Source organism: Solea solea, chromosome 11 (genome assembly GCF_958295425.1).
Source record: "Solea solea chromosome 11, fSolSol10.1, whole genome shotgun sequence".
In the NCBI taxonomy this organism is placed as follows: Eukaryota; Metazoa; Chordata; class Actinopteri; order Pleuronectiformes; family Soleidae; genus Solea; species Solea solea.
Window position 1 is genome coordinate 25,018,342 of NC_081144.1, and position 250,081 is coordinate 25,268,422.

The 250,081-nt window shown below is 42.7% G+C and overlaps 12 protein-coding genes and 4 long non-coding RNA genes across 29 annotated transcripts; 7 read left to right on the plus strand and 9 right to left on the minus strand.

Annotated features, from left to right (window-relative positions):
* Positions 1-292: 292 nt before the first annotated feature.
* On the plus strand, positions 293-3,461 carry mrgbp (MRG/MORF4L binding protein). The gene is made up of 5 exons (XM_058643061.1): positions 293-501; positions 1,269-1,390; positions 1,536-1,617; positions 1,733-1,807; positions 2,280-3,461. The coding sequence occupies exons 1-5, from the start codon at positions 360-362 to the stop codon at positions 2,492-2,494; spliced, it is 636 nt and encodes a 211-aa protein (XP_058499044.1). The 5' UTR covers positions 293-359; the 3' UTR covers positions 2,495-3,461.
* A 688-nt stretch (positions 3,462-4,149) lies between these two features.
* On the plus strand, positions 4,150-55,283 carry sulf2b (sulfatase 2b). Of its 10 annotated transcripts, none has more exons than XM_058642824.1 (25): positions 4,150-4,293; positions 25,028-25,203; positions 35,019-35,058; positions 41,352-41,567; positions 42,080-42,200; positions 42,296-42,414; positions 42,734-42,885; positions 43,442-43,611; positions 45,498-45,648; positions 45,786-45,885; positions 46,029-46,104; positions 46,844-46,972; positions 47,131-47,187; positions 47,681-47,810; positions 49,336-49,579; positions 49,839-50,019; positions 50,091-50,187; positions 50,286-50,380; positions 50,740-50,796; positions 51,202-51,371; positions 51,454-51,596; positions 51,779-51,902; positions 52,046-52,082; positions 52,263-52,319; positions 53,333-55,283. In XM_058642824.1, exons 4-25 carry the CDS (start codon positions 41,414-41,416, stop codon positions 53,361-53,363), a joined length of 2,595 nt encoding a protein of 864 aa, XP_058498807.1. In that variant the 5' UTR covers positions 4,150-4,293; positions 25,028-25,203; positions 35,019-35,058; positions 41,352-41,413; the 3' UTR covers positions 53,364-55,283. The 10 variants fall into 10 exon arrangements, 9 of the variants coding, with proteins under 9 accessions (XP_058498807.1, XP_058498815.1, XP_058498808.1 ...); XM_058642825.1 differs by lacking the exon at positions 4,150-4,293 and adding an exon at positions 30,802-30,950 and having other exon boundaries at positions 24,800-25,203; XR_009241722.1 differs by lacking the exon at positions 4,150-4,293 and having other exon boundaries at positions 24,800-25,203; positions 52,036-52,082; positions 53,333-53,384.
* A 471-nt stretch (positions 55,284-55,754) lies between these two features.
* LOC131468104 (myosin-7B-like) lies at positions 55,755-79,021 on the minus strand. The gene is made up of 46 exons (XM_058641991.1): positions 78,941-79,021; positions 77,562-77,661; positions 75,213-75,316; positions 74,627-74,770; positions 74,195-74,351; positions 73,326-73,353; positions 73,151-73,244; positions 72,963-73,055; positions 72,456-72,519; positions 72,244-72,342; positions 71,431-71,534; positions 71,118-71,256; positions 70,539-70,657; positions 70,321-70,470; positions 69,919-70,089; positions 69,071-69,250; positions 68,519-68,651; positions 68,357-68,433; positions 68,087-68,174; positions 67,212-67,329; positions 67,006-67,129; positions 66,777-66,913; positions 66,514-66,684; positions 66,348-66,432; positions 65,796-66,038; positions 65,535-65,711; positions 64,150-64,295; positions 63,250-63,340; positions 62,959-63,116; positions 62,591-62,822; positions 62,361-62,487; positions 62,163-62,281; positions 61,880-62,076; positions 60,782-60,965; positions 60,523-60,688; positions 60,057-60,181; positions 59,864-59,979; positions 59,259-59,445; positions 58,966-59,175; positions 58,749-58,874; positions 58,202-58,292; positions 58,026-58,105; positions 57,477-57,581; positions 57,291-57,386; positions 57,060-57,203; positions 55,755-56,984 (listed from the first exon to the last, which is right to left on the minus strand). Exons 2-46 carry the CDS (start codon positions 77,659-77,661, stop codon positions 56,973-56,975), a joined length of 5,811 nt encoding a protein of 1,936 aa, XP_058497974.1. The 5' UTR covers positions 78,941-79,021; the 3' UTR covers positions 55,755-56,972.
* Positions 79,022-83,195: 4,174 nt separating this feature from the next.
* itpr3 (inositol 1,4,5-trisphosphate receptor, type 3) lies at positions 83,196-123,847 on the minus strand. 2 transcript variants are annotated; one of them, XM_058643631.1, is made up of 61 exons: positions 123,312-123,847; positions 118,349-118,419; positions 116,071-116,192; positions 115,821-115,907; positions 112,831-112,989; positions 112,633-112,731; positions 112,364-112,447; positions 112,055-112,201; positions 111,869-111,964; positions 111,352-111,396; positions 110,584-110,726; positions 110,378-110,477; positions 109,047-109,207; positions 108,285-108,426; positions 108,033-108,197; positions 107,770-107,942; positions 107,568-107,687; positions 107,415-107,490; positions 107,217-107,332; positions 106,257-106,508; positions 105,255-105,399; positions 105,032-105,176; positions 104,219-104,424; positions 103,524-103,644; positions 103,267-103,293; positions 102,329-102,383; positions 102,067-102,232; positions 100,447-100,611; positions 97,616-97,690; positions 96,084-96,203; positions 95,773-95,895; positions 95,256-95,456; positions 95,067-95,182; positions 94,825-94,960; positions 94,418-94,543; positions 94,210-94,335; positions 93,871-93,991; positions 93,529-93,710; positions 93,202-93,350; positions 93,008-93,116; positions 92,823-92,916; positions 92,572-92,747; positions 91,970-92,129; positions 91,667-91,875; positions 91,197-91,397; positions 90,999-91,109; positions 90,826-90,921; positions 90,603-90,704; positions 90,396-90,479; positions 90,020-90,130; positions 88,063-88,255; positions 87,582-87,701; positions 87,317-87,492; positions 87,067-87,231; positions 86,777-86,966; positions 86,543-86,641; positions 86,335-86,456; positions 86,061-86,226; positions 85,814-85,974; positions 84,861-85,022; positions 83,196-84,736 (listed from the first exon to the last, which is right to left on the minus strand). In XM_058643631.1, exons 1-61 carry the CDS (start codon positions 123,401-123,403, stop codon positions 84,620-84,622), a joined length of 8,079 nt encoding a protein of 2,692 aa, XP_058499614.1. In that variant the 5' UTR covers positions 123,404-123,847; the 3' UTR covers positions 83,196-84,619. The 2 variants fall into 2 exon arrangements, with proteins under 2 accessions (XP_058499614.1, XP_058499615.1); XM_058643632.1 differs by lacking the exon at positions 103,267-103,293.
* Positions 123,848-157,124: 33,277 nt separating this feature from the next.
* On the plus strand, positions 157,125-157,901 carry LOC131468940 (uncharacterized). The gene is made up of 3 exons (XR_009241756.1): positions 157,125-157,456; positions 157,571-157,676; positions 157,762-157,901. It is a non-coding gene; the product is annotated as an uncharacterized LOC131468940 (long non-coding RNA).
* A 2,221-nt stretch (positions 157,902-160,122) lies between these two features.
* LOC131468941 (uncharacterized) lies at positions 160,123-161,015 on the minus strand. Its single transcript, XR_009241757.1, has 4 exons — positions 160,911-161,015; positions 160,655-160,827; positions 160,404-160,526; positions 160,123-160,290 (listed from the first exon to the last, which is right to left on the minus strand). It is a non-coding gene; the product is annotated as an uncharacterized LOC131468941 (long non-coding RNA).
* Positions 161,016-169,625: 8,610 nt separating this feature from the next.
* Positions 169,626-174,211, plus strand: LOC131468939 (uncharacterized). 3 transcript variants are annotated; one of them, XR_009241755.1, is made up of 4 exons: positions 169,626-169,644; positions 173,662-173,776; positions 173,860-173,965; positions 174,051-174,211. It is a non-coding gene; the product is annotated as an uncharacterized LOC131468939 (long non-coding RNA). The 3 variants fall into 3 exon arrangements; XR_009241753.1 differs by lacking the exon at positions 169,626-169,644 and adding an exon at positions 173,439-173,457; XR_009241754.1 differs by lacking the exon at positions 169,626-169,644 and having other exon boundaries at positions 173,643-173,776.
* Positions 174,212-178,164: 3,953 nt separating this feature from the next.
* On the plus strand, positions 178,165-178,730 carry LOC131468938 (uncharacterized). Its single transcript, XR_009241752.1, has 3 exons — positions 178,165-178,295; positions 178,379-178,484; positions 178,570-178,730. It is a non-coding gene; the product is annotated as an uncharacterized LOC131468938 (long non-coding RNA).
* A 7,665-nt stretch (positions 178,731-186,395) lies between these two features.
* On the plus strand, positions 186,396-191,658 carry gpr37l1b (G protein-coupled receptor 37 like 1b). The gene is made up of 4 exons (XM_058643634.1): positions 186,396-187,569; positions 188,862-189,170; positions 189,959-190,333; positions 191,020-191,658. The coding sequence occupies exons 1-4, from the start codon at positions 186,874-186,876 to the stop codon at positions 191,191-191,193; spliced, it is 1,554 nt and encodes a 517-aa protein (XP_058499617.1). The 5' UTR covers positions 186,396-186,873; the 3' UTR covers positions 191,194-191,658.
* A 6,392-nt stretch (positions 191,659-198,050) lies between these two features.
* Positions 198,051-204,062, minus strand: LOC131468935 (ADP-ribosylation factor-like protein 8A). The gene is made up of 7 exons (XM_058643648.1): positions 203,625-204,062; positions 203,030-203,110; positions 202,768-202,841; positions 202,298-202,391; positions 202,048-202,115; positions 201,335-201,405; positions 198,051-199,795 (listed from the first exon to the last, which is right to left on the minus strand). The coding sequence occupies exons 1-7, from the start codon at positions 203,745-203,747 to the stop codon at positions 199,743-199,745; spliced, it is 564 nt and encodes a 187-aa protein (XP_058499631.1). The 5' UTR covers positions 203,748-204,062; the 3' UTR covers positions 198,051-199,742.
* A 445-nt stretch (positions 204,063-204,507) lies between these two features.
* On the minus strand, positions 204,508-210,861 carry LOC131468926 (tyrosine-protein phosphatase non-receptor type 7-like). 2 transcript variants are annotated; one of them, XM_058643639.1, is made up of 12 exons: positions 210,776-210,861; positions 209,129-209,238; positions 208,897-209,060; positions 208,337-208,517; positions 207,644-207,728; positions 207,460-207,539; positions 206,710-206,847; positions 206,448-206,612; positions 206,106-206,299; positions 205,849-205,962; positions 205,674-205,758; positions 204,508-204,840 (listed from the first exon to the last, which is right to left on the minus strand). In XM_058643639.1, the coding sequence occupies exons 3-12, from the start codon at positions 209,001-209,003 to the stop codon at positions 204,763-204,765; spliced, it is 1,227 nt and encodes a 408-aa protein (XP_058499622.1). In that variant the 5' UTR covers positions 209,004-209,060; positions 209,129-209,238; positions 210,776-210,861; the 3' UTR covers positions 204,508-204,762. The 2 variants fall into 2 exon arrangements, with proteins under 2 accessions (XP_058499622.1, XP_058499621.1); XM_058643638.1 differs by having other exon boundaries at positions 209,129-209,272.
* Positions 210,862-217,037: 6,176 nt separating this feature from the next.
* On the minus strand, positions 217,038-226,491 carry LOC131468924 (cyclin-dependent kinase 16-like). Its single transcript, XM_058643635.1, has 17 exons — positions 226,344-226,491; positions 224,815-225,009; positions 224,571-224,708; positions 223,490-223,608; positions 223,270-223,398; positions 223,080-223,136; positions 222,744-222,858; positions 221,844-221,938; positions 221,679-221,741; positions 221,356-221,479; positions 220,921-221,041; positions 220,669-220,766; positions 220,459-220,564; positions 219,784-219,826; positions 219,596-219,686; positions 219,437-219,514; positions 217,038-219,338 (listed from the first exon to the last, which is right to left on the minus strand). The coding sequence occupies exons 2-17, from the start codon at positions 224,936-224,938 to the stop codon at positions 219,301-219,303; spliced, it is 1,539 nt and encodes a 512-aa protein (XP_058499618.1). The 5' UTR covers positions 224,939-225,009; positions 226,344-226,491; the 3' UTR covers positions 217,038-219,300.
* Positions 226,492-227,899: 1,408 nt separating this feature from the next.
* abt1 (activator of basal transcription 1) lies at positions 227,900-230,226 on the minus strand. Its single transcript, XM_058643643.1, has 5 exons — positions 230,141-230,226; positions 229,209-229,646; positions 228,596-228,768; positions 228,315-228,503; positions 227,900-228,227 (listed from the first exon to the last, which is right to left on the minus strand). The coding sequence occupies exons 2-5, from the start codon at positions 229,633-229,635 to the stop codon at positions 228,069-228,071; spliced, it is 948 nt and encodes a 315-aa protein (XP_058499626.1). The 5' UTR covers positions 229,636-229,646; positions 230,141-230,226; the 3' UTR covers positions 227,900-228,068.
* A 63-nt stretch (positions 230,227-230,289) lies between these two features.
* rad51c (RAD51 paralog C) lies at positions 230,290-232,348 on the plus strand. Its single transcript, XM_058643641.1, has 4 exons — positions 230,290-230,642; positions 231,115-231,337; positions 231,518-231,734; positions 231,817-232,348. Exons 1-4 carry the CDS (start codon positions 230,480-230,482, stop codon positions 232,261-232,263), a joined length of 1,050 nt encoding a protein of 349 aa, XP_058499624.1. The 5' UTR covers positions 230,290-230,479; the 3' UTR covers positions 232,264-232,348.
* A 1,128-nt stretch (positions 232,349-233,476) lies between these two features.
* On the minus strand, positions 233,477-239,321 carry LOC131468931 (mitochondrial carnitine/acylcarnitine carrier protein-like). The gene is made up of 9 exons (XM_058643644.1): positions 239,087-239,321; positions 237,465-237,557; positions 237,145-237,272; positions 236,139-236,229; positions 235,637-235,754; positions 235,469-235,541; positions 234,662-234,771; positions 234,367-234,488; positions 233,477-234,241 (listed from the first exon to the last, which is right to left on the minus strand). Exons 1-9 carry the CDS (start codon positions 239,207-239,209, stop codon positions 234,179-234,181), a joined length of 921 nt encoding a protein of 306 aa, XP_058499627.1. The 5' UTR covers positions 239,210-239,321; the 3' UTR covers positions 233,477-234,178.
* A 160-nt stretch (positions 239,322-239,481) lies between these two features.
* Positions 239,482-246,811, minus strand: atp6ap1a (ATPase H+ transporting accessory protein 1a). Its single transcript, XM_058643636.1, has 11 exons — positions 246,642-246,811; positions 245,579-245,705; positions 245,028-245,102; positions 244,731-244,924; positions 244,608-244,648; positions 244,340-244,425; positions 244,114-244,251; positions 243,278-243,435; positions 243,151-243,201; positions 242,258-242,495; positions 239,482-241,075 (listed from the first exon to the last, which is right to left on the minus strand). The coding sequence occupies exons 1-11, from the start codon at positions 246,776-246,778 to the stop codon at positions 240,866-240,868; spliced, it is 1,455 nt and encodes a 484-aa protein (XP_058499619.1). The 5' UTR covers positions 246,779-246,811; the 3' UTR covers positions 239,482-240,865.
* Positions 246,812-250,081: the final 3,270 nt, after the last annotated feature.

Genomic DNA, 250,081 nt, shown 5'->3' on the forward strand with positions numbered 1-250,081 from the left:
AATAAATCATGCTTTTAAATGTTGTAATTATCTATTTAACATTAAGAGTTGAAATTAGGCTTTTATTCTGAAAAAGAGACCGGAGGTGCTACATTAATATTCTTTTCCGTTTGTTATTTATCGATGTCGTCATTTTTCTGACCGTTATTTAGTTGTTTGCGACTCTGAATTAAATCAATATCAGATTGTTATCGTCATGTCGGTGATTTTGTTTTTTCGGGACCTATTTCACTGCAGAGATGTTTTATTGTGAAAAACCAACAATAGCCGGAAGCGAATGCCCCGAACTTCCGGTGCTTGCTGCGCTCGATTCCGTTAGCGGCGGCTGTGTTCGCTCGGTTCTCGGCTCGGTGGCGGAGATGGGGGAGGCGGATGTGACACTGAGTCAGGCCGAAGAGAAGCCTCCGGACTCGGCTCTGGTCCCGGGAGAAGACTCGGTGGTTTGGAGTCACGAAGTGGAAGTTTGTCTTTTTCACGCGATGATCGGACACAAGCCCGTGGGTGAGAAGCTAACGTTAGCATGCTAACAACAACCGAGAGAGAGAGAGAGAGAGAGAGCGAGAGAGCGAGCGAGAGAGAGAGAGAGAGAGAGAGAAAGAGAGAGACGTCCGTGAACGCATCACTTCAAAGAGGGGTTAGTTAGTTAGTTAGTTAGACTGATCCTTAACTAGTGACGATGATCGCATTCACCTGTTCTTTATAAACAAACAAATAAAATGCAGACATTTGTAATCTGTGAGGTTTAGTTTGCTTCATTTATTTGTTTATATGTAAACGACAGTGTGACGTCACACCACAATTAGTGATGACGTCAATAAAACCCTTTTTATGTTTACGTTATTTAAATAAACAAGAGTAAAGTTGAACTGTTTAAAAGTGCTCCAGAAATTGTCATAAAATTAAGATGAAACCAAAATGATTGAGTTTGAATGATTTATTTGTAAAATATTCACATTTAAGAAGCTGAGAAATCAAATGAAAACAATAGACGAGCTTATATGTCATTTAATGTTGGTCGTTTTAAAATAAGTAAAGGGTCACAGGACATCGACGGGGGGTCGGGGGGCGTTCCATGAGTTTGACACCACTGTGTGTCTGCCTGTCTGTCTCTGTATTAGTCTCATTTTGATTTGGATCTGATTTTTGTTAAGACTTTAAAAGCAGACTTTTTATCTTTAGTTTAAAAACAATGTCCTGAGCTTTTTCCCTCTCTCTCTCTGTCTGTCTGTCTGTCTGTCTCTCTGTCTGTCTGTCTGTCTGTCTCTCAGGTGTGAACCGTCACTTCCACATGATCTGCATCAGAGACAAGTTCAGTCAGAACATTGGACGTCAGGTGTCGTCTTCTGTTATCTGGGATCATCTGGGGACCATGTATGACATGCAGGCTCTGGTGAGAACACACACACACACACACACACACATTAATTTACTGTAGACTTACTTTACCCTTAACCTTAATTACTAGTGCCTTAACCCTGACCTGAACGTCTGTGTGTGTGTCCGTCTGCATGTGTGTGTGTGTGTGCGTGTTGTAGCACGAGTCAGAGATCTTACCGTTTCCAAACACAGAGAAGAGTTTCTCTCTGCCTGAGGACATCATTCAGGAGGTCAAAGAAGGTTGGTTCTCTCTCTTAATCCCTCCCCCTCACTGGCTCCTCCCCCTGTTGGGAATTATTTTGTGTTTACAAATGGTTGTTTTGTTTGGTGTGTGTGTGTGTGTGTGTGTGTGTAGGGAAACTAGGTTCAGAGGAGGAGAGTAAAGAGGAGTTCAGGATGGAGCGAGAACCTCCAGCAACACATGAAGAAGGTACCTGAGTTCATGTTTTTGATGTGTGCTTGAGCGCCCTCTTCTGCTCAGTGTAAGTCTACGATATATGATGTACGTCACATGCTCACGTCTTTATCTCACTGTTAGACAGACTTTTCCAACAGGAAACTGAAGTTTGTAAACCACTCACTCTCCCACACCAAACCTCATAGAGAAAGCAGCAGTGGATCAACAACTCCTGTACAGTATATGTGTGTGTGTGTGTGTGTGTGTGTGTGTGTGTGTGTGTGTGTGTGTGTGTGTGTGATGTTAACCTCTATGAGGTTTGGTGTGGGCGAGTGAGTGGTTTACAAACTTCGTCTAACCGTGAGATAAAGACGAATATGTGATGTAGATATCGTAGACTTGTCTCATTATTTTATCCTTATCCTGCAACATGTATCGTGTATCGTGAGTTCCCGCCCCCTGACCTTCAGTGACCGCCTCCATCTTGTGTCCCGTTTCTCTTCAGGAAGCAACTCGTCGGTGAAGATGTCGGAGCGAACGAGCAGCAGTCGCGACAAAGAGAGAGAGCGAGAGAAGGAGAAGGGAGGGAGTGAAGGAGGAGCCCTGGGAGGGGGAGGAGCCAAGGAGGCAGAGAAGAGGAAGAGGAGCCGAGCGGCAGAGAAACTGCTGACATCATCAAATCCTGCGAGTCCGGGAGGAGTCAAGAGGAGGCGCACCTGAGGGGCGATCAACAGAGAGAGAGAGGGCTAAAAAATAAGTTTAAAAAAAGAAAAGAAGGCGGAGCCTCCAAACCTTGGACTTTGACTTTTGTGACCATCTGCCGTCCGATCGCCGCGCTGCCGCCACGACGCAGCCGGAGTGATGTCATGGCGTTTGACTCCGCGGCCTCTGATTGGCTGCTTCACACCTGTCAGTCAACACCTGTCATGTGACCTCAGTGGGAGGAAATGACACGTGCAGACGCCGCAGTTAGCGCTTTTATTTTTTAGTTTGTATTTTTAAACGTTTGTTTTTAGAGAGCGAGGAAACGTTGTACTTCCTGTTCGACGAGTCGTCGCGATTTGTTTTGTTGTTGTTACGAAACTGATGCGCAAAAAGTGTCACGTTTACATTTATTCATGTTCCGGGTGAAACTTAAATGTTTCCTTTAAATGTCATCTTTTTTATTCTTATTATTATTTAAATTCTTTTTTTTTATTTCATCGACACTCAGACACAAACGCCTCCACACGTGACTGTGACATCACGACATGTGACATCACATCATAGTCATGTGACATCCAGACACTGATCTGTCATCAATTTTGTTGCCAGCAGCCATTTTGTTTATTTAAAAAACAACTCTAAACCCGCCCCCTTTCCGATAACACAGCTGTGATTGGCCTGACAGATTAAAGCTCTGCGATGGCTCTGAATAAGCCCCGCCCCCTCCGGTTGTGTTTGCTTTGATTATGTTTCAATTATGATGTCACAGGAAGAGGCGGAGTCAGTAGACACTGAGGTGAACATATGACTTCATAAAGACCAGGTTCCATTTTTAGTGTTGATTTTTTTTTTCTTTGTTCAGTTCACTGACGGAGTTTGATCAATAAACGACGATCAGTTACATTTGTTTTATTATTTTTTTACACAAATTTAACGATGATGATGTTTGTGTCATTAAAGCTGAACTCAAATCTGAAAACCACTTCATTCTTGATTTTTCATAAACTTATAAGTATTAGTTTTATTTACACACACACAGGAGCAGTGGGCAGGGTTTACTTTTGCTCAATAGCACCCAGTCATTAACCTGTCCTGGGATTTGAACTGGTGACCCTCTGTTTACAAAGCCCAATTTCCTTCCACTTGTCCATGGGCTGCTCATGAGCAATGGAAGTAAGTAATCTTCATCTTCTTCCGCTTATCCGGGGTCGGGTCGTGGGGGTGGAAGTAAGTAATTAATAACTAAAATATAAAAGTGAGTTAAGTTATGAAATTAAGACTGGCGAACTGTCCAGGGTGTGACCCCGCCTGTTGCCCTATGTCAGCTGAGATTGGCTCAGCACCCTCCGGTGGAGGATAAAGCGGTAGATAATGGATAATATGATATAACATAACATAACATAACGTAATATAACGTAATATAATATAATATAATATAATATAATATAAAAATCCATGAAAAAAACCTCTGACACAGTGAAGCTGCAGTTCCAGTGAAAAACCACAGGGAGGCAGTGTTCGCCTGCTGATCTCACTGTCACTTTCCTACTCTCTATCAGTCCTTGTGGTGAAAAGAGGCAACTGCAGCCAAACAGACAGGCGGTGGTGTCCATCAAGGTGAGTAGGAGAATGGACGTGTGACGTCACCGGCACAGTTTTGACGGCAGGAGCAGAGGCGGAAGAGGAAGAAGAGGAGGAATTGATGTTCAAGCCATGACATTTAAATGAACCGCTCGTGACGTCAAATAAAGAGTTTATCACGACAGGTGACCACCGCGTTTATGACGTCACGACGACACGAGGGTACTGTCGAGGTGAGTCACGTGCTTCTTTGAAGCCAGTGCTGCGTTCAAGTGTCTTTAACTGGTGTTGTGTTCAAGTTTCTGTAACTTGTGTTGTGTTCAAGTCTCTGTAACTTGTGTTGTATTCTGGTGTCTGTTAACTGGTGTTGTGTTCAGGTGTCTGTTAACTGGTGTTATGTTCAGGTGTCTTTTAACTGGTGTTGTGTTCAGATGTCTGTAACTGGTGTTGTGCTCAGGTGTCTGTAACTGGTGTTGTGTTCAGGTGTCTGTTAACTGGTGTTGTGTTCAGGTGTCTGTTAACTGGTGTTGTGTTCAGGTGTCTTTTAACTGGTGTTGTGTTCAGGTGTCTGTAACTGGTGTTGTGTTCAGGTGTCTGTAACTGGTGTTGTGTTCAGGTGTCTGTTAACTGGTGTGTTCAGGTGTCTGTAACTGGTGTTGTATTCTGCTGTCTGTTAACTGGTGTTGCGTTCAGGTGTCTGCAGCTGGTGTTGCGTTCAGGTGTCTGTTAACTGGTGTTGCGTACAAGTGTCTGTAACTGGTGTTGTGTTCAGGTGTCTGTAACTGGTGTTGTGTTCAGGTGTCTGTTAACTGGTGTGTTCAGGTGTCTGTAACTGGTGTGTTCAGGTGTCTGTAACTGGTGTTGTGTTCAGGTGTCTGTTAACTGGTGTATTCTGGTGTCTGTAACTGGTGTTACTTTCAAGTGTCTGTAATTGGTGTTGCGTTCAGGTGTCTGTTAACTGGTGTTGCGTTCAGGTGTCTGCAGCTGGTGTTGCGTTCAGGTGTCTGTTAACTGGTGTTGTGTACAAGTGTCTGTAACTGGTGTTGCGTTCACGTGTCTGCGGCTGTTGTTGCGTTCAGGTGTCTGTTAACTGGTGTTGCGTTCAGGTGTTGTAACTGGTGTTGCATTCAGGTGTCTGCTGCTGGTGTTGCATTCAGGTGTCTGCTGCTGGTGTTGCGTTCAGGTGTCTGTCGGGAGAAAAAGGACAAAGAAAAAGCAGGTTAAGTTTGAACAGTGTCAGAGGAAAACAGAGAGTGAACGACAGAAGGACTGCTGCTGAATATCCATGAACTCTGTGTGTGTGTGTGTGTGTGTGTTTTCACAGTGCTGTCATGTTTATTCATAAATCATCTCATGTTTATTCATACTGGATTATGTAAAGACTTAAATGGACACAGACACACACACACACACCACTGACATCATGTGATCTGGCTGATGCTAATGAAAATGCTATGCTAACATCTGTTTTGTATTTCCTTGAACGTCCACCAGGAGGCCACTCCTCTGTTTCTCTGAAGTTTAAAGTTTCAGGTTTTCTTCTTTCATGTGAGCATCTTTATTCGTGTGTTTGTGCGTGTGTTTGTGTGCGTGTGTGTGTGTGTGTGTGTGAAGACGAGGTGTGAGGACAGGAAGCAGAAAAACTCCCACGTCTCACATGTGGAGCACAGAGACACAGAGACAGTCCTGTCCTCTTCTCTCACCTTCATCTTCTCACATTCTGTTCATCCATAAAAAACAACCCTGCAGTTTTCAAAATAAAAGCCTCAGGTTCTGTTCATCCATAAAACACAACCCTGCAGTTTTCAAAATACAAGTCTCACATTCTGTTCATCCATAAAACACAAGCTTGTAGTTTTCAAAATAAAAGCCTCAGGTTCTGTTCATTGATAAAATACAACCTTGCAGTTTTCAAATTAAAAGCCTGGTAACACTTTAGATTAACTAGATGCTCACTAACATGCATACATAGCACACTAGCCCTTTATTAGTAATTATTAAGCATGTATTAACACCTTATTCTACATAATCTTATTCTACCTCCATTACGACATGAATTAAGATTTTTCCTGATTAAAGTGTTTATACGTGCTTAATAATTACTAATAAAGGTCTGGTATGCTACGTATATGCATGTTAGTAAGCACCTAGTTAATGGTGAATATGTGTTCCCTAATCTAAACCATGCAGTTTTCAAAATAAAAGCCTCAGGTTCTGTTCATTCATAAAACACAACCTTGCAGTTTTCAAAATAAAAGCCTCCGGTTCTGTTCATCAATAAAACTCAACCGTGCAGTTTTCAAATGAAAAGCCTCAGGTTCTGTTCATCCATAAAACACAACCCCAACACTTTCAAAATAAAATCCTCACGTTCTGTTAATCCAGGCTAAAACAGCCCTGCAGTTTTTTTTAAATAAAAGTCTTAATTTCTTCTAATCCAGGCTTAAACACAAGCCCAAAGCTTTCAAAATATAACCCTCAGGTTCTGTTCATCCATGCTAAAACACAGTCCTGCAGTTTTCAAAATAAAAGTCTCAGTTTTAGTTGATCCACACTGACCCAGGCAGGGAAATGTGCTTCTAAACATTTTTATTTATTTGTGCAATAATTTAAATAATCTTAAAGCACACAAACATCCTCGAGTGTCCTCGACTCTCTGTGGCGTTTGTTTTGTCATCCGTGTCCAACTCCCTGACGGCGTTTTGGATCCAGTTGGTTCTGAAAGGAATTTGGACCTTGGACACACTGAAGGATTTTGGACTTGGACACATGGAAGGACTTTGGACCTTGGACACACTGAAGGACTTTGGACCTTGGACACACTGAAGGACTTTGGACCTTGGACACACTGAAGGACTTTGGACTTGGACACATGGAAGGATTTTGGACTTGGACACACTGAAGGACTTTGGACTTGGACACACGAAAGGACTTTGGACCTTGGACACACTGAAGGACTTTGGACACACTGAAGGAGTTTGGACTTTGGACACACTGAAGGAATTTGGACTTGGACACATGGAAGGATTTTGGACTTGGACACACTGAAGGACTTTGGACTTGGACACACGAAAGGACTTTGGACCTTGGACACACTGAAGGACTTTGGACCTTGGACACACTGAAGGACTTTGGACTTGGACACATGGAAGGATTTTGGACTTGGACACACTGAAGGACTTTGGACCTTGGACACACTGAAGGACTTTGGACCTTGGACACACTGAAGGACTTTGGACTTGGACACATGGAAGGATTTTGGACTTGGACACACTGAAGGACTTTGGACCTTGGACACACTGAAGGACTTTGGACCTTGGACACACTGAAGGACTTTGGACACACTGAAGGAGTTTGGACTTTGGACACACTGAAGGAATTTGGACATCACAGCTGTAATCTGACAGCAGAGGTGATGTCATCAATGACTCCTGTCACTGACATGAGGGGGTTCTGTCCACGAGGACAGCCTGAGACACATTTACACACACACACACACACACACACACACAGGCAGAGCGCTCATTAGCCATGTATGGTGTGTGTCTGCCAGAAGTCATTTGTTTGTCTTTAAGCAGCTAAACTCTCTTTTATCCTGCTGATAATAGAACGATTAGCATCTCAAAGCCACAAAAGAGCTTTTTAATAAAACCTCAGGGTCACACACACACACACACACACACACACACACACACACACACACACACACACAAGATGGTCTTTGTAATCATCACACGCTACACAACAGGAGGCCTGGGACCCCTGTGTGTGTGTGTGTGTGTGTGTTAGCGGAGATGCTAATGAGCAGCTGTAGAAGTTGAGGTTTCAATCTGCTCCAGTTTGACTCTGAACTCTTGATGAGTTAATTTCATCAACATGAACGTTGCTCACTTCTGATTAGAAGTTGCAAAATTTGGGGGAATTAATTTTCCAAATTGGAAACTTTCCACAGGAATTAACGGGAATAGATTTGTCAAATTTGTAAAAACAAATGTTGAGGTTAAAGTTAAATTATAATATAGTTGTTAATATTATAATATTTGGCTAAAATATTAATGTTATTCTTCAAATCACAGCACACTACTTGGCGGCCATCTTGGAATCCTATTTCCCTTTTGAAACTTTTTAACCAAAAATCCTTTTTTTAAACACGATTTGCTGCCCCCCAGTGGTGAGGCTGTTTCCTCCCGATCAGCTCCAGTTTGTTCACGCTCAAAGTTACAGGACACTTCCTGTTTCTTGGCGATTGATTCGATGGTTGCCGTGGCCACGCCCTTTTGCACCTGCACAACCTCTTGGTAACGTTTCGTCTTTGATGTGTCTCGTAGAAAGTGAGAGAGAAATAATGAATGAGTTGTTTACCGTCTGAATCTGAAAGGTCTCGAGTGCGCACACACGCACACACGCACACACACACACACACACACACACACACACACTGAGGCCTCCTTTTTTATCTGTTCTGGTCGATGAGACAAACTGTGGATAATCGTGAACTACATCAGTGACTATTGGTGTCAGAGGAAACACACAAGCTGGTGTGTGTGTGTGTGTATTTTATTAGTCTTGTCCTAATTAGTCACACACACACACACACACACAGTGGTTTCCTTCATGTAAATGACTTTGACTGTGAAAAAGCCGCCGCAGTGTTGTGTGCTGTGGTTTTTCACAGAGATCATGAGCAGCTCTGTGTTTCTCAGTGTGAAGAATCTCACATCTCACACGTTCACCTCCAACAAAACAACCCAGAAAGAAGTTCACTCTAAACCACTTTTATTTATATGTTACATTTACAATAATTGCAGCAGCATTAAAGATATAAAAGGCAAAAATAAAACATTTCAAATCAATTCTTTGTCAGTATGTTCACATGGTAAAGTCAGAGTGAAGGTAACAACGACAAGAATGAAGATATTTGTTGACTAAGGGGAAACTGAACTAGGTGCACATCAGTGAAGTAGTCCTTTAATGAACCCCCTACCAATGAAGACCCCACAGCTTCCACATTTATGACACTTCTGTGCCCATATATAGAGACACCCCCCCCCCCCCCCACACACACACACACACACATACTCACGACTGACCAGGTTCTGATTCCTAATGAAAAAGCAGCTAACTGTGACCCGAGCTCCTGGAGTCTGTGATGTTTCTATTTCTCATATTCACGTTTATTTATAACAGAATAGAAGTCAATGAATGTGTTCATCGTACGCAGGATGAAAGGGTGAAAAGTTTGTTACGTGTTTTGAATAAATAATGTTTTTTTAATCCTCTCTCTCAGTCTAATTAGTCTGATTATCAGTTTCTGTAAAGAGATGATAATCCTCTTAAACCAGACTCAGGCTCAGAAAGGCAGCTCCCCCCCCCCCTCTCTCTCTCTCCCCCCCCCTCTCTCTCCATTGAGTCATCAGCGGGTCTTTGTGTTGCCATGGCGACCCTGTCTGTCACAGCATTGTTTCCTGCCGCAGTGATTGATGGGAGGCGATGGTAACCCGTGGCAACAGTTTGTCAGAGAGCGGAGGGATGATGTATGTGTGTGTGTGTGTGTGTGTGTGTGTTTGTTTGTTTGTTCCTGAAGCTTTTGACTCGTGTTCTCAGCAGGAAGTTCACTCAGCAGTCAACAGGTTCTCACACACACATATATGCTCTTATGTACACGTGTATATACTGTCTATATGTATATATTTATGTGTAGTTATACATATAATATAATGTGGTCATATGTATTTGTAAACATAGTCGGATTTTTATATATATATATACACACACACATATAATTTACATATGTTATACATGCAGTTATGTTGTGGTTGTATGTATATAAATATATAGATATATAAAAACATATATGTTACTTTATGTACATATTAAATTCACCACAATGTGTGATATACAGTATATACACGTATACATAAGAGCATAAGTGTGTGTTGTGTTATGAGTAATGTTATACATGCGATTATGTGTGTGTGTGCGTGTGTGTGTGTGCGTGTGTGTAGTAGTTATACATTTTTTTATGCATGTGGTGTTATGTACTTAGTTTATATAATGCATATTATGTCCAAACACTTCACACACACAGTGTCTGAAGATTGAAACAGAAGATTAAGAATCGCTGACTCAGGTTTTTGTCCCGTGGACACATTCAGTGACATGGACACAGAGACACTGTGCGTGTGTGTGTGTGTGTGTGTGTGTCAGGGATATTGATTAAAGGGTAACCCGTCCTGGCTGCAGTTATTAATATTTGAAGCTGACGTCTAACTGAGGCTCTTTGAAGCTGAGCGGGTTTGAAGAGTCTGACGTGTCGTCGTTAAACTTTAGTCAGAACCAGAAAAAACTTTTCACATATTTTCCATAAAAACCCTTGATCTGAAGACTGAATAAATGAAAAGGAAATAAACTCAGCTTTGATGAGGACCAGGATCTGGTTCTGGGTCAGTTTGCGTTCTGATCTCGTTGGATTGCGATCAAACCGGCAACAATGAAATTGTCGTGTTTTTTGAATGTTGGTATGGGACAGATTTGGCCGACTTCCTGAAATTTTGGCTTGCTCCATCCACATTTCACCTTAGGGGGGCGCTATAGAACCCTGGTGCAACGCACAGGTCTGAGCGCGATGACTATATCACATTTTTGCCAGATCTGACCTCCGTGCTATGTTTCCAGAGATTTGATGCACGTTAACAACTTCTGTGCCTCTGTTTTCACCTTGGGGGGCGCTATAGAGCCGCTGAGCAACGCACGGGTGCCATTTTCACCGTGTGTGTGTGTGTGTGTGTGTGTGTGTGTGTGTGTGTGTGTGTGTGAACTTCTGAAGGTTTCTGTCTGTTCTTCATCTGCAGCTTTAATTGTTCAACCTTTGATGCTTTTCTCCTCCATCTACTGTGATATTGATAAAGCTGATCCCAGAGGAGCCCATTACTGCTCACTCTGAGTGTGTGCGTGTGTGTGTGTGTGTGTGTGTGTGTGTGTGTGTACACATGTCTTTAAAATGCTGTGAGGACCAGTTTTGATTCAAACCTAGAGGTTTGTAAACCACTCACTCTCCCACACCAAACCTCATAGAGAAAAGCACTGATTTTAACATCACACACACAGGAGTTGTTGATCCACTGCTGCCTCCATCACTAAGTTCTAATGTCTTATTTTGTTTAATTCAGCATTTAAAATCTTTCATTCAGATTGACCTCAATGACACAAAGTGACCACACGAGGCAGCAGAGGACCAGCAGCTCCTGTGTCCCTGCGAGCTGAAATCACTAAGAGTGGGTGGTTTCCACTTCAGTTTCCTGTGGGAAAAGTCTGTGTTACAGTGAGATAAAGACGTGAACATGTTCTTACTAATAAGAATATAATATATCTACTGTCGTAGATTTTATTACTTTTGTTAATTGGCTAAAACGAAAATCATCATAAAATTAGTTTATTGATTTCTTTACATTTCTGCTCATAGATTCTGAATCGCTGACCTTTTACTTTGTGATGTGAGAATCATTTTCTGCGTGGGAGACTGGGCGTGGTGTGTGTGTGTGTGTGTGTGTGTGTGTGAGAGAGAATCAGTGAGTCATCAGACACCGATGTGATTCAGGGCGTGTCGGACACACACACACACACACACACACACAGTTACCTGTGGAGACCTGTGTATAGATCAGTGGATTTTCTGTCTCAGGTTTTGTTTCACGTGAAGAAACTGCATTAAATCATCATTATTTATCATTTACAAACATATATCACTGTATTTTTTTTGTTAATTAAAGATAATTACTTCATCAATTTAACTTTTTAAAGAAAAGTCAGAGTAATCCCTTCAGTATATCAATAAACTACATATATGTGTGTGTGTGTGTGTGTGTGTTATATTGAAGAACTGTTAAACATAAACACACTGAACTGGTGTTGTGAAGTTTTTTTAAAGGTCGACAGTGTTTTAAATTCAGGGAAATAAGTTTGAGTTTCACCGTGCGACAGCCGGAGGTGTGACTTACTACTGTTGCTATGGTTATTAGAGCTGTTGCCATGACGACGCCTTCAACACTGATTGAGTTTAACTGCTGAAATGAGCCTCCGTGAAAAGTGAAGACACGTTCAACCAGTCACTGTTTATAATATAGTTGTGATACTTTAACAGTATTACAAAGCTGCCAACAGGTGGCGCTGCTTTTATGTGCTGATGTTTTCCCACCGCTTCTCTTGTGTCACGTATGAAGTTTAGAGCATATCAAAGTTACAAAGCACTTCCTGTTTCCTTAATTAATGATCGTCATCCAATCACAACCTGACAGGTTTGCCAGAGAGAGAGAGAGGGAGGGAGAGAGAGAGGGAGAGAGAGAGAGAGAGAGAGAGAGAGAGAGGTCACACTCACGCATTGACACTGAGCACAGAGCTCACAGTTTAAACTGTTTGACCTCTGACCCCGGCAGCTGCATACTTTTGGAATAACAACCAGTGAAATGATAACACAACCAACCATCCGACATTTATCTAACCAACCTTCATCCAACCTCCATCCGACCATCTAATATTCATTCATCCAACCAACTGTCATCCAGCCATCCAACATGCATTCATCCAACCAACATTCATCCAACCATCCAACCTTCATTCATCAACCAACCTTCATCCAACCATCCAACATTCCTCTAACCAACCTTCATCCAACATCCAATATTCATTTATCCAACCAACCGTCATCCAACTATCCAACATTCATTCATCCAACCAACTGACTGTCATCCAACCATCCAACATTCATTAATCCAAACAACCAACATTCATCCAACCAACCAAACAACTTTCATCCAACCATCCAACATTCATCTAACCAACCTTCATCCAACATCCAATATTCATTCATCCAACCATCCAATATTCATTCATCCAACCAACCGTCATCCAACTATCCAACATTCATTCATCCAAACAACCAACATTCATCCAACCAAACAAACAACTTTCATCCAACCAAACAACCAACCTTCATCCAACCAACAGTTTTCTCTGCGTCTTTATCGTAGTCTCTGTCACTGCTTTGATCTTACAGCCTGTACATGGCTGGTGTGTGTGTGTGTGTGTGTGTGTGTGTGTGTGTTGCTTTTGTGACATCAGGTCATGTGATTTTATGTTTAGCTGAAGTCAAATCTATTGCAGGTGCTATGGGGTGCTCAACACTTAAGAGAAGGTGCTTTGAATTTTGGGGCGTTTCATGATGGAGGTCGCTCGCACAGTATAAAAACACTCAGTATAGAATAATAAACACATCTACAAACTAACAGGAAATAAAAACAGACTTAAAGAAATTGGAACAAACATGACTAATAAAATAAAAATTGTATCTGTGAAAATGAATGCCTTTTTCAATTATTTCACACAGATATTTAACACAGCTATCAATATTGACAACTTCTGGCTTCCATATGTCCAAAAGTGACCGACAGTAACGGAAAATAAGTCAAAACTCTATAGTGTGTGAACTATGAACCTAGCTACTTCCCGCCTCCTCAGCACGAGCTAAATGATAAATCTAACACACCAAGAGAGGCGGGACTTAAGGCAGAACCGCCAATCATCAGCCGGTCACACTCAAAGACCGGTGTCATGTTTGAGGCAACAACATGGGGGGGGGGCTTAGCTAGGCACCCACAGCAAGCGCAGACACAGAGCGACTGTAGTGAGGCGGAAAACGTGTGTGTGTTGAACCCTCTCACCGGGTACGACGGCGTCACAGTCGAGCAGCAAACAGCAACAACAGACACACAGTTACCAACACATGAATCCGCAGTGTTCATATTGTTGGAGCATCATAGATGTAACTATGGAGAGCCTGGATGTGTGCAGACACACAGACATCGGCTATTATAGGCGGAGCTACAGCACCACCTAGCTCCTCCCTGGCGCCGCCACTGGCTGAACTTCAAAAGATTTTGAAGACAACGTGTTTTTGTGTACGTTGTTTACGTTCTCTCAATGCTGATGTTTTCTCATCGACGTCGGTTGTTGTCAGTCGTCGGGGTCGTCAGGGGTCGTCAGGGGTCGTCAGGTTCAGTTCATGGAGATGACCTCATTGTTGGATGATGAGGAACGTCCTGCTTCATCTCTGACAGATGGATAATCCATAATCCTGATGTTGGGTTCATCCAATCAACCTCCGTCCAACAAACTCCCAACCTACACTCATCCATCCAAGCATCCAACCAAGCATCCAACCAAGCCTCCTGCCATCACTTAACAAACAGAGTGTTTCCATGTTGGACGTGATCTGGTGTCGCTGAACAGTGTTTGTGTTGTTTCTGTGAGTTTGACACAGATCACACTCTGACTCATCATCCTCACTCTTCATCTGCTCCAGATGTTTGAACATCAGGACGATCTGCACCTGACGACACAAACACAGAAACTCCAGATGTTTCATATTTACTGAGCGGGATTAAAACTCACCGGATTAACATCAGACTATTTATAACAAAACCCTCAGCAGGACCAAGGTTAATCCACACTGTGTGTGTGTGTGTGTGTGTGTGTGTGTGTGTGTGTGTGTGAGAGTCAGAGTCAGACTGACTGTGTCTGGTTTCCGTCATGACACATACACACAGACAGTAGAAGACACTGACCCTTTTCTATCGGAGCGACAAAAGAGTGGAGCAGGAGAGGAAGAGGAGGATGTGAAGGGGTTGATTGTGTGTCAGAGGAGGAGGAGGAAGAGTGTGTCTGCTCTCTATCACAGTGAAGAAAGTCCTCGTCTTCATCACATGAAGTCATTCTGTTTCGGTAAAAACATCTTCTCTCTGTGGCTGATTAATTTGAACTCATCACACATGTTTATTTTCGTTTGTTTAGCCTTTATTTAACCAGCAGCAGCAGCAGTAGCAGCAGTAGCAGCAGCAGCAGCAGCAGCAGTAGCAGCAGCAGCAGCAGCAGCAGCAGCAGCAGTACACTTACAGTGTTATTTAAAATATTAAAAACCATCAAACAAATAAAACAAGTTTCAGATGATAAAGCTGGTCCTGTACTTTGTCAAACACATGCTGAAGGTGTTCAGAAGCCTTTGCAGGAGTAGACCGTGATGACTTTAGAATGTCCTGTCCAAGGAGATATATACAGTATATACATAATATATATGTATAGTAAACAATAATGAACCTTGTGGAATCCCAAAGTTTCAACTTCATTTTAACAGAAAAGTGACTCTGATTTAAAACCACGGAGACTCCTTGAAAAACTCATTTTAGCCACTTGACAAAAAGAGAAACGTGCCGAGTAAAACCTGCGTCTGTTTAAGTTTACGATATCTTTAAGAACACGTCCACGTCTTTATCTCACTGTTAGACAGACTTTTCCAACAGGAAACTGAAGTTTGTAAACCACTCACTCTCCCACACCAAACCCCATAGAGAAAATCAGTGATTTTAACATCACAGCACACAGGAGTTGTTGATCCACTGCTGCCTCCATCACTAAGTTCAAATGTCTTATTTTGTAAAATTCGGCATTTAAAATCTTTTATTCAGATTGACCTCAGTGACACAAAGTGACCACACGAGGCAGCAGAGGACCAGCAGCTCCTGTGTCCCTGTGAGCTAAAATCACTGATTTTCTCTATGGCTTTGGTGTGGGAGAGTGAGTTTCCTGCTAACAGTGAGATAAAGACGTGTTTGATGATGTTCTCAAATGTCTTGTTTTTGTCCACAAACACAAAATGATTCAGTTTTTTAATGATTTCTTTGTTTTACGGAGCAAAGAAAACAGAACATTTTCACATTTAAGAAGCTGAAAAATCACAGAAACTTAAGTGATTAAAATAAACAACACAGTTAATTTAGTGCCTGAACATTCCCTTTATGAGTCACTGACTCAGCATCAGTGTCTTAATTATTTTATTTACACGTCAAAGTGAAATGTTTTTCATTTTAATCTGTGGTTATGTGTCGACACGTCTGCGCTCGCCGTAACCACAGCGGCAAATTAAGTGAGTGTTGACACGACAGCGGCGAGATTCATCTGCCATCACTGTTATCAGCTGTGTGTGTGTGTGTGTGTGTGTGTGGCGACAACATTGTTGAGTGACAGGTTGTATCTGACGCTGATGGACACACACACACACACACACACACACACACACACTGCCTTCAGTGGTGGAGAAGAAAACATGATGGATGTTTCCTGTCGACCCCGGTGACCTTCTGCTGAGGAGGCGTGGAGAATTAAACAGGAGGCGAGAGGATGGACAAGAATGTATAAAAAGGGAAGAGGAGAAAAGAGAAGAGAGGTCAGGGAAAAGAGGAAAACATGGTGGAGAAAAAGAGGAAAAGTAGGGATGGGAGAGATGTCGTTGTCCTTCCTGCTTCGTGCAACGATAATCGATACTCCAGGCAAATAACGATATTTGAATGAATAAATGAAGACGCTCTAAAGTAAACAGTCCCTGCCAGTTTCACTACTTCACATCTCCTCACGGTGGCGCTGCTTAAATGAGTGAATTAAACAGTGTAGAAGTGACCTGAAGAGGGATTTTCTCCATCCACGTTCAATACATAGACTTTATGACCTTTGACCTTTCTCTGTTGTGAATAAACAGAGAAAATGTTTTCTTCAGTTTGACAGATATCGCTGTATGATCGTGTCGTAGACCGCGTATCATATTGTGGAGCATGTATCATATCGTGGAGCATGTATCATATCATGGACCATGTATCGTATTGTGGACCGCGTATCTTATTGTGGTCATATATCGTATCGTGGAGCATGTATCATATCATGGAGCATGTATCGCATTGTGGACCGCGTATCTTATTGTGGTCATATATCGAATCATGGAGCATGTATCATATCATGGACCATGTATCGTATTGTGGACCGCATATCTTATTGTGGTCATATATCGTATCGTGGAGCATGTATCATATCATGGAGCATGTATCGCATTGTGGACCGCGTATCTTATTGTGGTCATATATCGTATCGTGGAGCATGTATCATATCATGGAGCATGTATGGTATTGTGGAGCATGTATGGTATGGTGGACCGCGTATTGTGTCGTGGAGCATGTATCGTATCGTGGAGCATGTATCGTATCGTGGAGCATACGATACATGCTACATGGAGCATGTATCGTATCGTGGAGCATGTATCGCATTGTGGAGCATGTGCCGCATCGTGGAGCATGTATCGTATCGTGGAGCATGTATCGTATTGTGGAGCATGTATCATATCATGGAGCATGTATTGTGTCGTGGAGCATGTATCGTATCATGGAGCATGTATCGTATCGTGGAGCATGTATCGTATCATGGAGCATGTATCGTATCGTGGACAGCGTATCGCATTGTGGAGCATGTATCGTATCAAGGAGCGTGGAGCATGTATCGTATTGTGGACCGCGTATCGCATTGTGGAGCATGTATCGTATCGTGGAGCATGTATCGTATCGTGGATTGTGTATTGTATCGTGGAGCATGTATCGTATCATTGAGCATGTATCATATCATGGAGCATGTATCGTATCGTGGACCGTGTATCGCATTGTGGAGCATGTATCATATTGTGGAGTATGTATCGTACCATGGAGCATGTATGGTATCATGGAGCATGTATGGTATCGTGGAGCATGTATCGTATTGTGGAGCATGTATCGTATTGTAGAGCATGTTTCGTATTGTGGAGCATGTATCGTATCGTGGATTGTGTATCATTTTGTGGAGCATGTATCGTATTGGGGAGCATGTATCATATTGTGGAGCATGTATCGTATTGTGGAGCATGTATCGTATTGTATGGTATTGTGGACCATGTATCGTATTGTGGAGCATGTACTTTATCGTAGCGTGGATTGTGTATCCTATCGTGGAGCATGTATGGTATTGTGGAGCATGTGTCGTATCGTGGATCATGTATCGTATCATGGATCATGTATCGTATTGTTGAGCATGTATCGTATCGTGGACCAGGTATTGTGTCGTGGAGCATGTATCGTATCGTGGATCATGTATCGTATTGTTGAGCATGTATCGTATCGTGGACCGGGTATTGTGTCGTGGAGCATGTATCGTATCGTGGATTGTGTATCGTATTGTGGAGCATGTATCGTATTGTGGAGCATGTATCGTATCATGGACTGTGTATCGTATCGTGGAGCATGTATCGTATTGTGGCCTGTGTATTGTATTGTGGAGCATGTATTGTATTGTGGAGCATGTATCGTATTGTGGCCCGTGTATTGTATTGTGGAGCATGTATTGTATTGTGGAGCATGTATCGTATTGTGGACTGTGTATCCTATCGTGGAGCATGTATCGTATTGTGGAGCATGTATCGTATCATGGACTGTGTATCGTATCGTGGAGCATGTATCGTATTGTGGCCTGTGTATTGTATTGTGGAGCATGTATTGTATTGTGGAGCATGTATCGTATTGTGGACTGTGTATCCTATCGTGGAGCATGTATCGTATTTATTTAAATCTGACGCCTGTGTTAAGCATCATGCACCTGGGCTGCTGATGAGGGCAGTGTTGATTTTTCTCAGACACTAAGTGAGGCTCCGCCTCCTCTACAATTGTTGTATTTATTTACATTTCAACACTAAACATTGCTCTAGAACATGATCAGAACGCCTCACGAGTTTGTTCAGAATCAGCTGTTTATCTTCGTATTCCCGTAGCAGCCTCCACATTAAAATCATGTGAAGCTCATCTTCTCTGGGAGTCAGCGGATCAGTGGGTGGGGGATAGTCGCTGGGATTTGCCAGGGTTTTCCAGGGTTTTCCAGGGTTTCCCAGGGTTCTTTCTTCTGTTGTTAACGCTTAAGAGGCAGAGCTGGAAAAGCTGCAGGAGAGCAGATTTCCACCTCAGAGATATTGATGAACTATTAAACGATCAAATCTCCATCTGTCGCTGTGTGTGTGTGTGTGTGTGTGTGTGTTTGTGTGTGTTTAACAGTGTGAAAGCAGGTCCTGCTGTGAGGAGCCCGTTGGCGGTCTAATTAACATCTCACCATTAATTTACTTAAAACACACACAGCGGAGCGCTCTGTTGCCATGGTAACCAGCTGTCGGCCCCCTAGAGGACGGACATTTCTGACCACACACGTGAATTTCTCTGCGAGATGAATAAAGTATCTATCTATCTATCTATCTATCTATCTATCTACCTACACACACACAGCTTCCTGTTAAAGCTACAGTAGCTGTCAGACAAACACACACACACACACACACACACATTCAAATTAGTTCATTGATTATAAAAATAGCTGACGATTAATTTAGTAATTGATAAATCGACGCAATAAAATACATTCAGAAAATAACTAATATGAATTAAAAGACATAAAAGTAACGACCACACCACACAGAGATGCTGCGTTCAGGGTCAGAACTGCACAGAGATGCTGTGTTCAGGGTCAGCCACTGCAGAAATTCTTTTACTTGACGATTTTATAATGTCGATATAAAATTGTCCTATTTTAGAGACAATTGATCGGCTTAAAACAATCAATCAGTTGACCTTTAACCTTTCACATGCTTCTGTGTCTGCCTGCATTTTACACTCAGTCACTCTCTCCCCCTCATTTCCCGTGTGTGTGTGTGTGTGTGTCACACTGTGTGTGTGTGGTCTGACTGATGGCCACTCTGTGTCTGGTTTGACCGGGTCTCTAAAGAGAGGAGGAAGAAAGTGAAAAGGGGGGGGGCACTGTGTGTGTGTATGTGGGACCAGGTCAGTCTAATTTGCAGCTCATTGAATAGAAACAAGTTTCCTCTGACGGACGGGGTTGGGGGTCGTCAAGCATGTTGGTGTGAGAGAGAGAGAGAGAGGCGCTATGTGTCTGTGTGTGTGAGAGAGATGTGCTGTGTGTGTGTGTGTGTGTAAATGTAGCTTGAGCTGTGCTGGGCGACATTAATCATCTGAACTGTGTGCCGTTAGCTTCAGTCACTCAGGTTCTTCTGCCTCGTTAGTTCTTCGTGAAACAGAAACAAAGTAACGTTATTACATTAGTGTTACACATGTTACAGTGAAGTCGAGTGGATTTCCCATTGAATTAGGTTGGTTTTTTCGTGTGTTACATTTCTGAGCCTGTCAGGACCAGTCGTCCTCATGGAGACCAAAACCTGGTCCTAATGAGGCAGAACCTCATTTCTGAGGAACTGGATAAAGTTTGGGACTAAGATTTGTGTGTGTGTCATAATCCTGTTCACACTGACAGTAAACGTTGTCTAGGTTGAGAAATTAATTACTCTGCAGAGAACACACTCATCCATCCCCATCTCCCTCTTTCCATCTCTCTCTCCCTCTCTCCCGCTCTCTATCCCTCTCTCTATCTCTTTTCTTTTTTGTTGATTCCGTATATTTTAATAAACATATAAATATAATTTTAAGTGCACTTCACAAATGTATTCAGTATAATAAATATGATTATCAGTGCTTAAAGTGAGCCATTCTATACATCCACCAAGATTCTGACTGCCAAATAATGAGCCATTCTATATATCCACCAAGATTCTGACTGCCAAATAACGAGCCATTCCATACATCCACCAAGATTCTGACTGCTAAATAATGAACCATTCTATACATCCACCAAGATTCTGACTGCCAAATAATGAGCCATTCTATATATCCACCAAGATTCTGACTGCCAAATAATGAGCCATTCCATCAATGTGGTTTTTGGCAGCCATTCTAGATTTAGTCTTAGTTTTAGTCACATTTTAGTCATTTCTATATGTGGTAGTTTTAGTCACATTTTAGTCAACAAAAACTCAAAAATGTTTTGGTCAGTTTGGGTTAAAAAAAGAAAGAAAGAAGTATAGTCTTTTAACAAATCCATTTAGGTCAATAAGTATTGGAGATTACTGTTGGGCAGAAACCTTTAATCTCCATATTTCCACTTTTCAACAGTTTTTCTCATGAATTGATGCCGACTTCATCATACAACAGTGTCACACATAAGTTTGACATGAAATTTCCTCTGCCGGTGGTGCGCCGTGACCGACTCTAGATCATCTTGGAAGGCTTGGGGCGAAGGTGTTTTACAGTGAACCCCGAGTGACCTCGTCGCTTCCCAGTGCCTTGGACATGTGCACTCGCTGCGGCTTCTCCCGCCCGCTTGCCCCCAGCGCGACTGTCGATCGGAGCAGACTGTCCTCAGTGCGCCCCAACCACATCGCGTCATCAAGGCGAAGAGCGTAAATCATCTTGAAACATGGACCAGGTCATTTTTAGCTATTGATTGACAGATTATGCGTACAATAAGCAGAAATGTTGTGTACCTTGAACGTCTGACAAACCACACACTGACATTTACGTCCATTCTCGTCTCGTCAACGATAACTCACACACGTCTCGTCATGTTTTCGTCGTCAAACATGAGATGTTCATCTCGTCACCGTCTCGTTATCATCATGAAAAAAAGGGGCGTCAACAAAATAATTTTGTCATCGTTGACAAAAACAACACTGCATTCCATACATCCACCAACATTCTGACTGCCAAATAATGAGCCATTCTATACATCCACCAACATTCTGACTGCCAAATAATGAGCCATTCTATACATCCACCAAGATTCTGACTGCCAAATAATGAGCCATTCTATGCAGCCACCAACAGACGACAGCCAAAAAGTGAGCCATTCTATACATTCACCCAGAGACTGAATGCCAAAAAGTGAGCCATTCTTTTCAACCACCAAGAGACTGATGCCAAAAAGTGAGTCATTCTATACATCCACCAGAAGACTGACTGCTAAATAATGAGCCATTCTATGCAGCAACCAACAACAACTGCCAAAAATTGTCAGAAACAAGTGTGAGACAATGAAAGTTCCCAGTGTGTGTAAGAGAGAGAATTTTCAAGAACTTTACATTTGTTACCTGAAACAGCAGCCACTGAAACCTCTCTCTCTATTTCATGCATCAAACCTTTATTTCCTCTGACCTTCACAAAAACTGTGAAAGACTGCAACAATAAAAGCAGTGAACGACTCGTGACTCGACAGCAGCAAACTTTTAATTTTCAAACTTAATTAAATGTAAATGTACATTTGGATGAGTTTACAGTGAACTCACTGCAGTTCTAATGCTTCTGTTGTGCCATAAAATAAACTTTTATTATGTCCATAATGATCAGTTTGGGTTGACGCAGACACACTGGAGTTAATTCACTCCACTGTAATTTGGCTCAGAGCCACTGATGGTGTTTACTGCAGTGTTTTCAGAGGTTTGTGAGCTCCTCATGTGAGAAAACTGCTGAGGGAGGAAAAATAGAATGTAACATGGCTGCCAGCAGAGATTTTACCCCCTTAACAAAAGTCTATGACGTCTTTAAGAACATGTGCACGTCATTATCTCGTCTTTATCTCACTCTTAGACAGACTTTTCCAACAGGAAACTGAAGTTTGTAAACCACTCACTCTCCCACACCAAACCCCATAGAGAAAATCAGTGATTTTAACATCACAGCACACAGGAGTTGTTGATCCACTGCTGCCTCCATCACTAAGTTCAAATGTCTTATTTTGTAAAATTCGGCATTTAAAATCTTTTATTCAGATTGACCTCAGTGACACAAAGTGACCACACGAGGCAGCAGAGGACCAGCAGCTCCTGTGTCCCCGCCAACTAAAATCACTGATTTTCTCTATGGGGTTTGGTGTGGGAGAGTGAGTGGTTTACAAACTTCAGTTTCCTGTTGGAAAAGTCTGTCTAACAGTGACATAAAGACGTGAACATGTTCTTAAGACATCGTAGACTTAAACTGACGTAGATTTTATGAGCTAACTCTTTTAGAAAAGATTGTTGGAGTGTTTTATCATCGTTGGACGCTGTTTTAACCGTGAATGTTTGGACACACTTGGGATCCAATGTAACGTAGCATTAGCAGGAAAAGCTATATCAGCTTCGTCCACACATGGTTGTCATGTCACGTAACCATGGCTGTATGGTGACAATATAATAAAACAGCGGAAACATGTCTTTAAATGCATCACGTTGCGTTTGTGTGTTTGTTTTTGTGTGGTTTTTAAGAGCAGGCCTTTACTGGACTCATGAACACTTGAATTTTTTTATGGTTTCCGTCTGAGTTTTGTGTCGTTCACTGGAAACAAGAAGACTTCTTGTTCTCTCTCTCTCTCTCTCTGTCTCTCTCTCTCTCTCTGTCTCTCTCTCTCTCTGTCTCTCTGTCTCTCTGTTTGCTCAGTTTAAGTGAAGCCACCAGCCACATGAACAGACAGGAGCTGTGCCAACACCTCCATTACAATCTCCTCTCCTCCTCCTCTCTTTCTCCCCCACCTTTCATCCTGCTCTTTTTGCTCCCTCCCTCCCTCTCTCTCTCTCTCTCTCTCTCCCCCTCTACTTTCAGGGTGTGTATAAGAAGCTGAGGGTTTGTGTGACGACGTCATGTGACATCATCACTGTATGTTATTGTTCGCTGGATTCAAACAGATGTTGAAGCAGCAGAGCTTTTTCTCACAGACGAGCGTCACTGACGTCTCACTCTGATCGTTTTATTTCTGAACCGGATTCTATTTATCTGATAAACATTCTGGTGATAAAGGGACATTTACAGCTTGAAAAAGTAGCCAGGAAGGGACTGTGCTGTGAGCGCCCTCAGTCTACAATGTCTTAAGAACATGTTCACGTCTTTATGTCACTGTGAGACAGACTTTTCCAACAGGAAATTGAAGTTTGTAAACCACTCACTCTCCCACACCAAACCTCATAGAGAAAACCAGTGATTTTAGCTGGCGGGGACACAGGAGCTGCTGGTCCTCTGCTGCCTCGTGTGGTCACTTTGTGTCACTGAAATAAACCCGAATGTAGGATTTCAAATACTAGTGACAAAATAAGACATTTGAACTTAGTGATGGAGGCAACAGTGGATCAACAACTCCTGTGTGCTGTGATGTTAAAATCACTGATTTTCTCTATGGACTTTGGTGTGGGAGAGTGAGTGGTTTACAAACTTCAGTTTGTTGCTGCCTCGTCGCTGAAAGTACTTATGATAGCGCCTGTGCTTCATCATCATCATCATCGTCGGACAGTGGACAGCTGTCCACACACACGTCCTCAGAGACAGTTTGTCCTCGCTGCACATTTCAAAGTTTATTTATCCACTTTATTCGAGACTTTCCCACTAAAACAGAGTGTCTGGCAGACACAGCTGCTCTGCTTTTATTTTGAAATCTGTGGGGGTTGCGGTTTCATGTGAGTGAACAAAATCTCAGACTTTTATTTTGAAAACCGCTGGGAAATTGACAGGAAAGGAGACATGGACGTGAAATTCAAGGAGACGAGGACACATGGTAAAAAATGTATCTCCTCCCAATTTTTTTCCCATCCTTCCTTGTCTCATCTATCAGCTTCTTCGTGTCACCTTGTCTCCTCTCCTCTCCTCTCCTCTGAATTCTTATGTCTCCTTATCTCCTTCCCTTTCATTTAATTCATGTCTCCTTGTCTCCTTTTCTCTCAATGTTTTCCAAGTCTCCTTTCCTCCTGTTTTTTCCTTGTCTTCTTTAATTTCAGTGTCTCCTTGCCTCCTCTCCTCTAAATTTTAATGTCTCCTTGTATGTGTGTGTGTGTGTGTGTGTGTGCGCGCGTCCTCTCTGCCCTGGACTCCTCCTCTTCCAGGCAGAGCAAGAGTGCGAGAGAAGGAATTCTTGGCCTCTCCATTGGCTGACAGTGAGTCTCAGGCCCCGCCTCCTCCCTCTCCCTCCCTCTCTCTCCTCTCTCAGCCTCAGAGTGAGGGAGAGTGAGGGAGAGTGAAAGTGCAGAGGCAGACGTGTTGCAACAGATGGTTTTACCAGCAGCAGCAGCTCAGCGGCAGCAGCTGCACCAGGGAATTCTGGGACGCTGTTAGAGAGCGAGAGAGAGAGAGAGAGAGAGAGAGAGGGGGGAGGGAGGGGTGAGGAGAAGAGAGACGGCTACTTCTTCTGTGTTTTACCCACAAACCCCGTTCTGGTCTGCAGACACACACAGGACGACTGAGCTGAAGTTTGAACAGAGACACAAACAAGAGAGTGAGAGACTTCATCATCATCATCATCATCATCATCATCATCCTGCTGCTGCTGCTGCTGCTGCACGGGGTCAGAGGTCAGAGTGGAAAACACCTGCTGACAGTGACGAGGAGACACGACAACAGGTACACAAAACTGCTGTGTGTGTGTGTGTGTGTGTGTGTCGCTTCCTGCTTTAAAACACGTGGGTGTGTTTTAGCTGCGCAACACTGAGGTCAGTCCTGAGAGAGAGGGAGAGAGGATGAATGGAGGGAGGGGAGGAAGGAAGGAAGGGAGGGAGTGTTTTGGTTTATTTTGAAGTACTGACACAGTGCTGTAAGCGCCCCCTGCTGCTGAGACTCAGCCACGGTGAAAAGAAAATGGCTGCCGGTAAACCACTCACTCTCCCACACCAAAGTCCAGAGAGAAAATCAGTGATTTTAGCTCGCGAGGACACAGGAGCTGCTGGTCCTCTGCTGCCTCGTGTGGTCACTCAATGAAAAACATATTTTATCCACTTAAACAAGCAAGTTTAAGTCTACGATATCTATGTCACATGTTCACGTCTTTATCTCACTGTGAGACGGTTTGTAAACCACTCACTCTCCCACACCAAAGTCCAGAGAGAAAATCAGTGATTTTAACATCACACACACAGGAGTTGTTGATCCACTGCTGCCTCCATCACTAAGTTCAAATGTCTTATTTTTTTAAATTCTGTGTTTAAAATCCTTTGTTCAGATTGACCTCAATGACACAAAGTGACCACACGAGGCAGCAGAGGACCAGCAGCTCCTGTGTAAAATCACTGTTTTCTCTCTGGACTTTGGTGTGGGAGAGTGAGTCCTTTTAAAATGTGTGTATGTGGGTGTGTGTGTGTGTGTGTGTGTGTGTGAGTGACAGCTGATTCCTCCTGACTGTGGATGAACATGACAACAGTGCCCTCCACAGGCCTCAGTGGTTATTGCAGTCACAGTTTTAGTGTCAGGTCAGTGAACTGATCAGAGAGTTTGTTTATCAGCTCAACTCAATCAATCAATCAGTCAATCAATGTGACGTTAACCTGCTGCTGCTGTCAATCACTTCCATTGATAAATGAATTATTGTCATAAAGTCAGGAAATGTTTATGTTCTCTGGTCAACGGTCGTTTTTTTATTAGCATGTGCTAACATGCTAATACAAGTTATCATGAACATGTGACATCACTGCTGTGTGTGTGTGTGTGTGTGTGTGTGTGTGTGTGATGACACTTTGCCTGAAGCTGTTTCTTTGACCTTTGACCTCTGCTCTTTTCTCTGTTGTTGTTTTTTCGATGATGTCTCGTCACGTTTCCTCAGTGTGATCAGCTGATGTGTGACATGTGACCTTCACTGCACACGCACACACAGACACACGCACACACAGACACATGCACACACACACACATGCGCACGCACACACACACATTTATATCATGTTTCCAATGATAAGTTCATAATTCCAATAATTATAATATTTATTAACGCTCCACAACCCCCCACAAATATTATGGGGTGTAAGGAAAGTCGGCTGCTGCTAAGCGATGACATCATCGCACAGAGTCAGCTGATTCTCCTCGTGGGGCCAAGGTTGTAACCATGGCAACACACACTGGCGACCTTTGAACCTGTTACAGGCTGGAACCTGCAGGACACACACACTCACACACACACATTTTCATATTGTATTTTATTTTTTATAGAATTTTTCTCTGTTGTGATGAATTTTTTATAAAATACTAAAATTCACTTAAACTTGTCACCTTATTTACACAAAGTGTCACCACTGAAAACCATTATAAAGTCATTTTTTAACTCTGTTTAGCATCGTGTACCTGTAATTCCCCTGCTCGTCCAACAGGTGGTGGTATTGTATATGAAAGGCCGACGGAAGCCGATTCAGAAAATACTGAAAATGATTTTTTTTTGTTAAAAGTAGAATTAAGATCTGGGCTAATGTTTTAAAAAATCATTTATATATTTATATTATGTATATACAAAAAATCTCTGACTTTTGAAAATGGCAGCGTTTTTTTAATGTGTACAAATTGAAACTTTAATTTTGAATCCCAACAAATGTCCATGCTAACACACAACCCTGCCATTTTCAAAATAAAAGCCTCGGTTTCTATTCACTCATGCTAAAATACAAGCACAATTTTTCTTAATAAAAGTCTTGGTTTCTCTTCATTCATGCTAAAACCCAACCCTGCAGTTTTCAAAATAAAAGTCTCAGCTTCTGTTCGCCCATGCTACAACACAACCATTGAATTTTCAAAATAAAAGTCTGAGTTTAGCGTATACAGTCACCTGATGTTTGATGTTTTAAAAAAAATAATAATTAGGAGCAGGATCAGCTCTGTGGAGGCGGCCATTTTGGGCCACACTGTTTTTACAATTGACAAACTAAATGATTTGAGTTGTGATGCTAACTGTAGGCTACACAGCTTCTCCAACACACACTGAATGGTGATACATTTTATGCACTGTGCCTTTAACTCAGGACAAACTTCACATTTTTACCCAACGATATCGTCATTGTTGTTGCTGTAATAACAGCTGCAGCCTGACGGTGGTGCTGACGCCTTCTTTAATGACCTTCAGTCAAGAGTGAAGGTCACAAACTGAAAGCTCCGCCCCCTCCTCACTGCAGCAGAATGAATGAAATCGGTAATCGTTAGTGAGCGAGTGACCTTCACTGAGACAGAGCCAAGGATGGAGGAGAAGGAGGCGAGGAAAGGAGGAAACATGGAGAGGGAAGGAGAGGAGAGAGGTTTGAGTTTCATCAGCAGGAGAAACTTTAACATCTTCATCCTCAAAGGAGAGAAAGTTACTAAAGTCTCAAGTTTTGTTTTAAAAGAAATCAAAAAAATTCTGCATAAAAACAAACAAATTTCAGGAGAGGAGACAAGGAGACATGGAGAATTTAGGAGACAAAGAGACATATGGAGAAATTTAGGAGACATTAAGAAAGTGAGAGAGGAAAGAAGACAAAGACGCATGGAGAGATTTAGAGGAGAGGAGACAAGGAGACATGATGAAAGTGAGAGAGGAAAGGAGATGAAGGTGAGGAGGAGGAGAAACAAGACGGAGACTGAGGAGGTTTTTACTCAAGCATGAAATGAAGTGTGTGTGTGTGTGTGGCTACATACTGTGTTTACACCTGAAGACTGAACCAGGAGAGTCTGGAGACCTGGTTCAAGAGCAGGTCTCTGTAGACACACACACACACACACACACACAGAAGGCAGAAAGTCATTACTTTTCTTGCAAGATTGTGTGTGTGTGTGTGTGTGTGTGTGTGTCTGTCGGTGTGTGTGTGTGTGTGTGTGAGTGTGTGTGTGTAATCCCTCCATCAGTATTCTGCTCATGTTTTCTAACAGAATGAAGGAAATTGAAGGAGGAGGAGTCTCTTCAACATGGACTTCTTTTCATTACACATGCTCACCGTGTTTCATTCCTCCTCTTCATCATTCTTCCTCTTCTTCTGCTCTCTCCCTTTCTTCCTTCTCTCTCTCTTCCTCCTTTTCTTCCTGCTCCTGTTATTCATCATCACTCACTCACCTCACTGGAGTGACTGAAGGTGAACGTGAGCAGAATGTGTGTGTGTGTGTGTGTGCTTGTTAAACCTGAGGTCACAGAGGTCCTCTGTTTGATGACATCACTGTCACTCACTTTGCTCTCACCTTCACAAACTGACTCTACAATCTCTGGGTTTATTCCACGTCGGCTCCTCCTCCTCCTCCTCCTCCCACCCCCTGCACCCTTCCATCATGTTGACGAGCTGTCGCCACTATCTGATTTATTCACTTCCTTCAAATGCACTCAGCTAAATGAGTCACAGTGGTTTACCTCTATGTGACAGGAAACTGAAGTTTGTAAACCACTCACTCTCCCACACCAAATCCATAGAGATAATCAGTGATTTTAGCTGCAGGGACACAGGAGCTGCTGGTCCTCTGCTGCCTCGTGTGGTCACTTTGTGTCACTGAGGTAAATCTGAACGAAGCCGAATTCACTAAAATAAGACATTTGAACTGAATGAAGGAGGCAGCAGTGGATCAACAACTCCTGTGTGTGTGAAGTTAAAATCACTGATTTTCTCTGTGGGGTTTGGTGTGGGAGAGTGAGTGGTTGTCCCCAGCAGCACACTTCAAAAAAAAAGAGCATGATCTATCCCTTTAAAGTGATCGTCTCTAATGTTCATGGCAGTAAACCTTCACCTCCATGTCACACACACACAAACACTCATTGTAAAAGGTCACGACCTTTGTTCATGTTCTCACTGATTCACGATCTGTTCATGAGCATGGGAGAGGAACGACGTCCTTGAACGCACCGCTGCATGTTTGGGTGTACGTGTGTGTGTGTGTGTTCTGTCGTAAACACTGACCTTGTCAGGACCAGTAGTCCTCATGGAGACCAAAACCTGGTCCTAATGAGGCAAAACCTCTGTTAGAGTTTAGGACTAAGATTAGAATTGTGGTTATGTTTAAGGTTAGTGATCAGACTTTGTTTAGTCTGTTTAAGTGAGAGGGAGTCAATGCAGAGTCGTGTGTGTGTGTGTGTGTGTTTTCATTGTTTGGGTCCAACCTGCATCATTAATCAGGAATGTGAGGCTCCTGTTACTGGGTCACAACAAGGGAATGGCCTCGGTTTGTGAGTGTGTATCACACGCACACACACACACACACACATTTACATTCACATTCACCGGGGCACAGTCCTGCTGCAGGGCTGCAACAGAAACATTGCAGCAGTTAAAGGTGTCGTTCAGTCTTTTTAAATGTGCTGTGAGCGCCCCCTGCTGCTGAGAAGCAGTCTGACACGCAGAGGCCTCACTCTCAACACAACAAGAAGAAGAGGAAAAACAGATTTAAGTCACTGAACAATACATGTAAAGTTGCAGTACGTAACTCTCTCAGACCTGACTGAGGGAACGTTTTTGTGTATGCAGCAGCAGAGCAGGAAAAAATGTCACCGGGCGACACAAGATCTATGCATAACAGAAACACAGAGAGAGAGACATGTGCAGTTACAGGCTGGTTCTCAGCAGCAGGGGGCGCTGCTCACATCACAGTCACTATACATTCTTCAAATACACAAACTATGCCTTTAAGTCCAGTGTGAACAGGGTTAGTGAGTTTGTATTTCTGCCTCGACAAACAGAAGATTCTGGTTCAGCTCCAGATGACCTGCTCTCCCCCACATTCTTCTGTGTGTGTGTGTGTGTGTGCGTGTGTGTGTGCGTGTGCATGTGCATGCATATGTGTGTGTGTGTGTGCGTTCTTCCCACATGTGTTTCTGATCACTGCGCAGAGACACAGTGAGAGACATGGAGGAGATGAGACAGAAGACTCATCTCACCTTGACGTCTCTCTCTCAGTTTTCGTTGCACATCAGGTGGACAGACAGACAGACAGACAGACAGAGTGATTGATGGACCGACTCATTGATTAACTGACCACATGATTGATCGCACGCTGCTCACTGATGTCAGACCTTAGATTATAGTGTAGTGCTGTCATTGTCCCTGAAGTCAGAGGAAAGAATAATGTGTGTGTGTGCATCAGCTGATTTAAAACAGTAATCACTTGCTCAATTCATGAATGAATCAGCAGGAGATGAATTTATTTTGACTGATTGACTGTTGACGTTGTTGAGTTCATCTTCATGTCGTTAAATACGATGATCATGTGTCTCTGAAACAAACTCTATCCAATCAGGAGCCAGAACTCCAGAAAGAGGGCGGTCCTCTCTGCCTCTGCTGTTGGCAGCCCTTGGCCAAGTGGAAAGGGAACTTGACTTGTAACCGGAGGGTTGCTGGTTCAAAATCCCCACCCGGCCAAAAAGGGCTGGGGTACCCCTGAGCAAGGTACCCAACCCCCAATGCTCCCCGGGCGCTACTCACTGCTCCTAATTCTAGGATGGGTCAAATGCAGAGGAATACTTTCCCTAAGGGGATTAATGAAATTAAGTTCTTCTTTATTCTTCTGTAAGTAGCAAAAATATAGCATTGCGTCCTAAAGAATTGTCAGGAGCAAAACAGTTAGCCCATACCTAGCTAAAGGTTAGCAAAAACATGTTTAAAAGCTAGCCAAAAGATATTTTTATTCTTTTTATATGCCAAAAAGACGAAGTTAAGATAAAATATTGATTGATCGATGAATAATGAAGTCACATATATGTAAGTAGAGCACACATACACACATACACACACACTCACACACACACACACAGATACACATACATCATTAAATCGTCAGAGTTAAAGTTAAAGTATAAAGTGAAGCAGCAGCTTTTAAATATTCAGTCATAATGGCTGAGCCGAGGCTGCGCTCAGCCACGCACTGTATATATATATATATATACTGTATATATACATATATATGTACATTATATATATATATATATACATATATGTATATATATATATATATATGTATACTGTATATATAAAGTGTGTGTGTGTCCAGTGGTCACGTCCCTGCAGAATCACACTCTCTCTCCGTCATCTATTTCTGTCTCTGAGTAGGAAGGATGGATGAACTGCCTGGAGGGAGGGAGAGAGAGAGAGAGAGAGAGGAGGTGAAAGTCTCCCTTCTCTCTCTCTCTCTCTCTCTCTCTCCGCCGCTCTCTCTCTCTCTCTCTCCGCCGCTCTCTCTCTCTCTCTCTCTCCCCCCCTGTCTCTCTCTCTCTTTGTCTCTCTCTCTCTCGCTGTCTCTCTCTCCCTCTCTCTTTGTCTTGACTCTGTTTGTTTGCAGTTTGTATCAAAGTAATTGAAGATGACTTTTCTCAGGAGATGGATGAGAGGAGGAGGAGGAGGAGGAGGAGGAGGAGGAGTGATACAGTGATGGAGGAGTTAACATGACATGGATGGAGGGAGTGAAGCTGTTGTTCTTTGACAGTCTGAAGCAGATCAGCACATTAATCTTTCATGGATAATATTTTACAGTGAACTGTTTTTAAATGTCAGTGAACACATCATCATCCACTTGTTTCATGTGTTGAAGCCTGATGATCAGTCTGAAGTCAACATCCCATGATGACCAAGTGAAAAATGTAGTGTTCCGTCACTTAAAGAGGGAAAATCTGACGTGAATTAATGTGAGTGAACACGAACAGACAGACTTTTCCAACAGGAAACTGACGTTTGTAAAGCACTCACTCTCCCACACCAAAGCCCAGAGAGAACATCAGTGATTTTAGCTGGCGGGACACAGGAGCTGCTGGTCCTCTGCTGCCTCCATCACTAACTTCAAATGTCTGATTTTGTAAAATTCAGCATTTAAAATCTTTCATTCAGAATGATTTAGAGTGAGTGCTTTACAAACTTCAGTTTCCTGTTGGAAAAGTCTGTAACAGTAAGATAAAGACGTGAACATGTGACGTAGATATCGCAGATTTAAACTGACGTAAATTTTATTACACGTCTTTTTTAAATGTTAAAATCAGTTTTACAGAGTTATTGGTGAAGAAGGAAGGAAGAAGGAAAACTCAGCTCTAAACTCAGAACCTTTTCCTCTCTGTGCTCCAGGCTTCACAGCAGGTCAGTGACAGCACTGAGGTCAGAGGTCAGAGTGAGTCGATCTGTGGTCACTCAGCGACAACGTTCAGGCGGAGAAAATGAAAACAAAAAAAGTAACGCAATGATTCACAGTTAGGAAGCAGCTGCTGCTGCTGCTCCGAGCCAAACAGCTGCACACACACACACACACACACTGAGCTCTCCTGGGTGCAGGTCAGCGGGTGACCAGGTGTAGGTGGAGGACGGGTGAGGAGGAGTCCAGTGTAACGTCAAACAGCCTGAAGCTGTTTGCAACCATAGAAAAACAGATGAATAAATAGAGAAGAGAAATGTTGCCCCCTGTGGAGGACAAATGAAATGTCCCCTCAGGGACACACACAGAGAGAGGACAGACTTGTCCACTCTGAAACACTTTCACCACTACGTCCTTTTTCCTAAAAGGTTTGACCTTTTTTTTTCACTCCTGAGCAAACTAGATGTTAAAGGTCATGTGACTTTGAGACCCCTGGGTTAGCGTTAGCTAAAAGTTAGTCAAAAGATGGTCAAAGCTGAGGTTAGCAAAAAATAAATTATTCAAAGGAGAAAATGATAGCTTAGTGTTAGGTAACAGAGCTGAAAGTGAACAGTTGACAAAGTTTGTCAAAACGTTGTCAGACGTTAGCAAAAAGTTGCACAAAAGATTCCTAACAGTTAGCTAATTGACAGTCAAGTGTTAAAATTATTAGTTATTAGTTTGCCAAAAAAAAGTTAGCCACAACATAGCTGCACTTTAGCCATACGTTAGCCAAAAGTTAATGAAAAGAGACCTGAAAGTTACTTAAAAGAGCTAAATATTAGCCAAAAGTAAGCAAAAGAGATTGCTCGTTATCAAGAGCCAATAACTAAAATATACCAATAAACATAGACTTAAGTTGGTTAAGAGTTAGCTACAGTAAGCAAAGAAAGATCTTAACAAAATGTTTTCCCCGAGCAAAAGTTAGCTAAATGACAGTCAAGACTTTAGCTATAAGTTAGCCACAACATAGCTTAGTGTTAGCTTTAAGTTAGCCACAGTCACCAGTAGGAGGCAGCACTGTGTGACTCACACACACACACACACACACACACTGGAACAGTAAAATGTGATTTATTCTCCATTTTTCTCTGCGGGAATTAAAGGTGTCAGTTGTCTCCACGGTAGCTGCTCACCGACACTTTTGATATTTATACACATTGTGATCAGTTGTTTGTTTCCATATTGATCTGTCATGATGGTGTTTCATTGAGTCATCCGTTATTAATTCATTCATTACTAATTCATTGGCGACTATATTTTTCTGCTTTCTTTGCTTTTTGTAACAAAGAAACTCAAACTCAATCGTTGTCTCTGAGCCAAACCATTGATCTAGTAAATGAGAAAATAATCATCAGATGAATCGATAATGAATATTAATTTGTTACACACACACACTCAGACACACTCACACACAGTGAGTTTAGGTTGAAACTGGCAGATACCTCAGTAGTTCATCGTCTCTGTAGACGCTGACGATGCAGCGCTATACGTCACGTTCTTCACATTTATGACAAGAAGTTTGATTTTAATAAGAAACACACACACACTCACACACTCACACACACTGTGGTGCAGTCACCTGCTGAGATCCTCAATTTCCTGTGAGCCTCACAAACTTCCTGTCACCTCATTGATTTACTGTTCCATTACTCTACGTGTGTGTGTGTGTGTGTGTGTGTGTCCAGGTATTACTAATGTTGTGGGGACCTAAACCTGTTCACACAGTCACATGATGGGGACTTGTCTTCCTTGTGGGGACAAACATCAAGTCCCCATAATGTAAATGACTACATTTTAAGGTGAAGATATGTTTTAAGGTTAGGTTGAGGTTAGGGTTAGAATTAGGATTAGGCCAGTAGTAATTGTGGTTACGGTTAGAGTAAGTCTCCAGGAAATGAATGTAAGTCAATACTATGTCCCCTCAAGTCATGAATGTCAAACTGTGTGTGTGTGTGTGTGTGTGTGTTCAAAGACCTGCATTTTTGGCTCAGCTCCTCACCGGAGTAATTACACACGCACACACACACACAATTTAAGGATGAGCAGCAGTTGTTGCCATGGTGACATCTGACTGACCACAGAGTCACTCTGACCTTTCCTGCAGGTTAAAGTCGACTGTAGTTACTCATTTATTTCACTCATTCATGTGTATCTTGCTGTTCAAGTCATGTGACTGTGGTCGTTTGATCACAAGTAAAGTCGACTCTCCTTGGGCTAACATGTAGCAGTGAGTTTGTAACTAAAAACCAAGCATGCAGCAACAAGGGGGCGCTAACAGGCAGCTAACAGGCAGCTAACAGGGCGTTTACATCATTTTTACATCGTTTACTCAATGTTTTTTTTCTTTTTTTGTTTTTCAGGTCCAAGTTGAACATTGTTTACTCTCCAGAGCTGCATGAGGTAACACACACACACAAACACACACACACACACACACACAAATGCAAGGTCTTTGTCCATCATGAAAACACAAACACTGAAGAGTGTTTCTCATCTGTATCCATGGTTACAGCTGTGTGTGTGTGCGTGTTTTTGTTTTTGCTGTTGTTCACAATTTAATGTCAGTCAGAGCAGTCAGAGGTCAAAAGGTCAAACAGTGCCGCAGCTAACACGCTAACTGATTAGTTCGGCCTGATGCTGGCAACACAGCTCACAGCAGGAGGTGTACACACACACACACACACACAGCCAGAATGATGCCAGAGCCCCAGTGGGCTTCTCTCTCCCTCCCCTCCTCTCCCCCTCTCTCTCTGTGGATCTTGTTTCCACGGCGCCTCACTGACTCTTGTCTGTCAGTAGACCTGGACCTGGAAACTGTCCCAGTCTTCATCCTCCTACAGCGTTTTTTTGCTAGCCAGACTTTTCCAACAGGAAACTGAAGTTTGTTAACCGCTCACTCTCCCACACCAAACCTCATAGAGAAAATCATTGATTTTAGCTTGCAGGGACACAGGAGCTGCTGGTCCTCTGCTGCCTCGTGTGGTCACTTTGTGTCACTGATTTAAACCTGAATGAAGGATTTTAATGCCGAATTAACAGCATAAGACATTAGAACTTAGTGATGGAGGCAGCAGTGGATCAACAACTCCCGTGTGTGTGATGTTAAAATCCCTGATTTTCTCTATGGGGTTTGGTGTGGGAGAGTGAATTCTTCATCCCTTAAAGGCGACATAGAATGCTTGTATCACACATATATGTTAGTTATGGAGGTCTACTTACATATATTAACTTGTTTTCATGGTTAAAAACCTCCTAATCGCTGCAAACGAGCCGATCAAAATATCTCCTCACTGACGCTCTCGTCAGCCGCGCTGTTTCAGACCAAAACCACACCCCCAGAATGTGGACTGTGTTGTGATTGGCCAGTCAACGAGAGCTTTCCCACTGTCCTGTGATTGGCCAGGTACCTGGAAGTGACATAATAGATAGGCTAGCTCTCAGATACACAGCTCCCCCTCTGGCATGGTGGATGCTCTGCATCTCAGCAGCTACAACGAGAGTAGTTCTTCTTCTTCTGTGGTTGAATGTACGCAACCGGATGTGCCTACGGCGGTGAGAGGAGTGGTGAGGATTTCTGATGACGACATCAAATTAAGGAAGTGCCGATCCGCTTCGCAGAGCCCAGGAAAACAATACAACACTATTTTCTCAGCAGTGGCTGAACTGTTTGTTCTGAAACTTTAGGGTTTCATAAACGAGGTAATGACGCAGATACACACACAAACGCAGCGTTAATTGGAGCTTCTGGTCTATGTGGGCTTTAATAATTCCTGGCAGACTGAACACTGAGAAGCACAGTGCTGCCCTCTACAGGAGGAAATGTTTCTGCTCCATGTCAAAGTTGTCGTCTCCTCAGTCTCGTCTTGTCCTCCATCAGGCGTGATGTCATCTGTGAGAGAGAGAGGGAGGGAGAGGGAGAGAGAGAGAGAGAGAGGGAGTGTGTGAGAGAGAGTGTTGTGTGTGAGAGAGAGAGGGAGAGAGAGAGAGAGAGAGGGAGTACGTGTGAGAGAGGGAGTGTAGTGTGTGAGAGAGGGAGTGTGTGAGAGAGAGAGGGAGAGAGAGGGAGTGTGTGAGAGAGAGAGAGAGAGAGAGAGAGAGAGAGAGGGAGTGTGTGAGAGAGAGTGTTGTGTGAGAGAGAGAGAGAGAGGGAGAGAGAGAGAGAGGGAGTACGTGTGAGAGAGGGAGTGTAGTGTGTGAGAGAGGGAGTGTGTGAGAGAGAGAGGGAGAGAGAGGGAGTGCGTGTGAGAGAGGGAGTGTGTGTGAGAGAGGGAGTGTGTGTGAGAGAGAAAGTGTAGTGTGTGAGAGAGAGGGAGTGTGTGAGATAAAGAGGGAGAGCGATAGAGAGAGAGGGAGTGTGTGTGAGAGAGAGGGAGTGTGTGTGTGAGAGAGAGAGAGGGAGTGTGTGTGAGAGAGAGAGAGAGAGAGGGAGTGTGTGAGAGAGAGAGGGAGAGAGAGGGAGTGTGTGTGTGAGAGAGTGTAGTGTGTGAGAGAGGGAGTATGTGTGTGTGAGAGAGAGTGTAGTGTGTGAGAGAGAGAGTGTGTGAGAGAGAGAGGGAGAGAGAGAGGGAGGGAGTGTGTGTGTGTGAGAGAGGGAGTGTTGTGTGTGAGAGAGAGAGGGAGACAGGGCCGGTTCTAGGCAGGCATATATGAAGGGGCAGTCAGAAATGTGAAGAGGGCATCATGTGTACACATCATGCTCCAGCACTTTTTATTCTGTGCTTATAGTAACAATGCGTTCTTCATTGAAAGGGGTCTATGTGTCCAACCCCAACCTGGAGAAGTGAATTGCACTTTGTCAGGCCTCTACCTTCAGACCTGTCCAACTTGGGTGTCCCACCTGAAGACTAAGCTCCTGCTGGTATAGCTCTTAAGGTCACTGAGGCACGCAACCCCCCTGACCACAATAATGTGGCAATCCCTCAGGGGGGGAACTGAAAAATAAAAATAAAATAAATGAATGAAATAAAATAAAATAAAATAAAACATCCTTCATCCAGATTTTATCAACCAACAACATAACATTTATCTTAAGTGGATGGCCTAATTCTCAAATAAATGTTAACCTAAAATAGGACTTCACACACTATAGTCAATAAAAACCGCTGTGATTATAAAAAAAACCAGTACACAACTACAGCCTGGGGCGGGGCTTTACGTAGGGGACCGTCAGACACAGGTCACTTGTCTTCAGTTTGTCACATGCAGTGGACATGGGCACTCATCTCTGTGCTTGTAACGCTGCTCCTTCAAAGTCTAACCCACTCTGTGGCACAAACTGTCAGGCTACGTCTTGGCTCATTTCATACTGTGGGGTGTGTGCGTGTGTGTGTGTCTGTGCTGCGCAGCCTGTGAATACAAGCACAGCGGAGGGACAGAGACATGAGAGGGAAGCCGACACTTTATCGTGTGTGTCCCTTTGTCGGCGGATTTTTCCGCTACTGCAGATTATTTTGTCAACTTATAATGTATAATAATTGTGTGAGTATATTAAAATGTGCTTTCTCAACTTCCAAAATTTCGATTTGAGGGGGCAAGACATTTATTTAAGGGGGCTCTGCCCCCTCTTGCCCCTGCGTAGAGCCGGCCTCGGAGGGAGAGAGAGAGGGAGTGCATGTGAGAGAGGGAGTATGTGTGTGTGTGTGTGAGACAGAGTGTAGTGTGTGTGTGAGAGAGGGAGTGTGTGAGAGAGAGAGTGTAGTGTGTGAGAGAGAGAGTGTAGTGTGTGAGAGAGAGAGAGAGAGAGAGAGAGAGGGAGTGTGTGTGAGAGAGAGAGAGGGAGAGAGAGAGAGAGAGTGTAGAGGGAGGAGCTGATGGAAGGTGTAAAAGGAGAAAGTGATAGAGAGAGAGAGGAGGGTGAGCAGCAGCTCAGCTGTTCTTACAGCAGTGTAGAGTGAGCAGTCGTCGAGCAACCGTTGCTACGGAGATTGTGACCATGTCTGCCGCCGTGGTAACAACCAGTGAAGCGTCAGACTGAACCTGAGAGAGAGAGAGAGAGAGAGAGAGAGAGCAACACAGCATGAGGACGAACGAGGTAGGAGAGAAAGAGAGAGAGAGAGAGTGAGAGAGTATTACAACTGTACTACAACTGTACTACAACTGTAATACAACTGTACTACAGCAGTAATACAACTGTACTACAGCAGTACTACATCTGTACTACAACTGTACTACAGCAGTAATACAACTGTACTACAGCAGTACTACAACTGTACTACAGCAGTAATACAACTGTACTACAGCAGTACTACAACTGTAATACAACTGTACTACAACTGTACTACAGCAGTAATACAACTGTACTACAGCAGTACTACAACTGTACTACAGCAGTAATACAACTGTACAGTGTTACAGTATTATAGTATTGCAGTAGTACTACAGTGTTATTATAGTATTGCAGTAGTACTACAGTATTATTATAGTATTGCAGTAGGGCTACAGTATTATTATAGAATTGCAGTATTGCAGTAGTACTACAGTATTATTATAGTATTGCAGGAGTACTACAGTAGTATTATAGTATTGCAGTAGTACTACAGTATTATTATAGAATTGCAGTATTGCAGTAGTACTACAGTATTATTATAGTATTGCAGTAGTACTACAGTATTATTATAGTATTACCGTAGTACTACAGTATTATTGCAGTATTGCAGTAGTACTACTTTATTTTTCTTTGTGTGAACAAACAAACACCAGGGGGCAGCAGAGCAGCCAACGATGATGTCGATAAATGTGAGAGAATCTCAGTGTGAAACTCACAGATCAACACATACACACACACACACACACACACACACACACACACACACACACACACACACACACACATACACACACACACACACACACAAACACACACACACACATACACACACACACACATACACACACATTTACTCACATGATGAAAAGCAGCGACGAGACGAACGATGTGAGCTTTTCCACAATCACTGACCCAAGCTTTAATCGTCTTTCTGTTCAAATACTCGTAGCAGTCCCTGAAGGCATCGTGGACTCAAACACCCTCATATAATGTAATTACACTTTATCTCCCAGGGTGTTTCTGGGAGTTGTCCAGCTCATGTTTACAGTGATTTAATGCTTTTAACGCTAAACTATCACTGAGTCACTGTTTCACTGCGGAAAACCTTAAAATGACAAGATTCTCAAGCAGATTCTGCAGTCGGGATCTTTCCACTAGAACTTCAGCACAGATTTATGGACGTTAATTAGACCAGAGATGTAATTAACAGGAATCAAAACTCTGTGTGTGTTTTCAGATGAGAGATTATGTGATTGTCTTTAATCTCTACAGTTAGATCTTTTCACATAATTCTCCTCTTATGTGTCATTTACTTTCTTAAAGGAAATTATCTTTAGTTTTGGTCCGTGTTTAAAGAAGCTGAATTAACTGAAAGCAGCTCCTGTGATGTAATTATTTTACAACTGTCACTGAGTCACAGTGAAAAGAGATTAAAAGAGATTATTTCAAATGTTGTGGTATTTTAAAGAAGCCGAATGAAGTATAAGCAGCTTCTATTTTCAGCGATTTGATATTTTTAAAGGTAACCTGTCACTGATTCACAGTTTTCCTGAGGACATTCTTAAATTGACAAAATTCACAAGCAGATTCTGTAAGATAGGTTTTTTTTATTATTGACGTCAATGACAGTTCACATCAGAGGTGGCGACATCACATGGTGTCGGCCGTGTTTAATGAAGCTGAATGAAGTAAAAGCATCTCGCGTTTACAGTGATTCAACATTTTGAAAAACAACTGTCACTGAGTCACAGTTTCACTGAGGACAATCAAGCAGATTCTGTAAATAGAGACTTTCAGGGCAGATTTATGGACGTGAGAAAAAGATTGATTGCGACAGTAAATATCTGCTGATACGTTTATTGATAAGAGACAGGAAATATCAGCAGAGTCATTGATCAGAGAGAAATGAAGAGTATTGGCAAACATTATTGATCTGTCTGTGTGTGTGTGTGTGTGTGTGACAGACGCGATGCAGACCAGAGTCTGCTCTCTCTGAAGCCAGTGGAAAGAGTTAACCTGTTACCATGGTAACCGCTGCATTTACATTGTGTCTGCTACTTGTTGGGAAGTAATGAGCTGACCTCTGACCTTTTCATTTATTTTCCCTGCCACATGTTCCTGCTCTGATGGAACAGCAGCTCTATGTCCACTCATGAATGTTAATGAGCAGGTAGATGGAGGAGGGGCCGCGACGATGACAGGCGACCACTCACTCTCCCACGCCAAACCTCATAGAGAAAATCAGTGATTTTAGCTCACGGGGACACAGGAGCTGCTGGCCGTCTGCTGGGTTTGGTGTGGGAGAGTGAGTGGTCAGTTGGTCTGAATCCAGCACGGGTCTTGTTCATTTTTGCTGTATCTCAACATGCAGCTCATAGAAACCGAGTCACTTTCAAAATTAAAATCAATAACATTATTCTCATTGAATTGAAATTGAATTGAATTAATAACAATATTATTATTATTATTATTATTATTATTATTATAATAATAAGAAGAATAACAATAATAATAATAATAACAATAATAATAAACATTAATGTGTGAGATGAGACTGAGTCAGAGTGACAACAGGACGTGACCAAACATGGTCGTCAACATGAAACATGTTTTTCATTTGTTTTTCTTTGTTTCTTTGTTTTTACAGAAGTTGAGAATCCTCGTGTTGAGCAGTTGAGTGGTTGAATTTTCCGGGGGGAGTCGGTGGCCATGGCGGGCCGACTCCTCCTCCTCTTCCTGTTCGTCTCTGTGGTGCTCGGCGACGCCCACTTCCAGCGTCTGAAGCCTCGCCTCCAGAGAGACCGGCGCAACATCCGTCCAAACATCATCCTGATTCTGACGGACGACCAGGACATGGAGCTCGGTCAGTGACGATTTTACAATTACTGCCAATAAAAATGTTAAAGTAAAAACTTCAGTCACAATAATACTGCAGTAAAACTACTTTTTATAGTAAAGTGTAGTCAGTAAAACTCTTGTTTATGACATTTACTTAAGCATTGAAGTCATTTTCTGATATAAAAGCTACTTAAGTGAGGATTTACGATTGAGCCGTGGTGACTCAGTGGTAGAGCCAGTTGTCTTTCAACTGGAAGGTTGTGTGTTCAATTCCTGGCTCTGCTCGTCTACATGTGTCCTTGAGCAAAGACACTTGAGCCCATGTTGCAGTGTGTGAATGGATGAAAACTGTAGTGTAAAGCAACTCATCATGTAATACAGACCATAATACCAACAAGGAACAAAGAGAGTTAGAGGAAATGTAGTGGAGTAAATATAAATAACAAAGTACAGATATGTGAATTTTCTACTTTGTCCGACTTCCGACGTAAATGGAATTTAGTCGCACAACTGAAACAGGTGTGTGTGTGTGTGCAGGATCGATGCAGGCCATGAATAAGACTCGGCGCATCTTGGAGGAGGGCGGGACTTCCTTCTCCAACGCCTTTGTGACCACGCCCATGTGCTGTCCTTCACGTTCGAGCATGCTCACGGGAAAGTACGTGAAAAACAACGTGAACGATCTTCTGAGTTTGCTATTCACTCGTGTTCTGACCTTCACACACACACTGATGTTGTGTTTTTGGTCCTTAGGTACGTCCACAATCACAACACCTACACCAACAACGAGAACTGTTCCTCGTTGTCATGGCAACGGCAGCACGAGCCACGGACCTTTGGGGTCTACCTCAATAACACTGGATACAGGACAGGTACACACACACACACACACACAGATCTGACTGCTTTGTTTGCGCTACAAAATGGCCGCCCTTGTAAAGAAAGGCCCTTGTCTGACGTACGTTTAAAAGTCTTATTCTAAGGTAAGATGTTTGTTTTGTTTTAAAGTGATTATAGAAACATCAGTGATGTTTCTGAAGTGGCTCGTTTTGTGATATATTTTATATTTGTCACATTTCTACCGATGTCTCTTGTGCAAACAGCATCAAAGCTGTGGGACATTTTTATTATTTATTATTTTAATTAATGTGTGTGCGTGTGTGTGTGTGCGTGTGTGTGTGTTCTCTCCAGCCTTTTTCGGGAAGTACTTGAACGAGTATAACGGCTCGTACGTCCCGGCCGGGTGGAGAGAGTGGCTCGGTCTGGTGAAGAACAGTCGCTTCTACAATTACACGATGAGTCGCAACGGAGTCCGAGAGAAACACGGAGCTCAGTATCCACAGGTGAACAGGAATCTGTTTTTGTTTACTCTGAGCCATCTTTGGGCTAATTCTTTAGCTAATGTTTGGCTATCTTTTAGTTCACTTTTAGATTTTTTTGGCTCACTTGTAGCTAAGTTTTGTCTTACTTATAGCTATCTTTTAGCTAACTCTTGGCTAACCCTTAATCTATATTTTGGCTAACTGTGGTCTTTCAGTTCACCTTAGCTATAATTTGACTAATTTGGCTAACTCTTTAGTTATCTTTTAGTCTTCTTTGGTTTAGTGTTAGATATCTTTAAGCTAACCATTTAGCTGCAGTTTGGCTAACTTTAAGATAACATTTAGATTCCTGTTATGCTATGTTTTGGTTTACTTTTAGCAAACTTTACTTTTGACGACCCATCAACTCACTTCCTGTCTGTCGTTGCCATAAACAGAAACATCCCCCACTCTCCTCCCTGTGACACAGTGTGTCTCAGTATTTAATTCTTTATGAACTGAACTCCCTGAAGTTCCTCTAACATCTACATTAATGTCACTAACTGAAGTCAACGTGTGTGTGTGTGTGCGTTGCCAGGACTACCTGACTGACCTCATCACAGCCGAGTCTGTCCGATATTTCCGCTCATCAAAGAGAGTTTACCCTCATCGTCCGGTTCTGATGGTTCTGAGTCACGCGGCTCCACACGGACCTGAAGACTCGGCGCCACAGTACAGCACGGCCTTCGCCAACGCATCACAGCACATGTATGTACACACACACACACACACACACACACACACACACACACTAAAGCTCTATAATCCATCTGAACTCAGTCAACTGCTGTGAAACTAAAAAAACACAGAAACCACAGGTTTAAAGTGTAAACATGACACTTAAACTTCTGGATATAATTTGACTGTGTTTTTGCTAAGTTTTGTCTTAATTATTGCTATCTTTTAACTAACGTCTAGCTAACTTTTGGCTAACTCTGGTTCACTTATTGATATCTTTCTGCTCACCTTTAACTATAAGTTGAATTTTTGCTCACTCTTTAGCTATAATTTTACTAACATTTAGTCATCCTTTGGTTTAATTTTTGATATTGTTTTTGGCTAACTATTAGATAATTGTTGGATAAGTTTAAGCTAACTTTTGGATATCATTTGTTTACATTTAGATATCTTTTGGTTTACTTTTAGCTAGACTTTGACTGTCTTTTTTTGCACAGTTTTGGCTTGTTTTAAGCTGTCTTTTGCCTAACCTTCAGTCATCTTTTTGGTTTACTCTTCTATATGTGTTGCCCAACTTTTAGCTCATTTTTGGCTAACCCTATACTTTTAGATATCGTTTAGCTAAAATTGTCTGTTTCTGTTGTTTTGAATTTGGATTGCTTTTGCTATCCTTTTGTCTATGTGTAGCCATGTTTTGGCTAACCCTTTAGCTATCCTTTAGCTAACCCTTTAGCTATCCTTTGGATAACATTTAATAATATTTTGCTTTCTTCTTCAATATGTTATGGCTAGCTGGTAGAGTATTTTGGATAACTTAAAGCTATATTTTGGTGTACTTTTAGCTTTCTTTTAGCTAACTTTTGACTACCCTTTAACCAACGTTGTTGTCATTAGCTTTCTCCTCCCACACGTTTGGCCAAAGATCAGAATAAAGAGCTGTTTAACTAAAGTGAATCACTGACAGCAGCTTGAGAAACACCTGTGTCCTGTCGTACAGTTTGTGATCAGGGTCAGTTTGTGTTTGTGTTTATTTATTCTTGTTGTTTGCACTCATGTATGTTGTGATGTGTTGATGTTTACAGCTGTGTGACGAGCAGATGCAGATGTTTCCACATGTTCAGTCACAGAGAACCTTTAGAAACGCGTTTCAGGTTATTTCTGTCCCGGCGAAGGAATTTAATTATGAAGCTGAGAGCAGAGAGTAAATGAGTCAGCTGATTGGAGTCATTCATTACACACACACACACACACACACTGTGACTCAGTCATTACTCATGATGTGGAGACACTTTCTCATTTTAATATGTATAACGTTTATTATTAACCTTTAATGTGAAGAGATGTGGTAGTTTTACAGGGGGCGACTGTGGATCAGTGGGTAGAGCAGGTTGTCTAGTAACTGTAGTGTTGGGGGTTTGATTCCAGTCATGACTGTGCAGCAGAGTGTGAATATGTGTCATTGTGCAGTTAGATGCTGCATGAGTGTGTGTGTGTGTGTGTGCGAATGGATGAACAGTTTGATTCAGACTGCAGGCAAATCTTTTTATTTTTTCAACGTTAGGGGATTTTGTGATGCTGATGATGATGAAGATGAAGCAGACTGATAATCTCCTCCCACATGACACTGTTCTCTGCAGTCTGACCTCATTATTACTCACTGTCTGTCTATACTTTACATTCACAGGTGATAAAACACATGTTTATTATCTTTATCTGTGTTTGCTGCTGTGACTCTGTAAATGTCCATGATCTCATCTCATTTCTATCTTTTTTCATCATATTTTATCTCATCTCATTTTGTCTCTGGCTTGAACAATTTTTCAGAAAACAACATTTCTGAACAACGTTCATTTAGATCAGGATTAAGACGACATGTGTGGACAGAAGGTAACAGACCTCCTGTTTCTCCTCTTCAGAACTCCCAGTTATAATTACGCTCCAAACACAGACAAACACTGGATCATGCGTTACACTGGTCCAATGAAACCCATTCACATGGAGTTCACTAACATGCTGCAGAGGAAACGACTGCAGACGCTGCTGTCGGTGGACGACAGTGTGGAGAAGGTACACACACACACACACACACACACACACACACACACACACACACACGTTTATCTCTGCTATAATTAAACTGTCATGAAAACATAAAGCCTTAAGGCGAAAGTGTTTCTGTGTGTGTGTGTGTGTGTGTGTGTCAGCTGTACAACATGCTGGTGGAGACAGGTGAGTTAGAAAACACCTACATCATCTACACGTCTGACCACGGCTACCACATCGGACAGTTTGGCCTCGTCAAAGGTGAGAAATGAACGTGTTTTTAGTGTGAAACTGTGTTTGGGTTTAATGGGCGGAGCTTTGAGTGAAATCACTTTTATTCATTTGAACATGATAATTAATTTAAATTAAAACATGAACATTTCATTATCTTTGTTTTTTTCCAGGAAAATCAATGCCTTACGAGTTTGACATCAGAGTCCCGTTTTATATCAGAGGACCAAACGTGGAGCAAGGCAGCATGTGAGAACACACACACACACAGATTCACACACTCACACACACACATTACCTTGTAAGCAGATCATATGTTAGTGTGTTTGTCAGGCCTGTGTGTGTGTGTGTGTGTTTTCCTGGTAAAGTAGATTAAAATGAGCTGTTCCACGAGTTGATCATGAGTTCACACAGGAAGTGTGTGTGTGCGTGTTCAAGTCCAAACAACATCACACTGTTTATAATTATAATTCAGGGTTTTCCAAAGTGTGTGTGTGCTGTGAGTGCCCCCTGCTGATGAGGCACACTCACACACACACACACACACACACACACACACACACACACACACTGGATTTATCCATTTAACAAAAGACTCATAAAATCTGCATCAGTTTAAGTCTTAGACTTAAGACAGGAAACTGAAGTTTGTAAACCACTCACTCTCCCACACCAAACCTCATAGAGAAAATCAGTGATTTTAGCTCACGGGGACACAGGAGCTGCTGGTCCTCTGCTGCCTCGTGTGGTCACTTTGTGTCACTGAGGTCAATCTGAATGAAGGCTTTAAAATGCCAAAGTCACAAGACATTAGAACTTAGTGATGAAGACAGCAGTGGATCAACAACTCCTGTGTGTGGTGTTAAAATCACTGATTTTCTCTATGAGGTTTGGTGTGGGGAGACAAAGAGAGAGACTGCTGCAAAATAGTGAACAGTAGTGTGTGTGTGTGTGTGTGTGTGTGTGCATGCTTGTGTGTGTGTGTCAGAAACCCTCACATGGTTCTGAACATTGATCTGGCTCCTACCATCCTGGACATCGCTGGCCTGGATACGCCTGCAGACATGGACGGGAAGTCGATTCTGTCTCTGCTGGACACGGACAAAACTGCTAACAGGTGCTCACACACACACACACACACACACACACACACACACACCACTGAGACTTCATTCGTTTATAATCATAAGTCATTACACATTAAAGTTGAATTATTCACACAATAAATAACAATTTCTTCATCATCTTCTTCTTCTTCTTCTTCTTCTTCTTCAGGTTCCAGGTGAACAGGAAGCCAAAGTTGTGGAGAGACTCATTCCTGGTGGAGAGAGGGTAACACACGCACTACTTCCTGTTTGGTTTTAAATAAAAACAATGTTAAATTACTGTTTTAATAGTTATAAAAAACATCTTCTCGTTTTAGTTCTTTCAAAATAAAATGCATGTTTTATGTTATCTTTCTTTTATTAATTTTCTTTTGCGTGGTCATTCTTTCAAAATAAATTACTGTACACATTTTATATTATCTTTTTCGTGGTAATTCTTTCAAAATAATATATTATCTTTCTATTGTGTGGTAATACTGTCAAAATAAATTACATGTGTTTATGTTATCTTTCATTTTAGTTGTAATACTTTCAAAATAAAAACACATTTTATATAATCTTTCTTTTTACAGTAATTCTTTCAAAATAAAATACACATTTGTAGGTTCTCTTTCATTTTAGTAGCTATTATTACAAAATTAATTCAGGTTCTTCCAGCTGTTGTAAAAAATGTTAGCAATAACAAGAAGAAGTCAAACTTTGTTTTTCACCATGAACAGGAAACTGCTTCACCAGCGCGTGGAGGGAAAGGAAGTGACGCAGGAGGAGAACTTCCTGCCCAAACACCAACGAGTCAAAGACCTGTGTCAGCGAGCCGAGTACCAGACGCCATGTCAGCAGACGGGACAGGTACGCTCATTTTATTCACCCCTGAGTGTTCTTCACTGTGATTGGACAGAAAAACGAATGTTTTTGTCCTGAGCTCCTGTTACGGACGCAATTACAAAATAAAATACATGTTATCTTTCATTTTAGTAGTAATTCTTTCAAAATAAAATACACTTTTCTGTGTTATCTTTTTTTTTAGTAATTATTATTACAAAAGAAAATACACATTTTGTATTATCTTTCCTTTTAGTAGTCATTCTTTCAAAATAAAATACACATTTTTCTTGATACCTTTCATTTTAGTAGTAATTCTTTCTAAATAAAATACACGTTTGTTATCTTTCATTTTAGTAGTCATTCTTTCAAAATAAAATACACATTTTATTTTATCTTTCATTTTAGTAGTCATTCTTTGAAAATAAAAGGGGGCGCCACAGTGGATCTTTGCCCTGTCCAATATTTAATGTAGTTTCCATGAAATTGAATTTAAATGTGCTCATGAGAGTGATTATAAACAGCTTCTGTGCAACAAACACACAGAGAAGATTAGAGACGAGAGACAGACGTCGTGTCCTCAAAGATACGACAATAACAGCAGAGACGAGCAGCGTGCTGAAGACGAGACGTGACCAGAATCTAAACTCTGTGTGTGTGTGTGTGTGTGTGTTTCAGGTTAATTACACTTGTACATGAACCCTCAGAGCAGCTTATTAGTCTAAGCAGTCGCAGCAGTGTGTGTTAAACACTGTGTGTGATAGACATTTGTCGCTCTGTCGTAGCTGAGAACGAAGACACACTCTGTCCTCAGTTTCACGCCTGCGTCACAATGGGCGTGTCTTTCAGGAGTTAGCGCTGCGTTTACGTTCACAACGAAAGTCAAAAGTGAGAGTGACGTCACGTTCAAAAATGACATAAACGCGTCACGGGCTAACCATTATTATTAAAACCATTTAATATGAATAATGTCTACTAGGACTTTTCTCAATGTGTTTGTCAAACCTGGAATTTATTCAACTTTAATGATTTCTTTTGTTATGCGAAGCAAAGAAAATGGAAAATATTCACATTTAAGAAGCTGAAAAATCACACAACTTTATTCAAAACCCCACTCAAACAGATTGATCAATTATCAAAATAGTTGACAATTAATTAAGTGGTTGATTGATACAATACAAATTACAAAATCTAAAAATAATCTATAAGAAAATGTTGTAATGTTTCAATGACATGCGACAAAATGTTCTAAAAATACAAAAATCCTGTTAATACATGATTGTTACTCAGTAATTCAGACAATGTCTTGTCTTTGTCCACAAAGCAAAATAATTCAGTTTGAATGATTTCTTTGTTTTATAGAGCAAAGAGCAAAGAAACTCCAAAATATTCACATTATTCACATTATTATTAATATTCACAAGCTGAAAAATGCCAAAAACTTAATTTAAAAAAACAAACAAACAAAAAAAACAACAACACTTGTCTACATGTAAAAAATAAGTGAAGTAATGACTGACATGAAGTAAGTGTGTTGTGTGTGTGTGTGCAGAAGTGGCAGTGTGTGGAAGACGCTACGGGGAAACTGCGTCTCTTCAAGTGCAAGAACGAAGGGGGCGGGGCAAAGAGGTTCCAGAGGGGCGCTGTTCGACTTCAGCGTCCAATCAGCATGAAGTCTCAGCTATACCAGCGTGACGCGGACGCCTGCGACTGCGACCTCAGCGACCTTCGACCTCTGAACCTGCGGCCGACCTCGACGAGGCCGTTCAACAGCAAACCTTTCTTCTCTAAGAAGAGTGAGTGTGAACGGGTCAGTCCAGCAGGGGGCAGCAGAGACTGATACTGTAAAAACACCTTTTTACGTTATCACGTTACATATTATGTTTTTACATTAACATTTTCACGTTATCACTTGTTACGTATTATGAGTTTACAATAAAATGTTTGTTATCAACAACTATGATGTTTGTGGTGTCAGTTTACAGCACTGGTGTGATGCTGCCCTGGTGCTTGTTGTTCAATTAATGTGTGTGTGTGTGTGTGTGTGTGTGTCAGAGTTCAAAGCTCTCAAGAGTTACTCCAGGAATCGTTACACTCGCTCCACGTCACTGACCAACAGTTACCCCGGAAACCACAGCCTGGTGGGCGGGGCCGACGAATCAGAGGATGAGTTCAGTGGGATGGGCGGAGCTTCCAGTGTCGTGGCTCTGCCCAACTCCATCAAAGTCACACACAGGTGAGTTGTTTTTGTTTTCACGCCACAAACATGGCGTCTGCGTCTGACTGACGAGGTTTGTTTACCTGCAGATGTTCGATTCTGTCTAACGCCTCAGTGAAGTGTGAGACAGGAGTTTATCAGTCTCTGCAGGCGTGGAAGGACCACAAACTACACATCGACCACGAGGTGACACACACACACACACACACACACACACAGAGTTTAAAAAAGAAATTAAAGGGACCCTAAAATGGAACCTTGAGGATCTCCACTCTCTTGCTCAGATCGAGACCCTGCAGACAAAGATAAAGAACCTAAGAGAGGTCAGAGGTCACCTGAAGAAGGCCCGCCCCCTGGAGTGTGACTGTAACAAGTACCTGTGAGTGAAATCATAACAATATAAATGTGGAGGAGGTGGTGACTGTTGAAGGGGGAGGAGCTAAACTTTAAATATTTACCAAATTACCAGAATCTGACCGACATTTATTTTAAATCTATCTTCAGTAAAAAAACAAACAAACTGCTGTTCTACTTTTGTGTTTTTTGTCTTACCAGTCTCCTGCCACAGGGGAGTGTTTCTCTCTGCAATTATCCCCACAGTGCTATATAAATGAGAGGGTGAACAGTTTTGTTGTAAAGAATACGTCAGAGAGTTAATAAAAACACCTGTAACGGCCTGTAACCATGGTGACGTCGCTGTAACACCTGTCATGATGTGTGTGTGTGTGTGTATTTAAGGTATAAATCCAAACTGAAGAACAAGCTGCGTTACCGTGGCGACATGCATCCCTTCAGGTGAGAAAATGTTGATTCCCGACATTAAAACAGTGAATAGAAGTAGAAAGTGAAACCGTGCTCCAGTGTTTTCTGCTGTGTCTTTGTTTTTCTGTCGTTTTTTAATGTTTTTCACAAACGTAACGTTGTTTCAAAACTAAAGGGGACCTTATTACATATGTATATTTATATTTATATTTACATATATTTATATTTATATATATTTAAATAATTTCTTTCCTACTTGTATTACTTACTTGTATATTGTTTATTTGTTTTGTTTATTATCTATTGTTGAGCTGCTGTAACGCCGTTTTCTCTCCACTGTGAGATAAATAAAAGCTATCTTAAACTGGATCCATGAGGAACTCCACACAGCAGCACAGCACTAATGTCAAACATACGACATGTTCACTGTGTGTGTAGGAAGGGCGGGGCTCGGGACAAGAAGGCGTGGCTTATGAAGGAGCAGAAGAGGAGGAAGAAGATGAGGAAGATGATAAAGAGGATCAGGAACAACGACACGTGTTCCATGCCCGGACTCACCTGCTTCACACACGACAACCAGCACTGGCACACTGCCCCCTTCTGGACACGTATGATAAAACACACACACAGAAAACCACAGTTACCATAACAACTGAACGTTACAGTTTTATTTGATGTATGTTTGGACAGTGGGTTCGTTCTGCGCGTGCACCAGCGCTAACAACAACACGTACTGGTGTCTGAGGACCATCAACGAGACGCACAACTTCCTGTTCTGTGAGTTCGCCACTGGATTCTTGGAGTACTTTGACCTCAACACAGACCCATACCAGGTACACACACACACACACACACACACACGCCTACTGTGAAGCCACACCCCTGCTTTGTGAAGCCTCCATTATAAGAGTTTGTTCAGCGCCATCTTGTATTTTTGAAACCAAAAGTTTTACAAAAAGTTTTCTCTGTCTCTCTGTCTGTCTGTCTCTCTGTCTCTCTCTCTGTCTGTCTCCAGCTCATAAATGCCGTCAGCTCATTAGATCGCACTTTTCTTAATCAGCTCCATGTCGAGCTGATGGAGCTCAAAGGCTGCAGAGGACACAAGCAGTGTAATCCTCGCACACGCTCACTGGAGCCTGGTACGGCACACACACACACACACACACGCGCGTGCACACACATGCAAACACACACATTCACACACGCACACACGTCTTATTGACACTGATCAGAAACAAAAACTTGGTTTTCCTCTGCTTATTAACCAATCAGATCTCTTTAGCAGGTGGGCGGGAACATGGCAGCTTTGACGACTACAGGTACACACACACACGCTCACGCACTCACGCACACACACACAGATTTCCCTGCTCTGAACGCTGCATGACTTCCTGCAAGAGCTGAGGCTGCAAGAGGTGGAGCAGAGAGAGAGAGAGAGAGAGAGAGAGAGAGTGTAACAGTGTGTGTGTGTGTGTGTGTGCGTGTGTGTGTTGCTTCAGGGTGTTTGAGAGGAGAAAGTGGCCGAAAGTCAAGAAACCTTCATCGTCTCGAACCCTGTGAGTCTTCCTCTGCATGCCGCCTCAACGCTACTGTAACCCCTCCTTCATTCCACATTAACTCTGCCTTAACTCCGCCTTAACCTCCACATTAAGTCCACAGTAATCATCAGTATTTTATTAAATCTCATTTCATCTGTCTGAAAAATCATCAGCTTTCATTAAAGGGATAGTTCTGTTTTTAAAGTGTGGTTGTGATGACACAGAGCTGACTGTACTGTGAGCGCCCCCTGCTGCTGAGAATCAAACTAGACTTTATCTCACTGTCAGACTTTTCCAACAGGAAACTGAAGTTTGTAAACCACTCACTCTCCCACACCAAAGTCCAGAGAGAAAATCAGTGATTTTAGTTGGCGGGGACACAGGAGCTGCTGGTCCTCTGCTGCCTCGTGTGGTCACTTTGTGTCACTGAGGTCAATCTGAACAAAGGATTTCAAATGCCGAATTGACAAAATAAGACATTTGAACTTAGTGATGGAGGCAGCAGTGGATCAACAACTCTCTGTGGGGTTTGGTGTGGGAGAGTGAATGGTTTACAAACCTCAGTTTCCTGTTGGAAAAGTCTGTGTAACAGTGAGATAAAGACGTGAACATGTTCTTAAAGATATCATAGACTTAAATTGATTTTATTTGAACTGGCGAAAATCAGTTTTTCTTCTGCTGGCAGCCATTTTGTTTTCACTGAGAGTTAAGTTAACTGTCTCAGGCTGCAAAGGAAGTGATTTTCTGGACATGCTAACATGCTAATATGGCATTCAAAATAATGCTGAATAATAGTATGAGTTATTAGGCATGGATGCTAATATTAGCAGCTCGCACCAGAGGTGACACAGCAGCTCCTGTGTCCCCACGAGCTAAAATCACTGATTTTCTCTATGAGGTTTGGTGTGGGAGAGTGAGTTTACAGTTCATTTGGTTTGTCATAAAAACACACTTTAAAAATACCTGAATTATCTTTTAAACAAACCAGATTTGTGTTCTGAACACTGTGTGTGTGTACGTGCGCCCCCTAGTGGTCCGATCTGGGATGGCTGGAAGGGCTAATTCTCCATATTGGTTGCTGTGAGACTCTGCCCACAGCAGCCTGGAGGAGCGGGGGCATGGTCACCAGATGCCACCACCACCACCATCGCGGCCACTTCACCGCTCAGCCAATCAGCTTCTGCCATTTCTGTGACATCACTAAGTCACCTCCTACCCTGCTGCTGCTCAGGGAGACGCTGGGACCAAACACCTCCCCCTCAGAGCTCCGCCTCCTCCTCTGAGAGGAAGTCAGCTTCAGGGGAGGAGCCTGAAGGTGATAGCAATGAAGAGGAGACTCCTCCTCCTCTTCGTTATGTGACCTCCCGGCGGCCATATTCGTTTCCACACTTTAGGACGTTTTCGCTCAGACTGAGGCAAAATATCCTACACTGTGACATCACTGATGATGTCATTTCCTCTTTTTATTTACTATTAACATGAGCTTTGTTACCATGGCGACAGACACGTTTACTGACAACGACAGACGTTAACTAACCCCGCCCCCCTCCCCTGGTGACTGACTTCAGTTCCCATCATGCATCGTGGCCAGACTGAGTCTCCTGAGCCAATCAGAAGAGGACGACATGATGATGTCATTGTTTGTTAACTGTCCAATGACCTCGCTACGTTTTATTTTAAACTATTAATTCACCCACAAACAAACAAACAAATTTCTAAACTATAAAATTGTTAAAATGTAACTGTAAAAAGGAAAACTGATCTTAACAAATAAAATAAATAAACATAAAAAGTAAATAAACACTGAGCTCTGGTTTTACGCTCACACACTTTTACACTGAAAACAGTTTCCATGGTAACGCAGACACGTAGACACTCACTGAAGTAAACAAACTAAACTACGCGATTGTATTCCGATCAAATCCATGCATCAGGTGACGTGATCGTCAGTAGAGACAACGCTGCCCCCTGCTGGTTTAAAAACAATGCAGAGGTCGTCGTTCAATTCGTACGTGAGATCGTAAAGAAAAAAACACTTAGCGACTATGCTTCAGTTTAGGAGTTACCAGATGACAATTATTCTAGCTAGTTAGCTTTTTTGACACAAATCCCGTGATTTATTAAAAATGTTTTAAATTTTATTTAATGCTAACAATTCAGGGTTACCGTGGCTACCAGATAACGGTAATGCTAGCTAGGGTTTCTGTCATGAACATCCTGCAGTGATTGCCTACTTAAGTGTAACAAGGGTTAGCAGTTAGCTCCAGGTTAGCATTTAGCTGCATGTTAGTAGTTACTTGAAGATATTAGCCCTAGCTAGCTAGCTTTTCTGCCATGTTTACGTCCCTTTATGATTTTTATACTTTTGCTATTATGGGTTATGCTAATGCTAACTAGATAACTTTCCCGCCATGTTTACACGTCCTGCTTCTGTCACAGGAAACTTTTACTTTTACCGCGTAAAAAATATTGGTCATGTCATGACTGAACTGTTCACGCGTCGCGTTACAGAAGTTACGTATATATCTTTATTTACACACAGAGCAGAGACGACATCAGATCTCAGGGTTTAACCCAGACTTCTGGTTCTGTTGTTACGGTGGTACATCACCATGGTAACAGACGCTGCAGTGTAAACGTGTGTGAGGCGTAAACACAGTGACTCTCAGTGTGATTCTTGTTGTTTTCTTGGCTCTGCGGTGCTGTTCACTCTCTAACAACTGTAGGGAAAAAACCTCCTGGTTGTGTTTGAATGTATTTGTAAATGTTTAGCTATGTTTTCTAAAGACACACAAACACACACACACACACACACACTGAAGGACAAACTGCCGAGCACTTTGATTGGAGGATGAATGGACCAATCAGGGTTCATGGTGACGATACTGATCTAACACACGTGTACATTCACCCGCTCACCTGTGGAAACCTGTGGTGACTGGATTTAGTTTGTGAATAAAGTGTTGAAACATTTCCTCCTCAGTGTGTTTTTGTTGGTGTTTTTTTGATGTGAGCGCCCCCTGCTGCCCGAGAGACAGACACAGCTGTCAACAGAGACTGAAGTTCACGTTTATCTCAACAGGAGACTCAGGTTTGTAAACCACTCACTCTCCCACACCAAACCTCATAGAAAAAATCAGTGATTTTAACTTCACACACACAGGAGTTGCTGATCCACTGCTGCCTCCATCACTGAGTTTAAATGTCTTATTTTGTCACTTTGGCTTTTGAAATCTTTCGCTCAGATTTACCTCAGTGACACAAAGTGACCACACGAGGCAGCAGAGGACCAGCAGCCCCTGTGTCCCCGTGAGCTTAAATCACTGATGTTCTCTATGGACTTTGGTGTGGGAGTTTCATGCACCTTTGTGCTATACAGTTAGCAGCAGGGTTAGAACACCTTGGACTGTAATGTGTGTGTGTGTGTGTATGAAGTGAAATCAAACATGAACATGTTTTTTTAGTCATTTATTTTTTCTTTACAACACATAATATTTCAATTTCCCCACTGAAGGACTAATGAAGGACTATCTTATCTTAAAACACATAAATATTCAGATCAGCTGTTTACTGTTTAGTCGTCATGCGTCAACAGGACATGTCAGGAGTTTGTTTCCTCTCTTTTATCTCAGTGTTTGGTCTCCTCCTCCTCTGACATGAGGCTTTATTCACTTTTCACGCAGTGAAGCTGAAAACTAACAGCACCTACAGTATATGTGGTAACACTGCACACGATGAATAAATGCCCCGCCCCCTCAACCACATGTGTTCATGAGGTTGGTGCTAACACAGCAACGTACAGGAAGTTAGCCAAAGATAGTTAGAAGTTTAGCTAAACAAAACAAAGTCAATACGTAGCTAAATGTAATTAAAACAACGTTAACTAAAGGTTATCGAAGAGTCAAAAGTACGGAAGTGTTTTCATTCAGCAGAAATTCATTTTAAAAAGGCTCTGTTTTTACCAGATTTTTTTTTTCGAGATTTAAAAAAAAAATTCAGAGTCTGTCTTAAGGAGTTTTTTTGGGTCTGTTTTTGCGAGATTCTTTATTTGGGATTGAACTTGACTTTCTGAGTGAATGAGATGGAAGCGGAGAAGCTTCACCTCCTGATCGGTCGTTTTACTTTGCTTTGGGTTTGAGACGTTGGGAGATTCTGTCCTTGAGTGATGTTGACGGACTTTTCATTAGTTTGTCGACTTATCGCAGGAACCTCAGGACTTTGCTTCATGGATATAAAATGATGCACGTAAATGCAGACAGACTGGTGATGTCGTTAAAAAGGAGGGCAACATGATCCTTCTGGAGCTTCTCGTCTACAGAAACCAGCAAAAAAACCATCTCGTAAAAACAGAACCTTTTTAAAAAATCCAATACGCTTCCGTACAAAAGAGTACTACGTATCCAAAGAGTTAAAAGTGACCTAAAGAAAGGAAGTTATGAATGATCTAAGTCGTCTATAAGATCGTAAAAAAAGTTCGATCTTCCGATCATCATCGGAATAATTTTGTGCGATCGCTGTCGTTTCCTCCGTCTTTCTTCATAAAACCATGACTTGGACTCTTCGTCGTACTCGCTCCTCTCGTCACTTCCTGTTTCCGTGGAAAAATACACATCAGAAAAAAACACACGGACGCCAAACGTCAGAGACGCCCCACGGCGGCGCCAGAGAGCGTCACTCAACGATCTGCAGAAAAACACGCACATCAGAAAAAACAGTTTTCACTTTTAAGGACAGTAACGTGCGAAGTGTGCGACTCACCATGGCGACCTTGCTGCTCTGTTGGCGAGTTCGGATGCGTATTTTGTTGACAGTCGTCTCGGCGATGTCCGCCCGCTCCTCTGCGTCGTCCAGCTCGTGTTGAACTTTCCTGTAACGCACGGTGCTGCAGCTCACCTGCTCCTCCTGGTGGACAGACAGAGACACGGAGGCTGTGATTGTGATGGTAGACAAACTTCGTTACCGTGGCGACAGTGCGAGCGCGACACTCACAGCGTTCTCCGCTTGTCTCTTGTAGCTCTTGAGTTTGGTCTGGAGTTTGTCGATCAGCTCCTGCATCCGGAGCAGAGTCTTCTTGTCCTCGTCCGACTGACAAAACAACAACAAACAGAAACAGTGAAACGGTGCTAACGTACGCGCGGTGGCGGCGGCGTGAAGACGGTGATGGCGTCATCAGACCTGGTACGTTAGCTCTTTGACTTTCCTCTCGTAGCGACGCACGCCTTTGTGATAATCCTCGTTCTTCTTCTGCTCCACCATCAGCTCCGTCTGCAGCTCCCTCACCTGGTGGTTTTATTAGAGGTTTAGACTCCGCCCCTTCCTGTTACCTACCCACCTCTTCCTCTCATTCAAAATAAGAGCTTTCTTCTGTGGAGAATTAGCACTTTTGTGTTTGTCAAATTTCGCAAAGACTGTTGTTCAGGAGCGTTTATCTCCAAAATGATTTGTTCCACTTTCTCTTTTTTCTTTATATCATAAAATATGTCCATATTTGGTCATAGTGAGGTTGTTAATAAAAACGACATACTGTCCTGGACAATAAGACAAACGAAAAACAACAATTTAAATAATTCTGCCAAATCTAAGGGAAGGAAAAGTTAAAAGACAAGAAATTAAAAATAAATAAACCCCAAGTGGAAGGAATTAAGTCAAAGTAATTCAGTTTCCTAGACAATAAACAAGCGATAAAAACTTTGGATGAATGAACAGACACGGACGACGACTCACTCTCGTCTCCAGTTTATGAAGCTGCTTTTTCCCACCCTTCAGCGCCAGCTGCTCCGTCTCGTCCAGTTTCACCTGCAGCTCTGTCACAAAAACACAAACCTCGTCATCAGTCAGCGCATGATCGCAATCACGATCACGATCGCTCCGTCAGCGCCATCGATGATCCGCGTCGTCACCTTTGGCCGTGGACTCCATGTTCTTCTTCATCCTCTCCAACAGGCTGCTGGTGTCCTGCTCCTTCTTCAGCTCCTCGGCCATCAGCGCCGCCTGCAGGAACATGTGTGAATGACACGTTACAGGCGAGAAAAAAACATAATGTAACAAAAATCGTCCACTGTTTTGAGGGCGGAGCTATGACCAGAGGAGGGAGTGGCATTTTGTCAATTGTAGCTGCGAGAAGATACATAAAATAAAATGTGTTATTATCGCGATCATTTTAACTTTTCTGTAAACTTTAACGTTGCAAATACTGCGGAAAAACAAAAATCGTGAACAAGTTCCTAAATTTCGTGAGGTTCTGGTTTAAACGGAAAAGATGCAGCTCCCCCTTGTGGCACTTCAGAGTAAATCACTTGCGCTAGAATTTTGAAGTCACATGAAATGTTCTTCATTTCACGAATATCAATTCCAAAATCAACTTTTGTGAGTGATTTTTTTGTCTTGGCACGGGATCTAATCATACGTCGTCCGATCATGATTCAGAGTTCGTGACTCAGCACTGACATCAGTCATGGCCTTCTTAGCTTTGTCCTCTGCGCTGCGACTCTCCTGCACGGCCTCGTCCACCTCCACCGTCAGCACCGTCAGGTCCACCTCCATCTTCTTCTTGTGGTTTAACAGACCGCAATTCTACGAGGAAACGGGTAGTCAGGTGACAGGAAGTCAAGTGACAGGAAGGTGACCAGCTGATGAGCGGGTGAATCAGTGAGTGAAAACTCACCTGTGTCGAGAGCATGTTAACTTTCTCCGCCGCCTCCACCAGCTCGTGCTCCGCCATCTTGCGGGCGCGGTCAGTTTGTTCCACAATCTCTCTTAGCTCCTCCCCCTCACCAGCCATCAGCGAACAGCGCCGCTCCAATAGCGCGATCTGTTCTCTCAGCTGATTGGACAGCTGGACTCTGTCCTCCAGGTCCACCTGCTGCTCTCTCACCTGGAACACGTGATGGAAGCAACGTTACGTATGAAAGCAGGGGGGGAGATCCGTCATCCTCGTATCCGTGACGACGGGGTCACCTGTGTCTGCAGGTGTCGGATGATCCGCTGACTCTCCACCGACTGACGGTTAGCGTGTCCCAGCTGAACCTCCATCTCGTTCAGGTCGCACTCCATCTTCTTCTTCAGACGAACCGCCTCGCTGCGACTCCGCCCCTCCGCCTCCAGACTCGTCTGCATGGCCTCCGCAGAGCGCTGGTGGCTCCGCCTGGTGGACACAACAGTGTTTTCGCTTATTCTGACTGCTTTATAGTAAACTAAATTTAGGTCACCAATCAAATTTGATATTTTACTGGATTAGATTTTGTGATGTTACATGAATGGTCCGATGTTTGTTCCTTCACTGTTTGCGAGAACAGAATAAGAGTTGCGATGTTTCATCTCTCTTCACACGCTCACATGGAACAGAACGCAGCACCCAGCTCAACAAATGCCAACTTTAAACTTATCAAACCTACTTCATTCCCTTCTACCGAAAAATAAACAATCTCTGTCCTAATGGTGGAAAAATGGAATACAACCTTTTTTTAGCAGAAGTTTGAATGTTAATTGCTAATTCTGACGAGTTATCTGGTAGAGTTTCATGATTTGTTTTCTGGAATCGTCAGGGTCTGTAACTACGGTACCTGAGGTTGTCGATTTCCTCGTCCTTCTCTGAGATCTTTCGCTCGATCTCGGTCCGGACCTGCTGCAGCTCCATCTGGAACTTCAGGGTCTTGCTCTCCTCAAGCTCCAGACTTCCCTGGAGGTGGGTTCACAGTGGTCAGTGCACGAGTAGAAAGCGGTCTCACCAACATCTACAGTAGATCGGTCCATTACCTCGGCCTCCTCCAGAGCTGCTTTGATGTCACTCCTCTCCACATCCAGGACCTTCTTCATCCTCTCCAGCTCATGGATGGTCTTCCCTCCATGTCCAATCTGGTCTGTCAGGTCCAGGATCTCCTCTGCCATCAACGCATTTGACCAGTCAGTCACAAATATTAGTTTTGATCACTGATAGTAGACTCCAAACAATTTTACTAAAACCTTGAAAGGAGTAGTGAGCCGAATGTCAGTGCCTTGCTCAGTGGCACTGACAGGAGCAACACATGTTATGATGGAAGGAGGAGAGAAAAAAACCCACACCAGCATGCAAACTCAACACAGAAAGAATCTAGGACAGGACCAGGATTCCAACCTGGGACCTTCTTGCTGTGAGGCAACAGTGCTAACCACTGTTCCACCACCTGCAGAGGTTATAAAGACAGATGTTTACAAACCATGAGATTCCAGATGGAGTTTGTACCTTGAAGGTTCTTGTTTTCTCGTTTCACCGTCTCCAGATGGTCCAGAGCTTCTTCGTAACAGTTCTTGAGTTTGAAGAGTTCGGTGCTCAGACTGCGAGATTCTCTCTGTGCCGCCTCCAGATCCGTCTGACTGTCTTCAAACTTCAACTTCCAGTCACTCAGCAGCTGTGTCAAACAAGCACAAACCAACAAAACACTGATGTTTCCCGTCTGCTCACACTGCCACCCTGAGGACCGTGGGTTGTGTTGCTGACCAACCTTGTCAAAGTTGCGTTGCTTCTTGTCCAGAGCCAGAGCGGCAGAGTTGGCTCGTTCCAGCTCAACCACCAGGTCTTCAATCTCCACCTGGAGACGTAGTTTGGTTTTCTCAAGTGAAGAACATTTGGCCTGAGAGGCTTCTTTGGCTTCTTCAATCGTCTGCAGCTTAACAACCAACTTCTTCCTTTAAACACAACACCATCAAAACAATAACAGTAACAACAGTTATGAACCAGATCAAAAACACAGCTGAGGTTTCAGTGAAGAACAAGCCTCAGCAGAGACATAAAGTTTACGTGTTTAAGCTCAAACAGTAGATCATCCAGAGATTTCAGGTCTACAGCACGTGTTTGCCCGATGAAGGTCTAGAACACGCGTTTGCCCGATGAAGGTCTGGAATGCGTGTTTGCCCGATGAAGGTCTGGAACGTGTGTTTGCCCGATGACGGCCTAGAACACGCATTTGCCCGATGAAGGTCTGGAACACGTGTTTTCATGATGAAGGTCTAGAACACGTGTTTGCCTGAAGAAGGTCTAGAACGCGTATTTGCCTGATGAAGGCCGAGAACACGTGTTTGCCTGATGAAGGTCTGGAACGCACGTTTGCCTGATGAAGGTCTGGAACGTGTGTTTGCCCGATGAAGGTCTGTAACATGCGTTTGCCCGATCAAGGTCTAGAACACGCGTTTGCCCGATGAAGGTCTAGAGCATGCTTTTGCCCGATGAAGGTCTAGAACGCGCTTTTGCCCGATGAAGGTCTAGAACACGCTTTTGCCCGATGAAGGTCTAGAACACGCTTTTGCCCGATGAAGGTCTAGTACATGCGTTTGCCCGATGAAGGTCTGTAACACACGTTTGCCAGATCAAGGTCTGTAACATGCGTTTGCCCGATCAAGGTCTAGAACACGCGTTTGCCCGATGAAGGTCTGGAACACGCGTTTGCCTGATGAAGGTCTAGAATACGTGTTTGCCTGATTAAGGTCTGGAACACACGTTTGCCCGATGAAGGTCTGGCACACGCGTTTGCCCAATGAAGGTCTAGAACACGTGTTTGCCCGATGAAGGTCTAGAACACTAAGTTACTAAGGTTTACTCTCACTTTGCCTCCTCCAGCTCCTCGACCTTCAGCACGGCCTCACTCTCGTACTTGGCTCTCCACTGAACCACCTGACTGTTGGTGTTGGACAGCGCCCTCTGCAGTTCAGCCTTGGCCTCCTGCTCCCCCTCCAGTTGCTCTCTGAGCAGACCGCAGTCGTGATAAGAAGCCTGCACGGCGTGAGCCAGCGACGTGCGAGCCTGAGACAAACATCATCATCATCATCATCATCATCACAGTGCCGTAGAAGAATATTATGGTCTGGACAGATGAAGGTCTCTGTTACTTTGTGCTCCTCCTCCAGCTGCTTCTTCAGATCCTCAGAGTTCTGGCTGACGCCCGCCTTTGAGCGCTGCAGCTGACCAATCATAGTGTCTCGCTCCTCTAGGCGGCGATGGAACTCAGCTGGAGTGAGACAGAGAGTTTTATTAAAGGGACAGTTCAGCTCATTGTATGTGTGTGTGTGTGTGTGTGTGTTTTGTACCACATTCTGTCACCGCTCGTGCTTTCTGTGCAGACACTTCAGTCAGTTTCCTCTGCAGCTCCTCAGCTTTGCTCCTGCTCTCGTTCAGCTGGTCCTCATAGACCCTGCACATCTTCTCCACAGCTCCCTGCACACACACACACGCACACGATTGTTGTGTCTCATCTCCAGGTGGTTAAATACTAACGACTTGCTGTCCTAAGCCCCTCCCACACACACAGATACGTTACCTTGGCTCTGGACAGCTGCTCTACGTTGCTGGCCATGTCATCGGCCTCCAGCCTGAATTCCGTCTTCTCCTTCTCCAGTTTCTGTTTGGTTCTCTGCAGGCTGTCGATCTGCTCGCCAAGCTCGACCATCATGTCCGAGTGCTTCTTCCTCAGAGTGGCAGCCGTCGCCTCGTGGTGAAGCCCCGCCTCCTCCAGCTCCCGACGAATCTTCAGGAAGTCTGCCTCTCGCTTCCTGTTGGACATGAAGCTTGTTACAGTACGTCTCTGACCAAGTAACCACTTTGTTTATCTCCCGTCTAACAGTCAATATCAGTGACTAGATGACATCATAAGACTTTCTATCTGTCGCTGCGAATGTGAATGTTGACCTGTTGAGGGCGATCTGAGCAGCAGAGGCTCCGCCCGCTTCCTCCAGTTTCTCTCCGAGCTCCTCCAGTTCTCTGGCGATGTCGTTCCTCTGACGCTCGGCTTTGTAGCGCCACGCCCGCTCTGCCTCCAGCGCCTCCTCCAGCTCCTCGACTCGAGTCTGCAGTTTTAGATTTTAGCCCCAAACCCAAAGAAGAAGAAGAAGGCAGAGAAGTTGTTGGTCATTTTATGAGCATTGTTAGCTTAGCATTCGTCCTGGGTTCACGTTTTCATCTCGTGTTGGTGTGACCAACCTGAAGTTCTTTGATCTTCTTCTGAAGGTGAGTGATCACGTTCTGCTCGTCCTCCACTTTAGACTGAAGTTGAATCGACTCCAGGTCTTTTCTAGAAGTAGAGATGAAAGTAATTACTTCACTTCCACTGGGTTTTTGGTTGCTCTGTGTGTCTGTGCTTCTGCACTTGCCAATACGAGCAACAGTATATCGACTGAAATTTGACAAAAGTCATAGTTTAGTATGTCGTCCAAAATGAGACAAAAAAGTCATAGTATAGTATGTCGTCAAAAAAGAGACAAAAAATTCATCGTTTAGTATGTCGTCCAAAATTTGACAAAAAATTCATAGATTTTTTGTATGTAGTCCAAAATGGGACAAAAAAGTCAAAGTTCAGTATGTCGTCCAAAATGAGACAAAAAAGTCGTATGTCGTCCAGAATTAGATAAAAAAGTCATGGTTTAGTAAGTCGTCCAAAATGAGACAAAAAAGTCATAGATAGTATGTTGTCCAAAATGGGACAAAAAAGTCATAGATAGTATGTTGTCCAAAATGAGACAAAAAAGTCATAGTATAGTATGTCGTCCAAAATGGGACAAAAAAGTCATAGATAGTATGTTGTCCAAAATGAGACAAAAAAGTCATAGTTTAGTATGTTGTCCAAAATGAGACAAAAAAGTCATAGATAGTATGTTGTCCAAAATGAGACAAAAAAGTCATAGTATAGTATGTCGTCCAAAATGGGACAAAAAAGTCATAGTTTAGTATGTCGTCCAAAATGAGACAAAAAAGTCATAGTTCAGTATGTCTTCCAAAATGAGACAAAAAAGTCAAAGTTTAGTATGGCATCTCTGATTGCCTTGTTGTTGTTGTTTTTTTCCGAGTGATTTTAAAACAAAACTACTATTACTGAAAAACTACTTTTTCAGTCTGTCTTCCAGATCTTCCTTCTGGCTCTCCAGCTCCCTCACTGAATCCATGGACAACTTCAGGTCCCCCTCTAGCTTCCGTTTGGTTCGCTCCAATTCCATCCGCACCTTCTTCTCTTGCTCCAAAGAACCTTCCACCTACATGGAAGATAATTGAGAATTTGTTAGAAACCAGTGAAAAACTCAGGTTTTAGACTCCCAGTGTATTCTGTGGACCACCGATCCTGTTCTGGAGACCTGGATTGAACTCTTGGAATTGGTCTTGGAAGTTTTGTGGCATTCCAGTGTTTGGTTCTGTCCTTCAGATGATTTTATTGATTAATTGGGATGTTTGTGTTTATTGGTCATTGAAGGGGATCTAGAAGTCGTGAAGAACGTTGACTGGTCCTAACAGCAACCAAAGAAACCAAAACTCACTGAGTCGGTTGCAACTTCTTCAGAACTGAAGAAGCCTCTTGGATGAAGGTGAAACGTCTTCAAGATAAACTTTGTGTCCAGACTCTCGTGTGTTGTGGATAAAGATGACCTGGATGAATGAGGATCTACACAACCACAGAAGTTCTGGAGGTCCTTTAAACCAGTGGTCCCCAACCCCTGGGCTGTGGACCGGTACCGGTCCATGAGTAAATTGGTCCCAGGCCGCAGAGAAAGAATACATAACCTACATTATTTCCATTGTATTTATTATCAGATTCTGAACGATGTTTTATTTAAAAAAATGACCAGATTCTCTCCGCCACAACTGTCTATGACTCACTCTTGGCGCATGTCAAGATGCTCGCCACAGTCGAAGAAGAAGATCAACTGCAATAACTCTGCCGGTGTTCTGGATTAAAGTCATGGCAGAATACCCTGAGATCGCCACAACACCACTGAAAACCCTGTTGCCATTTCCGACATCTGTGTGAAGCAGGTGTCGGTGCTGCTGCTGCTGCTGTTGACAAAGATGTTGACATTCACAGTGGATTCACGTTTATTTTTATATTTAGAAAATACCAGTTTTTATGCCAGTCGTATCATTTTATTTAGTTGTATTTATCCGCCACACATTGAAGGCCGGTCCGTGAAAATATTGTCTGACATTAAACCGGTGCGTGGCGCAAAAAAGGTTGACGTTTGATTTAAACGATTCTGTGAGGAGGCTCTAGAAGTTACTTACATGATCTTCCTGGAGAGTGAAAAGCGTTTAAGAGTTTTTTTGAGGGAAATCTTCAGATTATGAAGGATTATGGGATGGTCCACACACAAATAAGGGAACATCCAAACTGACCAACTCCATGGAGACAAAGACAACAAAGTTTGAAACTTAAAATGCTTGCAGATCATCATGTGCTTGGGCGGTTGAGCTATTTTAACATTTGTTGATTATTTTCTTACGTTGTCCACTTGCTGCTCGAGACGAGCTTTTGCTTTGGCCAACATGTTGACCTTGTCCTCCTGAGCCTGAAGGTCGTGCAGAGCCTGCTGATGAGCCTCCTGCAGAGCAGCTTTCTCTCTGTTCAGAGACGCGATGGAGTCGTCCAGAACACACATCTCCTGGGAAAGGTTCTTCACCTGGACAAAATGAGAAGAACATGATTTAAAGTGACGGAAGGTTTCAGAATCACAGCTACACTGACACCTTTCAAGCAGAAGCACCTTGTTCTCCACTCCATGTCTCTCCTTCTCCACTTTGGCCAAGGTCGTCTCCAGATCGTCCACGTCTTTCTTCAGCGCTATCACTTCCTCGTCCAGCTGACGTTTCTTGGTCATCAGGTTGGCGGTCAACTCCTCCTCGTCCTCCAGACGCTCCTGCATCTCCTTCACCTTCGACTCCAGAGAGATTTTGGACTGAATCAGCTGATTGCAGCGGTCTTCAGCGTCCGCCAGGTTGTCCTGCTCCTGCATGGTCAGGACGGAAACAGATATGAAAAGAAAAGTTTCGGATTCAGGTGATAAAGAACATTCTTCAAATAGATGATTTCATTTTATCTGGAAAGTCTCAGAAGCTAAAGTTCACGAGAACTAATATGCGACCTCTAGAGGGCACCAGAAAACTCAAACCATAAAGAACTAGAATCATCTCAAATGCTCTAGTGCCACCAACAGGTCAAACTTGGACATGTATCCATATTCGTAACTTTGGACTTGTGGAATACTGACGTGAGATGACGATAAAGAAGATTTTCAGTAAGTTTCATCACAACTTACAGCGTGGAGCTGCAGAGTCAGGTCGTTTTTCTCCTGAACCAGAACCACCTGCTTCTCCTCGGCCTCCCGACGCTTCCCCTCCGATCTGACAGAACAAAAACAAACAAAAGCAGATGTGAGAAACCGTCAACGACACATTATTCTCGCCACAATCACCAGGACTCACCTGTCAAACGCCTCCTTTAGTTTCTTGAAGTCTTCGTTCAGAGCGGCAAGTTCTTTCTCCACCTGAGCACTCCTGAGCAGGGGGCGGAGCTTATAGAACAACATCATCCACGGCCAAGTCCGCACCGAGACGTAAGCTCTGAGGTTGAACTGGATCACCAGCGCGGCGTCTCTGATCAGAGGCAAAGAGGAAATCATGCCACTCTGAGACTATCGGCCGACAAACTGCTCTTTAAAACCTCGGATTCATCGTCACACACTGACCTTTCCAGCGTCCTCCTCTCCTTCTGGTCCCTCATTAGCTTCCCTCTGCACATGGCCTGGACCACAGTGAGGATCTCAGACAGACGTGTGTCCCTCATGTCCTCTAATTGACCCAACAGTCCCGCCTTAAAGAAAACCTGAGGAGGAACAGATGGACTTTACCGTCAAAGTCAAAGTAAATAACTGCGTCAGCAGAATTATCCCGACTATAAGTTGTTTTGTTTTTTACTTTAGTGTGTCCAAACTTGTACTGCGTGTGGTCGAGGTTCAGAGAACCCAGCAGCTTCTCCACGGCCTTCCTGCTGTCCACGAACGAGACCTCAGGGATCGCAGCCGGATTCAAGATGCGATAACTTTGGACAACAGAGACAAGAAGACCAGGAATCAGGAACATGAGGCTGTTCTGACAAAATAAAAACTCAAAACTGGACTCACCGCTGTTTGAACTCGGCGTACAGGATCCGGTTTGGAAAACCCTTCCTGCAAATCCTGATCCCCTCCAGGACCCCGTTACACCTCAGCTGCTGGAGAACCATGAAGGAATCAATCAGACCTGGAAGTCAAGATTTAGATCTTTAGAACAATCTTTTTTTTTTGTTTTCTGTCATCGTTTCAGGAAACGTCTTCATCCACAAAAAACCTGCATAATTGTGCTTTTTTAAGTGGTGACGGACAAAACAGAGCAATACTACCAAAGATCGTGGGGGGGAAGTATAGAGTCAAATAGTCCAATTATTCAGGAAAACGACAAAGAAGAGTCTGTACAAGCTTTTTTACACAGACAGAAAAACCTGTCTGTGTAAGAGCTAAGGTGTCAAATATTCTCCTTTAACGTACGACTCTTACATCTATTTCTACGTCTATTTATGATCAAACACCATAAAATAACCTCTTCAATGGTCGGCGGGTTTGTTGATGCCCGTCGTGTTGTGGTGCTCAGCACTGCCCTCTAGAGGAAGAAAATGGTCTTTACCAACGCAAAAAGTGACGGACGTGACCAGGTCTTTCATCAGCAGAGCTGGTGCGATTTTTTTCTGTCTGAACTGTTGAGTTCATCCTTCACATTTGGCTCGTTTTCTATCGCAACATTTAATTTATTTTTTGGGGTTGCCACAGCAGCCCTGCTGGGAGGCGCGGCTCAGTGGGCGTGGTCGTGTGTTAAATTTAATTCAATTACAGTTCTTCAAAGATCAGACAGAATCTAAATAAAATACATTTTCATTTTTCTGGTACATGGTGGAGATTAAAACCACATGAGGGCACTAGTGAGTTTGCTGTGTGTGTGTGTGTGTGTGTGTGTGTGTGTGTACCTGGACTCTTGGTCTCGTTGGGGATGATGCAGCGGACAAAGTGAGGTTGAGTGCTGCGCAGATTAGCCATCATCTTGTTGAGGTTCTCCTGTGTCCAAACACGTGGATAAAAACATGAGCAATAGATTCTGTTCTTAAAGTCGGTGGTTCCCAAACACTGGGTTGAGACCCACAGATGGATCACGGGAGATTTTCTTTAGTTCAGATTGATGTGAATGTGTTTTAAATAAAAACACCACAACATTTCAATCTATGGAATAACATCTGGACCTTGTGCAGCTGTGAAACCGTCTGGAAGGAAGCAGCTTTCCTCTTCCTGTGTTTGGTCTCCGCCTTCGGGTCGCTGGCTGAAACGACATCGCAGCAATCGTTGACGACGTGTTCCACGTGTCTCCACAGACAGAAACAGTGAGTGGCGTTGTTTTTTCTCACCCATCTCAGAGCTGATGTAGTTCTCAAACAGCGCCGCCATCAGTTTGTTGGAGGATTTCTTGAACAGCACGACCACCGTCTCATTCAGAGGATCTCGGTTTTTGTCCAGCCAGCCGGTGATGTTGTACGGAACCTGCAGAGCGCACAGAGCCTGAAATGTTTACATTCTGATCCACTGGATCCAAAAGAACTTTCTGGATCTGTGTAGAACTTTACCTGCTTGTAGCTATGACCGTCTTACATAAACAGAAACAGAAATTCAAAAGAAAAACCATATGTGAACCATGTTACATTTAAATGTTGTGTGTAAATATAAGTCATTAATGAAATAAAATAAAAGCATTTCTTATATGACAGAACTTTCTCAATTTTAACATAGTTTTTTTTACAAGTTTTTATTAAAGTTAAAGTTTTTAATTAAAGTTAAAGTCATTGGCAGAAGAAAATTGAAATGAATATTTGGTGAGTGTAGGGAGAGGTTTATTAATTTTTCGGATGGAGATGAAATAATAATAATAATGATCATAATAATGATATGAAGTCGATGCTCACCACTCCGGCGTAGTGAACCACCTCGAAGTGCGTCTCATATTTGCGTTTCTTGTCGAGCCTTGGCCTCTGGAAGTTTGGCGACTTCCCAAAGTGGTTGTCGTAGAGTTTGGTTTTGAAGCTCTGGTCGGTGGATTTGGGGAACATACACTCCTCCTCCATGATAGACAGAATACCCATGGGCTGCACACACAGGGGTCAGGGGTCAGTTTGTGGTTCAGTAGTGTTGTCTTAATTATTATGTTATTGATTAAAATGTTTATTTTTAGCCTACGAATTCCTGAAAACAACTTTTTTTCTTCTTCTGAAAGGATTGCATTTTTAAAGCAGTAAACTTTGTGTTGATGAAGTTGATTTTAAAAAGGTTACAACGTTGCAAACTTGTCTGAGGTCAGTTGGTTAAAAAGAAAAAAAATCGGCAGTTCACAAAATGAACAAACACTCGAGAACAGAACCAGACTCAAAAGATGTGCAGCAGCATCTGCCTGGACAGGTTGTGGTGAAAGGAAAGGAGAGAAAGACAATGTCAGTTTGTTTAGCTCAAACCATTTCTCAATGTTTATCAAATATCTTTGTCGACCATCTTTGACCTGAAGGTCTCAAATCGCTCAAATCCTTTTTTTTGGATAAAACACCTGAAAAACTCAGATGTTGATGTTGTCAGTGTCACAAAGAGCTAAACACTGACATTTGATCTGTTTTACTTTTTGACTTTGTCTTATGTGTCATATATTTCTTCTCCTGCTCTCTCTCTCTCTCTCCTTTCACCACAACCTGTCCAGGCAGATGCTGCTGCACATCTTTGAGACTGGTTCTGGGATTTTTCCTCCTCTCTCTGTGATATAACCCACCCTCTCTATGAGGTTGATGCAGGCCTGCAGGTCCAGACCAAAGTCGATGAAGGTCCACTCGATGCCCTCCAGCTTGTATTCCTCCTGCTCCAGGATGAACATGTGATGGTTGAAAAACTGCTGCAGCTTCTCGTTGGTGAAGTTGATGCAAAGCTGCTCAAAGTTATTGAACTGTAGGAAAAAAAAAACAGAAAATTAGCTTCTTAAATATGAATATTTTCTGGTTTATTTGCTCCATAAAGAGAGAAATTAAACTGATTCATTTTGGTTTGTGGACATTTAAAGTGTGGTTAAATCACAGTTTTCAGGTATAAACAAGTGTGTTTGTGTGTCGGCTTGATGTCATCTGTCCCGATACCTTTGCTGCTATGTTGTTCAAACTCAAAGTGAATAAATAATCACCTCAAAGACCTCGAAGCCGGCGATGTCCAGGACGCCGATGAAGTACTGCCGAGGCTGAGCCGTGTACAGCGACAGGTTGATGCGATTCACGAGCCACTTAAACATGCGGTCGTAGGTGGATTTAGCCAGAGCTGCGACTGCAAAGTTAACCTGCGCATGGATGAGATGAGCAGTTAACTGACCGTGTCAGAACATGCAGCTGGTTAAGTGTTAGTTACCTGTTCAACCGTCTGTCCTTTCACAATAAACTCATTTCCAACTTTGACGCGGGGGTTCAGGAGGCCTTTGAGCAGGTCAGCAGCACTGATGCCCATCAGATAAGCTGATTTATCCACACCTGCACAAAACACACACATATACTGTTTATACCTACATTGAACAGAGATAATAGAAAAGGAGGAAGAAAAGAAAAGAATATAAAATAAACAATAAAACAACAATTAAAAAACAACCACATCTCAACACATTCTGAATTAAAAGTCGAGGAGTAAAAATTAGTTTTGAGACGAATTTTACAAACAATTAAAGAAAAATAACTGCTGAGAAGGCAGCTCTGTCGCCCCCTAGTTTTCCCATTGTAACATTAGCTCCTTCATAATTTAAAGAACACTCCCTCTTTCCCTTTCTCTCCCCCTTTTGTCCCACATTTTTGCTTTCACCATAACCTGTCTCTGCAGATGCTGCACGTCTTTGAGTCCAGTTTTGTTCAGTGTGTGAATTGTTGTTGTTTCTCTTCTCTCTATAACATTATTATAATATTGTAAAGGTTTGTTGTGATTTATAATAAAATAAGTTACTCTCGGTGCCGTCGGCCTCGGCCTGTTCTTCTCTCTGTTTCTTCTTGAACTTCATGTTTCCAAAATGCATGATGGCTCCGACGATCTTATAACAGCCGTACTTTTCCTCTGGAGTGAAGCCCAGTGTGTCCATGGCGTGCTGCACACACACACACACACACACACACACACATAAGAAATTATATGCTATACATTTTTATTTAAGTTGGTTTAATCAAATAAAAAAAAGACTTTTAAATTTTGGATCAATTTGAGAATATTTTCCTTATTTCTAGTCGGGCTGTTTTTACAGTGTGTGTGTGTGTGTTCTCACATCAGTCAGTTTTAGCTCCTCCCCGTCGTTGATGCTGTCCACTGTAGTCACGCCCTGAGAGCAGAAGTGGTAGTCGTACGGGTTTGTGGAGACCAGCAGCATGTCTGCGACACAACAACAACCACAACAAAAGAACAGGAGGTTTAAATCTCAAACTTTATACAAATAAAATGACAAAACATTAAAAATTCATTTTCACTTTGGAGACTGCGGACATCAGATGACGTTGTGCAATGTGGGCTCTTTTCATGCACACGGTTAACGTCGTCAATTCAAGGCAACGGAAAACACTGACATTCCATTAACCATTCCAGACATTCTAAATTCTAAAATGCCAAACTGTTACATAACAGCTACAATGCTAACATTCATGAGGATTTAGAATGCTAACATTCATGAAATTCTAGAATTCTAACAATTCCCAAAATTCTAGAATTATAACATTCCCAAAATCCTAAATTCCCAAATTTCTAAACTGTGATGTAACATCTAGAATGCTGACATTCCCAAAATTCTAAAACTCTAACCATTGCCTGAATTCTAAACATTCCAAAAATTCTAAAATTCCCAAAATCCTTATTTCTAAAATTCCCAAAATTCTAGGACTATAACATTCCTGAAATTGTAACCATTCAAAAAATCCTCATTTCTGAAATTCCCAAATTTCCAAACTGTGATGTAACATCTAGAATGCCGACATTCCTGGAATTCTAGAATGCTAACCATTCCCAAATTTCCATTGTTAAGTAACATTCCAGATTTGTGAGTTTGGAGACAACAGAGGGTGCCATTACTGAGTGGAAACAAAGTTACCCTGCAGTTCTGGCTTGTGACTGGACAGAATCTGGTAGTAGATGTGGTAACTTCTCTCTCCCGGCTGCTGGAAAACAACTCTGGACTTTTCTAGAAGATCTGATCAGGTTATAAACACACACAGCGAAGTTTACTGTCAGGACACGAATGAGTGAACACATGAATAGTTTTACTGTTTAAAAAAATGTCAAGTTTATTAAATCTCAGCTCACAGATGTCGATGTCGGCAGACGCCAGCCTTCCTGTCGTCCCAAAGTGAATCCTGATGAACTTTCCCTGAGAATCAGACATAAAGAATATTTCACTTTAACAGCTGTGAAACCGGACACTAACCTGGAATTCTAACATTTCAGAACATTCTAGACCTTTGATGTAACATTCTCCAGACTATCCAACTTTCAGAATCAGTCTGTATTAAGTCATAGTCTAGTAAGACATGTCAAGTGCTATTATTGACTGATACATTGCAAAAACATATTTTCAAGAATGAAAAATAAGTCTTGTTTCTGTAAAACAGTTTTAATTTATTGCCTAAAATTTGTTTTAGTTTTTACACTAGAAAAAAATCCAACTGTCTTAATCAGATTCTACAAACTTTTCTAAGCTTTAATTACAAGTAATAGCGAACAAACTAAATCAATGAAAGTATTGGTGTGTGTTTGTGCAAATATAAGAAAATCTAAGTTATATCAATTCTTAAAGTCAGTCGTTAAACTCACAAAGCGGGAGGAGTTGTCATTGCGGAGGGTTTTGGCGTTGCCAAACGCCTCCATGGCTGGATTAGCTTCAATGATCTGGTCCTCCAAAGAGCCCTGAACACACACACACACACACACACACACACGGAGAGCAGGTGGTCATGTGACATTTCATTTCATGTGGCATATGAAATGTTGCCAACACTCACTCCTTTTTTCACGTGTTCCCCCAGAGCAGCGACGATGGCAAAGTACTGAATCACTCTCTTAGTGTTGACCGTTTTTCCAGCACCAGACTCACCACTGACACCATGAAATCACACCAATAACTAGTCAATAACCAGTCAATAACCAGTGTTATTATAACCAGAGTTTGTGACTCACGTGATGAGCATGGACTGGTTCTCACGATCTGAGGACAAAGAAGATCAGCGTAACTTCAGAGAACACTTGAGAACTCATTTTCAGAAAACTTTTCTTACATGACAAACGTTTTGTCGAAAATTCCAAAAATCCTTATTTATAAAATTCCCAAATTTCCAAACTGAAAATGCTAGAACACTAATATTCCCAAAATTCTAGAACTATAAGATTCCTGAAATTCTAAAATTCTAACATTCCCAAAATTCAAAAACGCTAACCATTCCCTAAATCCATATTTCTAAAATTCCCAAATCTCCCAACTGTGACCTAACATCTAGAATGCTGACATTATCCAAATTCTAAAACTCCAACCTTTGCCCAAATTCTAGAATTATAACCATTCCCAAAATCCTTATTTATAAAATTCCCAAATTTCCAAACTGTGATGTAACATCTAGAATGCTAACATTCCTGAGAATTTAGAATGCAAAATTTTTTAGAATTCTAGCCTTGCCATAATCCTAAATTCACAAATTTCCAAACTGTGATGTAACATCTAGAACACTAACATTGCCACAATTCTAGAACTATAACATTCCCAAAATTATAAAATTCTAACCATTATCAAAATCCTTATTTCTAAACTTCAAAAGTCTAATAACTCCAACCTTTGCCCAAATTCTAGAATTATAACCATTCCCAAAATCCTAAATTTCCAGCCTGTGATGTAACATCTAGAACACAAACATTCCCAAAATTCTAAGTTCTCTCTAAAAGTTCTCTTCGTAATAAACACCACTTTTCTTATGTTTTGGCCTTTTTTCTCACATTTTAAGAAACATCACAGTCTGAAAGTGGCTACAGGATTTTTGAGGTCAAAGGTCACTCACTCTGCAGCAGGTCAGCGTAGGCGTTGTCTGCGACGGCATAGATGTGGGGCGGAGTCTCTGTACGACGACGCCCCTTATAGGCCGCGACCACCCTAGGAGTGTAAACCGGCACCCACTTGTACGGATTTACTGACACGCAGAAGAGACCAGAGTAGGTCTGTGAAACAAACACAGAGCAGGTCACCAGAAGGTCACCAGAAGGTCACCAGAATCACAGAGAAGGTCAACAGAAACAAAGACAAGGTCACCAGAATCACAGAGAAGGTCAACAGAAACACAGAAGGTCCACAGAAACAAAGACAAGGTCACCAGAATCACAGAGAAGGTCAACAGAAACAAAGACATGGTCATCAGAAGGTCACCAGAAGGTCACCAGAAGGTCACCAGAATCACAGAAGGTCATATGTTGTTTCCATCAGAGCAGATACTCACGTAAATCATCCACATGCTGTATCTTCTCCTCAGGTTGAAGAGCACAGACGCTTCGTTCAGGTTGGTCAACATGGACATGTCCTCCAACATGTCAAACTTGGCAGGGTTCATGGGCTGCAGTTCGTCATTTTTCACAATCAAAAACTGGAACACATACACACACACACACACACACACACACACACACAAAGTTATTTCATTTTTAAATCTCAACATATATGTATATATATATATATGTAATTTCTAAAATAAAGTCCTTTTATATATTTTGACGTTAAAGTTGTAGAGTGTTGTAAAGTGTTGTAGAGAAATTAATAAAAGTGGAACCAAATTTTTTTTTTTAAGTCGATCGACACGGAAGGTTAGCATGCAGCTAGATGTTAGCTCAGTCACCAGCTAACAACAAAGTAAACTCCTTAGTTGTAAGGAGTTTACCTGTTACCTGGAGTTAGCTGTTGGTTGTTATGAATTAGCTTAACAATTAACATTTACCCTCAAACAGCTAACTGCTAACTGAATGCAGGTAACTGTTGGTCATTAGGAGTTAGCTGGAAGTTGGAGTGAGTTCAGTAACTAACTAACTAACCCGTCCGTCCTTTGTCTCCACAGTAGCTTTGTCTCCGTTCACTTCTTTGACCTCGACGTCAATATACGCTTCATTTTCGTCGGGCATCCAAACTCGCTTCGTACCTGAGAACAAAGTTAAAAACAAAGTTGGTCACATTAGTTTCCTCAGGAACGAGGAACATTTGGTTCTTTATGACAAATAAGAACCTTTGTTCTTTCAGCACAGGACACTGATTGGTCAGTTACGCCAATATTTTGATTTAAATTATTTTAAATCTCCTGCGTGTTTATGTAGCAACACTGAGTCGTCTCATACTGTTTCGTACGTTTACTGCGTTCCACCATTTATACGACATTATTGCTGTGGCACAGTGTGTGATATAACTGCCACCTGCTGGACAGGAGGGGAACAACATGTTGACGCCATCTGTTTTCATAAGTTGTGAGAACTTCCTGAGTTTAACGATCAAAAGGAATCTTTGGTTCCTGTAAAAGTACATATATATGTGTATATGTATATATATATATATGTATACACTACCAGTCAAAAGTTTTAGAACACCCCAATTGTTCCAGTTTTTTATTGAAAATTATGCATTTTAATGTCTCATTGTACTGAAATAAAAGCATAGAACAAATAAACAATTGAGGTCAAAAAATAAATCATGGAATCAATTTATAAACCAAAATGTATTCTATATTTTGACTCATCAAAGTAGCCACCTTTGGCAGATATAACAGCTGAACACACTTGTGGCATTCTTTCTACAATGGAAATCAAATATTCTGCTGAAAGTTCTTCCTAACTGTGTTGCAGAAGTTCCCATAAATGTGTGGCACTTGTAGGTTGCTTTGCTTTCACTCTTCTGTCCAGTTCATCCCAAACCAGCTCGATGGGGTTTAAGTCTGGAGACTGTGCTGGCCACTCCATGTTTTCAAGCTTACCATCTTTTTCTTTTTTCCTGAGGTAGTTCTGGCATAGCTTGGACGTATGTTTTGGGTCATTATCTTGCTGTAGGATGAACCCCTGACCAACTAGGCGCATACCAGAGGGCACTGCATGGCGATGCAGAATGCTGTGGTAGCCGTTTTGGTTAAGGGTGCCTCTCACTCTGTACAAGTCACCGACCCTGGATCTAGAAAAACAGCCCCAGACCATCACGCTTCCTCCTCCATGTTTGACAGTTGATGTCACACACTGAGGAACCATCCTTTCGCCTACTCGACGGCGTACGAAACTCCTGCGTGATGAACCGAAGATTTCAAACTTTGATTCATCAGTCCATAACACCTTCTTCCAGTCTTCAGTAGTCCATTGGCGGTGTTTCATGGCCCAGGCAAGCCTCTTCTTCTTATTCTGACGTCTTAGCAATGCCTTTCTTGCTGCAACTCGACCGTTCAAACCTGCAACTCTAAGTCTTCTCTTCACAGTTGAAACTGAGACTTGCTTACTATGAACACTATTAATAAAGTTTTAATTTTTTTTTTATTAATCCCCTTAGGGAAAGTATTCCTCTGCATTTTGACCCATCCTAGAATTAGGAGCAGTGCTTGAAGCTGTTGTCCTGTGAGCCGCCTATCACGCAAGCTGTTGACTCTCAGAAACTTGTCTTTTGATTCTGTTGTGGCTTTGGGTCTGCCAGACCTCTTCCAGTCAGAGTTTCTCACAGTTTCTGAGTGCGTTTTGATGGTGAAGGAAACTGTACTCACTGACACCTTGACTTCGCAATTTCTCTGTAGGAAAGCCCAACATTTTTAAGTGTTATGATGGTCAGTCTCTCTTTCATTGTTAATTGCCTTTTTCTTGCTATTTTTATGATAACACACTACTTTCTGCAGTACAATACTGTTCAAATGATGCTCACAGGGGTATGGTACCACAGTGTGTTCCAACACTACTTTTATGCAGACAGAGGGGGTTGTAAGTAATAAAGAAAAGTTGGAACACCTGTAGGAATTGGTAGCACCAACTTTCAAGGCTTGATCAACCTCCATTGCTGCAGAACAGCTCTAAGTTGTTAAACCATTTCTTGTTCCCTGAAAAAGGCCATTCTGAAATGTATATTATTTTTGTTTATTTGTTTTGGGTAACCTGACCTTTTTTTTTAACCTAACAGTTTATAGGGGTGCCTACTTACCTTTCAAGCTATTCATTGGACTTGAATGGCTTGAATTTCAATAAAAAACTGGAAAAATTGGGTGTACTAAAACTTTTGACCAGTAATGTATATATATATATATATATATATATATAAATATATATATATAAAAATATATATATGTGTGTGTAAATATATGTATATGTATATGTATATATGTAGATGACGTATTAAATGTATATAAATGTGTGTGTGTGTTGACAGTTTACCATCAAAAGCCTGGGCCTTTGCTGCCAGCTGCTCCAGGTTGGTGAGACGGAGGAAGCGAGCGGCGTCTCCAAACTCCTCTAAGTTCAGGAACCGAGACATCTGAGGACAGAGACACGTGCTTCTTTAAAGGTACAGTCAGTAGTTTTTGTCATCTCAGCATCAGAGTGTGGTGAACCTCTGTGCCAGAGGATTCACATGCACCTCTGCTATTGTAAATCTTTATTTAGCTTCTGAGTGAAGACATGCACTCAGCCATGATGTCAACAAACTGGCACGGCCGAGGTTTTCACAGTAAATCTGACCTCACATGCATTAGTCAGGATTTCAGAGGCAGCGAGCAGCTGCCACATCAGGCTCCCACTGCATTATTTTACTGAGCCAACGCAGCGTCACAGCCACATAGACACAGCGCCGGCACAAATCCTCATGGTAAATATAACCACCTGATATTTACTGTCAGACAGCAGGTGTCGCTCTGACCACAAACCCTGTCTTTAAAAACCAGAATGTAGAGAATCCAAGAAATCTCTGTGCATTCTGGGATTTTATTCAATATTTGATATTAATTTTATTTAGTACACCACTCACTCTCCCACACCAAAGTCCATAGAGAAAATCAGTGATTTTAGCTCACAGGGACACAAGAGCTACTGGTGCTCTGCTGCCTCGTGTGGTCACTTTGTGTCACTGAGGTAAATCTCAACGAAATATTTCAAAAGCCGAAGTGACAAAATAAGACATTTGAAATTAGTGATAAAGGCAGCAGGCAACAACTCCTGTGTGTGTGATGTGAGGGGTTTACAAACTTCAGTCTGTCTAACAGTGAGATAAAAACATTAACATGTTCTTAACATATCATAGACTTAATCTGACATAGATTTTTATTGGTAAAAATACAAAAAATATTGCCAGTGTGACACGTTAAAACACTCACTCTCCCACACCAAACCCCATAGAGAAAATCAGTGATTTCAACATCACAGCACACAGTTCAAATGTCTTACTATGTCACTGCAGTGTTTGAAAAACTTTGTTCAGATTGACCTCAGTGACACAAAGTGACCACACGAGGCAGCAGAGGACCAGCAGCTACTGTGTCCCCGCCAGCTAAAATCACTGATTTTCTCTATGGACTTTGGTTTGGGAGAGTGAGCTTTTCTTTTTCACAGTTCACAGTTAAATAATCATTTTTACACTTCACTGAGTGTACTACCTATAAATCAATAATCGACAGTCAACCCCACTAATATTATTATTTGGCCATTATATGAATATTTATGTGTTAATATGAAACTAAAAACACTTTTTAACACATTTGCATTGATCAGTATTTAGCAGTCAAAGTCTTTGAAGATGTGAAGGATCCACGTGTACTCACTCTGCTCTGACTCTGTGTCGTGGACTCAGTCTCTGCTGCAGCTGACGTGATGAACCCGCGTGTGACAGAAGAAAAGAGAGGAGGAGGATCAGTGAGTCAGAGGCAGAGCATCACTTTACTTTATAACCTCTCTGTAAAGGTCGCCACAGCACGTGACCTCCAGCGCCGCAGCTGACTGGTCAGACATTCAGCGCTGGACGGTCATAAAAGGCCTGTTCTGCTCACACTGGGATATGAAAAAGACGCAGAGAGGTAAAAGTAGAGCTCACATGTGCTCTTCCTCCTCCTCCTCCTCCTCCTCCTCCTCTCTGTTTATCTGTGAGAAAAATTTAAAGCTTCATTCTGTGATTCTGGATTACATCATTCTTTTGATGAATTATTTTATTTTATATTTATATCGTTTTTTATTTTTTAGGAAATATCCTATTACAAAATATAACAAAATATCATATTGGATTTTCGAAACGTAATAAAAAATACCTGTGTGTGAGTGAGTTTTAGCAGCAGGAGGAAACTTTTCTTTGAACAATAATTTAACGTTTTAATTTTGGTTTCACTCTTTGTGGGAAGTTTTGATAAATGCTAAATAGCTTTTGCTAACACTAGCATCAGTGAAAACAAACCTGTGAACACACACACACACACACACACACACGCACACACACACACACACACTCAGTAACACAGGAAGCTAAGCTAATAAAACACAAACCGGGAAGTAAAGCTGGTTTTGCTAATATAATTAGCATGCTAACGTTAGCCTATGAATGTAATACTATAATTAGCCAAGTGTGCTAATATTAATCCATGGTAGCATCTTAATTAGCCACGAGCTGCACACAATTATTAAAGTTATTATTTCAATTTATATTGATTTATATATAATTTATATTATTATTTTGTAGTGATTGTTAACCCCTTGTTATTATTGATATTATTGACCTGAACCAGATTCATCCTTTAATCCCAATACACACACACACACACACACACACACAGTGTGTGACAGTTGTCTCTTCCGTTCATTCTCTATAATCCAGGAGAACAGTGTAAAGCTTAAACTGTGACTCACACACCAATAATAACGCACACACACACACACACTGTTATGATGTTCACATATTTATGTTCACATCAGTGTAAACAAATATATATTAAAACTGCAGGGCATGAACCTTCTTTAAACACTGTACTAGTATTAGTAGTATAAGTATCAGTATCAATAGTATTAGTATTAGTATCAGTATCAGTAGTTTCATTAGTATTAGTATCAGTATCAGTAGTATTAGTATTAGTATCAGTATCAGTATCAGTATCAGTAGTATTAGTAGTAGTATCAGTAGTATCAGTAATATAAGTAGTATCAGTAGTATTAGTATCACTAGTATCAGTAGTACTAGTATCAGTAGTATTAGTATCAATAGTATCACCGACTTGTGTTTGGTTACAGTCACTGAGCGGACGAGCTCGTCGTAAAACGTACACGATGTCGCTCGTTAGCGCACTCCGAGGGTCGCAGACGATAACTCATCTCACTTTAATCTGTCGCCATGGTGACATCAAGCGTCATCCCTACAGAACTCCCACTGAAACAAAGCAAATAAAGATAAAAGTAAAATGAGATCTGACGATAACGACAGAAACAAGGAAACAACAGGAAGTGAAGGACGGATTAGATGTCAACTTTAATAACACAAGTATCTGCTAACAGGTATACATATGTACATGTGTTTATGCATACAGTATATATGTATATACACATACAGTGCTTAACATATTTATTAGACCACCTGTCTAGTTTGTTCAGCTAACATTTAGCCAAATGATGACACTAGCTAGCTATATTTATTTGTATATTCGTTTGTCTTTGAATGTCTTTATATTTATTGATCTTTAAGTATATTAATAATCATACTTATTAATGTTAATGACAGCGATGTCGGCACCAGAACAGCAGCTCAGTCACTTAATTAGAAATGAATGTAACTCATGGAAATGGATTTGATTATAGATATAAATACACACACAACAATACACTCGCTCATATTCACACACAGCAGTTGTGCTCAGTGTTAACACCATGATAACACAATGTAAATCCCTGAGATATGAGCAGGACACCACCTGTCATACCACACACACACGCACACATGCACGCTTGTACTTCTACTCCTGTCAGACTCAGGACACTCACACACTCTAAAGCAGCCTCAGCCTAAACCTTTAAAACCCACCTAAACCTGGTCCTGAAGCCTCACAAAGAGTTTGAGGAGCATTGAGGACAAAATGTCCTCACTTACATGGTCTAAATCTGCAGTCCTCGCAACAATAGACACACAAACACACCCAGTGTATCCCAGAACAATGAACAATGCTTAAAGTTATTTTAGCAAAACAGTGAGACGCCACAGGAGCCAAGAGAAAGTCCACTGAATCCCCTGCTGTCACACACACACACACACACACACACACACACAAACACACACACACACACACACACACACACACACACACACAGACAGACAAACACAGTGCTGGTCACTCTCCCACACCAAAGTCCATAGAGAAAATCAGTGATTTCAGCTCGCGGGGACACAGGAGCTGCTGGTCTACTGCTGCCTCGTGAGGTCACTTTGTCTTATAATTTTTTTTTTTAAATGAAAGATTTCAAATGCGGAATTCACAAAATAAGACATTTAAACTTAGTGATGGAGGCAGCAGTAGATCAACAACTCCTGTGTGATGTTAAAATCACTGTGTGTGAGAGTGAAAACTTTCTGTTGGAAAACCATCACAAAAACAGCCTAATATGAGAAATCTAAATTTATTCTGCTTCCACACTGTATTTAAAGGTACATTTCCATTTTATCTCACTGTTTGACAGACTTTTCCTGTTGGAAACTGAAGTTTGTAAAACACTCACTCACAAACCAGTGATTTCAGCTCGAGGGGACACAGGAGCTGCTGGTCCTCTGCTGCCTCTGAACGAAGGGTTTCAAATAAAATAGTCCAGTGGAAAAGGACGTCGCTTCACTGCGCCAAACATTGTGGGTTTAAATCCCACTCAAGGTATGTGACCACAAATATGTGTGTGTTAGTGTCTTTGTCTGGTAAACTAAACTAAACCAAAACAGAAACTGTCAAAAGCAAACAAAGCAAACAAAGCAACTAAAACACTCTGTCGTTCAACGACTCTGCGGACATGGGAAGAGTTGGCTAGCTAGCATTTCCATTGACTAATGTCAGCATAGGAATAGTTTATGTTTGTTGACGTGTGGTTGCACAACATTTTGAACCCACATGAAACTAACTCAGCTCATCAATCCTTTTAAGAGCTGAAAATCTGCTTTTCTTTGTGTCCCCAGCTGGCAGCCATTTTGTGTTTGTGTCTCGGGAACAAAATGGCCGACTGTGTGTTAGTACTTCATGGAACTACATTTGGATTTACTTTAGTGACACAAAGTGACCACACGAGGCAGCAGAGGACCAGCAGCTCCTGTGTCCCCGCTAGCTAAAATCACTGATTTTCTCTGTGGGGTTTGGTGTGGGAGAGTGAGTGGTTTGTGTGTGTGTGATTCATCTGTTGTTCAGTCATCATCAGCAGCTCCGTGTCAGTAAACAGCTGGACAGTATTGATCCAATCAGAAGATCACATTCTTAACACATGACTTTGAACAGTAACATTAGGTCTCTCTCACACACACACACACACACACAGGGATTTGGTGACTGGGTTGGTCAGGGCAGTAACCAGGGCCACATTCCACTGAGGCTCCACAACAAATCTACAAAATCCTACTGGAGACTCCACACACACATGCACACACACGCACACACATGCACACACACACGCACACACACACGTATATGTTCAGTAAATGTAACATTATACAAGACAAACATCAGAATCAGCCGAGAACAATAAACTATTCTGGGAGCAAACACCTGACGCTGACACTTTATATACAAGTGTTCATGTGTACGTTCTTATTCTATTTTATTATAGTATATATGTTTGTAATTATAAAATGTCGTATAATTAAATATAATTAAGAAAGTTTCCAGGTTGAGTCCCTGCCAGGTCAAGGGTCAGGGGAACCCAGAACAAGGCACCCAACCCCCTTTACTCTTAGTTACTTGGACACATTCACTATAACATATACATGTATATTATAATAAAAACAACAAAAACTTGCATTTCACCTTTAAGAACTGAACGTTTGTGTGAAATAAAATCAAATGAAAACAAAAGTACTTTATTCTTCAAAGTAAATATTTGTTTTATTTCGTCACAGCATGAAAAACAGAAGCAGCTCATTATCATCCAGTGTCTGTACTGAGCACATTATTACATAAATAAATCTTTATGATAATAATATAATAATATTAACTAATAATGATGTCACTTAAAAAACAACAATAAAAACACACGACTGAGTTCAAGTGATTTCATTTTTAAGGAAGTTGTAGAAATAATAAATTCTCTTTCTACTTTATTAAAATGACTAAAGTGAGTTATTGCTTTTCTTTCTATGAAACTGAACAAAAACATGAGCCTCCACGTGTCCACCGCTGCCCCCTGCACGCCACAAAGTGTATTTACGGTCTCGTGAAGAACTGAGAACCCACGGAACCAGAACCAAGACCTCTGAAGAGGATCTGGTCCAAATGTGGACTGAAGAGAAAAATCACTGCAGATCATTAAATAATAAAATAATAAAATACTAAAATACCAACCTCACAGTCACACCTGAGGGTCTGAGCCTGACAACACAGTTCTGGTCCGGTCAGATTCTTTTACAACAAACTGGCAAAGGGTGAACCTACATTTTTATATGTATGTATATGTCTATATCTATATATATATATATATATATATATATGTATATGTATTAAATTACATGTGATTTAGCAGATGCTTTTATCCAAAGGGACTTACAATGGAATGGAGTACAATCAGCCAGGGGTGGAGTCGAACTTGCAACCATTGCGACCATGATGTCTTTCGCACACAGGGTACCAGTCTTAACCACTTGAGCCACTCCACCCCTTGTATATATGTGTGTATATATATACACACATATATACATATATGTGTATATATATATATATACACATATATTCTGTATATATATATATATATACACGTATATATATATATATATACACTGTACATATATATACATACACACACATGTATGTGTGTATATGTATATATATATAAATTATGTATACAGTGCTTAACATATTTATGAGACTACCTGTCCTAAAAACAAGAAATCCAATTTTTTAGAAATCTTTCACCCAAATTTTTTTTTCTGCCCAAATTTGAGTCAAATATAACCAGTAAATAACTATAATTTAACGTCTTCATCAAGAAATAATCACACTTTACTATTTAACTTTTGTAAAACAGTAAATTATGGATAACAATAATAATTATATTTAATCATTATGGTTAAAGATGTGTGAACTATTACAGAAACATAAAAAACTAGATTTATACTTTGTGAAGCTCTGTTTATAATTAGATATTAAATTCATGTCATTTCTATCTGATGTGAAATATGAGGCTCACGTTACTTCATGTGTTGGTCAGTTGTGGCGCCCCCCTGTGGCGTTGTGTGGCTGTGTTTTCTCTGTGATGTCACTGTCAGTCTCTGTGTGTGTGTGTGTCTTTTATGTTTTGTAGATCTGGTGGTTTCCACCTGCGGCACTAGGGGGCAGCGCAGCGCTGGCTCCGGCCTGAGCGTCCGCGAAGCCCATCCTCTGCCTCCTCTTCCTCTGCTCTGTCATCTGTGGACACACAGGAAGTAGAGGGAGTTCACTTCCTCCTGTCCCGCTCTCATGACGCCACAAGGGGGAGCCGATCTGAGTTTGTGGCGGGGTCAGAGGTCAAATTGTGTGCGTGTGTGTTTACCTGTTCTTTCAACTCTGACAGCTGACTCGTCAGCGTGGTCACCACCTTCATCGTCGTTGCCAGTTTGTCCTGTAACATCCTCATCTCGTTCTGCTCGCCGTCGCCATCGGTTACCACCAGTGACATCGCCTGCATCCGTGGAAACCAGTCCAGGTTGTTGTTCTGAGCAAACACAAACAAAAACAAGCATGTCAGACAAAGTGTCTGTGTCCAGGAAGAGTCTGAAGCCTGAGTTCTCCTGAATGTCCACTGGTTTGTGTGTACGTCCACGAGAACTTGAGTCTTTATCGCTGCTTCAACCAGAACTTCAACAAAACGCCACAAAACTTATTTAAGCCTAAATCAACAAAATCTATACGTCAGTTTAAGTCTACAATCTCTACGTCACATGATCACGTCTTTATCTCACTGTTACACAGACTTTTGTAAACCACTCACTCTCCCACACCAAACCTCATAGAGAAAATCTGTGATTGTAACATCACAGGAGTTGTTGATCCTCTGCTGCCTCCATCACTAAGTTCAAATGTCTTATTTTGTATTTTTTACTTCAGTGTTTGAAATCCTTTGTTCAGACTTAACCCAGTGACACAAAGTGACCACACGAGGCAGCAGAGGACCAGCAGCTCCTGTGTCCCCGCGAGCTAAAATCACTGATTTTCTCTCTGGGGTTTGGTGTGGGAGAGACGTGAACATATTCTGAAGATACGTGGAGTGAGCATCAGGCTGGTTCTCAGCAGCAGGGGGCACTGTATTCCTTTCGTTCCAGTTGCCTCATTAGTCGTAACAGGAAGTGACGTCATGACCAGAACTTCCACAAAACCAGAGAAAACGATGATTAATGACAAAACTAAAAACCACAGCTTTCACTCCACTGACGCTCGCAGCAGATGACTGAGACCTTCAGGGGGCGCTCCAACTCTCTGCGATGTCCGAGTACAAGTGTACGTCACCTTGATCATCTGGGCGACGTAGCTCTCTGGTCCGGTGTAGTCCGTCTTGTTCTTCTCGCGCAGCAGGACGATGAAGTACAGGTAGTTCCAGATGTTGTGCTCCAGTTTCACGTGCTCCTCAAACGACACGGTCTTGTTGTCAAACTTGTCTCGCTCCAGACCTGCGGCGACACGAGCACTCGTCAGAGAGAGAGAGAGACAACAACCAAGACCTCTGCCCTCTGACCTCTGCCATGTGTCTACTCACAGCAGATGAAACACGTGGTCTTCAGAACCTCCTCCTTCTTCTGCTTCTCGCTCCTCAGGTCGGCGAACGTGTCGATGATGACGCCGAAGATCAGGTTGAGGACGATGATGATGACGATGAAGTAGAAGAGAAGGTCGTAGACGACACGCGCTGGAAACAGAGGCTCCTGCACACACACACACACACAGCCCCATTATTTTGTGAAATATCAATTGTCAATCGTCTTCATTGATAGATTATTGGTTTCCATGGAAACAGAGCGGCCACTCCTTACGTTCTTTGATGGTTTGCGGAGGACGTCTCCAACTCCACCTCCGTTCCTCAGACCGTGGTTCATCACCGTGACGATGCACATGAGCAGAGTGTCACACGCTCGCTCCGAGTTGGGCACCTCCTCTGGAACACACACACACGTATACAGTCTCTAAGTAAAGAACTGTTAGTGTGTGAACCTGAGTGGTTTTAGCTCCGCCCCCTCTCACCTTCATCATCAGCGGCGCTGCTGGTTTCTGCCGTGCAGCTGACGCCGTCTGAAGAACACGAGGCCAGGAAATCTTGAGACGCTCCGCTCTGAGGAGGAGCTGAAACACACACGCACAACATACATACACACACACACCTGTGGTCAGCTGTGGCATAGGTTGGAGTGCGTGCGTTTGCGTGCGTGCGTGCGTGCGTGTGTGCGTGTGTGTGTGTGTGTGTGTGTGTGTGGTCACCTGTGGTCAGCTGTGGTAGTGGGTCGACCTCCATGATAAAATCCTCCTTCAGGCAGAGGAACCCGACAATTGAGAACAGGTAGACGAGGATGAGCGCGAGCAGCGCCGTCAGCAGGATGGAGCGACCGTTACGAGTCACACTCTTTATCACGTTAAACAGTGTCTCCTCGCGGTAGATCAGGTCAAACAGCTACACACGCACACACAGATACACACACGCGCACACACATTAGCTCACGTTAGCTTCCTGACATGAATGGTGTAGTTGAAGTCGCGCGGCGCTCGTTTACCAGGATGCTGTAGAAGAGCTCATGGACAAACAGACCCAGCGTGGACGTCAGGACGTAGGCCAGATGATAGAGGAACTCCACGTCCATCACCATGGCTTTGTAACCCATGATAAACGTCCCGTTGTTCCCCACGAAACTCACCACGAACACCACCTTATTGATGAGCTGGAGGACAACAGAGCGACAGTAGGCAGTCAGGACAACACAAAGACCACAGAGATGAAGAGAAGTCGCGCTGTTGTCGTCTTACGTTGAGCGTTCCCAGCAGGATGAGCGTGTTTCCGATACCCAGGTGATAAATGGACCTGAGGATCAGAGCGATGGTCAGAGGCTGGAGGCCGTAACGCTGGGAGAACAAGCCCAACACGGACAGACCAGTCAGGATCCAGAACAGCATCAGCAGCAGGGAGTCGTCGATCGCTCCCACTGACAGAGGAGGAGGAGGAGCAAGGGGAGGAGTCACAGTGAGACATGTGTGCAGTGGAATTCGCAGTATTCGCAGTAAAAGTCAGTACCTTGTCCTGAGGCGTACGGGTAGAAGAAGGCGATGATGAGGTTGATGAAGACGGCGAGTTTGAAGGAGATGGTTCCCCACAGTGTCATTCTCCTGGAGAACCAGTACAACACTGGCATACCTGAGACACACACACACAAACACACACAATGTAATTTGTGATGTAGTTTGTGTTGTATGTTGTGTTGTTGTAGTTTGTGTTGTATGTTGTGTTGTTGCAGGTTGTGTTGTTGTAGTTTGTGTTGTTGCAGGTTGTGGTGTTACAACAACACAACCTGCAACAACACAAACTACAACAAGGTTGTGTTGTTGTAGTTTGTGTTGTTGCAGGTTGTGTTGTAGTTTGTGTTGTTATAGTTTGTGTTGTTGTAGGTTGTAGGTTGTGTTGTTGTATGTGTTGTAGGTTGTGTTGTTATAGTTTGTGTTGTTGTAGGTTGTCGTTGTAGTTCGTCGTTGTAGTTTGTGTTGTTGCGTGCACTCACTCCTCAGCTTCTTCTGCCACTCCATCTCTCCGTGCAGGAAGGAGGTTTGCTCAAAGAAGTGTGTGACCTTTGACCCCTGCTCGTCCTGCTCCGTGGTGTTGAAGACTCTGCACTTTGACTCCTCGGTCAGAAACTCGCAGATGGGATGAACAGGAAACACGATCTGCTCCATGCTGCGATCCTCACGAACAATCTACACACACACACACACTGAGCTCATCAGCTAACAATGCTAACTGCTAATGTTAAACTAAAGCTCGAAACAAGAAAACCACCTGCACTCACAAGGTCACGATGAAGCTGACCTTTAAGATTAGACATTAGCATTGGGTGCGATTAGCATTAACAGTACCTCTGTCTGAGTGGTAACAGGTAGTCGTAGACAGTGTTGGGAGTAACGTTGTTTAAGTATAACGGCTTTACTAACGGCGTTATTTTTTCTTTAATCTAATTAATTACTTTTCCTATCGCTGCAACGCCGTTACCGTTACTGAGAATGTAAAGTGGCGCGTTACTTGTATTACAATTTGGTTGAATGAAGCGCAGCGGTTTCGGGCTATCTGACAGCCACACATCAGCTGCCGGGAGAGAGCAGGGGTGGAGATGATTGACGATGACACTGTTGCAAATGAGATGATGATTGGCTGGGTGGACGGGTGCCCTGCTCACGCTGTCTCACTGTACGCTCTAAGACAGAGACAATGGAGTTTGTCCACATCAACCTCGAGCAACTCTAACTTAATGAAGCACCTCGCAGCAACACACGCAAACACGCCACTTGTTGCTGAGGCTGCTGATTATCCAACCCCAAGCCCAGATGCAGTTGGCGTGAGCTCCAGCGAAGGAGACTGAGCCACTCCATTAAAACAAGCCAAGCTTGATTTTTCAAGGGCCGAGTTGAACAGGATGATAGCAAGGTATGTAGTTGAAAACATGCTACGCATGCTAATTTTGTTACTTTACTGAATATTTAAGAGTTGGATAGTGCCCTGTTTATTGTGCAATGGTATACAGATACAGAGATTTGCACTACTGAAAGACCAAATTTTTCCTTTGTTTCTCTTTACCCAAGCTTACATTTGTGTGTCAATTGTGCCCTCAATTCAAAGTTCAAATAAATGCCAAATGTTCTAAAATACTGTACATAGGGTTTTTATTCTTCATTCAGGTATTATAAACATCTTTGACATAAAGGATGTTATAGAATGTAATAGCGTTATAGAACATATATAGAACAACAAAATAAAGTAAGTTACTTTGCTGAGTAACTGATTACTTTTACAATGTGGTAACTGAGTTACCAACTCAATTACTTTTTGGGAGAAGTAATTTGTAACTATAACTAATTACTTTTTTAAAGTAAGATGCCCAACACTGGTCGTAGAGTTACTGGTGTTAGCGTTAGCATTAGCATTACCTCTGTCTGAGCGGTAACAGGTAGTCGTAGAGTTACTGGTGTTACCATTTGTAAGTGACTAGCTTCGCTGTTGGCGAATAGCTTATTCGTTATTCACGTTCATTCGCTGTTACCCCGGAACCTGTATGGCTGACTCTTTTGTTTACGTTTACGTTTACGTTGTATTTGTGTGTCGTTGGTAAAGAGCCCATCAAGCTCTCAACAGCAAGTTTGAAGCAGTCATGTGTGAGTTTTGCACCCTTGGTGAGCTGAGTGAGGTGTGTATCTGGTATATTATGTGTGTGTGTAAATAGTCAACAAGTTTGTGCTATAAGCCTTATCTAATTACTGTTGTTTATTTTTTTGAAGCACAGCATTTCTGTGTGTTTTATGGTTGGTTTGGATGCACTTTGGAAATGTGAATTGTATTAAATAAATAATTTTGTGTTTATTTAAGTTTTCACGGTGCTACTAAATAAAGGAAATTGCACCTGTCAAAACTCTCTGCCATTATTATGTACGTCAAGGGCTGCAACACCATTATAGCAGTATTAGCAGTACCTCTATCTGGGCAGTCAGCTGTTCGTAGAACTCCAGAGGATCCTGTTCAACAACAACAGCAGGAGCTGTGGACTTTAACATCTGAGATAGAGGCCGATTGTTGAGGTTCAACTGGAAACACACACACACACACACACACACACATTAACAGTTACACACAACTGGATGGTTGGTTAGTTGGGTCACTGGAGGATGAATGAATGGATAGTTGCATAGATTGATGAATGGTAAGATGAATGCATGGTTGGTTGGATGACTGGATGGTGGGTTGGATGAATGGTTGAATGGATGGTGGGTTGGATGAATGGTTGAATGGATGGTTTTTTGGATGAATGGATGGTGGGTTGGATGAATGGATGGTGGGTTGGATGTTTACCATGGACGAGATTCCCTCCTCTCCCTCTTTACTCTTCTTCTGTGATTTCAGGAGGTTCTGCAGGGCTTTGTTGTGTCGTGCCAACTGACGCCAAACACACGGCGGAAAAAACACAAAACCAAAGTGTCACAAAAACACGACAGGCAACACTGTAGCTTCATAGGTAAAACAAAAGGTGGCAGCAGTGAGCAGCTCATGATCTGTTACCTGTTGAGCCAGAATGTAGATGTTGTGTCCGACGTCTCGAGGTGAAACTTCTGATCCCTCACACTCACTGTCCTGATGGTAGGCCTTCTTTATCACCTCCATCTACACACACACACACACACACACACACACACACACACACACACACACACACACTTTGATATAAAGAAGACATAAAACAGGGAAAAAATACAAAACTTTAAGGAAGGTTGGAAGCTCTGACCAGCTCTCGAGGTCGGAGGTTGAAAAGGATCCTCTCTGCGTTCTCGCTGTCATGGCGACTCTCCATTAGAGCCAACAGCAGCTTGGAGGCGTTGTCCTGGCAACCAGAAAGAAACAGGTCACGTGTGGACTAAACACAAAAACATGACAACAAATATTAAATCACTGACTGACCTTCAGTTGCAGAACCATCTCCATGCTGTAATGACAGAGTGGACTGATGTCGTTCAGGATCAGAGCTGTGATGATGTCGATGCCGTTGGACTCATGGGTCACAATACACGTCTGCATCACACACACAATCACAGGGGTTAATGACAGTGGACAGTGGCGGAGGCTCCTACCCCCGGTCGGCGGCATGCATGTGTGTACCTGGTTCTCCTGACACGGGCCCTGGCAGTACTCTGTGAGTGTCTCCAGCGTCTGGATGATGAGGTAGACGTTGGATTCGTTGATGTAGAGGCCCAGCAGACCCAGCCCCCCTGTGGTGCTTCCACACATGATGTCCAGGAACTGCAGCGTCTCACACACCAGGTTGTAGTTGGTCTTGTTGTTCTGACATCGGAGGAAGTTCTGGAAACAAACACAAGGTTCCACTTGATCATCACCTACGACCGACAACAGATCATCAACCCATTCAACCAACAAACGATCCTTCCAACTCATCCATCCACATATCAATCCATCACTCTACTCACCCATTTACCTATCATCTACCTATTCAACCATTCACCAAACATTGTTCCAACTCATCCATCATCCACTCATCTACTCATTCAACCAGCCAGCCATCCACTGAGCAGTGACTAAGCCCAACCCCCTCAGCTGACAGCAGATGCTACCTGCAGGTCCAGGTTGTGGTTTTCACAGAGCAGCTGCAGGAACCTGAGGATGGGCTTCATGATGGTCACAGCTGGTCCCATCTCTGTCTCCACCTCCTTCTGTTCCGCCGCCGCCGACTGAGCCGGCAGAGCCGCTGCCCCCTGAGCCACGGACTGACCCAGCAGTGGGTGACCTCCTGAACCAGGAAGTACTAATGATGCTGAGTCACCTTCAGAAAAACAGGAAGCCCCACCAAGTTTCAGTTCCTCTTCACTCTTTAGAGCTCCGCCAACAGATTTAAACGTAAACATGCTAACACTCACCGCTCTCCAGCTCCTTCTCGTTCGCCTTGTGTGTCATCTCACTGACGTTGACGGAAACTGTGGCTTTAATGTCGTTCTGAGCTTCTTTCATCCGGTCGTGAAGAACCTTGAAAAACTTCTCCGACTTGTTGTCGCCCATCATCAGTTTAAAAAAGGAGTTCTGCGCGAGAAGGTCACAGTCAGTAAATACGTGGCGGAAAGATCTGGAAAACAATTACGTTTGTGTCGAAACTACGAGAACCAATCAGCCAATCCCTGGTCACAGAAAACAACCATCCAATCAGATCTGTGTGGGTGGGATTAATCACACAATCAAGGTGCCTTCAGTTTAATTTACAACCCTCTTATGTCATTAAGGACAAAAATGTCCACTCCAAAAACACAAGTTATTTTCCATCTAACAAATGTTTTAGAAGTCAGTTTTGAATATTAGCCAAAGTATTGACTTTGATCCATTATTAGTTTTTGTGGGTAATTTAGTAACCTCTTAAATGTTTTTGGAGTTGGACAAAAATGTCCAACTCCAAAAACATGTCTTTTTATCTGCTTTTTTCTGCATAAACTTGCTCAGCATTTGAGGTGTGTGTGAGGAACACACACACCTGTATCTCCGTGTTCCCTCCCTCCAGCAGACAGATGGCCAGTTGGATGCTCTCCAGGAAGATCTTGTCGTTCTTTGTGCTCATCACCAGATCAGAGAAAAGCTTTGTTCCTCCTTCTCTGTCCAGGCGACACTGAACCGTTGCCACGACAGCCCAGTCCCGCTCCTGCTCTCCACCTGACACACACACAAGCACTTGTTAGGATTCCACACTGTGTGTGTGAGTGTGTGTGTGTGCGCGCGTTTGTGTACCTGCAGCTCCGAGTTCGGCCAGGTCGTTCTTCGGGTTGTTCTTCTTGTTTGGAAACAGGTAGTTCTGCAGTAGAACTTTCCTCAGTGAGATTCCCTGCAATAATCCAGGAACATGGATTATTTTATCTTTTTTAGTATTGGGATTAAACCCAGAATGCTGGATTAAAACTGAATCACTAACTGACCTTTTCATCAAAGTCCAGAGTCCTGATCAGCATCTCCTGCAGTGTCTTCAGAACCTTGATACACAATTTTTCTTCTACCAACATCAGGGCCTTGGTGTGCAGGATCAGCCTGAGCACACACACACAGATATTTTCCCATCATGCTCCACTCACTGTGTTGGTGCTGGATTATGTTCTGGACTCCAAGAACCTACTTGGAGATGAATCCTCCAGACTCGCAGCGTTGTCGGGGGTCGGTTCCTTCCAGAAACAGCAGCTCGGGTTGATGGAGAACGTCCACCAGCACGGACAGCTCTGCGTTGACCAGCGGCTTCAGGCGTTCCTCCAGGGTATTGATGATGTCCTGATGTGGGCAGAGTTTGTTTGAATGGTTTTTTTGTGTACGTGCGTGTTAAAAGTTAGATTTTAATCTGACAAACGCTGGGATCAGACTAGAGCGAGGAGACTTTTGGTATGACAAATTAAGGGAAAAGCTCCTCCAGACTGGAAAGTTGTGCATGTGTTTGTGTTGTTGTCGTTACCTGCAGCTTCTCAATGATGTTCTTATAATCCCACGGGTTGCTGGGAGCGATGGGTCGAGACGAGCGCGACGAGGATTTGTAGTTGGGATGAGAACGCGTCAGAGAGTTGAGAGCAGAACTGGACAACATGGAACTGATCTGAGACTCCAGGTCCAGAGGCAGCGCGATAGAGCGACTCTTAGCTAGCCACACAGAGAGAGAGTGAGTGAGTGAGTAAGTGAGTGAGTGAGTGAGTGAGAGAGGGAGTGAGTGAGTGAGTGAGTGAGTGAGTGAGTGAGTGAGTGAGTGAGTGAGTGAGTGAGTGAGTGAGTGAGTGAGTGAGTGAGTGAGTGAGTGAGTTACCTGTCATGGCGAGGGTCTTGATGCAGGTCTCCACCAGTCCTCTGTGCTGCTGCTGCAGCCATGGACAGTCCAGGAGACGCACAGACGACTGGAGCAGGTGAGTGACGATGGTGTGATGAGTCTGAAGGACACAAACAAGAGTCTATTCAACTCAAATTCATCTAGAAATAAATAAAGAAGGCAATCAGAGATGACAGCCTCTGGCACCCTCTGTTGGTCATAGTGGCAAGTGCCAGTTCGTAAATGAGTAAAAATACCAAAAAAAAAGCTAAATGAAAACAAAAGGAAACACAAACTAAAATAAATACATGAAACAAAGCATGGGCACATGGTCCTGACCTGCAGCGATGTGCTGTTCTCAGAGAACGGCGAGCTGAAGAAGGCGTTGATGGTGTCAAAGACCACGTTGATGATGTATTTCTCTAAGACGGGATCAGAGAGACGCTTTTCACGTTTGCTACAAACCTGTGGACGAGAAAAAGAAAAAAAAGCTCAGTGTCACATCACTATAACACGCCCATACACACATACACACTGATGCCGTTACCCTCGCCATGTCCACGGTGAAATCTTCAAACAGCTTCCAGATGTGATTGGATGTGTAGATCTCCTTCATCTCCACCTCCGTGTCCACGTAGCAGTGATTCACAAAGTTCACATACGCGATTTTTACCTGGAGACACAAAATATTATTATTACATTTTACAATTCACCTGTCCTCTTCCTTCACCCTACCTCGTCGTTCACCTGTCCTCGTCATTCACCTGTATTTGTCATTCACCCGTCTTCGTCATTCACCTGTCTTCCTCATTCACCTGTCCTCGTCGTTAACTTGTCCTCGTCATTCACCCGCCCTTGTCATTCACCTGTCCTTTCCCCCTGAATTCTCCCTCATCCTAAGCTGCTGCTCATTCTTTATTTTTGTTGTTCTAACTATAAACCACACCCCCTCACCTCGGTGATGCAGTCCTCGTGCATCACCACTCTGACCACGTCCTCCAGCGGCAGCAGCGACGTGCACTTGATCTCTGTGTAGACGTTCTTGCCCTCGGCGCAAGCCGCCAGCAGCTCCACCAAAGAGATGTGATACCTGCAGAGTGGCCGCCATGTTGATGACATCACAACACTGCACCGTGTTCTGTTTATATACAAAAAGATCATTTAGTATGTATGACGTGTGTTGTTGCCACGGTCACCTGAGCGGGCTGTTCTCTGCCACGCCCTCCCTGCTCTCCGCCATCAGCTCTAGCATGACGTTGAATGACGCCTTGTCGTTGTAGAAGACGACAACGTCCTCGCCGGCGTTGGTCAGCTGTGCAGAAAGAGAGAACGTCAGTGCGGAGTGCAAACACACGGAGAACTGTGCACATCACGCGTGTCCTCACCTCCGTCATGATCATGTCCTGACACTTCTTCACGTACTTGCCCTCGGCCTTGATGATGGTGTGCAGGAAGTTGAGGTACTGGACGTGGCGCCCGTGCGTAGCCAGGCAGTGGACGAAGTGCTGCAGGACACTCTCAGAGATCTCGCTGCACAGCTGGTAGTTGTTGCTGAAGATGTGCTGCACAGTCTCCGCCTCCAGCAGCTGCAAAACACACGGAAGCAAAGTCTCACACTGTTGTTTTTAGTAATCGCAAGCACAAAATATGGCACCAACTCCTGAGGTTGTAGCCGTGTTTGGTGTTGTCACAGTGACCTTTGAGAATAAAGGAGAAACAGATTATTTAATGTAGATGATTTCTGCATTGTTCACTCAGCAGCTGCCATCTTAGAAACTGGTGAAAAGGAAGTGGTTTCAATCGTATATTATTCTTTAACTCCATACTCAACTGATCCAAAACAGCAGATCACAGGTTTGAACTTGATCAGTCCTAAATCAATACAGAGATTATCGATCGTACCCCGGGGGTGAGGAACAGGTTGAGGTTCTTGTGCAGCAGAGCCTGGTTTTCCTGGTTTCCCATACAGAACTTCTGCAGAAACAGGTGAGTGTACCTGATGATCTCCTGCATCTTCACATCGTTCTGCGCTCACACACACACACACACACACACACACAGAGACAGAGAGAAAGTAATCAGTGAGTGTGGTGCTTTTATTTTGGCAGTAATTAGTGGGTCAGGAGCTTTTATTTTGGTAGTAATCAGTGAGTCAGGAGCTTATATTTTGGTAGTAATCAGTGAGTGTGTTGCTTTTATTTTGGTGGGCTCACCTTGTCGTAGGACACCTGCAGCAGGTCTAACATGACTTTATGAGCTCCCATGTTCTTCAACAACCTCTGCTGCTTCTTCCAAACTCCACTGCTACACATTTTATTTAGTCTCTCCAGGATCTGAGGACACACACACACACACACACAAACACACAAACACAGAGGACAGACATATATGTAGAGACACGTTATATAAGTAGTTATATATATATATATTTAATAAATGTAGTTAAAATAGGTTATAAATGTTATGCTGTTAAATATGTGATACGTGAATGTTCTATGTTTTATATTATAGTTTTAATCCAGCTCCTCAACGCTAATAAAAACTGAACAAAGACTACAACTCCCATCATCCCGCACTGCTGCTGCTGCTGCTCCTGGCCACAGCTAACTAAACCCTGGGATTGTGATGCCTCCCTATGGCAGAAAAATGCCATGACAGCATTTCTGGTGTGGTGCGTCACACTTCTCTCATGGGATTATCTAATCTGATTAAAGACACTGACACATCAAGACATCAAGACACATCAGTTATAAAGTGGATAAATCACTTTCTATGACTCACCAAAGAAAACCAACAACGTACTTCTGATGCTACAAACATCAGTGTAATTTAGTGCATTAATATCCTATTGTAGTAGTTTGCCTGCTCCTGACCCTGTGTGGCATCAATAAATTCTACTCTGATCTAATCTAATCTAATGTTACATAAACATGACAAAATTATCCTTATCTGTTAACTTCTGAACTTTTTCAATGGGACTGAACCATGTTACAATTTAAAATGGCCACCAAATCTGTAATCTGGATCCGATCTGGATGAAACTCAGTGTGATGGTAGAATGTTTGGTCGTGAACACATATACCAGATTTAATTCAAATCCCATGACATTTGACAGAGATATTATTTTACAGTTTTGCCCATTCATAAGAAATAGGGGTTTCTTGAGAATTTTATAATTTTTGTGATGTCATCAGTGGGCGGATCCTTACTAAAATTGAATGGGAATCATGTAAAAAAATTCAGACTGATCCTGTAGACAGGAAGTTGCAAACAGAAGGACAGATAAAGCCATCCCCATGAAAACAGAACCTCTTTGGTGGACGTCCTGGTTTTTAATAAACCAGCCCGTCTATTTCCTGTAAACTGTTTCAAACATGCAGAGATGTTAGTCTACAGTTTGGGGTATGAAGAAGTCACCAAGAATATTTTGCGATGAATAATTAAACGCTGTAATGTAATTTTTTATTGAACTCAAACAACTACTAAAAGACAATGTCAACATTTTCAATCGTTCTTCCTCTTAGCAACAACTGACCAGAAGTCAAGGAGCTGGTTTATGTTTTTACCGATCATTCGTAATCTTTTTCTCTTCATTTCCATTTGTTGCTGATGTTATTGGGGGAATAACTTTTTTAAAAGCCACCATCGCTGAAGAGAACACCCACATACATGGCCATTGGAAAAACCCCCAGCAGGGACAGAAACCCGATCAACACAGACAGAAAAAACCACGTCAGACTCTCACCTCTTTCACTTTCTGGTAGTTCTCGTTGCCCTTCTCCACTTTGTCCTTCTTGGGTGCTGCTTCCTCTGATGCCCCCTGCAGGACGCAGAGGGTAAGACAGCATACGCAGTTCTCTCTACACGCACCACATTATAAGCCGTGTTTCCACCGAGTGGAACGGTTCAGTTTGGAGCAATACGGTACTTTTTTTGTGTGTGTTTCCAAAAAGTACTAATATAATAAATATAATATAACCGGGCCTGACACTTCCATTCTTTGGCACCCTTCCTTTGAGACACCAGAGAAAAATGGTACAGTGTGTCGCCCAAACAGTCAGCTGACTGGGTGACACAAAAACGTCATGCTATGCCGCCATCGGACACGGCCCACACTCCGCTGACCAAGTACAGGTGCTGTTAAACCGGACCGTACCATGATGGAAACACAGCAAAACTCACTGCAGTCACAAATCAAACAATTAAGTTCATTCTAAAAACAAACAAGCAACGTGATAAGGAGCGATGGATGATGGTTGTGATCTGGGTGGCGGCATCAACGGGACCGCTGCCCATTAACTCCGAATGTGTGTCAACCTTTGCTAAACTACAGGTTCCGTAACTTTGTGTAGAATTTAAATCAAAGCTAGCACAGTTGCTAGCCAATTTAAATCAATTCATGTTCTTTACGCAGATCTTTGATGATGACTTTTGATGAGTCCCTCCTGATGCTTCAGTTTGTGAACATGTAAAAAGTGAGGGTGTAACAGTCCACATTTCTGAGCTGTCGTGTACAGGAATCCAGGTTCTGTTCGCTTTATGATGCAAACGTCATTGTGATTAACAGAGAAAGAAAAAAAAATATTAATGCTGTGATGTATCATTGTGTGAAAGTTTATATAGAGCCCTGGACGTCACATGACTCGGTTTCTATGAACCGCCATGTTGGCAGGCAAAGATGGAGCAAAAATGAAGGGGTCTGGTGGTGGATTCAACCTGTCAGAGTTCACGGTCACTATAAAGCCATGAAGATTGACCGATATATCGCAGATAACTGATCTTTATTATACCCCTGGTGTGCTTTTACGAATTTGGATTCCAGACACCTGCAGTATTCTGAAATCTTTAACTTCTTGAAAGGATCTGGAACATCTATCCACTAAGGCTGAACAATTAATCGAAATTTTATCGAAATCAAAATGCAGCCTACTGCAATTTTCAAATCGCAGGAGGTACAATATTTGTTTTGAATTACTGTCTTGATCTGTGAACATCTACATCTACAGACTGAAGAGAACATCTTTGCTTCTCACAGAAGCTGCACACATATCACACAGTCATCATTTTAAATGTGTTTTTCAAATGAAAATAAGAATTATGATGTAAAAATAACCGTTCCCTCTGATATCACGAATCAAATCGCAATCACAATAATCACAATTCCTGTCAAAATAATCGCAATTAGATATTTATTGAAAATCGTTCAGCCCTACTATCCACTACCTTCACTTTCAAGACAACGATGGCCGGGGAAGAGACAAGCTGTCTGACAAATTCCCTCATCTGTGTGTTGTCTAGTATGTATGCCTACTGAGGTGAACAGTGTTATTTCCTGCCAAAGGGGGCGCTACCTTGGTTGTGTGACGTCAGCTACCAGACCTCTATATATAATCTTAACACAAGCAAAAGCTCCAAACCGAACGACCTGTACCGGTTTGGGACGACAACCATTACACCTAAGAACCTCAAAAAAATCCCAAACTCAAAAACACTTCAAAGACAAAATAAAAGCATTGTATGCATAAAGTCCAACAATTTCAATCCAGTAGAAAAAAAGAATAAAGAGAGAGAGGAGGTGAGACATGCAACAAAAGTCCCAAAACAAATCTGAACCCAGAACCATGTAGTTGCACCTCAGCCCCCTGAGACACCAGCAACCCAACACCAACGCTTAGTGTAAGTTCCAAACCAGGAGGCATGAGTTAAGTGAATAAATAAACATATTTCAGTATATGTTTAGTTTCAGGTCATTTAGTTAGTTGTGAGAAATAGCCTTTTTATTAATAAATGTTAATCTTCCTCTCAGAAAATGTTTCTCATGCTGGTTTAGGGTCATAATGACTAATGAGTTAATGAGTTAGTTATTTATTTATTTGTATGCTGATGACTCTGCCTTTTACTTTACCAATTTATTTTAATGGGTTAGGGTTAGGGTTAACATGTCATCTTTAAAAATCCCAATCACACATACTGCGATACATTTGTGAAACTCTGTATGAACTCACCAAAACTGCACCAGTAAAGAACACATTACTTTACTTTTGGGAGAAAACATTTAATTTAATTTATTTAATGTAGTAATAAAACTGATCTCCTTAGGGCCGGGTCATACTTTATGCATCCGTGTTTGCTGAAATTCGCCTGGGTCGGCTCCGTGCACACCTCTAGTTTGGTTCAAAGTGGACTGTAAGTGCCAAATGCTAATGCTGCAAGAACCACCACATTTTCCAGTCCAGTTGGTGACATGCTTTTGGTGTGGCCTAAGGAAACAATGGAGAACATTGTAACCAAGGAAATTAGCTTAAGGTAAATCAGGAAGTCCACTGAATGCAAAAAAGAATGCAAGATCGAGAACACGTGCGCGGAGAACCGGACCGACAAAGACCCTCATCTGAAAGGAACCGCGGGCATTTACAAACATACCGCAATGTGAAGCGGATCTCTCTGCGGAAGTGTAGGCCCTTAACGTCAACTCTGTGATTTGACACCCAGTGGAACCTTGTAAAAATCTTAATAATAAATAACGTTGTCATGGCACATGACGTTGGTGATGAATATCATGTTTTTGATCCTTACCCCTTCAATCTCTTTTTTGTCTTTCTTGTCCTTCTTGCCGTCGCCTCCGGAGTTTTTCTTCTCCACCCACAGTTCAGATTTCTCCACCAGAGTCCGCAGACGATCCAGATCCGCCTTGATCAGCTTGTAATTCTCCACGTCCTGAGACGAGATCAGCAACTGGACCTGCAGAGGCAGAGAGACGACTTTGATCACACTGATGTGAAGCTGTGGAGATTGTTGTTGTACAAGTTGAGAAAAAAACCCACGACAGGACTTCCTTCAATCCTCAATTTTTAAAGACAGATTTCAAACTGAAGAAGCCTCTTGGATCAACTTCACTCATGACTAAGAACCTTCACATCACAACATAAGGATTTGAACCCTGAACCCTGGAGCCTCAGATTAAAAGTCTGATGCTCTTCCAACTGAGCTGCTCCGGTTTCAGGTTTGAAAGAGGTCACAGAAAACCTTTGAGTTCATTGCTAAACACACTTGGTCAGGAACTTACACACTACCCCACCATGAAAACAATAAGTGAGGAAATCCTGATAATCCATAATCAAAGAGCAGCAAAGGAATCACTGATGTGGAACAGCAACATGCTGAAGCTCAGGTGTCTGGACTGTTGCAGATGTTCCCACATGAAAACAGGTTGTAACCCACTTATGATGCGTTCCATTTGTAGTCAGAATGTTCTGAATTTGTATTTCCAACTTGGAAACTCACAATTTCACAACATTCACTCCTTCCTTACTCAATCACATTCCTGATCCAAAAGTGATAAAGTATGTTCTCACCACATTCACTGTGTCATTTTAATGTTCTTTTATATTTAGGTATTTAGGGTCCATTGTAGGAATTATTATTTTCCTCCCATGGAATGTCTAATTTGACTTGCAAGCTTTTGTGAAAACGGACGAAAATGGCACACAAATCTGAACTGCCGAAAAATTTTATAAAATAATGGAAATGTAAAGAACCAATGCAAAATGGCTCAGTAGCACCCCCTCAGGACAAAGCCTATGGAGCCGCCGAAATTTAGTTCCGCCAAATTTCATGAAACGTGGTTTGGCCCAAGATGAACAAAAAAATCCCATTTGGACCAATTTCGGTGAAAACACTCTATAACTTCACTATACATTGTCCGATTGGCACAAAGCTTCAGACGTGACAAGAGAGACTGTCTGACCGCCACTGAACACATCTATGAACAAAACCTGACCCAACGTGATGGCCACTGTATCACAGCTAAACAGGAAGTGCCCTGTAACTTGTCCATATATTGATCGATCGTTTGGAAACTTGATATATGAGACCAAGGGCCCGTCTTGAACACATCTGCAAGCCATTACCTGCATACAGGAAGTAAGTCTTCCCAGACAGGAAGTGACCCATAACATTGCCGTACATTGACCAGGCTGCACTAAACTTCACATGCGAGATAAGTGACCCGGCCAGAACACATAGTCCAGGGCTTACCCAGCCTGCTGTCGCGTGGCGGCTGACGAGGGCTCGCACAATGCTGCTTGTTTACAATTATAGGATGGTAACAGAAATACCAACCCAGTTTGCGTTTTTTTTTCTGACTCCCATTTCTGGGTCACAATGCAAATGGAACTCTGCTGGAGCCGTGCTCACCTGTTTGAAGGTGTGCAGCACTTCCTGTCTCTGGCTGAAATGTCTGAAGAGCAGCTGCAGAGCTCCGGACACAAGCGGAGGGTAGTCGTGCATGGTGAGGTGGATCAACACTCGCAGGAACATACGGCCACCTTCATCGTCCACCTCCAGGATACTGTTCCCTTTGCTGCGCGGACACACACACACATCCGACATGCTTCACACGTGATGCAGGTTCTTCTCACAGAATGTACAAAAATCAAGCTCATGTTGAATCACATACCCGACTCCAAACATGGCCTCTGCCTGCTCTCCGATACGCTGCAGGTTGATGGTGGCTGAGGAGGGAAAAAAAAACAGCAGGACACAAGATGACACGCCACGACAATTTTAAAAGACATTTATCAAAAGCCATTACAACATATAAACACAGAAGAACTAGTAACTTATTTAAAAAAAGTTTCTCGTGTGTGGCTACGACATGAAAGAGCTAATTTAACATCAACACTGTGGTTTATTCCCAAAGAAGCCATGTATGGAACTACTGGCACATGCAGCAACATACAGGAAGCCCATTTCTATCCATACATATAAACTGTATATATATGTATATACTGTATGTATGTATGTATGTATATGTATACGCATAAAAAAACTTCTCATAGAGTAAATATTATGATGAAAAACATCTTAATTATGAGATTTAATCTAATAATCACTTTTTTCTCTTTGCTTTTAATTCTTTAAATCTGATAGTTATGACTTTGTATACGATAATTTTCCCATGTTATGACTTAAATATGTTTTCCAATGATTTACTTTTTTATCTCTATTATTTTTATTTAAAAAAAAATAATTAAATCACATTTAATTTCAGTGCTTTATCTACAAAATATTACCTTTTTTCTCCAAAAAATCAAGTGTTATATGATTCTGTCTCATAAATCAGACAACATTTATGATTTAACATTAGAATTCATATGATTAAGGCTAAGCTTCTGTCTTTTCCTGGTGGAAATGGGCGTCCGTAGCCTTGCTATAAGAACACACAAAGATAATGTGGCTCAGTTTTAAAAAGGCAGATGCAGCAACAGTCAAGCAAAAGCTGGCAAAAAACAAAACGAAACAAAACAGCACAACAATGTTGAACAGTATGAACACAACCCCGACATTTATCACACCAACTCCAAAATAACAGATTTTGGAGTCACCATGTTCTACCTGCTGTCTCTGTTTTGAGCGGGACGCCTGGAAGCATCGAGAAAAGTAACAACTTTTACCAAACACGGCAGGACGACATGTGACAGAGAAACTGTAAAACTTAATATCAAGAAGAAGTTCGAGCCGTTGAAGAAAAACCTCAAATCCTTTCACAGGAAAGCTGACAAATCTCTGAGGCTGCATAAAACAATGACTGGAGAAAAAAAATGAAATTGATCAAAACAGTTTATAAGCTTATAATTGTAATATTTGTGTACCTGCATGCTCCATGTTAGTAGTCGCGTCAGCATCATCCATCGGATAAACGTCCACAAACTCTTTCTTAAAAACGGACAGCAGGAAGGAGAGGCGGTAATCCAGACGAACATTCAGGATGAACTGACAAAAAAACAAGAGTTTTCTTCATTAAATCACATTAAAACAGTGACAAGGATAATATTTACTGTAAAGAGTCTTCAGTTAATGTTTAAAAAGGAATACAGTTCTCAGAAGATACATAATTGTTTACATTAGCTAAATAGCTAGCACAGAGTGAGTCCGCAGATTTATTATAATTTGCATAAAATCACATGTTAGCATTATAGCTTATGGCAGAGATTTTTTATTTACCATTTTTACGCATTTAGCAGACACTTTTATCCAAAGGGCCGTACAAGGAAATTCTTCTTCTTCATTAAACTACTAGGTGTCACATTTAAAATGTTAATTATTTAATATCAGTATTTGATCACTTTTTAATTTCAGTAACATTATCTTAATCAATTAAAAACAGATATATATCTATTTTGAAATCACAATAAAATCACTTGCCATAATATCAGTTCAGTTTACTTATTCAGGTTAAACTGTTTAAAATATATATTCTGGTGTTATTAAAGTAAATGATGGAGTGACTTAGATTGCAGGGGTGTACCTAATAAAGTGGCAATTAGCATTGGCTGTTATTAGTCACCTGTAATATCTCCAGTATCTTCAGTTTGGTGTCCATCACCGTCAGGTCCAATCTGTCGATACTGTCCTTACCACCTCTCTGTCCATCGAGCGCAAGCCCTGCCCCCCCTCTGGCACCTGGACCTCCAAATAGCGACTGCTTCCTGTTGAGGACCATGGTGGACATCATCTGACCCATCCCGTGTATGGAGCGCTTCACATTCTTGCCTTCAGAGAAACAGATGGACACAAAGGTATCATGGATTATGATTGCCTCTTAAATTAAACGGTGCTAGCTAGTTTACATTTAGCATATCTGGTTTACCATCTAGCTAGCTAGCCTCAATATTCCTGCAGTAAGTCGTGTGCTATGGGCCCATTTCCTACTTCCTTTCACGAGCAAGAAAGGAAGTAGGAAAATAAAACATCTGGTTTATTTTTCAGAAGTGTTGACACCACATGGTATTTCACTTTACTACATCACAGTCCTCTCGAGCTCAGCGTGCTTCTGTTTATTTGCTCGGTACAAACATTGCTCTGTTTGTTGTGTTTACAACATTTAACGTGGATTTCCGTGTGAGAAGAACCCCAAAAAAACTGAGTCTCTGACTCCAGCAGTGCAGCTTTGTGGAAGCGGGCGGACGTGAGACGGCAGCAGAGCGGAGTGCGTCTATTCTGCCCAGCAACAGTGAATACTATTTTCTGATTGGCTGATAGGTCGCTAATTCAAGACAGCTGTATGAATGAACTACGCAGAGCAATTTTTATTGATTTTTAAAATCAGACATTGGGCCGAGTCAGCTTCAGAACAGGGGTTTAGTTTCTCTTCATGTACCTGATCCATCATCGTGGAACAACAGCCCAGTGTGTAAAGGATTGGGTCGACAGTCGATGATGCCCAGCAGGGTCCTGGTTAGTCTGAGCAGCTCAAAGAAACTGTAGAATCCAAAGTAAATCAAATGTCTGGCCAAACTCACCACCTGTAGAGAGAGGACACAGAAGACACCTGATCACAGGAGGAACAGGACAAGAAAGAAGGACGTAAAGCAAAGACTGACCTCATATGTAAGTTTGTTTTTCTCCTCGTTGTGGAATGGCAGTTCATCATTCAGAACGTTGTTCAAATATTCCTCCATGAAGGCCATGCTGTTGGAGAAGCGGTTCTTCTTGTTGTCTCGGCTGTCATCCATGTTGGAATCATAACTAGAAACGACAGATATAAGAACAAACCCTCAGATGATGCTGAGCTCCCCAGGCTTCAAAACTGCCTCCTATGGACAAATATTCACCTGAAGTTAAAAACACACAGACCTAACATTCAGAGGCAATGACACTGACAGCTTAAACCCGAACTGTCACCACCACCGAAAAAACAAATGATCTTTGGTAGAAAACATATATTAATCCCTCAGTTCAGCAGAATTAGGTAATTTTGACGAGGAACACTGATATTTCTTGATACTTGTTGTGGACGAGTTTGGATGGTGATGTTTGCTCATGGGTACAACAGAACTCTCCTGGACTTGAATGCTTGTTAACTTGCAGGAGACACTTTTAGAATAGATGTGAAGGCTTAGAACTGACTAAGACAAAACGTTCTTGATATACAGTAGCCTTCTGAACTCCTTGCTTAAACACTTAAACACTACTTGAACCTTAAACCCTCGGGTTAGAAGTCAGATGCACCCCCACCTGAGCTTTACATTATAAATGCCATTTTCCAAGTCTGGAGTCCAAAATCCCACAAAAAACAATGTATAGACAATGCTGTTGAAGGGTTGCTAGGAACCAGTGTCGTCTTATTGTGAAATCCCATGTATAAAGGTTAATATGAACACTGAAGAGAGGTCCATCACCTGAACAGGGACTTGAACCCTGGACCTCAGATTAAAAGGCTGATGCTCTATGATCCGAGCTACTCAGGCTCTTGCAGAAGGTGCTAAATGTAAATCTTAATGTAAATCTGGACTATTGGTAAAAGCCCTGGGCTACTGATAAAAAATAAGATTGTACTTCTATAATTCCCATCACATTTTCAAGAAGTATTAAAATCTACCAACTCTTTGATGGTGATAGAGGTTGGGATCTCCGTCCAGAGGCGGGCGAACTTAACCGGGGTCACCAGCTCCTGAGGGTCTCGGTCCACGTGAGCATGAAGCATGAGGCGACAGAAGGAGGCACGGATGTCAAAGGGCAGCGTCTCATCCATCATGCACAGGAAGATGAGCTCCACGTCCAGCTGCTTGGAGATCTCGTCTATGGCCAGATACTGACGGTCCAAACACATGCGAGCGAAGAGCTTCAGCTGGTACCTGAGCAAGTCCAGAGAAGGTTTATCACAGCAAATACTTAACAGAAAACTTTGACAGGGAGTGAGACACTAATGAAATCTACTGTGGATCTTCATGGTTTCCAGAAGATACATCTTGTCTTTTACTACAGTAAAATAGTGCTACAACAATAAAAATAGTCCATCCATCCTTCATCATCTGCTTATCCGAGATCAGGTCACGGAGGTTGAAGCTCTAGTAGGGGGCCCCAGACCTCCTTTCCCCTTGCCACACTATCCAACTCTAACTGGGGGATCCCCAGGTGCTTCCAGGCCAGTGAGGAGATATAACCTTAAAATCCTTGGCCTGCCCCAAGGTCTCTTCCCAGAACATCTCCCTAGGGAGGTGCTCCCAACGGCTCTACTCTGAGTCCCACCCGGACGACTGAGCTTCTCACCCTATCTCTATGGGAGACCCCCGTCACCCTTCTGAGAAACCCGCTTGTACCCGCGATCTTGTCGGTCATGATCAAAGGTGACGGTAGGAACTTAGTTCCACCGGTATCAAGAACTTTGCCTTTTGGTCACAACAGTGCGGCAGAGCGAACGCAATTCTGATCCCACTGCTCTGATTCTCTGGCCAATCTTATGCTTCCTTCCCTCACTCGAGAACCAGACCCAGAGATTTTGGATGGGCGGATCTCTGTAAAATTTTCTGTGGATTTTCATCGACCCACTTGGGCATCACTACCTGTAGTAAGTGAGAACGTTCTCATCGTGAGCGTTTCCCTGCCTCGCCTCCTGAGCTAGCTGTCTGATGCCCTTCTCCTGCTTCTCATTGGTCTTGTCCGTCCACACCAGCCACACCTACACAAAGAGTACATATGTTATTTTAGGCACATTTCCCTTAAAGGATGTATGGAAGTCAGGTTTCCCAGGTCTGCCCAACCTCATCATCATCTCCGTAGTCATCCATGTAATCGCCCTCCACGCCACCCGGGTGCAGCTCTTTTGGGACTCGACGTCTGGAGGCAGAGAAACAGAGTGGAAATTTGAACACAAAGACGTTTGTGACGTTTGACGTTTGACTTCCTCCACTCACTCTGTTTTGATGAGGATGTCCTGGTGTTTGGGGTCCAGCACACATTTACAGATCAGCTCCTGAGTGACAGGAATGGCAACATTGTTGGACACACACAGGTCAGACAGGTAGTCCAGAAACCTGTAGCACACAAACACTCATATTATAACCAAACATTTGAGGAAGTTAACAGCAGTAATGATCTGCTCCACCGCATGAATACCTGGGCTCACGGTTCTTGCGGACCAGACTGACAAAGGTTTCCACCTCAGTCTTGGTGATGTGTTTCTCTAGCAGTTTGCGGTTGTTGTGCAGCAGAGCGGTGATAGTGTCCTCAGCCAGGATGTCATAGCCGATCTGACTCTGCATCACACCAAACTGCTTGGCTATGTGCTCCTAGAGAGGGAAGGAGGGGGAAACAGGCATCTGTGTGGGTTGTTGATGTTTACGGTCAAAAATATTTCCTCAAACTGAGCTCCTCCTCACCTGGTTCTTGCGGTAGTCCTCCTGCGAGTGCCTAAGAACCCTGTAGCAGAGTCGGAACATGTACTGGTAGGGTGCGTTCTTCTGGTCAGCCAGCTCTTCCAGACACAGCAAGGCACCCTCCCCTCCTCCACGGTCCTTAAAGGGAGCCTTTAGGATGCCAAAAACCTAACCACACACATTCATACAGAGAGTTAGTGCCGGCGTCAGTTTCTGTCTCAGTGTCATGAGTCCTCTCTCTTCCTCAAATCTCACCTGTTTGAGGATGTTCTGCTCCCTCATTAGTTTCTGCCGCTCCCTGTTGGGTTTGGTCATGACCACATCCAGGACCGGCTGACCACTGTTGAGGACGTCTGCCACGAAGAAAACCATGTCCTCCAGTAGCTTGATGGCAAATCTGAGGACGACATCAGTTGATGTTAAGGATTAACTTGTTTGCTCCATCTCATATCTTCCGAGTAATTTTTTGTAATAAGCCAAAATGCTTTATTTATTTATATATTTATTTATTTAATTATTTAATTATAAATACACATTTGGTACAGCATGGTACGGTTTGGATTGGTTTGTGTTTTGGCTGAGAACAGTAGCTTTACTTGGTCGGTGGGGTGCCTCAGGATTCGAACACTGATCACAACAGAGTTACGTGTTTCTATTGCCCAATCAGCTGACTGTTGTGGTTGGAGCCAGTCGAGCTCCACCCTGACCGTACTGTACCATTTTACTCTGGTACCCCAAGGGAAGGGAAGGGTGCCAAAGAATGATGCACTTTGGTAAAAAAGAAACCTTTCCCCCCATAAAAAAATGTATACCCTACTGTACCGAACCAAACGGTTCCACTCGGAGGAAACACAGCTTCACATACATGGGTTTTTCTTTTAGACAGATAAGGAGGTTGAGGGTCTTCTGACTACAAAAACATACATTTGAGTATCATCTGCATAACAACTGATTTTCATCTGTAGTCTACATATGTATAAAGTGGAATTGAAACATACACACACATTGATGTCATACCTGCGGTCGTTCTGGCTGATGAAGCCCTTGTTGAACTGGTCAACCACTGTGCTCAACATGGCGCTGGCGTCATTGGCAAAGTCCAGATCTCTGATCTCCATGACGGGTACAGAGACGATGGCAAAGGCCTCCTTGTCCTCTTTCGTGGGACACGTTCCCAACTTGAGGAGGGGTAGATGGAGGTTAACACACATTTTTAGTGCACACATAATTTTTTTCTATTTGGGACATATTTGACGAGAAAAAGTTGTCGAAAATGTCCAGAGTAGAGTCCTCAATGGGCCTGAAAATTACGACCCGATCGGGCCCACAGGTCTTTAAAACCGAACACGACCCGGCCCGAAATGCCCCTCCCCATTTTCCCATTGATCGAAAGGCGGTGTTTTCTTTGCAGCGGGAGACAGTCGCTGCTGCTGCCTCCGGTACCGGCTGCTGCGCAGCTAACTGGGGGGACTTCACGTACTGTTGTACATTTTCCCTTTGGTCAGCGGCAGCATCTGCAACTGGTTGAATTTTGGCCAAAGGAATGTAACAGCTTTGTGGAGATTATCAGTTATGAACTTTTTTTTTGCGCATGCTGTTGACGCATGGCTGCGCTCTGTGCAGTATCGTTGGCATTTGGCTGGCAGTGAGGTCTGACTGGTTCTGCCCATAGCAGCACGAGAAGCAGATTGAGATATTTGTCCCCCTTCAGTTCACGATGAGCATCATGGGGCTCCAAAAATGACACAAACAAGTGTCGGGGGTTAAGCACGCAGCAGCGCCAGGGTCGCCCCTCTCCAGATTTACTCTTCACCACACGTGAACAGCAAAGATTCACAACAAACAACATATCATTTACAACCTGCAAGAAAAAAAGGAAGCCTGAGGCCCGACCCGACCTGTCTCATTTGCACATGGTTTGGTTATTGAGAACTTTGAAAAAGAGAGATCTTTGGAAAAACATTTGTCTTCTCACAAAACGACTGTCCACACAATTTTAGGAGCATATTTCATTCAAGTGTAACTCTGAAAGCAGTTTGACAAAAATGTGTCAAGGCGATTCTATTTCTTTCAGGAAATCCCAACATTCGTCGGCCAAAGGAAGTAAACGACTAATTTAGATGACTTTTCATTTTTGACATTGATGGTTAGGGCTAACCAAAATAAGGTTTGTGTTCCCCTGAGGACAGAGACACTTTTCAACTGGCACCACCTTGAGGTCAAAATAAATATTTGTCATTTAGTTTCATGAACTTTACAGAGTTATATATTTCAACATAACATGATATAAATCAGTAAAGTGCTAGCATTCTAAGCCGAGAGTCGACGTGGCGAACCACACAACTCACCATGAGCCTGATGGGTCTCTCCTCGTCAACGTCAATGGGGACGTTGGTGCTCTGGATCCAGGTGTTGGTACACAGATGTCGCAGTCGTACGTACGAGTTTCTAGGAGAAAACACACAGAAAAATTGACCGCATCAGTCGTTGCTTTCTTTGGCCGATTTGACGCATAAAGGTGTAAAAAAACGGACGTGCTGTTGACAAAACTTACCGTGGCACGAATGAGTCGGTCTTCTGTAGCGTGGTCGGGTCCAGCTCGAACAGCGAGGCGATGTCGTTCCCATGAGGCACCGCCACCAGTTTGTACTTGATCCTCTCACCAAGGGAGCGCTTGTTGCTACGACTACCTTCCATCTGTGGAGAGGTCAGAGATCAGGGTGAGAGGATTAAAAAAAGCTTGTCCTGAAATGAAACATTTTACTTGTTTTTGCAGCAGCTGAATAACTGAATCAACGATTGTTTTTCAAAATAAAAGTTGGACACATGCTAACTGCTTTAGGTGCTTTAGGTTAGGTGTTTATCATCATTGTTTCTATATGGGGACCAAACTATTGTGACCCAAAATCCATATATAAAATCGCGTCAAAACCAAATTTACAGCCATATCTGTAACTCAAATGAATATTTCCCCAGGAAAGATTGTGTTATCAAATATTGAGAGTAGTAAAATCGCAATTTGTCTCAATGTCAATGTCAAAAAAATTTCTCTGAAATGCCTCTTAATCTGCTTTATAAAAACTTGACAATGTTTTAACTGAAATAATGAAACTTAAAATGAAATATACAATTTTTTAAATCATCAGTAAAAGCGTCAAAAGTCGTCAACTTTGAATTTCAGGAAGTTGTTAATATGACATGAGTGAGACGTTCACGTGGACTCATGTTGTAACCATGGTAACCGCGACGATGTGAAAACAACGTTAGAAGAAGAATTACATCTCATTTAAGTCTTAATCTTAATAAGAGTGAGAAAACTCACCGAGGGCGAGATCTCTGCGTTGTCCCCTTTATAACCTGGATTCTCCTGAAACAAGGACAAGCGATATGTTAGCATCCATCAACCATCCATCCATCATTTCATCCATCCATCTATCATTTCATCTATCCATTTAACCATCCATCCATCATTTCATCTATCATTTAACCATCCATCCATCCATCATTCATCCATCCATTTAATCATCTATCAATTAATTTATCCATCCATCTATACAACCACCCATCCACTCAGCCATCCATTTAACATCATCCACCAATTTAACCATCCATCCATTCATATGTCCACCCATCATCCATCCACGCAAGCATCCACCAATCGATTAATTAACCCATCCATCCATCCATCCATTGTCATCATGTCCCTGGAAAGTGGCGGCCATCTTAATAAGACAAACGTCTCTCCGTCACCATGGTTACGTTTTCAGGGAAAAAAAACAAAACAAAACTAAACAAAACAAAAACAAACAAACCCCACAATCCAGTGTTGCCATGGTTACCTCAGCAGCCAGGTAGTTGCCAGTGGCCAGGTGTTTGAAGCGGTAGAGGCTGTTCCAGTGCCCCGCCCCCCCACGACACGGGTCATGATGCACGACCTGGCCGACCAATCAGAAGAAACTTCAGAGGAGTGTGTGTGTGTGTGTGTGCGTGTATGTGTGTGTATGTGTGTGTGTGTGTGCGTGTACCTCGACCTCCCACAGAGCGTTGGAGCTGGTTGCTGACGTCGCAGACTGTCTCAGTGTCGTTCGCAGGAAAACATGGAGTTTACTTTTGTACTCATCACACGTCAGAAACTTTTCCTGCTCTGCATGAAACAAACGCACCACATCGCCCTGAGAGACAGACACAAAGAGACAGAGAGACAGAAACAAAGAGACAGAGACACAGAGACAGAGAGCGACACACAGACACAGAGAGAGACAGAGAGACACAGACAGATGTATAAATAGTGTACTAATGTCCTGTAGATTTGATCCTATCATGTGTCCACTCACTCCTTTGAGGACTTCTTCTCTGTGGTCACTGAACATCATGAACAGGTTGATCTTCCAGCTGGTGTTGCAGTTCACAGAGTTCACCTGCAGAGGGAGGAAGACACACATTATGTGGTTACACACACATTAAGGTTAAGATAAGGGGCTATGAAGGGGTTATGGGTTAGAATTGGGTTTATGTTAAGGTAAGGGCCACTTAGTTGTAAGGGTAAGGGTTAAGTGATGTGTCCTCACTAAGATATAAAAACAGATTTGTGTGTGTCTGTCACCTCCTTGCAGCCCGGATGGTCGGTCAGTTCATAGTTGGAGGCGTGCAGCGGTTGACCAGCGTTCACCGGGTTCAGGATCACTTTGTCTCCGACCACCACCTGAAAACATTTTTAATGTTTGTCTTATGTTTGCTGGACTTCCACCTGTCCACCTGCACTTCCTGTTGACATGTTGCATGTTGTGTGATGTGTGTTTACGTTGTCTCCGTTGGCGCGGAGCTTCCAGAACGGCTGGATGAAGAGCCACGAGCCCTCGTTGCCCGTGCCGTCCAGCGTTACCCTCATGGCGTTCTTCTCCAGCAGAGCCGGCAGACGCTTGTTCACAGTCAGGTACTTGTTGCTCTTCATGTGGAGCAGCTGGATACAGGCGGGGTCATGTGACCGTGTGTGGTCATTAATGTTCACTCATTCACCTTCATAAACCTTCAAACACTAGTTAGTTAATCAGTAAACCGAGTTCTAATGCTAACCCCCAAAGAACCTGACTGTGGAGACTAGAAAACACTAGCTTTTCGTTCAGCTACCCTATTCTTGTTCTGATAAATAAAAAGTAAAGATGCTAGTAAGCTAGCCACAATAGCCTACTTTCTATCTAGCTGTTAGCTTTGTGCACAGCTAGCCAGTTCTTGTTTCAGTTTAAAAACAGATAAAATGCTAATAAGTTAAGTTTCAACTTCTGGGGCAACATTAGCTTACTATTACTTGATGCTAGCTTTCTACTCAGCTACGTTTTCTTTGGATAAAAAGTAATAACTGTAGCTAGAGAGCTAGCCACAATAGCCTAGTTTATATCTGACTGTTAGCTTTGTGTCCAAATAGCCTGTTCCTGTTTCAATTACATTTCTCAGAAAAAAATAAATATACTTATAGTTGACACTAAACTTCTGAGGCAACTTAAGTGCACTATTACGTGATGCTAGCTTTCTGCTCAGCTCCATTGGTTTTGTTTAGATAAAATTAAATATGCCCCAATAACTTACTATTGATCTGTTCGATTTTTGTCTAGCTAGCTTTGTCTTTTTCTTGGTAGCCAGAATACTAGTGCACACCAGCTGTAAATTCCAGTTAAGAGTTAAGTCATGATTTAAAGTTGTCAACTTTAACACGTAGAGCATGTGTTAAAGCTGTAGATTTATTATATAGCTAGTATGTCTTTGTGCGTCGTATACACAGTGTCTGTGGAGACGCTGCTTTTATGTGAGACCAAAGTCGTACATGTGTCTAGATTAGCTTGATAGTTATCAAAATGTAATGCTAACAACTGTTACAACGTGTGAGAAGAATTAGTCTGAACAAAATGTTTTTATTTTAACTAAGGATTCCACCTGATTAAGTGGCCAGTTTGTTTTTAGCACTGGTTAAAAAGTTTATTAAACTGATTTTGAATCTATTAAAAAAAACATGTTAAACATTTCTTTCTTCTCTTTCTTCTTCCTTTTACCTTTGAATGACATATTAACCTGACATGTGTGTGTGTGTGTGTCCAGGTATTACTAAAGTTGTGCGGACCTAAAACTGTTTACACAGTCACATTATTGGGACTTGTCTTCCTTGTGGGGACAAAAATCAAGTCCCCACAACGTAAATGACTACATTTTAAGGTGAAGATATGTTTTAAGGTTAGGTTGAGGTTAGGGTCAGGGTTAGGATTAGGCCAGTAGTAATTGTGGTTACGGTTAGAGTAAGTCTCAAGGAAATGAATGTAAGTCAATGCAATGTCCCCTCAAGTCATGAATGTTCAACTGTGTGTGTGTGTGTGTGTGTGTGTGTGTGTGTTCTAACAAGAGAAAGGTTCAGTTTTTGGTGATTATTTGCTCTGCAGATTAAAAGTGTTACACATTCCACACCTTTGACAAACACACACACACACACACACACACACACACACACATATCTTAACAATCTTACTCAGCAGGAACCACACCCAGCCTGTCAGTGTGTGAGTGTGTGTGTATTCACCCGTACTTGTGTCTCTGTGGGGACCACTTAGAGATAAACACCTGACATAGTGAGGACACTGTTCACAGAAAGTGTAAAGGTCCAGGTGTGTGTGTGTGTTCATACACACGAGTGAATGTTGTCTTTGAAAAAAAGGGGGGGAGGGGGAGAGGTGTGAATCACCAGGTTGTCATGGTAACGGGTGGCGCCCCGTCTGCACGTCCTGACAACAGCATTGTCTATGCACCTGCACACATGTGTGCGTGCAGACATGTCGAGGCGTGTCACAGACACACATCGCGACTGTGTTGAAACATATGTAACGCTCACAAGTTTGTTTGTTTGTTGTAAATATAAATATGAAATCAGCTTGTGGTGGACTAAGCACCTGTCTGCAGCCGTGTTTGTTTGTGTCTGTTTTAGTTCTCACCGACAATAACACTCATCCTCCTCGTCGTCACCACAGCTTTCAACACAATCTCCCGCCTCCTGAACTGTTGAGCCCCCCCCCCCCCCGTCAGCAGTGGTGTGCCTCAGGGCTCTGTCCTGGGGCCCCGCCTTTTCATCTCTACCTCCTCCCTCTTGGCAATATCTTCAGAAAACGTGCTATTCATTTCCACTGCTACGTGGTTGACACCCAGCTCTACCTCTCCTCCAAGCCCCTCCTCCCTCCTCAACTGTTCACAAGAAATTAAGATCTGGTTTTCCCACAACTTTCTCAAATTAAATGTCAATAAAACTGAATTACTCCTCATCGGTTCCAAATCTGTTCACCCATCACTAACAATTGACAACTCCACTGTTCTTCCGTCGCCCCAGGTCAAGATTCTGGGTGTAATCCTCCACAGCTCACAGAAACCCCCCATCCTCACAACACATCCCCCTTGTCCTGAAACAACTTCACTGGCTCTCCGTCCGTTTCCGTATTGAATTCAAAATGATTCTTTGAACATTCAATGCCTTCCATAACTGAGCTCGTCCACACTCACACACAACCTCCCTCCTCTGTTCGGACAATATCATCACTATCCACCATCAAATCCATGTCTGTTTTATTATTTAACTTCTGTGTGTTTGATGTTTGTGTTTTATTTGACTTGTAAAGCAATCTTGAGAGTCTAAAATACATTTTATTATTATTATTTATTTTTATTATTACTATTATAGTTCGAGCTCTTTGAATATGTGACAAGAACCTGGACTACCTCTGTAACTTTGATGTGAATTTGTTTGTTCTTCACCGTCGTTACCTGTATGACAGTTCCATATTTGACAACGTCTCCGTGGACTTTCTTGTTCTCAGTTTCGTTCTGTTTCTGCTCCAGGTTGGACGCGTGCTGCAAGAAAGAAACACACACGCAACATGTGCTAGCTTAGCACAAAGTGAAGGGAAACTACTAGCCTAGCTCCATTGGTTTTAAGAAAATTCTGTTATGTAATATGAAAATAAACATTTTGTGAGTGTGTGCATGTATATGTGAGTGTGTGTGTGTGCTTCACCTGCAGCTTCTGCAGCAGGACCACATCGGCGATCTTGTCCTTCTCATGTTTGGCTTGTTTCGCTTTCCAAAACTGTTTCTGAGCCGAGTAGCGGCTCATGGGACAGACCTTGAATAGGCAGTCTGAGCAGAAACATGGCAGAGTGAACACATGACACCGTGAACACATGACACCGTGAACAGAGACAGTTCAGGTTCAGAAAGGAACCAGCAGATTTCTAAATTCTAGATTTGTAAACCACTCACTCTCCCACACCAAAGTCCAGAGAGAAAATCAGTGATTTAAGCTTGTGGGGACACAGGAGCTGCTGGTCCTCTGCTGCCTCGCATGGTCACTTTGTGTCACGGAGGTACATCTGAACGAAGATTATCAAAAGCCCAAGTGACAAATTGAGACATTTGAACTTAGTGATGGAGGCAGCAGTGGATCAACAACTCTTGTGTGTGATGTTATAATCACTGGTTTTCTCTGTGGGGTTTGGTGTGGGAGAGTGAGTGGTTTACAGAGTCTGTCACACAGTGAGGTAAAGACATGAACATGATATCATAAACTTAAAGTGACGTAGAGTCTCTTGTTCAGCAGTTCAAATCTGTGTGTTTCCCTCTGGCAGCCATGTTTCTGCCCTCAGTGATCAAACGTGACAGCTGTGGGTTCTCGGTGACACAGGAACATCACAGTCACATGACGTCTGTTAGTGAGGAGTTCCAGGCCGGTGATTGGTCAGCAGACTGTGATCCGGACACTAATTGGCTGTTTAGGCTTGCAAACATCAAACCGGTGAAGCATCTGACTCTAATCCTATCTGTGTGTATGTGAGAGTTTGAATCCAGAGACTTCAGCGCTAAAGCTGCAGTATGCCGGTTTCCTCAACTCCACCGCGTTCACACGAGACCACGTTAAACACGTCATAGTGACAGGGTGAGTATACAGTACATTAAAGTAGTGACAGGGTGAGTATAAAGTACTTTAAAGTAGTGACAGGGTGAGTAGAAAGTAATTTAAAGTAATATTTCAGAGTAAAAGCACGTAAGTATGTGAGCAGAAAATTACTTTTTATAGTGTGAGTGAGTGAGTGAGTGAGTGAGTGAGTGACAGAGAGACAGCGAGAGAGAGAGAGAGAGAGAGAGAGAGAAAAAACAAATAACGCTGTGGTAAAATAGAGGCAAATATTGACTCTCCTCCTGCAGATCCTGTAGATTAAATATGGTTACACTTTCACTCTCACTGTGTGTGCATGTTTGTGTGTGTGTATAGAGTGGATGTTTTTTTGTGTTCAGACACCTAAACACAAACACACGGGAAGTCACAGTGTTTGTTCTCTGGACCTCTTTCTTATGTCGGAACTGAACTTGTGTCACTTCATGTTTTTGTTGACGTGTTCATACGACGACACCTGAGGCTGTTTGTTACATTTCAAGCAGAACAAACGCATTGTTTCCCTTCAGGTGTTTGACGACCACATCCAGAGTAAACTGAAAATGTTTGCATGTCGTCAGATAATTAACCGACAAAAACCATGAAGGTAAAGAACATCTCTGGGCAGAAGTTTGTGTTTTTAGCTGCTTTACGTCAGTAAAAAAACTTCAACAAGTTACAAGAAATAAAAAAGTGCTCATATGATTCAGAAATGTGACACAATAAAACAACAGCAGTGCTGGGTGATAAATAATCTGTGTGTACGTTTGAGTCTTTGTCCTCAGATATGAGATCTATGAGGGTATAAAGCTGCACACAGATACACTGTAGAATACACTGTAATATACACTGTAAAATAAATATAATCTACTGCTTATGCTCTGTATCTCATGATGATAAAATACACTTATTACCATTCCCTTAATTTCAGATAAAATATATTCTTGAAGGATATTTTCACATCGACTACAAAAACGGTTAAATTCTGCTATAATACAAATAATTAGGCTTCAATATATGTATAATATTCAGTGCAATTCACATGTATAATATAATAAATATGATGACTATCAATGCAACACCAGGAACCAGGAAAGGTAATCACAGGTACTTCATCATGTCAACATACAGTATATAGATATAGTATATGCCAAATAATGAGCCCATTTTACAAATCCACATAAACATGCAAACAACGCTCTGTCGTCTGCTCAGATTTATTCAAATATTTACAACGCACTGTGAAACTGCTCAATAATCTACCATAAAACTATATGACGCACACACACACACACACACACACACACACACACACACACACACACACACACACACACACACACACACACACACACACACTGACCTCTGAACTTCTTTGGAGGATTCTCCAGATCTCCGGCTGCAGGTTCGACCACACATCTGTCATCGACCAACCTGCAGAGAAAAAAGACGTTGTGAGGTCATACAGGGATTTAAAAGGTTATAATAATGAGCCATTCTATAAATCCACCAACAAACTTGCTGCCAAATAATGAGCCATTCTATAAATCCACCAACAGACTTCCTGCCAAATAATGAGCCATTCTATAAATCCACCAAAATACTTGCTGCCAAATAATGAGCCGTTCTATAAATCCACCAACATACTCGCTGCCAAATAATGAGCCATTCTATAAATCCACCAACAGACTGCTGCCAAATAATGAGCCATTCTATTCATGCAAAAATATAAATAAATTCATACAAAATAATAAAATAAAATAATAAAATTATAATAAATGTTTTCTTCTTTTCCTGTCTGAAAAAAACAAAGATCATGTGACACACACACACACACACACACACACACAGGGAGCAGACAGACTGCAGTCAGCAGGATTATCTGTCCATTCATACACACATTAGCTGCATTCTGCGGGAGGCCAGGTGTGTGTGTGTGTGTGTGTGTGTGTGTGTGTGTGTGTGTGTGTGTGTGTGTGGTTAGAGGTGGGCGTTTCTTTTTAAAATAAAGTTATTTTTCCTCAGTTTTTTTCTGCTTCTCTTCGACGTTTGACTGACCCTCGTTTTTCTGAGATCATTTGAATTTAGATTTTCTTTAGTTTAATGAAAACAAACCCTCACCTCAATAATAAACAGTTACTGAGAAACACATTAAATACAGTATTTCCGCTAAAAGGAAATATTAAATACAGAAAACACAAAATAAACATCAGGTTTAACTGAAGTTTACCAATTTTACAAAAATAAATAAATAATAATTGACCAATAACAAAGATTAAAGGTTTTAACTCTATTTTCCTTTTCTTTTCTCTGTTGTGTCTTATCCCTTAATTTCTCCTCTTTCTTTCTTTCTTTCTTTCTTCTTCTCTGGATGATTTCATCTGACTTTGACTTCACCATCGCTACGACAACAGCCAATCAGCTCTTTTGTGTGTGAGCAGATGTGTGTGTGGTCCGTCTCATGTCGTAATGTGTCACTGTCTCATAGTGTCTCACAGTGTCTCACAGTCTCCCACAGTGTCTTACAGTCTCCCACAGTCTCCCACAGTGTCCCACAGTGTCTCACAGTCTCCCACAGTGTCTTACAGTCTCCCACAGTGTCTCACAGTGTCTCACAATGTCTCCTGCAGCAGAAACACATTTGCATGGTGTTTTCAGAGATTTGAATGTTGGAGGTGTTTGTTTTGTTTTTTTCTGTGTGACAGGAGACACTGTGTGTGCGTGTGCGTGCGTGTGCGTGTGCGTGTGCATGATTTGATGAGCCAGGCTTCATGTGGGCGGGGCTTGTTCTGTTTGAACAAACAGGTGGAGGATTATTGACTTTCCTTGTTTCTCACATTGTTAACATGTCAGTGTTTAAAACCACGAGGTCAGACACAGTGTTACCGTCATCACATGTGTTTGTGTCGTGATTTCATTGATTAGAGATCACGGATCGTTTGGTATTAAAACAACTTCATTCTGCAGATCTGTGTGAAAAGGTGAATTTGAGCTGATTTATGATGAGATCACTATGTAACAGATGTGGCGTCAAAACAACTGAGGATTCTCCCACACCAAACCTCAGAGAGAAAATCACTGATTTTAGTTCACGGGGACACAGGCGCTGCTGCTCCTCTGCTGCCTCGTGTGGTCACTCTGTGTCACTGAGTTAAGTCTAAATGAAATATTTCAAATGTCAAATTCATTAAAATAAGACATTTGAACTTAGTGATGGAGGCAGCAGTGGATCAACAACTCCAACTTTTCTCCATGAGGTTTGGTGTGGGAGAGTGAGTGGTTTACAAACTTCAGTTTCCTGTTGGAAAAGTCTGTCTCACAGTGAGATAAAGACGTGAACGTGTTCTGAAGACATCTCAGACTTAAACTGACGTAGATTTTATGAACTGTCTTTTGTAAAGTGGTCATATATACGTATATATGTATATATACACACATACATATATACGTATATATGTACATACATATATACATATAAATGTATATATATACATACATATATACATATAAATGTGTATATAAATGTATATGTATGTATGTATGCATATATATATATATACATTTATATTCTCCCCACATTTATGTTCTCCCCACAAACAGACTCATCAGAAAACCTGAATTATCCCTTTAAAACACACACACACACACACACACACACACACACACACACACACTCCCACTCACACTCACACACAGAGTGAAAGTTAGAAAAAGAACAAGAAGCAGCAGAGAAACTGTAAAGGTCAAGATCAAGTCTCACACACACACACACTCACACACACTGGCACAATGGAAATCTATCGTGGACAGACTTCGTACCACTTCCTTTTCCTGCCATACAATTAGACCTAGTCACTGCCAGTGTGTGTGTGTGTGTGTGTGTGTGTGTGTGTGTGTGTGTGTGTGTGTCCAGGTATTTCTAATGTTGTGGGGACCTAAACCTGTTTACACAGTCACATTATGGGGACTTGTCTTCCTTGTGGGGACAAAAAGCAAGTCCCCATCACGTAAATGACTACATTTTAAGGTGAAGATATGTTTTACGGTTAGGTTGAGGTTAGGATTAGGATTAGGATTAGGCCAGTAGTAATTGTGGTTAAGGTTCCAGAGTCTCCAGGAAATGAATGTTAGTCAATGCAATGTCTCCTCAAGGCATAAATGTGTGTGTGTGTGTGTGTGTGTGTGTGTGTGTGCGTCCGTGTCTTTGTCCAGACCACTCATGGAGACCAAAACCTGGTCCTAATGAGGCAGAAACATAATTTCTGAGGAACTGGTAAAGTTTAGTTCTTTCTGAATTTACAATGACGTCATAAACGTCACAATGCTGACTGTGAACTGACTTCAAGTCTTATCAATGATGATGATGTCACTGATGATGTCATTACAGTTGATGAAACTGAGATTTAACCAATAAAAAAAAAAATTTAAGTAGATAGGGCGGGGCGATATGGACCAAAATTGATATCGCGATATTTTTTGTTCGAATGGCAATATGCGATATTATAACGATATTTTGAACAAAACGGTTTAGCTCGCTAGCTCACCGGTTGGCCACTCAGCTGACAGCAACAAATGTCTGTTGCGTAGCGTAGTGTGGAGCGGGACAACACTACGTAGTACATACATGTAAGGGGCTTGGCTGAGCCGCTGAACTAGGCTTCTAGGGTCAGAGAGAAGCGGTCGGCTTTATTAAATAAATAATATATAATATACCTGTATATTGCCCAGCACTAGAAGTAGATGCAAACTTTGTGGACGAGTCCGGCCGATTCACGTGATGTGCACTTTTATTTAAACTAGAGAGAGAGGGGGAGGGAGAGAGGAAGAGAGAGAGGGAGGGACACATGTCCACAGTCTAAACACATGAGGACACATGTCCACTGTCTATCACATGAGGACACATGTCCACAGTCTAAACACATGAGGACACATGTCCACTGTCTAACACATGAGGACACATGTCCACTGTCTAAACACATGAGGACACATGTCCACTGTCTAAACACATGAGGACACATGTCCATTGTCTAGACACATGTCCACAGTATAAACACATGAGACACATGTCAACTGTCTAAGCACATGAGGACAGATGTCCACAGTCTAAACACATGAGGACACATGTCCACAATATAAACACATGAGACACATGTCAACTGTCTAAACACATGAGGACACATGTCCACAGTCTAAACACATGAGGACACATGTCCACAGTCTAAACAAACCAGCTGAAATGAGGACATATGTCCACTGTATAATACATGAGGACACGTGTCCAAAGTCCAAACACATGAGGACACATGTCCACAGTCTAAACATACCAGCTGACATGAGGACACATGTCCACAGTCTAAAAACATGAGGACACATGTCCACAGTCTAAACCAAGAGGACACATGTCCACTGTCTAAACACATGAGGACACATGTTGACAGTCTAAACACATGAGGACACATGTCCACTGTCTAGACACATGTCCACAGTCTAAACACATGAGGACACATGTACACTGTCTAACACATGAGGACACATGTCCACTGTCTAAACACATGAGGACACATGTCCACAGTCTAAACACATGAGGACACATGACCACTGTCTAAACACATGAGGACACATGTCCACTGTCTAGACACATGTCCACTGTCTAAACACATGATGACACATGTCCACTGTATAACACATGAGGACACATGTCCACAGTCTAAACACACGAGGACACATGTCCACAGTCTACACACATGAGGACACATGTCCACTGTATAACACATGAGGACACATGTCCACAGTCTAAACACACGAGGACACATGTCCACAGTCTACACACATGAGGACACATGTCCACTGTATAAACACATGAGGACACATGTCCACAGTCTAAACAAACCAGCTGACATGAGGACACATGTCCACTGTATAATACATGAGGACACATGTCCACTGTCTAAACACATGAGGACACATGTCCACAGTCTAAACAAACCAGCTGACATGAGGACACATGTCCACAGTCTAAACACACGAGGACACATGTCTACTGTATAAACACATAAAGACACATGCCCACGGTCTAAACACATGAGGACACATGTCCACAGTCTAAACACATGAGGACACATGTCTACTGTAGAAACACATGAAGACACATGTCCATAGTCTAAACACATGAGGACACATGTCAACTGTCTAAACACACGAGGACACATGTCAACTGTCTAAACAAATAGGTGAGAGGGACGGGAGGGGACAAAGCCAAAAACAAACAAAGAAGACACAGCAGACAGGTAACGAGGACAGATACAGACAGACAGACAGGGACTCACCCCAGTGTACTGATGAAGCCGTTGACTGATCCTTCTGCGTAAAGAGACACGATGTCTCCAATGTGGAGAAAACTGGAGGCAGAGTCCGACATTCTCGTCCCGAAATAGTGTCCCCGAGACAGATACACAACTTGGGACAGGTACGCCTGTCCTGTCCTCGATCTCTGTCGGTCCTCAGGTTGTCCTCCTTCTGTGTCCCCGAGTGTAAAAGATTCAAGAGTTAAAGTCTTTCTGCAACTGTGAGACAGAGAGACACACACACTGTCCTCTGTGTGTGTCTGGCTGTGTGTCCTCTGTGTCTCTGTGACAGTGGAAACTCTCAGCAGAGTCTCGTGTGTCTCACCTGCAGACAGCCGCGTCTTCACTGCCGGGTTCTATAGGAACACACACACACACACACACACAAACCACACACACACACACACACAGCTGATCAGTGAACGAAGAAGTCTTCGTGTGTGTGTGTGTGTGAGAGAGAGAGAGAGAGAGAGAGAGTAAAAGTGTGGACTCTCTCTGTCAGTGTGAGCGGGGGCGTGCGTGCGTGTGCGCGCTCCCGCCGATAAAAAACCAGGAAGTGAGTGAACACAAACACACACACACACACACTAGGCAGAGCGGGAATTACAAGCAGTAGCGTGCACGGGCAGGTTTATAAGCCCCGCCCCTTCACCTGAATAATAATATAAGTCCAGTTTCCTCTTTGTAAACCACTCACTCTCCCACACCAAAGTCCAGAGAGAAAATCAGTGATTTTAGCACAGACACAGGAGCTGCTGGTCCTCTGCTGCCTCGTGTGGTCACTTTGTGTCACTGCGGTCAATCTGAACAAAGGTTTTTAAACACTGAAGTGACAAAATAAGACATTTGAACTTAGTGATGGAGGCAGCAGAGAATCAACAGCTCCTGTGTGTGTGATGTTAAAATCACTGATTTTCCATGTGGGCTTTGGTGTGGGAGAGTGAGTGGAAAGACGATGCAGACGTCTGTGGTGTTCAACAACATGTTGCTTCATGTTTCCGCATCAATGATAATGTTTTACATCATTAGAACATTTATTTAAACTTTAACTGTGGCTGAATGTCTACTTTAACAAGAATCTCGTTAAACAGAATTACTGTCAAATAAAATGACAGAAAATATCACAGTAATGATCGTTTGTATTATATTAGTTATTTTTGATGACACCATTCTTTAAAGGGAGACGACGTGGGTTTATTGTGAAACATCTCAATCATAATTGATCGGTATTTATTGATTAACAGGAATAGAATCAGTGAAGGTTGGATCAATTATTAATTTAGAGTTTATGTACAATTCTATACATGAAGCTGTGTGTGTGTGTGCACATGTATGTGTATCTTTGTGAGGACCAAAACAATTTAAAACTACAGGAAGCGATGACATTTTGTCCCCACATCTTTTCAGGGTTAGAATTTTAGGTTTGGATTCAAGGTCAGAATGTGTGTGTGTGTGTGTGTGTGTGTGTGTGTGTGTGTGAAACCACAATGACAACAACAAGATGAAGGCATTCACTGAGTCACAAAACCCTGCTTCTTTAACAGTTACAACAGGAAGTCCAGTCAGCATGAGTCCACATACACACACACACACACACACACACACTCACACTCACACACCTCTGCTCTGACTGAGTAGAACGAAAAAACAACCTAACAAACAACAATAAAAACCCTGAACTCACCTCATTGGTCAGGATCAGAGGGCGACGCCCACATGGCTGTCATGGTCACTGTGAAGCTGTAACATATTATTGTTTTGTCTGAGTTTAAAGTTCACATTCTACTTCCTGGTTTGTAACCATTGCACCATGTGACTGTGACATGTGACCATTCATTCATTCATTCACATTCATGTTCATGTGACCATTCATTCACATTCATGTTCATGTTGTTTTTGTATTTAGTAGTTTGTTCACTGCACCAGTCCTCTGTGTGTGTGTGTGTGTGTGTGAGTGGTTTCCGTGGCGATGGACAGGACAGGCCAACAGTAGGTTTGTTCTGAAATTCTGGACACAGACCAGGGCCCCACGTCCTCCTTACAGGGTCAGTTCCGCTTTTTTTGAAGGTGGTTGTTGCATGTAACTGAGCTGCAGCGCCCCCTGCTGCTGAGAACCAACCTGAGACAAACCTGCCTAAGAGTGGAAGAAAATTAAGACAAATTATTTAAGTATACGATATCTATGTCACACGTCTTTATCTCACTGTGAGACAGACTTTTCCAACAGGAAAGTGAAGTTTGTAAACCACTCACTCTCCCACACCAAACCACATGGAGAAAATCAGTGATTTTAACTTCAGTTTCCTGTTGGAAAAGTCTGGGGTTAAATTTGTTTGTCCACACGTATTTTTTGATTTGAATGCGTGTTTTGAGATCCACAAATAAAAAAATCGCATTTGTAACTTGTACAATGATTTTTACAAATATAGGTGTGTATTTGTAAATAATATGACATTTGTAAAACTGAAAATTGCATTTGTGAATTGTGCAAATGCTATTTTCAGTTTCCGCATTTTGTGGATCGCCAGCCCACGCATTCCTCTCTTTAGTTACGTGTTTTACAAGTACAATCTAGCTGAAGTGACAATTACATTACATTACATTACACGTCATTTAGCAGACGCTTTTATCCAAAGCGACTTACAAGGGAATTGAGTACAACCTGCCAGGTGGCTTTTATGTGTTGTTACAGGAATGATGTTTTTTTCTTGGATGATTTTTGCTTGATTTTACTGTTTTGTAGGTGGTTTACAAATAAAGCTAACTTATCATTATAATTACAATTTATGGTAAATATAATTAAAGTCAGGCCAGAAAACCTGTATAAATAACTATAAATAACTAAAACCTGCTTTGTTGTAATATTTAAAAAAATGGAAAAGAATTGCCTAAATTTATTAACATTTCTCATAAAGTTTTCACATCGCAGAGTTCCCTGACAGTAGCGACAGTAGTAAAAATATAGATTATAAAGATCTATACATGCCTGTGTCCATATCTCGAGGTGTCCTGTGGACACTTTGTGGTCACTTTGTGGTCAATGGGAAAATTGCTTTTAGTATTTTATGTTGCAGTACCAAGAGTGGCCACCATGACAAAATGTCTTCAAGGCAGAGGGGGCGGTGCTCTATCCAGTTCTCATAATACATCCATGCCATGGAGTGCATTGTCACTTCAGCTAGATTGTACTTGTAAAACACTGCCACCTGCTGATAAAGGGATTATTGAGACAAATGTAATGTCTCAAAAATCCGTAACTGTGGAAAGAGAGGAATGCGTGTGCTGGCGATCCATAAATGCGGAATCACAATTCACAAATGCATATTATTTACAAATACAAATCTATATTTGTAAAAATCAATATACAAGTTACAAATTGGATTTTTTTATTTGTGGATTTCAAAACACGCATTCAAATCAAGAAATACGTGTGGATCACCCTCCGCAGTTATACAGATATTATTGACACAAATGTAACCCCATAGAAAAGTCTGTCTAACAGTGAAATAAAGACGTGAACGTGTTCTTAAAGACGTCGTAGACTTTTTATACTTTTGTTAAAAGGCTAAAATCTGATGGTTTTATCTTTGAGACGCAAGTTTGAGAACCACTGAATCAGAGGAACTCAGGACCAGACCAGACCAGACCAGTTTAATGTGGATTAACTCTGATGTTACAATGACGTGAGTGGATTTAAATGAATTTCATGCTTTGAAACATTTTCCACAGACTTTCTCTGCCATATAAGGACTGTGTGTGTGTGTGTGTGCGTGTGTACTGACCCGTGCTGTCTGTCCACCTCAGAGACACCGCTGTCCTTATATGGACCTCGTCCTCGCACCTGATAGAACAACACCTGTCACCTGTCAATCACTATCAACTACTTGTTGATAGTGGGGGGACAGTGGGGGGTCAAAGGTCAAACTGGATTCCAGACAGGAAGCTGAAGTTTTTGAAACCATTTGTCACAGCTTTAAAATAAAAGTTCTGATTTCCGTCACTGTGCGTTTGTGTGTGTGTGTGTGTGTGCGTGTGTGATCGGGCCCTAAATATGCCAGAGCTAGCATAAGGCCTTATAGAAGATTAGGAAACAGTAACAATACATGTGTTAACAACAAATGCAAAACAATAGATGAGAAAAGGCTGAATCGTCGCAATAAATATTGTATAAGGTGCAATTTATTTTGTATAAAATGGAGAACATCACCACACAAATCAGTTAAACAAAATAAATAAATAAAAACTAAAAAAAAAAAGGTTTAAAGATTGGTTTGCTTTTATATATATATATAGTTTGTTTTGAGTTTTGTCCTGTTTGGTGTTCCGTACGGGGCTGAGGGCCATGAGTTTGACACCACTGGGTCACATGTTTGTGTCAGATGCAGAACTTTGGTCCATTTCTCTGTGTGAAATATTCAGGTTCCTGAGTCTGAGTTTGAATCGTAAACGACATTTAAAATGAAGGTTTCTGGAAACTTTCTGAAGTCACACATACACACACACACACACACACACACACAATCACCCACACACATACACGTACACACACACACACACACACACACACACAGCCCTCTTGTCAAACACTGTACTGGGAACACACACACTCAACAAACACATTAACACACACACCCACGTGATTATGTCACTTTTATGAAAGGTGTGTGTGTGTAGGCACAAAGGTAGGCACGCAGGTAGGTATGCAGGTAGGCACGAAGGTAGGCACGCAGGTAGGCACGAAGGTAGGTACGCAGGTAGGCACGAAGGTAGGCACGCAGGTAGGTATGCAGGTAGGCACGAAGGTAGGCACACAGGTAGGTACGCAGGTAGGCACGAAAGTAGGTACGCAGGTAGGCACGCAGGTAGGTACGCAGGTAGGCACGAAGGTAGGCACACAGGTAGGTACGCAGGTAGGCACGAAGGTAGGTACGCAGGTAGGCACGAAGGTAGGCACACAGGTAGGCACGAAGGTAGGTACGCAGGTAGGCACACAGGTAGGCACGAAGGTAGGCACGCAGGTAGGTATGCAGTAGTGATGTGTCGTTCGTGAACGTTTCGTTCAAAATTAACTAATCTTTTATATGACTCGGGAGTAATGAGTAATTTCAGTGAGTGATTCATTCATTTTCATGCAGTACCTTCCTTTGCCACATGGCAGACAGCCGCATAAGCTCAGTCAGCAGGACAGGAAACAGAAATGATTAGTTCAGGATTCACTCAACTGAGTGGTTCGTTCGTTCATTTTCATGCAGTACCTTCCTTCGCCACATGGCAGACAGCTGCATAAACTCAGTCAGCAGGACAGGAAACAGAAATGATTAGTTCAGGAGTGACTCAACCGAGTGGTTCGTTCATTCATTTTCATGCAGTACCTTCCTTCACCACATGATGGCAGGCAGCTGCATAAACTCAGCAGGAAAGGAAACAGAAATGATTAGTTCAGGAGTGACTCAACCGAGTGGTTCGTTCGTTCATTTTCATGCAGTACCTTCCTTCGCCACACGATGGCAGGCAGCTGCATAAGCTCAGCAGGAAAGGAAACAGAAATGATTAGTTCAGGATTCACTCAACTGAGCGAGCGTCCGTCCTTAGGTCACGTGACAGCTACCTAGTCACTGTCGTGCTGTTAAACAACAATGGCAGTGAGGATACAGGATTCAAGTCACTTTATTGAGGTGTGTATTTGCTTTCCTAGTGTTTCATATGGTTTGAATTGCTTGTGGCATTTTGTTTATTATACTTTGTCAGCTGAAGCAAACCATGTTAAGTGTTTGAGAACCGCAGTCTTTTTTTACAACGCCCACAAGAGGGATACAGCGCCAACCGCTGTAAAAATGAACGAAATGAACGAAATGACTCAAAAAAAGATTAGTTAAATTGACTGTCCGAGAGTAAAAGATCCAAGACAGTAAGAAGAGTTGAACTTCCCATCACTAGTATGCAGGTAGGCACGAAGGTAGGCACGAAGGTAGGCACGCAGGTAGGTATGCAGGTAGACACGAAGGTAGGCACGAAGGTAGGTACGCAGGTTGGCACAAAGGTAGGCACACAGGTAGGCACGCAGGTAGGTATGCAGGTAGACATGAAGGTAGGTACGCAGGTAGGCACGATGGTAGGCACGCAGGTAGGTATGCAGGTAGGCACGAAGGTAGGCACACAGGTAGGTACGCAGGTAGGCACAAAGGTAGGCACGCAGGTAGGTATGCAGGTAGGCACGAAGGTAGGCATGCAGGTAGGCACAAAGGTAGGTAGGTACGCAGGTAGGTAGGTATGCAGGTAGGCACAAAGGTAGGCACACAGGTAGGCACACAGGTTGGCACACAGGTAGGCACACAGGTAGGTATGCAGGTAGGTATGCAGGTAAGCACGAAGGTAGGCACACAGGTAGGCACGAAGGTAGGCACGCAGGTAGGTACACAGGTAGGCACGCAGGTAGGTACGCAGGTAGATACGCAGGTAGGCACGAAGGTAGGCACACAGGTAGGCACGCAGGTTGGCACAAAGGTATGCACACAGGTAGACACACAGGTTGGCACAAAGGTAGGCACACAGGTTGGCACAAAGGTAGGTACGCAGGTAGGTACAAAGGTAGACACACAGGTAGGCACGCAGGTAGGTATGCAGGTAGGCACGAAGGTAGGTATGCAGGTAGGCACGAAGGTAGGCATGCAGGTAGGCACAAAGGTAGGTAGGTACGCAGGTAGGTAGGTATGCAGGTAGGCACAAAGGTAGGCACACAGGTAGGCACACAGGTTGGCACACAGGTAGGCACACAGGTAGGTATGCAGGTAGGTATGCAGGTAAGCACGAAGGTAGGCACACAGGTAGGCACGAAGGTAGGCACGCAGGTAGGTACGCAGGTAGGCACGCAGGTAGGTACGCAGGTAGATACGCAGGTAGGCACGAAGGTAGGCACACAGGTAGGCACGCAGGTTGGCACAAAGATAGGCACACAGGTAGACACACAGGTTGGCACAAAGGTAGGCACACAGGTTGGCACAAAGGTAGGTACGCAGGTAGGTACAAAGGTAGACACACAGGTAGGCACGCAGGTAGGTATGCAGGTAGGCACGAAGGTAGGTATGCAGGTAGGCACGAAGGTAGGCATGCAGGTAGGCACAAAGGTAGGTAGGTACGCAGGTAGGTAGGTATGCAGGTAGGCACAAAGGTAGGCACACAGGTAGGCACACAGGTTGGCACACAGGTAGGCACACAGGTAGGTATGCAGGTAGGTATGCAGGTAAGCACGAAGGTAGGCACACAGGTAGGCACGAAGGTAGGCACGCAGGTAGGTACGCAGGTAGGCACGCAGGTAGGTACGCAGGTAGATACGCAGGTAGGCACGAAGGTAGGCACACAGGTAGGCACGCAGGTTGGCACAAAGATAGGCACACAGGTAGACACACAGGTTGGCACAAAGGTAGGCACACAGGTTGGCACAAAGGTAGGTACGCAGGTAGGTATGCAGGTAGGCACGAAGGTAGGCACGCAGGTAGGTATGCAGGTAGGCACGAAGGTAGGCACGCAGGTAGGTATGCAGGTAGGCACGAAGGTAGGCAGGTACGCAGGTATGCACAAAGGTCGGTAGGTACGCAGGTAGGCACGCAGATAGTTACACATGTATATAGATTGCTACATCTATTAATGAAAGAAAAAAGATTCATTATAACTTGAATAATGATGGATTAACCTGTAACTGAAGCCTTGGACAGGAGTAGACCTGGTTGTATGATATTGAATTCAGCTTTATCAATGTGCACCAGAGTGACGACTGTGTCTTCTGTGCTTACCTGTATGCAAATTGAAAGGAATCCTAGGAATGAGCTCTTCCTGAGTTGAGATTTTGGACTATAATCTAAATGTGTCCACATATTATATCTGTGTTATTGTCTGGTTTCAGCAAGTGTCCTCTTGTAAGACAGTAGAGGTGACAGCTCTAAACATGTGAGAGGAAAAACTAATAAAACAGGATATTTTAATTTAATTTTCATCATCAGCCTGTGGAAAGATCCTTCAAATGTCTGTGTCAACATGTCACTGCTGCTAACAGCACTAATGATTATTGAATTATTTAAAGTCCTTGTTTGAACTCCAAACTCATGATAATTATTGTTTGATTGAATCTGCATGTGTTTAGACTGAGGAGGAAACATGTCAGGCGTCACGAATGATAATGAAATATTGTTCTTGCCAATAAAGATGTTTCTTGTTCATGTGTTCACCCAGCTGCTTCCCAAAGTTTTCTGTAAAACAAAGTTCTGTCATGCTCTGCGTCAGTGGTAACCATGGCCTGCTGTGTTTCCCATTCCAACTTTATCACACAACACTGAACTTGCGTTGAGACAAGGAAATGAGATTTCTTTAAGAGATGGCACCCCAATGACATCACCATGTGTCAAATCAGACATCCTAGAGCACCTGGCGGAGGCCATGTTTTCCTACACAGCTTACCCAAATGATGCCCAGAGATCTGAGGTGCCACAGGCACTAGTAGAGAAGCATCCCTGCTTGAAGGAGCCTGGATCTTTTAATGGAACTTACGGGTGGCAGCAAAGCCTAAAGTACAAATGTGGAAACTATCGGACAAAACGGAAAGCACTGGGAAGCCCTGAACTCCTGGTAAACTCACTGAGTCACAAGTCAGAGGATGAGCGAAGACCTGCTGAAAATGTCAAGAAACCAAAGAGGGCAGAAGTGAATTACCTGCCCTCACACCCACCTGGTGAAACAGATGACACGCTTGAGAATCTGAGACTTGACCTATTTGCAGCCTGTCAGAGAAAGGACTGTGCCAGGAGCATAAATGATATGATGGCCAGAACATACAGTTGGAGAAGACAGGAAGTGGTTGCCAAGTCTCCTGGGGTGGCAGAATTTAAGGAAAGATGGCCTGCCCTCTTCTAACCATTCCAGGTAAATGATTTATCATTCTATTTTTCCTGACCAAGTTTCCAGTGTGACTTGGACATGACATACTAGACTCACTTTTTGCCTGACAACGTATACTAAAGCCTTTAATATCTTAAGTAACAGTCAACATTTGCTGTCTTACAGATTAATAAAGAGTTCCGAAGGTGCACTGCTATTCCACTGAAATCAACATTTATGTCCCAGCTGGACAGATACACTCCAAAGCTCCTGGAGCTCTTCAGTGCAAAAGGAGGAGTGACTGATCAGCGCATCAAGAACTTGTTGATGGAACTGATACAGGTAGGTTAAAAGTGGTTTAAAAGGTTAAAACTGACTAATCATGCTCTAAAGGAATAATGGTATCACAGATTTGAAGTACAATTGCCAACACATTTCATTTATTTATTTATTATTCTTCTATTAACTCTAGGACCCAAGTGCCTCTGCAGTGAAGAAGAGAGATGTGACTCTGAGAGGCCTCATAAGAGTACATGGGAGAGAGTGGACAGCAGCTAATCTCTGACTACTGTGTAAGTATTGTTTAAGAGCAGGTTTGGATCAGTCTCATGTAAAAGCTTAAATTGGGTTAACTTTTATGTGAACTGACTGAACCAGCAGTTGTCAGGTGGAGCTGTTTGATTTTGTTTTTGTTTTCATTTCTAGTGGTTCTATTCAGGTTTTTTAATTACCTTTTTGTATCTCAAAGGGAACTGCAGAGACCACTGTTCATGAGGACCAGAAAATGAAGAATATGAGCATCTACATCTGTCGTGAGCCAAATGCAGTAGGAATCATCATTGAGGGAATACCAGTCCTTACTCATCTTGGAAACCTGGCCAAAGCATGCTGCCTACTCCTGGGGTTGACATATGCACTTAATCTTGAGTATCCATCCAAACTTTCCAAAACATTTGAGGTGTTTCAAAGACTTTTTGTGGGACTCGACACACTGCGCCCAAAACCAACCCCCAAATTCATGACTCTCAAAAACAAGCTTCTAGGATAGGCAGTCAGCCATGACTGTCAGCTTGCACTTATGAACAGCTAGTTTCTTGTGTCTGTTCAAGAATCATTATATACATTGTACATTGAGTGGAATTCATCAGAATGTTGTAATGGTTGGTGCTGTTCAGGTTTTATACAAAGCTGCTGGTCATAGTTTCTGGTGTGTAAATTGTTCAGTTTTTCTAGATTTTTTGTATGTTTTATACACACTATATAACATACAAATGTTATGGCCCCACTGTGAAGCTGCAACTTGTCAGAAGGTGGGATCTGTGAGTTGTTTAAGTTAAGATGCTTTAATATGATGTACACAGTCAAAAACTGTACTCTAAATGTTCTACTAAGCAGCACATAATAATCTGAGGTCAACTCTACTAAATACAGATGTTCTTGACTGTTTATATGGTGCAGCTCATTGCCACTATTTGGATATGGCTTGTGAATATGTTTTTATATTATATTATATATAATATTATATATATAATATATATATTTATATTATGTATATGCCTCTCCGGGAACCATCACCTTACCGTGGTGGAGAGGTTTGAGTGCCCCTGTGATTCTGAGAGCTGTGTTGTCTGGAGCCTAGTGCTCCTGGTAGGGTCTCCCAAGGCAAATTGGTCTCAGCGGAGGGGCCTGACGAAGAATGGTTCAAAGACCTCATGAAAAAACAACAGAGGAAGAGAGTGACCCTGCCCGGAGGAAGCCTGGGGCCCCCGCCTGGAGCCAGGCCCAGACGGAGGGCCCGTGAGCGAACGCCTGGTGGCCGGGTCTACCACGGGGCCCGGCCGGGCACAGCCCGAACAAGTCCCGTGGCCTCTTCATTGTCCTCCTGTGGACCCACCACCTGCAGGGAGATCAACTGGGGTCGGGTGCGCTGCCACATGGGTGGCGGTGAAGGTCGGGGATCTCGACGTACTGGACCTGGGCGGCAGAAGCTGGTTCTGGGGACATGGAACGTCACCTTGCTGTGGGGGAAAGAGCCGGAGCTTGTGCGGGAGATGGAGCGCTACCAATTAGATCTGGTGGGGCTTACCTCCACGCACAGCCTTGGCTCTTGAACCACACTCCTGGATAGGGGTTGGAAGTTATTCTTCTCTGGAGTTGCCCAGGGTGTAAGGCGCCGGGCGGGTGTGGGGATACTCACAAGCCCCCGGCTGAGCGCCGCTGTGTTGGAGTTTACCCCGGTGGACGAGAGGGTCGCCTCCCTGCGCCTTAGGGTTGCGGGGGGGGAAAGCCCTGACTGCTGTTTGTGCTTATGCACCGAACAGCAGCTCGGAGTACCCGGCCTTCTTGGAGGCCCTAGACGGAGTCCTGCAAGGGGCTCCGTCGGGGGACTCCATAGTTCTGCTGGGAGATTTCAGCGCGCACGTGGGCAGCGATGGGGAAACCTGGAGAGGCGTGATTGGGAAGAACGGCCTACCTGATCTAAATCAGAGTGGTCGTTTGTTATTGGATTTCTGTGCAAGTCATGGACTATCCATAACAAACACCATGTTCGAGCATAAGGACGCTCATAAGTGTACTTGGTACCAGAGTGTCCTTGGCCGAAGGTCGATGATCGATTTTGTGATCGTTTCATCTGATCTAAGGCCGCATGTTCTGGACACTCGGGTGAAGAGAGGGGCAGAGCTGTCAACTGATCACCATCTGGTGGTGAGTTGGGTCAGAGGATGGGGGAGGACTCTGGATAGACCTGGTAAACCCAAACGTGTAGTGCGGATGAACTGGGAACATCTGGAGGATGCCCCTGTCCGAGAGGCCTTCAACTCTCACCTCCGGCGGAGCTTTTCCTGTATCCCTGTGGAGGCTGGGGACATTGAACCTGAATGGGCAGTGTTCAAAGACTCTATTGTGAAAGCTGTAGTGGAGAGCTGTGGCTCCAGGGCTTTAGTTGCCTCAAGGGGCGGTAACCCTCGAACATCGTGGTGGACACCGGTGGTCAGGGAAGCTGTCCGACTGAAGAAGGAGTGTTTCCGGGATATGTTATCCCGGAGGACTCCTGAGGCAGTTGCAAGGTATCGACAGGCCCGATGGGCGGCAGCCTCTGCTGTGGCAGACGCAAAGCAGCGGGTAGGTAGGTAGGCACGCAGGTAGGTATGCAGGTAGGCACGAAGGTAGGTACGCAGGTAGGTATGCAGGTAGGCACACAGGTAGGCACGAAGGTAGTCACGCAGGTAGGTATGCAGGTAGGCACGCAGGTAGGCACGAAGGTAGTCACGCAGGTAGGTATCCAGGTAGGCACGCAGGTAGGCACGAAGGTAGGTACGAAGGTAGGCACGCAGGTAGGCATGAAGGTAGGCACGCAGGTAGGCACGCAAGTAGGTATGCAGGTAGGCACGCAGGTAGGCACGCAGGTAGGCACACAGGTAGGTACGCAGGTAGGCACGAAGGTAGGCACACAGGTAGGCACGAAGGTAGGCACGCAGGTAGGTATGCAGGTAGGTACGCAGGTAGGTACGCAGGTAGTCACGAAGGTTGGCACAAAGGTAGGCACGCAGGTAGGCATGCAGGTAGGTACATAGAGAGGCACGAAGGCCATCATCAGTGTCAACAATTCACTGCTGCCAACAGCGCTAATGATTATTGAATTATTTAAAGTCCTTGTTTGAACTCCCAACTCATGATAATTATTGTTTGATTGAATCTGCATGTGTTTAGGCTGAGGAGGAAACATGTCAGGTGTACACCTGCACCTCCTCTGTGAGTGAAGTCATCTACGTTTACCTGGAGAAACCATCAGTCAACAGAGGAGGTGGACTAAAGACACAGTTCCATTATACAGTAGGTACATATGTGTGTAGGTAGGTACGCAACAATAATCATCAAGAGTTTGGAGTTCATACAAGGAATCCACTCAAGTGCAAACATAAAATTAAAATATCATTGATTTTATTTGGTTTACTCCACTTACATGTTTTAAACCGTCGTCTCCATCGTCCTATAAAAGGACACTTGCTCATCACGAAATGATAAAGCAGGCCCCTCCCCTCCGCTCTTTAACCCCACCCCTCTTGTCTGAGGTGACCATCGTCGTCACTCTGAAACAACACTTTCAGAAACAACCATGGGTCATTATGGTGTGGCTGTTCTGGCTCTGCTCGTTCTCCTGATGCTTTATAGTAAGTTTAAACATTCATGACTGTGTGAGTTTGCACTTTGTCACATTTCAACATTTGTGCTGATGATCAAACATTTTTACAACCAAAACTAACTTCATGTTTGGATATTCTCAGTTGCAGAGAACGAGGCTCAGACTGACGGTGGAATCAGTCGGGCATGTCGATTTAAGTGTCTGTCATATGAATATGCACTTATTGTGGGCTGCGACGACCAACTGTATGTTGAGATTTTCCTGATTCAATCAATATTCTGTTCATTTATTTTCATGTGAAATGTGATTATATTTCTTTCTTTTATGTGTTGCTGTTATGATTAATGGGCCTCATTCAGACAGAGCTGGAATCAGATGGTTGGACAGTCTACTGACCTCGAAATATTCAAATCAATTCTTCTGCTGATTTCAGTTCAGGTGGAATAAATATTCCCTTAACATCATTTGCTTCTTTGTGTTGTTTGTTCATGATTCTTTGGATTATTTGTCAGAATCTAATTTGATTTGTATCTAATACACACACATACACATATGAGACATGAATTAAAAATGCAGTGTGTTATGTTTTTAAAAAAAAGCTTGATGGGTTTAATGTGTTCACAAACTGTTCAAGAGTTCTCAATAAAGACACAAGGAGGCGCCACATGACACAGATTCTGTTTGATTGTTCTTGAAAATAAAGATGTTTCTTGTTCATGTGTTCACCCAGCTGCTTCCCAAAGTTTTCTGTAAAACAAAGTTCTGTCATGCTCTGCGTCTGTGGTAACTTGGCCTTACTTCATGAGTCACAATAATGGTCCTTCAAAAAGCTTAGAATGCCCCATTTTTACCTCAAATTTTCAAAAGCTCCGCCCCCTCGCGTGCTAAGCTAGAAAAACTCCTGATGGTCTAAATGTCTGTGAGACATTCCTGCAGCTTCATAACTGGATTACATGGAAACGTACAACCGTGTGTCATCTGCATAACAACGGACATTTAGGTCGTGTTTCTTAATAATATTACCAAGGCAATATTTATTTTAAGTGTGTTTACAGAGAACGTCACTCACAAATTCATGTCTCATATCAATCACACACATACACACAGACACACAAAACCTGCCAAATCTTCTCAACACAAGATTCATTACAAAATGAAGAAAATTATCAGATCACATCAGGTGTTAAAGCAGCAGTCAGGATCAGCTGTGATTCACCACTTCAACCTGTGGAGGGCAGCATTTCCCCTCTGAGTGCATGGCATGTGTCTCATTTCTTCTGTCAGACAGTGAACACGTGAGGTGACACATGAAAAAGGTGGTGAGAGAAAAAGTTTGCCTCAAAAAAAATCTCCTCGAGAGGACAAGTTGTAGCAACCGATAACGTAATAACGGCCAATAATGTAACAACGGCCAATAACGTAATAATTTAAATGTAATAAAACCAATAACGTAATAAATTGCCAATAATGTAATAAAGTTGTCGAGCCAATAATGTAATAACTTTTTGCCAATAACGTAATAACTTATTACGTTATTGGCTGGTTATTACGTTATTGGCCTTGCATTAAAAAAATCCTTTGATAATGTAATAACTGAGCCAATAATGTAATAACTGAGGTATTTATTTTATTTTCAATTTCTGGAGAGAAAGTGTCACACTAAGCCTTAATATTGCATCTTGCAACAGATGCTTAAATATCCAACCTTATAGATACCCCTCCACCATCAAACCCCCCTCCACAGGCCTAAAGGAGCAATTAAGAGTCAATTTGGATTTATATGTCACTCTTAGGGTTCCGTTATAGTACTCCGTGTATCCAACCCTGTGACAATACAGACGCTTTGACGGGGTAGTGCGTTGCAGTTTTCAGTATGGTATTGCAATTCACCGCCAGAAGGCTAGTGGCTGCGGGAATGAGTCATTAACTGACCAATGACAGCACCGCGGTCTCCATTGGTCTCAGTTGCCTGACGGATGATAACATGTTTTGGAAGCACATGTCGGGCTACAGAGAGGCTCTGACAGGGTTTTCAACGATGGAGAGGGCTCTCCGTGGCTACAGAGAGCACTTTGCCAGTATCATAAAAAAGCTTTACTTTTACTCTGGGATTGTCGAATCGGCCAAAACAGTGTTAGGGCCAGTCTGATCTACAAAGCAACATAACAATGTTAATGCTGATAATGTAATAACTTAGCCAATAATGTAATATTATACTGTATAAATATGACTGCAGCCCCCCCACACATACACATTCAATAATATCATATCATACTGCTATATCCACCTATATTTAAAAACGTAATGTTTGTCTGATGCATATGCTCTAGATATGCTGCTCCTAAATTGATTTAATGCACTCATTCACCCACATAAGCACAACCATGCGGTTCTTGAATTAAAGAAATCTGTGAATTCCATAATGATAACTTCCTGTAATTCCAGGGGTTTTTGCAGTGTCTTATGTGCTTTGTGTAGTTTGCTCATAAAAAAAATTAGGTGTAGTGGATGGCATAGTCACATAAACACATTTGGAAAATGAGTCTTAATTGAGTCATTTTCCAAATTCTTAATTTGGAAAATTTTCTTAATTGACTCCTTTAGGCCTGTGGAGGGGGGTTTGAGGGTGGAGGGGTATTAGGGCTGGGCGATATGGACTAAAAGTCATATCTCGATATTTTTTACCTGAATGGCAATACTTGAGATATATCTCGATATTTTTTCTGTGAGGTAATTGAGGTTTCCCCAAAAGCATTATAGCATATTAGACAAAATATTTTCCAGAGGCAAACCCTTTAAAAACTAAACAAACTAAACAACATAAGTTTAAGCCACATGCCAAATGTCAGAGGTCACTGAAATAAAAATGCTCCTTGAAAAAACTAAAACAAATCTCTTTCCTACATGACAATAATATACAGTAATTCATTCAAAAATACAATACTGTTACAATTTTGACAGAAATAAAAACGGACTTAATAAAATTGGAACAAACTAATGACTAATAAAATAAAAATTGTATCTGTGAAAATGAATGCTTCATTGGGTTTGAACAATTTTCTCAATTACTTCAAATAGATATTTAACACAGCTTGTTGATATGATAATTAAATAATGTCTTATATTTTATTATCAATATTTACTACTTCGGGCTTCAATATGTGACTGACATAAATTAAATTTTACCCACCACGGACTGGCATTTTTAAGGTTCCTAACGATGTCAAGCAAGGAAAGTGACTCGGTTCCGCCCAAAAATCGAAGTAAATCTCAAAGCACAACGAGAGGCCGACCGAACGTTGAGGTGCAAGATGGCGGCTCGGGTGCAGGTGACTACTCCTCACAGCAAGTTCAGGAGAAGCTGGCCAAATTTACAAACGCACTGGAAGCTATGACAACACGGGTGGAAGGCAACAGTGAAAGATTGGACGAAGCTGAGGGCCGAGTGTCCACACTGGAGGACATGCTAGCTACCACTGAAAACAAGCTCCGGGAAGTTGAGAAGAAGTTACAAACTCTCACTGAAAAAGCAGACGAGTTGGAGAACAGGACGAGACGGGACAATCTCAGGGTTGTTGGCTTAAAGGAAGGAGCTGAAGGTGTGCAACCTGTCGCATTCTTTGAACACTGGCTGCCGGAAATACTGAACTTGGATACTAAACGGGGCATAATTAAGATCGACCGGGCACACAGAGGGCTCAGACCCGCCCAAGATTTTTTGTTTATAGTGCTCTGAAATGTAAGACTACCTCCTCATCACCGTTATATCCTGCTGAATATACATGTATTTTTTCATTGCTCAGGATCCTGAACCTTGTTTGGCCTGTGCATTATTGGCATATCTTATTTTCATATAACAACCATGAGTGACATTAAGATTATTTCTTTAAATGTCAAGGGGCTCGGCCATGTTGTAAAAAGGCAAAAGATTATTTCTTTATTAAAGAGAGAGAATGCACAAATCGCACTTCTACAAGAAACACATTTGACAGATTTGGAACACATTAAATTAAGGAGAAGCTGGATAGGCCAGTTGTTCTATTCATCCTTTAATTCACGTAGTAGTGGAGTAGCCATTCTCAATCACAAGAAATTGCCATTTACTCTGGACAAGGTTATTGAGGATGATGAGGGACGATTTGTTATTGTCTCAGGCTTCCTTTATGGGGAGCGAATCCTCATCGGATCTGTCTATGGCTCTAACGCATTTGAGCCCTCTTTCTTTTCTGGACTGCTTGCAGTGGCATCCTCGCGTTTAACCCCCTTCACAGTATTCGGAGGAGACTTTAACAAATAAATACATGGCGTTACTTTAGGCAAGACCACTCATAAGATAGCATTATATGCTGATGACGTTTTACTTTTTCTTTCCTGAGATCCTGAGGTATCAGTCCCGGCGACTATGTCAATTATCAAGTCATGTGGTTCCATATCTGGCTATATACAATGACATGTAATGTATAAAGTAAATTACACAAAATCTGAGGCCATGCCACTGGGGAATTATGGTAGCACAACTCAGACACTAATTTCCAGTTCAGATGGGCCACTTCAGGTTTTGTTTATCTTGGTATTAAAGTGTCACCTAATGTTGAGGACCTGAGGAGACTTAATTTTGTGCCCACAATCAGAACTGTTAAGAATGACCTTGAGAGATGGCATGACCTTCCCCTCTCCTGGATGGGCAGAATTAGCCTCATAAAGATGAACAGGTTGCTTTACCCTATGCAGATGTTACCATTATGGTTACCAAAGACGGTTATCTTAGATCTAGAAAGGGCCTTTTCACGATTTATTTGGCACAATAAAAGACCCAGAATCACAATTAAGATTTTACAATTGCCAATGGAACGAGGGGGCTTAGCCCTACCCAACCTGAGATATTATAACTGGCCCTGCCACACCCGGATAGTCTGGGACTGGCTCCAGTCTCATTTAAAATCTGAAGCGGGTATTGATGAATAGTTCTCCTCTCCCTACTCCCTACTGAGCAAACTCATGAATTATGGAAAAAAGAGGTTGCCAGACATGAAGCGTAACCCTATTATCTACAACACTATCAGAGTCTGGCGAGACATTACAAAGCATTTTGGGGAAAATGCCTCATCTTTTGCATTAACTCCTGTGACTAAGAATGATGAGTTTACCCCAGGAATTAATAATAGTGTGTTTGGTAGTTGGCATAAGAAAGTGTTATGTCAAAACCTGGTTCACTCAGCAAAGAGCCACAATCCCACCAACCAACAGATCCCTGACACTCCAAACCTGCCGGGGGCAACCACATCAGTGGTGGAGCCCCAGGTAACAGGAAGGAAGTGCCTGAGGAATACAGGAAGCATGGTGTTAAAATGTTTGTAGTTGGTTCAGTCAGTCTGCTTTCCCCTGGAGACACCTCACAGCCACAGCTCCTGATCAACGATTGAAGACACCACTGGTATAGTAGTGTGGAACTTTAAGTTTGGAGGCTATACTTCCCGAACGCCTTTGATTGTGTGGTTGTGGATGCAATGTGGATTTAAATTATATAATTTTGAAACTTATATGATTTATAATGATAGAGATATTGATTTGAATTACTTTGTTACTTGTGCTTTTGCTACTAGTACTTTAGTCATAACCTTTGGTGTAGCTTTGTTACTTTAATGATTAACATTTTGGAGTGATTTGAGTTAATTAATCTGAATAAGTTCATTTATCAAGTAAAATTAACATTATTATTATCATTTATTATTTATATTAAGAAGTATGAATTTAAATGATATGCTATTAATGGCTTTGTTTTTCTGTTTATCCTAGGTTATTAACCTATTCTGTAACATCCTGTTCATCCCATTCTGCCCCAAAATAAAAAACTGAAGAGTGAACAGAATTGAGTTGTCCATCGTCGTACTTCAACAGTTGATCAGCCGTTTTTCAAGTTTGGGCAGAGCTGTGGCCAACAAACACACACTAAACAACACATAACATGACAGTTAATAACCATCGTGGACAGTGAGGACAAGGATTAAAGGCCTGAAGTCAAGCTGTCAACGCGAAGGACTGGGAACTCTTCACCATGGCGGAGGAGGCTTTTGGCAAAACAGTCAAGCAACTGAAGCAAGAGAGGACCTCAGCTAAAGGTGCCTTCACCAAACAGGCAAACTACCTGAGCAAAGCTGCAGATGGCCTGGTCAAACATGAACTACAAGAGGAGTTCAACAAGCTCAGTTCCCTGGCAAGGTGTGTCAGCGATGCAAATGAGGACTACAGGGCTGGACTACTGGCAGACGCTGAAGCAGGAGCTGAGAAGGGTGAAGAAGTCAAGCTCGACATGCACCAGCAGGCTGAGATTGAAAAGACAATAGAAGAGTGTGACGTGAGACTGGGGGACATCCGTGAAGCGGTCCAATCCAACCTCTGGCCAAGATATGGTGAAGAAGAGATATACTTCTGCAATTGAAATTATGCAATTGAAAAAGCAGAAGAAGCCTGTGAAAGAGCCCAAGCAAGCCCCATCACTGCTATCAATAGAGACGGCTTTGAACTGCAGCTGAGAGGAGCGGAGAGGCTAATCCATGAGGCAATAGCGAGCCTGAAAGACTGGGAAAAATGGATTCCACATCAGACAGCACACCTGAAAGGCAGATTAAAAAACCTGAGAACATTCGGCAGCAACCTTGAGGGCAGGAGAGCAGAATTCCTCACCGCACAAAGAATTGCAGAAGAGGAAAGAAGAGGATCAGAGCCTCAACTGATGGCAGTTCCACAGCCGGTTCCACAAGCAGTGGTGAGAACAAAGCCAACCAGTCTACCGAAATTCTCTGGATTCAAGAGGAATTTCCACAGATGGAGGAAAGACTGGGAAAGCCTGCAAAAGCAGGGAGAGCCGACTGGCTCAGTGGAGGTAAAGAAGTTCCAACTCCTTGACAGTGTGGACGAGAAGATATGCAGAGATCTGCGGCTTTCTACATACAACAGTGCTGAAGACATATTCAGAGTACTTCAAAACAGGTATGGAAACAAGCCAGCAATTGCCTTGGAAATAATTGAGGACCTGGAGAGGATCCCTCCCCTGAAGTCATACCAGCCGAGGAAGGTAATTGACCTAATTCAAACTGTGGAAAAAGCCCTGAATGACCTAACCGAGCTTGAAAGCACTGGAGCCATCAAGAATCCCCTGGTGATCAGATCCATAGAGACTAAACTGCCTGATAATATGAAGAGGGACTGGCTGTCATTCATGGTCAATCCAAGAAATGGAGTCACCCCCGACAATCACTTTGATAGCCTTCTCACATTCTTAAAGACTCAGGAAGACATTCTAGAGAAACTAGACCAACTGGGTGTAAGTGAAAGACCGGAGAAGAAACCTACCTACCTGGAGAAGAAGTATGCCTCCACAAAATCCACAAGGAGTGGAGGATGTGTTGTCTGTGGGGATGAAAGGCACCGTGAGAAGATTTTCTTTTGCAAGCGGTTCAAAGAATTAAAGCCTGGTGAAAAGCTAAATGCTGTTGAAAAGCTAGGAGTGTGCAGAAGAGGATGAGGAATGTACAGACACTTACCTGTGCAGGAACAGAGACTGCAAGAGAGGAAGCTCTTCAGACCACCATTTCTTTCTCTGCCTGAAAGGAGGATTCAAGGGGAAAGAATCTGAAAAAGTGGGAAAACCCAACACCAGAAGGCAAACACTCACAGAGGAGCAAGAGAAATTAATATCTGAGCTCCGCCCAGACATGGCAGAAAAATTCAGGAACGCTTTCACCGACATGGCTGCAAAATCACACTGCACTGGAAAAAACCTACCTGGAGTGATGGACTCAAAAACATGCAAGTTACCAGTTATGCTTATGCTTCTTGAGGTAACCACCAATGCGGGGCAGAAGATTGGAACACTCATTGACTTAGCATCAGACACCAACTACATCACTCACAGAGCTGCCAGAAGACTGGAACTACGAAGTGAAAAGATCACACTTGTTGTCCATGGAGTCGGAGGCATGGCCATGAAGGTAAAGACCAAAAGATACTTACTCAAGGTAAGAGTCAAGACACCTAGAGGCACAGAGAGAGCTCATGAGCTAATCTGTTATGGCTTGGATGAAATTGCAAGAGTGCACAGAATCATCAAACCGCAACAACTTAAGAAGTTTTTCCCTGACACCAGTCTGGAAGACCTTCACAGACCAGAGTGCGTAGATCTTCTCATCAGCCACCGTGAAGGAAGACTCGCCCCACAAAGAGTAAAGGTAGTAGGAGATCTTGTCCTTTGGGAGAACCCTTTAGGAAAGACAGTCGGCGGAGCGCATCCAGACCTCTTTGAAGTAGGGGACATGGCCCTACACAACTCTGAGACTCACTTTGCACGATCAATGAGGACCACAGCAGTGAAGTATCAGGAAATTGCTGAAACCAAAAGCACAGTCGCTGGCAAAGAGTTCTTAGACTGGTGGAAATGGGACAGCATTGGAGCAGCCTGTGAACCCATGTGTGGAGGATGCAGATGTGGAAACTGTCAACCGGGAGGTAAAGACATGACTCTGAGTGAGGAGAAAGAACTGGAGATTATCAGACAAGGCCTCACCTACGTGGAAAAGGATGCGCACAGTCAGGAGGCTCACTGGGACACAAAATACCCCTGGATTGAAGATCCAAGTTCCCTGCCCAAGAACAGAAATGCAGTGGAGGCCACTTTTCTACGGACAGAGAGACAGCTCAAGAAAGAACCAGAGTGGCGGGCGGCATACACAACTCAAGTCCATGAGATGGTAGAGAGGAGAGCAGCAAAGAAACTCACCAGGGAAACCATCGCTGACTGGAAAGGCCCAGTATGGTATGTCAGCCACTTAGTGGCGCCGAACCCACACTCCATTACAACACCTGTGAGACTAGTATGGAATAGCAGCCAGAAGTTTAGAGGGCTCAGCATGAACGACCTCCTTCTGAAAGGGCCGGATGTCCTCAACCCCATCCGAGCAGTGTTATTGAGATTCAGAAGAGGAGTCCATGCTGCTCTAGGTGACATCAAGAAAATTTACAATTCTGTGTGGCTTGAAGACCTGGAGATGCATCTCCACAGATTTCTCTGGAGAGAGAGTGAAGATGGAGAAATTGAGGAATATGCCATCACCAGAGTTAACATTGGTGATCGACCAGCAGGGTGCATCGCACAACTGGCCATGAGAGAGACAGCAAAACTGCCTTTGTTCACTCACCTGGAGGAGGAGTGTAGGATCATTGAAGAGGATGCCTATGTGGATGACATCCTGACATCCCATAATGACCTGGACAAGCTAGACAAAACCACCAAAACAGTTGAAGAAATCCTGAAAGCAGGCGGATTCTTCCTCAAGCCGTGGGTCCGGTCAGGCCAAAGTGGGAGGCAGACAAATGCATCAGAACATCCAGAATCATCAGATCAAGTCTTCATTCTTCCCAACCAAAGGAGAGAAGGAGACAACAGAGCCCTTGGAGTTGTGTACCTGGTCCAATCTGACAAACTGTATCTCATGACTTCAATCAACTTCTCAAAGAGAATACAAAGCGACAGTTATGGGTACCAGACCTTTTTTGCAAACAGGGTGGGAGAGATCCAGAAGTCCACATCAGTTGACGACTGGAGGTGGATGCCAGGTGAGCAAAACATTGCCGACCTCATAACAAGAGGAGGAAGCACAGAAGACCTCAAAGAGGACTCTGTATGGCAGAATGGACCAGAGTTTCTGTTACAACCTGTGGATGAGTGGCCAACAAAGTCAGCCAAAGATGTCGCTGCATATGCCAAAGAAGGTATAAACAAGCTCCAAGGAAAATGTTTTACAGCTGTGCTGACCAGAGCACAGGTGAGAAGAAACCAAAATGCCCCATCTGCCACTGCAATTCCAATGTCTCCAGATTCTGCTCAAGGTAAAACTGACCAAGCCAAGGACCTGCAAAGCAGCCCTACTGGAAATAATCAAATCAAATCAAATCACTTTTATTGTCATTAAGCTGTACATACAACAAGTAGTGCAACAAAAAGAGAGAGCGTTTCGCCGGGATCCAAAGATTTAAATATTTAAATACACATTTACCCCCGCCCGGCACACGAACATTCACACTTCCCTAAGACGTTAAGCAGCAATTGTCAGTGTAGAGATCAATGTAAACATTGCAGTACAGTTAAAGTGCCAAGTGAAATGCTATGTAAAAAGAAGAAAACAAGGCTGGAGAGAAATAAAGCAGAGCAGATTAAGGTGCAATAATGATTGTCGTCCAGATTCATATCAGCAATTCAGCATTCTGACAGCTTGTGGAATAAAGCTGTTGATCAGTCTGTTGGTTCTGCCTTTTATGCTCCGGAAGCGTTTGCCTGATGACAGCAGTTCAAAGAGTTTGTTGAGAGGGTGTAAGAGGTCATTGACGATGGTCAGTGCCCTCTTCTTGCAGCGGGACTGGAATAGTTCTTGGATAGAGGGGAGGGAAACTCCGATGACCCTCTCCGCCCCCCTGATGATCCTCTGTAGGGCTTTTTTGTCTGACATACTGCAGCTGGAGTACCATGTGGAGATGCAGTATGTCAGGACGCTCTCAACTACACCTCTGTAGAAGGTCGTGAGGATGCTGGGTGGGAGAGAGGTTTGTTTCAGCTTCCTCAGGAAGTATAGTCTCTGCTGGGCCCGTTTTGTGATATAAGAGGTGTTCTTATTCCAGCTTAGGTCCTGCGAGATCTGCACACCTAGGAACTTGATGTTCTCCACTCTCTCCACTGTACGGCCGCTGATGCTGAGGGGGGCGTGCTCTGGTTGTGACTTCCGGAAGTCGATGATCATCTCCTTCGTTTTGTCCACGTTGAGCAGCAGATTGTTTTCCCTCCACCAGTCCTCCAGGTGTTGAACTTCGTCCCTGTACATAGCTTCCTCACTTCTGTGGACGAGTCCCACCATGGTGGTGTCGTCCGCAAACTTGAAGATCTGGTTCCCCTCGTGTCTGGGTGCACAGTCATGTGTCAGCAGTGTGAACAGCAGTGGGCTGAGCACACAGCCTTGGGGGGATCCAGTGCTCAGTGTGATGGAACTGGAGATGTTTTTTCCAACACGGACCGTCTGTGGTCTCTCAGTCAGAAAGTCCAGGATCCAGAGACACGTGGCGGTGTTAAGGCCAAGTAGAAGAAGTTTCTCCATTAGTCTCTGGGGGACAATTGTATTAAAGGCTGAGCTGAAGTCAATGTACAGGACTCTGGCGTACGTGTCTCTATGGTCCAGATAAATGACGACGGAGTGCAAGGTGGTGGATATTGCGTCCTCTGTGGAGCGGTTTGGACGATAGGCAAACTGGTATGGATCAAGTGTTGCAGGGAGGCTGGCTGTGATGTGTGATTTGACGAGCCGTTCGAAGCACTTCATCACAGTAGATGTCAGTGCGACGGGACGGTAGTCGTTAAGACAGGATACAACTGGTTTCTTCGCAACAGGTACAATGGTGGATGTTTTGAAGCACCTGGGGACGATGGCCTGACTGAGGGAGATGTTGAAAATGTCGGTCAGTACCTCTGCCAGCTCTTCAGCGCAGTCTCTGAGCACACGTCCCGGGATGTAATAAACACCAAATCCAAGTCCGGAGACCACCCGCTGGGTTTGCAGTGGGAAAAATCCTTGACATCAGCAAATTCAGCAGTTTAACTAAGCTGACTAGAGTCATTGCGTGGGTGTGGAGAGCTGCCACAGAGTGGAAGAAAAAGCTGGCCAGAACTTCAGTTACAAAGGAGCCAAAGAAGGAGAGAACTTCTTCAGCTCAGATCAAATCTAGAGCCAAAGAAGCAACACTTACCGTCAGGGAGTGCGAAGATGCACTCAGGGATCTCTTCCTGGCGGCTAAGAGGAGGTATCTTTTCCAGACACCACTCTCAGCAGAATTGCTGTTGTCAGAGATGAAAACACTGGACTTTTGCTCTGTGGAGGAAGAACCTTTTCCCAGCTACCCAGTCTCAACTGTGAAGCCCACTCAAAAGTTGAGAAAGCCATCAACCAAAATACCTGCAACAGTTCTTCACAGAGACGTCAGACGGATAGTCGTCCTGCTTCCAGTTGAAGAGCAGCAACAAGGGAACAACTGAATCCAATGCATCACAGAGCTGGTGTGACCTCCTTGGGTTGAACAACGAGGAGGTCAAGTGGGAGGTGTTATGTCAAAACCTGGTTCACTCAGCAAAGAGCCACAATCCCACCAACCAACAGATCCCTGACACTCCAAACCTGCAGGGGGCAACCACATCAGTGGGGGTCAGCAGGGGTGTGTTTGGGAGGGTGGGTGTGTGTGTGTGGCTGCTTGTGTGTGTGTTGGGGGGGGGGGGGGGTGTAGAGAAGGGATGCAAATTGTTTTCACTGTGGGGGGGCGATTGCTTTCACAGCTCTGGGGAAGAAGCTGTCCCTGAGTCTATTGTTCTTTGCTTTGATGTTTCTGTACCGCTTTCCTGATGGAAGCGGTACAAACAGTGCATAGCCCGGGTGTGTGGAATCTGTTGCTATGCGTCTGGCCCTTCTCCGGACTCGGGCAGTGTAAACTGAGTCCAGATCAGGTAGACGGCATCCCACAATCCCCTGTGCTGTCCTCACCACCCGGGCTAGGTTCTTCCTGTCCTGTGCTGTGCAGTTGCCATACCACACTGTCATGCTGAGACACAGGATGCTCTCTACAGTGGCTCTGTAGAAGTTTATGAGCAGTTGGGAAGAGAGCCCAGACCTCTTCAACTTCCTGAGAAAGAAGAGCCGTTGTTGAGCCTTCTTCACCAGGTGTGAAGTGTTCACAGACCAAGAGAGGTCGGAGGAAATGTGGATGCCCAGGAACTTTATGCTGTCTACACGCTCCGCGTCCTTTCCATGTATGCTGAGTGGAGCGTGTACAGTCTTCCTGGACCTCCTGTAGTCCACTATGACCTCCTTGGTCTTGTTGGTGTTTAGAACAAGGTTGTTCCCGGAGCACCACTGGGTCAGGTTCTGGACCTCTCCTCTGTAGTGGGTCTCGTCGTTGTTGGAGATGAGACCCACTATGGTGGTGTCATCTGCAAACTTCACAACCATGTTTGTGGAGTGGATGGCAGAGCAGTCGTGTGTGAAGAGGGTGAAGAGGACAGGGCTGAGCACACAGCCTTGCGGTGTGCCAGTGTTGAGGGTTAGTGGAGCAGACGTGGACTCCCCTATCCTCACCACCTGTGGCCTGTTGGTGAGAAAGTCGTTAATCCAGTAGCAGAGTGATGTTGACAGACCCAGGTTGTGGAGTTTCAGGGCCAGCATGTCCGGGAGGACGGTGTTGAAGGCTGAGCTGAAGTCCACAAATAGCATCCTAACATAGGTGTCGGGATGCTGCAGGTGAGTCTGGGCCGTATGAAGTGCTAACGAGACAGCATCCTTCGTAGAACGGTTCTCCCTGTAGGCGAACTGCTGGCCGTCCAGCCCAGCAGGGATGGCGTCCTTGATGTACTTCAGGAGGATCTTCTCGAAGCACTTCATGATGACTGGGGTCAGAGCGACAGGGCGGTAATCATTGAGGCAGGTGATGGTTCTTTTCTTCGGCACAGGCACAATGATGGAGGACTTCAAGCACACAGGGACCATGGACAGCTGCATAGACAGGTTGAATATGTCCAGAAAAACTCCTGCTAGTTGTTCAGCACATGATTTCAGGGTCCGACCTGACACCTTATCTGGACCTGCAGCCTTTCTGATGTTGATCTCTCTCAAGACGGATGTCACCTGGTGCAGCTGCAGGACGAGAGGCTGATGCTGTACCTCTGTCTGAGGAAGATGTACAGTCCTTCTGCTGCTTGGAGAGTCAAAGCGTGCGAAGAAGCTGTTTAAGGTGTCAGGCAGAGTGGGGTCCTGGCTGACCTGCTGGCCGCTTTGCTTATAGTCCGTGATGGTCCTGATGCCTTTCCACATACTACGTGGGTTGTTGTCATTGAAGTGCTCCTCAATGCGTTGTAACGGTGTTTTGCCAGCTGGATGCCCTTTTTCAGTTCTTTCCGGGCCCTGCTATACGCCAGCCTGTCCCCCGACCTATACGCTGTATTCCGGGCTTTTAGCAGGTTCCTCACTGTGCTGTCCATCCACGGTTTTTGGTTAGGAAAAACCGTGATTGTCTTCGTGGGTAGGACAGCATCAGTGCAGAAGTGAACATAGGACAGCACAGATGACGTGTATTCCTCTAGGTCGGCACCTTCCTTGAACACTCCCCAGTCTGTGTTCTCAAAACAATCCTGTAAGGCTGAGGAAGCCTCCTCAGTCCAAACCTGAACGGTTCTGGTGGAGGGCTTGGTCCTACAGATCAGAGGTCTGTATGTAGGGATCAGTTCCACAGAGATGTGATCCGACATGCCGAGGTGAGGAGCTGCTGTAGCCTTGTATGCCCCTCTGATGTTGCAGTAAACCTGGTCCAGTATGTTATAGTCTCTGGTTGGAAAGTTTATGAATTTGTAGAACTTGGGGAGAACAGCTTTCAATTCCACATGGTTAAAGTCCCCCGCCATGATCACAGCCGCCTCTGGATTAGCGTTCATCTGGTTGCTAATCAGGCAGTACAGCTCCTCCAGTGCTAATTTAGCATTAGCTCGCGGTGGTATGTAGGCTGCTGTGATCATGACAGAGGTGAGTTCTCTAACCAGTTTAAACGGTCTGCACTTCACTGCCAGATATTCCAAATCGGGGGAGCAGAAAGTTCCAATTATGCTCGTGGCTGTACACCACGAGTTGTGAATGTACAGTGCCAAACCTCCGCCTTTGGTCTTGCCTGAAGCTGCAGTCCTGTCGGCTCGGAACAGAGAGCGCTCCGCCAGCTCCACCGCTGCATCGGGGATGTTATTATCCAGCCAGGTCTCGGTGAAAATCGCCACACAGCTGTTTGTCTTCCGTGAGACGATTCTCAGTCGAATCTCGTCCAGTTTGTTGGTGAGTTACCTGACGTTCGCGAGGAGGAGACTGGGCAGTGCCGGTCTGTGTGGTTTAGCAAGTAGCCTAGCACGCACTCCGCTGCGCTTACCCCGCTTTTGTTTACGTTGTCTCCTCCGTCTCCTGGGCCATAGAGGGGGGATGATGAAAGCCTCTGTGGTCCGCTGTAGTTCGGGTGGGATAAAATCCGGCTTTGGAGGTGGGTAAAGACCGGAGTTTGTCCCCAAAGCCCACAGTTCAGCCCTACTGTACTGGGTTAAGGCTTCAAGTCTCCGGATAAAAAGTGTAAACACGAACAAAAACACAAAAACAAACCTAAAAAGCAGAGAGCCTCGAGCCGCTGCGTGCACCTGCGCCGCCATGTTGCTCACACAATTTTACATAATACAGGAAGCATGGTGTTAAAATGTTTGTAGTTGGTTCAGTCAGTCTGCTTTCCCCTGGAGACACCTCACAGCCACAGCTCCTGATCAACGATTGAAGACACCACTGGTATAGTAGTGTGGAACTTTAAGTTTGGAGGCTATACTTCCCAAACGCCTTTGATTGTGTGGTTGTGGATGCAATGTTAAATTGAATAATTTTGAAACTTATATGATTTATAATGATAGAGATATTGATTTGAAGTACTTTGTTACTTGTACTTTTGCTACTAGTACTTTAGTCATAACCTTTGGTGTAGCTTTGTTACTTTAATGATTAACATTTTGGAGTGATTTGAGTTAATTAATCTGAATAAGTTCATTTATCAAGTAAAATTAACATTATTATTATCATTTATTATTTATATTAAGAAGTATGAATTTAAATGATATGCTATTAATGGCTTTGTTTTTCTGTTTATCCTAGGTTATTAACCTATTCTGTAACATCCTGTTCATCCCATTCTGCCCCAAAATAAAAAACTGAAGAGTGAACAGAATTGAGTTGTCCATCGTCGTACTTCAACAGTTGATCAGCCGTTTTTCAAGTTTGGGCAGAGCTGTGGCCAACAAAAACACACTAAACAACACATAACTTGACAGGCTTATTGGGGATGTATACCAGGGTAATACACTGATGTTCTTTCAACAGCTTCAACAAAAATACAACATTTCATCTGAATACTTCTATGGGTATCTTCAACTCCGTAGTTTTATTCTATCAAAGGTGAAAAATCTCCACAGGCACTCCCTCTCTCAGTGATATAGATTTATTTATTATTATTATTTTATATTTTAAGACATATTCTCTCTCATTCCTATTCACTGCTATACTCCTTAGATCCATCAGATATAAGGAAGGTGATACAGAAATGGGAACGCGATCTTGGTGGGCCATTTATCGAAGATGACTGGCATGAAGCAATAGTCTCTACCAAAACCACATTTATCTGCAACCGAATGAGAGAAACCCAATATAAGATACTCCATAGATCCCACATAACACCATTCATTCTTAAAGGTGACATAGACCGGAAGCTCCAATTAACGCTGCGTTTTTGTGTGTATCTGCGTCATTACCTCGTTTATGAAACCCTAAAGTTTCAGAACAAACAGTTCAGCCACTGCTGAGAAAATAGTGTTGTATTGTTTTCCTGGGCTCTGCGAAGCGGATCGACACTTCCTTAATTTGATGTCGTCATCAGAAATCCTCACCAACGTAGCGCCTCCCGGTGCGGGCACTAGTCCGGGCACATCCGGTTGCGTACATTCAACCGCAGAAGAAGAAGAAGAACTAGTCTCGTTGTAGCTGCTGAGATGCAGAGCATCCACCGTGCCAGAGGGGGAGCTGTGTATCTGAGCGCTGGCCTATCTATTACGTCACTTCCAGGTACCTGGCCAATCACAGGACAGTAGGAAAGCTCTCGTTGGCTGGCCAATCACAGCAACTGTTTGGTCTGAAACAGCGCGGCTGACGAGAGCGTCAGCGAGGAGATATTTTGATCGGCTCGTTTGCAGCGATTAGGAGGTTTTTAATCATGAAAACAAGTTAATATATGTAAGTAGACCTCCATAACTAACATATATGTGTGATACAAGCATTCTATGTCGCCTTTAACAAGATGGATAATCAGACCTCTCCCCTTTGCATCAAGTGTAAATTGTCTGTTGGGACATACATTCACTGCTTTTGGGAATGTCGTTTGATTGCAAGGTTTTGGAGCAACGTAGCCCAGGAATTGAGTAAAATGTTCTCACTCAAAGTTACAGATTCTGGCCTATTCATATTGAGCTTGCCTTCAAAAACATTATCTCTGAGCAGAACAGATTTTAAACTTTGTGACAAACTTTTGTTTCTGGCTAGGAGATGTGGATAAGTGACAAACCTCCAACAGTCACACAATGGTACCAAGAAACGTATAAAGTTTTACCCTTAGAAAGACTCACTGCGCGAATGAAAGGGGATGATAATTTCAGCCTTTCTGAGGTACTTACCCCCGCTGCTAAGGGACATTTTAAATAAGGGGAGATATGCTTTAGACTGGAATACTTCCACTGGATGATTTATGTTATTATATTATTTGTTGCTCTTATCTCTGCTTTTGCTTTGATCTTATTTGACTATCTACTTGTATACATACTTTTGTTGTACTGGTGGTTTTATCTGATTTATTTAGGTATTTTTTTATAAAAAAATTTTATGGTTTGGCTGTTTTATTTTATTTACTTATTTTTTTTATTAACGTCAGACTTTCTTTTACTTTCTTTTTATTCTTTTTTTATCTGTATGTGCGGGTTTATGCATGCATGTATGTATGTATGTGTGTGTATGTGTATGTATGTATGTGTATATATACATGTATATGTATTTTTCTCTTTTTATTTATTTTACTTTTTTTTTTAATTTATTTTTATTTATTTATGTTTTTTTTTTGGGGTCACACGGTGGTGTAGTGGTTAGCACTCTCGCCTTGCAGCGAGAAGACCCGGGTTCGAGCCCCGGTTGGAACAAGGGCCTTTCTGCATGGAGTTTGCATGTTCTCCCCGTGTGTGCGTGGGTTCTCTCCGGGTTCTCCGGCTTCCTCCCACAGTCCAAAAACATGCAATGTGGGGATAGGTAAATTGGACACTCTAAATCAGTGGTCACCAACGTGGTGCCCGCGGGCACCTGGTAGCCCGCGAGCAGCCAACGAGGTGCCCGCGGGCTCATTTCACTTCACCTCACTTGTATGTATCCATATGATCACTGAGTAAAATGTCCTTGATATTGTTTATAAAAACTGTGATAATCATTAGGAGTAAGCACTGGAATTAATGTGTATGCAATTGAATGCATAATATTTATCATTTAAATGGTAAACTGCATAAAATGTTAATATGGTAGCCCTCCATATTATTCTCTAACCTTCAGGTAGCTCTCGGTCTCAAAAAGGTTGGTGACCCCTGCTCTAAATTGACCATAGGAGTGAGTGTGAGAGTGAATGGTTGTTCGTCTCTATCTGTGTGTGGCCCTGCGATGGACTGGCGAACTGTCCAGGGTGTACCCCGCCTATCGCCCGATGTAGCTGAGATTGGCACAGCACCCCCGCGACCCTCTGGTGGAGGATAAAGCGGTAGATGATGACTGACTGACTGATGTTATTTTTTTTTTTATGTAATTTTTTTTTTTTACTTTTTGGGATAAGGACAGACGTGAGCTACCTGAAGTCATTTTGGTTTGGATGGTGGTTAGTTTTCCTTCCTGTTTTGATATTTTTGTGAATACAGAGAGCACTTTTATGTTGGTTGTGTTCTATTTCGATAAAAATCAATAAAATCTATATATATAAAAAAGAAAATACAAAACTACAGTATTTTATTTTGACACATGGAGAGGCTGCTGTATTTTGTAGTTTTGTTTTATACATTTATTAGTTGGGTATTTTATTCTGGAAAAAAACCAGAGGGAAGTCTGGGCTTCTCTGCTCAAGCTGCTACCCCCGCGACCTGACCTCAGATAATCAGAAAGTGTCTTGCCTGCTAGCGGAGCTGGGAATCTAACCCACAACCTTCATAATGAAAGTCGACTTGCTATACCACTGAGCTATCTTCGCCCCATTGTCGTATCCATATATTATACTTGTGTTTTTGTCTGGTTTCAGCAAGTGAGCTCTTGTAAGATGGTTTTTAACATATGAGAGAAAAAAACGAATAAAACAGCATATTTAAATTTCATCTTCATCATGAGCCGTCATCAGTGCCAACAATTCACTGCTGCCAACAGCACTAATGATAACTGAATTATTTAAAGTCCTTGTTTGAACTCCAAACTCATGATAATTATTGTTTGATTGAATCTGCATGTGTTTAGACTGAGGAGGAAACATGTCAGGTGTTCACCTGCACCTCCTCTGTGAGTAAAGTCATCTACGTTAAACTGGAGAAACCATCAGTCAACAGAGGAGGTTGGACTAAAGACACAGTTCCATTATACAGTAGGTACATATGTGGATGTACAAGGAATCCACTCAAGTGCAAACATAAATTAACATATCATTGACTTTTATTTGGTTTACTCTCACATGTTTTGAACCGTTGTTTCCATCGTTCTATTTATTTATTTATTTATTTATTTATTTATTTCGGTCATGACATTTAGATCACTCATCACATAACATTGCAGTTCACACAATATACATAACCGAAAGGGAAAGCGGGAGAAGCAAAGCTTAACTAGTCCCGACCCCCATTATCATCATACATTTCATTTCCTTTTTTTTTTTATTTATTTATTTATTTTTATTTTTTTTATGACATTTTGACAAAGAAAACATGTTTCAGCATCAGGTAGCACTCAGAGATATAGTCTAGCTCTAGACCAGGGGTGCTCAGTACGTCGATCGTGATCTACCAGTCGATCGCAAAGGTAGCGTGGGTAGATCGCATAACGTTAAAAAAAAATAGACTTCAGCCTATCATCCATCCTGTCACTTGATTGATATACAGGGCAGCCAGTCAGCTGACATCTGACTTTTTCTGACACTTAGGTCACTGCGCATGTGCAAACAACGGCGCTAAGTGCAGCAGCAAAACTAACAAGATAGCTAGCGAGTTACCTCCAATTTTTCTCTTAAACTTAAGAAAGGGTATAAAAATGAGTGGGGGAGCTGGACCAAGTTAAAAGACAAAAACGTATCACTTTCATACAGAATGGGAGGATGGCTTTTGTTCACGATGACATTTTCGAAGTGCGTTTGATGATCATTTGTTAGTGTGCTTGAGGCTGGCTGTCAGCAGCTACTGTGCTGATTCCATTCAGTGCAAGTCATCAGAGTAAAGTCAGGTAATGACAAAAAATGTACATAGTTAATTGTGTTGTGTTGTGCAATATGGGCTCATGTGGTTATGCAAGGTACATCAACATACATTGTACATATAAAGAATTCTCAATATATTTATAAATAAATATATGTTTTGCATTTTTGTAGTAGGTAGATCATTTAGACTTGGTCATTTTATAAGTAGCTCGCATGCTGAAAAAGTGTGAGCACCCCTGCTCTAGACAGTCAACTCAGACTCCATGTGTGTCTGTACATGTGTCCATGGTGTTCCATCGCGCCGTTGCACCGTTTCCCACAGTGTCTACAAATTTCTGTCTCTGACCTTTGTCATATTTTCTTTCTGTGTCATTCTGTATCGATTAATAGTCATCTCTACATACTTCTTTTTAAATACACTCAGTTTTGCTAATTTTTTCATCTCCTCATCCAGATTGTTCCACTGTCTGACCCCCGTGACCGATACAGTAAAGGATTTTAATGTAGTTCTTACCCTTCTCTGCCTAAACCTCATGTTCCCTCTTAGATTGTGTCCCTCCCCTCTGTTCAGGAATAATGTCTGTAGATTGTGAAGGAGGTTTTTGTTGGCAGCCCTATAAATCATCTGTACTGTGCGGTATTTTATTAAGTCATAGAATTTTTGATTTGGTAAATAGTTGATTTGTATGTTCTCTGTAACTGGCATGATGTAGGATTCTCAAGGCTCTTTTTTGGAGTATAAACAGGGGATAAGTAGTGGTTTTGTAAGTGTGTCCCCAGACCTCTGCGCAGTATTGCAGGTGTGGAGAGACTAGTGCGCAGTACAACAAGTACAGTGCCTTCTGGTTTAATAGTTTTTGTGCCCTCCAAAGTATGGAAGACGACACTTGCTGTAGTCTTGTGTGTCGTCGTCACTCTGAAACAACACTTTCAGAAACAACCATGGGTCGTTATGGTGTGGCTGTTCTGGCTCTGCTCGTTCTCCTGATGCTTTATAGTAAGTTTAAACATTCATGACTGCGTGGGTTTGCACTTTGTCACATTTCAACATTTGTGCTGATGATCAAACATTTTTACAACCAAAACTAACTTCATGTTTGGATTTTTTCAGTTGCAGAGAACGAGGCTCTGTCTTGCAGCGGAATCCGTGGGACAACATGTAGATCTGAGTGTCTGTCATATGAATATGCAGTAAGTGTGGGCTGCGGCGACCAACTGTATGTTGAGATTTTCCTGATTCAATCAATTTTCTGTTCATTTATTTTCATGTGAAATGTGATTATATTTCTTTCTTTTATCTAGGTGTTGCTATTATGAATAATGGGCCTCATTCAGACAGAGCTGGAATCAGATGGTTCGACAGACAGAAGATGATGTCATTCACTCTACTGACCTCGAAATATTCAAATCAATTCTTCTGCTGATTTCAGTTCAGGTGGAATAAATATTCCCTTAACATCATTTGCTTCTTTGTGTTGTTTGTTCATGATTCTTTGGATTATTTGTCAGAATATAATTTGATTTGTATCTAATACACACACATATGAGACATGAATTAAAAATGCAGAGTGTTATGTTTTTGAAAAAAAGCTTGATGGGTTTAATGTGTTCATACATGATACAGATTCAGTTTTATTGTTCTTGCCAATAAAGATGTTTCTGTCACGAGCGAGGTCGTGGAAGCCACGGGAAGGACACAAATGCAGAGACTCGAGGTTCAGGCAAATTCCAAAAACGTTTATTCAGTCCAAGTCAGTTCACAGGAGATCAGTCCAAACAGGCAGAGGTAACAGAATCACAAGGCAAGAGACGAGGTCGAGATAATCAGTCAGGCAAGGGTCGAATCACGGGAAGACAAGAACTGAGACTAGGTACGTGGGACAAGAGTGCTGGAACGCCAGACAAGGCTACAAACGAACTAGCGACGAGACAAGCCACAGAGAGGGTTTAAGAGCAGTGCTGATTAGGGAGTAAGTGCATGCAGGTGCGCAGGAACAATCAGGGAGCAGGTGCACGCAGACGAGAAGGGGGCAGGGCAAACACGAACCTGAAAACAGAGACAGGGGTGAGTGCGCACAAAATAAAACAGGAAGACAACACATGAAACATAAAAGAGAAATCAAGACACAGAACAAAACATGACAGACAAACCAAACCATGACAGTTTCTTGTTCATGTGTTCAGCTGCTTCCCAAAGTTTTCTGTAAAACAAAGTTCTGTCATGCCCCAGAATTTTGAGAAGGGTCTAGTTGCAGACCCACAGACCACTCAAAGACACACACCCCGGCTCAACGACACCCCCCCCCCCACTCAACGACACACCCCCTCACACTACACGACACTCTGATTGGGTCACAGAAGAGACTGCGTCTGAAACGTGATGACGTTTACTAACATGAAGACGTTACTTTTATTAAAACTTTATTTACACACGCGTATTTCACAGACACTTGTTGACAAGAGACTTTTATCCCGGTGTGCGACAGGAATAGAGAAGAATAAACACTCGTGATGACTTTTATGAACACAGAAATGTACTCTCTGTGAAATTTGTGAAACTATGAAATGTTATAGCCAAACTGCTAAAATATATAAATGCCGATTGGAAACAGGCCCGCAGTTCTTTCAACATTTAGTTATCACGTTTATGTGATCTAATTATCAAGTTTATACAACATAGTATCACATGTATATGATATAATTATCACATATATACAACGTAGTATCACATTTATATGATATAATTATCACGTTTATACAACATAGTATCACATGTATATGATATAATTATCACGTATATACAACGTAGTATCACATTTATATGATATAATTATCACGTATATACAACATAGTATCACATTTATATGATATAATTATCACGTATATACAACGTAGTATCACATTTATATGATATAATTATCACGTTTATACAACATAGTATCACATTTATATGATATAATTATCACGTTGATACAATATAGTATTACGTTTATATAATTATCACTTTGATACAACATAGTATCACATTTATATGATATAATTATCATGTATATACAACATAGTATCACATTTATATGATATAATTATCACTTTGATACAACATAGTATTACGTTTATATAATTATCACTTTGATACAATATAGTATCACGTTATAACGGGATACTGACCCCCAAAATTCCACTGTGAACACACTTCTGTACAATGTAACGGTTTGAATAATTTCATTTGTTTTTGCAAACTTCCAACATCATGGCAACCTGTATGTTACAAAAAGGTGTGTTTAATATAGGCCTACATTTATTGAATGTCTTATTAGTCTGTAGTTTGACATGTTGTTCAACTGGACAGAACAACGATTCAAACTAATAAAAGTCTAATTGATCATGTTTTTAACCTGAAAAAAACCCTCCTAAAATTCTGTGCTGCTGTGGTCCAGCTGGTGGTGACAGACAGATGTTAAGTAGACGAGATCTGCTGAGTGCGTCATTAAGGAGATGTGACCTATTTCCAGGAAGATATATGAAACATTGGTATCTTAATCAAACCCAGCCAGTTGGACATCAGTAGGTATTTTGATGAAAGTAAAAGAAATGCACTGAAACCATTGATTATGCACAGAAAGTTGTATAACTTTCAAATCCATGTAATGAATACAAGTAATGAATGATATATCGTTTTTATTTGTATGCATAGCAGACAATTAACTATTTACATTTTTCAAAAAGTTGTCAGGGATTACAGGCGCCTAACAACAAAGTCCTCACTCTCTAAGGCTTTTCAGTTTGAGCCTTGCTTCCTTGGACATGTGGCTCTGAAGCTGAGTTATCTCGCTGATAAGACAAAATACAAAACAAAATAATGAAGTCATTAATGACACTCACTTACATTATGGGATATAAACTTGTGAAAATTGGATTAACAGTTTCCTAAATGCTCAGTTTACCTGGAGTCAAACTCAGTTCCACATGTGTCCATGTCTTAGATAGATCGATAGATACTTTATTGATCCCGAAGGAAATTCAAGACATTCAGTCTTTGTCTTTGTCCAGGGAGATGGAGAGTACAGCTGCAGGGACATCAATCAATGATTAAGATTTCAGATTGTGTTGGACAGTGAGCGTGTGTTAAAAGGAGACATATGCAGTCATATAAAACATGTAGTCTACAAATCAGTGTCAGTGTCTGATATCTCACCTCTGTATGATTAAAGCCACAGGCTCTGCAGACTGCTTATCTGTCTGTGGACTTTCAACCACTCCAGACAAGAAGTGCATCACCTGGTCCACTTGGTCATCATTTTCAAAAAGAATGAAGACCCTGTCCTCCTTCTTGGCCCAGGGAGACACAATGTTGCCTCTGATGATTTTCTATAAATATATTATAGGTGTTTAGCTTGGGTATTCATATATAAATACATAAACACCACACACAAAATGCCATTGTCACTCACCTTAAGGTATTGCAGCACGCCTTCATCCTGAGTAATGACATGAATTAACAGACAACTGGAGTCACATGGTTGCTGTTTGGCTTGTTGGGCCTTTCCTAAAATTAAATGATACAACGCATAAATATGTAACAGTGAATACATGTGATGAAGTATTTGTATTTACATATACATTTTCTTTCCATGATCATTTGCACTTCCTCTCTTTGAAGTGTCATCTTGTCTGGCCACAGTAACATCACTGCTCTAAATGGATACACACATAAGCCTGACTGAGAGAGTAAGGATCTGTGTGGCAGGTTGGGATGGTCTTCAGTGTCCTCTGGCACCTGTAGACCATCATCACAATCACAATTGTTACATAATGTCTCAAATGCAAATGTCAACAACTTCCAAAAGAGATCCATGTTGAGTTCAGAATGACACAGTACCATAGTTGTTAAAATCCCAGGTCTCCACCTCACCTGTCTCCTCCTCACCTGCCTCGTCACTGCCACACCTACCTGGACCACGCCCCTAACCCTATATAACCCGCCCCTTCCGCCCTTTGACCCCCCTTTTCTTCCCTCCAAACAAATCCAAGAGAACAAAGGAACACTGCTATTCCTGAGTTTACCCTCTGCCTAAGAGAGGAAAGTAAGAGTGGATGCATTACTGATACAAAATCATCCACCATTACCCCTCATCACCAACTACTGTTTACAAATAAAATATTGGAACTTGGAAAGCTGCCTGGATCCTGTGTCTAAATGTGCACCCAACGTATGATGTTCAGCGAATCACCGCCAATATAGTCTACAGTTTTTTCAATAGTAAACATACATGTTTCTTTCTGATGGTCTGTTGTGGACGCTGGAGTCACCGTGGACGCTGGAGTCACCGTGGACGCTGAAGTCACCGTGGACGCTGGAGTCACCGTGGATGCCAAAATTGCAGTAATATTTGTGGTTGCTGTCTTGCAGCAGAGTTTAAACTGACGGACAAAACATTTTTCACAAAGCCACAGTGATCATGGCTTTGCACACAGTCAAGGTGGCATTTGTATACACTGTATCCTAAAAGACAGAAAGGAAAAGCGATTCATAAGTTTCAAGAAACAAACAAAACAATAATTTTTTAAAACCCTGTCTGAGAGGCCAATTGTTCCATTTCTTCTTAATGAAGAGGTTCAAAGAACAATCACTATTATCAGGGACATCTATAAAAATGCAGGAATCCTGAAACTTTTTCTCAAAATCTAAATTCTCAACAAGAGTGAAAATAAAATACACATGGACTAAAGATTCTACACACATGAAGTAGAGTTAGATGACATGGCTCCAGCATTAGTTAAGTTTACTTAGTGTCCGAGTGTCTGATGTTCAAAGGGATGAGGGTCTGATGGTCACAGTTATCCATGGTCAGGACAAACACACATAACATCATATTTCATAACATGTAAGGCTCATGGGGAAATGAAGGCCTTTCAGCATTGAAATGAAAAAATATTTGATAATTTAGGACTTACCACGTACTCTACACTTGACCGTCGCTGTCCCTGCAGATGAGACACAAGCTCCTCTTTGTTTGGCACAATCGCATCTCCTCAGCTCAGGGCCTGCTCCATTACTGAACGTAGTGTTGCTCTATAAGAGAAAATGTAAAATAAAATTGTATTTTGTATTTTTAACATGGGAACATTTTTAATCCAGAATCAAGTAGTAATGAACTGGACTGCATTTGCCTGTAAGACCTTCCCTGTCCTAAAATATATGCAGGCTAACTGAAATAAAATCAAAATCAAATGACACTGTTGACCGTGATTCAACAGAATTTTTAATTTCTAAACATGAAAAATATTATTCATCATCAAATCTTTTTCTTAACAATTGTAGAACTGAGGTCACACGTTTTCAAATGAGCAAAGCTGTGTGCAACTTCTCAGAGTCATTTAAAGATTAAAAAACAGATAAATACTAATATATAGAGTTCATATAATTTATCTTATACGTTTCTTGGTTGAAAATGAGACAATGTTATATTGTCAATGTTATAACCTGTACATATAAATAAAAGAAAACAAAGCTGTTCGCTATTGTTACAGCAGACATTACTGGTTAATAAACCACACTTAATTTATTTAATGTACACAAATAATGACTATTCATCCAGTGTTCAAATCAATATCAAATGTGTTTTTTATCCATTCTTACCTTTTCCTCCGTCATTTTGTACCGTTTTTCCCGACTCTCTCTCTTCATACTTCGTCAACGTAAACGTCATCACGTTTCAGACGCAGTTTCTTCTGTTACCCAATCAGAGTGTCGTGTAGTGTGAGGGGGTGTGTCGTAGAGTGTGAGGGGTGTGTCATTGAGTGGTCTGCGGGTCTGCAGCTGGACCTACTTGAGAATTTTACCTCAAGTGTTCAAAAGCTCCGCCCCCTCGCCGTGCTAAGCTAGAAAAACTCCTGATGGTCTAAATCAGCGGTCCCAGAGCCGGCCCTGGGCATAGGCAGTATAGGCAAATGCTAGGGGCGCCGTCATCCGCAGGGGGCCCCGAAAACGGAGGAAAAAAAAAAAATAATAATAATATTTTTTTATTATAAATACTACTTTTTTTTTTTTACCAGTGCCATTATTACTACTATTTCAAAATATTATATAAGCCCACAGCAACATAAAGTCATAGCAAAGACTATTAAATAATGCAGAAGCCTTTTTTCTGGGTGCAACGAGCCGTCGCTCTGTACCTGCCCTCTGTGAGGGGGGCGGGGTCAAGAGGCCAGCTGCCTGAATCTGACCGGACCGTGACCCAGAGACGAAGAAAAAGATTAATGACACTGTATTGGAATTATGTCCAAAAAACTGAAGCCATCCGGCGCCCAAGGAAGCAAAAGAAGGAAAGAAGAGGAAGAAAAACGTGAAAAAGATAGAGGTACAGTAATGTCAATGTGATGAAGTGCATGAAATTAATAGTTTAATGCATCGTAGTTACCGTTGTTGGAGCAGAGTGTTAGCTTGCTAGCTTACTTCGGACAATAGCAACATTGTTTAATAATCACTAAATAGCTGAGTCGACGTGTGTTAATGTTACTGCACCTTAAATTCATCAGGGACGTTTGGAAACTTAACGTTAGGCCTGTTCAGGTGTTATTTTACAGGTGTCTTTCGTGCTTGTATGTCAGTTAAAATGCTTTTAGTTGTCCATCCCCTTTGTAATAGGGTGGTTGTAAGCCTTTGGTTTTATGTGTCACAGTTTATGTTTGTTAAAGTTTACATCAGTGTTAAAGTGCAGTTCAAGTGTATTACTGTTAATGTTTCATACCTTAGCTTCGCCATATCATTCATAGGCTATATATACATATATATTAATTTCACTGCACTTTACTGTTTTTTTCACTCTGGTTAGACTGAATTGCATTGCAATGACAATAAAGTTGAATGAATCTCATCACATTTTCATTATTAGTCTATATTAGTCTCATGTATAGCACACCAAGCATCTGTTTTTTTATTAAAATGTAACATGCAGTCGTCACATATACTTCTCTTCTCTCTTCAGATGCACTTTTAAAATATTTCAGTACCACCCCCAGTGACACAGCATCAGGTGCTCCTGTCCTTTTTAATTTTATCACTTGTTTCTTTCTTTCGTTTTTATTTGGTGTGATATTTTTTACTCAAAGAAATAAAATCTTGAATACACACATGCAGTTTCTGTGTGATTGTATGAAAGTTACATTACATTACATTACACACAAGTTGATTGTAAAATTGCAAGGGGGCGCCAGCTAAAATCTTGCCTAGGGCACCAAATTACTCAGGGCCGGCACTGAGCGGTCCCCAACCTTTTTTGCGCCATGGACCGGTTTAAAGTCAGACAATATTTCCACGGACCGGCCTTTAATGTGTGGCGGATAAATACAACAAAATGAAATGATACGACCGGCATAAAACATTTATTAGCAGCGTCCCCGTAACATCGTGCCAATGGTACTGCACAGAGCTTTTGCCAAGTCCATCAACCAGTTGCGGATGCTGCCCGCTGACCAAAGGACAAATGTACAGCATGTGAAGTCCCGCCTGTTAATTGCGCAGCAGCCGGTAACGGAGGACCCAGGTGACGCGAGCCAGTGTGTTTACAGAGAACGTCACTCCCTCTTTAACAGTTTGTAAACACATTAAACCCATCAAGCTTTTTTTGTCAGAAACACAACACACTGCATTTTACAGTTTTTCTCAGTCGCTTTGGTGCTTTTCTCAGATCAGAATGAAAATTCTCGTAACTATTAGTTCAACCTCCACAACATTTAGTCATTTGTGCACATCATAGTAGCAATTTCTCCTTCCTCAGAACAAATTGCCAATGCTTTTGGACATGTATCAGTCGCTTTCATACAATTTTTCTGCTGTTTTTAACATTATCATTTGCTTATGTCATGTCAGTCAAAATGAACTATACTTATGGATGCTGAATAGTCGTTCCCAATAAAACTAATGGTCTTCATTTCATTGCTTGAGTCATTACTTACAAAATTGTTGAACTAGTTATCAAATTCTGTCAAGCTAATTTTATACCTTTCTTTATCATTTTTTCCTGGAAATGTCTCCTAAATTGAACAATTGCTCTCAGGTGAACTTCAGCTTTCACTCACAAGGAGGTGTAACCAATGACAAGCCACTTGTTCAGAGTCACTCAGGGATGAATCCCATGAACCGTCACTTGGCAAGCATATATGAACTGAGCAGGACATAGTGTGTACCATTTCTACAATTCTGTGACACAGAAATGGAAGGTCAGCATTGTGGAAGATGGGTGAGGATGCGGGGAGGAAGGGGAAGGGGAGAAGAGGCCAAATACATAGGCAGATTCCTAATGAAATTAGAGCTACAGTTGTGGACCATGTTGTCAATCACGGCCTCACAATGGCTGAGGCTGGTCGGAGGGTGCATCCAAATGTTGGAAGAACCACTGTGAATTCAATCATTGAAACATTTCATAGGGAGAACAGGTATGTATAGTATTGGACAGTTATCAAACATCTCATGTTTCCTGTACATTACTCTGCACCACATAGGATTGAATGACAACCCTTGTATTTGTGCACAGCTCTACCAAAAGGGTGTTTCTTATGTTTGTTCTAAATAAGTGACTGTAGTGTATTTTACTTTTGCACAATGCTGGAGAATTGCAAAGACCATATACATTAAAAATGTGAAACATACGTATTCAGTGTCTTGTACTCACATACTCCCAATGTGTAACTTTACTGTAGTTCTCAAATGGCTGTACAAGTAGTGTATAGTGCTGTCTTGAGCATTTTCAGGTAGTGTCACCGAGTTCTGACCTTTTTTTTGCATTGGAAAACACTGAGAGAATAAACTATCATAATGAAAACTTGACAAAGCCATTTGAATATCTTGTTGAAAAAGATGGTGCCAAGACTTCTCATTTTGATGACACTGGCTGTGCAAATGTTAATAGTGATGTGAGAAAAGCAGCAAAGAGACTGAGAAAAACTGTAAATTCATGTCTCGTATCAATCACACACACACACGTGCACACACACACACACACACACAAAACCTGCCAAATATTCTCAACACAAGATTCATTACAAAATGAAGAAAATGATCAGATCACATCAGGTGTTAAAGCAGCAGTCAGGAACAGCTGTGATTCACCACTTGAACCTGTAGAGGACAGCATTTCCCCTCTGAGTGCATGGCATGTGTCTCATTTCTTCTGTCAGACAGTGAACATGTGAGGTGACACATGAAAAAGGCTGTGTGTGTGCCTCTTGGAGTGGACAAATATTTTTAGTATTTTTGAAAATGCAAAAGTACAGTACTATATTTTGACCTGATGTATTTTGTAGTTTTGTTTTATACATTTATTAGTTGGGTATTTTATTTTGAAAAAAAAAACATGTTTTTTTTTTGTCCGTGTGTGTGTATGTGTGTGTGTACAGCTGCAGTGTTTGTCCTCACACTTTATTATCATACTTTAGTCATATATTTTCTACCCTCTTTGCTGCTGTAACACAATCATTATATATCTATCTGTCTGTCTGTCTGTCTGTCTGTCTGTCTGTCTGTCTATCTATCTACAGTTGAAACCAGAAGCTTACGTTCACTATGTAAAAAGACCCGTATACTTTTTTTCTCACTGTCTGACATGAAATCAGACAATCACTTTTCCTGTTTTAGGTTCGTTAGGTGTACCAAAATTATTTCTATTTGCTAAATGCCAGAATAATGTGAGAAGGATTTTTTTAGACAATATTTTATTACTTTTTAGCAGGTTAAGTCAGAATTTTACATACACTAAGATTACTATACCTTTAAACAATTTGGGAAAGCCCAGATGATTATGTCATGTCTTTGGAAGCTTCTGACAACATGTGAGTTAATTAGAGACACACCTGTGGATGTATTTTAAGACACACCTGAAACACACTGCTTCTTTGTGTAACATCATGGGAAAGTCAAAAGAAATCAGCCAAGATATCAGGAAGAGAATTGTGGACTTGCACAAGTCTGGTTCATCCTTGGGTACAATTTCCAGATGCCTGAAGGTGCCATGTTCATCATGGGAATGTCCAGCCATCATACCGCTCAAGAAGGAGACAGGTTCTGTGTCCCAGAGATGAACGTGCTTTGGTCCGAAATGTGCATATCAACCCAAGAACAAAAGCCAAAGACATTGTGAAGATGCGGGCTGAAGCTGGTAAGAGTGTGTCATTATCCACAGTGAAACGAGTACTGTACCGACATGGGCTGAAAGGCCACTCTGCCAGGAAGAAGCCTTTACTCCAAAAGAAACCAGACTGTAAGCCAGAATACAGTTTGCAAATGCACACAGGGACAAAGACCTTAATTTTTGGAGACATGTCCTGTGGTCTGACAAAACTAAAATCGAACTGTTTGGCCATAATGACCATCGTTACGTTTGGAGGAAAAAGGGGGGAAGCTTGCAAGCCTGAGAACACCATCCCAACTGTGAAATACGGGGGTGGCAGCATCATGTGATGGGGTTGTTTTGCTGCAAAAGCAAACATCTGAAGCAACATCTCAAGACATCAACCAGGAAGTTGAAGCTTGGGCGCAAATGGGTCTTCCAAATGGACCATGACCTGCCAAACTGGTTACAAAGTGGCTTAAGGATAACAAAGTCAATGTTTTGAAGTGGCCATCACAAAGCCCTGATCTCAATCCTATTGGCTGCATGCACCAACGTGCATGCAGTCTGTTGCAGTCGCTTCTGTTTGTATTCTCTTCTTTTTCGCTCTAACTAAGCTACTTTTTTTTAAGTGTTTTAACTTAATATTTTACTTTGTTAACCTGTGCACTCTAGGATAATGTGGATAGAGAAAGTCCTGTTTTTTATTTTCACCGTGGAATTACTTATTTCTCTCTGTTGGACCGCTGTTGCGCAGCAACTCAATGGCTGCACTGTTTACACCAGTGATCTCCCTGCATGTGCCATACGACCTCTGCAACTCATCCAGAATGCAGCAGCTCGACTGGTCTTCAACTTACCAAAATTCTTCCACACTACACCGCTCCTCCGCTCCCTTCACTGGCTTCCTGTAGCTGCTCGCATCCGCTTCAAGACTCTAGTGCTTGCGTTCCATGCTACAAACGGATCCGGTCCAGCCTACATCCAGGACATGATCAAAACCTACACCCCAGCCCGCCCACTCCGCTCTGCATTGGCAAACCGGCTCGCTGCCCCCTCACTGAGAGGATTGCAGAGGCATTCACAGAACTCGAGACTGTTCACTGTCCTAGCTCCCAAATGGTGGAACGAGCTCCCCATCAACATCCGGACAGCGGAACGCCTCCACATCTTCCGCCGCCGACTAAAAACACATTTCTTCTGACTCTACCTTGACTAAGACGACGACGACAAAAAAAAACAAAAAACTTCGCACTTATGACTAGCACTTCATAGTTTGGCTTACTTGAAGCTCTTTCTTACTTCTAGCTCTTATTTGTACCCAAATGTTTAAATGCACTTATTGTAAGTCGCTTTGGATAAAAGCGTCTGCTAAATGACATGTAATGTAAATGTAAAAGCCGTGTCTCCCCTCTCTTATCATGGGTAACGTGAGGGCGCTGGCTAATAAGACTGATGGGCTGACAGCACTCATCATCTCGGGTGATTTCAATCATGTCACTATGGCCAAGTCACTGCCCAGCTTCAAACAGTATGTGGACTGTCCTACCAGAGAAGAAAGAACACTGGACTTGCTGTATGCTAATGTTAAAAAATGCATACAGCTGCTCCCCCCTCCCCCCTCTGGGTAGGTCAGACCACAACCTGGTGCTCCTCAGCCCCTGTCATCTGCCTGTGGTGAAAACTGAGGAGATGGTCAGAGGAGACTTATGAGACACTACAGGGCTGCTTTGAGGCGATGGACTGGCAGGTGCTCTGTGAGGAGAGGACATCGAGTGCATCACAGACTATAACATCAAAGCACCAAACATTGACTCCATAGTCAAAAAGGCCCAGCAGAGGCTGTACTTCCTGGGACAGCTCAGGAAGTACAACCTGCCCCAGGAGCTGCTGATCCAGTTCTACACAGCAATAGTCCAGTCTGTTCTCTGCACCTCCATCATCGTTTGGTTTGCATCAGCCACCAAACAGGACAGAAACAGACTGAATCGCACCATCAGGACTGCAGAGAGAATCATTGGTGTTAAACTGCCCACCATCCAGGACTTGAACACATCCAGAGTCAAGAAACGGGCAGGTAGTATCTCTGCAGATCCATCACATCCCGGAAATAACCTGTTTGATCTTCTTCCCTCTGGCAGGCGTTACAGAACACTGTACACCAAAACTGCTAGACACAAGAACAGTTTCTTCCCCCAGGCCGTCACACTACTGAACACTTGACCAGTTTATTTGTTTATTAATTTATTCACTATCTGCACCTTATCGTTTATATATATATATTTAAAAATAAACTGGACCTCTGGTCACCTTTTTTATTCACTCTTGTCAAATGTATGTTAAGTTATGTTGATGTCTACGTTTCATGTACAGCGTGTTTGAAAAACCAGAGTCGAATTCCTTGTATGTGTTACATACTTGGCCAACAAAGCTGATTCTGATTCTGATATCACCTTCTGTGTGGACTCCACTGTTCCAACCAGGACTGTTTATTGTTACCCAAAAAACAAACCTTGGGTGACTAAGGACATTTAAGCCATCCTTGACAACAAGAAGAGGGCCTTCAAAGCTTCAAAACAGGGAGGAGTTGAGAACAATCCAGGGGGTACTGAAGGTGAAGATCAAAGAGGCTAAGGAGGAATATAGGAAGAAGCTGGAGTGGAAACTCCAGCAGAATAACATGAGGGAGGTCTGGAGTGGAATGAAGACAATCACAGGCTTCAATAATAACCACAACAGAGGAGTAGAAGGCAGCATGGACAGAGCCAATGAGATGAATATGTTCTTTAACAGATTTGACACTGATGGCTCTGCTCACCCCCCTCCTGGCTCCTCTACGGCCTGTTCTCTACAACCCACCCCCAGTGATTGCTCAAGGCCTGTGCCCCCCAGCTATGTGGAGTACTTCATCACGTCTTCAACATGAGCCTAGAGTCTTCAGAGGGTCCCTGTGATGTGGAAGACATCATGCCTGGTTCCTGTACCAAAGACGCCGCGACCCAGTGAGGTCAAGGATTACAGACCTGTGGCATTGACCTCCCAGATCATGAAGACCATGGAGAGACTGGTCCTGGATCAGCTTAGACCCAGGGTTAAGCCATTTTTGGACCCCCTCCAGTTCGCCTATCAGCCCCGTCTTGGTGTGGAGGACACCATCATCTACCTGCTCAACCGGATCTATGCCTACCTGGATAAGCCAGTGAGCACTGTGAGAGTCATGTTCTTTGACTTCTCCAGTGCATTTAATACCATCCGTCCAGCGCTTCTGGGTGACAAGCTGACAACAATGCAGGTAGATGCCCCCCTCGTGTCCTGGATTGTGGACTACCTGACTGGCAGACCAGTACGTGAGACTGCATCACTGTGTGTCAGACAGAGTGGTCAGCAACACCGGGGCCCCGCAGAGAACTGTCCACTCTCCCTTCCTCTTCACCCTTTACACCACGGACTTCAACTATTGCACAGAGACCTGCTACCTTCAGAAGTTTTCTGATGACTCGGCCATAGTTGGATGTATCAGCACGGGTGATGAGGATGAGTACAGGGCGACTGTCGACAACTTTGTCACATGGTGTGAACAGAACCATCTGCAGCTCAACGTGGCTAAGACAAAAGAACTGGTTGTGGACCTGAGGAGGAACAAGGCACTGGTAACCCCTGTTTCCATCCATGGGGACAGTGTGGTCATTGTACAGGATTACAAATACCTGGGAATACACATTGACAACAAACTGTATTGGGCAAAGAACACTGATGCTCTCTAAAAGAAGGGCCAGAGTCGTCTCTATTTTCTGAGGCGCCTGAGGTCCTTCAACATCTGCCGGACTATGCTCAAGATCTTCTATGAGTCTGTGGTGGCTGGTGCGATCCTCTATGCTGTTGCTTGATGGGGCAGCAGGCTGAGGGTTGCAGATGCCAACAGACTCAACAAGCTGATCCGTAAGGCCAGTGACGTGGTGGGAGTGGAGCTGGACTCTCTGACAGCAGTGTCAGAGGAGGATGCAGTCAAAACTGCATGCCATCTTGGACAATGTCTGCCACCCATACGTGTTGGGATCTGTGCAATTTCCTAAACTATACGTGCAATAACCAACTTATGTATAATAACTAAAATTACAACCATCTCATCCATTCAGCACTGTATAGAGTGTACATCTCTACTGTATATATTGTATTATGTTGACATTTTATATTGTACATATGTTTAAGTTTACTTAAGCTTTATGTTTACTTTTGTTCATTCTTTATTATTCTTATATATTTCTATCCTTGTTTCATGTTCTTTGAATAGTAGCGGCTAACACAAGAATTTCCCCTCCGGATCAATAAGGTATTCTGATTCTGTCTGTCTGTCTGTCTGTCTGTCTGTCTGTCTATCTGTCTGTCTGTCTGTCTGTCTATCTATCTATCTATCTATCTATCTATGTATGTATGTATCTATCCATCTCCATCCATCCATGGGTACAGGTCCTGATGATTGTTTGTGCCTCTAAACCAGAGTGGTGCTTTGTTGTTGGACTTATGTTCTCATCATATTGTCCATAACAAACACCATGTTCAGGCATAAGGGTGTCCATATGTGCACTTGGCACCAGGATGTGGCCACATGTCGTGGACACTCAGGTGAAGAGAGGGGGCGGAGCTGTCAACTGATCACTACCTGGTGGTGAGTTGGCTCTGCTGGCGGTCAGGCCTGGTAGACCCAAACTTATTGTAAGGGACTGTCCCTCTGGGAGTCCTTTGGGGAGCACTCCAGGAGTATGGGGTACTGGACCCTTTGATTCAGTCCCTGTACGACCAGTGTCAGAGCTTGTCGTAAGTCGGATCTGTTTCCAGTGAGGGTTGTACTCTGCCAGGGCTGCTCTTTGTCACCGACAGAATTTGTAGACGCAGCCAGGGCGTTGAGGGAGTCCGGTTTGGTGGACTCAGGATTGGGTCTCTGCTTTTTGCAGACGATGTGGTCCTGTTTGCTTCATTGGGCCGGGTTGGGATGAGAATCAGCATTGCCCCAAGTGGAGTTTAAGTATCTTGGTTTCTTGTTTCACGAGTAGGGGAAGAATGTAAGGGGAAATCGACAGGCAGATCAGTGCGGTGTCCGCAGTGATGTGGCCTCTGCATCGGTCTGTCATGGTGAGATAGAAGGCGAAGCTCTCGATTTACCGGTCGATCTACGTTCCTACCCTCACCTATGGTCACGAGCTGTGGGTAGTTAGTGACTGAAAGAACAAGATGGTGGACACAAGTGGCCAAAATAGATTTCTTCCACAGGGTGTCTGGGCTCTCTCTCAGAGATGAGGATGGGAGGCTCGGTCATCCAGCAGGAGCTCAGAAAATGGCCGCTGCTCCTCCCCATTGAGAGAAGCCAGAATAGGTGGCTCAGGCATCTGGTTAAGATGCCTCCTGGACGCCTCCCTGGTGAGAAGTTCCAGGCACGTCCCACTGGGAGGAGGCCCTGGGGAAGACCCTCTTGGATGCCCTGGGAATGCCTTAGGATTCCTCCGGAAGAGCTGGACGGATCCATATATTATACTTGTGTTTTTGTCTGGTTTCAGCAAGTGTGCTCTTGTAAGATGGTTTTTAACATGTGAGAGGAAAAACAAATAAAACAGCATATTTAAATTTCATCTTCATCATGAGCCGTCATCAGTGTCAACAATTCACTGCTGCCTACAGCACTAATGATTATTTCATGAAGTCAAGAGTCTAACCCTTGTTTGAACTCCAAACTCATGATAATTATTGTTTGATTGAATCTGCATGTGTTTAGACTGAGGAGGAAACATGTCAGGTGTTCACCTGCACCTCCTCTGTGAGTGAAGTCATCTACATTAACCTGGAGAAACCATCAGTCAACAGAGGAGGTGGACTAAAGACACAGTTCCATTATACAGTAGGTACATATGTGGATGTACAAGGAATCCACTCAAGTGCAAACATAAAATTAAAATATCATTGACTTTTATTTGGTTTACTCTCACATGTTTTAAACTGTCGTTACCATCTTTCTATAAGAGGACACTTGCTTGTCACGAATGATAAAGCAGGCCCCTCCCATCCGCTGTTTAACCCCACCCCTCTTGTCTGAGGTCACCAGATAAAAAAGGACAAACTCTTGTGTCGTCGTCACTCTGAAACAACACTTTCAAAAACAACCATGGGTCGTTATGGTGTGGCTGTTCTGGCTCTGCTCGTTCTCCTGATGCTTTATAGTAAGTTTAAACATTCACAACATTTGTGCTGATGATCAAACAATTTTACAACCAAAACTAACTTCATGTTTCGATTTTCTCAGTTGCAGAGAACGAGGCTCTGACTTGCGACAGGATCTATGGGACAACATGTAGATCTGAGTGTCTGTCATATGAATATGCACTTAGTGTGGGCTGCGGCGACCAACTGTACGTTGAGATTTTCCTGATTCAATCAATATTCTGTTCATTTATTTTCATGTGAAATGTGATTATATTTCTTTCTTTTATCTAGGTGTTGCTATTATGATTAATGGGCCTCATTCAGACAGAGCTGGAATCAGATCGTTCGACAGACAGAAGATGATGTCGTTAACTCTACTGACTTCGAAATATTCAAATCAATTCTTCTGCTGATTTCAGTTCAGGTGGAATAAAAATATTCCCTTAACATCATTTGTTTCTTTGTTTTGTTTGTTCATGATTCTTTGGATTATTTGTCAGAATATAATTTGAGTTGTATCTAATACACACACATACACACACACACATATGAGACATGAATTAAAAATGCAGAGTGTTATGTTTTTGAAAAAAAGCTTGATGGGTTTAATGTGTTCACAAACTTTTTGAGAGTTCTCAATAAAGTCCCAAGGAAGCACCACACGATACAGATTCAGTTTTATTGTTCTTGCCAATAGAGATGTTTCTTGTTCATGTGTTCACCCAGCTGCTTCCCAAAGATTTCTGTAAAACAAAGTTCTGTCATGTTCTGCGTCTGTGGTAACTTGGCCTTACTTCATGAGTCACAATAATGGTCCTTCAAAAAGCCTCAGAATGCCCCAGAATTTTACCTCAAGTGTTCAAAAGCTCCGCCCTTCACTGTGCTAAGCTAGAAAAACTCCTGATGGTCTAAATCAGCGGTCCCCAACCTTTTTTGCATCACAGACCGGTTTAATGTCAGACAATATTTATTAATACAACAAAATAAAATTATACGACCGGCATAAAAACTGGTATTTTCTGAATATAATAATAAATGTGAATCCATTGTGTATGCAAATGTATTAGCAGCGTCCTCGCAACATCGGGCCAACGGTACTGCACAGAGCGCAGCAGTGCGTCAGCGGCATGTGCACCGGTTGGGGGAAAAAATGGCCAAGTCCATCAACCAGTTGCGGATGCTGCCCACTGACCAAAGGACAAATGTACAACATGTGAAGTCCCGCCTGTTAATTGCGCAGCAGCGGGTAATGGAGGACCCAGGTGACGCGAGCCAGGAGACAGCAGCAACAGCAGCAGCACCCGCTCACCCTGCTTCACACAGATAGGATGTCGGAAATGGCAACCGTGTTTTCAGTGCTGTTGTGGCGATCTCAGGGTATTCTGCCATGACTTTAATCCAGAACACCAGCAGAGTTATTGTCTCAAACTTTTAAAGCCGCCGTCATTTGAATTTGTGGACATAACATTGGTGACAAGGATGGAGCTTCCCTTTTTGCCGTTACCTTCGTTCCTCGCCCTGCCTGGGGAGCCGCCGATCCCGTGGTCCCACTGGCACGACTCATTCGAGACGTTCATTACGGCTGCCGGGCTAACTGATGCTAGCGATGCTAGGCGCCGAGCCATATTGATCCACAGCTTGGGGAGCAAGGGGCAACGGATCTTCCGCATTCTCTGACCCGCGCAGAAATGCAAACTGTGTCGCCTTACTGACCGGACATTTTGGTGTTCCACAGAACGTTATCGCCGATCTCCGCTGTTTGGCTAGCCTCTGCAGATTTGAACGGTTGGAAGACGAGATGATTCGGGACCAACTAGCAGAGCACACAACTGATCCCAAGTTGCGGGAGAGGCTGCTCATGTCCCCAGATGACCTGCCGCTGTCAAAAGCGGTGGAATTTGCCTTCCAGCTGGAGTCTGCCGCTCTGTTGGTTTCGCATCTGGCAGCCTCCGACCCCGCCCCCTCACACTCTGACCACTCTGATTCAGATCAGGTTCCTCCCAATCATGCCGCTCCAGGTTTCCCCATTGTTGCCCATGTGCGCATTGAAATCTCCCAGCAGAACTATGGAGTCCCCTGATGGAGCCCCTTGCAGGACTCCATCTAGGGCCTCCAAGAAGGCTGGATACTCCGAGCTGCTGTTTGGCGCATAGGCACAAACAGCAGTCAGGGATGTCCCCCCCGCAACCCTAAGGCACAGGGAGGCGACCCTCTCGTCCACCGGGGTAAACTCCAACGCAGTGGCGCTCAGCCGGGGGCTTGTGAGTATCAGATCACATCAGGTGTTAAAGCAGCAGTTAGGATCAGCTGTGATTCACCACTTCAACCTGTGGAGGACAGCATTTCCCCTCTGAGTGCACGGCCTGTGTCTCATTTCTTCTGTCAGACAGTGAACACGTGAGGTGACACATGAAAAAGGCGCTGAGAGAAAAAGTTTCCCTCAAAGAAAAATCTCTTGGAGTGGACAAGTATTTTTAGTATTTTTGACTTATTTTGATTTATTTATACATTTAATAGTTGGGTATTTTATTTTGAAAAAAAACATGGGTTTTTTTTTTGTCCGTGTGTGTGTGTGTACAGCTGCAGTGTTTGTCCTCACACTTTATTATCATACTTTAGTATGTATGTATCTATCTATGTATCTATGTATCCATCCATCTATGTATGTATGTATCTATCTCATCATATTGTCCATAACAAACACCATGTTCAGGCATAAGGGTGTCCATATGTGCACTTGGCACCAGGATATGGCCACATGTTGTGGACACTCAGGTGAAAAGAGGGGGCAGAGCTGTCAACTGATCACCACCTGGTGGTGAGTTGGCTCTGCTGGCGGTCAGGCCTGGTAGACCCAAACTTATTGTAAGGGACTGTCCCTCGGGGAGTCCTTTGGGGAGCGCTCCAGGAGTATGGGGTACTGGACCCTTTGATTCAGTCCCTGAACGACCAGTGTCAGAGCTTGTTGTAAGTCGGATCTGTTTCCAGTGGGGGTTGTACTCTGCCAGGGCTGCTCTTTGTCACCGACAGAATTTGTAGACGCAGCCAGGGCGTTGAGGGAGTTCGGTTTGGTGGACTCAGGATTGGGTTTCTGCTTTTTGCAGACGATGTGGTCCTGTTTGCTTCATTGGGCCGGGTTGGGATGAGAATCAGCATTGCCCCAAGTGGAGTTTAAGTATCTTGGTTTCTTGTTTCACGAGTAGGGGAAGAATGTAAGGGGAAATCGACAGGCAGATCAGTGCGGTGTCCGCAGTGATGCGGCCTCTGCATCGGTCTGTCATGGTGAGATAGAAGGCGAAGCTCTCGATTTACCGGTCGATCTACGTTCCTACCCTCACCTATGGTCACGAGCTGTGGGTAGTTAGTGACTGAAAGAACAAGATGGTGGACACAAGTGGCCAAAATAGATTTCTTCCACAGGGTGTCTGGGCTCTCTCTCAGAGATGAGGATGGGAGGCTCAGTCATCCAGCAGGAGCTCAGAAAATGGCCGCTGCTCCTCCCCATCGAGAGAAGCCAGAGGAGGTGGCTCAGGCATCTGGTTAAGATGCCTCCTGGACGCCTCCCTGGTGAGAAGTTCCAGGCACATCCCACTGGGAGGAGGCCCTGGGGAAGACCCTCTTGGATGCCCTGGGAATGCCTTAGGATTCCTCCGGAAGAGCTGGACGGAGTAGCCGGGCAGAGGGAAATCTGGGCTTCTCTGCTCAAGCTGCTACCCCCACGACCCAACCTCAGATAATAGGTTAAGTGTCTTGCCTGCTAGTGGAGCTGGAAATCTAACCCACAAACTTCGTAATGAAAGACCACTTACTCTACCACTGAGTTATCGTCGCCCCGTTGTCGTATCCATATATTATACTTGTGTTTTTGTCTGGTTTCAGCAAGTGTGCTCTTGTAAGATGGTTTTTAACATGTGAGAGGAAAAACAAATAAAACAGCATATTTAAATTTCATCTTCATCATGAGCCGTCATCAGTGTCAACAATTCACTGCTGCCAACAGCACTAATGATTATTTCATGAAGTCAAGAGTCTAACCCTTGTTTGAACTCCAAACTCATGATAATTATTGTTTGATTGAATCTGCATGTGTTTAGACTGAGGACATGTCATGTCAGGTGTTCACCTGCACCTCCTCTGTGAGTGAAGTCATCTACATTAACCTGAAGAAACCATCAGTCAACAGAGGAGGTGGACTAAAGACACAGTTCCATTATACAGTAGGTACATATGTGGATGTACAAGGAATCCACTCAAGTGCAAACATAAAATTAAAATATCATTGACTTTTATTTGGTTTACTCTCACATGTTTTAAACTGTCGTTACCATCTTTCTATAAGAGGACACTTGCTTGTCACGAATGATAAAGCAGGCCCCTCCCATCCGCTGTTTAACCCCGCCCCTCTTGTCTGAGGTCACCAGATAAAAAAGGACAAACTCTTGTGTCGTCGTCACTCTGAAACAACACTTTCAAAAACAACCATGGGTCGTTATGGTGTGGCTGTTCTGGCTCTGCTCGTTCTCCTGATGCTTTATAGTAAGTTTAAACATTCACAACATTTGTGCTGATGATCAAACATTTTTACAACCAAAACTAACTTCATGTTTCGATTTTCTCAGTTGCAGAGAACGAGGCTCTGACTTGCGACAGGATCTATGGGACAACATGTAGATCTGAGTGTCTGTCATATGAATATGCACTTAGTGTGGGCTGCGGCGACCAACTGTACGTTGAGATTTTCCTGATTCAATCAATATTCTGTTCATTTATTTTCATGTGAAATGTGATTATATTTCTTTCTTTTATTTAGGTGTTGCTATTATGATTAATGGGCCTCATTCAGACAGAGCTGGAATCAGATGGTTGGACAGACAGAAGATGATGTCGTTAACTCTACTGACCTCGAAATATTCAAATCAATTCTTCTGCTGATTTCAGTTCAGGTTGAATAAAAATATTCCCTTAACATCATTTGCTTCTTTGTGTTGTTTGTTCATGATTCTTTGGATTATTTGTCAGAATATAATTTGTATGATTTGTATCTAATACACACATGCACACGAGACATGAATTTAAAATGCAGTATGTTTTTTTTTAAAAAAGAAGCTTGATGGGTTTAATGTGTTCACAAACTTTTTGAGAGTTCTCAATAAAGACACAAGGAGGCGCCACATGATACAGATTCAGTTTTATTGTTCTTGCCAATAAAGATGTTTCTTGTTCATGTGTTCACCCAGCTGCTTCCCAAAGTTTTCTGTAAAACAAAGTTCTGTCATGTTCTGAGTCTGTGGTAGCTTGGCCTTACTTCATGAGCCACAATGGTCAATGAGCAATAATGGTCCTTCAAAAAGCCTCAGATTGGCCCATTTTTACCTCAGATGTTCAAAAGCTCCACCCCCTCGCTGTGCTAAGCTAGGAAAACTCCTGATGGTCTAAATCAGACATTCCTGCAGCTTCATAACTGGATTACATGGAAATGTACAACTGTGTGTCATCTGCATAACAACGGACATTTAGGTTGTCATCATCATCCTCTGCTTATCCGGGGCCAGGTCGCAGGGGCAGCAGTTTCAGCAGTTTCAGCAAGGGACCCCAAACTTTCCTTTCCCGAGCCACATTGACCAGCTGCGACTGAGGGATCCCGAGGCGCTCCCAGGCCAGAGTGGAGATGTAATCTCTCCACCTTGTCCTAGGTCTACCCCGAGGCCTCCTCCCAGCTGGACGTGCCTGATACACCTCCCTTGGGAGGCGTCCAGGAGGCATCCTCACCAGATGCCCAAACCACCTCAACTGGCTCCTTTGAACGCGAAGGAGCAGCGGCTCTACTCTGAGCTCCTCCCGGATGACCGAGCTTCTCACCCTATCTCTAAGGGAAAAGCCAGCAACTCTCCTGAGGAATCCCATTTTGGCCACTTGTACCCATGATCTCGTTGTTCGGTCATGACCCAACCTAATAACCAGCTGCTTCCCAAAGTTTTCTGTAAAACAAAGTTCTGTCATGTTCTGAGTCTGTGGTAGCTTGGCCTTACTTCATGAGCCACAATGGTCAATGAGCAATAATGGTCCTTCAAAAAGCCTCAGATTGGCCCATTTTTACCTCAGATGTTCAAAAGCTCCACCCCCTCGCTGTGCTAAGCTAGGAAAACTCCTGATGGTCTAAATGTCTGTGAGACATTCCTGCAGCTTCATAACTGGATTACATGGAAATGTACAACTGTGTCTCATCTGCATAACAACGGACATTTAGGTTGTCATCATCATCCTCCGCTTATTCGGGGCCGGGTCGCAGGGGCAGCAGTTTCAACAAGGGACCCCAAACTTTCCTTTCCCGAGCCACATTGACCAGCTCCGACTGAGGGATCCCGAGGGACCCCTCCTTACTTGCACAGAAATCCAACAACAAACGTCCACTCTGATTCAGATCAGGTAGGCCGTTCCTCCCAATCACGCCTCTCCAGGTTTCCCCATCGTTGCCCATGTGCGCGTTGAAATCTCCCAGCAGAACTATGGAGTCCCCCGACGGAGCCCCTTGCAGGACTCCATCTGGGGCCTCCAAGAAGGCCGGATACTCCGAACTGCTGTTCAGCGCATAGGCACAAACAGCAGTCAGGGATGTCCCCCCCCCCCCGCAACCCTAAGGAGCAGGGAGGCGAATGAACAACTCCGGAGAAGAACAACTTCTTCTCCATATATATGTACATATATATATATATATATATATATATATATACATATATACATATATGTATATATATATGTACATATATGTACTGTATATACATGAACAGCACAAAAATAAGGACAGAAAGTGAACATGATATGCAAATTGAAAGGAATTCTAGGAATGAGCTCTTCCTGAGTTAAGATGTTGGACTATAATCTAAATGTGTCCATATATTATATCTGTGTTATTGTCTGGTTTCAGCAAGTGTCCTCTTGTAAGACAGTAGAGGTGACAGCTCTAAATGTGAGAGGAAAAACTAATAAAACAGGATATTTTAATTTCATTTTCATCATCAGCCTGTGGAAAAATCCTGTGTGTCAACATGTCACTGCTGCTAACAGCACTGATGATTATTGAATTATTTAAAGTCTTTTTTATGAAAACACAAAGTCAAAGATCATGTTTTTCCTCACACATGTCTCACACTGTCTGACACATTTTTCTTAAATCAGTTTAAAGACATCGAAGAATTTGTTCTTGTTGATGCTAAAACTTTAGCTTAAGTTATTTCACAACTACAATCAATGTATTAATATTAGGGCTGTCATAGTTAACGCGTTAATCACGATGCGATTAATTACAAAAATTATGGCGTTCATTTTTTTGATCGCGGTTAATCGCGGCCCAGTTTGTCCTCTACTAGACTGTAGTGTGGGACCTCCAGTCCAGGTGGCGGTAAAGCACCTTCAAGTTGGTTGCCAACCGCAGAGACGAAGAAGAAGAATGAGAGCAATACTTCTTCCATTCAAACCGTGGTCATGGAAAAAAATACCCCTGGGCTTCTGAATGGTTCGTTTCACTTTAAAAAACTTGCAGTCCAGGCTAATAGCAAGCAGCAGATTCGTCAAAGCTCTATGGTTGAGTGTATGAGTCGTCGCCGACCACTGGATGAAGTTAAGTTAACTACAGCGGTGGCGAAAAGGGTGGCAACTGACTGCAGACCGTTGAACATAGTTGAAGATGCGGGTCTAAGGGACGTTCTTCGTTTGGCAACTGCTAATCCATCATACACATTACCGTCGTGGGGAACAATTGGTAAACGCATACATGACCTGTATGAGACTGAGAAGGCAAGTAAACTGGAACTCCTGAAAACTGCACATGCTGGCCCATTAACAAGGGATCACTGGACGTCAGTGAGCAACAAAAATTATCTTGGAGTAACTGCACACCATATAGACAATCTTTGTGTTTATTTGATTCTAACTCTATATTTTTAATATATTTATTTATATGTTTATTTCTCAAAAAACTCCACTGGCTCCCTGTTCCTTACCGCATACAATACAAGGTTCTCCTCATCACTTACAAGTCCCTCCATAACCTGGCTCCCTCATATCTCACCGACCTCCTCCACCTACACTGTCCCACCCGCCGCCTCAGATCCACTGACTCCAACCTCCTCACTCCCCTCAGGACAAAGCGCCGAACCCTGGGGGACCGAGCCTTTGCTGCAGCCGCCCCCACTCTCTGGAACTCACTCCCACAACTCATCAGGAACTCAGACTCACTACAGACATTCAAATCATTACTCAAAACCCACCTGTTCAAAACTGCTTACACTTAACTGTCTATTTCCAATTGTTTTATTTCAGTCCTGTCCTTTGTTTTTGTTTTTGTTTTATGTTTGTACAGCGTCTTTGAGTGTCGAGAAAAGCGCTAATAAATGTGATGTATTATTATTATTATTATTTCGGTCATGACATTTAGATCACTCATCACACAACAGTGTAGTTCACACAATACACATAACCGAAAGGGAAAGCGGGAGAAGCAAAAGCTTATCTAGTCCCGCCCCCATTATCATCATACATTACATAATTATTATTATTTTTAATTTTTTTATTATGACATTTGACAAAGAAAACATGTTTCAGCATCAGGTAGCACTCGGAGATATAGTCTAGCTCTAGACAGTCAAATCAGACTCCATGTGTGTCTGTACATGTGTCCATGATATTCCGTCGCGAGTGACAGTCTCAACCTGTTGCCTGGCATATTCAACTTCCCAAAAGTCACAAAATAATCCAATCAATAGAGGTCAATGCATCATTTTTTTTTTTAAAAATGTTTCCCTTTAGTCATCCATCTTAAACGTAGAATCTGCCTCGCTTTGATTCTCCATTCTTTTCACGTGCTTGAGGGTTGTGGAGACGTCGGAGCGCAGCCCAACCATGGCTCTCTTTGTTATTGCGCTTTCCACCTTCACATTGATCAATTCATTGGTCAGCTCATTGCCGATCTTTCTCAGTTTCCGGTATTGCAGGAACATTCCACATCCCAGGGAGAGCATTCCGATCGTCATGAATGTGAATATGTACACATCCTCGACATCCTCTACATCCAGTGCGGCAAGGCACACGACATTCCACTAATCCCATCCATCCCGAATGTAGCCAGCCATGAAGGTCCCATCTGGGCAACTAGGTTCACCAGAACCTGTACTTCTTGTTGAGAACACTCTGTCGATCGCATTCAGTGACCAGCTTAGCAGTTCCATCTTGGATCAATTGATTCTCCGTAGTGACTTGTTTCACATGGGCAGCTAAATACTTCTCATGTGTTGACATTTGTATCAGTGTCAGCTGTTGTTTGGGTACATTCGCTTTTTTTTTTTTTTTTTTTTGTTTGGTTACATTTGCTTCCCCTGCCGTCTCCACACAGTGTCTACAGATTTCTGTCCCTGACCTTAGTCATACTTTCCTCCTGGGTCATTCTGTATTGATTAATAGTCATATCTACATACTTCTTTTTAAATACACTCAGTTTTGCTGATTTTTTCATCTCCTCATCCAGATTATTCCATTGTCTGACCCCTGTGACCGATACGGTAAAGGATTTTAATGTAGTTCTTACCCTTCTCTGCCTCATGTTCCCTCTTAGATTGTATCCCTCCCCAGAGCCGGCCCTGGGCATAGGCAATATAGGCAAATGCTAGGGGCGTCGTCATCGACAGGGGTGCCGAAAACGGAGGAAAAAAAAAAAAATTATTATTATTATAAATACTACTTTTTTTTACCAGTGCCATTATTACTATTATTTCGAAATATTATATAAGCCCACAGCAACATAAAGTCATAGCAAAGACTATTAAATAATGCAGAAGCCTTTTTTCTGGGTGCAACGAGCCGTCGCTCTGTACCTGCCCTCTGTGAGGGGGGCGGGGTCAAGAGGCCAGCTGCCTGAATCTGACCCAGAGACGAAGAAAAAGATTAATGACACTGTATCGGAATTATGTCCAAAAAACTGAAGCCATCCGGCGCCCAAGGAAGGAAAAGAAGGAAAGAAGAGGAAGAAAAACGTGAAAAAGATAGAGGTACAGTTATGTCAATGTGATGAAGTGCATGAAATTAATAGTTTAATGCATCGTAGTTATCGTTATTGGAGCAGAGTGTTAGCTTGCTAGCTTACTTCGGACGATAGCAACATTGTTTAATAATCAATAAATAGCTGAGTCGACGTGTGTTAATGTTACTACACCTTAAATTCATCAGGGACGTTTGGAAACTTAATGTTAGGCCTGTTCAGGTGTTATTTTACAGGTGTCTTTCCTGCTTGTATGTCAGTTAAAATGCTTTTAGTTGTCCATCCCCTTTGTAATAGGGTGGTTGTAAGCCTTTGGTTTTATGTGTCACAGTTTATGTTTGTTAAAGTTTACATCACTGCACTTTTTTCACTCTGGTTAGACTGAATTGCATTGCAATGACAATAAAGTTGAATGAATCTCATCACATTTTCATTATTAGTCTATATTAGTCTCATGTATAGCACACCAAGCATCTGTTTTTTTATTAAAATGTAACATGCAGTCGTCACATATACTTCTCTTCTCTCTTCAGATGCACTTTTAAAATATTTCAGTACCACCCCAGTGACACAGCATCAGGTGCTGCTGTCCTTTTTAATTTTATCACTTGTTCCTTTCTTTAGTTTTTATTTGGTGTGATATATTTTACTCAAAGAAATAAAATCTTGAATACACACACGCAGTTTCTGTGTGATTGTATGAAAGTTACATTACATTACATTACACACAAGTTGATTGTGAAATTGACTGCTGTGATGCAAGGGGCGCCAGCTAAAATCTTGCCTAGGGCACCAAATTACTCAGGGCCTGCACTGTCCCTCCCCTCTGTTCAGGAATAATGTCTGTAGATTGTGAGGGAGGTTTTTGTTGGCAGCCCTGTAAATCATCTGTACTGTGCGGTATTTTATTAAGTCATAGAATTTGAGTATTTTTGATTTGATAAATAGTTGATTTGTATGTTCTCTGTAACTGGCATAGTGTAGGATTCTCAAGGCTCTTTTTTGGAGTATAAACAGGGGATAAGTAGTGGTTTTGTAAGTGTGTCCCCAGACCTCTGTACAGTATTGCAGGTGTGGAGAGACTAGTGCGCAGTACAACAAGTATAGTGCTTTCTGGTTTAATAGTTTTTGTGCCCTCCAAAGTATGGACACACTCCTGGCCAGCTTACCTTTTAAGTGTCTGGTGTGTGGCTTCCAACTTAACATGTCATCAATAATCACTCCCAGCACTTTGTACTCACTAACCCTTTCAATGTCCACTCCATTAACTTGTATGTTAATACTTTTCTTAAGGCCTTTTTTCCCATACAGCATATATTTAGTTTTCTCTAAATTTAGTGATAGTTTATTTATATTAAACCACACATGAAGCTTGGCCATTTCATTATTGACTGTTTCCACTAGTTGGTTTAAGTCTTCCCCCGAACATAAAATATTAGCGTCATCTGCGAATAGTATTAGTTTCAGAATATTGGATACCTTGCATATGTCATTAATGTATAGTATAAACAGTTTTGGACCCAGCACTGACCCTTGTGGGACCCCACAAACTATGTCCAAACAAGTCGATGTGCTATCGCCCATCTTAACATATTGAGATCTTTCATGAAGATAGCTCTTGACCCATTCCAGTACTATGCCTCTAATACCATATCTCTCCAGTTTAGCTATCAAGATATCATGGTTGATGGTGTCAAATGCTTTTTTTTAGGTCTATGAATATTCCTATTGAAGGTAATTTCTGGTCAATAGCATCAGTAATGGTTTCCACAGACTCAGTTAAAGCTAGCGCCGTCGAGTGGTTTCTTCTGAATCCATATTGGCTATGGTATAGCAGATTGTGTTTGTTAATGAAGTTGTCTAGCCTATCGTTAAATAGTTTCTCCAGAATTTTTGACAGTTGTGGTAGTATTGAGACTGGTCTGTAATTAGTATATTTCGTGTATGTCACCTTTCTTGAACAATGGCACTACTTTCGCCACTTTCATTTTGGTGGGATATGTCCCAGTTTAAAATGACAGGTTGCAGATATATGCTAGAGGTGAAACGATTCCATCTATTATTTTCTTGATTAGCTTCATGTCGAGGTCATCAACATCCGTGGATATAGAGATTAATCGCAAGTTAACTATGGAAAAAATGCGATTAATCGCGACTAAAAAGGTTTGGCAGCCCTAATTAATATATAAATATATAAACTCTTTAGAGACTGACTTAGTCAAAGTAACACAAGTACAAACCAGTGTCTCATCTACGATGGATGGATGGATAGATCGATAGATAGATAGATAGATAGATAGATAGATAGATAGATAGATAGATAGATAGATAGATAGATAGATAGACAGACAGACAGATAAGGGAATACATCATAATGATGAGTGTCCTCACAACTAGAGAAATACATGAATGTGTGTGCATGAAAAGAGAGTGAGAGAGAGAGAGCACAGAAAGTGAACATGAATGATTGAGCAGACAAATGTGTGAGTCTCTGTGTTTGTGCCAAGCTTGTTTGTATGTGTGTGTGTGTGCGCGCGCACGTGTGTGTGTGTGTGTGTGTGTGTGTGTGTGTCCTCACAAAGCCTCCATACAGCAGAGAGAGAGAGTCTCGTTCCCAGAGCACAGACCCTCAGAGCTCCAGGACACCCAGAGTCTCTGCTGTTCACTGCCCACAAACAGCAGCTCTGAGTGGGACACTTCAGCCTGACACCTGCCCCTCCTCCTCCTCCAGCACCACACACCTGAGAGGGTTACTGATGGACAGAGACAACGGAGACAACAAGAGCTTTCCAGCGAAAAGGTTCGGAACGCCAGGAGTTTAAAAGAGAAGAGAAGAGAAGAGAAGAGAAGAGAAGAGAAGAGAAGACCAGACCAGACCAGACCAGACCTCCCCTGGACATTAAAAATCTGGAATCAGGAATCTTCGACAAATGTTTGACTTTCTTTTTTTTTTGCTTTTCAGATTAGCTCCTCGCTCTCGTGTTTTGGGAACATTTTTGGGAATTTTAATCTGACGTTTTGTCTTGTTTGGAGAAAGAACAGCTGACACACCTGGTTTGAATTTAAACATTAAAACCCTGCATCATGTCTCCGCCTGTTTTCCTGTGGACGTGTGTCCTCCTGCCGCTGCTGTGTACACAAGCCAATAGCGTCGCGAAACTCAACAGTCGGGGAAACGCCATCGACAAGCCCTCGCCTCCTCTTTGGAGCGGGCGGGTCAAAGTTCAGGACGACACCCACACCTCTGACCAGAGTCTCCTCACCGAGCTGCTGGACTTGGACGGAGAGCAGCGCCACCGTCTGGCCCGCGGCACCGATGAGGATGAGCAACAATCCACGTTTGGACAGTCATTTGAGAACGACTTTGTGACGACGCCGCAGGTCACTGCGCTCAACAACGCGACAAGCGTTGCAGCAGCAGGGGGCGACGGCGGTGATGTCAACGACGACCGTCTCCATGGAAACACTTCCATCTCTAACGACGACGTTGCAGGATTCTTCAACCCGTTCTACCCTGTGGTGGAGAGTTCGTACGTAGCGTACGCCGTGGTCGTTGTGGCGGGGCTGGTGCTGGCGGTGGGCGTGGTCGGGAACATGGTGGTGATGTGCGTCGTCTGGAACAACTACTACATGAGGTCGGCCTGGAACTACCTGCTGGCCAGCATGGCATTCTGGGACTTCCTGGTTCTGGTGCTCTGCCTCCCTGTGGTTGTCCTGAACCACCTCACCCACAGGAGGATCCTGGGTGACGTCACCTGCCGCATGGTGCCTTATATGGAGGTGGGTGGAGCTGGTGTTGAGGTGGGAGGGAATAAAACTGCTCCTTTTACACTTCGGTCGTTTTCACACTCGGTACGATTGGGGCGAACGGCGTATGTTTTGTTTGTGTTTACCCACAATGCCCTGTGTCCCTGTGTTGTAGTCCACCTGCATTTGGTTCACGAAAACCAAGACCTAAGTTTTTAGGCAGACCAGAGTTTGCTTCTTTGATGCTCAGCAGAGTTCGGTTGCGTGTTCACACCCCAAACGAACTGGACGAGCAAACGAACGAGGGTTGGATGAAGCTTGTATGACTGCAGCCTCCAGACCAGAGGGTGGCGCTATGCTAAGTTAAAGGTGCAACCCGTAGTCGGGTTCCCACTTCTGATTTTCCGGTATTTCTGTCACGTATCTGTGAACAGAGCAAGTTTTCTATCGTAGTGATGTCATGGGAAAACTTGCAGTGCCACACACAGGCCTGGCATAGGTACTACAGCTTCTGGAGTCCATTTAGTGACATTTCTTGAAACCACAACAACAAAAACAGATGGGATGGGGAGATTTTTGTTTTGAGGCGAGTCGTTTGTTTAGCAACTGAAAATCTGTTTCTCTGTTGGCAGCCATTTTGTTTTAACTGAGAGTCACAGACTGGTTGTCAGCAACAGGGGGCGCTCACAGCACAACACAAAAAAAACCACTGAACTCACATGACTGATCAGCTGTTTCTGTTTCTAAAGAATCTAAAAATGTATTTATTTTATTTTCACTCTTTCATATCTTTGTCTTAAAGCCCTTTTTTTGTTTTGGGTCGTGACCTTTTACTGCTTCTTCTTATTTTCATGACCAGGGTTGCAAAATTCTGGAAATTTTCGAAAGTTGAAACTTTCCATGGGAACTAACTTGAATAAACTCTAAATGTGTATCATAATCTTTGGCTAAAACAATCAAATACAGTAGAATATCAATGTTATTCCATAGCACACACACAGGACTGTTGAGGCCACGCCCCCTACATGCACTGTCACTGACATAATCCCAGCTCACGTCTACTTTCAGTGTCCAATTGACCGGAGAAAACCCACACCCGGGGGAGAGCATGCAGAACGACCCTTCCTCCAACCCGGGTCAACAAACCCGGGTCACACACACAAGCACACAAGAGACGATTCCGTCGTAGCGTTATCTGTTCAGTTCAGTGAATGTTTCCAATTTGAGACAGGAAGTCGCAGATTTCCTCACTGACGTCGCGTTCTTCTTCTTCTTCTTCTTCTTCTTCTTCTTCTCCTTCTCCTTCTTCTTCTTCGTCTGTGCAGGTCGTGTCTCTGGGTATCACCACCTTCACTCTCTGCGCTCTGGGCATCGCCCGTTTCCACGCTGCCACCTCCTCGTCACAGCCGAAGGCTCGGCGTGTGGAGCGCTGCCGCTCGGTGCTCCTGAAGCTGCTGCTGGTGTGGTCGTGCGCTCTGCTGCTCTCCAGCCCCGAGATCTTCCTGTGGCAGCACAGCCAGGCGGTGTCGCCCTCCAGTGGCCGGCTGATTGACTCCTGCACCGTCACCCTCTCCTCTCCGCTGACCCTCTACTTGCCCGACTCCCTCCACTCGCTGCTGCTCAGGTACCACCAGGTGAGTCATTTCAGTTCTACACCAGCAGGGGGCGCAAAGATCTTCACCACTTGTTTTCCACAAGGTTCGAGGTATTTTTACGTGAAGCTAATGTTGTGAAAACTAGAGCAGCTACAGCCACGGTAGCTTTTAGCAACTACTGAAGATGCAAAAAAGCTCTGGACATCATGTGACTCATGTTTGTTTACTCTGCCATGTTGGCAGGAAAGGTCCCAGAAAAAGATGTCACCAGTTCATGGTCATTTTAAATCCACAGACATGCAGCAAATTTATCACAGAACCAAACACCTCTATCTTACACTGCCGCCTTTCAACTCCAGAGAACACTTACCCAATCGCAATAAAAGTAGAGAAAAATTAACTGGATATTTAAGTTAATTAGCGCATAAACATAAAGCATAACATTTTTAAACTGTGTTCCCGTCCACTAGATGGTGCAAGTGCTCACTGTTACTAAAGCTGTTGTGTGTGTTCAGAGATCAAGATTTCGTATCGTGACAATATCGTATCGTTATATGATATCACGATATTCCCTCACGATCTGCTCGCAGTGACAGATATTTCACGAAATTTCAGAATAAAAGTGTTGACATGGAAAGATATTTGGTTCACGATCAAAATTTAGCAAAATGAATGCATTACTTCAATATAAAAGGACACAAATGCGACTTTGAGGGACTCGCATCGCAGACAACCAACCGATGCTAGTTTGGGTCAACGCAGAAATCGTGATTGCAGCTACAGGTCCTTTGAGAATCCCTGACGACATCGTAACCCATTTGTTTCAGGGTCGTATGTGGTGGTGCTTCGGCTGCTACTTCTGTCTGCCCGTGCTCTTCACCCTCCTCTGCCAAATGGCCACTCGCAACGTCAACAGTGACTACAGCTCCGCCAAGAAGCAGCAGCGTGACCACGATGACTGCACGTCCAATCAGAAGCGCCAGGAGCACCAGGCCGTGGAGCGGCAGCGGAACTGCACGCTGCTGGCATTAGCCGTGGTGTATGGCGTCTGCGCGCTGCCTGAACACGTGTGCAACATCACGCTGGCCTACACTCACATCGTCCTCTCAGAAGACATGGCCGCCATGTTGGCTCTATTACATCACTTGCTGTTGTTCTTCAAGGCGGCGGTGACACCGGTTCTGCTGCTCTGTCTCTGTAAGGTAGGTGGGGTCAGCGTTCAGGGGTCAGCGGGTGACGCTAACCAACTGTTCAAGTTCATATTCGCTAAACAAAATGATTTGTGTAAAAACAGATTTTAGTCACTTAACTAAAGACTTGTGTAATATAATCTGTCAGATTAAGTCTACGATATCTTTAAGAACGCGTTCAAGTCTTTATCGCACTGTGAGACAGACTTTTCCAACAGGAAACTGAATTTTGTAAACCACTCACTCTCCCACACCAAACCCCATAGAGAAAATCAGTGATTTTAACATCACAGCACACAGGAGTTGTTGATCCACTGCTGCCTCCATCACTAAATTCAAATGTCTTATTTTGTCACTGGAATTTAAAATCCTATATGCGGGTTTACTTCAGTGACACAAAGTGACCACACGAGGCAGCAGAGGACCAGCAGCTCCTGTGTCCCCGCAGCTAAAATCACTGATTTTCTCTATGAGGTTTGGTGTGGGAGAGTGAGGGGTTTACAAACCTAACTTTACTGTTGGAAAAGTCTGTCTCACAGTGAGATAAAGATGTGAACGTGTGACATAGATGATTGTCTTCACCGACTGCGTGAAGGTTTGAGGAAACTCGATGTGTGACGACATTCCCAGATCTGACTTACAAACTCTGTCACTTCCTGTCAGACTCTAACGTCTCTTCCTGCGTCTCTGTGTGTCAGACTCTGGGTCAGGCCTTCATGGACTGCTGCTGCTGCTGCTGTCAGGAGTGTCAGCCTGACGCAGCTCACGGCTCGCCGGGCTCCGCCCACATCAAACTGAAGGAGGCAGACGAGACGTCCATCTTATTCGACAAGGCTAAAGACACGTCGGCCATCTTGTCCATCTCCAGCTAGAGCCATGGGGGGGGGGGGGCTCCTCCATGATGAGTCCATCATTTCCTGCTGCATAAATCAATCATCTCATCGTCTTTAATTTTCATTAACTGGCTAGTGTCTTGGCTCCTCCTCCATCTTTCTCTCTCTTCAATGATCACATTTCTTCATCTTGTCCATTTGTTTGATTTTCTTCTGTGGACACAGAGTCAACCCTGCAGCTTCCTGTCTGTGCAGGAAGTGAGATTAGAGAGGCTGTGTCTCCTCAGATTCCTGCTCTGACGACAGAAAACGACGGTTCTGGGTGTTTGTGCTTTGTGTCAAGACGCAGACGGACTTTAATTTACCATAAACTTGATGAAGACGACGAAGTTCATATTGATGATGAAGACAAAAATCAGACAAAAGTCCAGGTTATGTGAGGTGTGATTGTGTGAGGCACCAACTGTGCTGTGAGCGCCCCCTGTTGCTGTCTGCCAGCCTGAGACATAGGGAAAAACAGATTTAAACAACTCTACGAAAGACTCTGCTCATAAAACCGAATGTCTACGATCTCTACGTCACACGTTCACGTCTCTATCTCTCACTCTCCCACACCAAACCTCATCGAGAAAATCAGTGATTTAAGCTGGCGGGGATGCAGGAGCTGCTGGTCCTCTGCTGCCTCGTGTGGTCACTTTGTGTCACTGAGGTCAATCTGAACAAAGTACTTCAAATGCCAAATTAACAAAATCAGACATTTGAAGTTAGTGATGGAGGCAGCAGTGGATCAACAGCTCCTTTGTGTGTGATGTTAAATCACTGATTTTCTCTCTGGGGTTTGGTGATATTATATAAGTGAGTGGTTTACAAACGTCTGTGTCAAAGTGAGATAAAGACGTGAACGTGTTTTTAAAGAAATCTTAACATAGACTTACACGTGGATTTTATGAGCTGAATCTTTTGTTAAGTGGTTTAAATCTGGTTTGAGGTCACTGAATTGTTCTGATGTGAGGAGAAAGAAACACAGTGGGAACGCTCACAGTACAGTACCATCGACTAGTGGTTCCCAAAGCCTGGGCTGGGGCCCGCAGATGGGTCACGGGAGATTTTTTTTGGGGTCCCCAAAACAGATTTAGAGAATGTTCAAACCTTTTGGTTCAGATTTATGTTTATATGTTTTAAATAAAACGCAACAAACAACGTTTTAATGATTCACCAAACATCTCTTGAAGATGATCTGATTTATGTTTGACGGGAATAAAAAGTGCACCCTCATATTTAAAGTTTGGGAAACACTGACTTATATAATCACCCTTTAAAAACCTGAACTGTCCCTTTAAAAGTTTTTCTTCTTCTTCTGTGTGGGAGTGAGGACGGGAATCAAACTCTCTCTGTACAGGAAGTGAAAGTGTGTAGGAGGAAGTTGTGTATTCATTTGTGTTTAGCTGAAAGGAGGAGTGTGAACGTAGCTCACTGTAACGTTAGACGTTTGACTAATGACGCGTTTGTACGACGATCTTTGATTTACGTGATCTCCCGTCGTCTTGGAGACGACGCACGGGGGGCGACAGCGAGGGAGTAAAAATGTGGATTCTTTGAACGACGGCGGACTGAAGATGTGCACGAGGTCGTGTTTATCATATTTCATTTCACTTTTAAAAAAATAGGATTTGACTTTGAAATTTTTATTTGAATAAATTTTAGTTTGAAATAACGTTCAGTGTCAGCGAAGTTTGTACGACGTGTTTGGAAAAGTCGCAGTAACCAGAAGTCATTTTCAGTGGTGAATCAGCGACAAAGGTGTTGGGTTCAATTCCAGGCTCTGCTCGTCTACATGTGTCCTCGAGGTTGATGAGCACCCTCTGCTGGTGCGACTACCTTACTACACACAGAAATTTGATTTTGAATTCATCGGCCAAACAAAAAATGCTTTTCTAACGTGATCATGTGACTGAGGAGGATTTTCCATCAGATCTGCTGCTCTGCATATCAACGACCTCACCACTGTCCCGTCACCGTGGGATACCAGCCCATATTCATGTGTCACAGGGAACTCACACACACACACACACACACAGTGTTGTGTTAATTTAGAAAAACTCAAACTCTCTTCTCATCAACAAGAGTCTCTTTCCTCCAGAGTCTCGGGCCTGGTCGCCCCTGGCAACCATTGAGGGGGATTTACTGGGTTTAAAAGGCTGAAGGGAAAAAAAAAGCAGAGACGGACAAAAGAGTGAGCGCGAGAGAGAGACAGACAGACAGAGAGAGAGACAGACAAAGAGAGAGAGAGAGAGAGACGGAGAGGGAGAGACAGAGAAAGAGATTAATGTGGAGTTGGAGGAACAGAGTGTTTCACTAATGTTGTTCTCATTAGCAGTGATGAGAGTTCACTGCTGTGAAACAAACGAGTGAACAGAACCACCTCTGTTCACTAATGAAGACACACACACACACACACACACACAGGACTGGACGGATACCAACAGCAATTATATAACAACAGGAAGGTCACAGGTTCGAGTCCCACATCCATTTATATGAGCTGTCCGCTCCATGATAACATTAGTGAATTACTCTCACTAATCGATTAATCTGCAGATTATTATTATTGAGACATTTGGTTCATGAAAAGACAGAAAATATTGATCAGTTTTGTCTAAAGTTTTGTCAAAGCTGGTTTTTAATGAGCAAAGAAAGTGAAAAATCACACAAACACTTATATTAATGTTAGTCATGGATTATTCATCGACAAAGAAGACAAAGTTTTTATTTGTGAAAACATGTGATCACGTAACGCTGTCGCCATGGCGACTCCGAGGTTGCTGGACAGTTTTAGACTCGACTTTCTCAGCTGCTCCAAGTGAACTCACAAAAGAGGAAGAAGGAAAAAAGACGAGTGAACACAGGAAAGACGGCGTGATTGCACTGATGAAGAGCTGTGTGACTGTGAGTGTGTGTGCGTGTGTATGTGTGAGAGTCAACCTCACTCTCCATCAGGAGTCCTTCTTTATCGTCATGACAACACAAACCCCAACTCTTTTCCCACAGAACACCATTACACTGTGTGTGTGTGTGTGTGTGTGTGTGACATTCAGGTCAGAGAGAGCGAGAGACAGAGAGACAGAGAGAGAGAGAGAGAGAGAGAGAGAGAGACAGACAGACAGACACACACACACTATTTTGGACAAAAAGTCAGAATAAAGTTTAATGAAAATATATACGACTTTAAATGTCCAACAAATGTGAGACTGAATTTACACATTTTAAACTAATCTCAGATGTTTTTACTTTAATATAAATGTTTATACACAATGTGCATATATACATATATATGCGTATATATATATATATATATATATATATATATATATATATATATATATATATATATATATATATATATATATACGCATATATACATACATATATATACATATACAGAGCCGGATTAAATAAATGGACTATACTAGGCAGACTATTTTTTGGGCCCCCCTCCATCGATGTTATTTATGAATTGAAATCTGAAACTTACCAAAGTTTCTAATAAAAGTGAATTCACATTTTACATAGCGTAGTCTTTGGTTACGAGTTGGTTCTTTGTATGCCAAAATAAGTCATGTGTCGTATATTAGACTATTTTGTGATTTTTATTAGCGTATGTATACGTTACTACAAGGCTCTATTAAATGCTATTAAATTATCCTTATCTTATCCATTGTGGAAGGAACACTTTGAGGAACTCCTGAATCCGACATCTGCACCCTCTGTGGTGGAGGCAGAGAGGGAGGCTGATGGGGGATCATCGTCAATCTCCCTGAGGGAGGTCACTGAGGTGGTTAAACAACTCCGCAGTGGCAAGGCCCCAGGGGTTGATGAGATCCGCCCAGAAATGCTGAAGGCTCTGGGTGTGGAGGGGCTGTCTTGGATGACACGTCTCTTCAACATTGCGTGGAGGTCGGGGTCAGTGCCAAAGGAGTGGCAAACTGGGGTGGTGGCCCCCCTTTTCAAAAAGGGGGACCTGAGAGTGTGTGCCAATTACCGGGGCATCACACTTCTCCCTGGTAAGGTTTACTCCAAGGTACTGGAAAGGAGGGTTCGACCGGTTGTCGAACCTCGGATTCAAGAGGAACAATGCGGATTCCGTCCTGGTCGTGGAACAACGGACCAGCTCTTTACTCTTGCAGGGATCCTGGAGGGGGCCTGGGAGCACGCCCATCCGGTCTACATGTGTTTTGTGGACCTGGAGAAGGCGTATGATCGGGTTCCCAGGGAGATACTGTGGGAGGTGCTGCGGGAGTATGGGGTGGGGGGGGCACTACTTAGGGCCATCCAATCCCTATACGCCCAAAGTATGAGCTGTGTCAGGGTTCTCGGCACTAAATCAGGCCTGTTTCCTGTGGGTGTTGGCCTTCGCCAGGGCTGCGCTTTATCACCAATCCTGTTTGTGATTTTCATGGACAGGATATCGAGGCGTAGTCGTGGGGGAGAGGGGTTGTGGTTTGGCGGGCTTGAGATCACGTCGCTGCTTTTTGCAGATGATGTGGTCCTCATGGCTTCGTCAGCCTGCGACCTTCAGCGCTCACTGGATCGGTTCGTGGCCGAGTGTGAAGCGGTCGGGATGAGGATCAGCACCTCTAAGTCTGAGGCCATGGCTCTTAGCAGGAAACCGGTGGATTGCCTTCTCCGGGTAGGGAATGACTCCTTGCCCCAGGTGAAGGCACGAGTGAGGGGACGAGGGAGCCGGAGATGGGCCGGAGAATCGGAGCGGCTGGTGCGGTACTGCATTCGCTTTACCGCACGGTTGTGACGAAAAGGGAGCTGAGCCGGAAGGCGAAGCTCTCGATCTACCGGTCAGTCTTCGTTCCTATCCTCACCTATGGTCATGAAGGTTGGGTCATGACCGAAAGAACGAGATCGCGGGTACAAGCGGCCGAAATGGGATTCCTCAGGAGAGTGGCTGGCTTTTCCCTTAGAGATAGGGTGAGAAGCTCGGTCATCCGGGGGGAGCTCGGAGTAGAACCGCTGCTCCTTCACATTGAAAGGAGCCAGTTGAGGTGGTTCGGGCATCTGGTGAGGATGCCTCCTGGGCGCCTCCCGAGGGAGGTATATCAGGCACCTCCAGCTGGGAGGAGGCCTCGGGGTAGACCTAGGACAAGGTGGAGAGATTACATCTCCACTCTGGCCTGGGAACGCCTCGGGATCCCTCAGTCGGAGCTGGTCGATGCGGCTCAGGAAAAGGAAGTTTGGGGTCCCTTGCTGAAACAGCTGCCCCCGCGGCCCGGCCCCGGATAAGCGGAGGATGATGATGATGATGATGATTATCCATTGCGAGTGTCATTGTTAAGGCAGTAGTACCAGTAAATCACCAATAGGTGTCAGCATTGCTATGTAAACAGATCAAATAAGATAAATGTTGTAAGCTATTGCATTTTGCAGAAAATCTTAAAGGCGACATAGAATGCTTGTATCACACATATATGTTAGTTATGGAGGTCTACTACTACATATATTAACTTGTTTTCATGGTTAAAATCCTCCTAATCGCTGCAAACGAGCCGATCAAAATATCTCCTCACTGACGCTCTCGTCAGCCGCGCTGTTTCAGACCAAAACCACACCCCCAGAACCAGGACTGTGTTGTGATTGGACAGCCAACGAGAGCTTTCCTACTGTACTGTGATTGGCCAGGTACCTGGAAGTGACGTAATAGATAGGCCAGCTCTCAGATACACAGCTCCCCCTCTGGCACGGTGGATGCTCTGCATCTCAGCAGCTACAACAAGAGTAGTTCTTCTTCTTCTGCGGTTGAATGTACGCAACCGGATGTGCCCGGACTAGTGCCAGCACCGGGAAGCGCTACGGTGGTGAGAGGAGTGGTGAGGATTTTTGATGACGACATCAAACTACGGAAGTGCCGATCCGCTTCGCAGAGCCCAGGAAAACAATACAACACTATTTTCTCAGCAGTGGCTGAACTGTTTGTTCTGAAGCTTTAGGGTTTCATAAACGAGGTAATGACGCAGATACACACACAAACGCAGCGTTAATTGGAGCTTCCGGTCTATGTGGGCTTTAATTAAATGTGTTGATTAAATTGAATAGTTTAATAAGTAGTCAAATATACAAAGACCAATAAAATGCAGTAAGTTTTAGTCCAATTTTAGTCGACAAAAACTCAAAAAAGTTTTAGTCAGTTTTAGGTTTAAAAAAAAAAAAAAGTAGTATAGTCTTTTAACAAATCCATTTAGGTCAATAAGTATTGGAGATTACTGTTGGGCAGAAACCTTTAATCTCCATATTTAAAATTTTCAACAGTTTTTCTCATGAATTGATGCCGACTTCATCATACAACAGTGTCACACATAAGTTTGACATGAAATTTCCTCCGCCGGTGGTGCGCCGCGACCGACTCTAGATCGGCTTGGAAGGGCTCGGGGCGAAGGTGGTTTACAATGAACCCCCGCCCCGGACCTCACCACGGACATGTGCACTCGCTGCGGCTTCTCCCGCCCGCCTGCCCCCGGCGTCGATCGGAGCAGACTGTCCTCAGTGCGCCCGACAGCGACGCGTCATCAGGACAAGGAGCGTAAATCGGCTTGAAACACGGACCAAGTCATTTTTAGGTTTTGATTGTCCCTCTGTCTAGGGCCCCCCCTGCCAATCGGGGCACGTGCCTAGTTTGCCTTTGTGTTAATCGGGCTCTGTACATATACATATATATACATATACAAGTCATACCTAAATTCAACCATTTGTGTAAAGTTTTTACAGACATTAAAATAATCATGTGTTTTAATAAAAAATGTCTGCTGCCACCTAGTGGCTCATGTGTTCATGTGTGGTTTGAGTGGTGAGAACAGAAGTCAGTTAAAAACACATGAACGGGTGAAAATGTGTTGATTTTTAAATAAAAACTTTTTAATATGCGGGTTTTGACCAATGACATTTCTGCGTTTAATACCACATGACGATGTAAACACTGCAGCCTGATCATGTGACGGCTCTGGTCCAATCACTGACTCATGTCCCAGCGTCATCACATCAACAAACGACATTAAAAAACAATAATAACAATAATAATAATATAAAACAAATAAAAGGCTTCTTACAGAGACTTCAGTCCTCCTGTAGTTGAACGTACCACTTCATTAAATCTGGTTATTAACATTATTTTCATCATTAATATTTTACAAAAACAAAATCAACAGTGCAATAAAAAGATCTGAGTCCCTCGCTCAGGACAGAGAGAGAGAGAGATAATAAAGAACAGGAAGGACAGCAGGACAGAAGGAGGACAAGCAGTTTACAACAGATGAGGGAGGAGGCGGAGCTTCTCAGGATTATACAGGTGAAAAGATGGATGGAAGTAAAACAGGAATAAAAAAGGAAGTGATGAAGTTTCAGATTAAAGGTTCATGGGGGAAAAAATCTAAGGGAAGAATATCAACAAAACAGCCTCCAGCTAACTGAGCTAACTGGGCTAACAGCCTCAAGCTAACTGAGCTAACAGCCTCAAGCTAACTGAGCTAACAGCCTCAGCTAAAATAGCTGGAAGCTAAATGAGCTAACACCTCATTTAGCAGGAGCCTATTAGCTTAGTTGGCTAGACCCTAACAGCCTCCAGCTAACTGAGTTAACAGCTAACTGGGCTCACAGCCTCCAGCTAACTTAACCAGTAGCCTCAGCTAAAATAGCTGGAAGCTAAATGAGCTAACACCTCATTTAGCAGGAGCCTATTAGCTTAGTTGGCTAGACCCTAACAGCCTCCAGCTAACTGAGTTAACAGCTAACTGGGCTCACAGCCTCCAGCTAACTTAACCAACAGCCTCAGCTAAAATAGCTGGAAGCTAAATGAGCTAACACCTCATTAGCAAGAGCCTATTAGCTTAATTGGCTAGTGCCTAACAGCCTCCAGCTAACTGAGCTAACACCCTCCAGCTAACAATGCTAAATTGCTCCAGCTAACAGGCTAACCAGGCTAACTTTTGCCCATTGGTGTAAAAAACAAAAACATTTGTGGCAGTTTACGGCGATGAAGGCAATAAAACTGTTATTTAGTTTCATTGTAAAATAGATACACTGATACCAACTTCCTGTTTTCAGAATAAAACGACACAAATCTGCTCAGGAGAGACTTAAGTTTAAAAATGGTTAGATTTATTTTTCTGACCCGATCAACTTTAATACTGTTAATAATAACGGTCTTCACATTTACTTCATAAAAACAATCAGAGTCAGATGATTGACCAGCAGAGGGCGCTCATCATCGCTGCTGCTCCGATCTCACGTAGAAAAATTTAGCTCGCTATTAAAAAAACATCAGGAAAACGTAGATGTTACGTTAAACAGTTGCGATGTTTTCATTCTCTCTAGAAACAAAACCTCAGCGGTATCAGTGCATCTCTGGAGGGCGGAGTAAATGAGGGGGCGGGGTCATAATGAGGGGGGAGGGGGTTAAATGAGGGGAAAGAGAGGGGTTAATAAGTTTTAGGTCATGTGACGTGTTGGGGATGAAGTTGATCAAAGAGAGAGGATGTGTTAAGTTTGGTGGGGGTGTGGCCAGTTCGGTTTGGGGCGTGTCTCTGCTCTCAGGAACTCCTCTTAGTCCTGGAGTGTTGGATCAACCACTGGAGGGTGATGTCTGCAGAGAGAGGCACAGACAGGAAGCGTGTGTAAGTGTGTGTGTGTGTGTGTGTGTGTGTGTGTGTGAGGGAGACAAACGTCAAAATAAAAGTATTTAAATTTATGTCCAACAAATTTACACATTTTAAAACGACTCTCAGATGAAAACGGCTCAGTTTTTTTCAATATGTTTGAGTTGAACGACCACAGATGTCCACGTGTCTGCTGCCATCTAGTGGTTCATGTTTTCAGTTTTTTTTGTGCCTTAAAAAAGGTTGTTTTTTTGTTGAGTGATGAAAAAGTGTGAATTAAACACATTAATGATTAAAGTGTGAATTAAACACATTGATGATGAAAGTGTGAATTAAACACATTTATGATGAAAAAGTGTGAATTAAACACATTAATGATGAAAGTGTTAAACATGCGATGATGAAAAATGTGAATTAAACAAATTAATGATGAAAAATGTGAATTAAACAAATTAATGATGAAAGTGTGAATTAAATACATTAATGATGAAATAGTGTGAATTAAATACATTAATGATGAAAAAGTGTGAATTAAACACATTTATGATGAAAAAGTGTGAATTAAACACATTAATGATGAATGTGTTAAACATGCGATGATGAAAAATGTGAATTAAACAAATTAATGATGAAAGTGTGAATTAAATACATTAATGATGAAAAAGTGTGAATTAAACACATTTCATTTCAAAACAGAAACTTTTAAAGGTAAAAGGTATTTCCAGCTTAAAACAATGAAAAATCTGAGACTTTGATCTAATATCATGATTTTAAATTAAAGTAGCAGGATTTTCTAAAAATATATAAATATATACCTATATAAACCTATGTTTTAATATCATACAGTTTTAATTACAAAAACTGCTCCATTTATTTTAAATTTGAGTTGTACAAACATGAATGGATGAAAATGTGGATTTTTTGAGCGAGTCTCACGTGACCAATGACATGTGGGCGCGTGTCATATCACATGGACGCCTGTCCTGAGGACAATGTGGACACGCGTTTTGTCCCTCAAACCTCTGACTTTCAGAGTCAGCCCCGGTGACGTGGTTTTCTCGGCCACACAAACAAACACTGACTTGTAAAGCAGTCGTTTTGCATGAAGGTGAAAGTGAATCATTAGAATCATTAGTTGAGATGAGTTGACAGAATGGTTCAGTCCTTCAGTCAGTGAAGTGAAATACCAGTGAAGGTGGTGACGATAGTGCCGTCTGTAAATTCACCAGACTTCTTTGCTAAATGTTGCAGATTTTTTCAGGATGTTTAACTCTTTTTCACTTTGATCTACAGTTGGACATTGTTGCTTTGACGTTTCACTCGTGACTCTTCAGTGACGACACTCTCTGACCAATCAGAGGTCGGCAGTCTGACGACGTCACATTTTATTACCAGCTGAACCTCATCAAAGCAGGAAGTTAAAAAAACAGCGGGGACCAGGTTCTATCACTGATGGGATTTGGTTTAGTGAATATTTTCACATCTTTGTGGTGATGCTGAGACGTGTGTGTGTGTGTGTGTGTTACCGATGTTGTCTTTCTCCTTGCAGGAGATGGAGTAGCAGCAGATCTCTCTGTCCTGGATCGCCGACAGGTTCCTGATGAAACAGACAAAAGAACAAAAACACATGTGTGTTATGTTGTGACAGTAGCTTCATTCCAGAGGTGTCACAATCCCTTTAGACTTGTCTAGTTTAGTCTCGGCGGATCATTTCCTGATGACCTGTTTCATGGATTTAACCCTCGTATGAGCGTCATGAGGATTTATTTAGATTTCATGGCTGTACAATTGTCAGAAAATGTCTTTTGTGCTCCTTTTTTCCAAAAATACTTTCAATTTCCATATCTGGCAGTGATTCAACCGTTTAGGGATCACAGTCCTGAGAGGCTGACTGAGGTTCTACCGTAATGACAAGTATATGGGTGCAATTAAAGCTCTATTTCTCTGCTTTCCAGTATCCATCCATCTTCTGCCACTGTATCCTCCACATGAGGGTCACGCGGGGGTGCTGCGATAATCTCAGCTGATCGTCCATTCGTATCTTTTTTACTTTCTAGATATCGCCAACTAGGAGTCTAGGAGTTGTGTAATGAGACGTAGGCATATCAAATCCTGTCAGCGATGACAGGACAGTGACAGAAGCATATCCAGCGTCATAACACTGGATATGATGGCACAGCAGAGCAGAGAGAAAATGTATGAAAATGGAAAAACATGTAGCCGAAGAGCACGAACTTACATCCTCTCTATGAGTTCCTTCTCATCCAGAGCTCCTGGCAGGTCCCTCTTATTACCCAGAACCAGAACCTAAACACACACAGACATTACGTAAATCAGGTAGAATTATGATAATTTGGTCCATTCAGGTTTGTATTTTTGTTGGACTTTGTTCTGATCTCAGTGGTTCTGATCAGTCTCTTTTAAGACTCATGTTAGTCAGATTCTAGTCTGGTTCGTCTGTGGTGATCTGGTTATAACGTGGTTCTTACAGGAATTCCCTGCAGCTGAGGTTTGTCCAGCAGGTTGTGGAGTTCGTTCTTAGAGGCTTCGATTTTCTCTGGATCGGCCGCGTCCACCATGTAACTGAAACCAGAAGAAGACATAAAAAAATGTTTTTAACTTCACACTGTAGAGTTTTAGAGAGAGAGGGGAAAAAACAGATCGCTTCTCTTTTCATTTTTAATTTGTTCACAGTTTAAAATGGATACTTAATGTTTTTAAAGTGTGGCTGTGTGGTTTTTGTCACAGTGTGTTCAACTATTTTAACCTCCTATAAACACCCAGCTAATAAAATCTACATCAGTTTAAGCAACGTCTTTATCTCACTGTGAGACAGACTTTCCAAAAGGAAACTGAAGTTTGTATTGAATTTTCTCTATGGACTTTGGTGTGGGAAAGTGAGTGCTTTACAAACTCAGTTTCAGTCACAGTAATCTCAGTTTAGGAAACAGACACTTACACGATAGCGCTGACTCCTCGGCAGTAACGCTCCCACATGCTCCTGAAGCGAGGCTGACCACCAATGTCCCACAACTACACGCACACACACGCACACACACGCACACACACATACACACACATACACACAGAGAAGAATATGTTTACTGTCAGAGCAAACTTCAGTTTAAACAGGAATTAAAGAGGAAACAGGAAAAGGTTAGAGGCCCCAGTCATTCATTATATTTATTACTTTTAACAGACAACAGAATTGAACGGCTGACCTTGATGGTGACGTTGCCTTTAGTGATTTTCCTCATGTTGAATCCAACTGTGGGAATCATGTCTTCACTGAACTGTCCTGACTGAAACACACACACACACACACACACACACACACACAGTTCCTTTTAATTAAAAAAACTTTGACATGTAATGACAACAAAATGTTCCACAAAGTTGTGTCCATGACATTGATATCTACCAACATAGAGGAAATCAGACATTTTTATACTGAACAGTTTTAGAGAAATTACAACTTAAAAGTCCTATAGTTGCACTAATCTCAACTTTGAGATGTAAGAAAAACTAAAATTTCCATACGTTTTAAAAAAATATTGATAAAACTGTGTTCAGGACATTGATATTTAATAGGATACAAAATGTCCCACATTTGCACGGTTTAGTCGAGTTAAAGCCTCCGTGTTCAGAATGTGCTACAGAGCAAACACCGAGTGTAAAAATCACTGTCGCGTCTGTGATGAAGACGGTGTCTCTGTGACCTCATCATCCTCATCACTGCAGGGTAACAATGGACGGAGCCCAGATGAAAGAGCTGTCGTTAGCACATCTGTTAGCGGCTCCGTGAGCTCATCTTACCGCTATCACGTTGACGAAGGTGGTCTTCCCGGAGTACTGCAGTCCCACCAGCGTCAGCTCCATCTCCTCCTTCCAGAACAGAGCTTTGAACCAGTCCAGTAGTTTGTTGATGAGCGCTATCATCTTTATATCGTTTCGCGGCTGATGCTGATGCCAAAGCTAAGGCTAGCTGCTGCTGCTACTGATGCGGCGGCTAGGTGGCTATGCTAGCTGGCTAGCTGGCTAACGCCCCGGCGTTCCTGTTGTTTTTTTCGTTATTTCCGAACGTTGACAGTCACAGACAGAGTCGGTGACGGTAACGGAACACCGAACAGCACCGACTGACTGTGACGGAACCTACGAGCAGCTCGAAAGTTTCGGTGTTTTCCGGCGTTAATGTCCGCTCTGTGTTTTCAGCAATGTTCATTTAGCTACGCCTTTTTTTGATCGTTAAAGCGTCAAGACGACGCACAGGATGACGTGCGGCGCATCCGGTGCAACCCTTCAAAATAAAATCCGACTGAAACTCCCATCATTTTAACGTAAAAGCAAATAATAAAGATTCTACATAATCAACTATATATACATATGTGTGTGGGCGTGTGTGTGTGAATAATAATTCGAAATAATACGTTATACGCAATTTGTGTTTGTTCTGCGAATAATTTGTTTTTAATGGTCGTATTGTTGTGACGGGCCGGAAGTCACTCTGCTTCCTGTTTGGGTGGGTGGGGTTGATGCGTGAAACTGAAGAGATGCAGAAACAAGAGGAGACACAAACGTCGATTTTTCTAAACTATGCCTCCTAGCGTACACACACACACACACACACACGTCACATTAACACGTTTTTAATATGGAGAACTGTATATTTATAATCTGTGTCGACACTCAGCTTTACATATACACATAGAAAAACACCTATTTTTTATATATTTTTATATATTTTTATTAGATCTCATTTTAACACTGGAGGTGAGATTTTTAAGAAATACTTGGTTGTTTTTGGGTTCAAACATCTGAGTTCAGTTTCAGTCCAAGAAGAACACAATGTACTGGTTCTGGTTCAGGTTATCTGGAACTAATACAACCAGAACTGCTGATGGACTCATTTATTTTGTTTCAGGTTCTGTTGGTTCTGAGGTTCTGTTGGGTTTCTTCAGCTGTGTATGTGTAGGTTCTGTGTGTTGTCCAGCTGAAGGTTCTGTAACTGTGTGCTGAGCTGCTGGTTCTGCTCCTGAAGAGAAAACAGGCTTAGGGTCAGACTCTAATTAACAATTCTATGATGTTATGTTCACGTCTTTATCTCACTGATAGACAGTTTGTAAACCACTCACTCCTACACCAAAGTCCATAGAGAAAATCAGTGATATTAGCTCGCAGGGACACAGGAGCTGCTGGTCTACTGCTGCCTCGTGTGGTCACTTTGTGTCACTGAAGTAACACAGAAGTAAGGATTTCAAACACAAAATAAGACATTTGAACTTAGTGATGGAGGCAGCAGTGGATCAACAACTCCTGTGTGTGTGATGTTAAAATCACTGATTTTCTCTATGGACTTTGGTGTGGGAGAGTACTCCCACTCTCAAACCTTAGTTTCCTGATTCTAGGCAAAGAGGGCACTGTCAGCTTTACACAAACTATCAAGTTAAGTCAAGTTCAATTAGGTCAACTTAAGTTAAGTCAAATTAAGGTCATGTTAATTTAAGTTAGGGTTAATTCAAGTCAAGTCAAGCCAAGTTAAGTTAAGTTAAGTTAAGTTAAGTTAAGTTAAGTTAAGTTAAGTTAAGCCAAGTCAAGTCAAGTCAAGCCAAGCCAACTTAAGTTAAGGTTAAGTCAAGTTAACCTAAGTCAAGTCAAGTCAACTTAAGGGGTCATGTTAATTTAAGTTAGGGTTCAGTCAAGTCAAGTTAAGTTAAGTAAGTTAAGTTGAGTTAAGTTAAGTTAAGTTAAGTTAAGTTAAGCTAAGTTAAGCCAAGCCAACTTAAGTTAAGGTTAAGTCAAGTTAAAGTTAAGTAACTTTCACTTAAGATAGGTTAAGTTAAGTCAAGTTAAGGTTAAGCGAAGTACCTGCTGGTGTTGTAGCTGAGAGCTGAACTGGGCCAGAGTTGAGTACAAGAACTGGTACTGTTCTGTGGTCTGGATCATACCACCTCTGCACGGGGGTGAAACCAGGTGTGATACAGGTGTGATACAGGTGTGATACAGGTGTGACACAGGTGACAGGGGGCGACGTCTGTCTCACCTGTCCAGTCGAAGCTGACACACTGTCTCCAGAATGTCCACCTGAGCTGTTTCTCTGAGCTGCTCAACACAAATACTGCTGGCTATAAAACAACCTGTCCTACCTATACCTGCACTGAGGAGAGGAAGCAAGGGGAGGAAACAAGGAGAGCAAAAAAGGAGGCAAGATGAGGGGAGGAGGGAAAGAGGGGAGAAGATGAATTGCTCAACAATAAAGTAAATTTTTCAATGAATATTTCAGTGTTTGATCATCACAACCTGCAGTGGACGATGATTGGTCCAGGGCCGGGGGTGGGGCCTGCGGTTGGCTGAGGGTCGGGCAGTAGGAGGGACTTCCTGTACGACTCCACCTCCTCCACCAACCTCAGCAGAAGAGCAGTGCATTGTGGAATGTGGTGGTCGGGCCAAGAGGTGAACCAGTAATGTCTGACAGGACGACGCTCGGAACACAGCTACACACACACACACACACACACGCACTTAGTATTTTTAGTAGCACTTTTTTAACAAACATAAACATAAGGCGATGAGTCGCCCCCTAGTGGCTGAACATGTTGTGTTTATGAATTAAATCGAATGAGGATGATGTAATGTCTGAACCTGGATCTCCATGTCAGTGATGGTGAAGCAATCTTTCTCTCGACTGTCTCTCACTCTGAGGAGGAACCTCCCAAACTGCCTTGTCTCTCCCTCCTTGTCTTCTTGCCTCCTTTCCTCGTCCCTCACCTTCATCCTCCTCAGCTGTGGCCAGTACACCTCACACTTCTGCAACAACAAACACCAAGCGTTTCCTCTGTGACCTCCTGACTCCCGCCGTGGGAGCACGGTCCAGGCAAGGTCAAAGGAGGCGGAGTCTGCTCACCTCATTGTTCTCCTTCAGTCTGGTAACCATGACGATGACACTGCTCCTCTCCTGCCACACCATGTCCCAGAAGTCGCCCACAGTGTGCACCATCGGCCCCTGGGTGGCGATGTAGGCGCGCGGTGTTCCTTTGTAACCCTGAAAGAGAGGGAGAGAGAGAAGGTGAGAGAGAGAGTGAGAGAGAGAGAGAGAGACAGAGAGAACTTAACTTGACAGTTAGCAAAAAAGCTGACTGTGCCCCCTTTGCCTAGAAAACACACACACAAGGCTGCAGAGTGACAGGAGTGCGTGGGTCGGGGTGAGAAGGGAAGAGATAGGAACGTGTCACTTCCTCCCTCACTTCCTGTGGTTTTCCTGGTTGTCAGACTCCCACACTGACAAACTGACAGCTCAACACTAACACACACACACACACACACACACACAAACACACACACAAATACGTATGTCACAATCTCGTTGTCGTCAGTTGTTGTTCCGTTAATCTTTAGCTCACAGCTGTTTCTGATGCGACCGCCTCTGTTAAACATAACAGTAAACGTTTATTTATATTCACTTGTAAACATGATTCAGTGTAAGTGTTCAGACGATCTGAACTCCATGTGTCTTCCTCTGGCGTTCCACAGGGATCTGTACTCGATCCCCTTCTCTTGTGTTTTTAAAACTTAACTTCTGGGAAAGTAAGACAAATGTCACCACAGCAGGGAAGAGCTAAAGAGGGACAAGCCCCAATATGAAGTAAGTTCTGACCCTGATGTAGTTGGCGTTGATGTAGCGGTCTGGCCCCGCCTCCTCGTCCAGGCTCCTCAGAATCACGCGACTCTCAGGATCTAAAGGGTTAATATAAAAACACCAACAAAGAGCAGTGATAAACGGGGGTGGAGACAGTAATTGTGTCTCTGCTGAGGACAGGCGAGACAAGTGAGACACTGACTGGGCAGGATGGTCTTATATCTGTCCTTCATCATGTGTCCGGGGACATCGAGCTCTTCAGCGCTCACAAAGTTGGGCGGGATCTTCTGTGGAGGAGACAGGGACACGACGCATGTTAAAACAAACACGCCTCATCTCACAATGTTTATTATTAGTATTTAGTATTATACATTTACTGTAATGTACTATGACTGCAGCTAATGCTAAATGTAGCCTAAAACCATGCTGTTACTGTCTGTACAGATAGCATTAGCCTTAGCAGGGCTAGCCCTGAAGAAGTCGCCAAACTCTGACATTTACTTCTTCTTCTATGTGGTGTAGCAACTTTGCTTACATTTACTAGCCTTAATGTCGTTAACGTTGCTACTGTTTGCTTTTGCTAATGTTTGCAAAGTTTCATGCAGAAAAATATCATCTCCACGCAAGCGTTAACGTCACTAATGTTAGCAATGGTAACTAATAATGATGCTAACACTAGCTGTTTTGCTAGTGTAAGCAAATTTGCTAATGAAAATGCAATCGCTGCTTATACATCTCTAATGTTGGCAGTTAGCAGTTGCTAGCAACGATCATCAACAAAGACAAACAAAGAAAGAATAAACAGCAGAAGCTAATGACGTTGGTTAGCTTCTTGTTAGGCTCTGCTGAGAGCTCGTGTTTTGGTTTGAAAACATCACAGATGTCCATGTTTTACCTGATACTCGTCGTTGAGCGTGTGCATGTCGGTGGCGGCGTGCTGCAGCAGTGTGTGTGTGAGCGGTCTGGACGAGGTGTGGAGCAGCTGAAGCCACACCTCCTTTGGGGTGGAGACAGAGCACACAGGCTCCACCCCCAGACTGCTCACATCCAAGAGCAGGGACAGGTTAGAACCACGCCTACAAGAAGTAACCACACACTCTCTTTATAAAAACAAACAAACACGTGATTCAGACATTTTTGAAAAACATAAAAAACACACACCTGTAAACCACTCACTCTCCCACACCAAAGCCCACAGAGAAAATCAATTATTTTAACATCACACACACAGGAGTTGTTGGTCCACTGCTGCATCCTTCACTAAATTCAAATGTCTTATTTTGTCACTCGGGATTTATAACCCTACATTTGGATTTGCTTATGTGACACAAAGTGACCACACAAGGCAGCAGAGGACCAGCAGCTCCTGTGTCCAAGCCAGCTAAAATCATTAATTTCTCTATGGACTTTGGTGTGGGAGAGTGAGTGGTTTACAAAGGGACACAAACACTTCACCTCTCCTGCAGGCGGACTGAGGCTTTGCGAGGGGGCGTGGTCATTGGTGGGGGCGTGGTCGGCTCCTCCACAGGTAGTGAGGCTGAGTGCACTGCTGTTGTACTCATGGTGTGTGTGTGTGTGTGTGAGAGTTGCTCTCAGGTTTTCATCACATCACGTTAATTCTGTTGACATGAGACACAAATGTTACCATGGTTACTCGGTCACTGATGGTGTCCCGCAGGGTTCATACCTTGGCACTGATGGACGTCTGTCTGAAGTTTACAATCGTCCGTCCCTCGTGTTGTTTCTTCTTAGCTGGTTTTGGTTTAAGGTGACACTTCCTGTCTGAGTCTGTCAGTTCTGTAAAAACAGAAACTCTGATCTCACTCAGCATCTGTCACACACACACACACACACACACACACACAAACGCACACACACATCTGAATGAAATGTGTGTGTGTGTGTGTTTCTACAGCAGTTTCATTCTGAAACGTTTCAGTGTGACTCCATCGGAAAGACAGTTTCCTCATATCAGGAAATCAGAGCACACACACCCACATCGACCAACACACACACAGACACACACTGACCAACACACACACACATCGACCAACACACACACAGACACACACTGACCAACACACACACACATACACACATACACACAGACACATCGACCAACACACACACACAGAAACACACTGACCAACACACACACATATACACACACCCACATCGACCAACACACACACTGACCAACACACACATACACACACACATCGACCAACACACACACAGACATACACTGACCAACACACACACACACACACACACATCGACCAACACACACACACACACACACACACACACACACACACACATCGACCAACACACACAAAGACACACAAAGACACACACTGACCAACACACACACACACACACACACACACACACACACACACATTGACCAACACGCACACAGACACATCGACCAACACACACACACACACACACACACAAGTACGGTGGCCTGGAAGTGGCCAAAAGAGTTGTGAACCAGAAGTCAACCACTTCCTTTCAACATGGTTATTTGACAGAATTTCAAAATAAAAGTGTTTGTTTTGATATGGAGTAACACAATGACACACACACACACACACAGACCAGTCATAAATGTATTGATCAGTTTTTATCAGTGATTGTTTTTTTCAGAAAGGCGATCGTTTCTGCTCCTGACAGAGAAGAGACAAGAAGAAACAAGTGTGTGTGTGAGTGTGTGTGTGTGTGTGTGTGTCCAGGTATTACTAATGTTGTGGGGACCTAAACCTGTTTACACAGTCACATGATGGGGACTTGTCTTCCTTGTGGGGTCCCCATAACGTAAATGACTACATTTTAAGGTGAAGATATGTTTTATGGTTAGGTTGATTGTTAGGGTAAGGATTAGGATTAGGATTAGGATTAGGACAGTAGTAGTTGTGGTTAAGGTTAGAGTAAGTCTCCGGGAAATGAATGTAAGTCAATGCAATGTCCCCTCAAGTCATGAATGTCGAACATGTGTGTGTGTGTGTGAGACACAGAGAGAGAGAAGTGAAGGATGGCAGGTGAGGTGGAGGAAAGAAAAAGAAGAGAACACATGATGAGACATGTCCTGTTGTTTTAACCGTTATTACTCTGAGAGAGAATGAAAAGATAGACAGATGATGAAAGAGTGAAAGATGCTCCAGGCGTTGATTATTAACACACGCACACACACACACACACACACACACACACACAATAATATAATATTCCTAAATAAAACAGCAGTAAAAGTATTTTACATTACATTATTTCATAAAAACTGTGGAAGAAAAAGTGATAAAAACTTCTGTGTGTGTGTGTGTGTGCGCACCTGTCCATTCCCTGTCCCTCTACTTCGTACCGTCTCCTCCTCCTGTCTTCTTTCAGGTCCTCGTCTCTTTTGTCTCTTCTTCCTTCTCTCTCTCTCTCTCTCTCTCTCTCTCTCCCTTGCTCTGTCTTTACTTCTACCTTCACTGCCACTTCCTTTTCTGTACCCGCCCACTCTCTCATTATCACACACACACACACACACACACTGGTGGAGCCTGTGGCGTGCAGTCTAAAGGGGGGACCATAACCTTGGATGAGGGGAATAGAAAGTGTGTGTGTGTGTTCTCTCGTCAGGACCAGTAGTCCTCATGGAGACATGAAACCTGGTCCTAATGAGGCAGAACCTCAGCCTTTCTGAGAAACTGGTTAATGTTTAGAACTAAAGATTTTTGTGGTTAAGGTTAGTGAGTAAATAAAACGTCCTGATAAGACCAGCTGCACAAACCTGTGTGTGTGTGTTGTGTGTGTCAGATGACCAGCAGCAGGATTTGATTCCACCAGGATGGAGAGTCAGTGATGAAGCTAACCTGCTAGCGTTATTCACTGTTCGTCACCATAGAAATAAAAGTGAACAGAGAGGATTCTTCATCATCATCATCATCATCATCATCGTCATGAAATCATCAGCTGATAGTTGTCGTTTATGTCAATGTTGTACTTTACTTTGTTATTTATATTTACTTTTCCTCGTTACTACCAAATAAAAGAGTTTGCATTATGGTCTGTATTTATATAGAGCTTTTCTTGCCTTGATGAACTGCTTTACATTACAGTTTTCACCCATTCACACATTCACACATTCACACGCTGCAACATGGACTTAAGTGTCTTGCTTCCAGTTGAAAACACAACTCACTCACTCACTCACCTACAATCTCACACTCACTCACTCATCTACACTCTCACTCACACGCTCACTCACTCACTCACTCACACTCTCACTCACTCAGACTCTCACTCACTCACACTCACTCACTCATCTACACTCTCACTCACTCACTCGTCTACATACACAGTCATTTATCGTCTACATATACAGTCATTTATGTCTGCATATACAGTCATTTATCATCTACATACAGTCATTTATTGTCTACATATACAGTCATTTATGTCTGCATATACAGTCATTTATCATCTACATACACAGTCATTTATCGTCTACATATACAGTCATTTATCGGCTGCATATACAGTCATTTATCGTCTACATATACAGTCATTTATCGTCTGCATATACAGTTTTTTATCATCTACATACACAGTCATTTATCGTCTACATATACAGTCATTTATCGTCTACATACACAGTCATTTATCGTCTACATATACAGTCATTTATCGTCTACATATAGTCATTTATCATCTACATATACAGTCATTTATCGTCTACATACACAGTCATTTATCGTCTACATATACAGTCATTTATTGTCTACATACCAGTCATTTATCGTCTACATATACAGTCATTTATTGTCTGCATATACAGTCATTTATCCTCTACATATACAGTCATTTATCGTCTACATATACAGTCATTTATTGTCTACATACCAGTCATTTATCGTCTACATATACAGTCATTTATTGTCTACATATAGAGTCATTTATCCTCTACATATACAGTCATTTATCGTCTACATATACAGTCATTTATCGTCTACATACAGTCATTTATCGTCTACATATACAGTCATTTATTGTCTACATATACAGTCATTTATCGTCTACATACACAGTCATTTATCGTCTACATATACAGTCATTTATCGTCTACACATACATTCATTTATCGTTTACATATACTGTCATTTATCGTTTACATATACAGTCATTTATCGTCTACATATAGTCATTTATCATCTACATACAGTCAATTGTCTACATACACAGTCATTTATCGTCTACATACACAGTCATTTATCGTCTACATATACAGTCATTTATTGTCTACATATACAGTCATTTATCGTTTACATATACAGTCATTTATCATCTACATATACAGTCATTTATCGTCTACATATACAGTCATTTATCGTCTACATATACAGTAATTTATTGTCTACATATACAGTCATTTATCGTTTACATATACAGTGATTTATCGTCTACATACACAGTCATTTGTCTACATACACAGTCATTTATCATCTACATATACAGTCATTTATCGTCTACATACACAGTAATTTATCGTCTACCTATACAGTCATTTATCGTCTACATACACAGTAATTTACTGTCTACATATAAAGTCATTTATCGTCTACATACACAGTAATTTATCGTCTACATACACAGTCATTTATCGTCTACATATACAGTCATTTATGTCTGCATATACAGTCATTTATCATCTACATACAGTCATTTATTGTCTACATATACAGTCATTTATGTCTGCATATACAGTCATTTATCATCTACATACACAGTCATTTATCGTCTACATATACAGTCATTTATCGGCTGCATATACAGTCATTTATCATCTACATATACAGTCATTTATCGGCTGCATATACAGTCATTTATCATCTACATATACAGTCATTTATCGTCTACATACACAGTCATTTATCGTCTACATATACAGTCATTTATCGTCTACATATAGTCATTTATCATCTACATATACAGTCATTTATCGTCTACATACACAGTCATTTATCGTCTACATATACAGTCATTAATTGTCTACATACCAGTCATTTATCGTCTACATATACAGTCATTTATTGTCTGCATATACAGTCATTTATCCTCTACATATACAGTCATTTATCGTCTACATATACAGTCATTTATTGTCTACATACCAGTCATTTATCGTCTACATATACAGTAATTTATTGTCTACATATACAGTCATTTATCCTCTACATATACAGTCATTTATCGTCTACATATACAGTCATTTATCGTCTACATACAGTCATTTATCGTCTACATATACAGTCATTTATTGTCTACATATACAGTCATTTATCGTCTACATACACAGTCATTTATCGTCTACATATACAGTCATTTATCGTCTACACATACATTCATTTATCGTTTACATATACTGTCATTTATCGTTTACATATACAGTCATTTATCGTCTACATATAGTCATTTATCATCTACATACAGTCAATTGTCTACATACACAGTCATTTATCGTCTACATACACAGTCATTTATCGTCTACATATACAGTCATTTATTGTCTACATATACAGTCATTTATCGTTTACATATACAGTCATTTATCATCTACATATACAGTCATTTATCGTCTACATATACAGTAATTTATTGTCTACATATACAGTCATTTATCGTTTACATATACAGTGATTTATCGTCTACATACACAGTCATTTGTCTACATACACAGTCATTTATCATCTACATATACAGTCATTTATCGTCTACATACACAGTAATTTATCGTCTACCTATACAGTCATTTATCGTCTACATACACAGTAATTTACTGTCTACATATAAAGTCATTTATCGTCTACATACACAGTAATTTATCGTCTACCTATACAGTCATTTATCGTCTACATACACAGTAATTTACCGTCTACATATAAAGTCATTTCTCGTCTACATATAGTCATTTATCGTCTGCATGTACAGTCATTTATCATCTGCATACACAGTAATTTATCGTCTACATATACAGTCATTTATCGTCTACACATACATTCATTTATCGTTTACATATACTGTCATTTATCGTCTACACATACAGTCATTTATCGTTTACATATACAGTCATTTATCGTCTACATACACAGTCATTTATCGTTTACATATACAGTCATTTATCCTCTACATATAGTCATTTATCATCTACATACAGTCAATTGTCTACATACACAGTCATTTATCGTCTACATACAGTCATTTATCGTCTACATATACAATCATTTATCGTCTACATACAGTCATTTATCATCTACATATAGTCATTTATCCTCTACATATGCAGTCATTTATTGTCTACATATACAGTCATTTATCATCTACATATACAGTCATTTATCATCTACATATACAGTCATTTATCCTCTACATATACAGTCATTTATTGTCTACATATGCAGTCATTTATTGTCTACATACCAGTCATTTATCGTCTACATATACAGTCATTTATTGTCTACATATACAGTCATTTATTGTCTACATACCAGTCATTTATCGTCTACATATACAGTCATTTATTGTCTGCATATACAGTCATTTATCCTCTACATATACAGTCATTTATCGTCTACATATACAGTCATTTATTGTCTACATACCAGTCATTTATCGTCTACATATACAGTCATTTATTGTCTACATATACAGTCATTTATCCTCTACATATACAGTCATTTATCGTCTACATATACAGTCATTTATCGTCTACATACAGTCATTTATCGTCTACATATACAGTCATTTATTGTCTACATATACAGTTATTTATCGTCTACATACACAGTCATTTATCGTCTACATATACAGTAATTTATCGTCTACACATACATTCATTTATCGTTTACATATACTGTCATTTATCGTTTACATATACAGTCATTTATCGTCTACATATAGTCATTTATCATCTACATACAGTCAATTGTCTACATACACAGTCATTTATCGTCTACATACACAGTCATTTATCGTCTACATATACAATCATTTATCGTCTACATACAGTCATTTATCATCTACATATAGTCATTTATCCTCTACATATGCAGTCATTTATTGTCTACATATTCAGTCATTTATCATCTACATATACAGTCATTTATCGTCTACATATACAGTCATTTATTGTCTACATACCAGTCATTTATCGTCTACATATACAGTCATTTATTGTCTGCATATACAGTCATTTATCCTCTACATATACAGTCATTTATCGTCTACATATACAGTCATTTATTGTCTACATACCAGTCATTTATCGTCTACATATACAGTCATTTATCGTCTACATACACAGTCATTTATTGTCTGCATATACAGTCATTTATCGTCTGCATATACAGTCATTTATTGTCTACATATACAGTCATTTATCATCTACATATACAGTCATTTATTGTCTACATATACAGTCATTTATCGTCTACATATACAGTCATTTATCCTCTACATTTCTGTTTTCAGATTCTTTGTCCTGTTTTTAAATCACACCGTGTGATTAAACCAAATTTCCCTCGTGAGCCATGAAGTGACAATGACAGCGCAGCGTCTAACTGTCTCCAGCAGAGGCAGCGCTGCTCACTTCAGTGTCCCCATGTGAAGTCCTCTCATTAGTTTCTATGGCGATGCAGCTGACGAGTGGCTGCACAGTCACAGTGACAACACTTTAAAACTCTCTCAGAGGAAACGTTCACTGATCAACGACACACGGAGCGACTGTTTCCACAAACCACGAGCTGAGCCACTGTCATGGCGGCAGTTACTGATGATTACCATGGAAACAGAGGTGAGGGGACGGCATTAGTCTTCATTAACATGACATTTTAATGAACAATTAGATTTTTGTTTTGTAAACTGCTGTTTTATTTGAATGTATTTTATATCACATCTTTTTGTAAACCATTAACTCTCCCACACCAAAGTCCATGGAGAAAATCAGTGATTTTAGCTGGCGGGGAAACACGAGCTGCTGGTCCTCTGCTGCCCTCGTGTGGACACGTTGTGTTACTGAGATAAATCTGAACGCAGGATTTAAAATGCCAAATAGACATTAGACATGAGTGGTTTACAAACTTCCAGTTTGTTGGAAAAGTCTGTCTCACATTGAAATAAAGACGTGAACATGTTCTAAAAGATATTGTATATTTTAATCTTCTTCTTTAAAAAACAAAACAAAAAAAACCGCTTGAATCAGTTGCTCTGTGTAAAACTGAAGTTTGTAAACTGCTCACTCTCCTACACCAAACCCCATAGAGAAAATCAGTGATTCTAACATCACACACATAGGAGTTGTTGATTCACTGCTGCCTCCATCACTAAGTTGTAATGTCTTATTATGTCACTTCAGTGTTTGAAATCCCTTCTTCAGATTGACCTCAGTGACACAAAGTGACCACACGAGGCAGCAGAGGACCAGCAGCTCCTATGTCCCTGTGAGCTAAAATCACTCATTTTCTCTGTGGACTTTGGTGTGGGAGAGTGAGTTTCTCTCCAGTCAGAGGCTCAACTGCGATGAATCTTTAATAAAACACACAAAAAGACAAAAGTGCTAATAAATATCTTTACTTTTTATTCATAGTGTGATTTGTATACGTGTAGTAAACAGTTATAGGATAAACTCTCTGCTCATCACGTCGCAGGTGGAAGGAAAAGAAATATGCATGGAAGTCATGTGGAGGAAAATTCCCATCATGCAGTGCAGTTTCATATTGCGAATAACTTTGGTATGTAAACAAAGCATGTACGTTCATTTACATAATCAAGAAAAAAAAACAATCAGCATCAGGATCCATAAAACAAACAAGCGTCTGTTTTATTCTGAAATGTGATAAATACGATAACACCTCAACATTATTATTCATTAAAGTTGTTCTCTAAATATTTGCTTCTTGAATCAGTGTTGACAAATATTTACAGTCACTTCACATTAATGTCGATCAGCTGATCTGTTTCACAGGAACTCAATACAATCACCTGACACTGTGACCCCGCCCCCTCAGTGACATCACTTCCTTCAACAAAAGAGCGCTTCACAACGACGATCAACAGAAAATATTTTTTCCCTCTTTAATTATTCTAAATATTACACATTTTTTGTTTGGTTTTTCTGTAAAAATCGTTAATTTTGTTGTGGTGATCAGCGTCAAGAAGAAAAAAGAAAAAGTCTTAAATATGTGAAATATTTCAAGCATCTCGTACAAACATTTAACACTGTTATTGTTTTCTCCTCCATATTTTAATATTGCTAATGTTTATTCACATCAGAAACTTTTACTTTGAAAAATATTAAAACCCAACTTGAAAAATACAAAAAAACCAAAAACCTACAAAAATGATGACAAAACTAAAAGATAAAAACAATAAGTTAACTTGTTATAAAAAGAAAATTACGTAAATAACGTTTACAGATAAACAAACGCTCACTCTGTACATGCTAATCCACGCTAACTGTTAACAGCAGCAGCAGCGTACACACGCTAGGTAAACTGACAAATCCCGACACTAACAGCGAACAACTGAAGATACACTCTAACAGTAATACTGTTTACACGCTAACAGTGGTGTACAGCAAAGCTAACAATAGCTTGACACTGTACATATGCTAACGGAAGGCTACTGCATACACGCTAACAGTAGTACACTACCGTTTACAGCCTTAACAGTTACATATTGTATAGCTATTAGCAGTATACATGCTAACGGTAGTGCACTATGGTATGCTAACAGAGGGCTCCTGTATGCATGCTAACAGTAGTATACTACTGCATACATGCTAACAGAAGGTTCCTGCATACATGTAGCTTTTATACAGGAGTGCACTACTGTCAGCTTGTATACAGTAGTACATTACTGTTAGCATGTATACAGTAGTGTACTACTGTATACATGCTAACAGAAGGTTCCTGCATACATGTAGCTTTTATACAGGAGTGTACTACTGTTAGCATGTATACAGTTGTACACTACTGTCAGCTTGTATACATTACTGTTAGCATGTATACAGTAGTGTACTACTGTATACATGCTAACAGAAGGTTCCTGCATACATGTAGCTTTTATACAGGAGTGTACTACTGTTAGCATGTATACAGTTGTACACTACTGTCAGCTTGTATACAGTAGTACATTACTGTTAGCATGTATACAGTAGTGTACTACTGTATACATGCTAACAGAAGACTCCTGCATTCATGTCCCACACAAACGCAGGACCATCTTCCATTCTTTCAAAATAAAACACGTTTTAACAAACATGGCCGTCTCGTTAAGTCAGTCAAAGATGAGGTTGCGTGTTTCAGGTCAATTTCCTTTAACTTCTTGCTTACATGAACACTAGTGAGCCAACGCTAACAAAACAAACAAAAAATCTCCCCACTCACATGTGACCTTTGACCTGGGTGAAAGTCTCTTAACAGTCATGTAGTGTTCAGTGTAAGGTTAGCATTAGTTTTATAAATGTTGGACTGAATGGAGGGACGTATTGATTGACTGATTGGTTGAGGTGTGTTGATGAAACAGGTGTCCTTTTATTCCAGGTATTGATCTGTTTCTTCCCGTTTTGTTTAAAAACGTGCAGCATTAGCCTCACAGCTGACTGTGATGTCATCGATGACATCACTGGTGTCTGTGAAATAAAATGGAAGACAGAATTCACTCCATCAAGCGTTCATGTGTCGGATCTTCTGATTGGTCAGACAGATGCAGATTCTTCTTCTTTTAAAACGTTTAACTTTTAATCCACAAAAATAAAAGAGCCATTTTTTCCAGTTTGTCGTTGTCCTGCAGAAGACCCCGCCCGCTACAGTTATGTCAGAAGAGAAGACTCCGCCTCCTGTTTGGGCTATTTGCTAAAGAGAAACATTTTATTCAATCAAACTGTCCTGTAAGTTTGAGTGAGTGTGAGTGTGTGTGTGCGTGTGTGTGTGTGTGTGCGTGTGCGTGTTACCTGGCTCAGGTGTTGCTGTCGTCGCTCTCACAGTTTCCTTCTCCAGGTGAATCTCTGGCAGACTGAAGATAGAAGTGGCTGGAAAAACAAAAAAACAATCCATTGGCGACTTAATGTCAAACAGAAAATGACATCATGGTCAAGTCATTTAAAACTTACTGTCAGGAAGTGACTTTACTCTGTTTCCAAGGTTACTGAAGTAACGATGATGAAGCGACTCGTCCGCAGAGACTCTCTTCTTTCCTTCAAACTGAAGTTCACATTAAAAAAACAAAAAACTTTATTGTCCAGTTACTGGTGAAACATTAGTGATGATGTCACATCCTGTCTGTGATGCGTTCACTGACCTTTAAGAACTTTGACAACAATTCCACTCCTTCACTGCTGAGCCTGAACCACACACACACACACACAGTTTTATTAATTTACTTGGTATCTGCTGTGTAGTACTGGTGTGTAATATTGTTGTGTAGTTCAGGTGTGTAACATTGTTGTGTAGTTCAGGTGTGTGTAGTACTGTTGTGTAGTAATGCAGTGTGATATTGTTGTGTAGTACAGGTGTGTAGTACTGTTGTGTAGTACTGGTGCGTAGTACTACTGTGTAGTACTGTTGTGTAGTACTGGTGCGTAGTACTACTGTGTAGTACTGGTGCGTAGTACTGATGTGTACCTGGGCGTGTGGTGACTCAGCGTTTCTGCTCTGTACTGAGGATAATTGTACTGCTGTGTAGTACTGTTATGTAGTACTGCTGTGTAGTACTGCTGTGTAGTACTGCCATGTAGTACTGCTGTGTACCTGGGCATGTGGTGACTCAGCGTTTCTGCTCTTTGCTGAGGATAATTGTACTGCTGTGTAGTACTGTTGTATAGTACTGCTGTGTAGTACTGCCATGTAGTACTGCTGTGTACCTGGGCATGTGGTGACTCAGCGTTTCTGCTCTGTACTGAGGATAATTGTACTGCTGTGTAGTACTGTTGTATAGTACTGCTGTGTAGTACTGCCGTGTAGTACTGCTGTGTACCTGGGCATGTGGTGACTCAGCGTTTCTGCTCTGTACTGAGGGTAACTGTATGACACAAACTCATCGTTTGCAGTGATCCCCGGCCACGTACGCTCTGTCGGTGTTCCTGTAAACACACACACACACAGGTCAGTTTGTCTGATTACTGGTGGGGTTTGTCCACTGCTCCCAAACATGACTGTTACCGTGGTAACTATGTTACGAATTTACCAAGCAGTTTGAAGATGAAGTGAAGCTCCTCCTCCACCGTGGAACCAGGAAACAGAGGACGACCCGTCGCCATCTCATAGAAGATACAGCCGACGCCCCTGAGACACACACAGACACAGACACAGACACACACACACACACACACACACACACACACACAGTCGGACGGACGGACAGACGGACAAGTCAGTCATAGACGGGCAGCATTAGCACTACAATAGGAGTACTACGGTGAGAGTACTTGGTACTGACCACATGTCGATGTGTGTAGAATAGTCAGTGCTGCCCAGGAGAATGTCGGGCGGTCGATACCACAGCGTCACCACCTCGTTAGAGTACGTCTTTGTCGGGATCGACTTAGCTCGAGCCAAACCTGAAACAAATAGTGACATCATCACTGTGTTGACATAAAGTCAGTGCACATTTACCGTAAAGTCAGAGTTAAGTCAGGGTAACCTCACAGTTAAGTTAAAGTAAAATCAAAGTAAACTCTCGGAGTACACTCTCGGAGTACGCTCTCGGAGTACGCTCTCAGAGTACGCTCTCGGAGTAAACTCTCGGAGTACTCTGTCGTAGTACGCTCTTGGAGTAAACTCTCGGAGTACACTCTCGGAGTACGCTCTCGGAGTACGCTCTCGGAGTACGCTCTTGAAGTACACTCTTGGAGTATAGCAGGAGTGAACTCACCAAAGTCAGCCAGCTTCAGTTCTCCTCGTTCGTTGATGAGCAGGTTCTGGGGTTTCAGGTCTCGGTGCAGGACTTTCCTGCGGTGACAGTATGACAGACCTCGAAGCAGCTGAAACAGAAACAGCTGAGGGACCAAAAGAATCAGATCAGTGCACACGTGTAAAAGTACTTCAATAATAATAATAATAATACTTAACAAACAGTAGCAAAACACACAAGTCAAACTCTAATAATACACATTTAAGCATCAACTTTATAGACTGTATAATGACAACAATAAATAAATAAATAAATAAATAAATAAATAAATAAAGCTTACTCACTTTGACATTGTGAACATGGATCATGTTTCCACAGTCGTCCAGGTACTGTTTAAGATCTTTGTCCTGAAACACACACACACACATTAGGGTTAGTCATAACATAAACTGGTCAATTCAACGACATGCATACGAGTGTGTGTGTGTGTGTGTGTGTGTGTGTCTCACCAGGTATTCAAACACCAGTGTGAGTGACTTCTGTGTGTGGATGATGTCATGAAGGGTGACGATGTTGGCGTGTTTCAGATCCTTCAACAGCGACACTGAGGAAATAAAAACACACACATTAATAAACACACACTACAGAGGTACCCCTCTATAGTACTACAGTATCAGTAGTACCACTCTATAGTACTACAGTATCAGTCGTACTATGCTGTAATGTGAAGTGACTGTTGATGCTGAACCTCTAAAGCCTGGTGAGTGTTTGTTTATTGTCTTTGTTCATGATCCTGGTTTTGAATAAAGTTTCATTCAAATTAACCTCTGAGTAAAGTCAGAGTAAACCATGGATGTTTTATAAGAACTGGATAGAGCTCCGCCCCCTCTGCCTTGAGGACAATTTTGTCATGGTGGCCACTTCCGTGTACTGCAACAAAAAATACTCCCGGGCCGAAAAAGCAATTTTCCCATTGACCACAATAGTAAAAGAGACGCCTCTAAAACTGTTCACAGGACACCTCCAGACATGGACATAGGCATGTATAGATCTTTATGTTCTATATTTTTAATTCATGGAGTTTCATATTTGAAAAACCTTCCTAAAGGCCATAAAAAGCCCAGAAAAATCTTATTTCTCAGAGTGTACGGGCACAGCAAAGCGCGGTCATGGCGTCTCGGGAACGGCTGCTGTCAGGGAAGCGTACGATGTGAAAACTTTAGGAGAAATGTGAATAAATGAAGGCAATTATGAGTTTTCTTTTACATTTTTTAACGCGGACGGCTCGTTCACAGCCGAACGGCATCATGGGAGGTAATACATCCATGGAGTAAACTTAGAGCAGTTGCTGTTTGTTTATCACCTTTGTTCATGACCCTGGTTTTAAATAAAGTTGAATTCAAATGAACCTTCTCTGATGGCCGTGCACGGAGCTCCTTCTTCATGTTCCAGTCGAATTTCCTTCAGCGCCACCAGGTTCTCCGTCAGTTTACTGCGACCTTTGTACACTGTGGCATACGTTCCCTACAGAGACGCACACAGAGGGACAGACACACACACAGGGGGACAGACGCACACAGAGGGACAGACACACACAGGGGGACAGACAGGAGGACAGACACAGTTCAGTAGACGACATCACAGTGTGTCCCTTTAAGTCACTGACGACAGTTTCTTTGTGTATAAAAGGACAAATCACTTAATGGACAGGACAGTCAGTCCACATGTAAATAAAGTGTCCTCACCTCTCCCAGTTTGTCCAGTTTGATGTAAGTTTCCAGTTTCCCAAAACCAATTTCTGACTGTAAGCACAGAGATAGACAGACAGTTCATAAAATATGTCTTCAAGAGACAAAACAGGAGAAAAGGGATGTGGTATCTGCTCTCTCTTTGAACATTTTAAGAAAGAGGGTTCCTAACAACAGGAAGTAATACCAGAGACACTCTGCGGAGACGCCTGCTGATTGGCTGCTCAAACAAAGACGGACCAATCACGTTAAACTTCTCCAGGTAATCGTCAGGAAGACGGATGTCAGCAGGTAACGAGAGACGCTTGTTTATGTCCTGAGGGACAGAGACAAAGACACAGAGAAGAACTGATGGACTCAAGAACAGAGAACATGGTGTGTGTGTTTCAGTGTGTGTGTGTGCTGACCTCAGTAGAAATCTTCTTGTTCCTCAGTCGGACTCTCACTGGACTCTGGACGTCGTCTGATGAAGACGCTGCGTCACTTTCTCCGTCTGAGCTCATCTTCATGTCCTCATGGACGATTTCTGAAAACAAAAATATGTCAATCAAATAAACTGTATATATGCAGTATTTGTACTGTGTAGTAGTAGTAGTACTGTGTAGTAGCAGTAGTAGTACTGTGTAGAAGCAGTAGTAGTACTGTGTAGTAGAGGTTTTTTTTAGACCATGCTGGATAAGGCTGCAGAACCTGGGTGATGTGCGCGGCGTGCAGTGTGTGTGTTGTGTATTAAGTGAAATATCTTGATTTGACCAAAGAAAATCTTTTAAATTTTACACAAAGATGGATCAAAAATAGAAAAAAACCACAACAAAAATACCATCATAATATTATCTTATTATTTATAATTTTTTGACTTTGTAAAAATGCCAGATCCTTCTAGTGCAGCATGTCTGCTGGAGGTCATCAATCACTTTACCTGTACCTGTTCTTATTAGGCTATAGCTCAATATCTTCAATACAGAGTTGTAGTGGTAAACACAGATGTGGTTAAATTAAAAATAATCTCTTAGTCTCATAGTCTATTCTATAAATAATCTACTGATGTTATACATTTCTTCTGTAACTTGTATCAGGCTGTCTGTCGGCATGACGTCCTGGTATCGGTTTATCTTGTTAGAAGAAATCACGTTGAGGGTTGTTGGACGTAGTAACGGTCTGTTTGGCACGCTGGGGTTTAACTCGCAGGACGGCGTCACGTGGCACGTGTGCATACGATGGAAACGCTCGCGACATATGACGCATGTGAGGTTCATGCAGTTTTCCATCCACACTATAGAGGCACTACAATGCTCATATTACTATTGTGTCAAGATCGTTGGAAACATAGTTTTCTGCCCTTTTTCCAACCAAGGCGGCCAAAACCAACCAGGCCACCGCCTTAGCCTTAGACGGCAGAGAAAGCCCTGGTGGTGGTAGTAGTAGTGGTAGTATTAGTAGAATGTAGTAGTAGTAGTAGTACTGTGTAGTAGTAGTAGTGAGTATTACCTAGCCTGTTAGCATGGTTGAGGTATGAGCTCAAACTTCGTCCGAGTGCTCGTGGTTTTCTGTACGACTGAAGAAGAGACTGAAGAGACGAAGACGAAGACCGAGCCTTCAAACCTCCTGACGAGCGGACAGACACCTCTGAGGGGGCGGAGTCAAAGCAGCCAATCAGATCACAGATAAAGGTTTTACGACCTTTACAGGCACCACTGTTATTGATTCAGTTCAAAGTGTGTGTGTGCGTCACCTGAATCACTGTGTGATGTCACTTCCTGGTTGATGGTGTCACTCACTGTTCTGTCCCCTTCCCCAGCCCCGCCCCTCCCGAGAGTGAGCGACAGCTGCCGCTTGATCTTCCTCATCCTCTCCATCAGGGGAGGGCGGGGAGGCAGAGGGGGGCGTGACGCCAAGGTGGGTTGGGCCGCCAGCCTGGAGGCCACACCTACACATTACAAATACAGGAAGTGAATGTAAATATAGCTGCTTAAAAAAATTTAAATCACTTGCGTTTATTTGTGTTTACTCATGGTACTCGCCCACTAGCATCCTGCGGCTAATGCTAAGCTAATTATGTTCATGACTTCCCGTCTTTGTCGCCACAGAAGAGGCTCAATGCTGATTGACAACATTACATCACACTGTTTGACTCTGGTTCACAGGTAACTTAGATGGATAGATTAATAAATAAATACTTTATTGATCTGCCATGGGAGAAATTCACATTGTCCAGCAGCTCTTGACATGTAAATAGTTAAAAAGGGGAAAAAATAAAATGAGTAAATATAGCATTGTTAGTTGCAAAATGCCCATTGTTATGGTGTTAGGATGTTATGTTATGTTTGTTCTCTCTGTGGTTCCGTCTATGTTCTGAGTTCTCTCCGTGGCACTGTCTATGTTCTGTGTTCTCTCTGTGGTTCCGTATATGTTCTCTCTGTGGTTCAGTCTATGTTCTGTGTTCTTTCTGTGGTTCCGTCAATGTTCTGTGTTCTCTCTGTGGTTCCGTCTATGCTCTGTGTTCTCTCTGTGGTTCCGTCTATGTTCTGTGTTCTTTCTGTGGTCTATGTTCTGAGTTCTCTCTGTGGTTCTGTCAATGTTCTGTGTTCTCTCTGTGGTTCCGTCAATGTTCTGTGTTCTCTCTGTGGTTCCGTCTATGTTCTGTGTTCTCTCTGTGGTTCCGTCTATGTTCTGTGTTCTCTCTGTGGTTCCGTCAATGTTCTGTGTTCTCTCTGTGGTTCCGTATATGTTCTGTGTTCTTTCTGTGGTCTATGTTCTGAGTTCTCTCTGTGGTACTGTCTTTGTTCTGTGTTCTCTCTGTGGTTCCGTCTGTTCCGTGGTCTCTCTGTGGTTCCGTCAATGTTCTGTGTTCTCTCTGTTGTTCCGTATATGTTCTGTGTTCTTTCTGTGGTCTATGTTCTGAGTTCTCTCTGTGGTTCCGTCTCTGTTCTGAGTTCTTTCTGTGATACTGTCTTTGTTCTGTGTTCTCTCTGTGGTTCCGTCTGTTCCGTGTTCTCTCTGTGGTTCCGTCTATGTTCTCTCTGTGGTTCCGTCTATGTTCTCTCTGTGGTTCTGTTTCCTCTCTCTTCATATTTCAGTGATAACAAATGAAAACGGGACCCGTCTATCTGCTGGTATGTGTATGTGTGTGTATGTGTGTGTGTGTGTGTGTGTGTGTTATAAATAGCAGCGCGTTTAATCTCTGACGCCGTTGTGCCGTTAACGGCTCGTTCATGTTTCTGTTTCCGGGTGTCTCGCGGCTCGGTGGCGGCTGTTACTCACCGGGACTCGTTGACCCGGTCTGTTCCGGGTTTCCTGCGGCTCGGTTCAGTCTGACAGAATCTCGGTTCTCTGTGGCTCCCAGTAATCTGCCGCCATGTTGCTGCTGCTGTTGCTTGGCCCCGCCCCTTCGGTGCGTCCTGGTGGAGACGCCCACCGCACCGTCACTGACGTCACAGCACGGCGTTCCCTGCAAGCGCGCCAACCGCAGACAGTTCAATGTTCAAGTTAGTACTAAATAAATGTCAGCGTTATCATTGTTAACCGTTAAATTTAAACTGTAAAATCAACTAATTTATTTATAAAGTAAAATTTAAACGGTTTTTTTTGTAGCTTCAGAATAACGATGCGTTCCAAGTCGGAAAAAACCATGGACCCAAACGTATCTTTGGGTAGCCATTGTTAGCTATACCACACGATAGCAACGCTCTACATGGGATTTTTCAGTATATATACACAGTAGTAGTATATTTACAGTATTAGCACTGTTTAGTAGTAGTCATACTGAGTATTACCTCGCCTGTTTGTACAGTAAGCAGTATTAGTACTGTGTAGTACTAGTAGTACCCATGATGGTGTGGTCGTACAGTACAGTATATTTGCAGTAGTACTGCTGTTTTCTGGCCTGTAAGCATGGTTGTACAGTATATGATATTTGCAGTATTAGTACTGTGTAGTAGTAGTACTGCTGTGTTCTGGCCTGTAAGCATGGTTGTACAATATATTTGCAATATTGCAGTACTGTGTTGTAGTAGTAGTAGTAGTAGTAGTGATCTGCTCCAGATTTAGAAAAAAGGTCCTTTCTCTTCACTCTGTAGTCAAAGCTCCGCCCCAAAACACTTAGTCTACATTTACATGATTACGGTCTGAACAGAAGACGCAAAAGTGGCGTCGCATCTTCACTTTTTATTCCACGTGTAGACGAGCGTTTTCGGGAGGAAATCTGCCTGCATACAGTGACGCAAAAGTGTGTGGAATTCGATTGGGTATGCATGCCAGGCGGCTAGGTGGTGCTGTGATACACTATTATACAACACCGCCATGTATGAGCACATGCGCAAAATCTTCTTTCCTCTCCGCAAAACATATTACAAATCCTTCTCTGTTCAGTAATATGATCTGTACATATACTGCACATTTTGTGGAAAGACTCCTGTATGTTTATTAGAGCTGCCAGAGCAGCTTGAAGGTCCATCCCATGGAAATAATCCGACATGGTTGTTTATTTCCCTGTACTGGCACATGTATGGGACGTAAACGCGTACGCGACGTGAGCAGAGTTTTGCATCTTGCCAGTGTAGACAGAGACGATATGCCGGAGCGTATTCAAGTTTTCCACTCTGGAGGGTGGTTTCAGATTTTTGCATTTTAAAGCCCCAAAAACGCCGCCACCGTCTTAACAAAAGGCACCTCCGCTAAAATATTTTGTAGTTTTTACCTGCAAGGGTCCTCGTGTGAACGTGGCCTTAGACACAACAAACACTGCCTGAAACTGAGCTGAGGAGACAGAAGTGGGAGGAGCTTGGTTGTGGATTACAGATGAGTGGAAAGGCCAAAGGTCAACAAAGAGTTCATACAGTTTATTGTTACAGTGAAATAAAAAAGTTAACAAATTCTCATCATCAGTCAATCAGATCAGCCGGCTGCTGCAGTGGCTCCACCCACCAACTCAGAGGTGTTCTGTGATTGGACAGTGGAGGTGAGCGTGTCCAAGCGCTGTCACTGTTACTAGTTGGAGTTGAAGATCTTGGTCAGCAGCGAGACATTCGATTGGCTCTTCTCCTGTAAGAGGCGGGCCTTGTCCATGTCCTTCCTCCTCCTCTTCCTCGTCTGGATCTCGTCCTCTGTCTGCCTCTGCGTGAAGTCCCACGTCTTCTCCTCCACCTGCTGGAGACACACAGAATAACAGGCATTTTAACACAAGCCCTCAGGTGGGACTCTTGCCTGTGGTCATGTGACCGCGGCGTGGCGTACCTGTGGGCCATCCTGCCGCCTCCTATTCCTCTTCTTGTCGTTCATGTGAGCGCTCTTCTCCACGTTGTTCAGGTAAAAGTTTGTTTCTCTCTTTGCCTGAGAAATTTCTGTCCTGAGTCTCTGCTTCAGAACCATCTGCTCGTACGCCAGACGCTCACTCAGGTGAATCCACTGGAACCTGTGCAGGTACTGAACACACAGACACACACACACACAGACAGAGGTCAGGCCCCGCATCCCTCTGCCTGAACAGTGTGACGATGATGCCACGTGGGCGTTACCTTGATGCACCACAGGTCGGAGGAAAAGTTCTGGCGTTTCCTGGTTCCCATCGGTGTGTTGTGTAGAGACACAGCCACACGCTTCGCCACACGCTTGTCTCTAAACTCCACCCATCCTTCAGTAAAGCCACACCTCCTCAGACCAGACCTCTTCTTCTTCTTCATCTTACTGTCTGAGGGATCGATAATCAGTGGTAACAGTGAACACAACTGGTACATATATACATGAGTATTTGTACTGTTAGTGTGTGTTTACACACACTTTTATGTACTTGTGCCCTTGTCTGAGGTGTTTGTGTGTATCTGTACTAATTTACTTGCATATACTTGAGTGTAACTGTGTATATTTGTATGTATTTGCATGTACTTTTGTGTATTTACAAGTCTGTACACTTGCCTGAATTTGTATATACTTGTGTGTACTTGCACCCTCAACCCTTGTACTATATTAGTGTGTTTACTTGCTTGTACTTGCATGTAACTGTATTCTCAGGCTGCAGAAATACTCTAAGTTGTTTGTGTGAATTTGTAATATATTAGTTTGTATATTTGTGTGATCTTGTGTATTTACACATACGTCTGTGTACTTTTGTGTAAGTGTGTGTACTTGTACCCTCAGGCTGCAGAAACACTCGTCCAATCTCTCCGTATGCTGACATCATGTTCCTCAGGTGTTTGGGGCGGAGCCTTGGAGGAATATGACCCAGGTAAATGATTCCAGGAACCACCTGACGCTTTGAACAGGACGTCGCTTTGGTCTTCTTCATCACAGCTGCTGCTTCCTCCTCCTCCTCATCATCATCACCTCTGATTTCCTCCTCTTCTTCTCCTTCCTCCTCCTCTTCTTCCTCTCCCTGAGTCACAGTCTTTAGCTCCTCCTCCTCTCCCTGAGTCGCAGTCTTAAGCGCCTCCTCTTCACCTCCCTCCTCCTCTTCTTCCTCTCCCTGAGTCGCAGTCTTCAGCTCCTCCTCCTCATCTTCTCCTTCTTCCTCTCTCTGAGTCGCAGTCTTCAGCTGCTCCTCCTCCTCTCTTCTCTCCATGTCTGTGAACACTGAGGAAACATTAAAGTGATGACTGACAGAAGTGATGCGTGGACACAGACACAGAACGGTCCGGAGAACGTGGTTTGACCGTTTTCTCTGACAGTTCTGGACGAGACTAAATGTGTTTTTCAGGACATCAATGATTACTAGTGTACCGTGAATCAGACATTTTAACTGTACAGTTTGAGAGAAATGTAAAAGAAAAAGTCACCACAGTGTTCATGATCTGTGACGACGAGCAAACTGGAAATATTTTTACTGCTTTAGAGAAATTTGCACCAGTTCATCCAAGACATTCTTGCTCCATAAGTGCTGTTATTTATTGATTTAACCTTTAAAAAGTCAGTTGAGAACCAATTCTCATTTACAATGACGACCTGGCCAAGAGGCAGCACGACAACACAACAGTTCATAACAGTCAGATAAAACCTGACAACAGTCACAAACTTAATAAACATAAACACTCTCCTCGTGATTAAAGTTTAACGAACACAAATCTCACCTTTAAATCTTTATTTGTACGTTTATCAAAACAGCGGCAGCACGTGAACGTGATACCGAGGCGAGTTTCGTCGCCATGAAATGACGACACAACCTCCGGCCTTACCTTCAAAATAAAGTTTTTCCTGCAAAGATTTTTTTTTTTTTTTTTTTTTAAACACGCATTTTTTAAAAATGATACCAACCAATGTAATACATATTAAAACACACACATTTACTATGGTTAAACACATTTGTACGTTATCATTAGACTATTTTCACATCTGACCTTAAAAACGTAAGACTTTTAGTTTGAAAGGTCAACACGGAAGTATGTGTTCCTTCCTGGCCTCACAGAGGCATGCTGGGATATGTGTCATGGCGGCATGTTGTTGTTGTTGTGAAGATGCAGCGCGCGGTGTCTTCTTTTCCTCTCAGCTCCGGTGTGAAGCTCAAACTGCTTTCAGCCGGATTCCGTTTCGCCGGGGATCTGCAGCACGTGACCCCGCCAAAACTGAGCCACGGTACTTTACTCACTCACCCAGAAACCGGGTCAAGGACCGGGTCTTCACACAAGTGTAGTCGGACTAACGCCAAGTTTAACTCACGTTTCACTGTTGACTGATGCAGTACCAGTTAGTCCCGGTTTTGTCACGGCTGTTAAACACTGATTTAGTCTGTTTTTGTTGTTTTAATCACAATTAAACTTTGTCAGAACTGTTCCATGTGTTTTCATGAATTTACAGTCAAATATGTTCATAATCATGTAAAATGTATTATTATTATCATTATTATTATTACTGTAAAAATATCATAATTCCCACGGAAAGTTTCCAATTTGGAATATTTCCAAAATTCCTAAAATGTAATGTAATAATGTTTGAGTCTTTTAGTTAAAGCTGTATTATTGACTGTAAATATATGATATTTTAGCTTTGAGCTTTTAGATTTTCCGTCTAAACATTTAAATCTCACGTTTACATGAACCTGTTGCAGAGGCTGGTTTGTCCCAGCAGGAGGCACTGGAGGCGCTGCAGGTGGTGACTGGAGGAGGGGCAGCGGCTTCTCTCACGGCAATGGAGCTCCTGCAGATGGAGGCGGAGTTAAGGAACATTGTGACCTTCTCCTCTAAGCTGGACTCCGCCCTCGGAGGCGGAGTTCCTGTTGGGAAAACAACGGAAATCTGTGGAACACCGGGAATCGGAAAAACACAACTGTGGTCAGACTCACACACACACGTGACCTGTGTTTGACCTCGTCAATCTTGTGACCTGTGTTTGACCTCGTCGATCTTGTGACCTGTGTTTGACCTCGTCAATCTTGTGACCTGTGTTTGACCTCGTCAATCTTGTGACCTGTGTTTGACCTCGTCGATCATGTGACATGTGTTTGACCTCAGCCTGCAGCTGTCGGTGGATGTGCAGGTGCCTCCGTGTTTCGGCGGGGTCGGAGGTCATGTGATCTTCGTGGACACTGAGGGAAGCTTCGTGCTGCAGCGAGTCATTGACATCGCCGCCGCCGCCGTCAGACACTGCTCCTTACTGGCGGAAGACGATGAGCAGCGCGGCGCCATGACGACGTTCACCGTGGAGACGATCCTGTCCAACATCTTCTTGGTAATGATGCAGGTTGTCATGGTAACAGAAGCCACACTTTGCGGTCAGTGAGATCGACTCTGATTGGCCGTCTGTCCCTCAGGTGCGTTGCCATGACTACGTGGAGCTTCTGGCCGAGCTCCACCTGCTGCCCGACTTCCTGTCCGATCACCCGAGGACCCGCCTCCTGGTGATCGACAGTGTGGCGCGTCCGTTCAGGGGGTTTGACGACCTGTCGCAGAGGACACGCCTCCTCCAGGGCCTCGCCCAGCAGCTGGTCGCCTTGGCAACCAGACACGATTTGGCGGTCGTGATCACCAACCAGATGACCACACGGGTGCGAGGCAGCCAATCGCAGCTGGTCCCCGCACTCGGGGAGAGCTGGGGCCACGCCTCCACCATAAGGCTCCTCCTACAGTGGTCGGGTTCGCAGCGGCTGGCGACCGTCGTCAAGTCTCCACGTCACATGGACGCCACTGTCCAATACCAGATCAGCTCTGACGGCTTCAGAGACGCTGACCAATCAGACGAGAGACAGGCAGGCGTGTGATTGGTTGAAGGCTGTTGTCCCGTCTTTAACATTATGTAAATATGTGATGCTGTAAATACACAATAAATAATATTTTCTACTTTAAGTTTAAGAAAAACAACAACATCATGTCACTTATGTTCCAAAAACACATTTTTAAAAAACGTTTCATAAAACTTAATAACAAAGACAAAACATGGCTTCCTGTGGTTTGCGTCGGAGGTGAGTGATCACTGGTGGAGAATCAACAGACATCTGTTTCCATGGCAACAGTTGCTGGTTCATGTGTGTGCATGTGTGAAAACAAAAACAAAGTAACTTTGAACACTACCAGTAAACACACAGAGGAGGCCGCTGTCATCTTTCTCCTGTCCTCTATCACACACACACACGAGTGACTAGTGACTTTACAGCAGACTTCTGTAGTTGTTGGAGATTAACCCACGTTTTTAAGATTGTTCAGTAGTTTGAACTGATCTACAGTTCAGCACTGTTCGGCTTGTGTGTCTGACGGCACTCTGGCCAGTCAGCGGCCGGCAGGCTGACCAATCATCGCATAGTTACCTACTCAGCACGCTTTTGGAACCTCGCCTGAGCAGGTACTAAAAATACTACTATGCTAGTGGAAACGCTACTTAAACCATGCCGTGGCGAGGCAAGTAGAGCCAGTGGAAATGCGCTTATCACTAACCTAAACCATCACAAATACCCTTAACTTAAACTTAATATCCACCCTAACACTGAACCAAGTCTTAACCCTTAAAGTGTTAGTGTTAGTGTTAGAGACCCAGACAAAAGTTCACAAATTGTCCTCCCTATTAAAAATGTTCCCACTTGTGCAGTGATTCTTCTGTTCATTTGTAAAGAGTAAACTAAACCTTAACCATAACCAGTTCACCTTAAACCAGTTCTGTCTCATTAGGACCAGGTTTTTGTCTCCATGAAGACTTGAATGCTGATAAAGTTCAAAGCAGCAGAGGGCGCCATTGTCCCATTTAACATGACATATGTTTCCTGTAATCAGACGTTTGGACAAACATTTCATGCACACGTCAACTATTGTCTCTTATATTTCAGAAACATCGAATCACAAATAAAAGCAAAATCCCTGAGTCGTGACACAAGTTAAGGAGTAAAAACAGGTGATAAAGTGAATGTTTATGACATAATGACACAGGATTGTTTCAACCCACCACCAGGGGGCAAAGACGAGCAGTTGGTCCTCACACACGCATTTCATTGAAACACTTTATTCACACATTTGTCCATTAAAATAGATTTAAATCCATGATAGATTTTCTCTGTGCCATTGAACAAAAAGCTCAACATAAAAAAGCGGCTCATGAACATCACACGTTCATAATTGTGCGTTTACATGAATAACAATGTTACAACAGATATGAGCTGCCGGCGTGGACCTGCATGAAAACTGACTTTATCCACCTTATAAAAGATTCAGCCATTAAATTCAGTTTAAGGCTACGACGTCTACGTCACACGTTCACGTTTTTATCTCACTGTGGGACAAACTTACAAGAGGAAACTGAAGTTTGTAAACCACCAGTTTACAGAAAAACTTCATTCAGATTGACCTCAGTGACTCAAAGTGACCATACAAGGCAGCAGAGGACCAGCAGCTCTGTGTCCATGCCAGCTAAAATCACTGGTTTTCTCCATGGACTTTGGTGTGGGACAGAAAAGTCTCACAGTGAGATAAAGACGTGAACATGTTCTTAAAAATATCGTAGACTTAAACTGAGTAGATTTTAGCAGCAGGGGGCGCTCACAGCACAGCCCTGAGAGAAAGTAATAAACACTTCATACGTTCATAACTGTGCGTCTCTGTACAACAACAGCTGAGAACATTCTGGAAAACAGACAAACATGTGGTTCCTATCAGACCTGATTCTTACTCTGCATCAGGAACTCCATTGTTTCACCAACTGGGAGCGAGGACGTTTAGTCCCTTTAAGGCCATCTCGAACCCCAGAAAACAGGCCTGAGACAGAGAGGGGACAGAGGGTGACAGAGGCGGGACAGAAAGGGACAGAGGGGGAGGAGTAAATGAGGTATTTCATTGAAGGAAGAGAAGGTAGTGTGTCTCTGTGTGTGTGTGTGTGTTACCGCGTTGGCAGGAAACGCTCGGAGGAAAACAGCGTTGAATCCTTTATACAGAGCTGTAGCTCCTTCTTCACGTAGCAGAGTTCTCAGCACGTCCACCAGACCTCTGTACTTCCCGTCTGCAGCTACACACACACACACACACAGTATCACAGTGCGTTCACACGCGAGCAGGAAAGTTTCAGCTGGAGCTGTAGCGCCCCCTTAAGTTGCAATTCCGAGTTGTCATCATTTCAAGATGGCTGCCATCAGCAATAACAGAGGGGGAGGAGCTGTTTCTATGAGTCATGGTTCGTACCCGTCTGGAAGTTGGACTTGAGGACGTCCGGAGGAAGAGCAATCGTCCAGTTCAAAATCCCTGCGACGCCACCGGCCAGGAGGATGTTAGCAGTGCTGAGCTGAGACACACTGAAAACACAGACACGAAGACCTTAGAAAACTATAGTCTGGACAGGCAGAAACTGAGATATTTGAAAACTAAAGTCTGGACAGGTAGATACTGAGACCTTTGAAGACTACAAGTCTGGACTGGCAGAAACTGAGATGTTTGAAAACTAAAGTCTGGACTGGCAGAAACTGAGATGTTTGAAAACTAAAGTCTGGACAGGTAGATACTGAGACCTTTGAAGACTAAAAGTCTGGACTGGCAGAAACTGAGATGTTTGAAAACTAAAGTCTGGACTGGCAGAAACTGAGATGTTTGAAAACTAAAGTCTGGACAGGTAGATACTGAGACCTTTGAAAACTAAAAGTCTGGACTGGCAGAAACTGAGATGTTTGAAAACTAAAGTCTGGACAGGTAGATACTGAGACCTTTGAAGACTAAAAGTCTGGACTGGCAGAAACTGAGATGTTTGAAAACTAAAGTCTGGACAGGTAGATACTGAGACCTTTGAAGACTAAAAGTCTGGACTGGCAGAAACTGAGATGTTTGAAAACTAAAATCTGGACTGGCAGAAACTGAGACCTTTGAAAACTAAAGTCTGGACAGGTAAAAACTGAGACCTTTGAAAACTAGACACTGACTCACTCCCAGTTCCAACTTCAAAGTTCTGATATAAATGGAACACAGTAGTAGCTAAAAGCTGTAACCATGGTTACTCACCTTTGACCCTCAGGTGTCAGGAGGTTTTTGAGGTATTCATAGGTCAGGAAGTAGAGACCGTTTGAGGGCACGTCTGAGAAACAAGAGACAAACGTTAAAACCGATTGTTTGCGTCAGTCACGACGTGTGTGTGTGTGGGTGTGTGTGAGAGAACAGAGTGAAGTTCACCTCTGATGAGGGTCAACACTGTCCCTCTGTAGACGCTGCGCAGTCCTTGCTCTTTATAGAGCTGCAGAGCACAGTCCAGGGGACCCTGGTACCTCGAGCCGCCGCTGCTTGCCTGCACCTAAGAAATTATTGCCAATGTTAAGTAATTAACTTAGTTAATGTCAAGAACACACTTAAAGGTCAGTACCTTTCGAACAAACACATATATTCAAGTTTTCTTTGTTTTTAGATCCGTGTTTGGTCTCCACCACCAAATCCCAAGGGAAACACGTTACTTTTCAGGAAACAGACGATGCTGCTCTAAAAAAAACCACACTACAAAGACAATTTCAGACAATGTAATCATCACGTTGACATAGTTGTTAGATGATACGTCTACTTGAGGGCAGTGGAGAGTTGTGACAACAACAACAAAAAACGGATTATTATGATTACAAAAACTAAAAAAAGATGAACAAATGAAGCACTTCCACAATCCACCAGCAGGGCGTCATCAGCTCACCTGCAGCAAACATTTGATTCTCTCTCCTGGAGCCACGATCACTGTGGTGAAGACTCCAGCCAGACATCCAGAGAGGAAGACCTGAGAGTGTCTGAGCACCGGAACACACCGGAAAACACAGGAAATCCACAGGAACACACAAGAAAAACCACAGGAAAACACAGGAAAGACACAGGAAAAAACCACAGGAAAAAACCACAGGAAAAAACCACAGGAAAGACACAGGAAAATCCACAGAAAAGACACAGGAAAAACCACAGGAAAACACAGGAAAGACACAGGAAAAAACCACAAGAAAGACACAGGAAAAAACACAGGAAAACACACAGGAAAAACACAGAAACACACAGGAACACACAGGAAAAAACACAGGGAAAACACAGAAACACACAGGAAAAACACAAGAAAGACACAGGAAAAACCACAGGAAAACACAGAAATACACAGGAAAAACCACAGGAAAACACAGAAACACACAGGAACACACAGGAAAGACAGACAAACACAAAAAAACCAAAATTATTAAACATACGATTACTCAATTAATCGAGAAAATAATGGACAGAAGTTAGAGTAACAGTAAAAGCAGTGTTTGGAACTGGAAAGCACCAGTTGCTTCCCAGCAGCAGGGTGCGCTAATCCTTCATTTAAGTTTCTTTCAGTGGATCTAAATGATGAAATGAAAAAATACTGATCTCTAAAAAGGTAAGGTTGGCTGTTTTCATGTGGCTCTGGTGTTCTCACTGATGTTTGAGCGGTGGGAGTGAGTGTGGAAAATCCTGAACTGTCCCTTTAAAAGCAGGGAGATGAATTGATAACGTCGACAGGTCGGACACAGGACGTGGACATTTATAGAGCAGAGCCAGACAAGGACAGAGCAGAACCAGCAGTGGTGGGAGGAGCCAAGGTAACATGAGGAAAGTGGGTGTGTGTGTGTGTGGGGGGGGGGTTGATGCTTCAAATGAGCCAATGAGAGCAGAGGGTGTGTGTGTGTGTGTGCGCTAACGTTAGTGGTCGACCAGGATCCGTGTGCTGCAGCTGTTTACCCAGACCAAAGCCGAAGAAACTGATGGCCATCATCGGAGCCACGCCCACCAGAGGAGCGCCCATCCCTTTGTACAGGCCGAGAAGACCCTAGACACACACACACACACACATCTTTATTAAATTGTACACATCTTTATTAAATTGTGATCTCGGAGTTCTTTGTCAGGACCACGTGGTGAAGCCACATAACGACTAACTCACGTCTCAGGAGAGTTTAAAGTTTAAAATATGGATTTATTGATTGATTGATTTTATAAGACGATGTTTGTGTGCGCTCACCTCTTTGGACACCGTCTTGCGGAAACAGTCGTACGTTCCTGTGTAGAGGACATACTGAGTGCAGGAGGGTTTGGGCTGCGTCTGAAGTCTCACCTGCAGGACACACACACACACACGGTTAATGACTAACCCTTAACCCTAATTCAAATCTTAGTCGTAAACTTAAAGCCCTCAGAATTAGGACTGGGTTTTGGTCTCCATGAGGACCACTGGTCCTGACAAGGTCAGTGTTCATGACAGAAAACACACACACAGTCTAACAGTGTGTGTGTGTTGTAGAGATAAGGACAACAGAAACCGTCTTTCAGATCAATGATAAACAGACATCTGAACCTGAATCCACTCAGTTTTATTAAAATAAGTCTCCGACATTAACAGTAGGTGGGGCCAATTTCAAAGTGCAGGTCACCACAGAAGAAGAAGAATGAGAGGTTTGCAGTTGGAATTTCACATTTATTCGTATTCCACTTTCATCACCAGCTTCTCCCACAATACCACGTACTGCGTTGCTATTAGCTGCTAACAGCGGCTAACAATGGTTAGCCAGAGAATACGTTTGGGTCCAATTGTCTTTTCCCAACTTCACAACTAAGTAGCAGTGACTCCCCGTTCTGACTTTCGACCTCCACACGACAAACAACAGTGCTAACGTTTGTTGAAGGCTACTAACACTGACGCTAACAGAGAGCTCCCTCACAGGTCAGATATCGGAAAACTCGGACAGTCAGAACTACCACGATGGCTGCCACCTGTGTCAATCATAAAAACAGTACAACTTTTACTGTAAATATTGTAACACTGGCTAACACCGGCTAACACTGTCTAAGGTGGGGTTTTTTTTAAATGTGTGAACAATAATGTGTTTATATATATAGAAAAAAAAACAGTCATTAGGAGACGTCCTCTGAGGACAATCAATGTGGACATGCTCTGCTTCACTGCTGCATGACAGTGAGGAAACAACCATGTGGAAAGTTCTGGCTATGAATAGAAAAGGTTTCACAACACACACACACACAATCAAATCATATTTTATAAATAAAATGAGGGGACACCTGATAAAATCTGTCACACGTTCACGTCTTTATCTCACTGTTAGACAGGAAACTGAAGTCTGTAAACCACTCACTCTCCCACACCAAAGTCCATAGAGAAAATCAGTGATTTTAGCTGCAGGGACCCAGAGCTGCAGGTCCTCTGCTGCCTCTTGTGGTCACTTTGGGTCACTGAAGTCAATTTGAATGAAGTTTTTCAACTGCCGAAGTAACAAAATAAGACATTGGAACTTAGTGATGGAGGCAGCAGTGGATCAACAACTCCTGTGTGCAGTGATGTTAAAATCACTGATTTTCTCTATGGGGTTTGGTGTGGGAGAGTGGATTGGTCTCCTAAATGTGTATCATTTAGACATGTCCTGGAAACGGCGGGATCAGTGTTTCTTTTGGCCTCGTTGACTTTTTAAGCTGATTGATCAATAATCCTCTCACCGCCTTCACGTGATCACTGACTGTTTCCATGTCAACGAGAGTCAAAAGTGCACGAGCTGCTGCTCAAACTAACAAAAGAAAAACGCTGCAAGTCTGACGCTGTTGTTTGTTGTGTGTGGACAGTGTGTCTCTCACCTTGATGGTGTCCAGCGGGTGACCCGCCAGCAGAAGACACGCTCCTCCCACTCCACCAGCCACGAAGTTCTTCAGAGGAGAAACTCTGGATCCTTCACCTCCACCTCCACCTTTATCCATCATCTGAACCCGAACTGAGCCGAGCACAGAGCCGAGACACGGAGCTGCTGAGGAGGACACTGTCCACACACTGTCCCGGCTTTTTACACTCACACACTTACACGGAGTCCTGTCTGGACTTTGTCCTCACAGCTTTGTTTGTGGCTCACCGCCGCCCTCTTGTGGTCCTTATCAGTATGAAAACTATGAAAACTTCCTTAAGATACAAACAACTTGACAGAGTCAGATCAAATTTATCTACATGAGGAAAAATGTTCGGAGTTATTGATTATAACAATTTTTGTACTGAACAAACATGTTTTTGTTCATTCATTTATTTATTGGGGTCAAAGCAGAATCACATCATCGTCAACATTCACCACAAATTTTCAACAAAAACAAAAATCACTGACAGAAAAGTTCACATTTTTTTTCCAGTGCACGTCATAAATAATAATAATAATAAACACAGAACAATTCAAACGTTACCATGACCATGACTCGATGACACACGTTTTGTAGAGTTAATAAATAATAATAATGTGTCACATCAAACACGATCCTTTAACAGCTACACATCACAAACAATAATAAATAACTTTTCTTCTCTTTTTTGTTCCCATTTATTTACAGTTTGTTTCTTTAATCCTCGTTTTCTGTGAAAGATCAAAAAATCAAACACTGAGTCAACAACGCCTTCAAACATCGCAGTACATAAACAAACAAAAATAATGCGATAAATGAAAACGCCGCTGGCGTCGACTTTTACTGCACATTTAAGATGCGTTGATGCACGTGGCTTACACTGGGTGGCGCTGTGACAACCACACAAGGAGACGCGCAAATCAGAAAACTTGTACAACGACAAATCAGCACATTTGATCGGGAAAGGACATGGCCACGCCTTCCATCGACTTCTGATGGAAACACGTGGGCTTCCGATAAACAAATAGCGTCAAAACTGCCAATTTGACACGTGACAAACCGTGATGTTACGTTTAACGTACAATATCAGCTCAGTGTGTTCTTGCGATAAATTGAAGAATGTTTAATATACATTAAGAATCCAACGCCGATAATCCTTCGCAATCTAGGACTTGGCACCAAGATGCTGGAACTAAAGGCGCCACCATTTTGCTTAAATTATTTCCCCAAAATTTCAGAAAAAACACAGACAATTCTGTAGTTCTCGATAAGTGCAGGATTCGTTAAAAATACAAACACTGCGACAAGAACATTGCGACTTAATTCTGGTAATATTTCAATTTCATGTTCAAACCCGTATTTGCTTTGTTCTTTTTTACTTATGTCGCAAAACTGAAGTCAACGTTTACAAAAATCAGAGTTTGAACGTTAAATCGCAACTTAGAAAACATGTAGAATTTATCTTTATCGTTCAGGAGACAAGAGATCACATGCTGCGTTTTAGGACTGCGTTTTTTTTTTATCTTTCACAGAAACAGAAACTTGAATGCAACTTGACAGTGGTTCCCAAACACTGGCTCGGGAACCCACAGATGGGTCGTGGAAGATTTATTCGGGCCCCCCCCCCAAAAAGAAATTTGAAGAATTTGTAAATTAGTTGCTACTTTTTTCACAAATTTTTACTTCACAATAGTTTGACGTCTTTCAAAAAAAAAAAAAATCGGGTCGTGAAAGGTTGGGAAGCGGTGGGCGTGGCTACTCCGTCTGCGGCACAGAAATGGCCGGACCTTTGGGGTCGTCGAAGCGGTCCATGGTGTGCAGCTGCATGATCATGTGCAGGCCGTAGGTCAGGACCAGAACCATGAGCAGACTGGTCATCAGGCCCATCCAGATCCCGGGGGAGAAGAAGCCGGAGCAGTCACTGGCGTACGAGAACTCGCCGCCGCTCACGTTAAAACCCTGAATCTGTGGAGGGAAGAAGTTTCTATAAACAAACACTTTAAAAGGAAGGGTTTAATAAGCTTTTACTAATGAATTTATTTAAATTTAATAACATTGTTCAAGTTAGTTATGGTATTAATTCATACATTAGTCAGTTATAAAGCTAATTAGTTAACACAGTAATAACAGTCCTAAATAAGCATTATTTAACTGTAATTAAGCCTTTATTGTAAAGTCTTCAAGTCTTCAAAAACATCACAACAGTCATTAAAAAACATTGTTTATGTTTATAAATATAGGTGCAACGGATCACAAAACTCACGGATCGGATGAAAAACAACACAACGCATTATGAAGGTATTTCGTACCATGGCTCAAGCCCCATATTTTTAAAGCCTTTGTTCTCGCCAACGGAGTATGGCCTCATATCTGCAGCTATAAACACCCCAATAGCGTCAGTAAAGGCTTTAGCCCGGTCTGAGCCTGCGGGAAAGGGCTGCTTAACGGATCGGATCACGGATCAGCTGTGATCCTTGCACCTTAAGTCTAACAGATGAATTAAAGCAGAGTAAAAACATAAATCGCTTTAAAAGACGTGTTCTTGTGTTGCACTGACAACATTAAGAACTGGAAATATTTGGTAATGGGATGAAGTAGAGTAGGAGTTATAAAGTTTATACTCCTCCTCAAACATGAAACGCTGAACGTGTTTGTTTCAAATAAAAACAATCTATAATTTTTACGTAAAATTAAAAATGGCACACTTCTTGTTGAGTCTTGACTTTTTTTGTTCGCCTTGGTCTATAACATCTTCCCACCAAGTTTACGGAAATTTGTTTCCACCTTAGGGGGCACTGTAGAGCCCTTGAGCAAAGCACGGTTCCGGGAACTATGCCAATATCACATTTTCACCAGACCTGAACTCCATGCACAGTTTCTATGCTATTCTATGAGTGTTTATGCTCGATAACCTCCTCGAAACCGCAAAGCCACGGAAAGGTTCCTCGCACAAATTTGTTTGGAATAACTTTACTATCATTACTAAATGGTTAGTTATAACGTTAATGTGAAACCTGAACGTAAAGTGTTCAAACACAAAAACATTTTCATTTTCAGTTAAAACGAGCCTCATTATCCTGTGAAATTTGAGACGACAACAGGGAAAAAGTATCCGGGTGAACGTGAAAACAACAACGTCCATCTCACCTGGAAGTCTTCGAAGGAGACTCTCCACTGATTGGCCGGATCTTTGGCCGAGCGTGGGACAAGCAGCGGCCATCGGAAGTTGGTGACAGACTCGCAGCGGTACGAGAACTCGGCCGGAGCGTAGATGTTCCTGCTGCCGTTGAACGTGGCCTTGGTGCCGTCGTACTCCAGCTCCACGGCGTCCAGAGTGAACCAGCGCCGCGCAGACACCTGGTAATGACGCTGACTCATGGCCAAGCTGGACAAACACACACACACACACACATCAAAATCAAGGACTTTCCAGGAGCAATTCCATCAAATTCAAGATGGGAGGACAAATTGTAAGAGCGTCTTTGTCCATGACGGCGTCCACTTTTATAGTTTAGTTTATTAGATTAGTTGACAGGGACCATGTACAGAACTGGGTCTTTACCAGAGTTAGCTAAATGGCTAATTTGCATCTGTGTTTATTGATGTGCAGCAGCTCTGCATCTGGACAAGTGATTGTCCTCAAAGTCAGTCTTTGTCTTTTGTCTTTGGTGAGACAGAGATTTCTGCGACATCACGTCGTCATTTTCTCTCTCTTTCTTAACTTTACTCGCTCATTGTTCTGCACGGAATCTCACGTCAACAGCGTCGTCACAAACAAGGGAGACATTTACCTAAATATCAACTTCACTTCTTTACTGCACAACATTCAAGCACTTTCAATGACTCTTGTCTATTTAGAGTGATTTTCAAAAACTTTCAAGGATCCTGAATTCTTTTAATTCACAAACTTTCAAGGATTTCAATGACACATGTCTATTTAGGCCTTTGAATTTAGTTTTTCAAATTCACAAACTTTTAAGGATTTCAAGGACCCGTGGATTATGAAATAATCAATCAATTAGTTGATTGTAGAGACTCACATCAGTTTGAAGCTGCGGTGTCCTAGAACGTTGTCATAGTTCAGAACCAGCCTGGAACAGAAAAACAACCATGTCATCATTCTCATGTGGTCATGTGGTCATGTGACCTGGTGCAGGTGCCTCTCACTTTGCTCTGGTCTTGTCACAGATGGAGCCGTGCAGCTTGGGCTTGACTCCCTCTCCAAAGGTGGAGGACGTCAGGTCGTGGTCTTCCCAGCGGCCGCTGCGCAGGATACTCACCGACAGACCTTTGGCCCACAGGAGGATACAAGACTCCTCCCCTTCCTGTCAGAGGCGAAGCACACAAACAAACACAGCTCAGTGATGTTACACTTAATAAAATAAAAACAAACCAATAATCTATTTTCACTAAAAAAAAAAACGACTGGTTTATTTTTAAATAATTCAAACCAGTTTCTGTCATTTTTCAGCTTCTTAAATGTGAATATTTTCTACTTTTTTTCATTTTTCAGCTTCTTAAATGTGAATATTTTCTACTTTCTGTCATTTTTCAGCTTCTTAAATGTGAATATTTTCTACTTTCTGTCATTTTTCAGCTTCTTAAATGTGAACATTTTCTACTTTGTCATTTTTCAGCTTCTTATTTTCTAGTTTCTGTCATTTTTCAGCTTCTTAAATGTGAATATTTTCTGGTTTCTTTGCTCCATAAAACAAAGAAATCATTCAAACGGAATCATCTTTGGTTTTAGGGACAAATCTTTTTAATCAACTGATTCTTATCATTCAGTTAGACTTGCTTTACAAGTCACTTTGAGTCTGTGTGTCTTTGTGTCGCATAGAAAACCAGGTCACGGCTACGTGCTATGACGGCACAGTGGGGAAAAAGATTCGATTCTACTGATCCCACATTCACAGGAGCAGGTTTACAGGTTCACCAGACAAATACAAAAAGTACTGGAACACTGAGTTGTTAGAAAAATAAAACGAGTGAGTGACTCCCACCTTAAACTCCACAGGAGCGTAGACCCCGTCTCTCTCTTTAATCCTCTGCTTCCTGTCTCTGTCTCTTTCTCCTCCTCGCGCCTGCAGCAGCGAGCGTCCTCCACCGACACCTGCTTCAACCGACAGAGACGCTGCATCCTGTTGCGCACACACACACACACACACACAAAAAACATGAGACGTCATCAACAGACAAGGACGACAATCAGGAACAGAGTGAGCTCACCCTGGACGGCCTCAGTGCCGTGTAGATGGCCGTGTACGGAACAGCCTGAGTCTTCATGGTGCTCAGCACCTGACCGATCACCTCATCTGAAACACACACACACGACTCATCATTTATCATCACTTCTCAACTTCCTTTTGAGAATACAAACAGAAAAAACACAGCTCAAAGAGTCACATTCCAAATTTTGTTTTGGAACGAAAGTTTCTGTAATTCAAGTTGACAAAAGTCGACCCGTGTTTTTAAGATATTGGACGACGCGACTCACCGTTTCCGCTGAGGATTTCTTTGGCCGACATCAGGTCAGACCTGAGAGAAAAGACAATGACAAAACATTAGTTAAAGTGATGAAGCGTTGGTTGTGTGTGTGTGTCTACAACAGCGTTCGTACCCGACGCCGTACGGCAGCCTGAACACCAGCAGTGCGGGCGAGGAGGCGTTGAGCCTGAGCTGACTCAGCGTTTCTGGGTCCATGTACAGAGGGGAGGTCTCTAATTGGTCCTGGAGCTGACCAATCACTGCGTTGGAGGCGGGCCAGGAGACAGAGGGCAACACCAGTGGGGAGGACGACGACATCAGTGCCCCCTGTGACACAGCAGAGACAATTTTATTTCACTCCCTCCCTCACACAAAGGCTGAAGAGTTGAAAAGATCACATGACTCCACAGACGTACAGCGGCCATCTTACCTCCAGGTTTGGAAAGGCGCTGTCTTGCTTGTTTCCGAACGCTCCTCCGTACATAGTGAAGTCTTCCACACTCATCTGGACACACACACACACACACACACACACACACAGGAAATAAATACAGGGCTCAGGATAAAAATAGCACAGGGTTACCCCAAAATACAGTGGTTGTGGAACGGTTGCATTGCACAAGCGATAGGAAGGACTCACTTTTCAGAATAAAAGATCCCGTGTTGACACCACATTACATTTCACTTAACTACATCACACAAAGAATCCAGCTCACAATAACAATGATAATGATAATAATAATAATAATAATAATAATAATAATAATAATAATGATACAAATGTCAGGGAAACAAATATGGATCAGTTCAATAATCCGACTCAATGTGACTTATATTTAGAAGATCCAACCATAGATTCATGCCTTTTGTTGTTTCCACTAGTCTTGTTTGTTTGATTGCTGTCAATCAACGTGATTTTGGCTCTCTGTGTGTGTGTGTGTGTGTGTGTGTGTGTGTGTGTGTGTGAGTGTGTGTGTGCACCTTGTCCTGTAGGAAGAGAACCACGTTCTTTGGACCCATGTTCAGAGCGTTCTCCAGGTAAGCAGCAAGCTGCTGCTGCCCCACAATGTGACCGGCAGGGGGCGGAGCCTGACTTGGTGCAGACGTCCTGATGAAGAGAACAGAAGGGATTTGTATTGATTTAGAAAATAGTTATTTTGTAGCAATTGAATCAAACCAAAGCAACTTGATGAGGAAAAACTAAATACAAACCAGTACAAAAACCTACTGTACTGACATACATGACACTTTTCTACAGTTTAAGTGATTGTTCAGTCATCAAAGGAAGGAAAAAAGGAAAAATAAGAAATTATCTTAGTCGTTATATGCTGGAGCGAATGATTAAAATCAAGAACATAATGGACAGAGGAACTGTTTACGAAAAATACTCATGAGTTGAAGATCTATACGCGTATATAAAAAGACATACATGTTTAAATAAACAATAGAAAATGATATTTAATAAATGGTGTGACTGAATAATAAGTGATAAGTTAAGAGAAAATAGGACAAGATAACTGTAATTGAAGCCCGCAATGCATTATATGTGTGAGTGTGAACTTTGTCTTTGTAATGATAATTTTTTCATCTTTATTTGATTATACATAGTTTATTTATTATTTGTTTGAAAGTTAAGATAAGGTACTATACGTTAAGATATAATGAGATTAGATAAGATAAAATAAGAGAGGGTAAGTTAAGTTTAGTTTAAGTAACACATATATGCTAGTACCAGGCCTGAAGCAGCTGCATTGTGGGTAAATCTGCCCTTGAAATAAGCCAAACACCGAACGCTGTGATATCATGAATAATAATGTTAATAAAAAAGAGTTAAATAAATGTACTTATGGACATTTATCGCGGTATTTTCCTCTCGTCGTAGATAAAGGATTGAGAAAGCTAACACTTAGCCTCTGTGTGTGTGTTTTATTACAGTCAGAGTCAGTGCTAACCGTTAGTTAGCCACTGCACCGTTAGCGCGCCTCCCCCCTCACTCCCCCCGGTGACCGGACACACACACACACACACACGGACATGTCCTCACCCTCCGCTAGTCCACAGCAGCAGTGGCACCTGCTCGTCACACGTCCCCGCGTTCAAAACGCTCAACAGGCCGAGGAACACGGCGAGAGCCATGGAGCTGCGGCGACGGCGGAGCAGCGGAGCCCGAGAGGACGCCATCTTTACTGACAGCACAGCGTAGCAGGTGCGGTGACGTCAGCGGCGCGAGGTCGTTTGACGGAGAGGATGATGCAGCCATGGCAACGCGCTGCTCCGCCTCCTTTTACTCACAGAGACATATAAAAGAAATGTGTGGGTTTAGATTAAAAACAATCAAACAAACAAAAACAAATATAAATATTCTCTTAAGATAAGTTGGGTTAGGGTTAGGGTTAAGATAAGATAAGTTAAGATAAGATATTATACGATGAGCTAAGAGAAAATAAGAAAAGATACCATAAGATAACTGCACTAAAGGGACGCAACACTTGGTAGATCATTCCACCAGCGTGGAACGAGCCATGACAAGAGTCTGGTTTGTCTTGTGTGGGGTGTTGGCACCGCCAGACCACAATCCTTTGATGACCGGAGCAGTCGAGGGGTAACATGAGCCTTTAGGAGAGCATTTAAGTAGGTTCTATCCCTGAGAAAAAGAACCCAAGCCGAGCCGAGTGCTAGAAGTGGATAATGGAAAATCACTAGAGTTGACTGCTCACCTGATAATGTGTGTGCGTGATTTCAAAGTGAAACATGCCAGGACAGATGAAGCCTCCGGACTCACACTTATTAAAATGTTTGTGACATGTAGTGAAGACAGGTTCACTGTTGGGCTGGAGGCTGAGTTTGTGTGAGAAATGAGTGTAAATGCCAAAGATTGTCAAATAAAATATACACTTTTATCCCACAGAGGATCATTTGTGTGGTGACAAGTTGGGAGCTGTAGACAACCACATCCAACACACCGCCGTCATCATACGGTTTGGTTTGGTACAGTAGGGGGCAGTAGAGACAACATTTACCGGCACAACCTGACTGTGAGAGCCACTCAAAGTAATTTTGTAGCGTTAAGTTTAGTATATGTAGTGTAGTATATGTAGTACATATACAATATATTCAAGTTTATGGTTAGTTTGAAACTGATTTGTGTTGGATAAAAGCATGTTATATTTGAGCTTTACGACAGTTAAATGAGCTTTAAGGCAGTTTGGTCACGTGGGCAGTAGTATTAGGATATGGAGGATTTTGACCGTGTGTGTGTGTGCGTACAAAACTGCATAAGGAAGCAAGCAGGGGTTCGTAATTTGGACTGCAATATTCTGGTACTGGACCAGACCTTTGTTTTCTTGGTTAACGTTTACCTGCCTCCTGTGGAATACTTGTGAATAACATTGGGTTTCTCAAAAAGAAATAAACGGACACGAGTCAGAAACAAAACCGCTGCAAATTAAGTGGCCGTAGGAACTTGGACTGTGGTATAAACGGCCATTGCACTGACTCTGAACAAGTTCAACTTCTGATTCACTTTAGTCAACGCTGAGAATGAGTGAGAATGCAGAGAACACACACACGCACACATACAAAGGCAGTTAGTCTGTCTGTCTTTATATCTGTCTGTGTGTCTGTCTGTCAGTAGACAGAATGAACTTGTGTGAGCAGGCTGACAGACTGACAAAGTTTCCCGTGAGAGAAGAAAGCAGAAACTGAGAAACAGTCGATACTGACATTTGATCATAAAACAAACAAGTTTGAAATCAGATGGACTGACAGCCAGTGACATTTCATCAGCGCTACACGACAAGTAGAGGCAGATCATCACCTGATGCCAGAACCCTCATAAACGTGTATGTCATAAAAAACCCAGCAATCAATGGCAAACTGTCTCTACATGTCTGCACAAACACACGAGCGAGAGGAGACGACACCCGCAGTTACGCAACATGTGCGTGTCAGAGGTCAACGACAACAACAGCTAAAACCCATCAGAGTCAGATCACAGCTTCTCCTTTTAAAGAATGTGCAATATTTACTAGTGCTGTCAAACTATTCAAATAATCATGATTAATCGCATTAATGTCATAGTTAACTCGCGATTAATCTCACATTTTTATCTATTCTAAATGTCCCTTGATTTCGTTTTGTCCCATTATTTTTTCTCATTTTAATGCTCGTATCAACATAGAAAAGTGGATCTGCTCGCTTTGTGCAAATGTTTTTTTTATTGAGACAATATCTCACCTGCATATTGTGAGTTATTCCTCTTATTGTGAGAGCCGCACAATAATAAGAGAGGCTGTAAATAAAGTCTGGAGACGGAGAAGCGCACAGTGCTCGCCATCCACTGAAAACGTAATGTTAGACTATTACTTTCTGGCCGGCTCGCGGGTCGAAAAAGAACGTTAATCTGGCGATAAAAAAAAATGTATGCCGTTAAAATGGGTTTGCGTTAACGCCGTTAATAACGCCTTAAACTGACTACTACACTCACATTTACTACTTTTATACATTTGTAATCAACTCAATATTGAGTAATTGTATACAATGCCCTGTACTTTTGTTGATTTTTAACGCACAATGTGGTACTATGTATGCAATGTCTAGTACATTGCATACATAGTACCACATTGTGCGTTAAAAATCAGTGGAATTAAGTGGAACAGTTCAGGTACTTTAAATGTTTGCAGTGACTCGTTAAAGGTACGCATGTCGAGGTTTGGGCGACTGCAGTGGCAGAGAGAGGCCACCGATAATCCAGAGTACAGCAGATGTAGACTACACCCTGAAAGCTCCATGTAACTGAAACCATGTTTGTTTTGGATGACGGCCTTACTTCCTGTTGCCAGTAGCTGGCACAGCGACATTCTTTGCAGGTTATCTTCATGGACCGAATGCACCTAAAAGAGTGTCGTTCCTGCAGAACATGTATGTTTTTTAACTATAATTCATGCAAAAATGAATGTAAAGGCCCTAAAACTGGGCACCAGGGCTCCGTCATCATCTTTGTCGTGTTGAATTCCTTCATTGTCTCGTCTGCTTCACTGAGAAGCTCAGTCTTGGCTTGTGTTCCATCAACTTGTTCCAGAGAATGAAGAGAATTTATCACATGTTCTCACAACGATGCACATGCACAGTTGTGGTTGAAATGTCAAAGGGAGATTGTCAGTGTTTTTTTGTTTGTTGAACCATGTGATGTAAGAGGAAATGTCTGTGTGAGTGAAAGTGACTTAAAGTGGAACGATGCAGGATCTTTAACCTCATTTAGCAGCTTGAGAGGTCCTCCCAAACTGCAGGGAAAAGTTCTGCTTTTATATCACATTACTCCACAATTAATTAGCTCGGAAATGACAAAAAAAAGTTGTCCTTGTTACAATCATGTCAGAAATGTATGCACACCGATCTATGATAGTGAATTTTACTTCTTACTCTACAAACGACCAGAAAGGATGAAAAACAATCCCAAAAGTTATCCCACAACAGTTTTCCAAA

Bases quoted from the DNA above. Each gene is read 5' to 3' on its own strand.
- gpr37l1b (XM_058643634.1), top strand. From the start codon at position 186,874: ATGTCTCCGCCTGTTTTCCTGTGGACGTGTGTCCTCCTGCCGCTGCTG. The intron at 187,570-188,861 runs GTGGGTGGAGCT...TCGTCTGTGCAG, and splicing joins GCATGGTGCCTTATATGGAG to GTCGTGTCTCTGGGTATCAC. The intron at 189,171-189,958 runs GTGAGTCATTTC...CATTTGTTTCAG, and splicing joins TGCTGCTCAGGTACCACCAG to GGTCGTATGTGGTGGTGCTT.
- LOC131468935 (XM_058643648.1), bottom strand. From the start codon at position 203,747: ATGATAGCGCTCATCAACAAACTACTGGACTGGTTCAAAGCTCTGTTC. The intron at 203,111-203,624 runs GTAAGATGAGCT...TGTGTGTTTCAG, and splicing joins CCTTCGTCAACGTGATAGCG to TCAGGACAGTTCAGTGAAGA. The intron at 202,116-202,297 runs GTAAGAACCACG...GTGTGTGTTTAG, and splicing joins CTCAGCTGCAGGGAATTCCT to GTTCTGGTTCTGGGTAATAA.
- sulf2b (XM_058642824.1), top strand. From the start codon at position 41,414: ATGGCGGGCCGACTCCTCCTCCTCTTCCTGTTCGTCTCTGTGGTGCTC. The intron at 51,597-51,778 runs GTACACACACAC...GTCTGTCTCCAG, and splicing joins TCAACACAGACCCATACCAG to CTCATAAATGCCGTCAGCTC. The intron at 52,083-52,262 runs GTACACACACAC...GTGTTGCTTCAG, and splicing joins GGCAGCTTTGACGACTACAG to GGTGTTTGAGAGGAGAAAGT.
- mrgbp (XM_058643061.1), top strand. From the start codon at position 360: ATGGGGGAGGCGGATGTGACACTGAGTCAGGCCGAAGAGAAGCCTCCG. The intron at 502-1,268 runs GTGAGAAGCTAA...TCTGTCTCTCAG, and splicing joins GATCGGACACAAGCCCGTGG to GTGTGAACCGTCACTTCCAC. The intron at 1,808-2,279 runs GTACCTGAGTTC...GTTTCTCTTCAG, and splicing joins TCCAGCAACACATGAAGAAG to GAAGCAACTCGTCGGTGAAG.
- atp6ap1a (XM_058643636.1), bottom strand. From the start codon at position 246,778: ATGGCGTCCTCTCGGGCTCCGCTGCTCCGCCGTCGCCGCAGCTCCATG. The intron at 244,925-245,027 runs GTAAGATGGCCG...GCTGTGTCACAG, and splicing joins GCGCCTTTCCAAACCTGGAG to GGGGCACTGATGTCGTCGTC. The intron at 243,436-244,113 runs GTGGGAGTCACT...CGCCTCTGACAG, and splicing joins ACGCTCCTGTGGAGTTTAAG to GAAGGGGAGGAGTCTTGTAT.
- LOC131468104 (XM_058641991.1), bottom strand. From the start codon at position 77,661: ATGTCTCGGTTCCTGAACTTAGAGGAGTTTGGAGACGCCGCTCGCTTC. The intron at 59,446-59,863 runs GTACCGTAGTTA...TGTGTCCACCAG, and splicing joins GAGGAAATCGACAACCTCAG to GCGGAGCCACCAGCGCTCTG. The intron at 57,387-57,476 runs GTCTGATGACGC...TTGTTTTGTCAG, and splicing joins TCAAAGAGCTAACGTACCAG to TCGGACGAGGACAAGAAGAC.
- LOC131468931 (XM_058643644.1), bottom strand. From the start codon at position 239,209: ATGATGGATAAAGGTGGAGGTGGAGGTGAAGGATCCAGAGTTTCTCCT. The intron at 237,558-239,086 runs GTGAGAGACACA...TGTGTCCTGCAG, and splicing joins ACCCGCTGGACACCATCAAG to GTGAGACTTCAGACGCAGCC. The intron at 234,242-234,366 runs GTAACACACACA...TCTCTGTCTCAG, and splicing joins GAGCGTTTCCTGCCAACGCG to GCCTGTTTTCTGGGGTTCGA.
- rad51c (XM_058643641.1), top strand. From the start codon at position 230,480: ATGCTGGGATATGTGTCATGGCGGCATGTTGTTGTTGTTGTGAAGATG. The intron at 230,643-231,114 runs GTACTTTACTCA...AACCTGTTGCAG, and splicing joins CCCGCCAAAACTGAGCCACG to AGGCTGGTTTGTCCCAGCAG. The intron at 231,338-231,517 runs GTCAGACTCACA...GTTTGACCTCAG, and splicing joins ATCGGAAAAACACAACTGTG to CCTGCAGCTGTCGGTGGATG.
- itpr3 (XM_058643631.1), bottom strand. From the start codon at position 123,403: ATGTCGGACTCTGCCTCCAGTTTTCTCCACATTGGAGACATCGTGTCT. The intron at 97,691-100,446 runs GTAAGGATCAAA...TGCGTCCTGCAG, and splicing joins ACAAAAAAGAGATTGAAGGG to GGGGCATCAGAGGAAGCAGC. The intron at 92,748-92,822 runs GTACACAAACGC...TGTGTGTGTCAG, and splicing joins GGCCGAACTCGGAGCTGCAG to GTGGAGAGCAGGAGCGGGAC.
- LOC131468926 (XM_058643639.1), bottom strand. From the start codon at position 209,003: ATGAGTACAACAGCAGTGCACTCAGCCTCACTACCTGTGGAGGAGCCG. The intron at 207,540-207,643 runs GTCAGTGTCTCA...TTAACCCTTTAG, and splicing joins ATATAAGACCATCCTGCCCA to ATCCTGAGAGTCGCGTGATT. The intron at 206,848-207,459 runs GTCAGAACTTAC...CCTCTCTTTCAG, and splicing joins TCAACGCCAACTACATCAGG to GGTTACAAAGGAACACCGCG.
- LOC131468924 (XM_058643635.1), bottom strand. From the start codon at position 224,938: ATGGAGAGGATGAGGAAGATCAAGCGGCAGCTGTCGCTCACTCTCGGG. The intron at 223,399-223,489 runs GTCAGCACACAC...TCTGTCCCTCAG, and splicing joins ACAAGAAGATTTCTACTGAG to GACATAAACAAGCGTCTCTC. The intron at 221,042-221,355 runs GTGAGTTCACTC...TATTTGTTTCAG, and splicing joins ACTGAAGCTGGCTGACTTTG to GTTTGGCTCGAGCTAAGTCG.
- abt1 (XM_058643643.1), bottom strand. From the start codon at position 229,635: ATGGAGAGAAGAGAGGAGGAGGAGCAGCTGAAGACTGCGACTCAGAGA. The intron at 228,769-229,208 runs GTACAAGTACAC...TCGATCCCTCAG, and splicing joins AGTGTTTCTGCAGCCTGAGG to ACAGTAAGATGAAGAAGAAG. The intron at 228,228-228,314 runs GTACGCCACGCC...GTGTGTCTCCAG, and splicing joins GGCGGCAGGATGGCCCACAG to CAGGTGGAGGAGAAGACGTG.